The sequence below is a fragment of the Vanessa cardui genome, chromosome 2 (assembly GCF_905220365.1).
Source record: "Vanessa cardui chromosome 2, ilVanCard2.1, whole genome shotgun sequence".
Taxonomy (NCBI): Eukaryota; Metazoa; Arthropoda; class Insecta; order Lepidoptera; family Nymphalidae; genus Vanessa; species Vanessa cardui.
Window position 1 is genome coordinate 2,799,902 of NC_061124.1, and position 288,358 is coordinate 3,088,259.

A 288,358-nucleotide genomic window follows, 5' to 3' on the forward strand; every position below is an offset into this window, starting at 1 on the left:
ACTAAATATACTACAGAATGTCTTCAACGTTCACAGCCTTTAGTTATCACGCAATACAAATCGTTATGTCTCTGCATTTTAAATCTGTAATGTCTTCGAAAATATGCATTATACACATATACACATACATTATACACTCGCTGAATAGGCCCATACCTATTTATATTAAATGCACCATCTATATAAAGAACTTTGCTATTGCTTATAATCATTTCGAAAATGAGTAATTATATTTCGTAAAAACTAACGTATAAAAGGTTAATACTGGTTATCCCTAAGAGTAAGACATTCACCATACTGAACTTTTTTGAAGATATTTTAAAGATATACTGTAGTACATTATTTTGAGGTTCAGCCAGTGTTTGCAATGTGAGCACACAAATTTTTCGACATCATATTAGAAATCTCTACAATTATCATATTTTTGGACCTACACTTGGTGGTAGGGCTTTGTGCAAGCCCGTCTGGGTAGGTACCACCCACTCATCAGTTATTCTACCGCCAAATAACAGTACTCAATATTGTTGTGTTCCGGTTTGAAGGGTGAGTGAGCCAGTGTAACTACAGGCACAAGGGACATAACATCTTAGTTCCCAAGGTTGGTGGCCCATTGACGATGTAAGGTAATATATCTTACAGTGTCATTGTCTATGGGTGATGGTGACCACTTTCCATCAGGTGGCCCATATGCTCGTCCGCCAAACTATAACATAAAAAAAAAAAATATATAAAAAAAATTATCTAGTATATTGTGCGTGTATTGTATACAACAACCTTCCTGTCGAATTAATTTTTCTATTAAAAAAACAATTAACAAAAAGAAAAACCGACTTCAAACCGAACACTGTTTTAATATAAATAAATATGCACTAAAAAGTAATAAAAATAATTACGTTTTCTACATATTTTTTAGAGTCCTCCTAGGTAAAATGAAATGAAAAATATTAGACTACCTAAAAGTCGATTTATGATTATATAATATAGTTATTATCATAATTTATTATTGCTATATTTGGAGCCGGTGTCAGCCAAGCTAGCTAGCTCGGTCCACCCAGTAAAAAGTTATGAGGTAACAAACATAAAAAAAATATACAGACGAATTGATAACCTCCTCCTTTTTGAAGTCGGTTGAAAAACAGTATGAAATCCGTTGCGTAATTTTAAAGAACACAGTAAACACAAGGACAAACAGCGGTAAGCGACATTGTTTTATAATATGTAATACTAATAATTATGATGATCATAATAAAAGGTATGTCATGTTTTCAGTCTTAAGTTTGTGTGGGTATATTGTCGTGTCGTATTTATATTTGTATGAGTGTATTTATCCCACCATAAGTTTTAAATTAGCGCACATATTTAAATGAATGGGGTAACATTAGAATCGCTGTCTATAAATAAATCCATTCATTCAAGCCAACATGTTCTTTGTTTATTGTTAATTGAAGTATAGCCGTCATAGCACGTTTCATACATTATATGGAATTCTATTGAATGTAAAGACCGGTTCGAAATATATATTCTATTTTGGAGTAAATGCAGGAATAATTTTCTCAAATCAAATTGAATATTAAGTATGTAATTATAACATCAAGATGATTCGCAAGGATCTTTTTTCATCGCTATAAAATAAATTGTCAACATCACATACAGTACATACATACTACTCTGATCCCAATGTAAGTAGCTAAAGCACTTTGATATGGAAAATCAGAAGTAACGACGGTACACAAACACCCAGACCCATGACAACATAGAAAGCTAATGAATTTTTGACATCGACTCGGCCGATAATCGAACCCGGGTCCTCGGAGTGGCGTGCCCCTGAAGACCGGTGTACACACTACTCTTACCACGGAAGTCGTCAAAATTTTTCTCTATATTTCTCTATCAAAGTTTCTCTATTCATTCATCGTATTCAACATATTTTTTAGAGTTCTCCTAAGTAAAATGAAATGAAATGAAAAATATTAGACTACTTAAAAGTGGATTTACGATTATATAATGTAGTTATAATTATTGCTATATTTGGAGTCGATGTCATCCAAGAAAACCCTATAGTATATCTATCAAAAAACAATACGAGAATATTTTAAGAAATATGTCTTTTACAAATTTCCTTTTATACGATAATATACTGGGTCAGTAAAGAGGCTCGTAACATTTCTATTTTTTGATTGTTGAGGCTTGTGCCCGTGGCTGACACCGGCTCCAAATATAGCAATAACTGTAACTACGTTATATAATCGTAAATCGACTTTTAAGTAGTCTAATATTTTTCATTTCATTTTACCTAGGTGAACTCAAAAAAGTATGTTGAATACGCAATTATTTTTATTACTTTTTAGTGAATATTTTTTTTTTGAAGTCGGTTTTTTGTTTTTTTTTTTTTTTTATTTGATGATATTGTTACATAAAAAATGTTTATAACTGAATAAGCTTTGTAGAGGAAGACCGCTCAACAGAAAGAAAGGCGATGTCTAAAACATGCCTGCCACAATGGCAAAAAATAGCTCAAACTTTTCAAAAACTTTGGAGGAGGCCTTGACTTGAGAGGGGTTCAGTGGCATGCTTAATTAGTAACCTACTTACTAAAATCTTAATTGTATTATCAAAACATGAAATAGGTTTAAATTTATTTTATTTATATCACATTGATATTTAATGTATTAATTAGCTGCGATAAAAGTCACATATTTCATAAGAACATAAGATTTTAATCTATATTAATATTTTAAATGTAAAAGTAACTCTGTTTGTCTCTCCGCCCCTCTTTTACGACAAACCCGCTGAACCGAATTTGATGAGATTTGGTATGAAGCTCGAATTAAACTCCAAGAAAGGACATTGGCTACTTTTTGCCGAACACATGACAAATTGACAAGCAACAGCCTAACCCAACCGCAAATAGCTACAAGTATACTATAAAAGAAGAAAGTATATCTTATAGGATATATCTTTTTTATAGTTGATAACTTTTAATTCATCTGTACTTTTACGTTTTGTGACATTAAGCAGATAATGTTTCATACGTTCTTTCATTCCTATACCTTCTTGGAAATAGAAACGTTCACTGTTGTTCACGAGATGGCCCTGTAGTTAGAACTTGCATCTTAACCGATGATTCCGGGTTAAAAACCAGGCAAGCGATACTGAATATTCATGTGCTTAATTTGTGTGTATAATTCATCAGAGGTGAAGGAAAACATCGTGAGAAAACCAGCATGTGTCTAATTTTATAGAAATTCTGCCACATGTGTATTCCACCAACCCGCATTGGTAGAACGTGGTGGAATATGTTAGAAACCTTTTCCCTAAGCGGAGAGGAGGCCTTAGCCCAGCAGTGGGAAATTTACAGGCTGCTGTTGCTGTTTTTTTCAAGGTCATAACATTATTTATTCGAATACTCTTTTAACATTTAAATCAATATCAAGCAGTATCCTGTTCAGGATATAGATCTAGAAAAACCGATAAGATACTCAGTAGCACTCTTCCAGCGATGCAATTAAAACGAAGTCCAATTCAACGCCAGTTAGTTAGCACTTGATATAATAAATGAAAGCTCTCAATTACTATTGACGGATTTATTTATTCAAACGCCCTAGATAAATGATCCGTCTTTGAAATTATAGAAGCGTTTCAAGAAGGATTTATAAATTAGTATTATTTATGATTAATGAAGATAATTAAAATTGTTTTTGTCATTACTTGACTGTGCAAGTTAGGTTAGGTACCACCCACTCGTCACGTCGAAAGACGGAGAGGGTACCGCTGGTTTTTTAGTGGGTAAACCCGGTGGACCTGGCGCACTCGGCGTTCAGGAATCCGGGGAGTACTACCCCCCCCCCTCACTTTCCATGACGAGAGGTAAGCGCGTGAAGCGTATTGTTATGTTCCTGTTAAAAAGATGGGTGAACCAGTACTATGGCTAAAAAGGTTTAGGTTAGGTATTAGGTTTTTAATATAAGATTGCAGTTGTGATCAGTTATTACGATGCGTCCATACTGCAGTATAACAACATTTTGTATATTGTCGCAATTATTTTGGCTTTGGTAATTACTAATTCACTATATATACTAATCGTATATTTACGACACCAAAATATATGTAAAGATAACTTACTTCTTTTTATTAATGTGAGGTATGCCTAACAAAAATATTATTATATGTTTTATAAAAACTTCCTAGGAATAAAAACTTCCTAGGAATTATGAATGTCATAAACGTAGTAAAAACACATACCAATAGTTAGTTCATGTAATGTTAGGAAATATTTAATATTTATTTTTTAGCAAAAGCATTACTGCATTTTACGTAATCAATACACAAAGTTAAAACTTCAACGGTGAAACAATTGTTATTTCTTTCCCCTTATTTCTAGAAACAGTTTCAAAGTATTAATTAAAATCTCAATCCAAGTTATGTCTCTTCTCCATTGAAGATACTTGCACAATTATTTCACGAAGTCTTGACTTGTACTGTAGCATTTTAATTTGACTTTTTTTCTTAATGTATTAATAAGAAATTTATCTGATGGTATAGTTTTGCGCCCGCTTTGGTAGGTACCATTTCTTGTTCTACACAACAGAATACAAATTTCATATAACATGTGACTTCTCAAAGTTGGTGCCCCATTGGTCTTGTATGGAATGGTTAATATTTCCCACGAATAATAAATAAATATTGGACAACATCACATACATTACTCTGATCCCAATGTGAGTAGCTGAAGCACTTGTGTTATGGAAAATCAGTACTAACGAAGGTACCATAAACTCCCAGACCCTAGACGACATAGAAAACTAAGCCGGGAATCGAACCCGGCACCTCAGAGTGGCCATACGATACCATATACCCATGAGAATCGGTGTACACACCACTCGACCACAGAAGTCTTTTAATATCTGAGCGTCAATGGGTGATCTTGATCTTTCACTATCAAGTAACCTTATTTATAAAAAAAATCAAATTGATTTATTACGTCATCAATAGTGGATACAATTCTAAATATAGTTTTGCTTAAATGTATATTTTTATAAATATAAATTTACCCAAAACTGGGTGGGTGGACTTTACTACCTTTCCGGTATAGACGTGAACAGAAATAGCCTTTGGTTTTGCCCAGCTGTGGGATACATAAGGGCTATAAATAATAATAATAAAATATAATTTATATTAAAGTAAGTAATACGTTTCTTAACGGCGATTCTTATTACAATAATGATTGATAAGATTTATATTTAAATCAATATTGACTCAAAAATGTTCAAGAGGTTCTTACATACGGAACCCGTGTCAGCTTCTCAGTGGTATCTATATATAAGGTATAAATCACTTAACAACGCTTCAATGAGCCCATGTTGTAAAATACATCTTGATATGACAGTCTAAGTTTCTTCTCCGCAGAATTTTTTAACTTTGCCGTGTCGTAAATTCAAATCGTTTATAAAATATACATTGGTAAAACTATAATAATATTGATAATGATTGTATGTGACTGTTATGATACACTGATTTATATGTTTTACTAGAAGCCCGTCGCGAGTTCGCACGGGTCCTAAGTAATGAAAAAAAAAATTTTTAACTTATTATATTTTTTATTGCTTTTTCCGACATGGTTAACAATTGTCATTCTATTTTAACTTATTTACATAAAAATCTTAATAAATTATATACCTTAACCTTCCTTATGAACCCCTCTATCTATTATTAAAAATCGCATGAAAATCCGTTTAGTAGTTTTGGATTTTATCGTGAATATACAGGCGCGGCAGGAGGACTTTGTTTTATAATATGTGTTTATAAAAAGAAGCATATTATAAATTGAAATGAAATCGTTGTCAGAGAATGAAATAAGTCGGAAATATGTATATTTATGTCTGTGTTTTTTATATGAAACATCAATCAAAATAAACATCATTTCGTTCGCCACAGATCGCGTAACTTAAAATGATGTTTGTATACGTATCACGCGTTGCCTCTCAATCGAAACCGATGTGTACTGTCCGCAAAAAAATATTGCTTATTAAAATTTTTAATGTATGGAATGTGCAGTTGTAAAAATTGTTGTTAAGATATAACTACCAACCCCAACTACAGAATATATTATATATTAAATGCACCGTGTATCTGACATACTTAATTGGATAAGGATTATTTCTGTTTTGTTTAAAATCGATTAACAAATAAGCCATTATTTCTTTTATAAAGTCAAAATGGTTGGGCTATCCCTAAGAGATGTATATATATATATACCAACTAGCACTTTTTGTAGACCTTTTTAATGCGTATAATACTGTTTTACATAATTTTGATCTAGCTCGTAAGGTTCAGCCAGCGTTTGCAATATAAGCGCAAAATGGGTTTATTTACATCAAATAAAAACCTCTACAATTATCAGTGTTGCTTTACTGCATTATGCATGTAATATACATATAAACCTTCGTCTTGAATTATTCTATATATTAATCATCACCATCTAAATAATCTACAAATAAATTTAAAGATCTGTACATACATGGGGACATTTTATACAATGTAGTAATTAATATTAAATAAAACCATCTCAAATTCAAATATAGAATCCGAGCAAAACAAACATGTTATACTTTCAAAAAACGATTAAGTAGTATTCCCTCCCCACCTCCTCCAGTCCGGCCAGTCCCCGTGGAGGCAGTAGACCAATACCCCCCAAAAATAACCACTATGGGCCTTCATAACAACCATATTTTAAAAAACAAAAATAAAATAGACAATTACTTTCATATAGCAAGCCTAAATGTTAGAACCATGCTTCAAAACGAAAGGATTACGGAACTTATAATTTCTCTTAAGGATATTAAATGGGATATTGTTGGGCTAAGCGAAGTAAGAAGAAAACCAGAATTAATAGAAGAATACGAAACATTTATCTTATACCACTCCTATATTGACAAAGGAAGGAACGGCGTGGGTTTTTTAATTAAAAAATCTTTGAAAAATAACATTCAAAGTTTGAAAACCTACTCAGAACGAGTGATAGCCCTCGAAATAAAATTAAATAAGGGCATTACTTGGGTCATCATTCAAGTATATGCCCCTACAGAGAGTTGCAGTGAAGAAGAACTAGATTCTTTTTATAATTCAATGGATGAAGCCATCAATTCAGCAAGCACAACAAATATAATTTTAATGGGCGATTTTAATGCCAAAATTGGGAAAAGACAACAGGGTGAAGAAGGAATCTTAGGAAACTACTCGTCAGGAAAAATAAATGATCGAGGCCAAAAGTTAGCAGAGTATGCACTGGAAAAAAACTTCAAAATAGTAAACAGCATGTTTAATAGAAAACCTCACAAAAAATGGACATGGCGATCACCAAATAGTCTTTTTTATAATGAAATAGATTACATTCTAACAAACAGGCCAAAACAAATGCAAAACTTTGATATAATAAGTAAATTAAACTTCGAAACAGACCATCGTATGATAAGATGTGTTTTAAATGTAAACATTAAAAATGACAGGAAATTTATTAAAACCAACAACCACCTTACAAATAAATTACAAATTTGTTCCAGTGAAACTGCTGAATATTGGCAAAAGCAATTAATAAAAGCCATAAGTGAATCATCATAAGTCCAACACCAATACAATAACTTTATGTTGAATGTAAAGAAATTGATGAAGGATTGCCAAAAACAGAAAAAATACCTACACATAAGATCAGCAGAACAACCTTTAATTTATTAAGAGAACGTAAAGAACTATACAGTTTGAAAAGAACGCAACTCATACGTACGAAAATCACACAAATAAGTAAGGAAATAAACAGAAGCCTTCGAAGAGATGACAAGTTATTTAGACAGCACATTTTCGAAACTTACATACAGAAAACAGGGGCAATCAAGAAAGCTTACAAAGACATAAGAAATAAATCAGAATGGACACCAAACTTAAAAGATGAAAATGGGAAACAAGTAACAAAAAGACCCGACATACTAAAAGTAGCGACAGATTTCTTTAGGGCCCTGTACACATCTAATGAATCAGTATCAACGACTCTAGAAACTAGTAATAACACTTCGACGTCATATCTTGGGGTGCTACAATCCGAGATTAGATATGCTATAGAGTCTCAGAAAAACAATAAAACACCAGGCGAAGATGGTATTACAAATGAACTTCTAAAATATTTGTGTGAACCTTTACAGCCCGTCCTGACAACACTTTGTGACAATATATTAAAGACTGAATCAACACCAGAACAGTGGTCTGATTCAATAACAATACTTCTGCACAAAAAGGGTGACCGTAACGATCTTAACAATTACCGACCTATCAGTCTGATGACTAACGTCTACAAGGTATTTTCCAAAGTGATACTAAATAGAATAACGAAAACATTAGATGAGAATCAACCTTGCGAACAAGCGGGATTTCGGAAAAACTACTCGACCATAGATCACATACAGGTAGTAACACAAGTAATAGAAAAGGCTAAGGAGTATAATAAAATCATTTTTATGTGTTTTGTGGACTACAAAAAAGCTTTCGATTCATTAAATCATAGCTCAATATGGCAAACTCTACAGCAACAATGAGTCGATAAGAAATATATAACGATTTTACAACAAATATATAGAAGAAGCTACGCCAAGATTAGACTAGAATGTGATGGTGAGAAGTTCCCCATTCAAAAAGGCGTTCGGCAGGGCGACCCAGTATCTCCAAAAATATTTACAGCAGTTCTAGAAAATATTTTTAGGAAACTAAACTGGGAAAATAAAGGATTGAAGGTCAACGGTGAATATCTAAGCCACCTCCGTTTCGCTGACGATGTAGTTATTTTCGCAGAATATTCAACAGACCTGGCGACAATGCTAAATGACTTATCAGAAGAGAGTAAAAAAATAGGCCTATTTATCAACATCACAAAAACTAAAATATTAACGAACAGTGAAGAAAACATCTCAATAACTATTGAAGATCATAACGTAGAATATGTAAAACAATATATTTATTTAGGTCAAATGGTCTCTTTCGAAAATCAAACCATAAATGACATAAATGGAAGAATTGCTATAGCGTGGAAGAGATTCTGGGGTCTAAAAGAAATTATGAAAAACAATTCTATTCACATCAATATCAAGAAAAAACTTTTCGATATAGCAATATTACCTTGTTTAACCTACGGTTGTCAGAGCTGGTCATTGAGGAAAAAGGAAGAGAATAAACTGGCGGTATGTCAACGTAAAATGGAAAGGAGTATGTTAGGAATAAAACTATTACATAAAATAACAAATCAGGCTATCAGAAAGAAGACACAAGTTACAGATGTTGTAGAAAGAGTAAAAACTCTAAAATGGAACTGGGCAGGACACATTTGTCGGATGCCAAACGACAGATGGACTAAGAAAATTATTGAATGGATCCCAAGGGAAAATAAAAGGTCACGTGGACGTCAAAGGAAAAGGTGGGCAGACATTTTCATACAAAGGGTAGGACCGGACTGGATGGCAAAAGCTCGTGACAGGAAGTACTGGAAGGAGATGGGGGAGGCCTACGCCAAAGAGGCGACTACTACTTAAATCAAATAACAAAGTAACTTGTAGAGTAATATACACGAAATTAAAATTTAAAGAAAACAGTGATAAAATATTATATCATATATGTATATAAATTGTTGATAAAAGGAAACACGAACTCTTTTTCTAATTTCTTAAACTTAGAGTCTTAAAATTAATTTTGGAATTAATCAAATGTGAAAAAAAAAGAAAAAAAAAATTATTTGTTACTTAGTATAATAAATCATTTAATTATAAGTATTAAGGTATTAAAATAAATTTATATTGATTCATATCATAATTATATATATCAATTAAAATATTACTAGATCAAAAATTATAAACATGCTAATTTTATGTTGGATTTTTGCTTAGTATTAATTTGTTTATTTGGTTAAAAAAAAAAAAAACATTTTGTAAATTTGTCCAAAAAAAAGTATATTAGGTAATATTAGTTGTAAATATAGTAGTAAGTACTTAGACAATTTATTATTTCTATTTTCGATTAAATTAATTGTCATACGCGTATCAATGAAATAATCATGAAATTGTATAATGCAAATAAGTTTTTTGTAAAAAATGATTACGACAATGATTAGTAAATATTTATATTTCCAAAATATGTAAATAATTATTTATTTATTTTTAATTATTTATCTATTGAATTATATGAATTTTAAATTAAGCAAAAATGTAAATGTTAAGTTTTAAATTAAATACCACAAATTAAATTATTAATAAATGAAAGTATTGTAACTGCAAAAAGGAGTAGTAGAATAAATGGCTTATTTATTTATTTATTTATTTATTTATTACAGACAACAGATTGATATTGTTTATGTAGTAATTATTTTTAATTCATTTTATAAATTATATAAATATATTGAACTATTATGATATTATATTATATAATCCAACGTTTGCTGCTGACTGTACTTGTCTCGAAACCGCGACAGAGGCCCGCTGATTGCTGAGTCGGAAAAATCGCACCTGCCTGTGCAGTCGAGCGCATGGTCTTTGAAGAACAAAGACAGATATATAACTTTACATACCGCGCTGAAACGAGATAGATATTACAACTGAAAATATTTCTAGTATACTTGTGTACAAATTGCTTTTCTTTAATATTTTATTTTTGATTCGGAAATCTTTTCTGATTCCGTTAGGACTTTGCTATAACCTGCAATTATGGGGAAATACGATTTGCTTGTCATAATTATATGGAAAATACCAAATTCAAAATATTATGTATTGAATATGTATTGAATTAATCAAAATCAAAATTAACTTTATTCAAGTGGGCTTTTACAAGCACTTTTGAATCGTCAATTAACAATAAGTGAAGTTACCACCGGCAATAAACTCAGTAGTTAGTCTTTTTCAACATTTAAAAAATACAAAGTCAGGTTAGTTAATACAATTATTTAAATTAATATATCCTGCCTGGAAGTCAACAGGTAATTTTGCACGCTTTTTTATCATCTACAAAATCTTGTATCGAAATAATACGCCTTTTTACCAATTTTTTTTTTATAAACGATGTTGTTATTGGATACCCGACCCATGTTGTCAAACTGGAGGCATGCGCGAGGTACTGTATAGTATTCTGACATTGTGCCGTGACTTTATTATTATGTCATATTGCTGTTGTCATATAATTCTTAAATAAAATTCTAAGTTACTCCCTATTATATCAGCTATCAGCCAGTGAAAGTTCAGTCAGAATCAGTACAGCCGTTCCGGAACCAATCAAAGATGAAGAGACAAAATTGTAAAAAATATTTATGATAATTTTGATCAATATACCGTGTACATACAATGTACTTATTAAAAAAAACGGTTATTTCAATATTACAAACAGACTTCAATTTGTTTGTATGTATATGTATAGATAACAAAATAAACCCACTGTTTTATGAACGTAAATAATGAACAAAATATGTCTCGATTGTAACTCGTTTTCTGTTGTATTTGCTGCACAAATTCCCGGTGAGTCTTCAAATTAATGCTATTTGGATTTGTAACATTGATTTGTTTAGTCTGGGATATATCGGTACATGATTTTGGAATAGAGCTAAGTCATAATTATTATTAATAGTCTAGTCAAATTATATACGAAAATCAGTTCGAAACATGCAAATGAATCAACATTTTTTTTAAATATTTTTTTATAATAAAAATAAAAATGTCTTTTATTTCTCACCAAGTAAATATACATTACATATTTAACAATTTACTAAATTACTCTTATATTTACATGTACTAATAACATAACAGTAGTATTAACTTTTTATTACAGATAAACAACATATAATTCAACAATTTAAAGAAGTGAAGTAAATTAATCTTTCTATTATTAAATTAGGTTATTATTATAATAAATTTTAAATTATAATGTTTTTTCCTGGTATTTTCATTATTATTATTATTATTTTTTGGCAAAAACCCCTTTAGGTGAAGGTGATGAAGGGCTATAGCAAGTCTTAATTAAAAATAGCCGACCTTGATTTCCTATGTGCATTCGCCGCCATCTTGAAAATTTATTTGATTTAGATTATTTTAAATAAGATATAAAATTATGATAAGTAGTTATTATTATTTGTTTGTTGTTTAGCACAAAAACTACAACGGTGCTTGACCATGTCTTGTGTAAATCAAGATAATTGGAAATATTACGTGAACGTATGATGTATTTTTTTTATTTGAACAGTGTTGATGATTAAATGGTGCCCCAACGGAGCTAGTAAATTATTATTATATGTGAAAAAAGCTGGAAATAAATTTTCTTCTTCAGTAGAGATATACTTTTCGATAGATCAACTCAATACTATTTTAATCGGCCCATCCTAGGTTTGAAATCAAAACCTCAGGCTCTGTGGTATTATATAAAACAACAACACGATAAATAAGTATACTACAGATTTGTTCTTGTTTGTTTATTATATACTTATAATAACTCTCCTTGCGTTATATACAAAAACCTTTCTCTCTATCTATTAAAAGAAAATCGCATCAAAATCCGTTACGTAATTTGAAAGACGTAAGCATAGAGGACAAACAGCGGTAAGCGACTTTGTTTTATACTATAAATATAAATAAATATATCAATATAAATATGAGACAACATCACATAAATTACTCTGATCCCAATGTAAGTAGCTGAAGCACTTGTGTTGTGGAAATCAGAAATAACAACGGTACCACAAACACCCAGACCCAAGACAACATAGAAAACTAATGGTAATCTACATCGACTCGACCGGGAATCGAACCCGGGACCTCAGAGTGGCGTACCCATGAAAACCGGTGTACACACCACTCGACCACGGAGGTCGTCACTATGTAATGATATTACTATACATGGTCACTGACCATTGATCGATCTAGTGACCATGTAAAAATTAAGACTTGTATTTGAAATGCTTTATCAGGATGCGAAATGTCCTTGAAAGTTATCAGACGTTAGTTATTGTAAGACTGCTTGTACTGAGCTTAAATCCTTAGTGAGGGCGGGACACAATGGGCCTGTTGAAGGTATTCGCGACGACTTAACGCTTAACACACGAATACTATGATCTTGACTACAATATGAGTATTCAAATTAGAAACATGATGTTGTAAACTATATTATAAGGAGAATTTGTGAGACTTTCCGAAGGTCATGCGTCAAGGTGTCAGATGATTTTTAAATTCATAGACCGGGAGATGATAATGACAAAATATTTGGTCATTTGTACCAGCATGGCGGTTCTTCTGGGGTCTAATTACGTAAAGGCAAAAAGGAAAATGATGGTCACAGCGCTCGCACCGGCGGCCCAATCGCGTGGGCTTTAATCGAACGCGTCGGTAAAATAAGAGAAGAAGACGAAGGTGCGACCACTATGACCATCATTTTCTTTTTCGTCTGCTCTTTCTAGGCATGTTTATTGTTTAAGTTTGTTTCATTATCGTAATGATAGCATCATCAAATTGAAATTTGTAAATTGGATTCAATTTTATATAATAACAACTCTAACTGCACCAGACCTTGATGAATCTCCACTGAAGGTGGAATAAATTATCAACAATGCACGTAATTACTCAATGGACTTTGTCCAGATTCATAATTACAAACTTGCTTCTAATGATGATGATAAAATAAGCCACTGGGTTCTTTTTTTCAACCGGGTCTTACTTCGGTAAGTATCGAAGACGGTTCCGGATCGTATGTGTATGGAATCCTTGTTTTTCGTTGCTTATGTTTCCGTAGAGCACCGTTACACAGCAAGAACCATTGTCACCTTTCTTAAAGATACTAAAAGTACAAGATCTATTATTGCTCAAGTATACGCTCAGAAAATAACAATTTTTTCCTCAGTTTCATCGTCCCCATTGGTCATCATTCCAACACAAACTTAATGATTTTTAAGACTTTAGCTATCTCGCACAGCCACTCTGTGAAACCAGCTTTCGCCGGCGGTTTTACCGCACCGATACGACAAGAAAAGAGCGTCCTTAAAGGTCGGCAACGCACCTGCAAGCCCCCCAGTGTTGCAGATGTCCATGAGAGGTGGAAATCACTTTCCATCAGGGGAGCTGTCTGCTCGTTTGCCCCCTATAACAGAAAAAAAGGCAATCAAATAAGTACTTTTTAGTTCGGAGTTTGATTATGAGAATGTATGTAACTTTATTACGTAGCAATTAAAGCGACGAGCCAGTTAATAATATTTTACGTGTTATCCATTATAGAAAGATAACAAACAACCGAATTTAATTAAGTGCATGAACACAATCCCTCGCATTATCTACTACAAATATGGAAGTTAGTTTGTTTGACCCGCTTTCATATATCAACACATCGATCGATCGATATTAAACGTAAAAATTGAGGATGCTTCCTGATCTTAGAGGAGATGTTTGAAACTATATACATGTATATACACTTACTTGGTGGTAGGGCTTTATGCTAGCCCGTCTGGGTAGGTACCACCCACTCATCAGTTATTCTTCCGCCAAATAACAGTACACAGTATTGTTGTGTTCCGGTTTGAAGGTTGAGTGAGCCAGTGTGACTATAGGCACAAGTGACATAACATCTCAGTTCTCAAGGTTGGTGGTGTGGTCACATTGACGATGTAAGGAAAGTTAATATGTCTTACAGCGTCATTGTCAATGGGTAATGGTGCCCACTTACCATCAGGTGGCCTGTATGCTCGTCCGCCAACTTATGTATACCATAAAAAATTTTTTTTAGATCAGATATGCATGCGGGGAAAATTGATTACTATTTGTAAAAAAGCCACTTGAATTACACACACGTGTATAGTCGATTAATATATACGCACGACTGAACACACAAATGTATGTTTATTTAATTCCCGGTTATAAATTTGCTTAGCGTTTGTGATTTATAAACTCATGAAATTTATAACATTTGTTTGTCATAGTACCAAAGACAAATGTTAGGGGATAATGAATATTACATCACGAATTAGGTACCTGGATCAGCATTTCATTCATTGCATGTAACGTTCGTGTATTAGATAAAAGAAATATTGCATGTAAGGTTCGTGTATAGATAAAAGAAATTATGATGTCCGTAAAAGTAAAGTTTCTAAACTTTTAATTACATTTTCCTTATCGGTTTATGAACTGATTTTACGGCTAAGTTTACTTTTTAATAACTTCTTAAGAACAGTAGTGAATAGGGTTTCAGATTTATTCGTTTATGATGTACTAGCGACCCATACAATACTGATATTAAATGTACTGAAGAATGAACTTTGTGTCATTAGACAATACAAACTTCTACAGATACAAAATACTTTGATATATCTTGTAGGATTAGGAACTTCTAAAATTATCAATATTTCTTTACTATATTGTCCATGTATTTTATATAAAATATTCCTCTTTAATCAATCTATCTATTAGAAAAACGCATCAAAATCCGTTGCGTAATTTTAAAGATCTAAGCATACCTAGGGACAAATAGCGGTAAGCGACTTTATTTTATACTATGACGCCTCCCGTCTCCGGACGTATACAATCAACGTGATGGTCGGGACGAATCGTGGACACCTGTGACTACCATTATGTAAATTAAAGTATAGAATATATTTATTTTGTAACGAGTTTTGACCCACGGATTCGCTCACGTTCTATGGGTTGGTTGTTAGTTATTACTCGAATAATCTTTACATAGTATAAAACAAAGTCACTTTTTCTGTCCCCATGTCCCTTTGTACGCTTAAATTTAAAACTACGCAACGGATTTTGATGCGGTTTTTTTAATAGATAGTGTGATTCAAGGGGAAGGTTTGTGTATATAATACATGGACGATATAGTAAAGAAACACTGATAATTTTAGAAGTTCGCAATGTGATGTTGTAAATTAACAAATTCTGTAATATATTTAGTATCAGTATTGTACCTCTACGAAGCCGCTGCAGGTTGCTTGTTTCTTTATAAATAATGTATAAGCTATATCAATGTAAATTTTTATTACACTTTATTTTTGTTATTTTAACACTTTGTTATTCTTATCTATAAGCTATACTGCAAAGTTTCATTAAAACCCGTTTTTTTTATGATACAATTAGGCGGACAAGCAAAAAGGATACCGGATGGCAAGTGGTCACCACCACTCATGGTAAGAAATATTAACCATTATTTAAATTGTGATAATGCCACCAATCTTAGGAACTAAGATAGATGGGTTGTCCCTTGTGCCTGTAGTTACACTGGCTCACTTAACCTATAAACCGATACAACAATACTGGGTACTGTTGTTTGGCGGTAGTATATCTGATAATTGGGAGGCACTTACCTAGACAGGCTTTCACAAAGCCCTACCACCATTCAGCTGTTCGTGCATGAAAAAGTAACAAACATACACACAAATTTTCGCCTTTATCATATTAGTAGGGGGTTCGAATCAAATACAAGGAATCATAATTGAGAGAGTTAAGTGTTTTGCTACTAAAGGACAGTTCAACAATGTAGTGAAATAAACACTAAACCTTGGTTTGAACTTTATTCATACAGTTATTCATACATAATAGTGGAATAATAATGGGCCTTTACTACAAAACGCTTTTCATATACGAAACGTGGTTTGATGACTTCGTAACTATTTTATAAGATACATTCTTAAACGTATGTTTGTTTTTATGACTCTGTTTATAGAGGTTTATACCATGTTATAAATAAATTTTTCAAGCCATATTTATAAATAAAGCATGTACTGTAACTTGTTTACAAAACGTAAATATTTGAACTGTTATGTATAAAATCATTTTTCATACACGGATAAACTAAATAAAAATAAATAAATGAAATAATTGATATCTGTATAGAATACAAAAGTATGTCGTATCATATAAGTATAGTATTGTATGCGAAGACTAGTGCCCAAGATGAGTAGATCCTGTACATCAAATCACCTTCAATCCTCAATCGATACAATACTGTTTAAATATTAAAATTAATAAATGTCTATGGATTAAATAAATGAAGTAAAAATGTTCCATATAACTTAGAATTATGAATGAATGAATCATTCTTTATTGCACACCGCAAACAAAAAACAAAAAAAAAAAGAAAGTAACATAAAATTAATAAAACACATAAAAATAATTAAAAAAAAAAAAGAAGTACATTAAAAGTGTTGTACAACGGGCGGACTTATGGCTTGTTAGCCATCTCTTCCAGACACCCATATGAAAGCATTCGATATAAATCCGAAACTTTTATAAATGAAAAAAAAAACAAATTTCTTTTTTAAAAGGGACTATTTGGCATTAAAAGTTCGCCCGAATTTCGGGTTGGTTCTCTAATAGCACGGCGATCCAATACTATCTGGGACCGGATGTCCGGGGAAACATGCGCAAAACCCATCGTTTTTCATGTTTTCCTTCTTCGAAACTGTATATGAGTATATATTAAAATGAAATCCTTTGAAGTTGGCCCTGCTTGGATTCGCTTTCCATCCTGGACGTAGCTAGACTAACACTAGACCATTTAGATATGCAAATCGACCACATGATGGTAAGTAGTCGGTGGTCGCCATTGTCAATCGCCAATCGTGAAGGAGCCATACATAATAGAAACTATGTAGTGCACGTAGTTACACTACCTCACTCACCCCAGAAACCAGAACATAACAATACAATACTAAAATTTTGTGGTGTTGCTGTTTGTTGGTAAAATATTCGCTACCAGTATTTAAGAAATGATAATAATATAATTTATTCAAGTAGGCTTTTACACACACTTTTGAATAATTATTTAACAACTATATTACCACCGGTGGTAGCTTCACTACTGAGTTTCACTCGGAAAGAAGTCCGGCAGAAACTCAGTAGTTAAGCTTTTTCAATATTTAAAAATACAGTTATGTTTGTTAAACATAATTATATATGTATGTAAGACAGTTAGTAGAACGGTACTAGGTTATTCGTACTTCGGAAAAACTGACCATTTTTTTCATCAGTGTCAGGGCGAGATGAAATTGGTAATGCAATTAAACACGTCGTCAAACTTGGTAGACAAATTAATTAAGAAGTAGGTAGAGATGACGTTCAAGAACTGCTGTATTTACACAATCAGGAGCTTACAATATGAGCTCATAAGAATGCGTAAACAAGAGACATAACCTTAATTATTTGGGTCCAGTGCCAATGTCAGCTGGAAACTTGTCCGGAGCCCTCAGATTTTTTTTATTTTTTTTTATGGTATAGGTTGGTGGACGAGCATATGGGCCACCTGATGGTAAGTGGTCACCATCACCCATAAACAATTAAGCTGTAAGAAATATTAACTATTATGGTAGAATAACTGATGAGTGAGTGGTACCTAGTTAGACGGGCTTGCACAAAGTCCTACCACCAAGCAATCAATCAGTTTTTTTAGCTTAATTTTGGAAAGCATAGATTTCCAACAAAGAACACATTTCTGTCACAAAACAAGAAATATTAGCATGCTGCGATATATTACGAGAGAAAAAAATTCATTGACTCGTAAGGCGACTTTTTAGCTTTTACTAAATTCAATATTTATAATAGCTTCGAATTGTATTTATACAGTTTATAATAATATAATTTCATAGTATCTAAAATTAGCTACACATTTATTTCCCAAATTATACGTACATTGTATGTCTTTATTATATTATGCAAAATTGTGCCTCGACTTACGGGGATCGCGCTCGGTTCCTACCTGTCGCGTAAGTTCGGGGTGTTACTGTATGTTACAATAACAATAATTATTTTCTAATCTTTTTTTGTTGTAAATCCTTTTCGATCTACTTCATAGTGTAAACGGGCGTGAGAGCGAGCGAGACTCCGGCTTGAAAATTGAGCCTCCTCGGTCTACGAGTGACGTCGATCCGTAGCGCGTCCTTCGAGGTCTCACTTCGACTTCGGCCGTAGACGATCGGATATATCAATGGTACTTATAGCAAACGCATAATTATCCTTCAGGTTTCGTACCCTTCTTCGTTTATCTCTGTGAAGAAAATACAAAGATACTGTGTTCGATTCTAAATAATTTCATGATTGATTATGAGTGCATACTAATGTTACTATATTTTTTCTATAGTTCCACTTAACAAATGATTTACGTTCATCAATACATTAATCCATCAACTAAATATTTTTTGTAATCAGTTAGAAAATACATCTCTTATTCTTTTTTTATTCTTATTTAACTTTTATTTTTATTTTCAGATAATAAAACTTTAGGTTGGACCGATTCGATTCGAAGTCGATTAACAAAATTAACGTTCGATTCTAGTTGATATAAATATATAATACGCAATATAAAGTAATTATTAATAAATATTCTAAATAACAATATTGTATATCTAATACCTGTTCACTTCCAAGCAGGATATATTAATTTAAATCATTGTATTTAACTAAAAATACTATGTATTTTTTAAATATTAATAAAGAGTAACAACTGAGTTTCTTGCCGGTTCTTCTCGGTAGAATCTACTTTCCGAACCGGTGGTAGCTACACTTTATTGTAAAATGACGACTTAAAAGTGCTTGTAAAAGCCTCCTTGAATAAAGTTTATTTTAATTTGATTTTGTTTGTTATTACTAGCTTACACTATTGAGTACCAAAACTGATTTTAAACAATATTATGTAAAACCAATTTTCCGTTTATATTTAAATAAAATCCTATATACATAAATCCAAATAAAATATTCTTATGTCGCAGTAAAAGTGGTTTGATCTATCTGTAGTGTAATAGCGTTAAAATTCAATTTCGTTATGAGGACGTAGATTGAAAATCGATCAAACGATTGATAGATATCTAGTATGAAATAAATCTCAAACGGTAAATATATTCATGTCTGCCATAACTTATTCACAATCCTTAACAAAACCGACCTGAGCTTAACTAACTACACAAAAGAAAACTACAGTACTTTCTCTTGTTGCTACGTCAAAGAAGAAAAACACATTCGTATTTATAATATCGAAAAGGGTTGTCGCCAAATGAAATAAAATAATACTAGTAGGTCTCTCGGGAAACTTCGCGTTTAATCAAAACATTTTTACGAATTTCGAAACCTATGATGGTTTTGTTTTGATTTAATTGCATTGTCCAGTCGCTTATCTACATTTGGCGCCAAAATGATAAAAACTTTTTAAAATGAATTTTTTAATGTTAAATAGTATACATTATTTCAGTTAGAATATAGTTTCGATCTAAAATTAATTATTTGTTAAATCGTAACGATTAAGTTAATTGCAATCAAGAATGTTCTTTTATATTCTGCACATCTGCAGTTAGAGCTCTTTAAACTGAAACCATAATCGATTTTTTATGTGCAACGAGCCCATAATCACTATGAAAATCGACTTACAATATTAATACATAATATTAAATTCAAATCTATCGAAAATCACGAGACGAATTATTTCCAGACGAAACAGAAATAGACATTGTAATAATACAAATAATATTTTAATTAACTGAACACCCACACAGACGTCTTTTCGAAATGACGATACAAAAAGTTATACCTATAAAGTGTAGTACACATAATTATTTATACTTGTTGCACATAGACAAGTTTGAAGCGAACCTTCTTCAGTCACAATTCGGCCGTCGCGGTGGATGCACGTGTCCCCACGATACGCGATAAAAATAAATAAAAATATAAACGGTAATCTGTATTGATTACAGATTAAATAAAAGTTTTTGAAGTGTTATTTTTTTTCGAGTGTAAACTATTTTAAGCATGTGTCTCAACGTGGAATAATAATGTTGGGCTAGTGTCAGTGTGGTGGACCAGGAAAAGTTATTATTACAAAAAAACTTTCAATATCAAGGTACGTAATAGCAGACGCTTATCATATTTATTACGGTGGTGGCTTTTCGACAGATATGAGATTAAATGTTTTATTAATGGACGGAAAGTGGTCAGTTTTATGTGATTTATACAGCTTAAACAATAAGTAGATAATGATTTATTATAAATCTTTTTTAGGCGTTCATATATTTATGAAAAAAATAGGTGCATTTTTAAATGTGTTCGATTTTTGAAATATTTTTAGTATGTATATGTAATAGTTAGTATACTGCCAGCTATATAATTAAGGTTACTATATCTTTTGTCTTAAAAAAAAAAAAAAACAAATTAAACATGAATAAGTATTTAATGTACACTATTTAGCTAAAGTTTATAATATAGTTTTACGTTTTAGTTGATAAATAATAAGGAAGAAAATTTCCAATATTTTTAATATGGATGTATTAAAAATATACTTTGCGAATACGAAATATCTTAGAAACGCAAAGTCAGAGATCGAAATTAAATCTGTAACACCCTTATCCCGGGGTGACTAACAAAGAAATTCAATCGTCAATGGACTTTTTTATCATTGAATGTTTGACGTTTATGTATAATGATTTTCGTTTAAATCATATACTGTAGGAAGCCTTATATATATATAAGATTCAACCAAGAAGATTTTCATAAACATATTTAATTTATCACAGACTAGTGACCCGCCCCGGTGCCACTCGGGTGCAAGGTGCAATTTAAGGTGAAAAAAATTGAAGACATCACTTTAAAACTTCTAAAATTATCAGTGTTTCTCTAATTTATTGTGCATGTATACATAAACCTTCCTTTGAAATCAATGTTTCTATTAAAAAATCGCATCATAATCCGTTGCGCAATTTTAAAGATCTAAGTATACATAAGGACAGACAGCGGTAAGCGACTTTGTTTTATAGTATGTAATGATGATACACGATTTAGCAAAAGGAAAACCTCAATGCAGAGAAGGACTCGCCAAAGAAATTTATATAGAAAATCTTATATGTACCAAAATTAGGGAATTTCAAGGTTTAAGGAATGAAATATGATGAAACTAAAGTAAGTTGTTTGATTAATTTTTAATGCTACGTCTTTGGTATCGTATTTATCATCTATCCTAGAAAACTTTTGTACTTGGTGGTGCTTCGTTTCAAACTAAAATAGATTATAATATTGTTTTCTCCATAATGTAGATAATATCTCATAGTTCTAAAAGTTTTTAATGGCGGTAGGGTTTTGTACAAGCCCGTTAGGGAACCATCTAATCATCAGATACCGCCAAATTACGGTACCTTATTGTTTTAGAGTAAATCAGTGTAACTGGAGGTTCAAGGGGTATAAGATTTTAGTTTCCAATGTTAGTGATTAATATTTCTTATAGTGCCAAAGTCTAACATAAATAGAGTATCTATTTCTAATCTAACCAGTTATTGGTGTTATATAAAGAATGGTTAATATTTCTTATAGTGCCAAAGTCTATGGGGAATGGTGACTTACCCGCAGGTGGCCCATTTGCCTTCCTATTACAAAAAAAGGGAAATAAACGTGCACAGTTCGTAACCGAACATAGCTTATATAGATATATATTAAAATATATTACATATTTGATATCAAAACAAAATCACTAAGAATTTTAAATGCATAACTAAAAATATTATTCTCGAAAATTATCTTTTAAATATTGCAACAAGTTTGTAACTTTATTTTTTATTTTGAAGACCAAACTCGATGAATACAGTGAATTAATTACAAGAGGACTCTGATGTTTCGGTTATTCAGATAACTAAGACATACCAATGTGATGTTTTCGTGTCATAACATTACTATAATCTATAAGCTTCGCCCACGCAAAATTTATAAAACTTTACCTGTAATAGTATACAGACCGTCAGCCTCTATTTCATCCCCTCATAGGTTGAATTTTAAGTAGCCTGGGTCCACGGTAATGAAAGTATGTTCATACCAAATTTCATGACAATTCTCAAATTATCAGCTGGTGAGTTTAGTGCTAGGTGTAAACCCTCACTAAACTTTATCCTGTAGATACGCTGGCACACACTTCAGACCGGAACACAACGATAACAAATATTGATGATTAGCTATGGAATATTAGATAAATCGTTATTAATTGTTACGCTGGAGGTGAAGCTCTAAAACAGTAAAACGATACGAATTTAACATTCGCCTGTTTCTGATTTACTTTACGTTTCAAAACCAAAGAGATATTATTAACACGAACTAATTACTTCTGTTACTTGAATATATTGTCGGTAACTCTTTTGTAGAGTCTTACTCAAAGTAAAAAGTCAATTAAAGTAAAGTAACAGCCTGCAAATTTCCCACTGCTGGGTTAAGGCCTCCTCTCCTATTGAGAAGAGGGTTTGGAACATATTCCACCACGCTGTTCCAATGCGGGTTGGTGGAATGCACGTGTGGCAGAATTTTGATGAAATTAGACACATTCAGGTTTACTCACGATGTTTTCCTTAACCGCCGAGCACGAGATGAATTATAAACACAAATTAAGCACATATAGTATATGAATATACAATTCAAGAAAGCGTTCAAAAAACTTCTGTCGGCAAATTTAAAAATGGAACGCTTGTGTCCCAATCGTGTGTACATGATTAATAGCACACTTTAGACTAAAACCTCCTGTTTATTTAAATAATCACGAATAGAGAAAAAACAAAACCGTTTAGGTTTTTTTGCCGGTTTGTTATTTACTGAATCGGTGCCAGTTTTTATTTGATGTGCAAGTATGTATTAAGTAAAGGATTTGATCGATTTGTCTGCTATATATGTATGCGGCTTTTTTCTATGCTTAAGAAATGAGTTGTATTTTTGGATTCAAAATATTATTATACTTATTCGAATTGGTCATAGCAATCATTTTTAAGGTATAGTCAAGAGCAGATATGATTATTATGGAGCACACGTTTGTGTGCAAACACACATTCATTTTTTCTTCATTATCCTAATTTCGAAAGGGCGTGATGCAACCGGAAAGATTTCAGTGAAGTCCCTATAGTTTTGCTAGCTCTTTAGCTCTGCCATTGATAATTTCCTAACCGAAAAATCTCATATTTCTTCATTTATCTGATAGTCAAAATCATACAAGATTTACCGATTTTACGTGTTATTTTTGCGCAGTTTATATTCGAATCAATCGTTGAAATTTTCTTATTTGTTTTATGAAAGCAAGCATCGTTCCATGAATTATATTAGTTAGAAATTACAACTCTTACCTCAGTTCAATTCAACATTATAAATAAATTTAAATGAACTTATAAGTAAGTACATAAATAGATTCATTCATGAAATATTAGTTATATATCCGGAAATATATATTTTTTTCACCGTTCTGTAAATTAACTGAATAGGGGAAACGAGTTTAGTCCTAAAAGTAGAAACATATTATACTTAAAAAGTATTAACACGACGCCAATCGCTTACGTCATTTTTCTCCTAATATGAAGCTCTTAAATGTCCTTGATATTGTAAGACATTCTTAATAATTATCTTATAGAAGGCAACTTACAGCAACTTTAATATTTTGGGTACATTTTCTCGCTACTTTTAGTGTCTTGTCATCGAGCGAAATTAATGTGACCACTTAATTTTGCTTAAGCATTATAATTTTCCAGCCTAATGAAGTTTATTTGTAAGTTATGGAGTCCATTATTTATGTTGCATTCATTATAACTCACGACGTCGACACAATGAGAATTGATATTTCCTTTACGCGCTAGTGCCTTTAGAGAACGTACTTAGTTTTTTTATGTTGCGTTTGCAATAAGAACATAAACTCATATACGAAAGTCGATATAGAATGGCTTGAACGCGTTGCGTTGAGTCGCATTTGGAGTTGACGACACAAATGTGTTGATTTTTTTGACACATGCAAGTTACCATGTGAATTATAAAAATAAATTAAGCACATGAAATTTAAAAATCAAATCACAATTTGCAGCCTGTGGATCGTATCGGATTAGCTATTAATAACATTAAAAGAATATAGAGTTAGCTGTTAGAACTTCTATACAAATAAAACTAAAATGATATTGATGACTTCCGTGGTCGAGTAGCGTGTACACCGGTTTTCATGGGTACGCCACTCTGAGGTCCTGGGTTCGATTCCCGGCCGAGTTGATGTAGAAAATTCATTAGTTTTCTATGTTGTCTTGGGTCTGAGTGTATGTGGTACCGTCGTTACTTATGATTTTCCATAACACAAGTGCTTTAGCTACTTACATTGTAATGTATGTGATGTTGTCCAATATTTATATTTATTTATTATTTGTTCAATCTGATTCAACATCGAAGATAAGCAGAAAGTTAGAAATGTTTGTACTGCGTTTAGAATTTTTTTATCTATACTTATATTATAAATGTGAAAGTAACTCTATCTATCTGTCGATATTTCACGACCAAACCAATGAACCAAAATAAAATTTCGTGTAAAGCAAACTTGAAACTCCAAGAAAGGTTATAGGCTACTTTTTGCCTAACATATGATAACGAACTCTCTAAGACGCGAGCGAAGCCGCGAGCGACAATTTGTATCTATATGGTCCTAATATTGTATATTTGAATTTTATTTTATTTACAGCAAAGGATAAAATGTTATAGGAATTGTAAGATTTCAACGCCATCTTGAGCTATCAATTGGACCCCTTCCAAATAGTTGGATCGAAGATGTATACCAGTTCCCATTAGGTAGGCAGCTGCTATATGTGCTATCCTTTTTAGCGTTATAATAAAATAACCTTTTTTTTATGATATTGGTTGTGATTTATTTTGTTACACTGTCCCAATAATCTTTAAAACTCGGTGGTAGGGCTTTGTGCAGCTATCAGATATTCTATCGTCAATCATTTTTTCAGTAGTGAGCCAGTGTAACTACAGGCAAAAGGGTGTCCCCTTATTTCCAAGGTCAGGGGTGCATTGGCGATATGAAATGGTTAATATTTGTTACAGCGCCATTGTCGATTGTTGTGATGACACCACCATCAGGTCAGGTCGTCCATCTACCTATATCGCAACTCTATTATAGCATCGCAAAAATATCCATTACTGAATAACAAATATAAACCAAATTCTTAAAATTGCTTGTTTTGCTACTATTCTACACCTTAGTTGTTAACATATAGTATTAGGAACATTATGAAATAATATGCTTACTCAAGCGTACAGTTGATCAAGAGGAGCTTAGTATTGGGAAATAATGTTTGTTTTACGGTACATTTGGCCGATAATTTGATACAGGGTTATTTCATCACGCTCAAAGAGTATCGAATTAGATCGCTGACATATAAGATGCTTCGTTTAGTCACTAATTTGTACCCAGCAAGCTGAATAGGTTGTACGAATTATCTACTAACAAAAATGTAAATCAATTTTTTATTCGAATTGTTATGTTACAGGACTGAATTAAATAAAAAAAGTAAAGTAACAGCCTGTAAATTTCCCACTGCTGGGCTTATGGCCTCTCCTCCCAGTAGGGGGAGGGCTTGGAACCTATTCACGCTGTTCCAATGCGGGTGGGTGGAATGCATATGTGGCAGAATTTTAATGAAATTAGACACATGCAGGTTTCCTCACGTTTTCTTTCACCGCCGAGCACGAGATTAGTTATGAACACATATTAAGCACATATATATTGTGGTGCTAGTCTGGGTCTGAAGCCGAAATCATCGGTTAAGACGCACGCGTTCTAACCACTGAGCCCGAGATGGCCCAATTGAATATCAAAATCAAAATAAAATTTATTCGATTAGGCTTTTACGAGCACTTTTGAATCGTCATTTAACAATTAAGCGAAACTACCACCGTTTCGAAAAGTAAATTCTACCGAGAAGAACCGACAAGAAACTTAGTAGTTAAAGTAAAATGATTGATGATGAATTTTACTAAATGCATATGTAATTTTTTTTACAATTTTAATCTATCTGTCATGTCAGTCTGTTTGTTCCGGCTAATCTCTCGAACAGCGGGACCCATTTTTATGGTGAATTTACTGGCAGATAGCTGATGTAATAAGGAGTAACTTAGGCTACAGAAATAACTTTTTTGTTAAATTCTATCACGATTGAAGTTTCGGGCACAGCTAGTTTTTAGTTTTGTTTATAAAAGTAAAAAGTTGTATTAGTCTTCAGTTATTGTGCAAATAATTGTAGTGGCTTAGTGAAGATACCTTTTTAGCTACAACATACCCAGAACTAAACATTTTACGTGATCTTAGTATAGATTTACGTTAATAATATTTGGGGGTCATTCTAAAATGGAAACGATTAAATTATCGATTGCAGAATCATCCAGTCGACCTGAATAATTCCAGACAACGATTTACATCTCCGTTAGATCATAACACTTACGAACTGATTTAGTGTTCAGGTCATTGCCATCCAGGAGGAACTAAACGCTAGTTTGATATAACAATAATTACGTGTTATATGTAGGCAACGTCGAAACGGCTTTCACACACACGTCTTAACTTGACTGGGTAAAATGACACATACAGTGGCGTAAATTGGGCGGTGCCACCGGTGCCCAGGCACAGGGCGTAGACTCTCGGGAGCGCAAGAATAGATAGAATGGGCAGGACTATTGTTTTTTCGTTGGGCTCTTGTTAAGATTCCGCTGAGCGCCTAGTACTTGATTCCAATACAAACCTACTTAAAAACATACATCGTGCTCATTTTTTGACAGCGCACGAGCGTATTTGTGTAGTTTTTATCGTTAATGGGCAACGTATTTGCAGTAGTGAACCTGCGGTTAAGTTTTAGTGAGTGAGTGAGTGAGACAGTAAAATAGGTAAAATCTGCTTAAATAAGGCGCAGTTTTAGAAGCCCGCACAAGGCGCAGAAAAGGCTATTTACGGTACTGGACACATAAATTAAGTTAAAAGTTACTAATTGTTATATCTTATTTATATCGATCGGACAATGGAGATTACACAGCAAGGGAAATGTCATAAAAAAAGTGATATTTACTTTTGTGTTTATTTAGTAACTAATTTCTTCCTGCTGGTAGATATATTGGTGACAACCTGATAGTGTTTATGTATTTTGATGTTCGTTTGATTATCTAACAGAGTAAAAACAATTTCACTTTTAAAATTTAAGTTGAGATGATTATGTGTCTGCTTTCAAATTACTTGAAATCGCTGACTGTTGCAGTGATATCGAAGAGGTTGTTTGTGATTTTTGGAACAATATGATTTTCGAAACATATCAAGCATGTATTGATTAAAAGGATCATTGAAATTAGTCATAGTGAATTTAATCGCCTTCATCATCTGCTTGTTTATCACATTGATTTTTTTATCACACCATCAGCGAGTTCGATTATATCTGTTCCAGTTTTGGTGTAACTTTGACAATCGCCGATTCATCTTGACACAGTTTTTAGGCTGCTTGCTGTCTTTCCATAGTAATTTCGTCATCACTTTCAGGATTTATCGTTTGAATAATCAATGTTTAAATCGTTAGCGGAATAAATATACGTTATTTGTGAATGTTCCTGATCCTTCCATAAGACTAGTTCTAAGTCCGTGAGCTTATGTGGGATACCTTTCAGAATACCTTGAGTCCATTAGTCTTAGTTGATAAAGCTAGACCCATTAATTGATAAGAATAAAAAAGGTTTATTTAGCAGGAAGGCAAAGTAATAAATAATTCTCTTCTCTTTTATTTCCACGAACATGTTATAATTGGTTTACACTCACTTTTTGTTCATTTTAATTTAAGTCATTCAAACTAGCATGTTCTAATGCCATTCAGCATTGATTTCAGTTTAAGCCTCTAGCACATGGCGTATATTACTTTTTATTAGTGCGTATATGCACATTAACTGCAAATTTTCCGATCGCTTCATCTGCTGAGGTAACAAGGTTGTGTTCAAATCTCGTTTGAAACGCGAATACGCGCGTTATATCCGCGTTTAAAATACGCCATGTGCTAGAGGCCTAAAGATTATTGGTAACTACTGGTACTTGAGTGGTAATGTAGAATAGACTATTTAACAATGCGAAAAAAGTGTCAATTATTGTAATCAGTACATATTATGAGTTTAAAAATGGCCATTTATTAACGAAAGTTGAAAATAGTACTTAATTTATTCAAAAATCTATACTTATAATAAATCTGTAGAGAGGCCATTTCTGTACATGAAATTTATTTAAAAAAAAACTATCAAGGGATGATAAGGGATCGCTACTGGTGCCAAAAATGCAATCAGTAAAATTTTTGTCTGTCTGTCTGTCTGTCTGTCTGTCTGTCTGTCTGTCTGTCTGTCTGTCTGTCTGTCTGTCTGTATATTCGTTATAGAAACAAAAACTACTCGACGGATTTTAACGAAATTTGGCACAATTATTCTTCCTACTCCTGGGCAGGTTATAGTATACTTTTCATTACGCTACGATCAATAGGAGTAGAGCAGTGAAGGGAAATATTGGGAAAACGGGAGAAGTTACTCCATTTTTTAAGCTTCCGTCGCGTGTGCAGCCATAATGGTTAAAGCTACATAGAAATCATGTACGACACAAATGTTCTTAAATTATTATATAAAAATAAATTCCTCGACAGCATATGTCTATCTTTCATAGTTGACTCACAATAACACGTGAAACTTCCGGAAGCTTAGCAATTCGGCGCTTTCTGACTATATTTGTCTACTCTTACGTTTACAATACTCTCACTCATCCCTAATTACAAAAGTTCACATTTTTACCTATTCAATAAAAAAAAGAATCATGTAAATCGGTGTAGAAACACCAAAGTTATACATGAAATACGCTATAAGTCATCGCGCGTGAATACAGAATCATGCCATAAGGATTATTTTTGTGTATCGGTTGCCGCGTTCGACGCGCTACGCCGCGGGAGGTATAAAAAGGCGGGTCCGCGCGCGAGCTTATCAAGGCGACGCAAATCAAAAGATTGCAGACCATTCAAAATAGATTTCTCCGCATTGCCACGGACTCGCCGTGGTACATCCGAAATGTAGATCTCCATAAGGACTTCGACATCGATTCGATCGCGAAGCATCTCAAAATACTATCGACGGCGTATTTTGAGAGAGCTAAAGAACACAGCAATCCGCTGATTGCTCAATCGTGCCAATACACCTCTCGAAGAGGTAATATTCCGAATAGACTCAGGCGACCTATGCACGTCCTGAACGACACAGACGATAGCCTCACTATCGCAAACAAACCATTTGTAGGGAATAACACACTACACACCACACACCCACAGCGTTTCCGCCGGCGGAAACGAGGACCCAGTTATGCGACGTCTCGGAGGCGGCCGAGACGTCAGAAAATTCACTCAGTGCTAGAATCACTCCCCACCGATTTCGTTCTGAGCCGAGGTGCGATCTCATAGGAGACACCCTCAGGACGAACTTTAGTTTTAATTTAGTTTTAATTTAGAGCCCCGCGCTCAACCTCAGGGCAGGGGACATTAGTTCTCGCCCGAAAGTCAGGTGACGCTGTGAAGGCCAGTAGGGCCAACAGCAATACACAACACACAAAAAAAAAGCGCGCGAGCTTCATACAATATTTGGCTGTTGATGCGAATAGACGTTTAGAGTGTTCGACCTTATTGACAGACAATAATTGTTATTTACCAACCGTGCTTTTCAGCGCGACTTTTAGTCTAAGCATATTATTAGTTAAAATTTTATTTCTTTATAAGTGAAGTAGTAGTAGGTACGCATTTTAGTTATTGTGGTAGTGTTTAATTATATTAATAGTTTATTTTCGTAATTATCATATAATAATAATTATTACTATATAAGTATATCATATAATTATTACTATATATGTAAGTAGTGTTTAATTATATACCATATTTAGTTATTATATAATATTAATAGGTTTCGTAAGTGTAAGGTAGCTTTGGTTACCGTTGATTGAAAATATACAATGCCACCTAAAAAAAGACCATCTTTATCTCGAAATTCGAGAGATGCTAAGAGGATGAGAAATGCGCGTTCTCAAGAATCGGCAGAGGAAAGAGCACATCGGTTAAACTCTATGAGAGTTAGTGCCTCAACTTCTCGAGCCAATGAAAGCTCTTCAGAGAGAGAGATGCGATTAGCAGCTGACAGAGAGAGACGAGCTACATCACGGGCGTCTCAAAGCTTTTCTCAACGAGAGCTGAGGCTTACCATTGACCGAGAACAACATGTGTTATCCCGAGCAGCTGAAACTGCTTCACAGCGAGAATTGCGTCTCACAGCTGACCGCGAACGACAAACTTTATCTCGCGAGTCTGAAACATTTACTGAAAGGGAATTACGTCTCACAGCTGACCACGAACGGCATGCATTATCTCGCGAGTCAGAAACCTTCACTGAGAGGGAATTGCGTCTCACAGCTGACCGCGAACGGCATGCATTATCTCGCGAGTCAGAAACCTTCACTGAGAGGGAATTGCGTCTCACAGCTGACCGCGAACGTCATATATTGTCTCGCGAGTCAGAAACCTTCACTGAGAGGGAATTGCGTCTCACAGCTGACCGCGAACGTCATATATTGTCTCGCGAGTCAGAAACCTCCACTGAGAGGGAATTGCGTCTCACAGATGACCGCGAACGTCATATTTTATCTCGAGAATCTGAAACTTTTACTCAATATGAAGACCGTTTGACAAATGATAGGGTGCACCACAATATTATTAGATCTATCGAAGATGAACATGAGCATGAACAACGACTAGAGTCGGTACGCGAACATTACAATTCTTTGAGACAAGAACGATTAATAAGTTTATCTAATGAAAGATTAAGAATCGAAAATATTCGGTCTCTTGAAACGGACGAACAGTGAGAGGCCCGTCTTACTGCAGACAGATTTCGACATAGTCTTAATAACTTAGATGTATACATAGAAGACCAACCTAGAAATACGGTGGCATGGTCCGACAAATATAAAAGTGGGTTTGCTTATAACCTCACAATTGATTACAAATCATCTTCTGTAATAGGCGATATGAACGTGGTATGTTCTTTTTGTAATGCTTCAAAGTGGAGTAAGGAGTCGGCTGGTTTCTGTTGTTCTGGAGGCAAAATAAATTTGCCTTCATTCGAAGACCCACCGGAACCTTTGAAATCACTACTTTTGGGGGAACATGTGCAATCTAAACAGTTTTTAGACAACATTCGCACTTATAATAGTGCATTTCAGATGACATCCTTTGGTGCGCAACAAATCTCCGAAGGTCCTTTCATGCCTACTTTTAAGACACAAGGTCAAGTTTACCATTTGATAGGATCTCTTTTGCCTGAAGACCAACCTAAGTTTCTTCAAATATATTTTGTATCCGACTACGACGAACAGTCGAATATAAGAAATCAATATTTCCCGAATTTAAATGCTGAACTCATTTCACAACTTCAGAACATGTTGCATCAGGTTAATTCGTATGTATGCAGTTTTAAATCGGCATTAGAAGCTCTTCCTGGAGATCATGATAACAATTATAAAATTGTTATAAATGCCGATAGGCGTCCAACGCAGGAGCACCCTGGGCGTTACAATGCTCCATCCACGAATGAAGTTGCTGTGGTATTGGTCGACCAGGAATGTGATAGGCGTGACATCGTTATCCGTTCTAGAGACAATCGTTTGCAACGTATTTACGAAACCCACAGAGCTTACGACAGTTTGCAATATCCTTTGATATATTGTCGAGGGGAAGATGGTTATAATTTTGCTTTATACCAAACTGATCCGCGTACAGGCGCACCTATTTATAATAAAAAGATTTCATGCCTTCAATTTTACTGTTACCACTTGAAAGACGGAATAGGTTTGTATACTTGCAACGTTTTCGTGGCTTATTCAATCAGTTTATTGTAGACATGTACGCAAAAATTGAAACCGAAAGATTAGTTTACATACGATCTAATCAAAGGCAGCTGCGCGCTGAAGAATACGTGCACCTTCGCGACGCCATGCAGCAAGATAATGATACGGTGAATATGGGCCGTTTAGTTATTTTGCCCTCTTCTTTTACTGGTGGTCCACGCTACATGCACGAACGTACTCAAGATGCTTTTTGTTACGTGAGAAAATATGGACGTCCCGACTTATTTATTACTGTAACTACCAATCCTAAGTGGGATGAAATCACTCGGGAGCTTCTTGAGGGTCAAGCACCGCATGACCGTCATGATATCATCGCAAGAGTTTTTCATTTAAAATTAAAATCAATGATAGATCTACTTACCAAAGATAACATTTTTGGAGAAGTATTATGTTACATGTATAGTGTTGAATGGCAAAAACGCGGCTTACCCCACGCACATATTCTGGTTTGGTTAAAAGATAAGGTTCGACCTAATGATGTAGACAGTTTAATCAGTGCTGAAATTCCAAGTCCGATTGCAGATCCTGAGTTATACGACATTGTTAAATCTCATATGATACATGGTCCATGTGGTGTATTTAACGGAAATTCTCCTTGCATGCAAGACGGTCGTTGCACTAAAAGATATCCAAAAGCCTTAGTGGATGAAACTGTAACAGGACATGATGGATACCCATTATATCATCGCCGTTCAAGAGATACTGGTGGTTTCACTGTTGAAAAGCGAGTATCTGGACAACAGGTTATTTTAGACAATAGGTGGGTCGTTCCGTATTCTCCTGTGTTGTCCAGAGCATTTCAAGCTCACATAAATGTTGAAATGTGTAATAGTGTAGAGTCAATAAAATATATTTGTAAGTACATTAATAAGGGCAGTGACCAAGCTACATTTGCTTTGAGAAATGAACATGATGAAGTTACAAGATATCAGTCAGGCAGATATATAAGTTCTTCAGAAGCTGTGTGGCGGATCTTAAGTTTCAACATTCATGAAAGATTTCCACCTGTGACTCATCTGGATGTTCATCTTGAAGGTGGTCAACGTATATATTTCAACGCCGAAAATGTCACAGAACGGTTAGAGAACCCTAGACAAACAACTTTATTAGCATTCTTTCGACTTTGCCAAACTGATGATTTTGCAAAATCTCTTTTATATGAGGAAGTTCCATCGTATTATACCTACGATAAGCAACGAGGTGTCTTTAATCGAAGACGCCGTGGCAGGCCTGTAGATGGTGAGTCAGGTATTTTCAAAGAACATGTTCTTGGCAGAGTATACGCCGTTCATCCTAACAACGCTGAGTGTTTCTATTTGCGATTATTATTACATACTGTGCGAGGACCAACCTCATTTATAGATTTGAGAAAAGTAGACGATGTTGTTTTTCCCACTTATCATGCAGCTTGCCAAGCGCGTCATTTGCTAGAAAATGATCAGCATTGGGATGACGCTTTAGCAGAATCCTGTGTTAGTGATAATCCAAGACGGTTACGTAATTTATTTGTAACATTACTCACATTTTGTAATTTGTCAGATGCTGTACAATTATGGGAAAAATATAAAAACAAATTTTCAGAAGACTTTCTTAGAAATATATCTAACAACGATGAAGGCACAACTAATGATAATTTCCGTGATCTTGCCATAAATCAGTGCTTATTAGCTCTTCAGGATGAGTTAACAGCAGTTGGCGGTAAATCACTATGTGAATATGGTTTGCCAACACCAACCTCAGTCGGAGAAGTAACTAATAGGGAATATTCAGCAGAGATTAGCTACAACTTAATGGAACTGCTGACAACATTAGAAAACGGTATCCCAATAATGACTGCAGAACAACGTTCAGTTTATGATCGCGTGTGCAGAAGTGTCCAAAATAATTTGGGAACAATATGGTTTTTAGATGCACCTGGAGGAACTAGAAAGACCTTTTTGACTAAATTAATATTGGCTTATGTTCGAAATCAACGTAAAATAGCTCTTGCCGTAGCTTCATCCGGGATAGCTGCAACATTGCTACCAGGAGGTAAAACGGCTCACACAATGTTCAAAATACCAATTGATTTAGATTGCACGGAAAGTCCAACCTGTAGTATTTCAAGAAATAGTGACAAAGCTAAGGTATTACGCGAGTGTAATTTAATCATATGGGATGAATGTACGATGGCCCATCGAAAAGCAGTAGAAGCAGTAGATAGAACTTTAAGGGATATAAGACAAAATGATCGACCAATGGGCGGTATCACGGTTTTATTTTGTGGTGATTTCCGACAAACCTTACCGGTAATACCACGGGGAACCCGAGCTGATGAGGTTAGGGCTTGCCTGAAAAGCTCTTATTTGTGGCGTGATATACAGTCGGTGCATTTGACTATAAACATGCGAGTGAGAACTGGAGATAACCCGGATGATAGTCAATTTTCTGATACATTATTAAAGATCGGTGAAGGTACCTATCCACAACTACACCAAGGAAAACTTATTCTGACGCCTGAATTATGTTGTATAGTGCAATCTCAATCACATCTTATATCGTCAGTTTACGGTGACGTAACAAATATATTGAATAGGGACAATTCTTGGCTATGCGAAAGATCTATTTTAACTCCTCGCAATGATCAGGCAACTGAGATTAATAACAAAATACTGTCGAACATACAGGGGGAAAGCAAAGTTTATAGATCAATAAATAGAATGGTCGATGAACAAGAAACTATTAATTACCCGATAGAATTTTTAAATTCTTTAAATATGCCCGGACTTCCTTCTCACGAAATTTGTTTAAAAATTGGCATTCCGATTATTCTACTCCGAAATTTAAGACCACCAAAACTTTGCAATGGAACTCGACTAAAAGTAACCCAGTTGCAACAAAATATAATCGAGGCTCAAATTTTAACAGGTTGCGGTGCAGGAGAAACCGTCTTTATTCCCAGAATACCCTTAATACCAAATAATTTTCCATTCCAATTTAAAAGGACGCAATTCCCAGTTTCGGTGTGTTATGCAATGACAATTAATAAGGCTCAAGGGCAGACTTTTCATGTTGCCGGAGTAGATCTCGGTGTCAGTTGTTTCTCTCATGGTCAGTTATACGTTGCTCTTTCCCGTGTTAGCAGTTCTAGAAATCTTTATGTTCACGTGCCGGACGGGTCAACTTTCAATATAGTTTACTCGGAAGCTTTGCGCTAAAGTATTTTGGTTCTATAGGTACTTAAGCCCCATGTGAACGTGATGAAAATAATATTACCAATACATTTTAATTTAATAACACACAAGGAGTTACACGTTGACGAAGTCACAGGCACAGCTATCTATACTTTTCTGCCGGAAGTCACTATTCCACGCGGACGAAGTCGCGGGCAAAAGCTAGTCCATAAATAATAAAGCTTTTTTTTTAAACGTTTGTTACGTGTTACGTGATACAAAACACTCCTGATTGGCCGGGCTTATGATGAAGTCATTTTCATCGAAAACTTATTCAGAAGTTTTACGTTTTGACTGCCGCTTTATGCGTTTGGGTAATTTTACAATTCTCAAGCACTTAGTCTTTATAACAATATATATTATTCACGGTCAGGTGTATCTTTAGTTCTTTGAAATTACATATTTATTTGTACGCTTTGTGAATCCAATTGCAATTTACGATTCTCTTGAGTATACACAAGGGAAAAGATATATGAAATATTAACAAACACTGTTATTACAATTATTCTACTTAACTCTGAATAATTTTAATATATATATTTGCATAAATATGGAAGATCGAAGCGATTCTTTGTACAAAAATAGTAAGAGAACATGAGTGACACATGTTATTCACCTTCATATCTTTGAATGAAACTGTCAGAAAAAAATAGTTTAATGATTATTTATTGTAATCTTTTACATATAATATACCAAATCAGGATATGAGATTATAATCATCACAATCACTTTTTTGAGGAATTTAAAATATATTCAAATAAATTTAAATAATAATAACTGGTCCCTTAAACTTCTACGCACGTTTAACGGGATGATACCCTAAATATCATAATTGTCGGAATTCTTGGAATGCCTGTAAATCGCATGTGTTTGAAAATTTGGGTGTATATTATACGGGTTCCTTGTATGGTAAATATCCGAGATAGAACTAATATTATAACTTACAAATCAGAATAAGGATGAAGCTGTTTTTAAATGTCTTAGTCAATCCCAGAATAAATCGTAGCACTTTTTAGCTGTTATATAATTGTAACTGTAATATTTTAATTATATGGCGAGAAAAACTTAGCGTATGATCTAAGTTAACAGACAAATCTCTAATCTCAGAAACTCTGACCAAAATGGTATTCTGTAATTTATATATTAATAATAGTAGTATTATCTCTTTACAAAAATTGTCTATAATAGATGGCCAGAGATAGTAGAGAGATATTTTTTAGAATGTACGACACTCTTTTTAAAACGTAATAAATGCAAAATGGCATGGCATCGATTTTCCAAGTCACTAAGAGATGGTAGCAGTAAAAGGTTTTTTTGGGCTTAAAACCTTCATTCAATATCTGATAATGGGTTCAGTTAGGTCACATTTTTACATTTACATCAAGAACTCGAACGCTATATGGTACACAATTACGACTCGATTGATTTTTCTCTGATCGCATAAATGCTGTTGACTCTACTGCCCTATGTACCGATAGCAAGCGAAGGTGCGAATTCTAAAATCTGCTTTCAATCTCTACATTAACCACTTTGTTTATCAGGTCCAGGTCCAGGTCAGATGTTTGTGAGCCGAAATGGCCCAGTGGTTAGAACGAGGGCATCTTATCATTTATTTCACAGCAGTGGGAAATTGACAGGCTGTTGTTGTTGTTGTTTGTTATCAGGTCCGGATTTTATAAATATTGCACTGAAACAAATGTTAGCGCGATTCAGTAAATGTTTTCGCTTACTAATGTGAAGGCAAATATTTATAAAAACCTCATCATCAAATTGCTCAGCGCTCCTCCACTGCTTTAGAGTAATTTATAAAAACTGATATGGATAAGTTAGGAAAGCCTTAGGGTACTTTCAAAGGTCTACTTTCTTGGTCTTCTTATATATTGTCACACTTTAACGGATGGAAGTTTTGTTCAATACATTTAAAGTTTTGGATACTCTCGATTTAATGGCCACATTCAGCCGTGTTGAACTGCTGTAAAAAAAGAAACGTGTTTCCAAAATAGTTGAAATGTGACAAACTTTTGCTAAATTGCGTAAATTTGCTCAGGGCATATAACTTTTAACAGAATCGTATCAGCTAAAATAGGCTCACATTAACCCAACGAGGAATGGACATTACCGTGCGAGAATCATCTTCTTCTTTCTTTTAATTTTCACCATAATTAAATATAGAATATGTCCCTATATATTTATTTACTAAGCCAAAAAAAGACCAGGTGTTAAATTAGTTTTATTTATTATTAATACAGACTTAACAAATACATCTAAAAATAATCATCTAATTTGTATTTTTATTCGCTGTTTTTACTCGTCAACTCACGCACACAAAGACATCTCACTCTCACACTAATACACTCTGATCTTTATTTAACGTGGAGGGGCGCGCTTTCGTGAGAGAGTAGTTCTATACATCACTTGATACATAACCGTAACCAAACACATAAAAGAAACAATTTAGTTCAGTGAATAAAATCGAATATTTACATAGTGGCAACCCTAATGGCCGTTATGGATCAATGAGCATTGATATGCCCAAAAACCTTTTATTCTATATAAGATGAATAATTATGAAGTCCTTACATAATTTAGGGGCAAAAAACATTAGCAGACGAGCCAAGTTTTTCGTTCTAAAGAAAATACACATTTATTTGCTTTTAAGACAGATTTATTTCATGAATATAAATAAAAATAAACAGTTCAGTGAAATAGTTTTTATTTTAGCCTTTATTATTATAACTCCATAACATAACAATATTTTTTGTATATTATCATGCTGTCCATCAGCCCATTTCCGTCCACTGCTGGACATAGGCCTCTCCAATTGCACGCCACTGAGATCGTTCTTGGGCTACTCGCATCCAGCTCCTGCCAGCTGTCTTGCGTAAGTCGTCACTCCACCGTGCCCGAAGACGTTCTACACTACGTAATCATGCTAATTGAATAAAAAAGAATATAAACTTGGTGGCAGCCCTGTTATTATTATTATATTTGTATTTGTTTGGATACCACTCACTCCTCATATATTGTTTAGCTAAATATCTGGACTTAATATTATTGTATTCGAAGGGAGGGTGAGGCAGTGTTATTGTAAGTACTAGAGACATAAAATCTCACCTCCTATTGTTGATAGCGTATTGGTATATAAGAAATGGTTAATCCTTCAATGCTAATGTCTAAAGGCAGTATTGATCACTAACTATCAGGTGGCCTATTTAGCCGACTAACTACTTATGTGATAAAATCACAGATTAAATAATAACTATCATTCGGATTACAAAAGTCACTTGGTTCGTTAGGACGTCCTAACTGATCGTAATCAAATTTGCAGACAACTTCTCAGAGGCACAGATAAGGATACCAAACAAATACGGACGAAGCCACGGGTAGAAACAAGTTATACCATAAAGTTTATACACACATCGCATTATGTATACAGGGGATCCTTAATAGCTTTCTTAGAGACAACTAGAACAGCAATAGAACCTCAAAGTTTTAATTAGCACACCCTTAATGTTTACGAAAACAGTAACTTTAGCGTATTAGCATAGAACAATGTAACTTTGCATTCGCCGAGTGTAAAAACTTGTACAACTTAATTTGAGTACAAAACGTGATTAAATACAGGTATCTAATTATTTTCTTGGCTGCTTCTAATTAATAAAGGGAATTTTGCCTCAATTAATTTATATACAAAATATCATAGATGTTGTTAAAAAATTGTCATCATCAGAAGACGTATATTTTCTTCATGTATTGTGAATTTAAAACGGCATAACAGCTAACTATTAGGAAGCTCTTATTAATGAAACATTTTTGGGCAACTATAGTATATAATTTCATTAAATCAGACAGTAATTAATATTCCAACTAAGAAGTAGAATCAACAAGGTAATCTCTCAAAGTCATTAAAATTGGTACATAAATTCCAAATTGATTTTAAAATCAAATATTTGTCAAATAAAAGGCAGGATTCGATAAAAAGTTAATATAAATTTTGGCTAGGTTAATAAAAATACGAAGTTTGATTGGCGTGGATGACTTTATCATTATTTTTATAGATTTATTTTTTAGTTGTGATGTTTTATAGGATTTATAATATACTATAAAATTGAGAAGTAGTAATTTATTTAAAAAAAATCTACCGACAAAACACTCTTATTTTATGTTTTATCAAAATAAAAAATTTAACAATAACTTTTATTGAACTAGCTGTCAATAATAACAATTAGCGAAATACTAATTATATAACCTACCGACAGCTTGACGACCTTCAGGTGCGAGATGATAAGTGGACCTTAGTCTTGGAATCGCACACCTTATATAGCCTGTAGCAGGTAGGTTGGTGTGGTAGGGATGACACTCCTTACAATACAAAAAAATATATATATTTTGATAGATTAATGAGTAAAGTCAGAATGTGTTATGCAATATTGTATATATTAGTGATAAAATGTGTAGGACACACGTATCAAAATGGCGTATCATCGTAAGTGAGTTGTTACCATTTCACGAGTGAGATGCGTTTTATTCATGCATTCATACTAGAATGGCACTACTGACGTGACTTATTATTTCACGAGTACTCGAATTCCTGAGCACTTAAATCGATATTTCTCGAACATTCGAGTTTTCGTTCCTCAGCATTTCATTTGATCTTTTTAGTCAATAAATTCAGAATGAACTAAAATGATTTATTTATGCTATTTAAAAAAATACTTCTAAATAAAAGGCGAATGGTTTAGCCTTGAGACTTGAGGGGAGAGAATGTATCTAAAAAGACATTGAAGAAAATGTATGTCTTGAAACTTTATCGTAGACTAGAAATCGAATGGGGTATTTTGTATCTGATAGACTTTTCTTTCAAACATTTTCAATTTTTTGCTTTTACGTAAGTTACCTTGTCCTAAAGAGCCGGAATAACTTTTACATTTATATAAGATGGTCGATGTCCATGATGATTGTTATTATAATGAAGACTAGCTGCACGACCTGCAGCTGCCTCGACCTTATACGCCTTTGAATATAACAAAAAACAATACTATTGTAGCCTAAGTTACTTCCTTTTATATCAGTTATCTGTTATTGAAAGGCGCGTCAAAATCGGTCCAGCCGTTCCAGAAATTAGCCGGAACAAATAGACAGACAGAACGACAACAATTGTAAAAAATGTTATTTTGGTACTCTATAAAAGTGAAGGAGGGCTATTTTAATACTGCAAACAGACACTACAATTTTATTATATGTATAGATAGATTTATATACATATACAGTGCTTACCAGTAGAGTTGGGATTAGACCCCGATCTTCGTTTGAGTTTTACGTGAGATATAGCTCAGTAGGAGCTATCTTGGCGCTATAGTATTATATAGCAATATACTATGGTACTTTCAAAGCTACTTATTTAGTGATTATTAATGATCTGTCGAATAGACCAGCATCGAACGCAGAGGAAATGTTTAGCATAGCGAGACTTTCGTTATTGGAAAACTTAGTCTTTCTACAGCCCCAACAGACGCGACCAAGTTGTAATCTCGAGTCGAGCAGTTTGAAAACAATATCTATAAACTGAACAGTCTTCTTGAGAAAAAAAAAACGGCCAAAATGAGCTAAAATTTTTCAATTCTTGATTAAATAATCACATTCCATCAAAATCATATTTTTCAACAGAGCACTTGTAATTCGGATGTTGATTCTATTGGACAGAATCGACAAAATTCAGAATTAAACATTCCATAAAGTAAAGTAGTAAAGTAACAGTCTTTAAATTAGCCACTGCTGGCCTAAGGCCTCCTCTTCCATTAAGGAGAGGGTTTGGAACATATTCCACCACGCCGTTCCAATGCGGGTTGGTGGAATGCACATGTGGCAGAATTTCGTTGAAATTAGATTATAGAGAATTAAGCACATATATATATGTATATAGTTTAGTTTAGTTTAGTTTATTCTTTATTGTACACCACACAATGAAATAAAAAAAATACAAATGACAAACATATGGCCTAGATATAACAGGCGTACAATTTTGGCGACCTTATCGCTACATAGCGATCTCTTCCAGGCAACCAACGGTGTAGGATAGGTCATAGAATATAAGGTGGGTGGTGCTCTACTAATAAATAAAATAATATGAATCTATTAATAAAACTATGAAATAAATATAAATATAGAATACACAAATTATATATCCATTAATAAATTATATTGTCAATACATATAAAATAAGTAAATATATATATATATATATATATATATATATATATATATATATATATATATATATAAATCTAAATACAATGAGTAAGAATATAAACGATGTCTTCAAACATAACGAAAAAATAAATAAATTAACAAAATAAAAAAAACAGAAAAAAGAAATCATTATCGTAAAGGAACTTGAGACAGAAAGTGATTTTTTAAAAGTTTTTTAAAAATAAATAAGGTTTTGGCCTCCCGAATATTTAAAGGAAGGTTGTTCCAGAGCGTAATAGCCTGAATTGTAAATGATTTTTTATAAAAAATAGACTTATGTTCGGGCACCCTTAAAATCAGTCTCTTCGTAGAACGAGGGTGTTCTCCGGGTTTTCCTAAAAATATAAATTTTTCCTTCAGGTAAGGGGGAGTAACAGGGTGAAACAACACACAGTAAAGTATAGACAGGACATGCATATTCCGGCGAAGTCTGATGGGTAGCCAATTGAGACGGGAACGAAATTGCGATACGTGGTCGAATTTTCGTAATCCAAATATAAACCGAATAAAGGTATTTTGAAGTCTCTCAAGTTTATTTAACTGGTCTTCGGATAAGTCCACAAAGCTTGTATCAGCATAATCCAAAATAGGAAAGAGTAGAGTTTGTGCAAGCATAATTTTGGTAGGAATGGGAAGAAAATTTCGAAGACGACGCAAAGAACTCAGCGCGACGAACACCTTCCTGCTGATTTCATTCACATGGCGAGTCCAGCTAAGAGAATTATCAACGAAAACTCCAAGGTTTTTGACGGAATCGCAATAAGGAATGACAGTATTGTCAAACATTATCAGAGGCAAGGAGGACCAGTCGACTTTGGATAATTGTTTCCGGCTGCCAATAATTATGGCTTGAGATTTACTAGGGTTGACATTAAGACCAAAAGTTTTACTCCATTCAAGAATGATATTGAGGTCATTATTCATCCTTGTGATTGCCAACGGAAGATTTTCCACAGTCGACTGGGTGTAAATTTGAACATCGTCTGCATACATGTGGTAGAGAGAAGAAAGGTTGTGAGTAATAGAATTAATGAAAATAGAGAAAAGTAACGGTGATAAAACGCCGCCCTGTGGTACGCCAGCATAAATATCACACCACGACGTGTAAGCATCATCAGTACGAATACGTTGCCGACGACCACGAAGATAACTGTGAAACAAGTCAATGACTGCAGGAGACACGTTAAGAGAGCGCAGCTGACTCAGTAGGACATCAAAGTCAACACTATTGAAAGCATTGCTGAAATCCAACAAAGTCATAACAGTGAGCTGTTTACTGTCCATGCCTAATCGAATGTCATCGGTAACTTTTATAAGGGCAGTAACCGTACTATATCCTGGGCGAAAACCAGATTGGAAAGGATTGAGCAAATTGTTCTTGTTTAGGAAGAGATTTAATTGAAAGTGAATTAGTTTTTCAAGAACTTTTGACAGGAAGGGTAATATAGAGATAGGACGAAAATCGGAAAAGGTAACAGGATTAGCTTTCTTCGGCAATGGTAAAATATTAGCGCTCTTCCATACTTCAGGAAATACACAGCATGAGACACATTCATTTAGAATATATGTGATCACGGGAGCGATAATATCAAGGAGAGGAATGATCATAGTACGGCTAACATTATCGGTACCAATGGCATTAGATGAGACGGACAGCACGCTTTTCTTAACATCACACACAGTGAACTGACTTAACACAAAAGGAGGATGAGAAGGAGTTGAAGTCATAGAAAGTGAGTTAAGAATACGTGATTTAGCTGAACTATCAAATGAGTTCGAAGTATTAGAAAAATATTGATTTAGGAGTTCTGTATCAATATTAAGAACAGATGGATTATGAGAAGATTTACCAACTCCAACAGTCTCAAGAAATTTCCAAACTCTGTGAGAATCGCTATTCTCGACTGAGGCATGAATGTGGCGACGTTGTGCATCCCTACATATTGTATTGCAGCGATTCCTAGCTTTAATATACTTACTACGATTTTCGTCAGAATTATTTAATTTAAATTTACTTTTAGCAACATTTTTCCTGTGAATGCTAGTTTTTATGTCTTCAGTTAGCCAGGGTGCAGGAAGATGTTTCATCTTTACTTGGTGAATTGGCGCATGAACGTCGTACAGTTGATTGAGCAACGAGCTAAAGACATCAACCCCTTGCTCAATACAAGACGCCGACTCCACTGCTGACCAATCAATATTACGCGCATCAGCACGTAGTTGTTCAACATCCATTCCAGCAAAATTACGCCGCAGAAGTATCTTAGGCTTAACTTTAGGAGGGCGCAGTTTATACGAAAGAAAAATTAAATCATGATAGGAAAAGGCATCGGCAGAACACTGACCGTGCTTGGAAACGAAATCAGGAGAAGACACAATTATAAGGTCAAGAAGAGAAGGAGTAGAATTTGGATATCTGTGGGTCGCTGAAAGGGGAAGAATATGCATGTTACACGCTTCGCAAACAGATACAAGCTTATGAGCTCTGCTGTCATCCTTCAGTAGACATGTGTTGAAGTCGCCCATTAATATGGTGTGACCATAATTTGGGACAAATGTTTCTACAAGGGCTTCGAAAGAGGAAAAGAAATTCGTTAATATAGAGGGACTGTAAAAAACGCCAAGTAAAATTTTTGTCTGGCTTAGAGAAACTTCTACTAGTAAGTGTTCAGCCGAATCAACAGGAGGTGGCTGACATGACGAACTTACAATTTTAAAAGGAATGTAGGATCTAAGATAGATCGCCACACCACCACCAGTCCTGTTGCTTCGATCATTACGAATGAGATGGAACCCTGGCAAAGAATACGAAGTAGACGGTAAACAGGGCTTAAGCCATGATTCCGATACTAAAATCGCATGAATGTCACGGGACTCAAAAGAGGCAAGCATGTCAGGATAATGGGCTGGAATACTTTGGGCATTTATGTGTACTACGTTAAGATTTTTCACACATTCAGAAAAGAGAGAATTAAGATTGGCGTTAAGAGGAAGGGAAGAAATAGCACTTTGAAGACTTAAGTCACTCAATGACTCATCACCCGAAGATACCGAAAGAAAAGTATCACTAAGAATACTACAATTTGAAGACATTGTAATTATAAATATATAACAATAAAATAAAATAAAAAATAAAAGTTAGAATAATTAAAATATGTGTGTATATATATAAAAAAAAATAAAACTAATAATAATAATAATAAAATTAAAAATTAACTTAAACGTAAAACTAGTTTACTTAATTTACTGTTACTGTGCCCGATATCCACCGGCGGCATGAAAGAGACCAAAAGTATAACAAAACGTAGTTCAAAAATAATTGTTTACAAAATAAAAGTTGTAAAAGTAAAAAGAAAAAAAAAAATCAAGAATAACAATTAAAAATGAATCAAATGGTGTTTTTGCACCTTATTGGTTTAGTTAGAACATATCTTAAGAATAATTGATAAACAAAAGAGGTAAAACTAAAGTATAATAAACAAAGTTCAACATATGATAATATTAAATCCTTAGCTAAGTAAAAAAATAACATTATAATTAAACAAAGCAATATATCTACGAGGCCTGCGGCGGTAATAAGAAATATTAGATAAACAGTTGCAAATAAGACGTGTAAAAGTGAACCCGCATCGCTCGTTGATAATGCGATTACTATTATTACTATTATTATATAGTGGTGCTTGCCTGGGCTTGAACCCGAAATCATCGGTTAAGACGTGTTCTAACCACTGGGCCATCTCAGCTCTATAATCTATACTAATATTATAAATGCGCGCTCTTTCACGATCAAAATAATATATTATGTATAAAAAAGGTATAAATATATCGTTTCGTATTGTTTCCAATCAGAGCCGCTATCGATTTGAGCATTTAACAATTAACCAGATTACTCCATGGACGAAAAAGAGCCGCTGTTTTCAATAGTGATCTGTTATCACTTTCGATGGGGATTTGCGATATCGAGGGATTTTCCGTTAAATCCCAATAAGTTAACGGTAATACTTATATGATGCCGCTTGTAATTTTGTACTTCATTCGATAATTATTTGAATCATCAGGATTTCAGAGAATTTCTGGAACATTAAACACACAATATTAAATTACGTTAATTAATGTTAATTGGAACACCTGATGGTAAATGGTCACTGACGTTGCTGTTAGCCATTGTTGCTGTAAGATTACTATTTCTTTGACAATTTGTCACCAAACTTGGGAACTGAGCTGTTGTAATCCTTGTAGACTTACTCTTCCAACCGGAATACACCAATACAAATTAATGCTATTTGAAAATGGAATATCTAATAAGTAGGAATACACAGTCTCATCACCACGTGGTTGTTTGCAGTGACTTTATCTTTCGTCTTAGACGACAATCAATCTAACAGTAACAATAAAAAATAAGTTTGGAAACTCTGATAGTTAAGCAAGGTCACGTCGAATTACATTTCGTTTACAGTCGAATCAAATTCAAAATATGTTTATCCCTTTGAAATCATTTTACATGTTTAATTTAAGTTAATATATACCATTGGTTCGGAATGTAGTTTCTAGTGCGGCAATAAACTTAGGAGGTATACAATTTTTGATAAAAATCACGAAAGGAGTCTTGAGCCAAATTAGAAGTAGTCTTAAGAGCTCTTTTTGATGATCTTATTGTAATTATGCTTTGATTAACGAGGGAGATAAAGGAGAAGACAGTTACTTAGTAACATGAGGGGAAAAGAACATAAACATCCTGATCCCCTCGGATTGACAGTCGTCAATCCCAAATAAATGGAGTACTTTAAAAGCAAGCAAATGATTATGACTAAGACGAGAAAGATGAAATATTTCCTATGACCGAGTACCAAACGGTATCAACAACAATCAACGTTTATATTTAGTAGAAAAAATATTTTTCATTATAATAGCTATGGGAAGACGCTATGTCTAGAAATGCGTTAAATATGATATCGTCAAGACTGTAACTTTGGCAAAGTTCCAATTCATGTTTTATCCTACTGCGAATTGGCACGACTATTTGAAATGTCATCCAACCTTTTCCAACTAGTGGGCTTGGATGAATAATAAAGTTAATAAGACTGTACATCAACCGCTCGTTATAATTAAATATTTGTATATTGCTTTATAATACTTTAAAGCATCTGAACAGCATTTAGCAAAACTCACCTGATGAAAGGCGTCTGTCATCGAACGTGAACATTTGCAATACTTGGGGTCTTGCAGGGACGTTGCCGGACTTTAAGAAATGGGTGCAGTCAGTTTTTGAAGTTTCCCAAGTCGTATTGTATCAAAAACCGTTGATGAGAGTGACCGTGCGAAGTAGGAAAGGCATTAAAAGTGCCTTAAAAAGTCCGGAGGTAAAATACAGCAGCCGGGATTATTTCATAGAATGCATAGGTACAATCCTCGTAAAAAACACGGTAGAGGATGCAGAGTGGTCTGACATCCATTTATTTTGTAATAAGCGAAATTAGAAAACATCGCGATTCATATAAAAACCTCTCTAAGTGTAGGGCTCATATAATGGTGTTTTAGAGTAAAAATCTTAACATGAAAGAGTATTTTGCCTGCAGACATATTTTTTATGAAACTAGTAATAGCTAATCCAGTACTTTCGTATGATTTTAAAATGATTAATATTCTAAACAGTTTAATTCTAAAAAGTTAAAGCTGAATTTTATGAAACATATTCATATTACCAGGAAATCTTTACATTTTTGATGATGTTCTGCTATATGCGTTTTGAATGCTCCAAACGCTTCCCAATAAAGATTGGACTAGCATAATTTTATATATGGCTTTTTTAAATTGTATATGAAAGTTTTGATTTGTGTTGTATTTTTAGGCCGGTCCTAATATTGTTGTTGCGTGTTGCCTCTACAGTGATTACAGTTCCACTTATTTGGCAACAAGCTCTAAAAAAAAATATATTTGCTTTTATGCCAATGACTGAAGATTGGTGCGTTAATTGAACCATCCGTCGCGTGGTTGAATTGAACAAATATTAGTACAAGTCCATGAAACATTTTCACGAATTTGTTACGCTATCTTGTTTCTAAAGGCACATGGATTTTGAAGAGATGTGTACACAAATGTATACAAATATTTGTCACAATAATCAATGAAATTCTCTTCAAGGTTCTGGTTTTAGTTATAGTTTGGACAAATTTGATTCTGCGGCTTGGTCGTGAACGAGTAACAGGCAAAGATACTTTCTCATTTATTATATCAGTATAAGCATGTATATTTATATATGATGTATGTATTTATCAGTTCTCTTATGCTTAATTACTTCTTAAATATACCTCCAAAATACAATAATCTATGAAATTATATTATTACGTAAAACGATTGCGTTAGTTCTCGTGAACTGTTAAAAATAGCAAAATAAATACAAAATGCAATGAACACAAAATTACATGTGATTTTATTTCACGCGCCAAAAATATCTTCGTTAGTAAATTTGGGAAACATGAAGCTGTTCTTACAATAATAGATCATGTAAACACTAGAGAAGAAGTGAATCGATATGACTGACTGACGTTTTTTATTAACATAAGAATTAATAACATTAAATGCTTAAATATATACAAATATGCACTAAAATAATATAATATTTTTCATTGGTTTTGTAAATATAAAAATGTCAACGCTTCGAACAAAAAGTGAATTGGGGAAGAAAATATAGTGAATACAACTTGAAGTACGTTTGCTATTCTTCTCCATATCTTGGACTTTTATCAAGTGACTGCGATGATGGAATGTTCAATAAACCCAATTTTTATTCACTGTTAAGTTTTAAGGATTTTTCTTACCTGAGTCACATTTATATGTCAAGATACTAAGGATGGTGCTCCTTTAAAAGAGAAAACAGTGGAATATAAACGGGCAATAATTACTATTATTATTGATTTTTAGAGCTCTGTTCCAGTTACGGAAAAAGGAATACTTATAAGATCACTTCGTTGTCTATCTATCCATTTGTCCGACTGTCCGTCAAGACCTTTTTCTTAGAAACGTGTAGAGTTGAAATTAGTACCAAATATTGAAAGTATGTCCTGCTTGACGCTGCGAATTGAACACAAACCTCTAAGTATATGCAATGAAAAGTTATAGCTGTTCATGTTATATCTCCCAAGCATTTGCAAAGGATATCAAACTAATAGAGTAATGTTGCTCGCTGATACAGAATCATGAAATTTGGCAAGAACCTGTTGTAGTAAAATAAAGTAAATTTCTAGCCTCCTCTCCCATTAAGTAGAGGGCTTGCAACATATTCCACTACGCTGTTCCGATGCGGGTTGGTGGAATGCACATGTGGTAGAATTACGATGCTTTAAGATCCTCACGATGTTTTCCTTCACCGCCGAGCACGAGATGAATTATAAACACAAATTAAGCACATATATATAGTGGTGCTTGCCTGGTTTTGAACTCGAAATCATCGGTTAAGATGTACGCGTTCCAACCACTGGGTCATCTCGGCTCGTCGACATCTTGTAGAATAAGCTTAAAAATTTCGCAAATTTATTGTTACATCAGTGTCTGTTTATCTATCTGTCTATTGATGAAGCCTCAGTACACTTATTTATTTTATATTCTAGTAGTAATTATTAGTGACTTCCAGAATTTAGGTATTTCATAACATTGTATTTTTAATTAAAAATTTCGAATAATAAATTCAACTTAAACTCCATTAGTCTTGCTATTATTTATTCGAGTATTTCATTTCATTAAATACTTGCTCACACAGCTTATAAAAGCACCTGCAAATGAATCTGAACGTAAGGAAAGCAAAACGAAAAGCCGGCTGGGTAACAAGCATTTTATGTTACGCTGATTAAATAACTCGCTTTTACTGTTGACTTTTAAGAGACATTATTCGTATTTCCTTAAAACGGTTATAAATATTAAAATTAATTAAAATGTGTAACAGGTATATAGTATACAGATAATAGTTTACCATTACAAAGAAATAACGATGCGGTATTGAATTAAATTCAAGTGTTAATGTTGCAAGGATGAAAATATAATATTTGGTAATCTATTAATATTTAAAACAAATATATTTGGCTGTCTTGTGTGGAACTCATGTCATTTGTGATAGTGTGCTACTTTTTTAATTATGGATTCAAAAACTTGATTTTTTTTTATATGGCATAGTATACTCATAGATATTTGCGCTGTATAGTAACCTTGGGTAATAAAATATTAAGTCCCTCTTTCTCTTAGGCTGTCTCTCACCTTTTAAATCCAAATTAAACACGAAATGTTGCTAATTGACTGTAGAATCTATTATGACTGGGTATCTACTCAGATGAGCTACCGCAAAGTAACTGCCATCGAGTCGAGTTAAATATCATAGTGTCTCCCATCATGCTTTCAGTATACTTGCTTTGGTAACATTTCTCAAATTCCATTATGTCTTGAAGGAAGACTTTTTCCGAATAAGTCCCCATATTTTCTTTAAGTTTATCAAAGTGAGAATGTAACGTATGCATCTTTAGAGACATCTACATCCGATTAATTCTTCACCCTAATTGTGTTGGATTTAATTCTGTCAAATATTCCTTAAAAGGATCTTTTTTCAAATATGACGCAATTATGCAGCTGACAGACATTCGTTCCGAGGAATATATAAGTAATAGACAATCACAATATTGAAATGGTCCTTATCAATTTTGACGCGTAACATCAAACGTATGAGATTTCTAATGATGGATTAAAGCCATGGCGCCCGGGAAACATGGACGACCTTAACGGTATCGAATTTGTCAAAATCTGTTAAGGGAAATAAGGTAGTAAATGAAAATATACTTTATTCAAGTAGGTTTAGAATAGCTTTTGAATCGTCGTGAAGAAACGGGAAATAACTCAGGAGTAATAACAACGTTATATTATGCATGGTGTAGAATATGTGGATTACTAGTGATATTTCAAAGCGCTCTTGTAAATAAATGTACAAAAATAAAGCTGTCTTGTAATTTAATCCGGAGCTAGTTTGTCTTCTATACTTCATGTAGTAAAAAAATATATAGACTTTTATTATCTGTCCTAAAATGGCGGCCATTTATAATTTAAAATAAATAGGTTTATTAATATTTTCAGATTTTTGTTGTGTTTTTTTTCTAATTTAAAAAATGTAGACTGGCTTAAGTTTTATCTGTTTGTAACGTGTCAGCTACTACAGAGCGATTTTATGTCATATAGCATTAATCCTTATCTAATTAAGTACATTAAATATAATACATTCTGCATTTAAAATCAATTTGGGCCTGAACACACCGAAAAACCTGTGAATGTATATAAAGACATTATCTATTATATTTAGTATCAGCATTGCAAATAAAAACCAGGGAAGCCAGGGTGGTTTGCTAGTCTTTTCTAAATTAGAGTTGCAAATAAAATAAATTTAATTCAAGTGAACTTCACAATGAAGCGTTTTTAAATCTTCGATAATTAAAACCAGCGTTTCAAAAAACAGCCTGTAGCGAGAAGAATTTACTATAATTAGTGTCCTGTGATGCAACCCGAGCCTAACTCCAAACTATTTAATAAATAATAATAAATAAATATTGGACGACATGCCATAAATTACTCTGATCCCAATGTAAGTAGCTAAAGCACTTGTGTTATGGAAAATCAGAAGTTACGACGGTACCACAAACACTCAGACCCAAGACGACATAGAAAACTAATAAACCTTCTACATCGACTCGGCCGGGAATCGAACCCAGGACCTCAGACAGTGGCGTGACCCATGTAAACCGGTGTACACACCACTCGACCGCAGAGGTCGCCAACTATTTTGCAAACTATGTTGCATAACTCAACTCTATTTGCCACAGGTAAATATCTTTCCATTGTATGTTTTAATGTTACGTCATAATTTTCATTTACAAATTTAATTCTAGCTAGATACTTGTGTAAGGAGTTGTTCTATTTCATTTTATTGTTTTCAAAAGCTTTTAACTTGTAATGTTTGCGGTTTGTGTGGGTCTGATTTTGCTTTGGTCTTGCATTTTGAAATAAATCATACTTGAACATATTCGTTCAGTTGTTTATGGGTTTATGATAGGAATGATCTTATTCACTATTTTAGATGGACTTCAGACGCAAGAAGTTCTTAACGGCATATCTTTATATTAATAGATGTAGGGCGAATTGTCCCAGTGATTATGGGACGATAGGACAAAAAAATCGGTTATGGTCTCATGTTATAGAGACCCAGTTGTAGATGTTCAGATAAATAAAAAGGAATCTTGATTGGAAATGGAATTGATGATTGAAATCGTACCGTGCCAATATTTTAATATGGCAGTTATTATACACTATCTGGTGGCCCATTTATGCGTTCTTATAGAAATATTGTGATACAAGGAATGATAAATAAACCTTGCAATACCAATGGCGACCACCATAAGGTGACCCATTACAAGTGTATACTTATGCCTCAACAAAAACATCAACTTGTTTTTTTTTTTTTATGTTTGAAACGTCCTTGGCGAAGCAAGTTATAACGGGTACATTCACTGTGACATTTAAACTAGCTGAACTTTTGACTTATCGTACAATCTTCGAGTCACATTATTTTCTTGGGACTTTGTTTTTTCTAGTTCAATTACTGGCTTTCAACCTTCAGAAAGATTAATTTCCAGCTCTCTAATGTGGCTCAAAGCTTTTTCACGCTCATTACTCCACATATTAAATGAACCCACAATTTACTAAAAGTATTCCCGCGGAAATACAATGAGCAAGCGCTTTCTATGTAATATAACTGACTCATTTTATCTTTTCTAAAATTATAAATATTAAAGTGACTCTGTTTCTTTGTCTATATTTCGAGGCCAAACCACTAAACCGAATTTGATGTTTTTTTTATGGGACAGGCCTGAATCCTGAGGATAGATGAAGACTTTTTATGCCTTAAACCTACCGATCTAATATGTGAGAAAAGTTGCTAGTAGTTGTTATTAGAAGTGATCACTTATCGCCATTCTCCAACCATCTTTGGCCACTGTGAAACCATGGTGCTTAAAAGGACACTGGTTCAAATCGATTCAATGATACCCAGTGGTGCTATTTAATGGTAGAATAAAAGATGAGTTTTTGATATTTCTCCAGGGTGGCACCCTAGTGCTTGAAATGACACTGGTTCAAATCGGACCAAAATTATACTCAGTGGTGCTGTTCAATGGTATGGTATAATAAAAGATGAGTTTTTGATATTTATCCAGGTGTACTTGGACAATGCCTCGCCGAAAAAAATATTTCCGAAATCATATTTTTATTTAATACTCGCTGTTGTCGTAATCCTGAAGGATTTCGTTGAGAACTCTTAGAGTTGCTATTATTATTTAAGGGTCAATCTCAATTTAGATTCACTGTTCAAGGATGTGTTGTGCGTTATAATAGTCAAAATGAATTTTTAAACACGACCAATGATGTTAATTTTGATTTTATTCATAAGAATGACGATGCTGGCTGTCCGTCTTTAGGCAGATCTGCCAAATACTTTATAAAATAAAATACAAAATTGATAGTTTAAATATGCACAAATTAAACACAATAGTGCAAAACAAGCAAAGTGTTACATAAAGTGTGTCAAGTTTAAAAAAAGAAGGAGTACTTAACATATAAGCCATATACAGTTTAGAAGAGCTGAGATGGCAGTGGTTAGAACACGTGCATCTTTACAGATGATTGCGGGTTCAAACCCAGGCAAGCACCACTATATATATGTGCTTAATTTATGTTTATAACCTATCCTTATCCTTCATGGAGGAGGAGGCCTTTTACAGGCTGTTACTTTACTTTTTACTTATTTTTTCAGTTTAGAGGAATACATATACTTATTTAATAATATTTATGCTGTGTAAACCTTAGCTACCAATTCTAACAATAAATCGAAACTTCAAACCTTAATTTCTAAGTGACGAACGTAAAATTATCACAGCTAACTATGCATTAATATTATAAAATAAAACTTGCAACCCGAACTGTGTTGCCATAACAACGAGGGAGTTGCCAGTAAATAACTCAAATTAAGTTATTGTATTAGACACATGCGATTTATGACACGACATAAAATTAAAATAATTTATAATGTAATAACATGTGAGAATGAATGCTAGATGGTTTTATAAAGCACACCGTGGAAGATTAAGCAGCCGACTATGATTGATGATCGCTCTTGCTGCGTTATAACCCTTTGTTATTAACTTCAGCTATTTTCGTAGTGTCGTAATGTTTACGTGTTCATGCCATAAATGAATATCCCCGATCAGTGGCGGATTTACAAAACTGCCGCTAGTAGGCCAGTAGGCTATTCAATTTTTGCCGCCTTTACTTTTTACTTGCAACTTTTATGATTTGAGTTTTATTGTCCTCATTACATCCATTTTTCCGGTTATAAGTATGATTATAAACTAGGTGATATTTCTGTCAGTTACTAGATTATTTTTCCAACCCGCTATGTAGTGACGAGTATACGGATTACTGACGTAATGTGTATACATATAATTATAAATTTTTCTTTTTTATTTCTGTAAGATAATAACAAATTTGGGCTAAATTTACCGCCCCTCTAAATATGCTGCCCTAGGCTCCAGCCTACTTAGCCTATTGGTAAATCCGCCACTGACCCCGATACATTTTTAAATAAAGTTTTTTGATAGCTCAATATTTTAATATACGAGTTATATCTCGTATGTGTTGTGATTAGACCTAAATAGTTGAGCTAATATTACCCCACTTATATAACTTTTGCTTATATAATTGTTAGGGTTATGGCTATATGGTTATTGATGTTTTAAAAATATTGAAACAAGTCTTCGGAAGAGATATTCTTGTATATCTAGGGCTCAAATTTCTTGACAATAGTTGTAACTACATTAAAAAAAATATCTGTTCAAAATACAAATATTCAAAATCTTAACGTTTTCAAATTTCAAATATTTGTATAAAAGTAATTACTTAACTTTTTAATAGCGCAATGGTTCAAAACTTTGAGGATAACTTTAACGACTATTCGATTCGAATCGTTTCATATAAAACTTTGATAAAGTAAATTTATGTTTCTATTGAGGTTAGTTTAATGATAAAAATGTGATACAATTGTATAACATGTTAAAAACAACTGTATTGTAACTTATTAAGTAATTTTGTAATGAAGTAGAAAAAAAGTAAAGTAACAGTCTGTTAATTCCCTCTGCCGCTGCTCCTATTCCATTAAGGAGAGTGTTTGGAACATATTCCACCACGGTGGTATATAATGGTGCTTGCCTGGGTTTGAACCGTTCATCGATTAAGATGTACGCGTTCTAACCACTGGGCCATCTCAGCTCTTTTATATGTAGTGTTAAATATTTATTTCATTATATCTACTAATACTAACTATTAATTAATACTACAACAACAACAACAACAGGCTGTAAATTCCCACTGCTGGGCTAAAGGCCTCCTCTCCCATTGAGGAGGAGGTTTGGAACATATTCCACCACGCTGTTCCAATGCGGGTTGGTGGAAATTAATAAATACTAATAAATGTAAATAATAAATGTAATATACTACTAATAAATGTAGTCTCCGGGTCTAATAATACAATTCTAACAATGTTTTCACAGGAAGTATATCAAGTCATTTTCTTTATTAATAAATTACGTTCGTACCCAGGATATACTTTTGGAGGACTTTACTTAAAGGAAAGTTTTACGTGTGCCCTGTATGTTTGCATGTTCACAATGTTCTTAGAAACTTCTTTGCTGATTTTTATAGCTCTTTCATAGGAATCTAAATTTGAGATTTCATTTAAACTATTTTTTTTTTTGTAATAATCAAATATTATGATGTAAAGTATTAAAGTTATAATAACTGTGTTTTTTGATCAATATTAAACATTATTTTTAATAAATTCTTATAATAATTACTTTAATATTAAATATACTTAAAAAGGAAAATAGTATTTTCCTTATAAGGCTTCATATTTTCTTTTCAGAATTTCAAGCAGACCAAATAAAATAAGTTGAATCGGTTTTATGTATAAAATAAAATTCGAGTAAGTCAAGTAACAACCCGTAAATATACACTCGGTATCACTTCTGTACTAGTTTATTCCACCACGCTGCTACAAGTTACGGAATTTTATCTGTAAATGCAGAATTTTCTCACATTTCCTTCGCCTCTGAATACGATACGATATATACACCAATTATGAAAATTGATCTGATAAATTTCCGCCATCTTTAATTAAGATCCATTTTATTCGATACAATATTTTATAGATGATAAAAAAGCATGGAGCTTAATACCTGTTGACTTCCAAGTGGGATATATTATTTTAAATAATTTTATTTAACTAACTAGACTTTGTATTTTTTAAATGTTAAAAAAGAGTAACTACTGCGTTTCTTGCCGGTTCTTCTCGGTAGAATCTACTTTCCGAACCGGTGGTAGCTTCGCTTAATTGTAGAATGTCGATTCAAAGGTGCTTGTAAAAGCCTAGTTGAATAAAGTTTATTTTGATTTGATTTGAATGACATAATATTGAACCGAGATGGATCAGTAGAACGCTTGCATAATAAGCGATGACTGTGGAATGTGGATTCAAGTCCAAACACGCACCAATAATGTATTTCGTGCTGTTCAGATTCAATGAAACTTTGCATGTGTTGCCACATCCATAAACACATATTGGATCAATCTGATAGAATAAGTACCACACCTTTTCTTCAAGAGGAGACTTAGCCCAGCGGTGGGATATTTTTAGGTCGTTACTTTACTTCCTTACTATGTCAAGGAAATGTATTTAAGTTTGAATGAAAAATGGAGTTATTGAAACAACGAATGGAAATAAATTCGGTAAAAAACTGCAAAAATAACTTCGCTAAGAAAAGGGGGATCCACTCGGTCCCGGAGTTATAAAATAGAAGTCCTCAAGGAGAAACTTGGAAACTTAAGTCGGTAAAATCTAATTTCGGTTTTAACTAGTTCAAACCGGTTACGAGATTCTGCAGTTTGACGGTGTTTTTAGGAGCATGGTTACAATGATTCGACACACAATGATGGCTAATCATTACCAAAAGTGGAAAAAGAAATAAACACTCTTTTTTATGGGAACAAAAATGTATATACATAATGTTGTCTTAAATTTTCGCGATTATTACACATTTAAATAAAACTAGTTATAACGGATTTTAATCGCGTATATTAATTATTTTGGACATCCCGACGTTTCGAGCACTTTACAGCGTTCGTGGTCACGGGTAGACTGTCTACCGATTAAAATCCTTTATAACTAGTTTTATTTAAATGTATATACATATTATATATCTCATACATGCATCATGATAGTAAGTGTTTACCAAATATATTTGGACAGTAAGAAATATTAACAATACCTTAAATCATAAATGCGCTGAAGCTATATCACTTTTACTTGTCTCATTGGCTTCTCCGTCAAACCGTGAGCCAGTGTAACTACAGGCACAAGGGACATAACATTTTAGTTCCCAAGGTTGGTGGCACATTGACGATGTAAGGAATAGTTAATATTTCTTACAGCTTCATTGTCTATGGGTGATGATGACCACTTACCATCAGGTGGCGCAAATGCTCGTCCGCCAACCTATACCATAAAAAACCGCTACTCACATTGATATTATTATCTTAATTAAATACTGATCCTAATTAAAATAAGTAACATTTGGCAAAGTTTTTCTTCGGGTAAATTGCTGCAGAATTGTAACTTAAAATTGTAAAACAAAATTCAAACCACACGTATTGTCTTAAGTACATAACTCCTTTTATCTGTGTTAAAGAAAACAACGGTGCTTTTGTTTATTTATTTAAAAAAGGTGTTTTTTAATATAACCTTTTAGATGAAGCCATTATTTTTCTGTAAATATTATTTTTCGAATTCAGAAGTCGATGTTTTACTAAGAGTGCAATTTCGTACTATTGCTTAGCATCCCTTTAATACCATATAAATTATTAGTTTACCATAAATTATTGGAAAATCACTCTTCAACAAATCGGATAACTTCACTTATTGAGTAGTTATGGACTTATTTTATTATATAAGAAATACAAGGTATTGTTGCGTATCGATAGCCCACTGTCGATATACTATCAATTGTATCGATACTGTCGATAGTAATGCCGTTATCAATAATTTTGCTCACAGAGAGCTATCGATAAAATTGACTGTATTGATCAAAAGGATACTATCGTATTAACGATATCCTGAATAGTTTTCGAGGTCAACTATCGATAGACAAACTATCGGTAGTTATGCAGAACAGAACAGGACAGAACTTATGTATACAGTCAAATAATACACCCACTGTTGGGCTAAGGCCTGGGAGGCCTTAGCCCACCAGTGGGCCCTTTGAGGAAAAGGTTTGAAATATACTATTACGGTGATCCATTGCGGGTTGGTGGAACACACATGTGGCAGTATTTCTATGAATTAAGGCACATGCAGGTTTCCTCACGATATTTTCCCTCACCGCTTAGAAAACTCACAAGAAATTATAATATCAAAAACGAATAAATATTATAAAAAATAGTTCGAAATCATAAACAGTGTCAAATATAATTTATCGTACATTTATTACCGAATTAATTAACACTATATGTCTAGAGTGTTATAACGATAAAAATACTCAGTAATGTTTCATTGTCAAATACAAGTAAGGACATCATCGGCTGGTAACTGTTAAGGATAGTTTGAATAGATTCGGAATGTCAATGTTTGCCCGGCCATTTCGTCAGAACATTAATCCGTTTCAATATTTGATTCGCCAACGGCATATACATTAAGATATACATATTTTGTGTATCATCAGCTAAGTGCAATTTGAATTCGTGTAATGAAGTTTAACCGACTGAAAGAAGTTATGGAATAGATTGTATGTATTTTTTATGTATATTGATTGATGTTTTTTCTGAATTAATTTTAATTGAGCCTGCATGTGCCTAATTTCATCGAAATTCTGCCACATGTGCATTCCACTAACCCGCATTGGAACAGCGTGGTGGAACATGTTACACACCCTCTCCTTAATGGAGGAGGAGGCCTTTTACAGGGTGTTACTTTTTACTTATTTTTTCAGTTTAGAAGTAATACATATATTTAATAATATTTATGCTGTGTAAACCTTAGCTTCTAATTCTGAAAATAAATCGAAACTTCAAACCTTAATTTCTAAGTGACGAACGTAAAATTATCACAGCTAACTATGCATTAATATTATAAAATAAAACTTGCAACCCGAACTGTGTTGCCATAACAACGAGGGAGTTGCCAGTAAATAACTCAAATTAAGTTATTGTATTAGACACATGCGATTTATGACACGACATAAAATTAAAATAATTTATAATGTAATAACATGTGAGAATGAATGCTAGATGGTTTTATAAAGCTCACCGTGGAAGATTAAGCAGCCGACTATGATTGATGATCGCTCTTGCTGCGTTATAACCCTTTGTTATTAACTTAAGCTATTTTCGTAGTGTCGTAATGTTTATGTGTTCATGCCATAAATTAATATCCCCGATCAGTGGCGGATTTACAAATCTGCACGCTAGTAGGCTATTCAATTTTTGCCGCCGCTACTTTTCTTTTTGCAACATTTGTGATTTGTGTTTTATTGTCCTCATTACATCGGTTTTTTCCGTTATTAATATGATTATAAACTAGGTGATATTTCTGTCAGTTACTAGATTATTTTTCCAACCCGCTATGTAGTGACGAGTATACGGATTACGGACGTAATGTTTACATATAATTATAAATTTTTCTTTTTCATTTCTGTAAGATAATAACAAATTTGGGCTAAATTTACCGCCCCTCTAAATCTGCCGCCCTAGGCTCCAGCCTACTTAGCCTATTGGCAAATCCGCCACTGTCCCCGATACATTTTTAAATAAAGTTTTTTGATAGCTCAATATTTTAATATACGAGTTATATCTCGTACGTGTTGTGATTAGACCTAAATAGTTGAGCTAATATTGCCCCACTTATATAACTTTTGCTTATATAATTATTAGGGTTATGGCTATATGATTATTGATGTTTTAAAAATATTGAAATAAGTCTTCGGAAGTGATATTCTTGTATATCTTGGGCTCACATTTCTTGACAATAGTTGTAACTACATTAAAAAAAATATCTGTTCAAAATACAAATATTCAAAATCTTAACGTTTTCAAATATTTGTATAAAAGTAATTACTTAAACTTTTTAATAGCGATGTGGTTCAAAACTTTGAGGATAACTTTAACGACTATTCGATTCGAATCGTTTCGTATAAAACTTTGATAAAGTAAATTTATGTTTCTATTGAGGTTAGTTTAATGATAAAAATGTAATACAATTGTATAACATGTTAAAAACAACTGTATTGTAACTTTGTAAGTAATTTTGTAATAAAGTAGAAAAAAAGTAAAGTAACGGTCTGTTAATTCCCTCTGCTACTGCTCCTCTTCCATTAAGGAGAGTGTTTGGAACATATTCCACCACGGTGGTATATAATGGTGCTTACCTGGGTTTGAACCGTTCATCGATTAAGGTGTACGCGTTCTAACCACCGGGCCATCTCAGCTCTTTTATAGTGTTATATATTAATTTCATTATATCTAATAATACTTACTATTAATGAATACTAATAAATGTAAATAATAAATGTAATATACTACTAATAAATGTAGTCTCCCGGTCTAGTGATACAATTCTAAGAATCTTTTCACTGGTAGGCATATCATATTAATCAATAAATTACTTTTGGAGGACTTTACGTAAAGGAAAGTTTTACGTGTGCCCTGTATGTTTGGATGTTCACAATGTTCTTAGAAACTTCTTTGCTGATTTTTATAGCTCTTTCATAGGAATCTAAATTTAAGATTTCAGTTTAATTAAAACTTAATGGTATAATAAGCAAGATATAATATTGTCATGTAAAGTATTAAAAATATAATAACTTTGTTTATTGATCGATTAAACATTATTTTTAATAATGTTTAATATATTAAATAAACTTAAAAAAGAAAATAGTATTTTCCGTATAAGACTTCATATTTTCTTTTCAGAATTTCAAGCAGACCAAATAAAATAAGTGGAATCGGTTTTATGTATAAAATAAAATTCGAGTAAGTCAAGTAACAACCCGTAAATATACACTCGGTATCACTTCTGTACTAGTTTATTCCACCACGCTGCTACAAGTTACGGAATTTTATCTGTAAATGCAGAATTTTCTCACATTTCCTTCGCCTCTGAATACGAGACGATGTATTATAAACACCAATTATGAAAATTGATCGGATAAATTTCCGCCATCTTTAATTAAGATCCATTTTATTCGATACAATATTTTATAGATGATAAAAAAGCATGGAGCTTAATACCTGTTGACTTCCAAGCGGGATATAGTATTTTAAATAATTTTATTTAACTAACTAGGCTTTGTATTTTTTAAATGTTAAAAAAGAGTAACTACTGAGTTCTTGCCGGTTCTTCTCGGTAGAATCTACTTTCCGAACCGGTGGTAGCTTCGCTTAATTGTAGAATGTCGATTCAAAGGTGCTTGTAAAAGCCTAGTTGAATAAAGTTTATTTTGATTTGATTTGAATGACATAATATTGAACCGAGATGGATCAGTAGAACGCTTGCATAATAAGCGATGACTGTGGAATGTGGATTCAAGTCCAAACACGCACCAATAATGTATTTCGTGCTGTTCAGATTCAATGAAACTTTGCATGTGTTGCCACATCCATAAACACATATTGAATCAGTCTGATAGAATAAGTACCACACCTTTTCTTCAAGATGAGACTTAGCCCAGCTGTGGAGTATTTTAGGTCGTTACTTTACTTTCTTACTATGTCAAGGAAATGTATTTAAGTTTGAATGAAAAATGGAATTATTGAAACAACGAATGGAAATAAATTAGGTAAAAAACTGCAAAAATAACTTTGCTAAGAAAAGGGGGATCCACTCGGCCCCGGAGTTATAAAATAGAAGTCCTCAAGGAGAAACTTGGAAACTTAAGTCGGTAAAATCTAATTTCGGTTTTCACTAGTTCAAACCGGTTACGAGATTCTGCAGTTTGACGGTGTTTTTAGGAGCATGGTTACAATGATTCGACACACAATGATGGCTAATCATTACCAAAAGTGGAAAAAGAAATAAACACTCTTTTTTATGGGAACAAAAATGTATATACATAATGTTGTCTTAAATTTTCGCGATTATTACACATTTAAATAAAACTAGTTATAACGGATTTTAATCGCGTATATTAATTATTTTGGACATCCCGACGTTTCGAGCACTTTACAGCGTTCGTGGTCACGGGTAGACTGTCTACCGATTAAAATCCTTTATAACTAGTTTTATTTAAATGTATATACATATTATATATCTCATACATGCATCATGATAGTAAGTGTTTACCAAATATATTTGGACAGTAAGAAATATTAACAATACCTTAAATCATAAATGCGCTGAAGCTATATCACTTTTACTTGTCTCATTGGCTTCTCCGTCAAACCGTGAGCCAGTGTAACTACAGGCACAAGGGACATAACATTTTAGTTCCCAAGGTCGGTGGCACATTGACGATGTAAGGAATAGTTAATATTTCTTACAGCTTCATTGTCTATGGGTGATGATGACCACTTACCATCAGGTGGCGCAAATGCTCGTCCGCCAACCTATACCATAAAAAACCGCTACTCACATTGATATTATTATCTTAATTAAATACTGATCCTAATTAAAATAAGTAACATTTGGCAAAGTTTTTCTTCGGGTAAATTGCTGCAGAATTGTAACTTAAAATTGTAAAACAAAATTCAAACCACACGTATTGTCTTAAGTATATAACTCCTTTTATCTGTTTTAAAGAAAACAACGGTGCTTTTGTTTATTAATTTAAAAAAGTTTTTTAATTTAACCCTTTAGATGAAGCCATTATTTTACTGTAAATATTATTTTTCGAATTCAGAAGTCGATGTTTTACTAAGAGTGCAATTTCGTATTATTGCTTAGCATCCCATTAATACTATATAATTTATTACTTCACCATAAACTATAGGAAAATTACTCTTCAACAAATCGGATAACTTCACTTACTCAGTAGTTATGGACTTATGTTATTATATAAGAAGTACAAGGTATTGTTGCATATCGATAGCCCACTATCGATATACTATCAATAGTATCGATAGTATCGATAGTAATGCCGTTATCAATAATATTGCTCACGAGCTATCGATAAAATCGACTGTATTGATCAAAAGGATACTATCGTATTAACGATATTCTGAATAGTTTTCGAGGTCATAGTCAAACTATCGATAGTTATGCAGAACAGAACACAAGTACACAGTCAAAAATATACTAACTCACAACAATAAAAGCTTGTAAATTTCCCACTGCTGGGCTAAAGCCTCCTCTCCCTTTAAGGAAAAGGTTTGAAATATACCATCACGGTGATCCTTTGCGGGTTGGTGGAATACACGTGTGGCAGAATTTCTATGAATTAAGGCACATGCAGGTTTCCTCACGATGTTTTCCTTCATCACCTAGAAAACTCAAGAGCAATTATAGTATCTAAAACGAATAAATATTATAAAAATAGTTCGAAATCATAAACAGTGTCAAATATAATTTATCGTACATTTATTACCGAATTAATTAACACTATATGTCTAGAGTGTTATAACGATAAAAATACTCAGTAATGTTTCATTGTCAAATACAAGTAAGGACATCGGCGGCTAGTAACTGTTAAGGATAGTTTGAATATATTCGGAATGTCAATGTTTGCCCGGCCATTTCGTCAGAACATTAATCCGTTTCAATATTTGATTCGCCAACGGCATATACATACATTAAGATATATTTTGTATATCAAAACAGCTAAGTGCGAATTAAATTCGTGTAATGAAATTTGACTGATAGAAAGAAGTTATGGAATAGATTGTATGTATTTTTTATGTATATTGATTGATGTTTTTTCTGAATTAATTTTGATTATTTTTTGTGTTGTATGCTCAACGCTATTTAAGCAAATTTAAATTTGGAAAAACATTTAAGTAAGGAGTTTTTCTTTCAATTCGAATTATATTTATTTTGTCAGTAATATTTGAAATTGGTTTTTGATAAAGTTTATCAATTTATTTATACGTTTTTTTTTTGTTAACTTAATTCGTCTCAAGCACACTAACTCAATAATACTAATGCAAGTTGGTAATATATGCATTTACTTGTAAGGGTGAGCCTGTATGAATAAAAATATATAATAGATTTAAATTTTTTTACTATTTTGTCATAATGTGATCATTCTTTCGACAATAAGAAAGAAATATCAAAGACTTGCATCTGTGTTATTATTAATACTATTCAGATTACTAAAAACGATTTCTAAAGCTCGAATTATATAGTTTTAGAGTATCGACTATCCCCTATAAATAGTCCCTTTTACAATTCAATACTCAAGTGTCATAACTTTGATGAAAGCTGTTGATGTTTGAAACCAAATTCCAATTAATATAAGATGAAATCTCTCTAGTGCTTCTTTTAAAAAGCGCACGTTATTGATGATGTGTGGAGAATTAAAAAGGATTCTAGATTGTAATTTACTAAATTGTTGGGTACACACAAAAATAATCTTAAAGAACCTAAAAAGTTACTGGCTAGTTAGAGAGCAGTAATATGGCTATATAAGAAATATACGAAAAACGTAACCAAAATGAAAGGTATTTTTTTTTCGACAAACTCAAATTATGTCTGAATATACTTTATAATTATTTGGTATTAAATAGTTCATTTGAATAAGGTTTCATAATTTCGGCGCCAAGTAGTGACTGGCAGCTTAAAATGAAATTAAATCAATGTAATGGTAGTTTCAATCATAGTTTTTCAAATTTCTAAACAATCTTTTGAATAAACGCAAAGTTTGCCGAGAGAACCACTAGTATATAATATAAGGATTTTAAAACAAAATATACAAAAACAAAGCCTACTTAAATATAACGCTATTCCTTCCAATAACACCCACAAATTGAGGAGCACTGAATACTTCGATGAATATAATATTATTCTTAAGGGATTTCTGATTTTCGTTGAAACGTGATTCAAATCTAAAGTTAGTGATGGGTTCGTTCGTCCTGAAGGGTACATAACTTGTCTTAATTAAAGTTAGGGAAAGTTTCAAGGCTGTATAGATATGTACATTATTTTATACCTCTCTTTTAATTATTAAAAAAAATGCATTTGATTTGTCTATTTTTTTTGTATTACTAATCTGTAAGTTGATTCTCTACCACATTAAAAGTAGTTAAATTAATAATAATATTTAAATAAAACTAATTATAACGGATGAATCGCGTATATTAATTATTTTTAAACATCCCGACGTTTCGAGCACTTTGCAGTGTTCGTGGTCACGGGTAGACTAAGATGACATTTGTCTATTTGAAGAACAAAGGAAATATTATTAACAACTACCGCCAACGATTTCTCAATTGATGTCTTGAGTAACGTTCCGGTTGCACGCAGAAGGCACTAACTGTATCTTTAGGTCTTGCTGTCTGTTGGATTTGGGATTTTAAATTTTTAATAAGTGGATCCCAGGTGTTAGAAAGTCTCCAACCATCTTCTCTATTGAAGTTCGGATGTTTTTGAATTTCAATAGCCTCGCGTATCATTCTAGGAATGAATCTGTGTTCTCTAGCGAGGATCTGTGGTTTATCAAATCGGATAAAATGGTTAGGTTTATCCAGAGCATGTTCACAGACTGCAGACTTTGAAGAACGCCTATTTTTGACATCTCCTATATGTTCCTTGACCCTGGTACCGATGCTTCTCTTTGTTTGGCCTATGTAAGATAAACCACACTCACATTCGAGTTTATATACTCCTGCAGTTTGTAAAGGGATATTACTCTTGATAGGTCTCAAGAACTGGCTCACTTTCTTATGAGGCTTGTAAACGGTTTTAATCGAAGCTCGCTTCAAGATGTTGCCAATCCTGTCTGTAACTCCTTTCACATATGGTAGAAATGCAGGTTGTCGCTCAACTGTGGGTGGCTTGGTACGGCTTCTGCGATGCTGGCGAGGCACGGGCAGCTTGTTCTGGTGGAGTGCAAGCTTGACCTGACGTAGCTCGTCCTCTAGGTGTTCAGCATCGCAGAGATGGTGGGCTCTCTGAAACAAAGATTTGCCAACGGTAGCTAACTGACTAGGGTGGTGGTGCGAGTCACCATTGAGGTATTTGTTGGTGTGTGTGGGTTTCCTATAAACTGTGTGACTTAATGTATTATCAGGATTCTTGATAATAAGGATATCAAGGAAAGCTAAAGAATTATTTGCCTCTAATTCCATAGTAAATTGAATGTTTTTATTTATAGAATTAAGATGTACTAAAAATGCAGATGTCAGATCACTAGGTAATATTGTGAAAGTGTCATCTACGTACCGTTTATAAAACCTAGGTGTTATTGGTCCGGAGCGAAGAGCCCTCTCCTCCAGGTCTTCCATGAATAAATCGGCGACCACGGGGGATACTGGAGAACCCATGGCTACCCCGTCAACTTGTACATAGAATTCATCATTCCACAATAAATAACCTGATGTGAGGCAGTGATGTAACAGCTCTGCATATTCAATAGGCATGTTGTGTGTCTGTAGCTTCCTCTTAACAATTTCGATGCAGTCTTGTATGGGTAAGCATGTAAACAATGACTGGACATCAAAACTAACCATTTTCTCGTTGTTGGTTAATTTAAGGTCTTTGATTTCACCAACAAACTGGTAAGAATCCTTGACATACGCCGCAGTGTGTCCTCGGAGGGGTGATAATATCCTTGCTATGTGTTGAGCCAATCTATATGTTGGTGTATCGATTTGGCTTACAATAGGACGCAGCGGAGCACCAGTTTTATGGATCTTAGGTAACCCATACAGTTTTGGCGGCTTTGCACATGTAGGCACGAGTGATTTTTTTTGTCCAGATTTAATTTCTCTTGATGTTTTGATATTAACGCGGATGTCTTTTTAAGAATATTATTTGTAGAAGACAAAGAAGAAGAAATCAAAGACCTTAAATTAACCAACAACGAGAAAATGGTTAGTTTTGATGTCCAGTCATTGTTTACATGCTTACCCATACAAGACTGCATCGAAATTGTTAAGAGGAAGCTACAGACACACAACATGCCTATTGAATATGCAGAGCTGTTACATCACTGCCTCACATCAGGTTATTTATTGTGGAATGATGAATTCTATGTACAAGTTGACGGGGTAGCCATGGGTTCTCCAGTATCCCCCGTGGTCGCCGATTTATTCATGGAAGACCTGGAGGAGAGGGCTCTTCGCTCCGGACCAATAACACCTAGGTTTTATAAACGGTACGTAGATGACACTTTCACAATATTACCTAGTGATCTGACATCTGCATTTTTAGTACATCTTAATTCTATAAATAAAAACATTCAATTTACTATGGAATTAGAGGCAAATAATTCTTTAGCTTTCCTTGATATCCTTATTATCAAGAATCCTGATAATACATTAAGTCACACAGTTTATAGGAAACCCACACACACCAACAAATACCTCAATGGTGACTCGCACCACCACCCTAGTCAGTTAGCTACCGTTGGCAAATCTTTGTTTCAGAGAGCCCACCATCTCTGCGATGCTGAACACCTAGAGGACGAGCTACGTCAGGTCAAGCTTGCACTCCACCAGAACAAGCTGCCCGTGCCTCGCCAGCATCGCAGAAGCCGTACCAAGCCACCCACAGTTGAGCGACAACCTGCATTTCTACCATATGTGAAAGGAGTTACAGACAGGATTGGCAACATCTTGAAGCGAGCTTCGATTAAAACCGTTTACAAGCCTCATAAGAAAGTGAGCCAGTTCTTGAGACCTATCAAGAGTAATATCCCTTTACAAACTGCAGGAGTATATAAACTCGAATGTGAGTGTGGTTTATCTTACATAGGCCAAACAAAGAGAAGCATCGGTACCAGGGTCAAGGAACATATAGGAGATGTCAAAAATAGGCGTTCTTCAAAGTCTGCAGTCTGTGAACATGCTCTGGATAAACCTAACCATTTTATCCGATTTGATAAACCACAGATCCTCGCTAGAGAACACAGATTCATTCCTAGAATGATACGCGAGGCTATTGAAATTCAAAAACATCCGAACTTCAATAGAGAAGATGGTTGGAGACTTTCTAACACCTGGGATCCACTTATTAAAAATTTAAAATCCCAAATCCAACAGACAGCAAGACCTAAAGATACAGTTAGTGCCTTCTGCGTGCAACCGGAACGTTACTCAAGACATCAATTGAGAAATCGTTGGCGGTAGTTGTTAATAATATTTCCTTTGTTCTTCAAATAGACAAATGTCATCTTAGTCTACCCGTGACCACGAACACTGCAAAGTGCTCGAAACGTCGGGATGTTTAAAAATAATTAATATACGCGATTCATCCGTTATAATTAGTTTTATTTAAATGTGTAATAATCGCGAAAATTTAAGACAACATTAATAATAATAATTAACTTGCGCCCGGTTTCGCACGGGTGCAATAGTGTTCGGCGTCACATTACAATCTTCTTAAATTATCAGTGTTTCTTTGCTATACTGTCCATTATTTATACACTAAATATCAAAATATTGTTAAAATTAACTGGACGAAATATGTTTTTTAAAAAAAAAAACTTATTTCATTTCTTGTATTGATATTTCGTTTTCTATTTATTTCAAACTACATAAAAATAACTGCTCGTCTGTCTGTCGTGTATTAAAATACTTTAAAAGTTATAACGGTATAAAATCAAAATCAAAATAAAATTTATTCAAGCTGGCTTTTACAAGCACTTTTAAATCGTCATTTAACAATTAAGTGAATACACGATCTGTATAATACATATTATTCTATTAAATTACATGGAACACGCCAGTGAAGCTCGCAACCGACTGGATTCCATTCTACATCTTCAATGACCAGTCATATTCCAATTTACACAAAACCGTCATGAATAACACCTAACCCTTATATCCCCGTTCATTGGCGAACCGAATATCCGAAAACATTTCAGTAGTTTCTGGATTTATCGCCTTCTGACAAAGTGACTAACAGATGCAGTGGATTGTGTTCTGATAATTATATATTCGTCGCTTTTAAAAATGCAACTCAAAATACTTATAAAATCTGTAGACTTTATAATTAATATAATATAAATAAGTCGAGATGGCCCAGTGGTTAGAACGCGTGCATCTTAACTGATGATTGCGGGTTCAAACCCAGGCAAGCACCGCTGATTCATGTGCTTAATTCGTCTTTGTAATTCATCTCGTGCTCAGCGGCGGTTAATTGTATCTTCGAATGAAGACTCATATTGTAAAGATCGAACTTCACTTCTAGTTCATTTGATCATATACAATATGTGGTGACAGTTATTCTAATTAATTGAAAAGTTAGTAAAAACTAACTGACTAAATGAGTACATGCATAAGGACTATCACATTTTAGTTCAAAAAGTAAGTTGTACATCAACGATTTCATTGGTTAATTTTCAGTGTATTTTGTTATTGTGGTGACACCTTACTATCAAGTTACCGTTGTTTTTTTTTTAATTTTACATCGTCCACTGGCTCACAGTTCGTGTTCTTTTTTACGTATTACTTGAAAACATTTTGGCGGGCTAAAGTTTTATTTACTGAACATCAGCAGATCTTCGCCTGGACGACTTAGTCGTCTTCTTGGAAGACTTGGTCTAAAATGACTTTTAATACTTCTTTTTTTATACATTATAATTACGATTTGGTTTCTTAGTCCTACATGAAAAACGTGAGTCACACTGACTTTCAATAAATATCTGTGACTTTCAATAAGTTTCTTACAATTACATGTTTTTTTTATAAATTATGTATGATATAAAGTAGATTTTTATATTATAATGAGGGTTAAGCATCACTTCGTTATCAAACATAATTATATATAATGATATTCGAAATATAAGTCTGGTCGTTCACATTCATATTTTTTCTTTTTTGTTATTCCATCACCTATGACTTTTCAGTCACATCTTCTGCCACGACATACTGACGAGCAAATGTACATATATCTACATATATAAACAGGGTTGTTGGTAACTCGACGTATATCCGTTAAGAGGTGATAGGGGTGACTATTTGCAATAATTATAACCCCCATATGCATACTCCAAAAGTGAACCATTTTTGAGTTACCATGTTTTTTTAACTTTTTTCAAAATTTGTCAAAAATGCAACTTCAAAAATTTATTTAAAAGAAAGTATCAACTAAAGTCTATTTTTTTCTTTTGTTTTATAAAAACGATTAAGCACTGGATATTTTCGTCAATATTTAAACAATGATTATCATAAAAAATGCGAGACGAGTAATATATATATATATATATATATATATATATATATATATATATATATATATATTTGGTCTGGTGATAATTTAACATTACCACAATAATCAGCCAAACTGTTAGTCTATTAAACTTCAAACAGATGTACAGATCTCAGTTTTTATATATTTAGATAAAAGCTATCTTCGTAAGCTTCTGCTTTTCTTAGGTTGACTTGGAGCTAACAAGTTTGAGCTTTAATCCTGGCTAATACCGGCGTTTGTTCCAACACTGTCTGACGTTAACTTAAGGTGCTTATCATTTTTATTTACTGCACTATCCGAGTTTTATAAATGTCTGTAATAGTTAAAAGCAGTAAAGTTTTATCTAAAAAGAATTCTCACCCAAACAGATTTATAAACTAAATGTATAGAAATAGAGATCATTACATTTCAAGCAATGGCTTTAACAAGTCACATTACAATCTTCTAAAATTATCAGTGTTTCTTTGCTATACTGTCATTTATATACTAAATATGAAAATATTGTTAAAATTAACTGGACGAAATAAATTTTTGAAAAAAAAACTTATTTCATTTCTTGTATTGATATTTCGTTTTCTATTTATTTCAAACTACATAAAAATAACTGCTCGTCTGTCTGTCGTGTATTAAAATACTATAAAAGTTATAACGGTATAAAATTAAAATCAAAATAAAATTTATTCAAGTGGGCTTTTACAAGCACTTTTAAATCGTCATTTAACAATTAAGTGAATACCCAATCTGTATAATACATATTATTCTATTAAATTAAACAGAACACGCCAGTGAAGCAACCGACTGGATTCCGTTCTACATCTTCAATGACCAGTCATATTCCAATTTACACAAAACCGTCATGAATAACATCCAACCCTTATGAATATCTTCGTCCATTGGCGAACCGAAGATGCGAAAACATTTCAGTAGTTTTTGTATTTATCGCCTTCTGACAAAGAGACTAACAGATGCAGTGGATTGTGTTTTGATAATAATATGTAGCGACAGTTATTCTTATTAATTAAAAAGTCAGTATAAACTAACTGACTAAATTAGTACATAAGGACTATCACAATTTAGTTGTCAAAGTTAGTGGCGCATCAACGATTTGTTTGGTTAATTTTACAGTATCTTTGATTACACCCTACCATGAGGTGTATAACTTTTTTTTTTAAATTCAATTTTACATCATCCACACACACACACACTCACACTGAAAAGGAGTGTTCTCAATTCGACCCGGATATATATATATATATATATATATATATATGTATATATATTTTATGTTTGTTCGCCGATAACTTCGCCTTTTCTGAACCGATTTTGATGTTTTTTTTTAGTCAGAAAGAAGATTTTTAGACAGACCCCTGGAATGGTTTAAATCAAATTATTACTTTTTAGTGATGACTTTGAAGTCGGTGTTATTTTTTAGAAAAAATATTTTATTTACGTATTACTTGAATACATTTTGGCGGTTAAAGTTTTATTTACTGAACATCAGCAGATCTTCGCTGGACGAGTTAGTCGTCTTCTTGGAAGACTTGGTCTAAAATGACTTTTAATACTTATTTTTTTATACATTATAATTACGATTTGGTTTCTTAGTCCTACATGAAAAACGTGAGTCAAACTGACTTCAATCCTTTTAATAAATAAAATAAGTTTCTTACAATTATATGTTTTTTTTTAATTGTATATGATATAAAGTATATTTTTATATTATAATGAGGGTTAAGCATCACTTCGTTATCAGACATAATTATATATAATGATATTCGAAATATAAGTCTGGTCGTTCACATTCATAATATATTTTTTTTCGGTATTCCATCAACTATGACTTTTCAGTCACATGTTCTGCCACGACATACTGACGAGCAAATGTACATATATCTACATATATATACAGGGTTATTGGTAATTCGATGTATATTCGTTAGGAGGTGATAGGGGGGTGACTATTTGCAATAATTATAACCCCCATATGCATACTCCAAAAGTGAACTATTTTTGAGTTACCATGTTTTTTTAACTTTTTTCAAAATTTGTCAAAAATGCAACTTCAAACTTTTATTTAAAAGAAAGTATCAACTAAAGTCTATTTTTTTCTTTTGTTTTATAAAAACGATTAAGCACTGGATATTTTCGTCAATATTTAAACAATGATTATCATAAATATATATATATATATATATTTGGTCTGGTGATAGTTTAACATTAACACAGTAATCAGCCAAACTGTTAGTCTATTAAACTCAAACAGATGTACAGATCTCAATTTTTATATATTTAGATAAAAGCTATCTTCGTAAGCTTCTGCTTTCCTAAGGTTGACTTGGAGCTAACAAGTTTGAGCTTTAATCCTGGCTAATACCGGCGTTTGTTCCAACACTGTCTGACGTTAACTTAAGGTGCTTATCATTTTTATTTACTGCACTATCCGAGTTTTATAAATGTCTGTAATAGTTAAAAGCAGTAACGTTTTATCTGAAAAGAATTCTCACCCAAACAGATTTATAAACTACATGTATAGAAATAAAAATGATTACATTTCAAGCAATGCCTTTAACAAGATCTCTTAAACATATATTTTTTTTCGTATTTTAGAATCTACGTTTATGATCCGACAATATCAGTTATATACTATTACTACTACTACTACTACTACTACTACTACTACTACTATTTAGAACCAGAAGTAGGAAGTAGGTTAACCTCTAAAACAATTATATTTAATTTAAAATAACAATCAATCTACCACAAAAGAAAAACATTTATTCTACAACATAAATAACCATCAATAATCACATTACACCGTAATAATTATAATTGCAATTCTCAATGTGTCAACTACGAATCTCCCGCCTTTTTTTTTAAAGGGAAGTTGTGTGACTTGACGCTGATGTGTTTATTCCAACACTATATATTAAAATATATACGGGTATGGTACGGGTTGGTGGTTAACTATGACCCAGAATTTCATTGAAATTAATCACATTCAGGTTTCCTCATGATGCTTTTTTGGTCGCCGAGCATACATAATAGATCCTTAGCCTAACACTAGTTATATAGGTATTTAAACTTTACAATTCTAATAATATATTATAAAAATTAAAAATTTTAAAAATTAGTACTTATATTCGAAAATAGAAAGTACTTATGCTCTCTGACAAAATGCAATAGATATTACTAATAAAATAAAATAGTATTTTGGCGGCGCTTACGAACGCAATTTAAAAATTAAATAATAATAAAATTCAATAAATGGCCATCGATAAGTTCAATTTAACCTTTAAGTGCTGACGGGGGTGTCTCACAGAAGGTGACAAAACATATATGAGCTTTATTTCGGCGCCTTTAAAGTTACCCCCGCGCCCTTCTCTGTAGCTTCGGGATCCAACGCAATGATTGATCAGTCGAGCCAGATTACAGCATATATGTATTATCTATGAGTCGAGCGAAGTCACAATATTGTTGAAAACCCTCGACGTCAACCCAAAACATTCAACGACTCAGAATCTTTATGACTTAAACTATTTGACACGACGATGATTAACATAATTGTTAAACCAAAAACTTTTACAGATTTGCACAAAGTATAAAACCCAATAAAGTTGAACTAAAACCCACCGATCGTGAAGAAATAAAAGCTTTCTTAAAAAGAGCGAAATATAAGCTTTTTGATTAGTGCCTAATAAATGTTAACTCATACGAAAATGTTGTTATTTTTTAATTTTCCTTACTAAATGAATAATAAACGAATCATATTGTAATTAAATCATGTGAATTTTAGTGAATATTAAGAACCCATTTCGGTTTTTTTAATAACCTTCTGATAGACGTCACGTAATCATTTATGATCTGACTAAACCACGTCAGTACTTAAAGGTTAAAAAGTATTTATTTTAAACATGTTAGAAAAACTTTTTTTCGCCTTCTATAACGTTTTGTTGCCCGCGTTCCACGTTTAAAATAAATATAAACATATCATAAATATTGTAACGTAGCCGCGGCCGTGGCCATGTTGTTATGTGCCAGTATTTTGATAATTCTATTATTATCCGTTATTTAACATTTTTAGTTAATTTTATTTTATATTTTCCCCTTTGTGAATATACTTTTGCCTCATGTAGGATTGTACTGATTGTCGTATAGGTTATTAAAACAGTGGTTAGAACGCGTGCATCTTAACCGATGATTGCGGGTTCAAACCCAGGCAAGCACCGCTGATTCATGTGCTTAATTTGTCTTTATAATTCATCTCGTGCTCAGCGGTGAAGGAAAACATCGTGAGGAAACCTGCATGTGACAAATTTCATACAAATTCTGCCACATGTGTATTCCACCAACCGGCATTGGAACAGCGTGGTGGAATATGTTCCAAACCTTCTCCTTAAAGGGAGAGGAGGCCTTTAGCCCAGCAGTGGGAATTTACAGGCTGTTACTTTTTTTTTTATTAAAACAGATGTATTTATGTACGCGCGAGAGAAGTTTTATTCCTTAAAAATAAAAAATAACTAATAAAAAATTTTACGATTTACGATAATATAATGTAGTTATAATTATTGCTATATTTGGAGTCGGTCCTACAGTAGCCTCATAGCATGTCAAACACACGGCGCCTTGGTTATAAGCAGCGTTGATAGTACTATCATAAAAATTGTTTGGTACCATCTGACAGCCAACTGTATATACGAGCGTGCTCATTGGTCAAGTCAAATAGGCTTCGTGTTACACATTTCCGAAATCACTCCCACAGATTGCGGGATCAAAAATAATAGTAATGAAATCACGTTTTGTATAATCTTTGAATAAATCAATGCATTAAGCGTGAAATTGAAATTTGTCTAATTTTACCGAGACAACGAGAAACTCTTTGAATACGTCCTACATATTTTTCAAGTAAATACTGTATTTAGTATAAACTTAATTTAAAGATAAACTTTAATGGCAGTGATATACATTTAATGGTTTAAAAAAATCAATAACAAAATAACAATAAGAGTTAAAGATATTCATTCGTGTATAACATATGTGTAACATACACATATTATGTTATACACAAATGAATATCTTCAATTGTACAAAAGGCAGGCTTAACACTGCAAATATTCCCTACCACCTTTGAAAGTAATGGGGTGCCATAGACACTCAAAAAAAAGTTATAGAAAATCTATTATTTATTCGTATTCTTATGTCTTAAATTAATACTTGAAATAATGAGCAAATAATTTTCGAAATCAACTTTGTATCTTATATTATCAAATCTTTTCACTTAATTATAAGATTTTTAGAATTTATGAAAAAAATAAGTACACCCGAATTATATGCACACAAATATTGTTACAATTTCATTATGCATACATTGATTACGATTCATAATACGACGCAAGCGTATGTCACTTAAGACGTTTGTAGTATAACCTTGTAAAGTTTTAATAATGCTAATATTATAGTTTGTTATGAAACTATAACACTATACATTTAATATATTCGGTTGTAATATTGGTGTAGTTTAATGTAAACATGTAATACAGATGTTAAAATCGAGCAAGCGTTGATGGATTCGCTAGTAAACCTGTACAGGATCGATTAATCATTTATAATTATTAAGGTGGTTCTAAAAGTAGAAAAAAATGTTGTATGAAACAAATCGTTCTCCTTAATACAAGGGGTATATGCTGTTATTTTATGATGTAGTTGTTTTTCGATAGCAAATGGGACAAAAAAAATAATTTGACATGAGACACGAATATTAGATAGATATTTGCTTCAGCTGTTTCCACAGCGGCACCGGCTCTTAACATTGTTAATAATTCAGTGTAATCTTAATATATCTGTGACCCTACTTACTTTTAACCGATTTGAAAAACTTTCTTGGTTTTGGCGTATCTTTGTATTTTTTAGGAAGGAATTTTGAAAATTATTTCTTTTGGTCTCATTTAAATTTAATGTTAAATGAAATCAGTCATTTTACTATTCAAATTTTATTTAAAATATGCTCCGTTTGGCGAGGATGCTATTTATTAATAAAGAAAATAGTACGAGATAAATATTATTTATGTCCTATAGCACTCGGGAATAATGCAGCTTTCTACCATCGAAAATGTTTTTGGAATTCGTTCATAAATTTCAGAGATTATATCCTACTTTAAGAGCTGAGATGGCCGAGTGGTTAGAACACGTGCATCTTAACCGATGATTGCGGGTTCAAACCCAGGCAAGCACCGCTGTATATATGTGCGTAATTTGTGTTTATAATTCATCTCTTGCTCGGCGGTGGAGGCAAACATCGTGACGAAACCTGCATGTGTCTAATTTCATCTAAATTCTGCCACATGTGCATTCCACCAACCCGCATTAGAACCGCGTGGAAAATGTTCCTAAGCCTCTCCTTAATGGAAGAGAAGGCCTTATCCCAGCAGTGGGAAATTTACAGGCTGTTACTTTACCTTTTTATATCCTACTTTTAGTTTTTATAATACAGATGAAATAGGTTCTTTTCCCAAGCATAAAATGCCACTCGACTAACACGACCCAACATTGTGGTAAGGAAATTACACGAGATTTATAGTGATCGGACAATGTTGAACACAGCACATTTCCTCTATTTGTGGCTATGAAGGAAATATGAAATTGTGTTGGTTTAATAATAAAATATTCACATTGCTTTACGTATTATATTATTTCTTATGTCATTTTGTTGCTATTTTTATATAAAGAATAGTATTTCTTTTTTTTTAACTTATGGTTGTTGATCTCCTTTGTTTCTCCAAAGATTAAATAAATTCTATTTTATAATATTTCGAAATAGATTTAGGTAACCTTTCTTTCTGTTTTAATGTTATCTCTTATACAGTTGGCCAGACTTAAATTAGACTTTTTTGTTTCATTTTCTCTTTGTCTGTCGTAGTTATTCGTTATGTATAATATAAATGTTGTTATTTATATGTTCCGGCAAGATTACATTGATACACAAAATCACTGTTTTAATTGTGGATTGACACAATGATTTGTTTTGTTAATAGTTGGCTTACAAGGTTGTAAATCCTTCGATTCCTGGGCCAGTCTAAATTAAATGTTACAGGGTTTTCCTTTCAAGTAAATCTTAGTACAAGTCCAAGTTTTTAAGTATGCTGTAATTATATTTTTCGTCAGATAATTCATAAATCCTGCGCCTGAACTTTTTCCTGACGTATTTTATCGCTGTGCCATTGGACTACGAGAATGAAATAATAGGTAGTAAATTTGTGATTGTGCATAAACTTGTGTCATAAAATATCTCCTAAACTTTTAAATAGACCACTTTTTAAAGGAAATAGTAAGACAGATTGGCTAATGTACCATCCAATGTCATGGTCACTACTATCCTATGGTCACTACAACCCAAAGGGGTAGCAAGAAATTGTAATCCTTTTTGCCTTCTCCAATGACCCACGTACCTTTGGAATAAATTATTCTGTTCCTTGTTAATTACACTGGCTTACTCACCGTTCAAACTAGAACACAACAATACAAAGTATTTTTGATTGGCGATAGAATATAAGATGGTAACTCCCCGACGTAGAGACTAAGAATTTTTCCATGACAATCATGGCAGAAAACAGTGAGCAGGACATAAGCATTCTAGAATGTTCTTTATTATATCTTGGTAAGACTGAAAAAGGCAAATATAATAGCGAATTATTTCTTGCTGTTCCAAATGTAGCACCACATATATAACCGGTGTTAGTACTGGTTTTATTAGTTGAGATGTCGGAGTTAAAATAGAAGCTAAAGATGTGTGCGTTTCGGATTTTTTCGTTCCGTTAAAATTGTTTACCTTATGAAGCAAACACTGTAAAACCGGCATGGAGATATACTCGTACAAAAATAAATATTTTATTCATTATTTTCTGAAAAGTAATTACTTTTTTTACAAATAAAGATTATAAATACAAGCATTGAATGCTTTATGTTTATTTTAATGTTGATATACATTAAATAAATTTCATTAAAAGCTAAAACCATGGTCAGTTGTAAATATGAAAAAAAAAAAATTGATTGTATATTTGTACGTTTGTTCCATAACAACAGCCCGTAAATTCCCACTGCTGGGCTAAAGGCCTCCTCTCCCTTTGAGGAGAAGGTTTGGAACATATTCCACCACGCTGTTCCAATGCGGGTTGGTGGATATACATATGACAGAATTTTATTGAAATTAGTGGTTTCCTCAAGTTATTTTCCTCCACCGCCAAGCGCAAGATGAATATTAGTGAAAATTAGTGCTGCGTGCCTGGGTTTGAACCCGCAATCATCGGTTACGACGCACGCGTTCTAACCACTCGCCCGACTTTGCTAGTCTATAGTACAGATTCTGTCGTAAATGATTTTTGCAAAATTTAACCGTTTGAGAATCGCACGCAAGGGAAGTATTTTACCACCAGGTAGCCTTAGCTTTGAATAAGTGGCCTATATAACAATGATATATTTATTTTTGTATCGGACCAGTACCTGAGGTTTGTGCCTTCAACCAAACAAAGAAACCCTTCAGCTTTACAATATGAGTGTAGATGTTAAACCGAAATTAAAACAGATAATTTCAAAGTTATCTTATTTTTTTTATGGTATAGGTAGGCAAACGAGCAAATGGACTACCTGATGGTAAGTGGTCACCATTACCCGTAGACAATGACGCTATAAGAAATATTAACTATTCCTTACATCGTCAATGTGCCACCAACCTTGGGAATTAAGATGTTATGTCCCTTGTGCCTGTAGTTACACTGGTTCACTCACCCTTCAAACCGGAACACAACAATACTGAGTACTGTTATTTGGCGGTAGAATAACTGATGAGTGGGTGGTACCTAGACGGGCTAGCACAAGGCCCTGCCACCAAGAAATTAATATTATAAATGTGAAAGTAACTCTGCTTATCTATCTGTCAGTCTTTCACTACCAAACCAATGAATTTGGAGTGAAACAAAATTGAACTTCATGGAAAGACATAGGACATTTTTTGGCCTAACACATGACAATCGACTCCATAAAACGTGAGCAAATACGCCGGCGACAGTCAGTTTTTATAATCTTGTTCTCCACGAATATGCCTGTGTTTTCAATTGTGGTGGACTTAATGCTATACATAATAAGTTCCTCCTTTTTAAACCTCGTTTTCGTCATCAGCCAATCGTAGTCCACTACTTTTTTTTTCTCGCTGGAAAAACGCGTTACGCGCTTCCCCCACGTGATGGAAAGTAGGGGAGGTGTGTGGGACTCCCCGGAGCCCTGAACGCCGAGTGCGCTCAAGTACACCGGGTTTACCCACTAAAAACCAGCGGTACCCTCTCCGTCTTCGTTCGGCGGACGCCACAGGATCGCTCACGCATGCTACCGTGACGGTCGTAGTCCACTACTGGGCGTAGGTTCTTAGTACATCTTAAGCTAATTATTCGTCACTTTCATCAATTAGTAATCTATATTTAAACTAATATTATGAATGTGAAAGTAACTCTGACTGTCTGTCTTTCACTACCACACCAATGAACCGAATATGATGAAATTTAGTGTGAACCAAACTTAAACTTCAAGGCTAAACACATGACACATACTCCCTAAAACACGAGCGAAACCGCGAGCGACAAATAGTATTTAATATTTATTATTTCTATGCAGAACACTTTCTACACTGCGGTTTTATTAAAATGCGAAACTAAAACAATACGTCATCACATCAATCATAATCAATATCAATATAAACACATTTAAATAATATATGTGTATGCTCTAATACAATTGGATTGTTCTTATTTCAAATATGAATTTTGTAAAAGTTTTCTTGGATTTCTCCTGAAGTTCTCGGGAAATATTTAAATAAACTTTAATTTCTTAGAAGCGATGTCAATGACCGCTAGTGTTCTAACGTCGAACTTTTATTCTAATCAAAATAAATGCTTTGAAGTGAAGATAAAATGGAGGTCATGCATTATTTATTTGGAGAGTAACAAACAATAGAAAAAAAAAAACACAAATTCCGTAAAAAAAATCACTTGTAAAATTGGGATTTAATAGAATTTATAATAAAAAAAAAGTCGTGAATAAAATATACTTCGCGTATTTTTTTAATATAGATTTTATATATACATGACTATCCATGTTGTACAGGATACTATATCAAGTAGGAATTATCCTGAGGTCACCATTTATAGCGTTTGAGTTATATAATGTAACTTTTATAGTTATTTATTTTTGTTTCCAAAATCTTACAAAACATTTTGGTCACATTATGTGTACTTAGGGTGAGTACGAAAGTGATTGAAAGCTAGGCGACAATTGTACTTAGACTATATTACGATATATATTACGATACGTTTCAGATTCTATTCCGTCTAACGTCGATTAAATCGATACTACATCGCTTTGTTAGTGGAATAGTTAAACGATTAAACGGAGTGCATGACCGGATCTGGGTCCAGCAACAATCGTTCGAGATTCACGTGGATAGGAAAGGCTACACGAGGCCTTCTCGGCCAGCTTACATTATAAGCTGCACACTATTTCAGATTCATTATATACATTCAAACACACCTACTTACTATTATTTAGGAATTAATGAATGAAGATGTCATAAACGTTTAGGGATTTTCACCATCAGGTATTGATAAACTAAAATTAATATAATTAAAAACAGAATATAACATATTGTTCGGGTAATAAATTATTTGAGTTTCATTTTTATTATTGTAATAAGCAAATATAAATATCTCATTTCTATTTTCTATTCGTTTACTGTTTTTGTAAATCGAAAGCCTACCATAGCAAGTTAGAATAATATTTGTTCCTTCGGACTAAGATAACTTCTAAACTTCAAATATTAAACGGTGATTGCGGGTTCAAACCCAAGCAAGCACCGCTGAATTTTCATGTGCTTTATTTGTATTTATAATTCATCTCGTGCTCGACGGTGTAGGAAAACATCGTGAGGAAACCTGCATATGTCTAATTTCATAGAAATTCTGCCACATGTGTATTCCCCCTAACCCGCATTAGAACAGCGTGGTGGAATATGTTCCGAACCTTCTCTTCAAAGGGGAAGGAGGCCTTAGCCCAGCAGTGGGAAGTTTACAGGCTGTTGTTGTTGTATATGTATATTACATTATATAAATGAGGAGGTTATTAGGTATTTCTTGCCCACGGTGCTTCTCGTTGATTCAAAAGTTCTTTTAGGTATTTCAAATGTGCTTTGATTTCATTTGTTTGTTAATTGATAAAACCTTTTTTGAGTGTAATTTTTAATATCAAAACATTAGTTTTCCGCTCTCTCAAATATTTTTTTTATTTAATTCTAACAATTTAATAAATTACAATCAAAAATCCTGTTTAATTTTCTGCACACCTACGGCTGGAGATCTTTAAAATGAGACCATAACCGATCTTCTACGAGCAGATATCGTCCCATATTCACGGTGACAAAAATCGGCTAACGATATTAATACAAATCCCTGATTAAGGAATTTCTTGTCTTTGTCTTGATTTTATGATCGATAGCACACCTTGTGAATGAATCCTATTTCTTTTCATATTGAATATATGTAAATAATACAATTGACCAAAAAAGGCCCGCTGAGTTTCTTTCGACGGTTCTTCTCAGGTCAGGGTTAATTTCCGAAGGTAGTATTTAATATGACAAGCAATAATGACGCGTAATGATAATATATTGAATAAAGGAATTTGAGTTTTACTATTTTTTGAATATTTATTATAATTTTAGAATAAAATGTAGATTTAAATAATTTATACTCATAATATAAATAACTCAAAGTAAAATTCAAATATAATTTAGGAGTAAATTTAAAAAGAAGTTTTGTGGAGAAAATTCTTTGTAAAATATTCTACTTTAGGTTAAAGTATAAGAAAATAATATTCGGAACACGATTCCATTGGTGCATACAATTTCATTGAATATCAAATTTACTTCGTTCTATCTTGTAGAATAAATATTATATTTATTATATCGATTCAACATTGAGATACCTTTGCATTCAATCTTTTGAATTCAGGAAATGGAACAAAAAATAATTTGACAAAAAACTGTTAAAATGTATGTTTGTATGTATGTATGTATTTATATGTATTTGTATGTATGTATTTATTGATATATGTACGTATGCTTATTATTGAATATTTATTACTGTTATTTATTTTGGTATGTGTTTAGGTTGTATTTATTTTAAGAGTATTTAAATTTGCACCACCCTATACTGTCTTAGAGACACAATCCTCTAACCCAAGGTAGTCTGGAAGAAATGGCTAATAAGCCATAAGGCCGCCTTTTGTTTCGCCATTAGCTTATTAGTTTGTATATTCTGTAATCGTTTGTGATTGTAATTGTGGTGTACAAAAAAGTTTTAAATAAATAAATAATATCCTTAATTTTAAGTTCACTAATTTTATCCATATCATAACTTCACCGCTTCCAATAGTCTACTGGATAAAAATGGCCTAGTCAATAGTCGTAGTTAATATAATTAAAGTTGCAAATTTCAATGCTTAATTTTTCTCTTTTCTTGACGTCTACGTCGCAACTCCCAGAAGACGCGACAGCGAATTATTTTATAAAAATATCAGACTAAAAATAAAACCTTTGAATGAAAAATTGCATAATTTGTATAAATATACGTTATTTCTCAAAAGAGCTGCAGGTAATTTGAATGTAAAGCGACGACTGGTTCGGGTAGAGGAGTGAATACAAGGCAAGAAACTCATTAGCGGTGGATTAATATATGATAAGTGGGTGGTACATGCTCGTCTGGGTATGTACCACCCACATATATTCTATAGCCAAGAAGTAATATGCTTGACATGCATGTTTTTTGTTTAGAGTGCGAATTAGTCAATTTAACTTTAGTCTCAGTTGCCAAAGTTAGTGGCACATTGTCGAGAGTCGAGATTGCCCTGTGGTTAGAACGCGTGCATCTTAATCGATGATTGTGGGTGTAAGCACCACTGAATATTTACGTGCTTGATTTGTGTTTATAATTCATCTCGTGCTCGGCGGTGACGAAAACCATCTTGAGGAAACCTGCATGTATCTAATTTCATAGAAATTCTGCCGCATATGTATTCCACCAACCCGGATTGGAACAGCGTTGTGGAGTATGATCCAAAAATTATCTTTAAAGGGAGAGGAGGCTCTAGCCCGGCAGTGGGAAATTGACAGGCTGCTATTCTTTGTTGTTGTTTTCGATATAGGCAATATTCGCCTAATATATATGGTATCTTTAAGTTGGTCGAATGAACAGAGGTTGGACCTACATAGACCCTTTCTGTACGCGCAATATCACAAGCTATAGAATTTAAGTGTAACGTATAGCTCGTATAAAACAACCACTTTGATTATGAACGCTGAACATAAGATATGATTTTTGTTAAATTCACGATGAGATAGAAAGTATTGCAAATTTTTGATCTTGTTGAATTACATACAGTAGAACTCCTAGATTTACCTGATTTTCAGTTAAAGACGATCAACTCATTCATGTGTAAAGAGTCCAAAGTTATGCAACATTATACAAGAAACTAATGTTACTTGTTGCATTTTTGGCATTGAATAAGTATTGTGCAATACACAATAACTTTGAATAGAACACTTTCCAAACGTATTGAAGACTATTATTATTATTACTTTTTATCTTCTCTTTTTTCTTCCTTTTTGGGGGGTAATGAAACAGATTCACGAGCTTAAGCCTTTGTAGTGTCGAGAATAACTGCTTTCTGAATAAGTTTGATGGTGAATGCGGACATTAGCAGAGCAGTTAGGGTTTCTTATTCTTCTACCTTGGTGGTAGGGCTTTGTGCAAGCCCGTCTGGTTAGGTACCGCCCACTAATCAGTTATTCTACCGCCAAATAACGGTACTCAGTATTGTTGTGTTCCGGTTTGAAGGGTGAGTGAGCCAGTGTAACTACAGGCACAAGGGACATAACATTTTAGTTCCCAAGGTTGGTGGCACATTGACATCTAAGGAGTACTTAATATTTTTACAGCGTCATTGTCTATGGGTGATGGTTACTATCAGGTGGCCTAAATGCTCGTCCGCCAACCTATGTATATCATAAAAAAAAAAGTTATTATTAGGTATGCATTTTTAAGAGATATAATGATTAATAGCAACTTTAAATTTAGCAGTTTTACCAAATAAGCAAGAGACAAATCCCAAGGACATAATTAAACCTACGTGTTTTAGTAAGAATTTCTTTGTCTCATGTTCCGAAAATTTCCACTCAATTTCAGACACCTCCAGCAGTCACTTCCACGAGAATCTGAGGCTTAATTATACGGTGTCACGTTAATAAGGACATGCTTAATTGAGTGCGTTGAACTTGTAAGGGATAAAGGCAAGTGCCCACTTGAAGGGGTCTGTTTACGACACGCGTTAGATTACAACCGTATTGTATTTCGCTACCCAAACATCAACCTTGGGTAGGTATTCTTTCAGAGTATTTACGTGATATTAAATAGCGTCACTCTTTAAATTACCGGTATCTTAATTTTGTTGCTGCTTATGAAAGACATTCGGTTACTTAACTAAAAAAATAAAGTATGAAACAAGCAAAATTATATTCGGTTTTTTGACATCAAACTGAATGTAAATATGTAATTGTTCAATCGTAATGTATCGTTCTTATTTACAAAGTTTTATTATATTAGAGATTTTAATTACAAGTTAAACCCTTATTTTAAGTGAGTATTTTTGTGAGGACAGAATCATATACAGTTTATACTAATAATTAGGTGTCTTTATTAATTAGACAATTATAATATACTTAAAAATTATTTATATACATTCTGTATCTTTCCAAATCACAAACAAATACCTGAGCCTCAAAGATAACTTATCGAATATGTCGTAATATTTTTTCCCCTTTTGATATTATTTGATTCGATTTTTGAATGTTATTACCTGAACATTTTTTATATGAATTAAGATTTACTCATCAAAGCATTGAGATGGTGTTGAAAACTCTGTCAAGTGTATAAGCCTGAATATTAATACCGAGAAGTCATTATCGTACGAACCTTAGCAGAAATAGGTACGCACTTTCATTACTGTATTAAGGACTGCTTCTCATCAAAGTAATAGAACTTGCACGTTCTTAATATAGCACAGAATTATATTGAAAGATTTTCAAGGTTTAAAGCTAGATATGAAAGTATAAATAGTATAATCAAACATTTGTGATGTAATTAATGTTGAGTAGTAGTGGAAGAGAAAATTAGTACTATACATGGCCTTCGTCATTAAATATGAATACTCTGAGAGAAATTTGCCTTCCCTTATTTAGGTAGTGTGTTGACCGAACCCTACAACGGTTTGTATTTCAATAGGTTGTACACTGAGCAGGTATATCGCAGTAGAAAGGTTATGGTTACCTTGTCTCAAATATTTAATGACTTAAAACATTTCAACTTAAACTTATACAAATACAATTCTTGTTAAAATAATACAATATTATGACGATGGTCTCCTGACATATTTCCATCGTGGTTGACGAGCATTCGAGCATCAAGGTAGACGAGCAAACTCTATACACAAAACCAGATGCACTTTCTAAGCCCATGGGATGACGTATCCAAAAAATTCGTTCAGAAAACCTCTGACAACCAATCGAAGTTATACGGTCGACCTAATTACATTACATCTTTGCTTGCTCATATTCAATAATTTGAATATTTATAAAAATAACAATATATACAATATACGGAGTTCAAAGATTGCTTGAAACTATCACAACAAGATGCTGATAGTAATTAGCCACTATCGCGTTAAAAATAAATAATAATTTTCTTTTGAATCAGATGAACTAAATTTTATCGACTCCTCCTCATCTCAACTTTTTCATGTGATACGGCCAACGAGCAGGAGGTTTACCTGATGGAAAGTGATTACCACTGCCCATGGACATATATAACACCGGGGGCCTTGCGGGTGCGTTGCCGGTCTTCAAGCTCATTTCTTGAAGATTCTCAAGTCGCATCGGTTCGGCAAAAACTGTCGGCAACTTGAGGAAATGGCTTGGATCTTATTTCACCGCGATCAAATAACGCGGACTATACACGTGGCAAATTTTAATACCACGATGTTTTCCTACATTGCCGAACCTTTTTTGGTACTTTGGTTGGCCTGCAGTGAACCCGCAATCTTCGATCAAGATTAACATCTTCAGTTTACTGGCCCATCAAGGCACTTCGCCTTTTATACGTAATAAAAGGTTTTTATATCGTAAATTTATCTCCCTAATGATAGCTTTATTGCACACGATTGTCATCCTTGCGCGTTATAAAATAAGGATTAAAGTAACAAATTTAATGGCTGTGAATTTTAAAATCTACATACCATTGGGTAACCGATCCCTTTATGGAAAAGTGGAAATTGTGCCGTCATGTCATAAAACCGTCTTCCATTCGGATATGTAATGCTACGCTACGCAAAGAATTATTATTATTACTGACGCTTCACACGTCTGATAAAGAATTATGTTTAGTGGTGAGATGTAATTCACGTGTAATTCAGGTTTATTATTTTCTTAGGACGTAACTCATTTTACAAGATGTCACTATACAATACTACAGTTCATTTATTTACTAAAAGTAGCTATATATAGATGTAGTGAAAAGTATTTCTTATAAACGCGTTTAATTTGTATGTGTTACTTATACACTTGCAAAATGCTTTATTGTATACTATTTATTTCGTCGCCTTATTTCCTCTAATGGTTTGATGAGATGGCAGGTGAGAAATAACTGAAAAGTGTAGCGTTCAGACGTGTTTTTACGTGCATTCCGAAGCTTGAGTATGAAAACTGATAATTATAATTCTATAAAAATAATTTATTCAAAGCTTTTCAAAGAGTTTGCACCCAAACGAGGTTCTTCATTGAGATGAATATATCAAGCTATGCTATGCTATATATTTAGTGGAAGAGCAACCTAATTCAAGTGTCACATATTGTCACATAACACTTTCATGATGGCGTAGAGAATTGAAAACCTTATTCATTGTTTATCATAAACTTTGAGTAATATAATTTAAATTAAACTCTCGAGTTTTTTAAAACTAGAGATAAAGTTCATATTGTAACTTAATCATATAATAATATAAAAGTAACAGCCATAAATTTCCCACTCCTGTCCCTTTAAGGAGAAGGTTAGAACATATTCCACTACGCTGTTCCAATGTGGTTTGGTTTCACTTGTGGCAGAATATCATTGAAATTAAACATATGCAGATTTCCTCACGATGTTTTCCTTCACCGCCGAACTGAAGATGATTAAACACAAATTAAGCCAATAAATATTCAGTTGTGGTTGCCTGGGTTTGAACCCGCAACCATCGGTTAAGATGCATGCGTTCTAGCCACTGGACCATTTCGGTTCTTCACCATAAATACTCTCAATATTCACTTACTATTTTAATTAAAAATATTATTACTTTTAAAATACATTTTAATGAAAAATTAACACGTGTCCATGTCTAAACTACGTACATTTTTTTGTTTTCAATTGCAGCTCATTTTATCTCTAAGAATAAAATATTGCTTGGTTATTTCAAATCGCGTCTTAAAGCAAGCTCTCGTAGCGTTATTTATTTTTTATTTTTATTTTATACTATATAATAGAGACGGATTACCCTCGACGTATTCCACGCACGTTTCGTCAGAGAGTCGGAGAATTCTTTGAGACCGTTGTATAAGATGGACGATTGTAAATAGGATTATTGCAAAGATATTATTCTTTGTAGTTATTTTTCTTCATATAAAATAATGATCATTGTCGCCATTAAAAGTCTGCGGTCAAATCAAAACAAATCATTGTACTCTATATTGTACATAGAATAAATAAAGAAATATGCATAAGAGGCAATCTTATGGCTTAAAAAGTGATCTCTTTCAGGCAATCTTAAGGTAGAGGAAAGAAACAAATATAGTCCGTGTATACATTGGTTTAGTGCCAACTAAGGCCAAACCAACGTGATATGTAATACTTATGGTTACACTAGTTTTCACTCTTGAAACTGGAATACAATAATACTAAGTATTGCTCTTTGGCGGTAGAATAAAAAAAAGTTGGCACCTAGGCAGTCGTTACATACATATTATGTATGCTTAGATCTTTAAAATTAAGCTAAGGATATTGATGCGGTTTTTTTAATAGATAAAGTGATTTGAGAGGAAGGTTTGAAGGAAAGAAATACTGATAATTTGAGAAGTTTCTAATCTGATGTCATAACTAAAAAAAAATCTGAAGTGTATTCAGTATCAGCATTATAGCCGGGGCGGGTCCCTAGTTTCTATATATTTATATAATACCATGAGTAGTTTATATATAATATCAAGGTCAAAATAGTATGTCGTTGGATATTGCAGCTCAATTGGTATAGTGGAACAGGCTTATGATTGGGCAGCGAAATTTGAATAACATAACTAACAGGTGAAGTTTAAAGTAAACGATTAAATTGAACCATAATTGACAAACAGTTATTGTCAACTGGAAATAGAAAAAAGATTTGATAAAATTATAATAGCTTAACACTAGAATTAACAACATTAAATGCTTAAATATATATATAATAACAAACACTTAGTTAAACTGCAAGTTTCTGAAACGACGAATATCATTTTCCATAATAAGATTTATTTCTGAACGATCAGTGATAACCTATAGCGTCACCGTGTGATAGCAACCAATGACCAGCTACAACAACAACAGCCTCTAAATTTCCCACTGCTGGGCTAAGTCCCCTCTACCTTTGAGGAGAATTATTTGGTTCATATTCCACCACGCTGCTCCAATGCGGGTTGGTTGGCGGACACGCGCAAGTTTCCTCACGATGTTTTCCTTCACCGCTGAGCACGAGATGAATTAACGCAGGATATGATAATTGTATTAACTGACATGACTTTGTATTTTTTAAATGTTGAAAAAGAGTAACTACTGAGTATCTTGCCGGTTCTTCTCGGTAGAATCTACTTTCCGAACCGGTGGTAGCTTCACTTAATTGTTAATTGACGATTCAAAAGTGCTTGCAAAAGCCCACTTGAATAAAGATTATTTTGAATTTGATTTTGATTATAGAGACAAATTCAGCTTATGAATATTCAGTGGTGCGTGCCTGGGTTTGAACCCGCAATCGTCGGTTAAGATGCACGCGGCCGTCTCGGCTCATGGCCATCTAGATCCAAGTTAAATAGATTTCTATCATAATTTCAAATACCGGACGTGTATTTGAAAAAAAAGCCACAATTGTAAAAATTTAACAAATTTCAAATAACATAACATGCATTTAAAACTATTCCACCAATCCTAATACAAAAGTAGATTATAAAACCGCCGAGACCAATTGATCTAATTTTATCTCGCTGTAATCAAATATTATATTTTAGACGGAATTTCTGTTTATAAATATTTTTCATATTCCGTTAAAATGTATTTAGGAATTTTCTTCGAGCTTTGAATACACCCCATACTTATATCGTTTTTTATTTTCATAATTATAGACTCAGTCGTTGTGGATGTAAAAGGAGAAAAATTCGATATTTTTATACATTTTATATGATGTCATTTTTAGTATACTATTAAAGATTTAATAATACATTATGAGAATAGCTCAATACTTTGAATACGTTGTCATGACGTCACGCAATAGCGACTATAAATATAGTTTCCTACCCGCGTTTGCCCCCTCATTTGCTTCTCGACTTTTGTAAAGTATAGACGTTGTTTCACGACGAGAATATTGAGACAATCGTAGACCCAGCTTCAGATAAACAAGAACATCAAATAATTAATAATATTGGTTAATATTATATGGTTTACAATATTAATTTTTACAGTTTTCTCTACATCTTCCGTATTTAAAGACAGATTAACAATTCCCATGTCAAATTTAATAATATCCTATTTCTACTTTAATTTATAAAAATGACAAACCAAAGAGTATTATAATATTGGTAGGGCTTTGTGCAAGCCCGCCTGTGTAGGTACCCACTCATCAGGTAATCTACCGCTAAACAACAGTACGCAGTGTTTTTGTGTTCCGGTTTGAGGGTGAGTGAGCCAGTGTAACTAAAGGCACAAGGGACATAGCATCTTAGTTCCTAAGGTTGGTGGGGCATTGCCGATGTAAGGAATAGTTAATATTTCTTACAGCGTCATTGCCTATGGGTGATGGTGACCACTTACCATCAGGTGGCCTATATGATCGTCCGCAAAACTATTACATAAAAAAAAATTCATTATATTTATATAATTCTGTGACTGAATACGTATAACTCAACAGCTAGAAGTTACACAACCTTTAATGATTATTTATAAATATTATATTTAAAATACTTTATAGGCTTACACTATGGACAATCAAAGTACAGTATTTTAGGGTTCTGTATCCGAAGGGTAAAATTACTAAGACTCCGCTGTCCACCTGTTTGTTAGAATGTATGTCACCAGGGGGTATTTATATAATGAACTGTGACACTTAAACACTTGATTTTTTTACAGTTGATGTATTAATTTGTTGCTTTAATAATAAATACTAAAAACAGAATAAATGAACGTTTAAGCGGAGATCTCACACAAAAGATATGACTTTTTGGTGGTTTTACAGATAATGTACGGAACCCTTCGTGCGCGAGTCTGATTCGTACTCAGACGGTTTTTAAAATACCCAGCCAAATTGCCTGATAACATCTAGTACATAAAAGTTACTTGATGTCTTTGTTTTAAATTGCCCCAAACACTTAAGAGTAACTGCTGATGCAGTCTTAGAAAGTTTTCCACCTCTAAAATGTTGATTACACTATCGAATAGCTACCATGAATCGTTTGAAACATAATGTCAGACAAGTTTTCAACTTCATATAATGTTATTATATATATAAAATTAAATCGTGTTAGTTACAATTTATATGACACAGGCAGGTGGACATGCTAGTATGATGATGGTAAGGGATCTCCACCGAGACATCGGCGCTATAATAAATATAAACCATTCCTTAGATCGTCAATGCGCTATCAACTTTGGAACTCAGATATCCCTTATGTACTTAGTATTAACGACTCACTCCCCCTTCAAACCGTAACACAATAGTTCAATGTATTGCTATTTGATGGTAGTTACAGACAAAACCTTACCACCAAGTCAATAGTTAATAGTTTGATGGTATTTGTGGATAGTTAGACGAGTTTATACAAAACCTTACCACCGAGTAAAATTTATCTATTGATCTTTGTGTCATTTCTAATAATCATCTTCAAGCTAAAAGATGCTAACTTTACGACCCAATGTGTTAAGACCCTTGTGTCTAATGCCACTGGTCCACTCAATATTTAAACAGGATCTGAACAATTTGGCGGTGAATTGTTCACAATTCAAGGGTCACTTGAGTGAGGTTAATAAATATTAAAGTAATTCAGTAAAGTCATACATATAGAATAGTTTTTATTTCACGATATCTGCTGTACGTATTCGAATCTTAGTATTCGGTGTCCTCGAACGAAGTGGTCATAAACTCAATAGCTTGTGATATTGAGCTTATAAAAGGGTCAATTTAGGTCCAACCTCAGTTTATTCGACCAATTTAAAGATGACTCCGACATGTTTTACATTACTACTCCATATATGTAAACTATAGATCTATATGCCTACAAAGACGCGCCCCACCATGTAATATAATCAGTGTGTATGTTTATGTGTGAGTGACATTCGTGATAGAAATATAATATAATAGTGTGCGTGAGTCGAGAAAGAGACAAAAATACATATTAAATTTCATTTCGTAAATTTATTATATAAAAAATATAAAAATAAATTCAAAGAGGAGTTAAACGTTACGGCTTAAACTTGCTCGATGACAAACAAAGGTGACAAAGGTATTATGTTTTGTCTTTGTGCCTACTTTGTAGAAATATTATCGAGGAAAATAAAATTGTAAGGTATAAATCTATTCTATGCCGAAGTACATTTTAAGTGAATATTGAAAATTTTTGTGTTATAAAAGATCTCGTAGAGTCCATAAGATATTGAGTCACTCTACAATTTATCAACATAATTTCGTTTATTTACGTGACCGGAGGACGTCACCATTTGTTTTAATTAAATTCAAGCCACAATATTCAGCAATCAAAAGCCACTCAAGCGGCACTTTGACACGAAGATAATCAGTTACAAATTATTAGATTAAAACGACGAAGATATTTATCATCCTCATATTGTGTTAACGAATATTGTAGCATTTATTTAAGAAGGCAAAATTCTGGTGTATTTTTTATGGTATAGGTTGGCGGACAAGCATATGGGCCACCTGATGGTAAGTGGTCACAATCACCCATAGACAATGACGCTGTAAGCAATATTAACTAGTCCTTATATTATGTCCCTTGTGCCTGTAGTTACATTGGCTCACTCACCCTTCAAACCGCAACATAACAATACTGAGTACTGTTATTTGGCGGTAGAATAACTGATGAGTGGGTGGTACCTACCCAGACGGGCTTGCACAAATCCCTACCACCAAGTATGTTTGTAAGTATGTATGTTTTTTTCAAGTAATAAAATGTAAATTACCGACAGCTGTGGCTGAAAACGTGACATACCGTTTGCTGTCACGGCATACGATATTTTAACTCCAAGCCACGATTAGAAACGAAAATTTTTATTTTATTCAATAATCACAAAATAATACTTGATGTATTTTGAAAAATCATAGCAATATAGAACTTGATAATCATCGTTAAAGTAAAGTATAGTAAAGTAAAATAAAGTAACAGCCTGTACATTTCCCATTGCTGAGATAAGGCCTCCTCCTCAATTAAGGAGAGGGTGTGGAACATATTCCACCACGCTGTTCCAATGCGGTTTGGTGAAATGCACATTACAGAATATCGATGAAATTAGACACATGCAGGTTTCCTCACGATGTTTTCCTTCACCGCCGAGCACGAGATGAATTATAAACACAAGTTAAGCACATATATATAGTGGTGCTTGCCAGGGTTTGAACTCGCAATCATCGGTTAAGATGCACGCGTTCTAACCACTGGGCCATCTCAGCTCATCATCATAGTTACAGCTTGTCCAAATTCAGAGTGTGTCTCACTAAAATTTTAACCTAATATTAATTTTACACTAATAAGTAAGTTTAGTTTATAAGCTTTTTCCTTATTTTAAGATTTTATTTTCTTTATGTTTTTAAAATATTTTTTGCTATGCATACTGTGGTCTCCTTTAGTCGAAGGAGCACATGACTTGTGTAACACTTACTCTTTTATTTTGAATGTGCTTAGTGTGTATCCTTTGTTGGAGACTCACAAATAAACTAAATAAAAAATCGAGTTGCGAAGGAATCGCAAGAACGGGCGAATAGATCAGATAATGGCTACATTTCACTGGCTATAACATAACACGTGTAAAACTAGCCTATTTTATTAATAAATGTATTACATCTGATTAGTTATTAATACAGTCATTGTAGTGAGATAGGTATAAGATTTCCCTTGCGAGGACTGCGGTCTGTCAGAACATGATTGGGTCTATTTAGAGCATGTTTATAAACCACAGAAATCAAGACGTTCGTGTTCCTGACATTTCTGTAATTATGTTTCTCTAATATTAATTTTAATTGAGAGCCGAAATGACGCAGTGCTCAGGACACGAGCATTAACCTGAGGTCACGGGTTCAAGTTTCATGAATAAAGTAAAAGTAATAGCTAAGAGGGATGATGGCCATTTGAAATTAGATGCTCCAACAGTTCAATTTTAAATTATGAATAAGTTGAAAGTAAAATATTAATTAATAATAATTGCATTTCAATTGAATATCTTTCTGCTTGGCTTCTTTAGTATTTAATTATAGAAATTTTGCAAAGTTTGAGTATAGAATTTGCATAATTTTAAAAGTTTAATAATTTATCAATCATAATAATATTTTATTAACAAAACGAAATTACTTTTACTGAATTAACAAGAATATAAAATAATAATCATTAACAACAAAATAATTTAATCAATAACAGGTTTGTAATGTTATTACACGAACACTATAACAATGAATGGCCTGACCGTATTCTTCGTTGCCTCCCGCCAAAATACAATGAATTTAAAAGCCATGGCATATGACATCCGAAAGTCACACTACTTCTCCTTATCTATACATATAATAAAATTGGAGTGTCTGTTTATGATATTAAAATAGCCCTTCTTCATTGAATGCATATGTATTTTATGCATTTATACACGGTACATATACCAAATAACAATACTACAATAATATGCCGATAAGACTACTAGATGCCGTTTTCGATAAAATTAATCTAAGCTATATTATAAACATGCCAAACATGACCCGTTCCGATTCAATCCGACCCGTCTGTGACAAGATCAGTGACATATACACACGGAGTAATTTCGAAAGAAGTCCCTTTGCTCGGCTTACGGTGGGAACTAAAAAAAATAATCAGATCTTTCAACGCCTTTCCCTCTGCCTATTATGTTTTATACGGTTCTGCTATTGTTTCAATTTACATCTGATATTAAACGAGCAATATAGGTATAGCGAAAGAAAAAAAAACGTGTTTATAATTCATCTCGTGCTCGGCGGGGAAGAAAAACATCGCGAGGAAACTCGCACGTGTCTAATTTCATAGAAATTCTGACACATGTGTCTTCCAGTAAACCGTAATGGAACAGCGTGATGGAATGTTCCAAAACCTTCTCCTGGAATTCTCTAAGGAATGTAATTCTTCATGGAATGTTCCAAGACCCTTTGAGGATCAAAGGGAGAGGATGCCTTAGAACAGCTGTGGGTAATTTACAGGCTGTTGTTGATTGTTGTTGTTGTTTATAGCAAAAGAAAGTGCGTTTCAACCGCGTGTCCTATGATATCCGTTTTCTATTATAAAAGTGACACGTGCTAATATATCACAAATAGTCACTGATACAAAAATATATGCACAAACAAATGGGATATTTATACACGTGTATTTATAGATATTATTTAAGCAACAAATAAATAGCAGCCTTTAATACCTACGCAATACGTGACATTGAGGAGATAAGGATTGGAAATACTACTTCATAGTATAAAACAAAGTCGCTTCCGTCTGTCCGTATCTATGTATGCTTACATCTTTAGAACTGAAAAATATTTTTTTTAATAGATAGAGCAATTCAAGAAGAAAGTTTTAATGTATAAAACATGTAATTTTAGAGATTTCTAATGTGATGTCGTATATATATTATTGCCCTTTAATCGCAAACGCTGATTGAACTCTACGAGATAGACTAAAATAATATACTAACTACGGTATTGTACAACTTAAAAAGGTCTACAAAAATGTTCGCGATGGTATATGTTTATATCTCAGGGATAACACACAATAAACCTATGTTATCCTTTGTTATTTCGGGAAATAATGGCTTATTTAACCTACCTACCTATCTACATGTACCTTAAACACATGCATGCTTTACTTGGTGGTAGGGCTTTGTGCGAGCCCGTTTGGGTAGGTACCACCCACTCGTCAGATATTCTACCGCCAAACATTACTTGGTATTGGTGTTCCGGTTTGTGTTTTTATATAAATGTATATAAAATAATAATACCACAGATTACGCAAGATCGATCAATATATCACGTCAATCGGTTGTCAAACTTGTTTCTGTAACTTCTACCGTTGAAAACGCTTTAGAAAAAGTTACGTTTTATTGACGATCACTTGCAAACTAATATAAGTATCATGGCGTATTTATGAAAGTCTTTCGTTAATATTGAACATTTCTTAATAATATTTGCTCTTAATAATAATATGATGAATATGACTTAATATTTGTTGATAATAATAATGAAGAATATAACAAAAATTTCGACGTAAAATCTTACCAGAGATCATGATGTCGAATTTAACCAATTTTATTCGAAGATAATGCGACCAATTTAAATTGTTGTCTGTTACAATATATTTTATACCACGACATAACTATTTAAATTATGTAATAACATGGAACATACATAATGTGTATCACGTTTATTTTATTATAGACTAAAAAAAATAGTACAAATATAAGTTATAAAAAGGTAATATATATAAGGTACCCCACAAACACGCACTTAGGAATAATATGCCTTTAAAATGATATTTTTTTTTAATGGCTTATTAGATAAAGATTACCCTGTATATACAAACAAACATATTTTTCCTCTTTGTAATATTTTCATAGATAGAAGTAATTCGCCCCCGTCCAAATAAAATTCAAATCAATTATAAGTGAAAACCATCTTTTCCGTAATACCAAAACAACCGAACTTGTAATGTTTAGTGATTGGTTAAAGTGTTTTATCTCTTTCTATCGTGATTGATTTCATATTCAAAAGAAGAAGACGGCACTGTTTAACTGATATCCCATGAGCTTTCTTTGTAGATAAAGCTGATTATGTCTGACAGTATATGTATCGTTAATTCGCAACCTTCATACCCGTCGCCTATTTTATGGGTCGATTATGTTGTGCTGTGTAAAATAACTAGGTCCCTTCTGTGAATTTAATGGGCTTCGAACATTTGTGTGGACGGTTTTTATAGTTTTATAAAGTGGAGTTTACAATGACACCTATTTTACTGAAAAATATTGAAAAACTGTACAATTTATTTTGTCGGATTATAAATATATACTCATAAAACTCACACTTGAAATATATGTGTGTGTGTAATATTGTTGGTGAAAGTAGTGTTTAATATTTATTTCCAATATTTAAGGGCGATGGTATTAGCACCAAAAGGTACAAGTCTTTATGAGAATATTATAATCAACAATACTTTTTTGGGGCTATGCTCGGCGTTTCTCTGCGAGATCGCATCAGGAATGAGGCAATCCGCCATAGAACTAATGTCATCGACATAGCCCACCGAATTAGTAAGCTGAAGTGGCAGTGGGCTGGCCATATTTGTCTTAGAATCGATAACCGTGGGGAAAACGTGTTCTAGAGTGGAGACCGCGTTTCGGCAAACGTGGTGTAGGACGTTCTCGGGCACGGTGGAGTGACGATTTAGGCAAGGCGGCAGGCAGGAGCTGGATGCGAGTAGCTGAAGATCGATCACAGTGGCGTACTGTTGGAGAGGCCTATGTCTAACAGTGGACCCAAAAAGGCTGTTGATGATGATGATGAAGATACTTTTTTCTATTACACTGACGTCATATATTGGGTAACAGCATTAAAAATGAATGAAATTTTTAATAAATAATACTGACGTCAACTAGATAATATGTTAGTAGAAAATCTATATCAAAGAAACATCGGACGTGTTCATATCACGCAAGACTGTTTCTAGAATCCCTGTGTATGATTTTTCATCAATACGCTAGTTCTATGAAAAATTGTATTTATTGTATGTATTTTTAATGATAAGTTCTTACTTGTACAGTTTAGGTGAATTTGCCATTTATTAGTAAGAGGTCATTATATACAAAAAAAAATGATATTTCCTTATATTGCAAATGCACCACCAAACTTGGAAAATAAATATTACTATTTGATGGTAGAATAGAGTAGAGCCCTTACATCAACTATTAGAAGTTTTTATTGAGTTTCCTGACGATAAATATTCAATATCATTCAGAAAAAAAATATGTGAGACTCACAGCGGATCGGAAAGCACGTAGACCCCTTTGCTTTGCTTCATTTTTTGTCGCTTGCTAATATTGATAGTAAGAGCAGAGCATATATGCTTAAACGTAAACTTTTGCACTAATATATTCTGTGGTCTTGACTAGTCTCCCTTGAAAATGCCCTCTGTAGCCAGTATTGTTCAGGCTTGAATTGGCAAAATAATATAAAAATTTACACTAGAGATTTTAATCTGCAAATATCATAATCAAAATACGTTACTTTGACGTGGATATTTTTTTACAAAATCCAACTATTTTGAATTTAGAAGTATCTACGTATTCAACTATTAAATGACTTTTTTTTATAACGACATATGTAAACGGTGCTTTTTGTCAGCTATAAAATATATTCGGACGGAAGTCGGTAACATGTAATCTGGGTTAGTTTTGATCTAATTATATGAAGGGATATATTTTTATCATTATTAAATGATACAGTTATTCTAAGATATTGTATCAACTAATATCTCCCTCATATATTGTGATTACTACGTATCATTAAAATAGTAAAGCTCATTAAGTTTATTTTTTGGTATAGGTTGGCGAACGAGCATATGGGCCACCTGATGGTAAGTGGTCACCATCACCCATAGACAATGACGCTGCAAGAAATATTAACTATTCCTTACATCGACAATCTGCCACCAACCTTGGGAACTAAGATGCACTGGCTCAATCACCCTTCAAACCGGGACATAACAATACTGAGTACTGTTGTTTGGCGGTAGAATAACTGATGACTGGGTGGTACCTACCCAGGCTGGCTTGCACAGAGCTCTACCACCAAGTGGGAAAAATAAATTCAATATTGATACATTATTGAGGAAATCGGAAACTTTAAATCAAAGATGTATTCATATTTCATAACTCAAATTCAGAGACTATTCATACGACATTACACATACAATTTATTTGAAATTATAAACTGTAAAGAGCCATATTGGATTGAACATACTTAATACGGATGAATACTGTATTGCTTTAAATTTCGAAGTAAAAAAACCGCATCAAAATCCGTTATGTAATTTGATATAACATACACAGGGAAAGACAGAGAGCGGTACTTTGTAATATATTATGTAATTTTTTTCTTATCATTGGATTATTCTCAAACGTAATTAATTTATTTTATTGTATCTATCATCATAGGCGAGGTGGCTCAGTGGTGAGAACGCGTGCATCTTGACCGATGATTGCAGGTTCAAATCAGCACCACTGAATATTCATGTGCTTAATTTGTGTTTATAATTCATCTTGTGCTCTGTGGTGAAGGAAAACATCGTGAGAAAACCCTCATGTGTACTCCACCAACCTACATTGGAACAGCGTACAACCAAACCAACCTACATCAACCTACAGTGGAATATGTTTCAAACCGTCTCCCAAAGAGAGAAAAGGCCTTAGCCCAGCAGTGGGAAATTTACAGGCTGTTTTGTTGTTGTTGTTGTTATTGTATGTATCATTTAATACATTATCACATTTAATTATGAAATATAGTACTGTAAATGCCTGTAGTGGTGTATCAAACTGCACTGGTCTGTGTACTTTTATTACATAAGTGTTTTTGTGAATATGCCGATGGTGTTTCAAATAAATAAATAAATGTTTGCATTATCAATAACTTCAATATTTACACAGCTGATTAGCTGTTAACATTGATTCGCTTACCGTCTTGTATTAACACAAGCTCACCCGTCAATTTATCTTAGAGCACAAATGTTTTATATTGCTTAAGCCCCGTTTAAGTGGTACTCGCACTAAGTTACTAAGGAGTTTTATCGGCAGTTTATCTGCCCGTTAGCGCTATCAATTCAATAACTTTTGTGAGTGCGTTTCCGCGCATCGCAATATCAGATAAACTCCGTTTAAACTTAGTTTAACTTACCTGACCATTACGTTCTGTTTATCACTTCATGATCAGTTAGAGCCGAGATGGCTCAGTGGTTGGAACGCGTGCATCTTAACCGATGCCTCCGAGTTCAAGCCCAGGCAAGCGCCGCTCAACTGTCATGTGTTTATAAATCATCTCGTTCTTCACCGAAATACATGATCATCATAATTCTGCCACATATGTATCCCACGTTGAAGCAGCGTGATGGGATATGCTCCAAACCTTCTTCCCAAAGTGAGAGGAGGTGTATGAGCTGGGCTACAGCTGTGGGAAATTTACAGGCTACTAATGTTATCAGTTATCTATAATTATATCTTCAAACTGTTAGTTAGTTAGTTGAATTACTTTTATTAAATTAAAATATCTTAAAATCTCATATAAACACAACACTCAAAATTTTAACAAGCTTATATTTTTAATAGAGCTTACGACAGTCGAGTAGCTTCAAAAATGAACCTTCGAAAGAGAAGCTATAAGGATCTTTTTTCAAACAACTGCATCTTGAATGCTCTTTATATACTCAACTAAATGAAGATGTCATTTTTACTGAAAAAATACATACGTCATTTATACTTTTATGTATAAAATTCATACATATTTAATTTGTGCAAGGTAATACTTTAATGTGTGTGTAGACAAATTATAATTTTTAAAAACTATAAACCAACTTTGTAAAAAAAGAGGTTATCAATTTTGTTGTATTTTTTGTTACCTCAGAACTTCGTCATGTATGAAACACTTTGAATGTTCATTTTTTTTTTGTTTTGGGTACCCGAACGAACGTGCTTTTTTAAAGAAAATATATTTTTTTACAATAATTATCAATTAAGTACATAAGTAAACATTTGTACTACACTAAACGTACATACAACTAAACGTTGTCCGAAGTTAAATAATCATTTCTTTTTTGCGTCCAGAGAATCGGAATTGCTATTCAACGGAGAAATGCTGCTAGCATTCAATTGCCTACATTCCACGCGTTCATGATTATGCAACTATTTTTAATATTGATTTGTACAGTCAGAGTAAGAAAACCTTCGTCAGTTTTCAAATTAATTCCTTTATCAAGTCTCAAACTCTTAGTACCTTTTGAATCTAAACGTCGAATCATTGTGACGCAATATGTCATTCTGGTTCTGTAAAGCAGATTATCGCTCATACTGAGCACACGAGAATAGATCTTAAGGTGACGAACCTTTTCTTAACTCGCCTGTAGGTACCTATTTATGTCAATGTTAATAATTTCTGTGCAATAAAATATTTTATCAAAATCAAATCAAAATACTCTTTATTGTACATCAGTAAATAAATCATTTAGACACGGTTAGGAAAGATGTACAAGAGGCGGTCTTATCGCTAACACAGCGATTTTATCTTTAATTATAATTGGTTGAAAGCAACTTATGACATTATAAATGACCAATAAGGTTTCAGTATTAAGCCATTATCATTCAAATTTTGAGTTAATTTCAAAAACAATGTTTTTTATGCTATTGGTTGACGGACGAACATATGGACCACTTGTTGGTAAGTGGTCACCGCATAGACAATGGCACTGTAAGAAAGATTAACCATTCCTTACACTGGCTCACTCAGCCTTCAAACCGGAACACAACAATACAAAGTACTGTTGTTTGGCGGTAGAATATCTGATGGGTGGGTGGTACCTACCCTTTCCTCATATCTTATGTAGGTTACTCGATAAACTAAACTCAATAAATTAACGTAATAGCTTTCCTTAAGGTTACATCCTACGGGTGCTGTATTAGTTCAAGAAAGTTCTATGTCTTGAGGATATATTCTTGTTTATCATAACTTATACAAGTCAGAGAATTAAACTCAAAATGTTAGCATCGTTATTATAAACAATGTTACAGAATAACTTATAATATTGTTAAACGTCAAAATATCACGAGAATACCGGCATTTAATGTCAATTAAACAATTCGTTACTTTAAAAAAGATTAATTTGACTGTGGTCGAATAGTGTGTATACCAGTTTTCATGGGTATGTCATTCAGAGGTCCGATTCCCGGTCAAGTCGATGTGGCAAAACTTTAGTTTTCTCTGTTGTCTTGGGTCTAAGTGTTTGTGGTAGCATCGTTACTTCTTATTTTCCATAACACAAGCGCTTTGGCTACTTGCATTGGTATCAGAGTAATGTATGTGATGTTGTCCAATACTTATTTATTTAACTTAGATTTATCGGTGTACCACGGATGTATTTCAACACCGACAATGTATGCGGTTGTTAGTAAAATAATACTTTAATTAACTTTATTGAACGAATATATTAAAGCATATCACATACATATATTATATGCCGTCTCACTCTCCCCACTGCAATTTATGCAAGACTAGTTGTTGCCGCCGGTTTAGCTCGCCTTTTAATGGTTTGCGTGTCATGTTTCAGGCAAATAAAAATGGCCTATGTTCTTCCTGGGAGTTTACATTTGCTTCATACCAAAATTTTATCAGTTTTGGTTCTGTGGTTTGTTAGTGAAAGAGCGACACATGTACAGACAGAATTACATTCACATTTATATTATTAGTATAGATTTCAAATATATTACATTACATTAACAGCCTGCAAATTTCCAAATGCTGGGCTAAGGCCTTCTCTACCTTTAAGGAAAAGGTTTGGAGTACATCCAATCACGCTACTAGGGTGCGTGCTAATGCGAGTTGGTGGCACTCGTGTGGCAGAATCTCATTGAAATTAGTCACTTCCTTCACCGTCGAACACGAAAATTAAGCACATGAAAATTCAGTGGTTCTTACCTGGATTTGTATTCGCAACCGGTTAATATGCACGTTTTCTAACCACTGGGCCATCTCCTTTTTCTTTTCTTATATATGAGAAAAATACAGATACTTACATAATCGTTGTTGTAATGTTCACGCGTGACTTTGATGCTTAAGTAAATAGCAGGATCGGGGTTCCCTAAACGAGGCCGTTCATTCTTCCAAACATGCGCAAATATGTAACGGAAGGCCTTTTAAAAATCGTATTTGTAACTGTGTAAGGGTTCGCGAAAGTAAGTACGTACTATTGATCGCTATTGTACTTGCGCCGATGTGATAAAATATTATAATGGTGTGCCGACATGCACAAAATGTACGTTAATTTTCTTAAAGAAGTAGAGCTATTATATAATAATCAGTCAATATTTTTTTTTGAAAGAAATTGTTGAGTCGTAAATATAAATAAAATTACAATATTTGATACATTATAATATTTTTCCAAAATTACATTGAGATTGTACCAGGTACAGAAATATATCGATTTTAGCGATTTAAAACATCAGGAATGTTTGTATGTTGTGTTTTTTAAACACTATAATTACATTCATTATAAACTAACTGTTACCCGCGGCTTTGCTTACGTAGAATATGAGTATATTTACATATTAACTTAAAATTACGTTGATTATTGATATACAAAGAGGTACTTACCTTTTTGTTTCCAACAAGTAGCCTTATGTCCTTTCTCAGGCTATTTGATTTCATTTCAATCGATTCAGTAGTTTTGGCGTGAAAGCGAGACATAACGACAGACAGACAGAGCTACTTTCGCATTCATAATATTAGTATGGATAAATGTAAGTTTCAATTATATTTTTGTAAATGTAACATACATTAAATAACAATTTTGTAACTTTAACGACAAACAGTTTAGCTCAACATATTTACGTTCTCGTGAAGTTCTTGGACTCAACAAGTAAAGGAGGGGTTGGAATTAAACATACGGCTTGGAAATGAAGTATTATGTTTGTTATTTTCCTTATTTTTATATAAACTAGGTCATCTATGAACTTGATAGTTACTGCAATAAAATCTGTTATATGTTATAGCAACATATTGAAATTTGAAGAAACACTTACTTGGTGGTAGGGCTTTGTGCAAGGCAGGGTAGGTACCACCCACTCATCAGATATTCTACCGCTAAACAACAGTACGCAGTAATTGTTGTGTTCCGGTTTGAAGGGTGGGTGAGCCAGTTTAACTACAGGCACAGGGGACATAGCATCTTAGTTGACGCATTGACGATGTAAGGAATAGTTAATATTTCTTACAGTGTCATTGTCTATGGGAGATGGTGACCACTTACCATCAGGTGGCCCATATGCTAGTCCGCCAACCTATTCGACAAAAAAAAACATCCTCACTAAGAAATTTCCTTGAAAATATACACGACAGATATCAATCATTATAGAAAAAGTGTGATCGCATATAAACCCGAATATTTATGAACATATTCGTAAATCTGATTCGATGAATATATTCGTGATAAAGTTGAGAGGCGTGTAAGCGATGGTTATCCTTGAGCCGAGTTATAACAAACTAGGAATCTGCCCCGGCTTTGCTACTTGATATGTATCATTATAGTGATGCTTTTTGGACTAAATTACATATAATCATTTATTAACTACTTTATTAATCAACACAATACAACACTATACACACTTATAACTTATTATAATTTGTAATAACTAAGGCAACAAAGAGCCGAGATGGCCCAATGGTAAGAACGCGTGCATCTTAACCGATGATTGCGGGTTCAAACCCAGGCAAGCACCGCTGATTCATGTGCTTAATTTGTCTTTATAATTCATCTCATGCTCGGCGGTGAAGGAAAACATCGTGAGGAAACCTGCATGTGACAAATTTCATATAAATTCTGCCACATGTGTATTCCACCAACCCGCATTGGAACAGCGTGGTGGAATATGTTCCAAACCTTCTCCTCAAAGACACGTCTACACTGTCCAATGCACTATTCCGAAGTAACAGATTCAGCTAGCGTATCCCTGTAGTTGCCTCCTACGAACTTCACTTTGCATAGTGCTTTTCATCCGTTGAGGTGAAATTTGACCGGAAATCAGACGGCGATAACACATTATAAATTGTAGCCTATGTGTTATTCTAATGTATAACCCGTAGTATTGTAAAATTTCATCCTAATCCGATACTTAGTTTTCTCGTGAAAGAGTAACATACATACATAAATCGTCACAAACTTTCGCATTTATAGTAGGTCAAAATATATCACAGGGAACCGCCAAGATTGCTTGGTTCGGGCTCATCCTTGTTATATATAATAGTTTGGCGGACGACCATATGGGCCAACTGATGGTAAGTGGTCACCATCACCCATAGACAATGACGCTGTAAGAAATATTAACTATTTCTTACATCGTCAATGTGCCACTAACCTTGGGAACTAAGATGTTATGTCCCTTGTGCCTGTAGTTACACTTGCTCACTCACCCTTCAAACTGGAACACAACAAAACTTAGTACTGTTATTTGGCGGTAGAATAACTGATGAGTGGTTAGTACCTACCCAGACGGGCTTGCACACAGCCCTACCACCAAGTTAAACTTTTAGTACTTTAAGAAATATTAAACATATTTTACATTCAATATGCCAACAAACTTGAAAGTTATATGCCTTGTCTCGTAACAGTGGCCTATTATTCAAACAGGATAATAACAATATTACTGTTATAATCTACTTTCACTATTACATCATTAAATAAGTATATTGTGTATATATTTATATGTTAAAAACACCATTTTTTTGGAACGAAGCTACTTTACGGGGCTTACTGTGTGAACTGCCGATATCATCACATATGGAAAAGCATTATGCCTCCCTTTGATGCCCCAAACGACCGTGCTTTGTTTCTTTCTCTCTGTCTATACGGCTTTATATAACATTATTGAAACATTTACTTTGTTTATTTATGTCATTGTATCTATTATTTAATCTATACATATAATAAAATTCAAGTGTCTGTTTGTAATATTTAAATAACTGCGTTTTAAATGCTTATGTATACATATAAGAGTACCTTAATTATATATAGTATACAAAAAAGAGTAACTACTGAGTGTCTTGCCGGTTCTTCTTGGTAGAATTTACTTTTCGAACCGGTGGTAGCTTCCCTTAATTGTTAAACGACGATTCAAAAGTGCTTGTAAAAGCCTACTTGAATAAAGTTTATTTGGATTTGATTTTGTTTTTTATATACATGGTACATATACCAAAATAATATTTTTTACAATTTTATCTGTCTGTTTGTTTGTTCAAGCTAATCTCTGAAACAGCTGGACCGATTCTGACGAGACTTTCAATGACAGATAGCTGTAATAAGGAGTAACTTTGGCTACTTTTTTTTTAGAATTACATATAAAAAAAGTAAGTCGCACTGTTCAAACACTGTTCACTCAAACGCTCAAACCCCACGGATGCCACCACTATGCTGTCACGTCGAGTGCTTACCACCAACGACTTTATACCATAAAAGCTGCCTAGTAAAACAGCGAACTAAACACTTTTATGTTAAATTCAAACGCGCACGAAGACGCCAGCACAGCTAGTACACAATATATAGAAATTTCCTAGCATCACCATGCTTATTTTCGTCATTTTTTACGCTGTCCATTTTGAGAATTTCGTACAAGTTCTACCAACTCAAACTCAAATTCCTGTATTCAACACAGAAGCATCACACTTACTTATGGATGGTCAAATTAAACAGTACCACCGGTTCGGAAAAAGGAACACACTAACCTGAGAAGAACCGGCGAAAGAGTGTTTATGGGTACGAAATATATACATTAATTAAACAGAGTTGCAAAGTGAAAACATACGAAGAGAAATATTTTATATTTAACGCCTGCAAATAAAGATATAGTGGAATATTAAAGTAGTCTCGCAGAAGGTATTTGTCGATGTAAAAGCGTGTGGACTAAGCTGGCGCCGTTTTATTGTTTTATCTTAGTTAAGGTCGTTGACCGAGGTATAAAAAAGTGATTGACATTTACAAACACTATGAAATTGCCATCTAATCCATACTAATATTATAAACGCGTTAGTATCTCGCTCTGAAACTTCATGCTCAAAGCGCTGAACTTATTTAGATGAAATTTTGAATGGATATAGTTTGATTCCCGAGGATATATTATTTACTCCCTCATGGGTTACAATGGTTGTAATGGTTGAGGAATTTGGGTATTTTTTTTAGTAAAGTAAAGTAAAGTAACAGCCTGTAAATTTCCCACTGCTGAGATAAGGGCTCCTCTTCAATTAGGGAGAGGGTTTGGAACATATTCCACGACGCTGTTCCAATGCGGGTTGGTGGAATGCACATGTGACAGAATTTCGATGAAATTAGACAATGGAAGTTTCCTCACGATGTTTCCTTCACCACCGAGCACGAGATGAATTATAAACACGAATTAAGCTATTATATATGTATACAGTGGTGCTTGCCTGGGTTTGAACCCGCAATCATCGGTTTAGATGCACGCGTTCTGACCACTGGGCCATCTCTGCTTACGGGGCTATCTCATTATTTATTTTTATAAATTAATTACTTATTTTATCAGTTTTTTTTCCAAAAAAGTTTTTCTTTGTTACAAATCCAGGGTGGTCCTGGATTAGTTACATTATTAGGCCCAGTAATAAACCTGAATAGGGTCACTAAAAAGTTAACTCTTTTGGTTTTCTTAAAAGTAACCTGTTGAGTGTTTGAATGTACAGTCGGAGTAAGAAAAGGTTCGTCACCTTAAGATCTATTTCCGTGTGCTCAGTATGAGCGACAATCTGCTTTACCGATCGAGAATGACATATTGCGTCGCAATAATTTGTTGTTTAGATTCAAAAGGTACTAAGAGTTTAATACTTGATAAAGGAATGTATTGGAAAACTGACGAAGGTTTTCTTACTGTACATAAAGGCATGGAATACGTAACTAAATTCGCCCCGTTTGTGTGTAACATAAAAAAATCTTAATCGATGTAAATTAACTCGTACAAATGAGTGAATTTTAACATTGCTAATTGCGCGTGATTATAATATAATTTCCTGTAAACACGAACCTTGTACGTTTATAATTGTTAAATACTTTAACCGAAACGATATCACGAACAATATTACTCGTCGTTTCATTTCAGTATGTTAGTGGCTGAGCCGCAATTACAGTAACAAAGGGCATAATGACACGCGTTGAACTTTATGACCTAGCAATCGTTGATTGACATATCAGATTGACAATTTATTCTGTATTCAATAAAGTAGGTGGATACTCGAGATGGCCCAGTGGTTAGAACGCGTGCATCTTAACCGATGATTGCGGGTTCAAACCCAGGCAAGCACCGCTGATTCATGTGCTTAATTTGTCTTTATAATTCATCTCGTGCTCAGCGGTGAAGGAAAATAATTTTGTCTTATTTTATTTTTATTTAAAGGTGAAGGAAAACATCGTGAGGAAACCTGCATGTAACAAATTTCATAGGAATTCTGCCACATGTGTATTCCACCAACCCGCATTGGAACAGCGTGGTGGAATATGTTCCAAACCTTCTCCTCAAAGAGAGAGGAGGCCTTTAGCCCATCAGTGGGAATATACAGGCTGTTGTTGTTGTAAGGTGGATACGCCTGAGGGCCTGATGGTAAGTTATCGCCACAGTGCGCAATGTCGCTGAATGAGCTTTTGAGTATTCCTTACATCGCTAATGTAACGCCAAGTTAGAATCTTGACTCTTGACCTTTTTTTTAATTATTTTATTATTAATTTGGTCACCATTACCCATAGACAATGACGCTGTAAGAAATATTAACTATTCTTTAAATCGTCAATGCGCCACTTACCTTGGAAACTAAGATATTATGTACCTTGTGCATGTAGTTACACTGGCTCACTCACCCTTCAAACCGGAACACAACAATACTGAGTGCTGTATTTGGCGGTAGAATAACTGATGAGTAGGTGGTACTTACCCAGACTGGCTTGCACAAAGCCTTACCACCAAGTAGACCTGACAGTAACCATGGTTACTCAATCCGTCAATGGCATTACAATTTACCCAATAAATTAAAATAACAAAACTAAGTATTGTTGTTTCTGTACTGTACTGTCGTATAATGAGCCCGTTCACAGTTTATTATACATACAATACACACCGCTGTCACTGGCTTTAAATCTGTAATATCTCCGAAAGTATATACTGAAATTACTTGCTGTATTGATCAATATTAAATGCACAATGTATTAAAGGTACTTAATTGGATAAGGATTAATGCTTTATTGCTTACAATATAGGCTTCGAAAATAAGCCATTACTTCTCGTAAAGTAAAAAGTAACTATTAAAAAAAAAAGTTATTGAGGGTTGTTCCTAAGAGAAGGATATTATACTGCCTTGGTATTTCTTGAAGATCTTCATAAGGTTTATAATAAAGTCGCTTTGAATGTAAGCGCAAAAAACGTGTTTATTTGCGACATAACATTTGTAACCATTAAAATTGTCAGTATTTTTCTACTATGTTATGCATGTATTATACATATAAGCCTTCCTCTTGAATCACTCTGTATATTAAAGAAAACCGCATCAAAATCCGTTGCATAATTTTAAAGATTAGGGACAGAAAGTGGTAAGCGACTTTGTTTTATACTTTGTTATTATTATTCTAATAACATTTTGATTTAGGGCATTTAGTCGTAACATAAGTAGTCTAACTTAAGTACGTTTAAGAAGATTAAAAAATCGATTCATATTTAAGTGAACGGAGTCAATAGATTCAGACTAATACGAACTGTTAATAAATAATTCAAGTTTCAATAAAGCTTAAGCGTAAAATTCATATTCGACTTTTAAATTCCCTTTAAAATTTCTCACTCATATTACAAAATATTAAATGTACGTAAAGCTCTTACACGTTTTGGAAGATGAAAATCATTAAATATATATGTTGAAGAGTCATTTGAGTGCAAACGTTTTTATTACAAATTGAAATATCTTATATGTATATTTATCTTTATATTATATGAAGTTTATGTATACAACAACAACAACAACCTATGAATTTCCCACTGCTGGGTTAAGGCCTCCTCTCCCTCCATCCATGTGGAAGAATTTCTATAAAATTCACACACACACAAAATTCATTCACACTTCCTTCACCACCGAGCATGAGACGAATTATAAACACAAATTAAGCACATATGTATAACGGTGCTTGTCTGGGTTTGAACCCGCAATCATCGGTTAAGATGCTCGCGTTCTCATCTCGCCTCAAGTTTGTGTATAAGAGTTTAATTATTCAGTGACTCAAAAATATAGATTAAGTACGTTAATTAATTTATTAGCATATTTTTTGCGACAAAAAAAGAAAACATGCCAAGAAACAAAACATAGAGTTAAATATTTGTTTTAGTCAACCTGTCAAATTCTCAGTCTAGACGCTTTTATATAGCTTTTAAAATACTTAAAATTATAATAATTGTATGACTGCGTCAACTTAGTCATATGATAAGTATTTATTTATTCCGAACCTTTTTTGCATTTATTTTAAACTCATATAGAGGGGATTTAAAAGTTCTTTAAAAGATAATTTATCAATGGAGTAAATATATCTATGCTATATGTTGTTCAAACCAGACTTTCATATCTTGATCGATAGTTTTTACATGAACCAGTAGGAAATATAAATATTTAGCACACATAGAGCGAGTAACTTAAACAAATGTGTCTTACTAAACTAAGTATGAAAAACAATCAATACTATTGTTAATGTCATATTTTTATTTTCAAGAACTTTCACTGTGCGTATGGTACCTTATTTATATTGTGTCAAATATTGTTGGATATATTCGTATCTCACATATATGATGGTGTTCGATAAACCATACATCGTGTAACAAGAAGCTGTCACTTTAAGACATTGCTCTATTTACAGTATCAATAATATACATATGTCTTTAAAACTATATTTAAGAGATCTTTCTAATAACTTCAGTCGTCATATTACAGGATGAGATATAATATAAAACTACCATTGCTTCTTAACATAAATACTAATCAGCATAGAACAATAAGATCTCAGCAACACATAAAAATAAATTATAAAGTATAGCAATGAAAATCAACCAATAACGACTGCATAGTTTTTATCGTCATTATTTTATAGAGTAATAAGTAATTATTTCTTAAAATATCACCATATAAATTTAATTAATTAATTAATAAAGCATTACCAGACCACTAACTGAATACACGCGTAAACGATAATGCACAGCCATTAGCAGAAATACAAATAAATATAGATATTAAAATCGAATAGCTAGTAAGTTACTTTACTTTACATTTTATTCAACGCTACATTTATAAATGCACATTTTGTCTTTTTATATAGAGCTAAAAATAAAATTATAGTTGATATACGAAAACCCCATAAAAATTTTAACAAAAAGAAAAACCGACTTCAAACAAAACACTATTATAAAACAAATTAATATGCACGAAAAAGTAATAAAAATAATTGCGTATTCAACATATTTTTTAGAGTCTTCCTAAGTTAAATGAAATGAAAAATATTAGACTACTTAAAAGTCGATTAACGATTATATCATGTAGTTATAGTTATTGGTATATTTGGAGCCGGTGTCAGCCACGGTGCCCTTGCCCAAACAATCAAAAGAAAGAAGCGATACGAGCCCCTTGATTGATCCAGTATATTATTGTGTAACAGGTACTTTGTAAAAAACATATTTGTTAAAGTATTCTCGTATTGGTTTTTGATAGATATACGTAAGGTTATGTAGGGTTTTATTGGCTGACACCGACTCCAAATATAACAATAGTTATAACTACATGATATAATCGTTAATCGACTTTTAAGTAGTCTAATATTTTTCATTTCATTTAACTTAGGAAGACTCTAAAAAATATGTTGAATACGCAATTATTTTTATTACTTTTTCGTGCATATTAATTTGTTTTAAAATAGTGTTTTGTTTGAAGTCGGTTTTTCTTTTTGTTAAAATTTTTATTTATTTTTTGATTTTAAGTGAAGCTGATGTTGACTAACTATTTTTTTTTAATATGGATAGATTAAGCGTTCCGTTTATATGAGTCAGAAACTACTTCGAGGACAATTTCAAAGGAAACTTGCGAATAAAGCAAAAATAGACTTTCGAAAATGCGGACTTAATACGTCACGCGGCGTAAACTACAAGGATCCCTCGAAAGAGCTGTAATCGAACTCAGCAAAAAAACTTTGAAAAAGACCAAATATATTTCGTACATCATATGACATCACATCACATACACAGAATTTGATTAAAGATAGTAAGAAATTCTGCCCCATATCGCACCCTAACTGTGAGCCGTATAGGAGTTCCATCACTACATAGTATAAAACAAAGTCGCTTTCTCTGTCCCTATATCTTTAAATCTACGCAACGGATTTTGATGCGGTTTTTTTTAAAAGATAGTGTGATTCAAGGGGAAGGTTTGTGTATATAATACATGAACAATATAGTAAAGAAACACTGACAATTTTAGAAGTTTGCGATGTGATGTCATGTCGTAAGTAAACAAATTCTGTAGTATATTTAGTATCAGTATTGCACCCGTGCGAAGCCAGGGTGGGTAGCTTGTTGATTATAATATTCGACTATGATAATTACATAAACATAACCACATTACGGAAGGTGACTCAAATATCCAAATAACCTATAAATAAAAGATTCGACTGAGTATCGCTAACGTGCTCCTCAGAATTGTTCCGTTCCCTTCCGTTCCGTTACTTTGTCATGGATCCTGTGCTCAGAACCTTACCAAATTTTCACCAAATTACCCTTGAAGTATATATTTTATAATAAAAAAAGAATTATCAAAATTGGTTAACGTGATTTTCAGTTATTCACCTATTTGTCGCGCATATACATAATGCAAATTTAAGACTTATGTCGTTTTCATACGGATACCATCATCGGAAAAAAATTTAAAAAAAATGGGGCCCCACGGGAGGCACTACCTTTCAAAAAAAAAAAAATTATCAAAATCGGTCCACCCAGTAAAAAGTTATGAGGTAACAAACATAAAAAAAAAAAAAAAAAAAAAAATACAGACGAATTGATAACCTCCTCCTTTTGGAAGTCGGTTGAAAAGTAATGACGTATTATATATACAATATAATATAGATATAGATAGATATCGAAACCAAATTCAACATCGACGTTTCAAATCGGATTCCAAATAGTATATTAAAAAAAGGTTTTCAATCAAAATATTTTAATTGTGTTGCTGTCTGATAACAAAAACTTGCAAACTTAATATAATTTATATAAGAATGAACAAAAAAAAGCAAACTCGCTAGTGAATTGGTGAGGAATTTTATATGTACTGAAAGTTATTCTGACATAGACATATGTAACAGTATAATATATAGTATAGTACATTTGATAATTCAAACTTGCAAGTCTTAATAGGAAGTATACAAGTGAGTGCATTTAGAACCTTATTATTTCATCAACTTAAATAATTGCTATAGGAAGCATTTACAGTAGTAATTACTATCATCGGGAAACTCCGACTGTAATAAAAACCGCATTATTGAATTCAAGTCAAATTAAAAATGTATTTCAGTAAGTGTTTTAAATTTATATAACTGGTGTACAAAGTCTATAAGGCATTCCAAGGCTTGGTGAGTTTATTTGGCCTTGAAGCCTTAATTCTAATTTTGATGATAGAGCTGAATATTCATTAATTTAAACATAGACTCTTTTACAAACCATTATATAATATAATATATATTGGACAACATGACATACATTACTCTGATCCCAATGTAAGTAGCTGAAGGACTTGTGTTATGGAAGATCAGAAGTAACGACGGTACCACAAACACCCAGACCCAAGATGACATAGAAACTAATAAACCTTCTACATCGACTCGGCCGGGAATCGAACCCGGGACCTCAGAGTGGCGTACCCATGAAAACCGGTGTACACACGACTCGCCCACGGAGATCATCAAAATAAATATAAAATATAATATATATAAATAAATTATTGACTCACCCTGACAAGTCAAGGAGACTTCTTGTCATATCTTATCATCTTTTACCAGAGTCTAACGCAGTCTAAGAATTCATCTTCGTATTTATGATATTCGAAAACAGGGAGAGTATGTCATGATAAATTAATGTCAAGACTATTGCTTTTAATGTATAAAGTTAGGTCTGTGGGTATTGCTATACAATTTCACTTAACTTGCTTTGATCCAAACACTTTGCAGAAGGCAAAGTGTTTGGATTACTTCTACTAAAAAGAAGCATAAATAATATATACATAAATAATTATAGAACAGCTAAACAGCGAAAAACTGTTAACAAACAACGTGGTTTCCACTGCGTTAAAAAGGTTTAGCGACGTAGCTTGACCGTTTCCGGGAGGCACAATATATGCGAAAGCGTTTCGTCGGAGTCATTCTGCCAGCCTTCAAAGCCTGGATGAGACGAAAGCTACCTTCCGATTGCGATTGGGTTGTAGAATACCTGTGTGAGATGCGAACCGACGATGGTGTGTCACCACTGTGACGTGGACCGGGACATTGCTCAGGTTACGCTACGCTGGAGGCCTGCCTCTCGTGGAACATGGAGAGGCAGATCCTGGTCCGCGAGGATGGAAGAGACACTTCCCTGGGAGCAATGATCTCGGCGATGCTCCGCAGGGAATCGACGTGGAGGGCCGTAGTATCCTTCTGTGGTAGCGGAGCCCACTGTCTGAATAAAAAGGCTTAAGCGGAGACTATCTTATTTTTCGGGAAAATACTTTCAAAAGTTATCGTACCGATAGCGCAAACGAATAGAAAAAACCACAATTAAAACTACCTCAGAACGTAAACAAATTAAAAAGTCATAATGTTCTCGATACATTGTTGATAAATGGTAACAGCTAGACTTGACGGTTCAATCAACGACGTTTAAACTGTACGAAACAGATGTGAACGCAGCCTTAAGTAATGGTGCTAAATAAATAGCTAGCAAAGCATCCAAGCGTAACGATTTCACGTACTATCACATGGATTGATTATTGGAAATCTAAGTGATATCTATGATGATGTAAGTTATACTAGAAACTAAGTGCAACTTAACGATAATTGGATATTTACTACTTTGTTTATCTTACACAGCCTATGTGAACTAGTTGTAGTTTTCGGCTTCGGTCGTTTTAGAATTTGGCTGCCAAGCTTTATATATTAATAAGCAGACTATGTTGACTGTATTATATTGGAATTCGAAGTTGCTTTAAAACTTCAAAATCAAATCAAATTTTGTTCAGTGAATTGAAAAGGGTAACAGACAGTGTTACTACCTCATCTATACATATAATAAAATTGGAGTGTATTTTTCTAATACTAAAATTAACCGTTTTTTACTAAAAATGTATTTTTGTTATACACAGTACATATACAAAAACGCTAATCACAAGAACGGCAGGACCGAATTTGATAGGACTTTTACTGGCAAATAGCTGATGTAATACGGAATAACTTAGGCTATGTTTATTTTAGATTTATATTTAAAATTTCAGTTTAATTCAAACGTCTACGAAATCGCGGCCAAAGCTAGTTATTAATATAAGTATAGATTACTTTAAGCTCTACTCTAAGCTGCATGTAATAATTTATAAGACTACTTTTAATGTTAAAATGTTCAAGTACAGTAGAGGTCGTTCATCCCTTATTTATGTTTATATCTTTTTACACTTAGGCACTTAAAATATTTCTATTTAGCCGTAGAATAACTAACGAATATGCGATAACTACCTAGAGATACTTGTGATCAGATAACTCAGTTGTTTATTTGAATTTAAATTTTAAAATTTTGGTTTTAAATCTAACCAAGCACCACCATCACTCCACCAAAGCGCATTGGAACAGCGTGGTGGAATATGTTCCAAACCCTCTCCGTAATAGGAGAGGAGGCCTTAGCGCAGAAGTGGGAAATTTACAGGCTGTTACTTTACTTTTTTATATCCTACTTTTAGTTTTTATAATACAAATGAAATAGGTTATTTTTCCAAGCACAAAATGCCACTCGTCTAACACGGCCCATCGTTGTTGTAAGGAAATTACACGAGATTTATAGTGATCAGACAATGTTGAACGCAGCACATTTCCTCTATTTTGACTTTACTTTAAGCACTATCACTGACGTTTCAAGTGCTTAATTTGTGTGAAAAATATCATGTTTGGTGATACATATCACATATATAAGAAACTTGAATGTTGGATGGAAATATGTCACTTGGATATATTAAAGAATAATATATACATACATGACTAAAACGAGCGTGGAAGACGCTTTAAGGTCATTTCTTTAGGAATGGAATATTAACAGGATGATACTTTACTAGAGCGAATGTGTGAATGTACTGTCGTTCGTTTTCGTATTGGTTATTCCAATTTACATACTGTGATTATAATTTATTCTTAATTGTTCCAGAAAGTCATTGGAATTCCGAAATGACATCGGACAGCGCGCTGAACTCTCAGCGGTAAGACATTATTTATTTATGAACTTTATTGCACACAAATACAATAGCTGACCATCAAAATAATTAAAATATTAAATTAATGCAAAGACGAACTTATCACCTATTAATTAAATAGTCATATAAATAGGCCTTCTGATGTTAAGTGGTCACCACCATAGACTTTGGCGCTGTTATAAATATTAACCTTTATTTATTTTATTTTTTTATGATATAGTTTGGCGGACGAGAATATGGGCCACCAAGTAAGTAAGTAAGTGGTCACCATCACCCATAGACAATGCCGGTGTAAGAAATATTACAATTCCTTACATCGACAATGCGCCACCAACCTTGGGAACTAAGATGTCATGTCCCTTGTGCCTGTAGTTACACTGGCTTATTTACATCACTTGCTTTCAAACTAAACCGTACGAAGTAAAATATGATGTCCCTTGTGCCTATAACACTGACTCACTCATCCTCCAAACCTAAATTCAATTATACTAGATAAAGATGAGTGGGAGATTTACCCAGATGGGCTTTAATAAAGCCCAACCACCTTCTAATGTTGCCATTACGATATATTCCTGGTAGCAATTGTAATTAGAAGTAATAAATAAAAAAATGTAAACACATATACATTACATACAAGGTTCGATATGTAATTTCTGATGAGAAAATCAGCCAGCAGTTCAATGGTTATTCCATTTCACCAATCATCTACAACAGTAGTTCCCAAACTTATTTTTCTCGTCGACCACTTTCAAAATTTTGTTGGTTTCGCTGGACCACCTGCTGCTACATTTCTACCACATTCTTAAAATCATCAACATCTTATGGACCCTCATTTTTTTATTTACGCCTACGTAGACCCCCATCATGTCTCCCGTAGACCACTGGGGTGGACGCCCAGTGGTCCGTCAGACATGATGGGGGACACCCCTGGACCACTTTGGGTGTTATGATCTACAATAATTCTAACTCTCCCTCTCTGTCTTTCCTTCTATCTGTCACGCATTTACCTTTAGTCTGCCTTCTTTGTACCTAGTCTATAATTCACTTTATAATGTGTCATTGTCATTACCTTGTTGTGGTAATCATCTACAAAACATTTCATATAAGATTCTCTATGAATTAAAATATATCATACTGATAAATATTTGCATTATAATTTTGTTCAGTTGTTATAATTATTGTCTAATCTATTTAATACTATTAAATTTGTGACTGTAGTTGTATTAAATAATGTCACAATAATACTCTCAGAAATAACTATTATGCTTAATCTACGCGATTGGCTCAGCTTAATTACCGATCTTAATTTAGGCCAGCTTGTTTAGCGGTATACCTATAAGTCAATGTCTAAAGCACTCGAACCTCACGCCAACAGTAAATCTTCTGTGACAAGAGATCTCGCATTCTTTTTTAGTGATGTATTACGTTACAATGTGCTAATGCATTGGGCAGTAAGAATATAATATAATCGAACATTCAATAAACATTTAAAATAAATATCGAGGGACACTGAATAACTAAGTAATAGTTACTATCAACGAAATATTATCCAATTCATCAAGAAAGTAACTGACAGACACCAATTTGTTACCACCAACTAACTTAAAGATGACCTTATATTATATGTTCTCCTTGCTTATAATTTAATGAAAATATTGTCATTAATGGCATCATAAATATAGCCCTAATGAGTATTAATTTTGGTTTTTTTTTATCGAATAGGTTGGCGGGCGGGCATATATATTATACATAGACAATGACGATGTAAGAAATATTAACTATTCCTTATACAGTCAATGCGCCATCAACCTTGGGAACTAAGATGCTAAAGAAGAGTAACTACAGGCACAAGGATGTACATCCTTGTGCCTGTAGTTACACTGGCTCACTCACCCCTCAAACAACAATACTTTAGCGTTAACTTTAGTTGTTTAGCGGTAGAATATCTGATGAGTGGGTGGTTCCTACCCAGGCGGGCTTGCACAAAGCCCTACCACCAAGTAAAAAATTCTAGATTCAACTTTATAATATTTTTATACATAAGTAATAGCAGTTGAAATTGATACAATATCGTTTCTCGATTAAGAAAATATACATTTGTTTCAACGATCTCAATAGATGATCATTAGTTTCAATTTCAGTATAATTACTCCTTCGACCATTTAACCTTGTAAAATATGAATTGTACTGAATACAGTTTTATTATATACTAGCGATCCGCACGGGTGCAATGCTTATATTAAATTTATATTACAGAATGTCTTAAAAAAAAAAATATTTTTTTCGGACATTAGACAATACAAACCGCTACGACTTACGACATCACTTTAGAAACTAAAATTATCTGAATTGCTCTATTATATTGTGTATGTAAAATACACACAAACCATCCTCTTGAATCAGCCTATCTATTAAAAAAAACCGTATCAAAATTCGTTCTGAATTTTTAAAGATCTAAGCATACATAGGGACGGACAGCGGTAAACTACTTTGTTTTAAAGCTAAGTAATGATAATGTTGATAATGAAGTATTGAATCACTACAGTCTTGACGATTTGATTTACCCTTGTTTTGCTTAATTTACATTGCAAGCATTAACTACGATTGCCGTAGAGGATGCGGCGCCATTTCTGCGGAAGCTTCACTGTTCAAATTTACTTCCGACACACAACCACTTACATTACGATGAGATCTGTCACGTTTTGTTTTATGACTTAAATTCTTATTCACATTTGAAGTTGAATGCCTTTTGATTGGTGAAGTTTTAGAAATTCGTCAGACATTATTATTTGAACGCCTCATTGTTCTAGTGGTTCGATATTCAGCCTTAGATCTCAGGTTCAAACATCAGATCGGGTGGATGAAGAGTTATCGATCCGTCGGAATATTCTTATTGACATTCCGGAATTCCAAGTTAGAAGCCTCGTACAGCCGATGGTCTTGTACATACTCTTACCGATCATAATGGATTTGCTGTTCCATCAGATTGTGAATGTGAGGAAGTAGAGAGAACATTCGATATTGCGCACACACTTGTGTACTCAAATACTCAGACTGGTCTCCCTGACATTCGCGTTGAAGCTCAATCCGCAGGACTAAATCATCATCCGCATTATATTGGCTTAACTTTTAGCATAATAACCTCAGGTACATAACGGTATCCTTTACTTTACTAATATTATGAAATACAAAACAAGTTCGTTTGTTTGACCTACTTTCGTGCCCTAACTCAATGTCATGAAGTTCGGATGGAGCGTTTAAAACGACTGGATAAAAAAAGGACAATGTATACTCCAGTTACCTAATACGATAATTCTTCAAACAAATCTCAAGTTACTGTGTAGTAAGCTTAGTATAACATAGGTGTTTCATTGTATGTATTTATACAAGGCTGTCTTTGTTGATACCACCCACCCGTCTCATGTTCTACCGCCAATTTGAAGTTTGAACAAACCAGCCACAGCAGATATAACATCTTTTATTCTTAAGGGTAGTAGTGGCCTCGAAGATGTAAAGAAAAATTTTTGTTTCTCGCAGTGTCGAAGCAGCAGTGGCAAATATATAACATTAAATGCTTATATAACAGTCTGACTTTTTACTGTAGGTAACTTTTTCCAATGAAGCTTAAATTCGTTTAAATTATTATCAAACGCTGTTGTTGTTGTTATAATTAACTTATACGCTATCAAATAAGTTTTGAGCTAAACTCATATACAACCTCCAACGAATAAACCAATAATGGATTGGACAAGACTAATTACTATAGGAGCTGTTGTATCACAGTTTCATTTGCATGGACTACGATTGGATTTGCAAACAGACTGGCCTTCCTCCTACAGAACAAATGTATCCTATACTAGTTGTCGCCAGCGGAATTGCTCGCGTTTTAGGGGTTACTTTTCAAATGTTAGACATATTGACACAGGCGGGAGTTTAAGCTTGTTTCATATTTCATGGGATCGGTAGTAAAAGTGCAACAGACAAACAGAAAGACAGTCTGAGTCACATTCGCATTTATAATATTAGTATAGATGATGTTCGCTCATGAATGAGCCACGCGCTGGTGACATTAGTTAATGGAATTTTCTCTTTCAACTCTTCTGGGTTTCACTTAAAGTAGTATTGTAACAGTCTGTAAATTACCCACTGATAGTTTGGAACATATTCAACCACGTTGTTCCAATACGGGTTGGTGGAATGCACGTGAGGCACAATTTCTATGTAATTAGACACATGCAGGTAAAAGAAAACATCGTGAGGAAACTCACGATGTTTTATTTTACCGCTGAGCACGAGATGAATTATAAACACAAATTGAGTACATATTTATATATAGTGGTGCTTGCCTGGGTTTGCACGCGTTCTAACCACTGGGCCATCTCGGCCCTTACGGGTTTCACTTAATCCTCAATTATCAGGAACACATTGTTGGTTTAAAAATTCGTGTGCCTTGGGGATAAGCTTCGTATACCGTGACAGTAGATGATGGATATGACGCTCTGATATGTTGTCACGCCTTTTTCCTCAGATGCTCTGTATTCCCTTGTGTATGTGTAACGCGTTTACATATTATGAAAAATATGTTAACGCTACATAAGCAAAACACTGACTCACTCATCACGAGATCTCCGGAAATATAATTGATTGACTAGAAATTTAACATATTGCCTCTACGCGGTGTATACGTTCACTAAGAAAGTATTTTAGGAAATTTCCACGTCAAGGGAAGAAAATATGAGAGGTATAAGGACTATTAGTAAGTTTTTAGTCTGACCAAAACTGTATCTTTTATTTATAACAGCCTGTTAATTTCCCATTGCTGGGCAAAACTCTCCTCTGCCATTGAGGAGAAGATTAGGAGCATATTCCACCATGCTGCTCCAATCCGGCTTAATGGATTCACATGTGGTAGAATTTCGTTGAAATTAGACACAGGTTTTTCTTCACCGCCAAACTCGAGATGAATTATAAAAACAAATTAAGCACATGAAAATTCAGTGGTGCTTGGGTTTCCAACTCGCAATCATCGGTAAAGATGTACTCGTTCTAACTACTGGGCCATCTCAGCTCTATATTGATTGCTTTTGATTAATAATAAATTGTTTATATCTGCCCGGTGACACGCGAAGGCCACATTTTTTTATGGTCGTAATTATCTTTGTGCAGCGCGTTCTCGTATAACGTAAATAGCAATTACACGTTGTGGCTTTTAGTTACACAACAGAGGTATCGAATAATTCGAATTGGAATAAAAATATTTGCATGAAATCGGCTTTAATTTCAAGGTACACTGTGTTATAAGTAAAGTAACAGCCTGTAAATTTCCCACTGCTGGGCTAAAGCCTCCTCTTCCATTAAGAAGAGGGTTTGGATGTTTGGATGCCTCACGATGTTGTCCTTCACCTCCGAGAACGAGATGAATTGTAAACACAAATTAAGCAATTATATCTACTTATCTATCGCTACTTATATATCTTACGCTCTTAATATATGAAAAGATATGTCTCAGATACCATCTGTTGCTTTATCTAACACTTAAAAGAGTGACAATATCGTCTTCAGTACGCTTGAGTGAAGTAGATGGAGCGACGGTGACGGCGATGGAACTGGATCAGCGTCGGTCACGGGTTAAAGAGAATAAACGATTTTTTTAATTCTACCATTACTCCATGTTTGACTGGAACCCTTTTAGTAAAAGTCATGTTTATTTAAGACTCCTATCGCATAAAAGTAAGTATATATGTATACATATATATTTATGAACGAAGTCGTTTGTTCTCGTATTATTACAAGGAGTAACCCCAGCTTTCGAGTTTTCAATAATAAGCGCTGCTACGAATAAGCCTCCGTTATCTTTCCAGTGTGAATTTCGACACATATTAACGCTACTATCTGCACTTATATGGCTTTCTGTTGCGAAAATATATGAGCAATAAATTATGGTATCAGACATTAACCTACTAATTGTATAATAACGTTTTGCTATCAACCGATAATTTTTTGCGACTTGTATTTACTTGATGGTAGGGTTTTGTACAAGCCCGCCTATGTAGGTACCTACCACTCATCAGATATTCTACCGCTAAACAACAGTACGCAGTATTGTTGTGTTCCGGTTTGAAGGGTGAGTGAGCCAGTGTAACTACATGCACAAAGGACATAGCATCTTAGTTTCTAAGGTTGGTGGCGCATTGACGATGTAAGGAATAGTTAATATTTCTTACAGCGTCATCGTCTCTGGGTGACGGCGACCACGTACCATCAGGTGGCTCATACGCTCGTCCGCCAACCTATTCCATAAAAAAAGCCTTTTCTACTCTTGGGTGGTATTCCGATACAATAGTAATGTTTGAATATTACTTTAGAGGAAGAGTGTCAGGGGTTAAACTACGTCCATTTCTTCGATTTATCAAAATTATCGACTAATTAGCTAAGTCAGCAAAGTGTATTCAAACAAATTACCTTCCAATATTTAGATTGAGCTTTTCATTTTCTTTAAGCCAATAACTTTTTCGTACTTTTAAGTAATTAAATCGAAGTTCTTTCTCATTTTTCCGTTCAATATTGCTAATATCATTTTTCATTGATTTATTTATTTTAATATTTATATTTTCCCTGTGTCAAAGTCAAGTGTTATTATAGTCTTGTAGTTTGAAAAGGTTTTACCTCAAATTGTTAATCTGAATCATTTATGTTCATCGATTTTCTGAAAACATGTCTAAATATTTCATGATACGTTCGTTGGAAATTTCAGGAATAGTGTGAGACGTTACTTTGACACAAGCGTCGTAAACATGTTATCCCTCGGGTACATAACTTTTTTATGGGAATATTCTTTACAGTAAGCAATATATTCGGAGAATATTCGTCTGTCAAAAGTTGTTATAAACCTTACAACTTGTCCTTGAGAATTGAGCGATAATTTGAGGACACGTAATTTTCAAAGAGTGTTAAGAGGTGGAGTCACCGTGGATAAAGCTGAAGCGAAGAATAGGTCCAAATTTTAAAATCTTACTAACGACCCGCTCCGTTTTCTCAAGCGTGCAATGATATGACATTACAGTAAAAACTTCTAAAATTATCAGTGTTTTTTTACTAAATTGAACATGTATTATATATAAAAACTTTCTTCTCTAATCACTCTCTCTATTAAAAAATACCGCATCAAAATCCGTTGCGTAGTTACAAAGATTTAAGCATACATTAGGACATAGGGACAGAGAGACTTTGTTTTATACTGTGTCGTGAATCCAAATGATGTTTTATCTCACTTGCTGTTCAAACACTTGGACCTTGCAGTGGAAGTGCAATAACTTTATTTAAAAGTATAACAGCTCGCCTTTTTATCACTGGCAGGAGAGCTGGTTTATTTTTGTAGGTCAGAATTGCAATTCAACGGGGAAATGCTCCAAGTATTCTTGCCGCCATTCTACACAGACATAACTTGCACAGTAACTTTTCTTAAATTTCTCTTCGGTAAGAATTACCATTGAAAATAGGTAATAATACTTTTATTGAAGTTATACGTAGCCGTTTTATAGTTCTGATATAAAGTCGTGGTATGTCGTAAGTCGTAGTCTGTAAGAACTTTTCTTGCTTGAGATTTGACTTACGATCTTATTCAAATTTGACTTACGATGTTACGCTATTCTGATCCTTTGAATATTATAATTATTATATACAATCGCATATTAAGTTCTAACAGTTCGCGTTCATGTTTTATTATTCTACCGTGAATCAAGAATGGTTTAAGTGTTTTGTACACACATACATATACATGCGTGGCAACACACATATACAACACCAATTTATATTATAAATATATGTACTTGTACACACTATACTTATCAAAATGAAACTGTGTATACTTTATTGTTGAACCTAAAACTATCACTGGTTTCAAATGTAAATTATATATAGATAGCTTTTTTAACTTTTTTAAATTATGATTTGAATAAAGAATATTGTTAAACATAAATATATAAAAAATATCTTATATTGTTTATTTCACACAATATACGTTGTTACAGTTTCACTTAACGTGTTTTATTTCTGCAGCGTTTTCAAGAAATCATCGCCGAACAACAAATTGACTCTATACCTGGACTCGAGGGATTTGGTGGTAGAAAATGGCAGCATTGACAAGATCCAGGGCGTCCTGCACGTGGATTCAGATTGCTTGGAAAACAAGAAGTTATTTGGACAAGTCACATTAACATTTAGGTGAGAACTTTTCATCTTTCATATTCACCTATTTTAATGGGCTATTGGACTAGCAATTTGCTCACAAGTCACCTCCACATGTAGCGATAGGTAATAAATACCAACCAATCCTCACATCATCAAAACGCTACCAACCTTATGAATTAAGATGTTATGGCCCTTGTACCTACTTGCTGTAAGACTGGCTAACTCAACCTCAAAACTGGAACACTAGAAATCTTATCCACAAAGCCATCTAATGAGAAATATATGTATATCTTTTTCAACCGACTTCCAAAAGGAGGAGGTTATCAATTCGTCTGTATTTTTTTTTTTTTTTTTTTTTTTTTTTTTTTTTTTTTTTTTATGTTTGTTACCTCATAACTTTTTACTGGGTGGACCGATTTTGATAATTTTTTTTTTGTTTGAAAGGTAGTGCTTCCCGTGGGGTCCCATTTTTTTTATTTTTTTTTCCGATGATGGTATCCATGTGAAAACGACATAAGTCTTAAATTTGCCTTATGTATATGCGCGACAAATAGGTGAATAACTGAAAATCACGTTAACCAATTTTGAAAATTCTTTTTTTATTATAAAATATATACTTCAAGGGTAATTTGGTGAAAGTTTGGTAAGGTTCTGAGCACAGGATCCATGACAAAGTGACGGAACGGAAGGGAACGGAACAATTCTGAGGAGCACGTTAGCGATACTCGGTCGAATCTTTTATTTATAGGTTATTTGGATATTTGAGTCACCTTCCGTAATGTGGTTATGTTTATGTAATTATCATAGTCGAATATTATAATCAACTAGCTACCCACCCCGGCTTCGCACGGGTGCAATACTGATACTAAATATACTACAGAATTTGTTTATATACGACATCACATCGCAAACTTCTTAAATTATCAGTGTTCCTTTGCTATATTGTTCATGTATTATATACACAAACCTTCCCCTTGAATCACACTATCTTTTAAAAAAAACCACATCAAAATCCGTTGCGTAGATTTAAAGATATAGGGACAGAGAAAGCGACTTTGTTTTATACTATGTAGTGATGGAACTCCTATACGGCTCGCAGTTAGGGCGCGATATGGGGCAGAATTTCTTACTATCTTTAATCAAATTTTGTGTATGTGATGTGATGTCATATGATGTACGAAATATAGTTGGTCTTTTTCAGAGTTTTTTTGCTGAGTTCGATTACAGCTCTTTTGAAATTTTCGAAAGTCTATTTTTGCTTTATTCGCAAGTTTCCTTTGAAATTGTCCTCGAAGTAGTTTCTGACTCATATAAACGGAAAGCTTAATCTATCTATATTAAAAAAAATAGTTAGTCAACATCAGCTTCACTTAAAATCAAAAAATAAATAAAAATTTTAACAAAAAGAAAAACCGACTTCAAACAAAACACTATTTTAAAACAAATGAATATGCACGAAAAAGTAATAAAAATAATTGCGTATTCAACATATTTTTAGAGTCTTCCTAAGTTAAATGAAATGAAAAATATTAGACTACTTAAAAGTCGATTAACGATTATATCATGTAGTTATAATTATTGTTATATTTGGAGTCGGTGTCAGCCAATAAAACCCTACAGTATATCTATCAAAAAAACAATACGAGAATACTTTAACAAATATGTTTTTTACAAATTACCTTTTACACAATAATATACTGGATCAATCAAGGGGCTCGTATCGCTTCTTTCTTTTGATTGTTGGGGCAAGGGCACCGTGGCTGACACCGGCTCCAAATATACCAATAACTATAACTACATGATATAATCGTTAATCGACTTTTAAGTAGTCTAATATTTTTCATTTCATTTAACTTAGGAAGACTCTAAAAATATGTTGAATACGCAATTATTTTTATTACTTTTTCGTGCATATTCATTTGTTTTAAAATAGTGTTTTGTTTGAAGTCGGTTTTTCTTTTTGTTAAAATTTTTATTTATACTATCTACGAGTCGAGATAGAACGCGTGCATATTACCCGATGATTGCGGGTTAAAACCCAGGCAAGCCAGTGAATTTTCATGTGTTTAATTTGTGTTTATAATACATCTCCTGCTTGGCGGTGGAGGAAAAAATCGTGAGGAAACCTGCATATGACCAATTTCAAATTTTTTTGTAATTCTACTACATGTTCATCTATCAACTCGCATTGGAGCAGGCGGAATATGCTCCAAACCTTGTCCTCAAAAGTTCTTAGCCCAGCAGAGGGAAATTTAGGCTGTTACTGTAAAATCTCCTGAGCTGTGTGCAATAAAACCTCTCGTATTTGAAAGCTTATGATTTGATTTAATAACTAGTATTTATTTTATAAATGTATTGACCAAAGAACACCCATAAATAGAATTAGTATGTGAGAGTGAACTCCGTATTCACAAGATGTCTTAGTGTACTAGGAAAACATAATAATAATATTTGTTAAGTTTATTTTATTCTGACGTCAATAATTTAACAAGTAAAGTGAGTAAATAAATATATCTTCTTATTATGAAGGGGTTTGGATAGTAACAATAAAATAAGTGAACAATGTATACAAGATTTACGCTGAGGAGGCCAAGTGAAGCCGAGGTAAGCCAGGGGTTTGAACGGGTATATACAACACGACATATAGGAACATTAAAGCTACAAGTATTACCTATATAACTCTGGCATGCTCATTTACACATCGGGTAAAATCTTCCCAGAAATTAAATAATATATAGACCAGAGTATAAATAATGTTGAAAAACAAACTCTTATTTTCCCTCGAATCCAACACTGTTAATAAATAGTAAAAAAGCCTTTTGTAAAAATCATTTAGTTTATTTTCAATAACAAAATATCTTTTAGCTTACACTATAAATGTAAATGTACTCCCAATTGCAAATAAAATATCGGATAACATTGGAATATTTATAAATGAATTAATAAAATACTCTTCGCTTTTAACAAATATTTCAGAATAAATATGAAAATATTAATTTACCTTATACATGCCATGCTCAAATAAATGCTCGGATTTAAATATGCTGCATTAAACTCTCGAAATTTGTAAAACTTTTCCTCTAGCACACAAAGTACCTCCCATACTCCCTCCTCTCCTCTCTCTCTCTCTCTCTCTCCTCCTCCTCCTTTACTCCCTCAAGGGTTGAATTAAAAATTGAACCATTATCCTTTCTTTCACTATCACCATACCAAAATTCATCTTAATCAGTTCAGTGGTTTTGGCGTGACGAGGTTTCCACTTTCACATTTATATTATAGAAGTAAAAAAGTAACAGCCTGTAAATTTCCCACTGCTGAGATAAGGCCTCCTCTTCCATTAAGGAGAGGGTTTTGGAACATATTCCACCACGCTGTTCCAATGCGGGTTGGTGGAAATTATATTATATTATATAAGTATCACTACATAATATAAAACAAAGTCGCTTACTCAGTCCCTATATCACTTTGTATGCTTACATTTAAAACTACGCAACGGATTTTGATACGGTTTATTTTTAAAAGATAGAGTGATTCGAGAGGAAAGTTTTTGTATATAATACATAGACAATTTAGTAAAGAAACACTGATAATTTTAGATGACACTACTGTAATGTCATATCATTGCACCCGTGCGAAGTCGTGCGGATCGCTAGTTTATAATATACTTAAACAATATCGTCTAAGTATATTTCAAACTAAGGACTCGTTAGAAGATAATTTTTATCCTCAAATTTGGTATAATCGAGACATGAAGTTCAACGGACAGCCATGTTCAACGTTTACGAGTGCGTTCACAAGTGTAGTCGACATTATAGTTTAGTACAGTTATTTTTTTTTATATATATAATATCCGGTCAGGCATATGACTCCACTCCACCTGATGGTAAGTGGAAATGGAATCCAAACGCGAAGAAGACTAGTAAGCACAGCAAGAATGAGCTGCACTAGTCACCTTCGCCATGCCGGCCCGCAAGATGCCTCTTCTCGTTTGAAGGCACCCAGGTTATAAGAGGAGGGGAACACGTGTGCTGGTAAAGAGTTCCATTTTTTGGCGGTGCGACAAAGAAAAGAGTTATTAATATAAATAAAAGTTGTTATATTATATGAAAAGTAAATGATAAAGCGTATTTGTTTTACCCGAGCAAAGCCAAGTTTCCATCCAGTGTATAAATAAAAGCATACATGTGTAAAATATTTCTGGTTAAATAGTGGAAACACGAAAAATCTTATCCAAATAAGCTTGCGCTAAATTTGACTCGAGCTTGAAAGCCCACTTTAGGCATTTGTCGTGCCAGCAAGCTGTGAATCTGGACTCCACTGCAAGTTGCCCGACAGCAACTTAGAATAAAATTCCTGCTTTGAATATGAACACAAAATATCAACTGTATATTGTTTTAAATAATCTTGACTAAAAATCGAAATATTTTAAGAAAGTTTTAACATTTTTTTATGTCATTCTTAGTCATGATTTGCTGTATGGTATAACGTAACCGCTAATCTAGATGAGTCGGAATCTAAATTATATAAGACAACATACAAGAATATTATCCACCAGTTAATTAATTACAATAATAAAATATAATTTATTATTTATTCTGTATAAAAGTCAACAGAGGGTATCCTGATGATGATATTTAGACCATCACCTTATATCGAGCCTTTTTTGTTAATACGTTTTCTTAATTAGATAGAAAACCTGACTCACTAAATTCTTACTGGATCAGGTTTTAATATTTCATATTCAGTACGTCCGTATTGAATATGAATCGGAATGAAACTATTGGGTATTATTGCCCTCAAGTGTTTGCTTAAACACAATGGCACTCTCTATTCCCTGCATTTCACAATTTGTATCTGATACGAAGGGAAAGAGTTCTGCTCAGTTCTAATGATGCCTACGTCAGAGACACTCCGATTTCCTAAAGCAATATCAAAACATAAATAAAATTTTAACAAAAAGAAAAACCGACTTCAAACAAAACACTTTTTTGAAACAAATAAAAATGCACTAAAAAGTAATAAAAATAATTGCATATTTAACATATTTTTGAGAGTCCTCCTAGGTAAAATGAAATGAAAAATATTAGACTACTTGAAAGTCGATTTACGATTTTATAACGTAGTTATAGTTATTGTTATATTTGGAGCCGGTGTCAGCCACGGGCACACGCCTCAACAATCAAAAGAAAGAAGGGATACGATTGCGCCTTGATTGAAGTATAATATCGTATAAAAGGTAATTTGTAAGAAACATATAATATTTCTTAAAGTAGTCTCTTATTGTTTTTTGATAGATATAGTATAGTGTTGGCTGACACCGACTCCAAATATAGCAATAATTATAACTACATTATATAATCGTAAATCGACTTTTAAGTAGTCTAATATTTTTCATTTCATTTTACCTAGAAGGACTCTCAAAAATATGTTAAATATGCAATTATTTTTATTACTTTTTAGTGCATTTTTATTTGTTTTAAAATAGTGTTTTGTTTGAAGTCGGTTTTTCTTTTTGTTAAAATTTTATTTATTTTTTGATTTTAAGTGAAGCTGATGCAGACTAACATTTTTTTCTTAATATGGATAGATTAAGCGTGCCATTTATATAAATCATAAACTACTTCGGGGACAGTTTCAAAAGAAACTTTCAAATAAAGCAAAAATAGACTTTCGAAAATGCGGCTTTAATAAGTCATGCGGCATAAACTACAAGGTACCACCCTGGAAAAAGCTGTAATCGACCTCAGTAAAAAACTTTGCAAAAGAGCTATTATATGTCGTACATCATATGACATCACATCATATACACAAAATTTGATTAAAGAGAGTAAGAAATTCTGCCCCAACTCGCACCCCAACTGTAAGCTGTTTAGGAGTTCCGTCAATACATAGTATAAAACAAAGTCACTTTTTCTGTCCCTATATCTTTAAAACTACGCAACGGATTTTGATGTGGTATTTTTTGATAGATAGTGTAGTTCAAGGGGAAGGTTTGTGTATACAATACATGAACAATATAGGAAAGAGACACTGACAATTTTAGAAGTTTGCAATGTGATGTCGTAAATAAACAAATTCTTTAGTATATTTAGTATCAGTATTGCACCCGTGAGAAGTCGGGGCGGGTCGCTAGTTGATTATAATATTCGATTATAACAATTACATGAACATAACCACGTTCCGGAAGGTGATTCAAATATCCAAGTAACCCATAAATAAAAGATTCGACCGAGTATTGCTAACGTGCTCCTCAGAATTGTTCCGTTCCCTTAATTTGTCATAGATCCTATGCTCAGAACCTTACCAAACTTTCACCAAACTACCCTTAAAGTATATCTTTTATAATAAAAAAGAATAATCAAAATTGTGCCAACCAATTTTCAACCGACTTTAAAAAGGAGGAGGTTATCAATTCGTCTGTATTATTTTTTTTTTTTTTTTACCTCATAACTTTTTACTGGGTGGACCGATTTTGATAATTTTTTTTTTGTTTGAAAGGTAGTGCTTCCCGTGGGGTCCCATTTTATTTTTTTATTTTTTTCCGATGATGGTATCCGTATGAAAACGACATAAGTCTTAAATTTGCATTATGGCTTTCATGGATACGCCACTCCGAGGTCCCGGGTTTAATTCCCGACTGAGTCGATGTAGAAATCATTAGTTTAAAAGATCATTAGCTTTCTTAGCTCTGGGTGTTTGTGTAGTGATTTTCCTTGACAAAAGTGCTTCAGCTACTTACATTAGGATCAGAGTAAAAAATGTGATGTTGGCCATTATTAATATTTATTTATTTAGTACAATATTGATACCGCTCGGGGTTTAAACCAAGAACATCAGGAGTTGCACAGATCATCTTGCACATTACACATTTATCAGATGTCTTGTCATTTGTAATAATATTTTTTCCATTACTTTGTTGCGGTTCCAGTGAAGCGAATCCCCGAGCGCTAAAAAAACTTGGGCTTTTAAACTCAAATTAGATGTAATTGAAATTTCAAGAATGTCTTATACATTTCCATAATATTACTCTCGATTTATTTAATTTCATTTATTACACAACGAAAATGTTCAGCGAAATGCAAGACTGACGAATAAATTAAAACATACCCAATTAAAAGTGTGGTCTAGATGGAAACCAAAACAAATGTACTTTATGAAAAAGAAATAAGGAAGTGAAATGGACTGGGTGGTAGGGCTTTATGTTAGATCATCTTACTTAGATAGGTTGCCTGGATAGGTACCAGCCGCTCATCCTACATTCTACCGCCAAGAAAATCAGTCTACCAGGAACAAAAAACATGGTATCTTAATCCTCAAGATCGGTGGCGTATTGATGTTATCAGGAGTGATTTTTCAAAGTAAAATTTCTTAAAGTAATGATTTGCCAGTCCCCTTATTGGTCTAGTTTCAATCACTTTACTTTACTAAGCTGTTACTTCTGCGCCAGACCACACCGATCGTGTTAGATGCCGTCGAATTATAGGAGTGAATTTAAAGAAGTCGAAGTATTTAAGTGCCTAAATATAAAGGATATTTAGGCACTTAAATACTTTCTAAATGGTCACTGAACTCTCTCGATAGAACATCAATCAATCCTAATATTTTACTATAAGATATTATTTGAGTGTTGTCAATAAATCTTCTTTTTATATTTGTATGTATAAGTATATCAATGTCCTGAAAGATTCCAAAATAAATTGTAACAGTGACAGGAAATATACGTTGTACTTGAATTTTATTAATGTTTGTTCAAATATTAGCTCGTTTTTAAAGAGGTATAAATTTACATTTTATTCCTTAAGGAAATTTAAATTGGAAAAATTCAGTTATGATTTCTTAATTTAATATAAATATTCTCATTCTAATTTGGATTATCATAAGCTTTTCCTCGAGGAAGCGACTTCCACCGTGTACCAAGTAAGCCATGGCTCAGAGGGACGATTGACATGAACGCTTTCGACAACTTCGTAATTTGGAAAGTCAATTGCGATTAAATTATGAGCGACGGAAACACTTTTGTTGTTTTATAATTAACTCTTTAAAATCTCCATTTCCTAAATATAGAACAATTATATTAGACCTGTCTTCGATACTAATAACAGAGGACATGAACTAAGAACTATAATAAACCAATGTACTTGAAAGATATGTCAGTTGCATTATATAATTCTGATTCAAAAAGATGATTCACAAGGCCGAGATGGCCCAATGGTTAGAACGCGTGCATCTTAACCGATGATTGCGGGTTCACATCCAGGCAAGCACCAATGAATATTTATGTGCCTAATTCGTGTTTATGTGCTAAAATCGGTGTTAATAATTCATCTCCTGCTCGGTGGCGAAAGAAAAACATCGTGAGGAAACCTGCATGGGTCAAATTTCCGCAGTAATCCGCAATGGAACAGCATAGTGGAATATGTTACAAAACCTTCTCCTCAAAAGGAGAGGAGGCCTTAGCCCAGCAGTGTGAAATTTACAGGCTGTTGCTGTATGTATTTCTGAGCGCTTAAAATTTAGATTATAACGTGACAATCTATCCTGTTTATTTTATAGATTGCAATACGAAAGAAACTGGCTTAACGGACATAATAGGTTTATATATACCATACCAATAAACCCTAACATGACTTACTTAACGCAAGAACAGTAGAAATAACCGTCTACAATATTTCTTTATTACAAACTAATATTACTCTCGAACGAAAACAAAATATAAGTTAAAGTTATTGATTTCGGGATATTTACCATGTTTTTTATTTTTGTTTGGTGGAGCTCGATATTTCGACATTATCTACGAATGTCTTGTTCACGAGACTGAAGTTTGCGGGTAGTCGTTGATAATGTTAAGAGTTCATATCGGACTACCTCCTTTCTCGTACGTTTGTATAAGGGTAAATATAAGTTACTTTTTTCTGGTAATTTTTTTTTCACTTAACCTTCAGTATCAAGTGCTGAAGTTATTGATTCTCTTTCGTATAGCAAAATAATACTGCAGACATTATTATTCTACTATTATGCTTACGTGGGCGCGTTCTCAGGATACTTTCTCGTATTCATATTATTGAATAAATTATATAAAAATTACACTATAGAAAGTTTGTAAAAATGACAATAATCAATACCGTCATATTGACTTTGTAAATTAGATTGGCAGATTGTTACTTAATATTGATATGGTAGGTTTTAAGCCAAGGGCAAGTAACACTACCAGTTAAAGCCAGCCTCCCTTTACAATCACATGCTAGCGAATCCGTGGAAAACTAATTGATTCATATTTAAGTTATCTTTTTAGACGCATTGTTCTTTTTTTGGCATAGGTAGGTGGACGAGCAAATAGGCCACTGGACCCCTCAGAAGTGGTTACCCCAACCCATAAACGATGGCGATTTCATACAAGAAATACTAATCACTCGTTACATCGTCAATCAATCACGTGCCACCAAGGTTGGTGGCACGTGATAGTAACTCAGATATTAACTCAGATATTATGGCATTTGCGCCTGTAGTTACACTGGCTCGCTCACCCTTCAAACTGTATCACAACAATACCAAGTACTGCTATTTGACGGTAGAATATCTGATAAGTGGGTGGTAGTTATACAGAGCCCTACCACCAAGATCCTGTTCGTAATAAATAAACAAATATCTTTGATTTGCAATTCAAATCACATTTTCATTGACTGCAATGAAAAATGAAATAAAAAAATGGGTCTTATACAAGTTATAAAAAAAAATTAAAAGATTTTTCAAGAACTAAATGGATTAAGATGAAAATGTATCTTTCAATCTCTTAGTATTAATGTAAGTCTAGAAAGTTTCGACGAAAAAACTAAAAGTGTACTCGTGAGCTCTTAATGTACGAAATTATCACTTTTAATATACTTTCTCATTTCTTGAATGTATGCACGTTTACAGGCTAGGGTGTATATACAGTGAAACTTTGTTAAGTGGGACCTAGATAAGTGAAATACCACCATAACTGGAACTCATGATGCGGTCCCATCAACAACAACACCAACCTGTAAATTCCCACTGCTGGGCTAAAGGCCTCCTCTCCTTTTGAGGAGAAGGTTTTGGAACATATTCCACCACGCTGTTTCAATGCGGGTTGGTGGAATAAACATGTGGCAGAATTTCTATGAAATTTGTCACATGCAGGTTTCCTCACGATGTTTTCCTTGTGCTTAAACCTCTGAGATGACATCCTTTTGTTTGTTTGATAAGTTATTCTTTTTATACTTTTTCATAAAACGTTTTATTATTTAATGATCGCACCTCTATAACTGAGAAAAATATTAATTTACACCTGAGTATCTCGACTGAGTCGAGATGGCCCAGTGGTTAGAACGCGTGCATCTTAACCGATGATTGCGGGTTCAATCTCAGGCAAACACCGCTGATTCAAGTGCTTAATTTGTCTTTATAATTCATCTCGTGCTCAGTGGTGAAGGAAAACATCGTGAGGAAACCTGCATGTGACAAATTTCATAGAAATTCTACCACATGTGTATTCCACCAACCCGCATTGGAACAGCGTGGTGGAATATATTCCAAACCTTCTCCTCAAAGGGAGAGGAGACCTTGAGCCCAGCAGTGGGAATTTACAGGCTGTTGATGTTTGATGATGATCTGAGACACCGGGTTAGTGGAATACAACATTGCAGGTCCCTTGAAGTCTCACTTAACCAGGTTTTACTGTATCACCTATTTAGTGAATAATATACTGCTGACAAATTAAGGCCATGGCCTACACACTAGCCATGCGCAGTAGGTATTAATTCACAAATTATGTTTATACAAATAGAGCTGGACCCCTGTGATCTTCAACCTTCATTCTCAAAACTTGACATGACTGGTGACTTTAAAACATTGTACAGGTATTGAAAACTACACGACTTGGAGAATAACCAGATAGAGAATACTTTCGTAACGATAACAGTCCAAAACGATCCCGTCTTTAGTGAGTATTTCGGAATACTCAGTAAAGGCGTCAAACTCATTAGGCACCAAAGGCTACGAATGCCATATACAAATACACATACAAAAACATATGAGGTGGGTGAAGCATGTTACACGGTTTTCCACTGAGAAAGGTAAAGAATATGAAAGTTACGTATATATTTGTTTTTCATGAAACAACTCGATTACATAATACTGACTGATGAAATATAAATCTTTGCATTCTATTTCGAGATCTATTCAAAAATTCTTTATAGATTTTATTGAAGTAAAATTAAACAAATATGATCAGCTGGGTACTTGGAATGGCTGCAGGGTAATCTAAAAATAATGATCTATTTATGCTCTATCTTGCTTTGAAATTTTAAAATAACTTAATTGAGCGAAATAAGACTTAAATTACATGATCGAATATGAATAAATTTTATTATATACATACTGAACTTTGAGTCATTTTGGAATTAAAACTAGGTATTTCGGTACGAAGATAGACAGACAGTGTTGGTTTTCTTTTGATTTTCACTTCAACTACGATACCTTTCCATATCGACAACATCCTACAGAGCTATGTTCTAATTGAAACATATTTAGCATGTTCGTCTCACTGATTCCTTACATAAACTTTCCTTTTCATGGCCATTGAAACCTCCAGTGACGCTAGTATTAACGCAAAAGTATTAACGCAAATAACAATACACAATACATATGTAAAGTCGGCGTAAGAAACCGTCACCTTAAGATCTATTTTCGTGTCCTCAGTATGACCGATAATCTGCGTTATCGATTGAGAATGATATATTGCGTCACAATGATTGGATGTTTAGATTCAAAAGGTACTAAGAGTTTTAGGCTTGATAAAGGAATAAATTTGAAAACTGATGAATGTTTTCTTACTCTGACTGTACATTGAATGTGCCTACGTCTACGTAATCTTAGCAAGCGCTACAAAAGACAAATTTTATGATGGATGAGCACAAACATTGAATTGCAGTTTTTATTTAAAAGGATATTTTATTCATAAAATTAATTATTTAATTATAATTTATATTACAAACCGATAATCATAATTTATTAGTGGTTTATTCAGCTATCTCAATAACTAGGTGAGCGTATCATTATTAAATCTAACAAATTGACTCCGGCGAGCTACGCACACTGACTAATTACGAGTAATTAATTAAACTAGACTGGAAGATGCATTTGACATGTTGAAAATTATTATTTTGATTGGCTTAAAGTAGCCCAAACAAGATGTATTAAATTATATCCATTATGTCTTGACTGATTCTTGTTTTAAAATTCAAATTTCGAATTCAATTTATTTAAATAATTATATAAGTTACCTAAAAAATTAAAATTATTTCATACTTTATATTAATGTTTCTATAGTAATAAAAAAAATGTGAAAGTAATATGCAGGCAGAAGTGTCCGTCTGTTACGCTGTTTCGAACAACCCACTTTAACGAATTTGATGAAATTTGTTATATTTGGCCGAGTCGATGTAGAGTATTAGTTTTCTATGTTGTCTTGGGTCTGGGTAAAATCAAAATCAAAATCAAAATCAAAATAAACTTTATTCAAGTAGGCTTTTATAAGCACTTTTGAATCGTCATTTTACAATTAAGTGAAGCTACCACCGGTTCGGAAAGTAGATTCTACCGAGAAGAACCGGCAAGAAACTCAGTAGTTACTCTTTTTTAACATTTAAAAAATACAACGTCATGTTAATTAAATACAATTATTTCAATTAATGTATCCTGCTTGGAAGTCAACAGGTATTAACTCCACGCTTTTTTATCATCTACAAAATCTTGTATCGAATAGTATGCTTTTTCTACCAATGTATTTTTAACAAACGATTTAAATTTACTAAACGGCAAAGTTAAAAATTTCTGCGGAATTTTATTATAGAAACGGATACCTTGCCCCAAGAAGGATCCATTGACTTTGCGGAGTCGGAAACTTGGCGTTATAAGTTTATCCTTACTTCTAGTGCATATACAATGATTATCACTGATTTTATCAAAGTGATCAATGTTACTGTGAATATACATGATATTGTTGTAAATATATTGCGACGCAACAGTAAGTATTCCTATTCTGTTAAAAACATCCCGAAGAGAGTCTCTAGCTCCAAGATTATAAATAAACCGAATTGCTCTCTTTTGTAAAATAAAGACAGATTCAATATCTGCAGCGTTACCCCAAAGTAATATGCCATATGACATAATACTGTGAAAATAACCAAAATAAACTAAACGAGCGGTATCAATATCAGTTAGTTGTCTAACTTTTCTAACCGCGTATGTTGCGGAGCTGAGTCTTCCTGTTAGGGATGATAAATGAGAGGTCCACTGAAGTCTGGAATCCAATTCTATTCCTAAAAACACCGTAGTATCAGCTACTTCAAGACGGTCACCATTTAAAGATATATTATAATTTTGCTTTCTAACATTAGGTAGGGTAAAAAACTACACATTTTGTTTTTTGAGCATTCAAAACTAAATTATTTACTGTAAACCAATTGTGTATCTGTGATAATGCACCGTTCACATCGTCATAGTCATTTTTTTTCCTGTCAACCTTAAAAATCAGCGAAGTATCGTCAGCAAACAACACTATATCACAAATACCCTTAACATAGAAAGGAAGATCATTTATATATACTAGGAATAGAAAGGGACCCAAAATTGAACCTTGTGGAACTCCCATTTTTAACGTAGATCCAGAAGACTTTATTCCATTAATAAAAACTTGCTGGATTCTTTGACTTAAATATGAAGCGATGAGATCAAGAGCTTTACCTTTAACACCGTAATATTTGAGCTTATAAAGAAGCGTTTCGTGTTCTACACAATCGAATGCTTTAGATAAATCACAGAATACTCCAATAGCGTTCTGTGATTTCTCCCAAGCATCGTAAATATGTTTGAGAAGCGCAATTCCCGCATCAGTTGTCGAGCGACCTCTTCTAAAACCGAATTGCTCACCATGAAAAATAGCATTTTTACCGAAATGGACGAGAAGTTGATTTAAAATAATTTTTTCGAAAATTTTACTTTTACTTACGTATTAGTGGTAAAGTCGTTACTTCTGTTTTCCTTATAGAAACAAGTGCTTCAGCTACTTACATTGAGATCAAAGTAATGTCTGTGATGTTGTCTCATATTTATTATTATTATTTATTTTAATTTTATGTAATATTCTTACATGGTAATTTTCCTTAATATTATTGACAAACAATAAGAACAATATTAGTTAGCCGGAATATTCGAGTGGATCGCGCATGTATTACCTAAGTTATATGTTTTGAGGTAATACTATACTCGTGACGAATTTCTGATCAACAAAATTAGCACGTCCCTTGAGGCGAACTTTCTTGAGGAAAACATTAGACAAATAACTTCCGTCAACAGTAATTAGGTCCACGACTAGTGACGTACCGAATACTTACGTGACATCAACATGATGAATGCTATAATATTTAACTTTAATATTTAACTGTACCTGTAGAGCCAGGCTACCTGGCACTAACAATGACTATAAAATCGATAACTTTTGGGGTTATTAAAAATTAATAAAATTAAACATAAAATTTTGTAAATCATTGACTTTGCACGCGTGGTATTTGTTATATGACAGAATCATTTAATATATTACATTAATTTAATACTTGTATACTAAATGTATTGTTCAGACCCACCCACATCCATAAACGCTTAAATTTATATCAACTATTTTTAATATGTAGCGCAAAAATAAAACTTCGTGTTTCTAACTTAAAAAATGACCGACACAAACTGTCAACTCCTATTTCACCCCCTAAGGGGTAACATTTCCAAAATTCGTTCCTTAGGGTGTCCAACGTATTATTGACATAGTATTTCATAATATAATTATTTATACATCTGATCATACTGCATTAGTTGCTAATGGTTATGAAATTAATGATGCAAATTAAAATAGTCCACATATTTGAATAATACATTTAATGTTAACGATTTATGATAATCGTTGGAAATGCAATGCTGGAATTCAACCGAATGTATGCATATGGGCTTATGAGAATTAGTTTGTATACGTCAATATTATAATCCATAGTTATAAAGCCACCTAACCTATAAGTATATAAATGCAGAAGTCTGCCCACGGGCAAGCTAATAAGTGTGCAAATCTCGAAGTTATAGTTTTAAACCTGAGATTGGAAAATTCGTAAATGCAATCCTCAGAATCCTGATGTCTAGAAATAGTAGTGTTTGTGTTGTATACGGAAGCTATTCCTATGTCGGAACTCCTCCAGCCGTGGATTTGCGGTTCGAACTCTGTGAGGGAAATAGTTAAATTGTTATACATTGCGTAGTTAGTTCCCTTGATAATGGTCAACGTAAACGTAAGCGGTCAATTTAATAATATCGGTGATGTTATTTCTTTGTGGTAGGCCCTTGTGCCTAAAAGTAGTACACATAGTATATTTGTGTTCTGAAAAGGTGAGCCAATGTAACAGGCACAAGGGACATGACATCTTAGTTTCCATGATTGGGAGAATTAATATTTCTTACAGAGTCAATTTATATAAACGGTGGTGACCACTTACCATGCATCATAAAAAATCATTAACAAATAGAACTCACTATTTTTTTATTTCAATGCAAAGCTTCAGATCCGTATAGATAAATTGAGTAGAATTGATACTCTTGCTATAATTATTCAGTCCACAATTAAATGAACAACAGATTCCTGAAGGACAATAAAATTATTCAAACAAATGAAAATTAGTACTTGAAATATTTCAATTGAAGAAATAATTGTTATCGTTATATCTTTCGCAAGAAAACCTAGGCGATAAGATACCTATACTTTACGGACGATTTATTGAGCGAATAATGACCATCAACGGAAGCTTTGTTGGAAATTGTCTCACCTAATTCTGTATTTTTACTAAGGCTTCGTTCTTACTACCCTTGAATTGTTAAATTAAAAAAAAATTGTTCCATATTCAGAGTGTTTTTTTTTAAAATATTTGTTGTAAATATACAGTCGGACTGGAAAATGAGCCTGATAGTAATTCACCATCGTCCTTTTATTGACACTGTAAGAAATATTTATCTTACATAGACAATGGGCCGCCAAAGTCTGAAGTACCCTGACTCACTAAAAATCGAAATATACTTTATTGCAGAAGGCTTTTCATTTGAATCGTCACTTTATAGAACTACATTAAATAAAGCTACCAGTTCCGCTACTTTCACCCGCACCACCTTGATGTACGAAAATCCACAACAGCGCGATATCTTAGACATTTTCTGCCTCGCACGACCACTTTGTGGAACCAGCTTTCGCCGGCGGTTCTCCGAACCGATACGACATGGGAACCTTCAAGAAAAGAGCGTACTCCTTCCTTAAAGGCCAGCAACGCACCTGCAAGCCCCCTGGTGTTGCGGATGTCCATTGTCGGTGGTAGTCACTTTCCATCAGTTGAGCCTCCTGCTCGTTTGTCACCTATGTCATAAAAAAAATCGAGATATAGATTCTACCGAGAAAAACCAGCGGGAATCTCATTATAGCACATCTCTTTCCAATATGTGTGATACATATTAGTTAAATTTAATCACATACATAGAACGTCTTGTCTGAAAGTCAACAAATATTTAATGCCATTGCAAAATCCAATGTTCGCTGCGTTGAAGTAAACAAGGGTAGTTACATCATTTGATTTTCCATATTATTTTCAAGACTGTTTTATTCTAAACGTAATAGACCAACTGTATATATAATTATAGCTGTATATATATATATAGTTATATTACAGGAAACGAAAGCCAGATTTCATATGAAATGCAATACCAATAATTATTTCTTCATGGAGTTCACAGAAAAACGAATTGAATTATTACACGTGTCTTGCTACATAGTACATATCATCGAATAATTGAATAGATTGTTTATTTTCACAAATTTCTTGGAATTTTAATAAGTATATGAAAAGTATTTAACTTTTCTGAGAGAATTTTGAAGAACATCCCATTATTGTGCACAAGTGTGTGCGCTAAAAAAAAGGCGTACTGTATGTATTTTTATTTTGGTTACAAGACGTAATAGAAAATATAAATATGAATTAAACTTCAGTATCCATTGGTAAAATCTTACACTAGGTAATTTTGTGGTATATGGTATATGAAGGTGGGTGGACAGATGGGCCACATAAAATATGAAGTGGTCACCGCTATCCATAGACATTTGCGCTGTAACATTAACCATACTATAAAACACCAAAGCAGTGGAAACTTAAGAAACAATAATTAATTTCGTAGACATTTTTAGTAATCTCTTTTAAAAATACATTGGTAAAAAAGGCATAATATTCGATACAAGATTTTGTAGATGATAAAAAAACTTGGAATTGATACCTTGACTTCCAGGCAGGATATATAATTGTATTTAAGTAATATGATTGGAAATTTTAAATGTTGAAAAAGAGTAACTAATTATTTTCTTGCCGGTTCTTCTTGGTAGAATCTACTTTCCGAACCGGTGGTAGCTTCACTTTATTGTAAAATGACGATTCAAAAGTGCTTGTAAAAGCCCACTTGAATAAAATTTATTTTGATTTTGACTGAGTGATATCGTGATGAGACGGAATGAATTATCTTATGTACCGGTTTAAAGGATAAGGGAATCAGCGTTTATACGGGCTCAAAAGATCTCCGATTATATGATGCCCTCACATTTTATGAATGGAAACAATACTTCACAATTTTTTACTCTACCAATTTCTAGTAAAACCAATTCTTAGAAATATATCTAAGGAAGGCATTCGTCATATTTCTCATATGACAAAATATAAACGCAATATCTCGTCTTGCATATCCAGTTAAGAGGCGCCCTTAAGCTCTTTAAGTAAATTGAACGATTGCCAGAACAAAGATTTGAGACGCCCTTGACATGAAGGAAGGCGGCCAAGTTCGTGAATATTGTGTATCATTATATTTTTCTGCGAAAAGTATGTTCATTTCAAACGTATTTCATAACATATTTAGGAGTTATTGTGAAGTAATTTAAAAGGATTGCAATTTTCATATAAATATATCCCGTAAAACTATGTCATGAGATAGACTATTTGACGAGCGCCACATTTAAGAAAAATATGATTTTTGGAATACGTTGAAAGTAATTAAAAATATAATCTCAATAAATGATTCCACACGTTTTAATAACACGTTTAATGTGAAACACAATAGTCTGGGGTCAAATTTAAACATCAATACCGCGTATTATGACATTCCTTTTTTATTGCCTATCGGCTTTTGTAAGGTACCCAAATTTTTTCACAATTTTCGTATTTCTCAAATAAAACAAAAATATATGCATAAAAGGAAAGACAGAGATTATGTGTATTAACTTTTTATGTTTTTATAAATTGTCTTTTTTATTAGCAATGAATTAGGTTTGGATTGCAATTGCAATAATTGGCAGTAGGGCTTTGTGCAAACTCTCCTGGGTAGGTACCACCTACTCATCAGATATTCTACCGCCGACATGTTCGTCCGCCAACCTATTTCATAAAAAATAGAAAGATTACTTCATAAACTTAAAAATGATTCATTGATATGACTTAAACCTTTCTGTCATAAACTATTTCTTTATCATCATCATCCTGCCCTTCTTTCAATGTTATTCGGGTTCAGCACTGCATATCTTCTTCCTTACTACTCTGTCTGAAGTCATCCCACAAGTAACATTCTTTTAAACCAAATCGTCATTCACACAATCCATCCATTGTCCATCGTTCCATCCATCGGGATAGTCCCGGATCAGAATAGAACCTACCCTTATCTATCCATGGATGTCGTAAGAGGTGACAAAGGATGTTTAGAGGCCAGTATATACCTGTACTTTGGGCTACCCACGCCGTTGCGGGTAAACTACCACGACAGTTGGTGTTAGGCAGGCGAGGTTGACTATCCAACTTATACCAAAACCATTAACGATTTATTTATTATGAACAAATAATACTAAAATCGGAAAACATATAAAAGTATTGTATACACCACACAAATTTTATGTAACAAATTTCATTAATTATCAATCAAATAGTATTCCTATAACTAGAGCCCGTTAAATGAAACCGTATTATGTTATTTTCCAAATACCTAGAATACAAATATGTGAATACGTTTTTAATTTACATTTGGGTATTATTTATTAAATATTTAACATCTGATACTAGATTAATAAAACAATACCTTCGCTCTCAAATACGTAGAACTCTTATAATATGAATTTAAAAAAGTAGTTAAAACTTTAGATCACAACTTTCATCTGGGTTGACGTCTTGGCAGCCTTTTGATAACGATTACATTTGGATATTTTGGTTTTTATTTTATTTTTTACATATTTATATGGAATAGGCGTTTGTCTTCTATCTCACCTGATGGAAAGTGCAGATGAAGACGAAGGTGGTAAACGCACATCCAAAAGAAACCTGTTCACTCTACTCTTAAAGGCTCCGGAGTTCAATTTATCAGGAAAAATAGACGCAGACAGGTCGTTCCAAATCTTGGCGACTCTTACCAAAAACGAGCTGACAAATCGTTTAGTTCGACTTTTGAGTATGTCAACAATGAATGGATGAAACTTTTGTCTGCGCCTAGTTGTCCGATAAAGGAATGGAGATGGTTCTATCAGTTCAAAAAGAGCCTTCGAGCACTCTCCAAAGTGCATCCTATAAAAAACCGATAAGCTAGCCACTCGGCGACGTTGCTCAAGGGAGTGCAGTCTGCTATTTGAGAGCTTTTCGTCGTTAATTAACCTACGGGCTCTTCGGTCAACTGAGTCCAAAGCTTCCAGATGATATTTGGCTGCACCGTCCAAGAGATGACTGCAGTACTCCATGCATGATCGAACTTGTGCAGTGTAAAGATTAAGCAGCTGTTCAGAGCTGAAGTACCGCCGAACTTTTGAGAGAATTGAAATTTTCTTGGATGCCGCTTGTGCCATAGACTCGATTTGTTGGCCAAAGTTGAGGTTAGAGGTGATGGTCTGTGATCGGTAAGGATACACCTTCGAAGGTGGGTGTTAAATCGAAGTTACTCTTTTTTGCGGAAAAAAGACACGCTTGTGTTTTGGAAGGGTTGAACTGGACGAGATTGGCGTCACCCCAATCTGACACCCACTGCAAAGTCACGTTTACCCGTTCAATCATGGACTCTCTCAAGGACCGTATTTCATCTGGACTGGCTCGTGGGTTGGACATGTACCTCTCAACTACAGTGCTGTCATCGGCGTAGCTAATAATACCGGGTGTTAGAAGATAATTTATGTGCAGCAGAAACAAGGTAGCAGAGAGAACAGATCCCTGAGGTACTCCAGCATTGATTGCCATTAGATCGGAAGAACAACCATCCAAGACAACTCGAATCGATCGTTCCCTCAAGAAGTCATATATCCAGTCACAGAGCTCAGAAAGTATGCCGTATGCTGGAAGCTTACAAAGTAGAGCCTCGTGCCAGACCCGGTCAAAGGCCTTTGAGATGTCTAATGAGACGGCTATTGCTTCAGCATGACCCTCCAAGGCCTCGTTCCAAAGGTGGGTGGCATAAATCAGCATATCTCCGGTCGAGCGTCCTTTGCGAAAACCATATTGGTTATCACTAAGGAGCTCGTTTTCTTCAAGATATGACAGAAGACGATTATTTAAAATACGCTACATAATCTTACAGATTATAGAGGTGATCGCAACGGGACGGTAAATGGCTGGGTCAGCACGGCTTCCTTTTTTGGGAATGGGCTGAACATTAACAAGCTTCCAGGATCTCGGAACCTTGCCAGTTTCCAGAGAAAGTTGGTATAGACGAGTCAAAACAGGAGACAACTCAGGAGCACAATACTTCAGTACCACTGGTGGAATGCCATCAGGACCACTGGCCTTATTAACGTCCAGGTTTCGCAAACATTTGAGTGCCTCTTTTTGGTGTATTTTAACGGCGTTCATTTTAGGACCAAACGGAGGTAACTGAGGTGGAAGCTTGCCATTGCTGTCCAGACGAGAATCCTCCGCGAAGAGATAGGCAAATAAATTTGCTTTCTCCTTAGCGGTGTGGGCCAGGGATCCGTCAGGTTTGCGGAGAGGAGGCAGCGAAAAGCGACAGAAGTTTTTCTCAACCGACTTGGCGAGGCTCCAGAAAGCTTTGCTCCCAGAGGGAAAAGAAGCTAAATTTCCCCCTATACGGCTAATGTGGTCAAACTGAGCTGCGTTGTATGTTTTCTTCTTAGAATGAAGATCCAATGCTTTGCTTTTACGAGCATCAACCCAAGACAAATAGGATTCATACTTACGCTTTTCAGCTGAGAGACATTCAGCATTATACCAAGGGCGAGCTTTGGTCTCAAGGGATACTTCAGCAAAAGGAATAAAATACTCCATAGCTTATGTCATGCTCTTGTTCATATAGTTCAGATTTTTTTTTTGTTTAAACATAGGAGTAAGTGCTTAAATCGTTAATAAAAGGCAGACAACTAATATTACAATTAGATAATCTATAAAAGTAAAAAAAAGTAAAGTTACAAAGTTAAGTAAGCTTGTAAATTTCCCACTGCTGTGATAAGGCCTCCTTCCATTAAGGATAGGACTTGGAACATATTCCACCACGCTGTTCCAATGCGAGTTGGTGGATTGCACATGTGGCAGAATTTCGATGAAATTAGACACATGCAGGTTTCCTCACGATATTTTCCTTCACCGCCGAGCACGAGATGAATTATAACTACAAATTAAGCACATATACAATAGTGGTGCGTGCCTGGGTTTGAACCCGCAAACATCGGTTAAGATGCACGCGTTCTAACCACTGGGCCATCTCAGTTCATCAGATAATCTATACTAACTAATATTATAAATATGAAAGTAACTCTGTGTGTCTGTTTTACTCCTATCACCACCACTGAACTGATTTTGATGAAGGTTGATATTTAGCAAACTTGAGCTCCAAGAATTGACAGCCAACTTTCCTAACATATGACAACCATCCCCTAAAACGCAAGCAAACCCGCGCGCGACGACTAGTATACGTATATATGTTTGTTATTAAGTTTAATACCTAAACCATTTCGACTGTCCGTTTTTAAAATAAAAAAAAAAAAAACACAACTTATATTGTTTGTTCTGTTGACAGATACGGTCGTGAAGATGAAGAAGTGATGGGCCTCAAGTTCTGTAACGAGGCAATCATGAGCCTCGCGCAGATATGGCCGCTGCATTGCAACCTCGAAAGAGAACCAAACACAGCATTACAGGTAAATAAATTTTACTAAGTGGTTTTGATTTCACACGTAATTACACGGAAATAATAAAGTACTTTTATTTAGAACCGTGTGAGTAAAATAATAAGACTGTATATTTTCATACAATTTTATCGTTTGACGTAGAATTACAAAAACTTTCCCCGTAAATAAAACTTGAGAGATGTCTGTTAATGGATTTCTATTGGTGGAAACGTAATGACTCAGATACCTCTGTGAGGATATCGTGTGAACATATTTGTTCGAAGACGTGATTGGTTGATTTCAATTATTTGTAGTAATCAACCAGTGCGGATGAATGTAGCATCTTGGTGTACCAATATCATTAACGCTGAAAAAGTTATAATTCCTTACCGTCAATGATCTAAAATGCCATTTTATCTTATCTATGGTTAACTAGCGTTGGCGGTAGTCTCACTATCTTATAAGGCAGTAATATCGGGCACGCAAATGAGTAACTTGATGGTAAGTGCTGTAATCACCATAATTGCTAATACCTTGGGAACTGATTGTGACTCTTTTAGCTGTTATTAGCTTTTTTAAAACCAGAGCAAACTCATACAAAATATTTCTATTAGGCGCTAGAATATAAGGCAAGTGTATAGTACTCAGACATCCTAGCACAGGGCTCTCATCAAATACAGGTTCTATATTATTAGCCAAACTATGTTCCTATTGCCCTATATCTCGGCAATGAGAATTTATTTTTTATTCTCAGAAGCAGTTCGGAGTCGAAAACTTGACATTGAACTCCCGATTCTAGGAAAACATGTAAAAGCAATAGAGAGTGTGTTTTTGTATAGTTGGGGTAAGAAAAGGTTCGTCACTTTATGATCTATTTTCGTGTACTCAGTATGAGCGATAAAATCTGCGTTAGCGATCGAGAATGACATATTGCGTCGTAATGATTTGATGTTTAGATTCAAAAGGTACTAAGAGTTGAAAACTCGATGGAGGAATAAATTTGAAAACTGACGAAGGTTTTCTTGCTCTGACTGTACACACTGATCTTGTCCGGTTACCAGGAATATCAAACTTTGATATTCCTCGTAATTTCGTACATCATTCATCCAATTGCGACATCTCTGTATCTTTGTGCGCATTCGTTTCTGCCATAGATTTTTTGCGTATATGAACATTTAACCAATCAAGAGGAGTGATAAAGAACAACAGACAATTATCACATTAAATGGACAATTGATTGGTCGATATTTGAATTACCGATCGTAATCATTATGGATTCATATAAAAGAACGTTTGGAGCAATAAAGCGGTCAAGTTATTGTCGAACTTTGGAATCTAAATAAAGTCATGTTGATATTAACGTAAGTTGAATAATGTTATATTATAAAATGTTTCATATTAACGAGAGCTTTTTGCAGAGCATAACATATCAGAACTATTAATAAATCGCCTCGAACATATAAATATAGGGTTTATATTAACATCTACTTCGTATGGAATTAATAAGTTATTGCAACGCTTGCCAGACAATAACCAGTACATTAAATCGCAGAGTACCTAAATGAGTAAGATTACAATGGTGCCAATCTTTTGAAGAGATTTAGCTGATTGTATGCTCCCGTTTCGAAGGTCACACTGTGAATTAATTGTACGTGAAAGCAAAAGAAGTGAAAACTTCTGACTAAATAAAAAAAACTTTTATGTAACTATAAAGCCTATGTACATATATAATTGCTACTATCTTATTAATATTTATAATGGCGTATCATGATTTTAAATATGTCCAACATTTGTGCCAATATTGTGTAGACGCTATGCGAATATCTAAATCGAAGTCGGAATAGCCATTAAATGTTCTGCGACTCACTGTATACGATAGCTTTGAATTTGCCTCGTAAGACCAATTACGATCGTATACAACTTGGCTACACACAGACAGATTACGTAACATCAGACATGAATGACGTGAAAGGTGTAGCATTCTGAAGTTTGTTTTGATAGCAAATTATATACAAAAATATTTTTGCTCCAATAGTTGGTTAATCTTTGATATTTGCCGTGATTTGGCCAAATTAAATATACCTATCAGCGAACATGTAATTAGAAATATTATGTTATTCAATCTGAAAATTGGCACCATATTATGGCGCTTATGCGCTATTAACTATGGCAATTATATTAGACTTGCTTTATAAAAATAATAAGACAAAAGTACTATAACTTTTTTTCCTTGATACACATGTATTCGTAACGAAAAATAATATAACCTAGCCCCATGTATGCAATAAAACAACAGCTTTACAACATGAAAGAACACAACAGATATAAAAAAAATATTTCGACAAAACGCTATGCGGAAAATTTTTGCTATTTCTAAAAATAATACGTTCTGCGTAAAAACTTCATAGAACAACACACGGCTCGGCGTTTTTTTACTATTTCGTTAGTGAATTTACGACTGCAATGGATTTTTCATTACTGTTTTCACTGTAAACTTTACTTACTATTTTCGTATACACCGTAGATACTGTTTACCATAAATATACTCAAAACCGAATGGATATATTCCAGTACTCAGAACGAGCACGCTTGCCTAGTAGTAAGTAGGGTTATGTAACGCCATCTTATACTTATACCCGTCTCTCAACATATATTCTATCGTCAAACGATACTTAGTTTTTTAATTGGTATGACGATGGAAGTTAATATTTCTTACAGCGCTATTAAATACGGGCGGTAGTGACCACTTATATTAAGTGGTCCATTTGCAGATTTAAACTTCGACCAAAACGCTAAGGAGTTTGCATGTTGCTTTTTTGTGTTAATAAATAATCTAGTGTGTTATTAGTAAGTCCAAGAATTTTTAACTTCTAAGAATATTTTCCTCCAAGACTGCCAAGTTTCCTCGAGGTCATTTTACCATCTTGCCTTATATCAGACGATGAAATAAACAAGTTCAGAAAGTCAAAACTGAGCAGCAGAAATTTCAACCCATCATTAAGCAAGAGTACCCTCAACTACAGCTGTTCAACATTTTCACTTTTATTCCAGGATGCGCTTATCAAGAGGCTGGGGACAAATGCGTTTCCGTTTCACTTAGAGTTGACTCCACTGGCGCCGCCGAGCGTCCAGCTCGTTCCGGCGAAACAATATCACGGAGCGCCCATTGGGACATCGTACGACGTACGAGCGTATATAGGTAAGCCATTAATTCTGAACTGAATACAAAGAATCCATATAACAAATATATTTGTCTCTGTCAATCTTAGAGGAAATCTCTAAAGATTTCGCGGACCTTTAATGCATTTTTCTTTACCGTCTTATAAATGCTAAATAAAATAAATAATGCATAATATGAATTCGGTGGCATACTCGAGTGCCACACATAAGTGTTCTATTTCACTAAGCAATATAAACTTGATTGATCCTACTTCGTATAATTTGAAATATGGATAAAACTTTTTAATAAAAAATGCAATTGACTTATATTATCAATGGATTCAAAAAAAGAAGGGAATTATCAATTAAGTTGCTTTTTTATGTTTTACTTCAGAAATACATAATTTTTTAATTGATTGGGATTTTTTTGGCAGAGTCCACTTGCCCTTTTGATCGCATTCCAATTAAAAAAAAATAAAACCAACCCCAAGGTCAAAAAACATGGACGATACATTTTAATTTTTTTAAAAGCATTTTTGATATGCGACAAGACGCGGCGACAAAGGAAATTAACCGCGCGCTGCAACGCGCTGTAGTTTGTAAGCGACATATTGTGTTATGGTACTTACATATATAGTCTATAGTACAGACATACCTTTTGTAAAAATATTCCTAGAAAGGTCAATGAACTGTATGTTAAAAAAAGTTTTCTTAAAGATAAGAATCAATATCTATCTATTTACTTATATTAAAATTTTGTCCTACAAATTTTAATAACAAAATAAATATTTCATCTTGCGTTTTTGACGTTATTAATTTTAAACATTTCTAGACAGAAAGAAAAAAACTAAATTAAATATTTACGAATTGTCTGTCTGTGTATCTGTGGCAAACATAATGGCTGTTTGTTTTTGGCCCGAGTTTTGGGTGCCGAAGACAATCATTGCGACACAGATTATTTTTCATTTTAATCGGTATATATATGTATTATTAATTTAAAGCAATAATTATAAATATTAGTGTAATCATTAATTTTTATGTTTTTAAAATTATAAAGTAATTTTGTAATTTATTTATAATTTTTAGACTGTGACATATCATTTTTCCGCGCTTTTAAAAGATGCAGAATGCACAGATAATAAATGTACTTTTTTATTCAATGAACTTTTTCAATTAGTTAAATGATAATGTTGAATTTTCCTGCACAACAAATACAATTTCGATCTGCATTAAACCAAAACAACGTTCCACATTGCATAAGACTTTGAAAATTACGAAAACAAACTAGTCTTGCAGTACTTACTGTGTGTTTTCATATTGTTTTGTTTACATAAATGAGAGTACTAAGTACACACATACAGATAAATTGGTATCCCTCTGATGTTTGGACTCAAGAGTATAATACTCGAGAAGGATACGTTTAAAAATAACCTTAAAAGAAGTAGAAATAATTACAGATAAGATCATACTCAAATAATAGTTGCTTGCAATAAAAAAAGCGAAATAAAATGAAGATAATATGTTTAAAAGCAAAAACTTCAACCCGAGACAGTTAAGATAAGCGTTAAGATACAAAAGGTCTTACTAAAATAAGTATTTACATTTATAATGAGCCTTAGCTCATTGCCTTAGCTCTTAGACTTAACTCATAGCCTTAGTTCGTACCTTTTAGTATACAAAAGTAAAGTTCCCTCCTGCTGGGCGAAAGCCTCATCTCCCATGAAGGAGAGGGTTTGGAACATGTTCCACTACGCTGTTCCAATTTGGTTTGGTGGAATGCACATGTGGCAGAATTTCAATAAAATTAGATACATGCAGGTTTCTTCGCGATGTTTTCCTTCAACGCCGAGCATGAGATGAATTATAAAAACAAATTAAGCACATATATATTGCTTGTCTGGGTTTGAACCCGAAATCATCGGTTAAGATGTACGTGTTCTATCCATTGGGCCATCTTAGCTCTTTTCGTATATAGTTTTAGTAAACAACGTTAGGGGAATTAATAAAATACAATATTGCATATAAGACAATCATTACATTACCTTATAAACTGACTTTTCCTGTTTCTAAGCCTTCCTTCAAACGCACTTAAGTCGTAAAAGGCGTTAAGTGTAAGAAATACGAACCATCTATCTTGCTCTCGATACGTGCGAGATATAATAGCAAAGGTTTTTGCTTCAGTGAAAATTTAAAAAATTAATCATTTATTTAAATTTTAGTTCCAAATATACTTTACCTTGATAAAGTTCTCATTTAAATTTTAAAAGGTGACTCTTATCTCTTGACTTGTCATTATGATACCGTATTGCAGCAAGCATTTTAGTTGGTGGACTAAATATAACAATGAATTTATTTAAATAAAGAAATAATAAGCCTAAATTTGGTTCACAATTATTGACATTATATACAAATATATATAAAATTAGCGGGTCGGTTTCTTATAGGATTATTCTATAACTGTTAAAAACTGTGGTATTGGAAGAAAGTACGAAAGTACTATGTTTTTGAAGTAAGGGTCTTGAATTTTAAAATGTATGCTCTATAGATGGTGTAGGTGTAGGTATTTTGAGTTAAAACAAGGGATGCTAGTGTCATATACCTGTACTAATTTGTAATATTATCAAATATGTAATACATGTGTATATTATGAATGTAAGTAAGCTCTGTCATTATACATTATAATTTACATAATAGAGTTGTTACACTGTTATACGAAATTAGCTCAGAGAAAAGTACACGTCGTATATTTTTCTCTGAGCTCGTTAGAATATTCTGAACAAAAAGCTTTAAACATGCTTTATAATTTTAACATGAATATTATCATAATTTTTGCTTGCTGAAAAATTGTTCATGATACTTGTAATGGTTCATTATATCAGACTTAATAATATACGAGACTTTTTTACCTTTAGCGGAGCGAGCTGACGAGAAAGTATCAAGACGCAACACAGTTCGTATGGGTATACGAGTACTTCAAGGTCCTGGAAAGTCGTCAGCTATACCGCCAGTGCTACCACCATCACCACACCGCACGCTCAGCACACTGGCACATCACAACGTGCTTAGGTGAGAACCTTTTATTTTGAAAAGCGTGACTATTTAATGTAAACGGATTATTTTGGTTTCATTATGTTATTTATAGTTCTTATGCTGATTGGTAGGTATTTGAACATTGCCCATACATATTGTAATTAAGAAATATTAACCATTCGATATATCCTCAATGTGCCAATTACCTTGGAACGAAAGTGTTGTGTCTGTATACGTATTTTGGCTCAATCACCCTTCCGTTCCGGTAGAACACAACATTTTCTATACATTCTGTATAGCCGTTGCCGATATCCAGTTAGTATATACTCAAACATTGAAATACCATATGTTACTAAATATAAGGATGTACAATCCACTCCAATATTATTTTTATACAAGGCTTAAAGTATTATTGCGATAGGTAATTAAATTATATTAAAATGACTATAATAGGCGTTGTTATAAAAATTGATCTTTTAACATTGAAGACATTTTTCTTTTTGGAAGCGCCCTATTGGTCTTTACATATTTGAAGAACAATTGGACTTAAAATTCACACACGTTTCCGCTTTCCACGTAATAAAGGAAATACGTGTTACAATGGACAAATCATAACACTTTTATATATGTACACATACACATACACACATAGGTAGTGTTTACTATGAGGAATTTAAATCAATCACATTCGCTTGTTGACATAAATTTTGACATATCGAATACCTATGTTGACTATTCAGCGCGTATGTTGTTCTTTCATGATGTTTACAAACAAACCACGCGTTTTGTTGTTGTTTTTAATTCAGAAACCAATAATTCATGGAACTAGCCGATGTTAGTTTTACGGATTATATCTATGGTATGATCTGAATGTAGAAATAATATAATATTATTAAAAATCAAACGGCCTTACAATGTGTAAGTAAAAGTAAAAAGTAACAGCCTGTTAATTTCCCACTGCTGGGATAAGGCCTCCTCTTCCATTAAGGAGAGGGTTTGGAACATTTCACCACACAGTTCCAATACGGGTTGGTGGAATGCACATGTGGCAGAATTTCGATGAAATTAGACACATGCAGGTTTTCTCAGGATGTTTTTTCTCATCGCCGAGCTTGAGATGAATTATAAACACAAATTAAGCACACATATATATTGGTGCTTGCCTGGATTGGAACCCGCAAACATCTATTAAGTTACACCCGTTCTAACCACTGGGCCATCTCAGCTCCAATCTAATGTGATCATAGTAGAAATGATTTATTTTTTATATAATAGTACATAGAGAACAGGCAAATGGACTTTCTGATAAATATAAGGAAATACATATTTATATTTATATTTATATATTTTTAATGGACTTTCTGATAGTGAGTCTACCAACCGTTCCTTACTTTGCCAAATCAACAACTTCGAGAATATATTGTCCTTGGTACTTGTTACACTGACTCACCTTTCAAACCCGAACCTACAAATACCAGGTATTGCTATTCAGGGTTGAATATCTGATAAGCGTGTGGTACCTACACAGACCTACGGTCTTACACAAAGCTACCAAGTGACATATATCTTTACATAGTATAAAACAAAGTCTCTACCACAGTCTGTCTCTATGCAAGTTTAAATTTTCAAAACCACGCAACTGATTTTGATGTGGTTTTAAATGAATAAAGTGATTCAAAAGGAAGATTTATATGTATAACATATGAACAATAGAGTAAAGAAAAACCGATAATTTTAGAGGTGTCTAATGCGATGTCGTGAATACACACGTATTGTGATTACAGTGCAAACGCTGTCCGAACCTAATGAGATAGATCAAAATAATAATACATTATTATACACATTAAAAAGACCAACAAAATATCCGTAATGATATATGTCTGTTTCCTAGGAATAACCCACAGTAACTACTTTTTATTCTTTGTTATTTTTTTTTAAAAAGAAATGCCTCCCATAAAGTTAACATCAAGGTATTACTGTAAGTCCATACAGACACGTTACACAATGAAACAGATTATTTTAGGTATCTTGTTTACCTAATCTCGATATTCGAAGCATCTTGCATTTCAGACGAGCCACGGCTTTGGATACTTAGCATACTTGAGACCTCACTACGAGTCACTTCACTAACAGCATATATATGTAACATACATCTATATAATAGTCATGCGCACCGACTTCAGACAATTGCTATATTTTTTGTATTGGTGTTTTCTGATTATTTACTATCTATTACTTATATAATTGTATTTAATTAACTTCACTTTGTATTTTAAAATTTTGAAAAAAGTAACTACTGAGTTTCTTGGCGGATTTCTCGGTAGAATCTATGTACATTTCGAATCAGTGATAGCTTCACTTAATATAGTTGTTAAATGTTGGTACAAAGTGCTTGTAAAAGTCTACTTAAATAAAGTATATTATTTTGTTTTTTAATAAATTGTAATATTATAATTATATGGCACAAATTACTTTACACAGGAAATGTGATGAATACTGTGAAATACATATATGCCCTGAAGGGTTCGGAAAATGGGTTTTACGGGATTTCTACCGGCTAAAATTATGATCAGAACTTGACTTTATACAGATTCGAAGGGACGAAGGGCACTCAAAGAGACGAGAGAGTAAAACCTTTAATTCTGTACTTAGGAACATTCAGTAGCCTCTAACTTTTGTAAAGACTTGTGATACTTTTACTGGCAGCTTTATATTTAATATAATCCTATAAAATGATTTGAAATGTAAAACCTTTTTGGATAACATTTTAATTTTGAACGAATTATTCCAAAGAATGAAAATATTTGATGTTTACACTGAGAATAAGAATAATAATAATTACTTATATAGTATCGGGAACAATATGTATGTATATGGTAATTATTTTTTCTATAACTTAATTGGTAGAAAAAAGTAACTAGACCTTGTAGCATCTTCTATCCTCCTGGTCATCTTTCTTCTTTGCTTTGCTCTTATCAGTCTATGTTATCGCACAAAGTGCAAGAATTTGTTTTTTTTTTCCAATTAGCAATAGACAATTTATTGAAAAAGTTTCTAATTACAATAGTATATTTCAACTACAGGCGGACAGAAGCCAATTAAACAAGACAAGATCATTGGTCAAGAGCTTTAATAGGCATTAGTGGAATAGTGATGTATTATAAACCAAATTTTAATACCTAAGAAAGGTTAGTAGCGCACAACACAGATACGCTATTGGTAAATCACGTGTCATACGAAAAAAGTTTTGTTTGACGACCTCTATGGTCGAGTTGTGTGTACACCGGTTTTCATGGGTATACCATTCCAAAGCCAATGTCAAAAGAGTTCGCTAATTTTCTATATTGTCTTGGGTCTGGGTGTTTGTCATACTGTCGTTACTTGTGATTTTCCAGACAAATGCCTTAGCGGCTAGAGGTATTGGAATCAGAGTAATGTATGGGATGTTGTCCAATATTGTTTATATCATTCCCTCTTTGATTAGACAAGACAAGAGTAAAGTAAAGTAACAGCCTGTAAGTCTCCCACTGCTGGGCTTAGGCCTTCTCTCCCATTAAGGAGAGAGTTTGGAACATATTCCACCACGCTGTTCCAATGCGCGTCGATGGAATACACATGTGGCAGAATTTCAATGAAATTAGACACATGCAGGTTTTCTCACGATGTTTTCCTTTACCGCCGAGCTTGCGATGAATTATAAACACAAATTAAGAACATATATATAGTGGTGCTTGCCTGGGTTTGAACCTGAAACCATCGGTTAAGATGCACGCGTTCTAACCACTGGACTGGAGGTTGAGTAGAAATGTCTAACGTAGATCAAACCGTGTGCAGCAGCAAGCTATTTATAAATATAAAACTAAATTAGATTTGAGGTTATAGAATTCATAAAATAAATTACTTAAAGTTTACGCACCGTAACCTTACAGCTATAAACTATATTCCAGGCTAAAATAATAAACGTTATATATATTACAAGAATATAAATATTAATTATGCATGAAGCGTTACGGTATGATGTAAAACTGTAAATAAAATAACTACGAGTTTTACTACTTATTTTATAGCTTTGTCATATAAAATATCTTGTTGGAAAAGTCAAATTTTATCGTTAAATTTGTTACGTCTGATAGCAACATTAATGAGTTAATTATTACAATAAATAGACATTTTATACTTATATTTATTCTAAACGCTTTTATTACTAACGACTCGACCCGACTTCGGACGGGTGCAATGCTGGTACTAAATATAGTAGATAATGTCTAAATTATCAGTGTTTCTTTACTATATTGTCCCCGAATTATATACAACTCCCTCTCGAATCACTCTATCTATTAAAACTACATCAAAATCCGTTGCGCAATTTTAAAGATCTAAGCGTAAATAGGGACAGACAGCGGTAAGCGTCTTTATTTTACACTATGTAGTGATGATAAATTATTCCAAGAGACTCATTTTATATAAATCAGCTATCAACAAAACATTTATTTTTAGCTCCGTAAACGAGATCTTTATTCAGAATTTACAAAAAGTCTCTTTTTGTCGAGTTTGAAAATATTCAATTAATTCGGAAGCAGCGAAATGTCAAAGAAGACCCATTAAGCTTTTTGAAGAACGAACCTTTTTTATATGTATCGCTGGGCAATCCCACGGTAGAGGTAAATGCCCCGTCACCCATATAACCATACATAATGCACATTATCCTACTCCATTGAGCTGTGTTCGGTAACGGTCTAAGGCAACAGTTGTAACGATAAAACCTGATCTTATTCTGTTAGCCAATCGAAACAAAATAAAAAAATACTTTGCTTTGATTGGCTGATTACTTAAAAAAAACTTTATACTTAAAATAATAATACAAGCTATTTTAAAAAATATATTAGAAGCAGCAAGATTATCTGTTAAGAATCTCCTGAAGAATGTGCTAATGAATTGCGTTTGCGTTTTTCCTAAATTTCCGAAACTTAAAACTCTTTTTCTATACTGTCATGGATTTTACAGAAATTTAACGGCCTTTTGGTTTAATTATTGATTCAAATCCTGATTTCAAAAACCTTATCGGACTCATACTTCCTTAGAAAACTTAAGCTAAGCTGAATGTTTATCGACGATAGTGACCTGTTCATTTTGGTCCAAGCTCAAGCTTGTTCGAGTGATAGAAACGATTGACTTTATTTATAGTCTTTAAATTTCATTTAGTCGAAGATTAAGGAATGGTCAACCAATTTGTATTCATTAAGAACGAATTTTATTATAGATTGTATGTATGTATAATAGTCATTTTGACTGTAAGATATACTTTGGCTTTTAATTTACGAAGAATGTAACTATTGTTTATTGTAATATGTTATATCCTTTATCCACGTTAAAATTATAGTAAAACATATATAATTATGATGATGTATAGTCATATTTCATTACAGCGCAAAAAAAAGCGTCTTACCTATGGTAATTACAACAATTTATGATATTACATTTTCAAGAAAATTTGAATCGTAACACAAGACTATCGTAACAGTTCACCGGCTCGGAATGTAATTTCTGCGAGAGAAATCCGCTGAAAACTCGGTTGTTACTCAGCTAAAGTCATTTCGCTGTATAATTGCTCTACGCTTTTTATCCTTAACATGGTTTCGCGTAGAACGATATGCTTTGACTATTAAAGTTTTCTAAAGGCGTTTTTTTTTTTTATTTAACCCTTTATGCAAATGTTATATAGACGACCTCCGTGTTCGAGTGGTGTGTACACCGGTTTTCATGGGTACGCCACTCCGAGGTCCTGGGTCCGATTTCCGGCTGAGTCGATGTAGATTATCATTTGTTTTCTATGTTGTCTTGGGTCTGGGTGTTTGTGGTGGATCAGAGTAATGTATGTGATGTTGTCCAATACCAAAAAAAAAAAAAATAGAAAAAAAACAAGCTGCAATATAAGCCTGTGACTATGGCGCTTAAAAAAATATATTAACCTGTAAAATTTGACGGTTATAGTCAACGTCGATTGGTAATTAATATGTTTTGGTCGGGTCGAGGTATGATGTGACGGTGATATTCATTTATATGACAAAACTATGAGTTTAGTTAGAACTAGCGCGCACTGGTAACTTTTGTCACGGTGACTGTTTCGTCACTCTTGTCGAGTCCAGGAATATGTATGGAGGTGCGCGCACATTACGACGTGACATTTTTGTCTGCATCTGTACATATTCACGGACTTGACAAGAGTGACGAAACAGACGAAAGTCACCGTGACAAAAGTTACCAGTGCGCGCTAGTTCTTATTATTGTTACTTGTAGGCTTACGGCTTTACTAACGTTTTAGGACTTTGGCTGTCATATATTGAAAGAGCGAGATAGACATAGTAACTTCCACATTTATAATATTAATATAGATTTGTTGGTTTCTTTTTTTATGGTATAGTTTGGTGGACGAGCATATGGGCCACCTGATGGTAAGTGGTCACCATCACCCATAGACAATAACGCTTTAAGAAATATTAACAATTCCTTACATCGTCAATGTGCCACCAACCTTGGGAACTAAGACGTTATGTCCCTTGTGCCTGTAGTTACACTGGCACAGTCACCCTTCGAACCGGAACACAGCAATACTGAGTACTGTTATTTGGCGGTAGAATAACTGATGAGTGGGTGGTACCTACCCAGACGGGCTTGCACAAAGCCCTACCACCAAGAAAAATTATCTTTACCTTATTTTAACGACTGTCAATTTCAATTTTACGTATTTCCTTGGCGTCCCGCGCGTATCTGGCATTTTTAATCATCTGAGGTGGAATCGGGATGCGTTAGAGTCTATCGTAAAAAAACAACGGTCACAGTAACAGTTTTCGATATGGATCGTAATAAATCGTATCACAAACATATCGATAAGCCTTACACTCGTTAAATATTAAGCAATTTTGGTGCTAATGTTCTCACTTGTACCACACGTATTAAAGACTATATTTGGGTCAATTCTTTAACCGTAGGTACGTAACTCGACCTCTACAAAATGTCTTCTCGGAAACTTGAAGGAGGTTATTAGGAATTCTCCATATATCGAACCTTTTATTGCGACACTTCAAACAATGGGACCAGTTATGAGTACAACGGCCTTAAATAAAACGCTGTATAACATGGACTATACTAAAAGGTATTGAGAAATATAAACTCTTGCTTCATGGCAAAGCGATAAATTTACATTCCATATTTATGTACAAATTAATGTTCCAACAAAAATTAATGAGAGTTTCTTCTGGAAATTTCCATTTCCAATACATATCAAACTAAATTGGGCCGTAAAGGCTTTATTTTAAAATTGATAATTTTTATACTGGTTTAAAAACTATACTAGTATTATGAATACAAAAGTAACTCTGTCAGTCTGTTACTGTTTATAGCCAAACTTCGGAAATAAATTGAATTAAATTCAATATGAATTAAGCTTGAACTCCAAAAAAGGAAGGTTTAGTCGACATACCCCTGAAACGCCAACAAAACCGCAGATGTCAACTTGTAATGTATGTATCAGGATCAGGACGGTTGACGCCGATTTCAAATCCTTGCTATTTATTTAAAGACAGGCAATTTCTTTCTATTTTTGTACGAAAAACTTAATTCGGTTAACATAATACATCTATTCTACAAATTTCATATACAGTTGTTTTAGTTTCTGAAGAATGTGGCTGTGATATACGGACAGACAGACAGACACGACTAATACATAAGGTTTTCGTTTTTCGCAAGTTGGCCACGGATCCCTAAAAATCAATAAATCAAGCGATATTCAATTAAATCGCAACAAGAAAAGATTATTGCAAATTTCGAATGATAATCATTATGATTATAATAGCTCTCAACTACGTAGGAGATAATATAACAGAGACGCGACGTACTTGATGTAGCTTGCGTGTATTTTCAACTGACTTCAAAAAGGAGGAGGTTATCAATTCGTCTGTATTTTTTTATGTTTGTTAGATCATAACTTTTTAGTGGGTGGACCGACCGATTTTGATCATTTGTTTGAGAACAACAATTTGTTTGAAAGTATTTTTGATTTTGATATATATTTTTTTAAATGGGTCAATCAAGGGGCTCGTGTCGCTTCTTTCTTTTGATTGTTGAGGCGCGTGCCCGTGGCTGACACCGACTCAAAATAAAGGAACAATTATACCTACATTATATAATCGTAAATCGACTTTTAAGTAGTCTTATATTTTTCATTTCATTTTACTTAAGAGGACTCTAAAAAATATGTTGAATACGCAATTATTTTTATTACTTTTTAGTGCATATTTATTTGTTTCAAAATAGTGTTTTGTCTGAAGTCGGTTTTTCTTTTTGTTAAATTTATTATTTATTCAATAACCTCAACAATAGGTAGCTTATATAAGCTTCATTTGCACAAATAAGGCAGCAAAAACATCATATTCTTGAATCCACTTTTAGGTATTGCGAATTCATAAAATAATACTTATTTTTGAGTACTTCCTCCGTGAGTACATAGAACCATGGTATAATGACTTCAATACAAAGAGAATGAAATTGCAAACGTTTAAATACTATTGTTATAATTTCTGTTCATTATTTGTAACAGTTTAACGTTAAGAGTAATAAAAGTAATAATAATTTACAAATGAGAATTCATGAACCGCTATGAATAGGTTTCTCGACGTCTAAATCGTAAATGTATTTTAGCAACGGGCAACATTCTCGCGTTACGCCAGTTTCACATTAAAAATAAACAAATATAAAAATAAAATTAAATTCTTTTTTTAAGAGTTTAGCTATGATATGTAGTTGATTATAAGATATAAACAATATACAAAAACAGTTATTTTCGCTTTTGTAATGGACTTAAAGCGGAATCATAGCGTGCCTTGACGGGGCCCCGTATAAAAAATTGATTGGGGGCCCTGAGGAAGAGTAAAGATTTGTAACAAAAGTAATTGCATAAAAATTAAAACAAATATTTATTTACCATAATTATTTATCCATTTGTCATCGTCATAATTATATGTGTGTCATATGTCTGTTAATTACGCGCGTTGGGGCCCTCGTGACCCGGGGGCCCCGTATAATCGATACGGCAGATACGGTAGTAGCTACGCCCCGGCATTTAAATCATACACTTGATAAGTTATTCCATATATGTTTGAACAAAATAGTACCTCAGATCAATGAATAATATCATAGTTATAAATATCTCGGATAAAGTATGAATATCATATTTAATATTGTTTACTATTTATTGGAATTCAATATTGCGGCTGTGGTTTATATCTGCTGCTAATATTCCTATAAATACTATAAATATATACAAACGGAAATCGGAAAGATTACTTCCAGCTGAACGATCATTCTCATATTCATGGCAGTCATCAGAAATATTTGTATATAATATAGTAATAGATTATAAATTTCCCACTGCTGGGCTACTATATCATATGCTCGATGGATTGACATGCGGCAGAATTTCCTTATACGTAATTAGTCACATACGAATCTCTTCACGATGTTTTCCTTCAACGCCGACCTCGAGATGAATTATGCGCATAAAGATTTAAGGTTCCTTATAGGGTGTAGACATCCGCTAAAAACGGGTTTTATGAAACTCGAACCCTAAGGGGTAAAACGGCTTTTTAATTTGTGTGGGTATTTATAATTTTGCAAGTAAAGCAGCAAGTTCAACTAGTTTAAATATTAAAATATCTATAAAACTTGAACTTTTAATTAAAAAAATATATAGTATGTTGATTATATAAATTTATGTTTTTGGAGAAGTTTATCAATAGCTAATTCTAAGAGGCATATACACTGCCCATGTTATATGTGTCCTATATATGTATGTCCTATATTGAGTTTGAAATAGACTAACGAATGTGTAACTTTACAACTTAAAATACAATCGATTCGTGTGCAAATACGACTGAATTCATAAAGGAGCAATTTTAAAATACAATAGTATCATATAACTTTATACAGTAGTCACTAAACTTCTTAATTTGCACGATTTAGCTTTATGAAATATTAATAAATAGTTCAACATCTACATTGAAAAACAAACTTAAAACTGCTAGGAAAGTTGTACTAGTTGATTTTGTCTTTTATAATATGCTTGTAATATAAACATAGACTCAGGAAGCGACTGTTTCATACTATGCATAGATTCATCTATTAGTAAACAGAAAAGTCCCACAGTAGTTTCTGAGATTATCGTAACATAATTAATCATACAACAACAACAACAACAACAGCCTTTAAATTTCCCACTACTGGACTAAGGCGGGTTGGTGGAATAGACATGTGGCAGACTTTTAAACAAAATTTATACATACAGGTTTCCTCACGATGTTTTCCTTCACCGCCGAGCACGAGATGAATTATAAACATGAATTAAGCACAAGAACAATCAGTGGTGCTTTCCTGGGCTTGAAACCGCAATTAACGCTTAAGATGCACGCGTTTTTACCACTGGGTCATCATGGGTTACTAATCATAATAGCAAGAATCAGCATTGCTTTCGATGACGGTCGCAATGTTCGTTCAATATTCTATCGTTTTAGCCACTGGATCATGTCAGCTCATGAATGATGTAAGGAATGGTTAATATTTCATACAGTACTTATGTCTTTGATCAGTGAAAACGCTTACCATCAACTCACAAGATTAACTTCAAATTGTTATCGATATTAAATATTAAAATATTATTCTTTATTAATTTTATCATTTATAATTCACAAAACTAGTGATGTGAAAAAGCGCTCAAAAACATTAGGTTTTGTAATAAAACCAGCTATAACGGATTTGAATCGCGTATATTAATTATTTTTAACATTCCGACGTTTCGAGCACTTTACAGCGTTCGTGGTCACGGGTAGACCTGTGACCACGAATGGATTTTAATTCACGGATTCAAATCCGTTATAGCTAGTTTTATGTAATCGGGAAAATTTAAGAGAACATTAGGTTTTGTCCTAAAAAAATCGTAACAGTCGGAAATAAGTCTCTTGAAAGAAAATTTCCAGAAATGTATGGATTTCTTTTTAATTACAGGCTGAAAAATAAAGCTAAATTGGACACGGATGAAAAATGTCGAGCGAAAAACGAGGAAATAGGTGAGTGTAGTTTCTTTTAAAATTTCCTTTTTGAATTAACATCCATTTGCTTTTGATATTTTTAGAACTATAAATAAATCTTCTAAACATGTTAACAAATGTTTCAATAAGGTTTTATTTCCGAACGAAGTATATACTTTTTACATTTGTTAAAAAAAACAAACATTGATGTCTTATAATATGAAATAAGCCTACATTAATGCCGAAGAAAGATCTCAGTGCATTTGGACAGGCCTATGTCCAGCAGTGGACTAAAATAGGCTGCTTATGATGATGATAACAGATTATTTAAAAACAGAATCAAAATACACTTTATTCAAGTATTTTTACAAGCACTTTTGAATCGTTATCAACAAAATATATTAGTGAAGTGAAGCTTCATCGGTTCGGAATGCAAATTCTACTGAAAAGGACTCGCAAGAAGCTCAGTAATTACTCTTTTTCAACATTTAAAAATACAATGTCATGTTAGTTAAATACAGTCACATATGTAATACATCCTGCCAGGAATTCATCAAGCACAAGCTACAAGCTTTTTTATCAACTCTATAATCTTGTATTAAATAATAATGCTTTCTTTGAATGTAAATTTATGAAACGGCAAAGTTAAAAATATCTTCGGAATTGTAAGTATAGAAACGAATACCGTTCCCCAAGAAGGATTTGTTGACTTTTTGAAATCATCAATCGTGTCATGAACGTCATCAGCTAACAAGACCTTAAGGTCTAAGATTTTCCGGCATGGTACTTTCAGTCTAGAAAATCACGTATCTCTAAGACTTTGTCGCAGGCATGAGCGGCTGCTCTCTATGTGAATAATTTACCGCCAAATATGTAAATTTGGAGTGTTCTAAAACTGCGTTGACATGACTCGATTTTAACCGACCAACTGCAAAATAGAGTTAGCAGGTGATAACAAATTGTAGACCTTGGCGCTATAAGAAATATTTACCATTCCTCACATTACCAATACGCCACCAACCTTGCTAAGACCTCATATCCCCCGAATCTTAAGTATACTAGGTGAAGTATTTAATTGGCTCATACGATCTTTAAAATGAAGCATAAAAGTAAAGTAAAGTGACTGCCTGTAAATATCCCGTAGCTGGGATAAGACCTCCTCTTCCATTAAGGAGTGGGTTTGGAACATATTCCACCGCTGTTCCAATGCGGGTTGGTGGAATGCACATGTTGCAGAATTTCGATAAAATTAGACGGATGCAGGTTTCCTCACGATGTTTTCCTCCACCACCGAGCACGAGATGAATTATAAACACAAATTAAGCACATATGTACATATAGTGGTGCTTGCTTGGGTTTGAACCCGCAATCATCGGTTAGGATGCACGCGTTCTAACCACTGGGCCATCTCAGCTCATGGTGCATAACATTGCTAAATATTGCTATCTGCTAACAGTAAGTAAGATTGTGTGTAACTGCTTCTAGTAAGAACCAACTTACTGTTGTGTACAGTACATCTGTGTAAATACCAACTTAGCAGACGGGCTTGCAAAAAGCAAGATTTGGTTTAAGTAAAATCTAACAGCCCATACTATTTAAATAGAATCGATACATAAAGGAATCCACACGCACATATACATATATGTATATCTCTTTCATCTCACAATCACATCAACGTTATTACAATATGTTATAGCAGGTATGTAATATTCATGGAAGCTGCCATGTTTAATGTACAGTGACGTCACGCCGTGTCCCATTCTCCGGATTCCTTACCCATATCACGTTTCACTTGAATTGTTTCAATAATAATAATTGACACTGATTATTTTAAGGACCTTGTCGTAATAATAAACGTTGACTTTAATAGCTTAAAACAAATATCAATTTCTATACTAGCAAATGAAAGGGTTCATTTTTTATTCCTAACTTAAAAAATACGAAACCAATATCCACAAAACTTATATGAGAAGTTGCAACACAACAACAACAACAGCCTGTAAATTCTCACTGCTGGACTAAAGGCCTCCTCTCCCTTTGAGCAGAAGGTTTGGAACACATTCCACCACGCTGTTCCAATGCGGGTTGGTGGAATACACATGTGGCACAATTTCTATGAAATTTGTCCAATGCAGGTTTTCTCACGATGTTTTCCTTCACCGCTGAGCACGAGGTGAATTATAAAGACGAATTAAGAACATGAGTCAGCGGTGCTGATAATTGCGTGTTCAAACCCAGGCAGGGTTTGAACACGCAATCATCGGTTAAGATGCACGCGTTCTAACCACTGAGCCATCTCGACTGTTACCAGTTGCAACACGCTTGGATAAATTTATATAGTATTCCTTTGCTTTAATTTTAATTAGATTCATTGACATAGAAGATCATTTCATGTACGTTTAATGAATATAACAATACTAGCGACCAGCCCCGGCTTTACATGGGTGCACCTCTGATACTAAATATTCCATCGAATTTTTCCTGTCTCTTTACTATATTGTCTATTTATTATATAAAAAACATACCTCTTAAAACACTCTAGATATAAAAAAAACCGCATCTAAATCCGTTGCATAATTTTAAAGATCTAAGCATACATAGGGACAGACAGCGGTAAGCGACTTTGTTTTATACTATATAATGATGATTAAAGGGTATTGTTTTTTGAAACATTGAATTTAAATTTTGACCGTGCCGTTATAAAGCTGTAACACAAGTCCATTTTGGGCGACTAAGTTGTAAGCAATGTGACACAGTTCGAATAGGCTTGATCAACGATATAAAATAAATGAAAATAAATTTATCATTTTTTTTAAAGTCAAGTGACCTTCAGCACTAAGACATTTGTAGCACCTTCAAATACTCTAAAGGTAAGACAAGACTGAAAAGACTTAGATAGTTAATGAAGCCGTTTTTCCACCCAATTTAAAAAAGAAAGTCATGTCATTCTGAAAGCTAATTTGGCTGATGTCATTCGGCCGCTGGTTGAACGGCACCGTTTAGTAAAGTAATTAGGTTTTTCATTGAATTGCCACCTATATAGGTAAGATCACTACATACTAATATAGTTTAAAATAACATTCCATGTCAAAGTGGATACCAGGTAAATGCTATATTATATACATATGTATATTTAGTGACAAGTGTACCCAATGTCAATACCGGCTGTGTTAGCGGTATCAACAATTCAGATACTTATACCAGCAAATGTTATGTTTGAAATTATTTATTTTTATTTGGTTGTCAATTATTAACTCAAATGGAATGAATTGTGTATGGTTGTGATAATTAATAAGCTACCAGATAGATAGTCGAGATGGCCCAGTGGTTAGAACGCGCGCATCTTAACCGATGATTGCGGGTTCAAACCCAGGCAAGCACCGCTGTTTCATGTGCTTAATTTGACTTTATAATTCATCTCGTACTCAGCGGTGAAGGAAAACATCGTGAGGAAACCTGCATGTGGCAAATTTCATAGAAATTCTGCCACATGTGTATTCCACTAACCCGCATTGGAACAGCGTGGTGGAATATGTTCCAAACCTTCTCCTCAAAGGGAGAGGAGGCCTTTAGCCCAGCAGTGGGAATTTACAGGCCGTTGTTGTTGTTGTTGTTGTACCAGATAGATAGACAAACACGAGAGAGAAGCATGAAAGCGCTAAAAAGGATATTAAGTCTATTGAATTAATTTCATAAAATTATGAACTCTATGTATATTGTTTTCGTCCATTTATTTCGCCGTAATAAATAATTATTTTGTGTTCATCAATAGCGCAATAGGGAACATTCAAAAACAATATTTATGAAAATTTTGCTATAAAAATAATAAAAAAATATAAAAATACAAACCTTGCAGTGGGGCCACTTTTTCATATAATTTTGTTTCAAAAGAATTAAAGTAATGTGAAACGTAACGTATTTCAAAAATGACGTCAATCCTGTTATGACTACTTATTTGAAGTTATAGTTATGAAAAAATGAACAATAAAACGAAAATTAATTGCCTTTTTCGAATTAAAATGGAATTTGTGTTTGTCAAAGCAGACTCCAGATTTCTCTTTTCAGCTGGAACTTTTATCTCAATTTTGTGTCAGAAGATCCATTCAAAAAGCATTTCGATAGTCCGTCTTAAATTTTTACAAAAAAATATCTCAAAGTTCGAGAAAAAATTCATAAGTATGAAAGCCATCGAAGACAAGTACGATCAGTGGGCCAGCGATAGACAGCAGTGACGTCATACGACATATAGATCCGTTTTCGCGGGAAATTGAAAGTGACATTTTGAAACCGGATTTTTTGCGGTAAATAAAACTGTTTTAAATTTTTAATATACTTGTGTTCTATCAGATATGGAGTTCTTTAAAAAAAACTAAATATTATATTGAAATAGAATATTATACTAAAGAACATTGTTTTTCAATTTAAATATTCTATTGATATTCGTCGTCGTAAAAAATATTTGATGAGAGCTTGTGCAAGAATGTCTGAGTTACTCATCAGATACTCTACCACCAAAATACAGAACAGTATAGTTGTTTCCGGTTTTAAAGGAGAGTGAGACAGCATCACTAAAGGAGCGAGAGACATAACATATTAGTTACGACGGTTGCTATCGCATTGTATTGGTGATGTAAGGAATAGATAATATGGTTTACGGGTGGCCCATTTGCTAGTCCGTAAAATAAAAAAATAAAAATCATAAGTCAGTCTACATACAGTAAGTAAGATACTATTATAGTTTTAAATGAAAATCCACGTCAAAGAATGAATTTCACTAAAAATTGTATTCAGTGAGGTTATTTGATTTCGATGTTATTTTAAGTATGAAATATCAACGTCCAAAATATAATCAAAAGTTGAATTGAATTTGTTCGGAATTTTTCGCTGTTCATATTTTCGTTTTCGTTTATATTTTGGACCGACACAATAGAAATTTTATTTACAGAATGTTACATTATGTACATATATGTATTGTAATATGAAAATTTTGCGTTACTTTTCATATGAGTGAAAATGACTACAAATTGACTTATTTACTTGGTGGTAGGGCTTTGTACAAGTCCGTCTGGGTAGGTACCACCCACTCATCAGTTATTCTACCGCCAAATAACAGTACTCTTTATTGTTGTGTTCTGGTTTAAAGGGTGAGTGAGCGAGTGTAACTACATGCATAAGGGACATAACATCTTAGTTCCCAAGGTTGGTGGCACATTGACGATGTAAGGAATAGTTAATATTTCTTACCGCTTCATTGTCTATGGGTGATGGTGACCACTTACCATAAGGTGGCCCATATGCTCGTTCACCAATCTATAACATAAAAAATATATATTTTATTGTTTACAATTCAGTGAACCATAGGAATTGCAATCAAATCAATGGTTTCATAACTCATATAGCATACATCACATTCATTTTAATTAATATAGATGTGCATATGTATTTTGATAATTAAAATTATATAATATACATATATTACATTATTATGTGTGTATTATTGGTATGTAGTTGTGTGTTGTTTATTATTGTACTTTAATTTAAATATCCTTATATGAGTTATTACCGCCCCTTACTATCTATAACTGCATTTACCTATGTGTGTGTGTGCGTGTTTACTTTCTAAACTTCTATCATCAAAAGTTACATGATAAATCATTTTGAGCGATAAAACCGCCTTTGCGGACCATTTGTCAAAATTTTTGGTTTCTCTTATTCATTCATTTAAATAAATAAATTAAATAGATTATTCACATCTTAAAACTCATATCCAATGAAATAAATACTGAGTGTCGATGATTCATCTGCCACTAACTTTTGTCAGCAACAGCGCTATTCTGAATGAATTGACTCGTAAAACGTTCAGATCCAACTTAAACTAATATGCCATTTTGATACGTGTATTCTATTATACATTTTATAATAATTAATAATAAGATAGTCAATATTGCATATCGTATGGATTGCCGTGAGTTTCGAGTTTCTTTTGACATAATAGCTTCATTATACAGAATAAAATAGATATTTTAACAGCGCCTCGCCAGCGCCAGCGCCTAAAAAGATTTAATTTTGAAGATTACTTCGAAAGTTATCTGTAAGTTAAATACCGTTAAAATCCCTCTAAGGGGTGGGACATTAGCATTAACTAAGTTTTTCAAAATAAACATGGCGGCCTTTAGATGAGCGCTCAGTATAACGAACACTTAATCTACATATCATTTTATCGATTTAAACAACGTACGCCAAGGAAAATGTCAAGTGGCACTTATCTTTAAAATGCGTACAGACAGACGCGGCGCTGGAGTTGAATTCATTGTATAGTAAAATGTGTCCGCAAGTAATGCAGTAAATGTCCCAATGTTGGACAAAGGTTATTTTCTCTTAAGGGAATACCAACTAACTGCTTATAAAGGGGATGAAGGATAAGTGCATAACAATATGCTTCTAAATCTACTAATTACAACAATATTATGTATATTCACAGTAACATTGATCACTTTGATAAAATCAGTGATAATTATTGTATATGCACTAGGAGTAAGGTTAACCTTAGTTATCCTTACTTAGGTTATCTTGGCGTTATATACTTATACATATAACGCCAAGATTCCAACTCCGCAAAGTCAATAAATATTTCTTGGGCCAAAGTATCCGTTTCTATAATAAAATTCCGCAGGCATTTTTAACTTTGCCGTTTCGTAAATTCAAATCGTTTATAAGAAATACATTGGTAAAAAAGGCGTATTATTTAATACAAGATTTTGTAGCTGATAAAAAGCGTGGAATTAATACCTGTTGACTTCCAGGCAGGATACATTATATACATACATATATAATTGTATTTAAATAATATGATTGTATTTTTTAAATTTTGAAAAAGAGTAACTACTGAGTTTATTGCCGGCTTATCTCGGTAGAATCTACTTTCCGAACCGGTGGTAGCTTCAATTAATTGTTAACTGACGATTCAAAAGTGCTTGTAAAAGCCCACTTGAATAAAGTTTATTTTGATTTACCATGCTGCTTTAATGCGGAGTCGAGCATACACATCACATTCTGTTACTTAGCCGGAATTGAGCTCAGACCATCGGTTCGGATTCACCTCTCCTAAGCACTGGCCCATCACGACTCCCCATATAGATAGACAGATAGGTTATCGTAATTGTGACACACTATTAATTAACCTCATATATCATAACTATGTTATTAGATAAGGATCGCATATGAGCACATACATTAATTATAATTTAATAGCGAAATGCACAGCAGGAAGTCAGTGTAACGCTTGTTTCAGCGTCATTTATAAAACAGCGTTAAAGCGTTCTAATTTGGCAAATGGGATGTGAAAAATAATATTTTCATGTTTTCACAGAGAACGTTGAACCGGCGCCGCCCCGAGCGACCGTCGAGAAGCCATTCCTGTTGTCTGACGGCAGGTGAGAAAATCTTTTAATTTAATATTTTAAACAGAATATAAAAGTGAACAATGTCTACTAATGTAACTTTCGATTTTTAATTAATCTGTATCAACTTATAAACTTTCTACTATATATTGATTGTGTAGAGTTTCCACCACGCTGTTTCAGTATGGGTTAGTGGTTATGTGAGAACATCTTAAACGTTTTTATGGAATAATTTTACAATCAATACTATATTTTACATAAATTATGGTAACTCATAGTTGGTCCTGAAAATAAGGCCACAAATACCGAGCACTTGCGTTCAAACCCCAGGTCAAGTTAGGTCCATACGAGTTATTGTTTTTTCGATACAATTTCTCAGTAACAGCCTAAAGTCTGGATGCTGGAAATTTTTGTATATATGTGCCTCGAGCCTGAACTGTTCTCAGTCGTGTCATATATGCTGTAATACGATAGAAAAAGCATCTGTACTTGCGCACATAGTCGCTCTCTGACCGACGTAGTTCCCTGGCGAAAGGCCGAAACGATTGAAATCAACCATGACGATATCTTTTTTTTCTTATAGTATAGGTTGGCAGACGAGCATATTGGCCACCTGATGGTAAGTGGTCACCATCGCCCATAGACAATGAAGCTGTAAGAAATATTAACCATTCCTTACATCGTCAATGTGCCACCAACCTTGGGAACTAAGTTGTTGTATCCCTTGTAGTCTGTAGTTACACTGGCTCACCCACCCTTCAAACCAGAACACAACAATACTGAGTACTGTTATTTTGCGGTAGAATAACTAATGAGTAGGTGGCACCTACCCAGACGGGCTTGCACAAAGCCCTACCACATAGTTCATCGATGGATGGATGAATATACCGTCGTGGTTGATTTCAATCGAAAAAAATAATCGACAGTAATCGAATCGATTTTGAATGTTGCCTTCTTTTTTACTACCTTTAAATGTTTTTTTTTATAATACTCGTCAACAAGCTCGTCTTCAAATAGCTACTAAACGATACAGGATTATCTAGTGTGCCCACCAGCGGGTATATAAAAGTTTTCTTTTTTGTTGTGAAGAAAATCTTGTGGGACTGTTTTGTCTCTGGCTGTTCTGTTAATATAGATATATTACAAAATAATATACGATTTACTCAAGTTCGAAGTTTAAGAAAAAATCACTTACGTTTTCTCTTTATAAATACCGTATAACCAGTAGCACTATTCTGTACGAAAAAAAAAAACAGGAGACTCACTAAAGATTACGGCTGTAAAATTTCAATATGTATTATATAATTTAAGTATATTTTAAGTGATACTTAAAAATAAAATACGTATGAACTCACTCACGGCACTCAGTTTTTAACATTTCAAGTGAAATGCCAAGTACATTCTAACCGAACAGTTCTAACACTGCAGACCGAAATGTTTCAAGTAAAAAATGTAGCATTAAGATTTAATTTAATCTAGTACAAAGCGAAATCAAAAGTCTTCGTTCGAGCTTGAATAAAAAAGAACATTAAATACTTTTTACTGCAGGAAATTAATTAAACACTGTCATATTAAATAATTAAATAGAATATTACATAAAACAAAGAAGTATAAAATAAACGAATAGTGTTATTGTAGTGTGCACACAGACAACTGTTTTGTATGCATAATTATTTATAAATACATGTATATGTGTCTAATCAAAATTAATGGGTCACTTGCTCAAAGCCATGAAATATCAATATTCACTGTTAGACATACATATATCTACTAACACATTACAATGTAAACCGTTCGCATTAACAGAACTCGTAGCGTATTCATCGTTCGTACCGAAAAAGTATCTACAGTAAGGGCTCTTTCCCGCCTACTTTTTTAAAAGTCAAGTGCAGTCCTGTCCCTTCGCTAATATAATCCCCACTAATAGAATAAAGAAAGAAAGAATGTTACTTGTGAAATGACGTCAGATAGGGAGGTATGGAACAAGAAGACATGCTGCCTCGACTCAAATAATTTGGGATAAGGGCAGGAGGATAATATAATAAAATAAGTTTGGGGTGTTAAATACGAACATTAGTAATTTCTCAAATACAAATAAAGCTCAAATATATTTAAAATAAATCCCCATTCAAATCGTACGCCTTAATCCAATTAATTACAACTTAAAACGCAACTTAAGAGACAGCTAATTGGTTGTTTTAAATTACAATGAACACGTTCCAAAAGCCTGGAGCATTCTCAATGATTATATTTCATTCATATCGTTCAATTCGTTCGTGAAATAAACGATATCACCGAAAGGATAAAATATCCCAACTCGCTGAAGCTTTGTAATTCCATAACATAATTCTATTAGATTATTCATTCAACGAATCTCAAAAACTTCGATTCCATTCAATTCTTAGTTGAATGTCAAATTGTCTTTCAAAATGCCGTTTTATTATCTGTGGTTTATTCACGCCAAGCGAAAATGTAAAGTTGATAACATGAGCAAGGTGGGTTTGATACGTCATTCCATTCTGGACAAATTTTCAAAGATATGCAACTGTAGAACGACTCTGTAAGAAGAACATCGAAACTCATAGCAAAACAAGAGCTTGAAATTTCAAAATGTGATATACAATGTTGCCTACAATTATTATACAATTTATAGGATTAGAAGTATTCGATTGTAAAAATTAAACGAGTGAAATTCGAGATGAATACCTACATCGCACTGCTAGAACATTATTAGTAGAATAAGAAATCTACTAAGCGGCAAATATAAATATATTTAGTATAATAATGTCCTGTAAACTTCCCACTTCTAGGCTCTCTGCTCCAATACGAGTTGGTGGATTCACATGCAGGTTTCCTCGCGATGTTTTCCTTCACCGCCGAGCTCGAGATGAATTTTAAACACGTGTAAAGGACATGAAAATTCAGTGATGCTTGCCTGGGTACAAACCACTGGGCCATCTCGGTTCCACTGGGCCATATCGGCTCACTGGGACAAAGGTTACGATAAAATAACTTGTATTATATTTTAGGTTACTTGATGCTATTTAAGGTGCAAACAAGAAGATGATAAAAGGTTTTATTATCAATATTTTCAAGCACTTTCCGGAGAGCTATCATAAAAAAAAGAATTGACAGCTAAGGATAATTAATTATTCGAGATCCAATTATAAATTATAATTAACCGATTTACACAGTAAGTTACAATGGACATAATGTAAGACTAACAACAACAGCCTGTAAATTCCCACTGCTGGGCTAAAGGCCTCCTCTCCCTTTGAGGAGAAGGTTTGGAACATATTCCACCACGCTGTTCCAATGCGGCTTGGTGGAATACACGTGTGGCAGAATTTCTATAAAATTTGTCACATGCAGGTTTCCTCACGATGTTTTCCTTCACCGCCGAGCACGAGATGAATTATAAAGACAATTTAAGCACATGAATCAGCGGTGCTTGCCTGGATTTGAACCCGCAATCATCGGTTAAGATGCACGCGTTCTAACCACCTGTGAGACCTAATTTTTTATTTACCTTATGACATATCATTTATAAAGACAGCTGTAATGCTTATAAATAAGAAAACAACTCCATATAGTTAATTGAATATATCATAAATTTTATTTATAATAAAAGTCGAAGGCATAAGTTGATACCATGTTGTATGAAACATTTTATTTCAAGCTACGAATATCAAAAGTATAAAATAATCGATATATAAATTGAATTATAATTAATTATTAACATTCATAGCCGTGACGTGCTGTTAATTAATAATATATCACATGCAATAAAATTAAAAATGTAATTGTCACGAGTCGCCCGGTAGCTGTGAAACAATGAAATTCATGAAATGAAAGAATTTATGATTATATGATAATGATATGACTAATGAATAAATAAAATTATAGAGTTTAATTTAATAACATATTAATTTGTTATTATTATTATAATAATATAAAAGAAAGAAAATATTCTCTTAGTGCCAAAAAATGAAGGAAGGATGATGAAGATTGAGATTTCATAACTTTTCGACGAACTTTTCCGGTATACGACTTGTATCCTATCCCTCGACAGCATAAGTACAGTCGGTGCCTTAAAAGTAGTGCACAGAAAAAAGTATGCACGAGAAATTTGCTCGGGTATACATACATTTCTGATAAAGGCAAAGAAAAGAAACTTACTTTAAAAATATAACTGAACTAAATTGAAACGCATTTTTATAAATTTTTATTTGTAAAATGTATTTTAATAAACTACTTTATAAACTTTCGTATCTAAAGTCAACGCTATTCATAACTTAGGTTTGGCCCAAAATCTAACGTGACGTACTTTAACGAACTACAAATAAATAATACTCTTGCCTTACTTTATACAATTCAATATTACACAGAAAAGTTCTAGCCCATATTAGAAAAAATATAGTTTCTCAACATCAAAAAATTAAAATCAAAATCAAAATAAACTTTATTCAAATAGGCTTTTATAAGCACTTTTGAATCGTCATTTTACAATTAAGTGAAGCTACCACCGGTTCGGAAAGTAAATTCGACCGAGAAGAACCGGCAAGAAACTCAGTAGTTACTCTTTTTTAATATTAAAAAATACAACGTCATGTTAATTTAATACAATTCACGTTTTTTTATCATCTATAAAACAACTCGAATCAATAAAAAATCGAATCAAAGGGATCAATGAATCATCACACTGCAGGTTTCGTAGAAGTCACGTGTCGTTTCGTTATATTCAACATATATTGAAACCACAAGGACATAGTGCGTCATAGCTGTTCGCCAAGGAGCGTGGGTTTGTGAATACGTTATAAATATGGATTTAATTTTTGGTATATTCCATTAGATTTCCTTTAAACCACTTTATGTATGTATTTATAAAATTTACAACACATTACATGCAAAGTTTCGTAGTCAACAATAAATGCAATTGTATTATACAGCGTATTGTCTACATTCTATAATTAATTATGAAAATAAACTAACATATATCTATTCATATATCACAATTTAATTAATTATTCGTAAACTTATAGTCTCGAATTTTATGATGTGTTATTTAGACAGTATAACTTCTATAAATTAGTTATTACTCTATTGGACATAAAACAGTTTAATATTTAAATTTGGAACATTTAAGCTACTTTTTTATATTTAAGTTAGATTGATTAATATTCTGTGGCCGTATAGCAAAATAAATCAAATTAATTAAATTCAAGTAAACTTAACAATGAAGCATATTTAAATCGTCAATATTTAAACACTACCCTATCGGAAAGCCTTCAGCGAAAGAGACGGCAAGTTACTCGAAACAGAGAGTCTATAATTCCGTCCATAGGCTGAGTCACGTTCTCTCAGGAGACACCCTTAGGAAGGTCATAACTAAACACCTTACTATAACTAACCACCCAGTAAGCTATATACAAAACAGAAATATAAAGTGAATTATAAGACGAGATGGCCCAGTGGCTAGAACGCGTGTATCTTAACTGATGATTGCAGGTTTAAAGCCAGAAGCTCCTGAATATTCATGTGCTTAATATGTGTTTATAATTCATCTTGTGCTCGGCGGTGAAGGAAAATTTCACGAGGAAACCTACATGTGTCTAATTTCATAAAAAATATGCTACATATGAATTCAACCAACCCGCATTGGAACAGCGTGGTGGAATATGTTCCAAACCTTCTCCTCAAACAGGAGACTAAGCCTTAGAATAGCAGTAGGAAATTTACAGATAGTTGTTCTGCCTTCTGTTCTGAAGTAAATTACAAAGACTGACAAATCGACGCCACTGTTGCAAGCAAAACGACCATGACTGGATATAATTGATTCATTAAAAAATCACATTCAATCTACTTAATTCATACAATGAGTTCAATTGGAATACACACAGTTAACAGTTTTAATGTAACCGAGACCTCGAATATGAATCACTAATTTTCCCCTTTGCGAACGAACGTGGTGAATGAATTATGATTGATACAATGCTCCGTGTCAACTTTCATTCGGTCATTCCAGTCGCGTTGTATCCGTGATATTTATGAAAATGTATATTCGGTTACAGAATGCTTTTAGCACAGCGCGTATTGTTTTTAGGGGAAGGCGTCCCCTTTAATTTTGTTTTGTTGTTAAGCGTACCTTATATAAAACGAATTATAATTTAGATGTGTTTATTTAAGCACAAGGGAAGCAATAATGGAATAAATTACGCTATTCTTCCGGTGTCGCTGGGATGAAATAAGGTCGCTTCTCAAAATTCTCAAACAATTATACCGTAGTAAAGAAGGCTTTTATTAAAGCTTTAGAATATGTATTGTACTAGAATTAGGTACCGTAGTTGATCACACGAGTACAACATGACTATCTTTAAGAACGAAATAAAAATTTAAAAAGTATTACTTCCAGTTAAGACAATTGACATTCTTGTCTTTCTTACCTGGTGGTGGTAGGTCGACCACCGCTCGTAGACAGTGATGATGCTAGGAATATTAACCATTCCTTACAACGCCAACGACTTTGGGAACTTCGGAAGGTGTTACGTCCCTTTTACCTCTGACAAATACGCAGCTTTGATGTTATTCTGTAATCATGAAATAACGGTGTAGTTTTTCAAATTTCAAATAAGGATTATTTTATCCACGCATATAAAACATATTTCATGTGATCGAAAAATTTCGACGGTTCCTAATTGTAAGTTCCATTCCTCTTCGATGAATGTGAATTCTAAAAGAATGAACGTCTATTTTAAATGCTCACGTCATATCCTATAATATTTATAAATGACAAAGTTTTTGAGGATGGATATATTTTTCTTACACTTTCACGAAAAACCTACTGAACGGATTTGGATGAAATTTTACAGTAATATTGCTTATATACTAGAATAACTTAAAGGCTACAATTTAGAGTCGAGATGGCCCAGTAAGAATGCGTGCATCTTAACCGATGATTGCGGGTTCAAACCCAGGCAAGCACCGCTGATTCATGTGCTTAATTTGTCTTTATTATTCATCTCGTGTTCAGCGGTGAAGGAAAACATCTTGAGGAAACCTGCATGTGACAAATTTCATAGAAATTCTGCCACATGTGTATTCTACCAACCCGTATTGGAACAGCGTGGTGGAATATGTTCCAAACCTTCTCCTCAAAGGGAGAGGAGGCCTTTAGCCCAGCAGTGGGAATTTACAGGCTGTTGTTGTTGTACAATTTATAATGATTTTATGTTATTTAGTTATAATATAACGATATAAATCAAGTAGCGGGGCCGGGACAGGACGCTAGTATTTTTATATTTGATGTAAAGAAAATAATGCTTATTTTTTCAGGCACTCCTGTGCCCATTTCTCGCTCCAACTAAGCGTTCACCTTAGTATAGGATTGCGTACGACCGCAGAACGAAGGGTCAACGAACCTGAAACTTTTAATACTAGACCCGTTTACTGTTGAACGACGCGAATAATGTACAAACACACATATATAATCCTTTCATTACATTAGGCGATTGGACAAATATGCTACAAATAATTGGTCACGAACGTAACCAGAAATTAAAAGCGACCCGAGATGGCTCAGTGGTTTGAACGCATACATGTTAACCGATGATTGCGGGTTCAAACCCAGGCAAGCACCACTGAATTTTCATGATGTATAATAATTTGTGTTTACAATTCATCTCATGCTCGGCGATCAAAGAAAACATCGTGAGGATAACTACATGTGTCTAATATCAATGAAATTCAGCCACATGTGAATACATCAATTAAAATAGAGCAGCACGGTGGAATATGCTCCAAACTTAAATTGCTGTACATTTTACAAACAAAAACCAATCTTTAGACATGGGCCCTGAAAGAAATATTCACTATTCCTTGCATTACCAACTGTTAAATCCGCCTTTTGAGTCAGAAGTTATGCAAATATGAGCCATGACTCTATAATGTAACCTTATTATAATATATTAATTATATATTTTTAATATGTATTTATAAAGTTTTTCAAGTAAAATTAATTTTCAGTAAATTTTTTTTGTTTTTGTAATTTTAGTTTTTAATTTATTATTTATATATTTAAATATTTTTGTTCTTTTTGTAACTTTTCGGTCTATGTTTCTTCTTTCTCGGGAATACTGGAAGAAATCTCTTCGAGGGATAAGTATGCCTTTTATACTTATTTTTCCTGTGTACACATTTTCCTTTTCAATATATCTGGCAAGTTTAATAAATGGTTAAATAAATAAAATAATAATTATTTGTCAACAGAGTGGAGCTGGAGGCCTGGCTCGACAAAGCGACGTATTCTCACGGCGAGTCCATAGCCGTGAGCGTGGTCATATCGAATCATTCATCCAAAACCGTAAGAAGAATAAAGGTATGTTTAAATATATATATACTAATATTATAAATGTGGAAGTAACTCTGTATCGAGATCTGTCACTACCAAACCGCTGAAGCGAATTCGATGAAATTTGGTTTGAAGCAAATTTGAACAAGGAAGAACATACTTCAAAAAATTATACCAAAAAATAGCTTTACTTTTTTGCCCAACACATGACAACCAAACCGCTAGCGAAGGCCTGGCAACAACCAGTAAATAATAAAACTAAAAAAGTGTTTTTTTAATGTATAGACTTTGCTTTAACACACACACAAATAGCTGTACAACGTGTGTATTAAAATTACACATTAAAAAAAGGAGTTGCAATAAAAAAGCACTAATACATTATATCAAAGAAGTTTGTGAATGATTGTATTCATTCATAAAACGGTAAATAGTGTTTTTCTTTGTGTTTCATTTACTAGAATAGTAAACATATCTTTTATTTATAAATTGTAAATAACTAAAATTACTATTAACTATATAAATAAATTAGAGTAAATCACAAATTCTGCGTGTATTACACCAGCCTTATCGCACAGCTGTATTTTGTCGGAATTCGTGGGCCATAGATTGTCAGTACCGATTGTAAAATATGTAGGCAAGGACGCCATAAATATTCTTAACTACATGTACATACTTGCCATACTACATACACAAAAAATAACACGTACATATTATAACTATATAAAGTTTAATATATAAACATTACGTACATCAACATATTTGGAATTGGTTCCGAAGTACATGAGATTAGCTATACGTACAAACAAATCAATTTTACCTGTTTATAATATTATTATAATATTATTTTATATCAATTTTTACAGATGAATACATTTGTACGTCCTTGAGAAACGAATATGGTTTACGAGGTGGCAAACACAATTTAAACAAAAAATCTCCATACTACGATTCTCTAAATAGATATTACTGAGAAAAAAAGATGAAACCTACATTTCTTTTTAAATTGTTCGCAGAACATTACCGAAAACATTAAAAAGTAATTCAGAGAAACGACCAATGAAAATAATTAAGGTCCTCGAAACGAATGCAGGTTGTATATAATCCCTTGAAAGCTTACATCACCGCGAAATAATTGTTGGGATTTTCGTACTTAACTCACCGCTTGATCGGATTAAAAATTACTACTTTATATTATTCATCCAACCGGTCGCACGTAATACAAAAGATCTTGAATATTTGAAAACGTTGAGAGATTATTGATTATTGTTGAGTGCTTCCATACTATAATATAATATTATAAATGTGAAAGAACTCTGTCTGACTGTCGCTCTTTTACTACAAAACTACTAAAGTGAATTTGATGAAATTTGGTGTGAAACAAATTTGAACTCCAGCAAAGAATGTAGGCTACTTTTTTGCCTAACACATGACAACCAAAACTAAAACGCGAGGGAATCCGCGGGCGATAACTACTACAACTATTTTTCCTTTGCCTAAACATTAAAAAAATTACTTATATAAAAAGCACATTAGAACTATAGTATCTTAAAAGTAAATTTAAATATAGCTGTACGAGTAAGTAAAAAATTATCAAAAGAAAATTCTAAATAAATAAATGTAATGTTCCCACGAATGGATGCTACGATATTTTGCTAAAGGATTATTTAAATGTCAAAGTATCACCACACCAGTCATCGATGGGATATATATTGCGTTTTTTTTAAATAAAACACTTAAAAAAATCATATGTAATATTTTAAAATTTAAATAAACGTTCTAATCAAAAAGTGAATTATTTCATGTTTTTTTGTAAAGTATATTGCAATATATTTACATATAAGACATTTATATATTTTCAACCGACTTCCAAAAGGAGGAGGTTATCAATTCGTCTGTATTTTTTTTTGTTTTTTTTTTTTTTTTTTTATGTTTGTTACCTCATAACTTTTCACTGGGTGGACCGATTTTGATAATTTTTTTTTTGTTTGAAAGGTAGTGCTTCCCGTGGGGTCCCATTTTTTTTATTTTTTTTTCCGATGATGGTATCCATGTGAAAACGACATAAGTCTTAAATTTGCATTATGTATATGCGCGACAAATAGGTGAATAACTGAAAATCACGTTAACCAATTTTGATAATTCTTTTTGTATTATAAAATATATACTTCAAGGGTAATTTGGTGAAAGTTTGGTAAGGTTCTGAGCACAGGATCCATGACAAAGTAACGGAACGGAAGGGAACGTAACAATTCTGAGGAGCACGTTAGCGATACTCGGTCGAATCTTTTATTTATAAGTTATTTGGATATTTGATGCACCTTCTGTAATGTGGTTATGTTTATGTAATTATCATAGTCGAATATTATAATCAACTAGCTACCCACCCCGGCTTCGCACGGGTGCAATACTGATACTAAATATACTACAGAATTTGTTTATATACGACATCACATCGCAAACTTCTAAAATTATCAGTGTTTCTTTACTATATTGTTCATGTATTATATACACAAACCTTCCCCTTGAATCACACTATCTTTTAAAAAAAACCGCATCAAAATACGTTGCGTAGATTTAAAGATATAGGGACAGAGAAAGCGACTTTGTTTTATACTATGTAGTAATGGAACTCCTATACGGCTCGCAGTTAGGGTGCGATATGGGGCAGAATTTCTTACTATCTTTAATCAAATTTTGTGTATGTGATGTGATGTCATATGATGTACGAAATATAGTCGGTGTCAGCCAATAAAACCCTACAGTATATCTATCAAAAAACAATACGAGAATACTTTAACAAATATGTTTTTTACAAATTACCTTTTACACAATAATATACTGGATCAATCAAGGGGCTCGTATCGCTTCTTTCTTTTGATTGTTGGGGCAAGGGCACCGTGGCTGACACCGGCTCCAAATATAACAATAATTATAACTACATGATATAATCGTTAATCGGCTTTTAAGTAGTCTAATATTTTTCATTTCATTTAACTTAGGAAGACTCTAAAAAATATGTTGAATACGCAATTATTTTTATTACTTTTTCGTGCATATTCATTTATTTTAAAACAGTGTTTTGTTTGAAGTCGGTTTTTCTTTTTGTTAAAATTTTATTTATCCTATTAATTGATGCATAGAGCCTGTGATCTTATATCACGTCATCCTAAAGGGTCAAGATTGTCCCGATAACGCCTCTCTGAATCCGAAGAGGCCCTTTCAACCATTAAAGGCATTCAAGGTGGTGGTTTAGTTAGTATTTACCTTATCATTTAATTTATATTCAACATTTTATCATAAATGTTAATCGAGATGATCCAGTGGTTATAACGCGTGCATTTTAAGTGATGAATGCGGATTCAAACCCAGACAAACACTACTGAACTGTCGTGTGCTAAACTACGATCTTAACAGTGAAGAAAAACATTGCAAGAAAATTTCATACATCTAATTTCAATGAAATTCCAGATGTTTATGTTCATGTTGTACATTTCCCACTGCTGAGATAAGGCCTCCTCTTCCATTAAGGAGAGGGTTTGGAACATATTCCACCACGCTGTTCCAATGCGGTTTGGTAGAATGCACATGTGGCAGAATTTCGATGAAATTAGACACATGCAGGTTTCCTCACGATTTTTTCCTTCACCGCCGAGCACGAGATGAATTATAAACACAAATTAAGCACTTATATACAGTGGTACTTCCTTGGGTTTGAGCCCGCAAACATCGGTTAAGATGCACGTGTTCTAACCATTGGGCCATCTCAACTGCAAGGAGTAGACTTCAAACTTTCTCCTCAAACGGGTAAACGGCACCTTAGCCCAGCAGTGTTTCATTTAAGACAGTTATTTTAAAACTCATTTAATATTCATAACAATATTAATACACTCATAATACTCACTAGTATTAATCATTAATAATGTGCGATAAGATATATTAAGACGTACAATGTAGAATGAATTTCATAATCCACACTAATAATGTTTTAGTCATAATCCCGATGATTACAGTGATGATCGCTTAGTTTAAGTAAAGCTTAGTCTAAGTTTAAAGGCCTTATTTGCACACACAAATATTATATACTTTACTAGTACTCCCCCGTGGTTTCGCTCGCGTTTTAGAGATTTGGTTGTCATGTATTAGGCAAGCAAAGTAGCATATGTGCTGCTTTGGTGTTCTAATTTGCTTCATACCATATTTCATCTCAATCGGTTCAGCGGTTTGGTCGTGAAAGTGCAACAGACAGACAGAGTTACTCTTATTTTTATAACATTAATAATATAGATTGAACAATTAATATAATTAAGATAAATTGCGTCAAGTCGTGTAACGGACTTATGGGCTAATTTGGCGTCTCAACCCAAACAGATTATTTATTTTATTCCACAATAACAACCAAAACTTATAGTGAGACATAATTAAATAATAAGGTAACATTGATTTAAATAAACAAGCAATGTATGCACAGTCAAGGTAAGAAAAGGTTCGCCACCATAAGATCTATTTTCGTGTGCTCAGTATAAGCGATAATCTGTTTTAGCGATCGAGAATGTATGACACTGACAGACATATTTTGACAATTCAGTAGAAGATATCATATCTAATTTTAATTTATTATGACTAATTACGCCATTAAACAAATTTCATGTTGTTATAAAACTAGACGTAGTCCCGAGATTACCCTATTTTGAACCAAGTTACCATACTATCTTAGTTTAATTTTATTTGCAGTTGTCAGTTTAGTGCTTCAGTTTCAAAAGGTACTAAGAGTTTACGATTTGATAAGGGAATTAATTTTAAAGCTGACGAAGTATTCTTACACTAATTGTACCACTGTACCAGAATGTAAAGTTGATACCGATGATTCTTATATTAACTTTGTTTTAGGCACTAGTGGTCCAGCATGTCGACGTATGTATGTTTTCCAACGGAAAATTCAAGAACGTGGTTGCATTAGTACGTGGAACCGGAACGCCTGTACTACCGGGACAAACATTTACCGACACGTACACCCTTATTCCACACAAAGGTAACTTGAAACAATCTTATTGTGTAGTTATGTCTATCTCATTTGTATACCTGCTTCAGTCTTTGAAAACATCAAACGAGCATATCTTCATGTTACCATTATTAGTTATAATCTCAAAATGTTATCAACAAATAAATATTAAAGCTAAATAATGTCTACAGGTGTGACCAAAAATTGGATAGCATTAGAGGACTCATACTCTAAATCAGGCGCAAGTTTGGCCTCAACGGTTTTGTGCAACTCTGATTCGCCTGAAGATCGGAACGTTTTCGCTATTTACGTTTCGTATTACGTCAAAGTGAAACTCACCCTCAGTGCTATGGGCGGTGAAGTTTCAGTGAAACTGCCTTTCACACTCACACATTCCTGCATAAACGAAGCACCAACAGACAGTGTCACAGAAGAAGCAACTCATAAAATGATTCTCGAAGGGAAAGAAAACAGCGAAGAAGAAGATAGTAAAGCAGAAACGGAAAAAGATAAGCAGAACAACAACGGTGTCAATGAAAACCAAGCGACAGCATTCAGTGATGAGGCTGAAGTGAAGTCTCCAGAAGACCACAGATGTGTAGCCGATGTCCTGGTGAACATAGAGAACAAAATGTGCGAAAGGCCAAAGAAATTCGAAGGGCAAACTGAGGTTCGAACTGCGAAACCGAACCAAGAAGAATTAGATCTGATAGTAAAGTACCCAGGTTCCGATACGTGATCCGACGAGGAAATTGTTGTAAAAAGAAAGGGAAGCGATAAGACTGAAAAGTCAAATGATGTGAACAACACCAAAAATTGTAAAACGGAGGTCCAAAGTCAAAAAATTGGTTTCACTGAGAATTTGAAGAGAGCTGTTTGCTGCACTGTCAGACGACAGTCCTAATGTTACAAAACTAAGATTAAATTTATATTAATTTACACGCGATCCATTTAATAAATATTACCTACTTGTTAAGCCAAAGAAATTCAATGTTCCAAAGATAGTTTCGTATATAAAATGTATTCTAACTAGTGACTATATTTTTGCTAACCACAGATATCTAGATAAATATATTTCGGTGTTCTTACATGTAAATATTAAAACGAAATTAGTAGTTATCTAAACATGAACTGAATTGAATAATTAAAGAAAAACGTAGAAATCGTTTGAGAAAATCACAACTTGTCAATTTTAAAGAGATCTGACTAAGTAAAATCATATAAAGATGTACCAAGTATTATAAAAAAGTTTGTAAATGAAAAATATATTATCTACCAATTGTCATTTCTAGATTACCTATTCGCCTGTCCTTGCATTTTAGGGCCAACACAGTGTTCATTCCATATCTATTTCTAGTCATATCCATATCATCACACACAATTCACATAATTGTAGATTTAAAAATATTTCAAATAGTTGTGTCTTTAATTCATCTACAATTTCCATTGCATCAGTGCCTAGATTTCATTTTTGCAATTTACAATTTAATCGAATGAAAAATATGAAAGAGAAATCATTATTACAAGACATTTTGAAAGGCAAGAGATCGATCTCATTTTCCACGGCATTTTTTTAATAGTTTCTAATCTGGCCTAAGCCCAAACCTATTCATCCTGCCGGTAAATCCACTGCACACATACATCCTTTTTGGATGGTTCTTCCAAAATCTTGCCTTCTATCCCACATTTATACCTCACACTTGTATACAAATATGACATTATCAAGCTAGTCATTAGATTTTAATACATTATTAGTTCTAAGTATACTTATTTAATAGTTATTATGTACAGATGCTGATACCAAGGCAAAGCCTGAATAGTTTATACGCTTATTAAATTATAGTAGTGATTGACTTAATTAAGAAATACTGATTTACTTTAGCACATATTTAAAAATGGAATCACACATGTAACGTATAAGTACCTTTTAGTGTATTTTTTAATATTTGTGAGTTTTTACAAAGACAATGATTGAACTAAATTGAATGTTAACCGTATTACATATTTTTAATTAAATACTTTTTGGTAAAATTTCAGAATATTGAAAAACAAAGGTGATGATATCAAGTTGACAAAGAACTATTTTAATTTAATCGCTATTTATTTCTTCATTGTCATTTTAATGTTTTTTTTTTATCTTGTAACACTGTGTTCTATAGACATTTGTTATATTATTAATATTTTAAGGCAACATTTTCAATTAAAGTTGTAGAGTATGCACATTAATATATAAGCTACTGTTTAAATATATGTTATAACATTAATATTATTTACCGAATTTGTATATAAATTGTAAATAAAATTTTCGAAATGTGTATTTCGTATTATTTTAACAAATTATTAAATGTATTTATTTAATACAATTTGCCGACTTATTCAGCATACAGACCAAATAGATATTACAGTCGAATGAACGATTAATTACACGAAAATTAAAAGCAATAAGTTTTTTTATTAAATGAATGATACTAATATATGTTATTTTACTTGGTGGTAGGGCTTTGTGCAAGCCCTCCCGGGTAGGTACCACCCACTCATCAGATATTCTACCTAAACAACAGTACGCAGTATCGTTGTGTTCGGGTATGAAGGGTGAGTGAGCCAGTGTAACTACAGGCTCAAGGGACTATCTTAGTTCCCAAGATTGATGGCGTTTTGACGATGTAAGTAATAGTTAATATTTATTTCAGTGTTATTGTCTATGGGTGATAGTGACCACTTACTATCAGGTGAACCATACGCTTGCCCGCCAACTTATTCCATAAAAAAATCCATAAAATCTTTATTCTGTATGGCAAAAATTAATATTAATCTAGTCATCGTAACAATTATTTAAATCGATTGATAAAAAAAAAAAAAACATACAAATAAAATTTCCAAGGAAATAAATTTTCAACGACACGAAATATTAAAAGTAACTTACGCTATGTTCAAACATAGATTACGCACAAATGTGAGCGGAAATACATGTACACTTCCTACACATTCCTCTACTTCCAATAGTACTAATTCCGAAAAGTTCCCTTCATAGACTGGCCTTTTCGGAACCGCGAATTGAACCTGAACAAAATCTGACCGTTACAGGAACTGGATGTCAAGACTTGACAAACAAGCCGTCAATCAGGATCAGAACTCTTTTTAAAATATCTTCAAAGCGAAGTTTTTTTTTTCAAATCAAATTCAAAATCATAATCTGTATTTAATAAGCGTTAAATGGTCAAAAATCTTCCACTAGTTCGGAAAACACCTCGAACCTGAATAGAACCTGCGGAAGAAACTCAGTGACGACATTTTACTTCTCAAAACTAACCCTTAAAAAAATCCATACTTTACTTTATTGTTTATAGGGACTTTGATCACCGCTGACTCGTTATCTTTCTACTATAAGTAATCACTTTAGTTCATGAATGTAAAAGACAGAGGTATTGAGAAAGCCATTTCCAATCATAAAACTTGGAAGCCATCTTGTGCCATTAATCATACTCTCTACAACTTACGCGCCATTAATGTTGAAATAAAAGAATATCGACGCAATCATTGCATAGTAAAGTAAACAGTTGTTACCTTTCGGGGTGGGTATAAAGAAACAATATTAGGTTATAAAAATTTTAATGCACAGTAACTTCGTGTATACAAACAATTTTTTGCTTAGCTAGTTACTTAAGTTACTTGTTACTTCTTATAATGACTATTATATAAAATTATGCCAGCTAGACTCAGCGTGGGTCACTTGGGATAAAAGGCAAGCTTGAAAATTCAATGTTTACTAATCCAAAATTTAAGGTTGAAAATTAGGCGCCACTGACGATTAAATTAGTTGATGTGGTTTGAAAGAATACACCGTTCGCCAGGCCGGTGTAAACGAAATTTATAATATAATTGAAAGGGGGTACATCACCAAAGTTTCCAGCTACACGTGGATACCGACAACGGCTTAGGGAACAGGCCTGCCGTCCTTGGAATTGCACCAGCCGCTATCTGGGCACACTCAACCTGGAGCCGTTCACTCTTAATATTTCCGTTCAAGAAGTCCACGTGGTGGGTAAATCCGATTAAAAAAAAACCTCCTGTAATACGAAATATACAGGTTCAATAAGTTAAGCTAATAAGCAAATGATAAATACCTTTAACGAGAGATGTAAGCACGAATTTACCTTCTGGAGGTTCAAAGTCCTGCTTACACAAATTGACGATCTCAACTCCGGAGAACCATTTCAAAGGGTCACTGGAAACCACAATTTACACATGACTACGTCTTTTCGAATTGCAAACGAATGCATTTAATCAAAAACAAGTATTAAAGACTTACAATTTTTTACGAGTCGGTAAACATGATATAAAGTTCTGTCAAACTTCAAAACTTCATTGTTAATATAAATTCTGAAAAGATAACTGCTATTAAAGCACTGAATACTAAACAACCACAAATTAAGAAATGCAATTATTAAGACAACTCACCGATATATTCAGTATATCGAATTAGAAGTTTGGATTCGGTGTGAAGCCGATAGTTCCAATAAATAAATTTTTAACAAAAAGAAAAACCGACTTCAAACAAAACACTATTTTAAAACAAATAAAAATGCACTAAAAATAATAAAAATAATTGCATATTTTACATATTTTTTAGAGTCCTCCTAGGAAAAATGAAATGAAAAATATTAGACTACTTAAAAGTGGATTTACGATTATATAATGTAGTTATAATTATTGGTATATTTGGAGCCGGTGTCAGCTACGGTGCCCTTGCCCCAACAATCAAAAGAAAGAAGCGATACGAGCCCCTTGATTGATCCAGTATATTATTGTGTAAAAGGTAATTTGAAAAAAAACATATTTGTTAAAGTATTCTCGTATTGTTTTTGATAGATATACTGTAGGGTTTTATTGGCTTTGGAAAATGCGGATTTAATACGTCATGCGGCGTAAACTACAAGGATCCCTCGAAAGAGCTCAGCAAAAAAACTTTGAAAAAGACCAACTATATTTCGTACATCATATGACATCCCATCACATACACAAAAATTGATTAAAGATAGTAAGAAATTCTGCCCCATATCGCACCCTAACTGTGAGCCGTATTGGAGTTCCATCACTACATAGTATAAAACAAAGTCGCTTTCTCTGTCCCTATATCTTTAAATCTATGCAACGGATTTTGATGCGATTTTTTTAAAAGATAGTATGATTCAAGAGGAATGTATATAATACATGAACAATATAGTAAAGAAACGCTGATAATTTTAGAAGTTTGCGATGTGATGTCGTAAATAAACAAATTCTGTAGTATATTTAGTATCAGCATTGCACCCGTGCGAAGCCGGGGTGGGTAGCTAGTTGATTATAATATTCGACAATGATAATTACATAAACATAACCACGTTACGGAAGGTGACTCAAATATTAAAATAACCTATAAATAAAAGATTCGACAGAATATCGCTAACGTGCTCCTCAGAATTGTTCCGCTCCCTTCCGTTCCGCTACTTTGTCATGGATCCTGTGCTCAGAACCTTACCAAACTTTCACCAAATTACCCTTGAAGTATATATTTTAGAATAAAAAAAGAATTATCAAAATTGGTTAACGTGATTTTCAGTTATTCACCTATTTGTCGCGCATATACATAATGCAAATTTAAGACTTATGTCGTTTTCACATGGATACTATCATCGGAAAAAAAAAATAAAAAAAATATGTAAAATATGCAATTATTTTTATTATTTTTAGTGCATTTTTATTTGTTTTAAAATAGTGTTTTGTTTGAAGTCGGTTTTTCTTTTTGTTAAAAATTTATTTATTTTTTGATTTTAAGTGAAACTGATGTTGACTAACTAATTTTTGTTAATATGGATAGATTAAGCGTTTCGTTTATATGAGTCAGAAACTACTTCGAGGACAATTTCAAAGGAAACTTGCGAATAAAGCAAAAATAGACTTTCGAAAATGCGGATTTAATACGTCATGCGGCGTAAACTACAAGGATCCCTCGAAAGAGCTCAGCAAAAAAACTTTGAAAAAGACCAACTATATTTCGTACATCATATGACATCCCATCACATACACAAAAATTGATTAAAGATAGTAAGAAATTCTGCCCCATATCGCACCCTAACTGTGAGCCGTATTGGAGTTCCATCACTACATAGTATAAAACAAAGTCGCTTTCTCTGTCCCTATATCTTTAAATCTATGCAACGGATTTTGATGCGATTTTTTTAAAAGATAGTATGATTCAAGAGGAATGTATATAATACATGAACAATATAGTAAAGAAACGCTGATAATTTTAGAAGTTTGCGATGTGATGTCGTAAATAAACAAATTCTGTAGTATATTTAGTATCAGCATTGCACCCGTGCGAAGCCGGGGTGGGTAGCTAGTTGATTATAATATTCGACAATGATAATTACATAAACATAACCACGTTACGGAAGGTGACTCAAATATTAAAATAACCTATAAATAAAAGATTCGACAGAATATCGCTAACGTGCTCCTCAGAATTGTTCCGCTCCCTTCCGTTCCGCTACTTTGTCATGGATCCTGTGCTCAGAACCTTACCAAACTTTCACCAAATTACCCTTGAAGTATATATTTTAGAATAAAAAAAGAATTATCAAAATTGGTTAACGTGATTTTCAGTTATTCACCTATTTGTCGCGCATATACATAATGCAAATTTAAGACTTATGTCGTTTTCACATGGATACTATCATCGGAAAAAAAAATAAAAAAATGGGACCCCACGGGACGTACTACCTTTCAAACAAAAAAAAAATTATCAAAATCGGTCCACCCAGTGAAAAGTTATGAGGTAACAAACATAAAAAAAAAAAAAAAAAAAAAAAAAAAAAAAAAAAAAAAAAAAAAAAATACTGACGAATTGATAACCTCCTCCTTTTGGAAGTCGGTTGAAAATCAAAAAGAACGAAATCGAAAGTTCACAAACCTTTGAAAGGTTAGCGAGTGTGACCAGTACCACTACCAAAATACCCTTAATGAAAAAGGAATTATATCCATAATTAAATCAGGGAAATAATTTTGGAATAATTATTAAAATTAAGAAAAGTCAAAAATGAGGCAAAGTAAATTTATCATAACTAGACTCCGACACCTACATCGAAGAACTAACCTTTAAACTGGAAGACAGCTATTAAAATAAATCTGAAACGATGTGAAATGACCTCTAATAAAATTCAACAAACGAATTGGATGATTAAAGTCTTATTTTAATAATTGTTTTAATGCACCTTTAAAATAAATGTAATTTATTTTATTAATTAAAATTTTAGAAAATGCCAAGTCGAAGCGTTATACTAGCAACACCGATATAAATTAAGTGGGAAATGGGTCAATGGCACGGAATTTAGCGAATTGAAACTTTTTTGACGTTTTATATAATTATAAAAAAAAGTTAAAACTATGAAAATAATTTTTAATGTAACACAGTACCAACACTTCTATCATAAAACTATTAATACTGTTAAAGATGTACAACACGTGTTAAGTGAATGTGTACGATTTCAATTTGGAAGAGAAGCTATTATGAGATTTATGAATTTGAATTAATTTGACATAGGAATGTTTGTTGATATTCTTGCCAGACCAACATCTAAAGAGTCTATAACATTGTTCAAATTCATAAGTCACATGTGATTACTTTATTTATAGATTAGATATATATTAGAATTAATGTAATTATTTACGATGGGGCTGGCATGTACATTAGTATAAAAGTCCCTAAATAAAATTAAAGAAAAAAAAACTATTCATAACTGGTAGTCGCCCGCGGCTTCACTAGCGCTTTAGGGCTTTGTTTGTCATGTGTTAGACAAAAGAGTTTCTTGAAGTTCAAGTTTACTTCATACCAAATTTCATCATATTCGGTTCAGCCATTTGGTCGTGAAAGAGTGACAGTCAGACACACAGAGTTACTTTCACATTTGTAACATTACTATAAATATAGATTTTATGAATAACTTTCTAGTAACAAATTAATATTATAGCTCTCTTCACCACTTTGCCCAAGGTGACATAATACGAGTAACATTTTATTATGTAGGTTTAACAGCATGTTGAATACGTAAATGGTAAAAAGTTAAGTAATGAGTTTTTTTTCGGTTCTTGTCAGAATCTACATATCAAAACAGTGGTCCCTTTGATTTTTAATTTATCGTATAACATATTCAAAAGTTCTTATAAAAGCCTTAATGGAGCCTTTCGGTAAAAAAAAGTTTGATTTTATTTTAAATATTTTATTGCACAACACATACATAATTGATAACACAAAGACGGGCTTACCGCTTATAGCGATCACACACAGCCTTTGATGGAAGAAGTTTTGTGAGAGAACGGATACAACAACACGTAGGTGGATATAATAACTATTGCATAAGAACATATCGCAAATATACAAACAAAATGTTATAAGTGTAATGGTTTTTTTGGCAAATATTTGTGAGATGTGTTTCAAAATATGTAATATTCGATGAAACGAATAAATTAATTATATTTTGATAAATAATATAAAAGCGCAGAACCTTTATATCATACGTAATTCCACACATATTTTGTCAAATATGAGTATAACTTTCAATAATTTCTTATTGAAAGTTATTTTTTATACTTTATTACATTAAAAATAAGTAAAATACGGTATGAAATTTTCAAAATATGCATTCACTATTTAGTACAAGTCACGGTCACAGAAATAATAAATAATTTATTTCAGATGACCCAATCGTCAAGATTTCGACGGTGATGATTGGCAGATGTGCAAATAGACCTGATGATGAGTGGTCAACAGTATCCATAGACATTGGCCGGTAAGAAGTATTAGCAATTTCTTACATCGCCAATGTGTCACTCACTTTGGGAACTAAGATCCCTTGTGCCTGTAATAACACTGACTCTCTCATCTTACAAAGCACACACCTTACAGAAACACAACAATACTAAATATTCCTGTTTGACGGTAGAATATTCAGTAAAGTAAAATAAAGTAACAACCTGTATATTTCCCACTGCTGAGATAAGGCCTCCTCTTCAATTAACGAGAGGGTCTGGAACATATTCCACCACGCTGTTCTAATGCGGGTTGGTGGAATGCACATGTGGCAGATTTCGATGAAATTAGACACATGCAGGTTTCCTCACGATGTTTTCCTTCACCGCCAAACACGAGATGAATTATAAACACAAATTAAGCACATCGGTAATCGCAATCATCGGTTAAAATGCACGCGTTCTAACCACTGGGCCATCTCAGCTCTCAGAATATTCAAGTGAGTGGTTATCTACTTCTTAATTTTTAAAGTAACTTTTATTTATTTTCACTTGTACCCTTCAATCTGATCTTGCAAGTAAATTCGATCCACTTTTCATTGTCCGATTGAACTGAAATTTTGCACACTCGATTGGTTCTCGTAACAATACACGATTATGCAGCCATTTATAATCCAAAATGGCGGCGGTCACAAAGTGGCGATTTATACTCGTACCCCATTAACCCCAACGATATGCATATCAAAGATATTTTCTGATGAGCAGTTAGTGTTAATTTGGTATTTGTGAATAAACTTAACAATGCGGTTTATCATTTACTAATAATTTATTGTGGATAAATTTTCATTAAATTACCGTACAACTAGGGCCGTATTTAGGGGAGGGCAACCGGGGCAACTGCCCTGGGGCCTCCACATGAGAGGGGGCCACAGTTTTCAGCAAGTTAACAAATACTGAGATATAGTCAAATTATAATAATGTTACTATTTAATATTTTAAAAGTTACCGATAAAAATACGAAACAATTCATAGCTTACTGATTGAAATAAAAAAAAACTAATTAATTCATAATAATATAATTATTAGGGTGTTCACGCTTCTGTTTGTCTAGGGCCGTCACTGCTTTGTGGCCCCGGGGCCTCCACACCTTTAAATCCGACTCTGCGTACAACTGCGTGAATTTATTATTACGTAACGCACCCGTAAACATCAAACACGGCCACCAATTCTACTTCTTGTCATATAATGTTATGGATTTAATATTTTACTTGGTGGTAGGGCTTTGTGCAAGCCTGTCTGGGTAGTTACCACCCATTCATCAGTTATTCTAACGCCAAATAACAGTACTCAGTATTGTTGTGTTCCGGTTTGAAGGGTGAGTGAGCCAGTGTAACTACAGACACAAGGGACGTAACATCTTATTTCCCAAGGTTGGTGGCACATTGACGATGTAAGGAATAGTTAATATTTCTTACAGCGTCATTGTCTATGGGTGATGGTGACCACTTACCTCAGGTGGCCCTATAGGTTGGCGGACGAGCATATGCTCGTCCGCCAACCTATAATATAAAAAAAAATATCTCGAATATACGAATTTTGTAGAAGTATATTGTCAACTAAAAATACATATTTTTTTAACATTTAATTTGATCGGGTCTATCGTATACCTGATTACTATAGATATGGAAATGTTAATCTTACATCTTAAATAATTTTTCTATCGCACGTAACATTGGTGACATAATCTGTTTCCTCTTCTTCTTCAAAAATAATTCTAACGTTAAAATAACATTTAATTATACCATTCTAATTATCCTACTTCTGGTTATTAATAATATTACAAACAAAAGGCAATAAATCTTAACATCCATTTGATAAATTAAACAAACTGAAAAGAATCTAGATTTATAACTTAAAAGATTATTTTTTTTATTAAATGGCGAGTTTTCGGTACATTAAGCTGTTTCACGAGCCATCGCCTCACGGTCAGTCGCTTGGTGACGGCGAACTTTTTTAATTATTTGCGTACCAACGTTATTATTTAAAATATTTTTTTCAAAATTTGGAATCTTCATAAGAAAAGATTAAAATTATACACAATTTTACGCAATCAAAGTATCAGATCTTTCTTTATGTTTCGTTATACAAATAATTATAAATACAAAAACTCTACGTTGTCTATCTGTCATAGAATGTATCTACAGACACGAAAAGGGCCACTTAATATTTGTACAATATACATGTGAAATTGTCAACATATAACTTTCGCGTTGACACGTTGGTACCGTCTCATATCAGATAATCATTGTCAAGAACTAAAACTGCCGCGAAAAAATCTGAAACGAATAAACCATACAAATATTCATCTCTTATTCCATTTATCTCTCTTTCTAATTATCGTACAGAGCTGAGATGGCCCAGTTATTAGAACGCATCTTATCCGATGATTTCGGGTTTAAACCCAGGAAAGCACCACTATATATATGTGCTTAATTGTGTTATAATTCATCTCGAGCTCGGCGGTGAAGGGAAACATCGTGAGGAAATCTGCATGTGTCTAATTTTATCGAAATTCTGCCACATGTGCGTTCCACCAACCCGCATTGGAACAGCGTGGTAAAATTTGTTCTAAAAACCCTATCCTTAATAGGAGAGGTGGTCTTAGCCCAGCAATGGGAAATTTACGGGCGGTAACTTTACTAATAATCGTGTCATAATCAAACGATTAAAAAATTAAAAGTACAACACCACACTAAAAATGCAGGGCTTTTTCTTTTTTGCTCAGAGAATCGGAATTTCGATTCAACGGAGAAATGCTGCTTTACTTGCTCACAGTCACAATTTTTACAGTTATATTTTTTTGGTTTTTATTAGTGTACAATTAACGTCTTAATATTAATAAATCTTATATTAATATAGACCCTTACATATAAATAAGTAAAGGTCGAATATAACACTGCCCTTATCTTCTAGTATATAAACCTAGCTTTTCGTTTGAACACTTTTTGAAAAACTTTAGTGCAATGACTAAAAAAATGGTCTAAGCGTTTTCCTTTAATTTTCAATAATGATTATGGTTTAAACCTCAATATCACATTTAACACTAGTGACAATAAATAATTCATGAAACCCTGAACCCTGTTTTTTAATTAAAGAATAAGTCGCTTAATAATTTTAATTCTAAATAAGAAGTGAAAAATTAAGATCAAAGAGTAACGACCTTCTGACTTCTAATGATAAAGTTTCTTTGTTAAATCGTGGGTTTTTGCTTACAGTGGAAACATAATCTTAATAAGACTTGGTTTATTAAAATAATACTTAAACTGGCTTCGTTCTCGCACCATTTGTAATATTTGCAAAATGTTTTTTTTTTTTAATCTTTTTCGTAGTCAGAAATAGACATGATTTAACATTTCTAGATACGTGCTCACAAAATGTCATTAAGCTCATTACTTGTTTTCGATATGGATCGTATGACAGTTCATTGAACGTAATTTTATTTAAAAGTTAACGTTTGTGGACAAAATACATAAGTCGTGGGCACAGCTAGTAGGATGAAATTGTTTTCAGTATTTATTCTTGAACTATTCCACTTCTGGACGCTAAATATATAATTAGTGTGGCTTTACACAGACGACGATACAGATCACCCTATATTAGCATCATTGATGTAAACGATTGCTAGAAAAAAGCAACGCATTATTTTCTAACCATTCTTCTTTCTATCCTATCCGGCTGTGGACAATGGATAGAAAATCCAGCATCTCCGGAGGTAACCTGCTTTCGTTTGTAAAAGATAAAGTTACGCTTCAGTTCAACTGTTTTGCGATAGACCGAATAGGTCCCTATATATTGAAAAATATTAGTGATATCACACAGGTTTTAATATTTCAATTGAAAAACTATTCAATGCTAAAAATATTTGGAGATATTATAGTTTGATCATAAGAGTCATTTGAATAAATTCCTTACTGATCGGTTAGGATGTTATACTTGATACCATTTACTGTCATCATTATTTAATTTAAAAAAAAAAACACTTTGCACGATCGAAAGCAATATTACAATCATAGTTGTGGTTTCAATTGAGACACTTTCAACGTCCTACATTTAACCTTTTAAACGTATGCAATAAAAAAGTCGGTGGAAGATTCAAGTTATATCAAAGGTAAGCAAAATTAATCCTTCATACTCTCGCCTGCAGTTAATCGCTTATAATTTTACTGTTGCTTGAATTTAAATTGTAAAATAGTATTTGAAAAATCAATCAATAATTAAATATATATTATTGTAAATTTCAGGTTAAAGAACTTTATTACCCATAAATAGCCTTACAGTTTACTTTACAATGAGCAATACATATATCTTATATGCAAAGTTTGTTTTTTTGTGGTACAATCTGCGGCAGTACATATCCACATTGACCCAAAAAAGATAAATAAAAAAAAAAATTTAACTCGTATGATAAGATTTTTTTTTTCAGTGACATTCAAAACTACATATCCTACTGTTTTGATTTATATCTATCTATTTCCACATAAGGTTATAAAGTAGTTTAATGTTGCATATATTTTATATCGTTTGGTAAATAATGTATATGTCTGTAATATCATAAAATGCTGCCAAATAAAATACGTTATAAATAAATTGAATAATATAAAATAAATTGCTTACAAAAGTGACAAAACTTCCAATATTAAATAACATCAGATCCCCAAAACCCAACCTATCAGCCTGTGCTTAACATATTCATAGAAATGATCAAAATCAAAATCAAAATCAATGTATACTTTATTCAAGTGGGCTTTTACAAGCACTTTTAAATCGTCATTTAACAATTAAGTGAAGCTACCACCGGTTCGGAAAGTTGATTCTACCGAGAAGAACCGGCAAGAAACTCAGTAGTTACTCTTTTTCAACATTTAAAAAAAAACAGTCTATCCGGATCTCTCTCATCTCTCCAGGACCCATATGTTGGGACACTCGTGAAGAAAATACTAAGGATATTTTGGATTCTGGAACTATACTATGGATCATTTCTCACCTGTCCCGATTCGAGAAATCTTTCTTTGATTTCCGAACGTACAAACATTTTAACAGCATCATATAATACGCATATAACTCGAAATTCAATCGTAGAGCGGCATGGTTCGGTTTTAAAATGAAATGGCTCATTACATTTTATTGGTACGTTTCAGTTTATGGCGATAACTGCAGAGTAGCACAAGCATTTATCTATGATTTTTGTATAACTAACTACGTTACAAAAATACATTTATACGTTCATAAGAAATCAGAATTTGAATTCAGAATATTAGTGGAATATTGGTGTTGCCATATAAATAAACAAACTTGAAATTGATTATCATAATTTTAAAGTGAAAAGAATGTATAGACGACTTAATAAATCGTAAATAAATATGTATTCTGTTTATACATTAATAAGAAGTACATGGATTAGTGTAATAAAATATTAGTACCTCCACGAAACACGAAAAACAAAAAAGGCCCTTTTAAATTCTACAGAAATGCACTAAAGAACTGCTTCATGTCTCTTCAACTCTCAATGAATTAAGAAGGCAAAGAAAACCAGGAAGGACGATTAATTTAAAGGTCATATACTTTTAACTTAAAATAGAGCGAATACTTGGACTAAACCACGTAAAAACTAAAACTAGCATTAAGCATTCTATGATATTTAAAACTAATTGTAATGAAGAAAATTAAATTTATAAAAAAAAGTTAAGTAACAGCCTTTAAATTTCCTACTGCTGGACTAAGGACTCCTTTCCCATTAAGGAGAGGGTTTGGAACATATTACATCACGCTGTTCCAATCCGGTTAGGTGGAATGCACATGTGGCAGAAATACGATGAAATTAGACACATGCAGGTTTCCTCATGATGTTTTCCTTCATCCTCGAGCACGGGATGAATTATAAACACAAATTAAGCACATACATACAGTGGTGCTTGCCTGGATTTTAACGCGAAATCATCGGCTAAAATGCACTTGTTACAACCACTGGGTCATTTCGGCAAATTTAGAACAAGAAAAAATATTTACTTAAGAGATATAGATTTAAGGGGACTACATGAGCTAAATGCAAGTTTTAAAATGCCAAAAAGTATATAATCCAATGCAATAAACCAAATGAAAAAAATATATGTTAATCTTCAGGATAGATGCTAGTTATTAATTGTGTTGAAAACATGATGTAATTAATTTGGTACGATAGAAAAAAATCGCAAAGTTACCTCTAAAAAAGTCTTTTTTTGTTTTTTAACTACACTTACATACCTTCAATAATTTTGGTCTTTTGTCAGATTATTCTACAAACAATATACTAAAAATTTATTATCTTAATTATTTAGTGAAATCAATAGATTTTTTTTAAATCAGATTTTCTTATTTTCGACCAAAATGCGTAAGCATGTGTGCGTGAGCGCCTCGTACAGACACTGCCGGCCGAGGCCTGTTGCTATACAGACGTGTCGCTCTTTTCACCGCATCGTTGCGAATAAAATCTCGTAGATTTTATTTTTGTGTAATTTTAATTGTAAATTAATTGTCGAATATTATTCTTTTATGTAAAAAAATATATTAAGTTATAATAGTCTAGTTGTAGTTAGCCATTTATTTTTTTGTTAAGTTATTTTTTATAAAGTTTAATTTTGTAAACATGGGAAATAAAGTACAATCTGTGAAGAAAACTAAAACGTTCATATAAATTAAAAAGCCGAACATATGAAAGATAATATGAAAAGGTAAGAGTATTTAATTAGTAAACATATATATATATATATATATATATATATATTATAAATAATGATTATTGGAAAAAATTATTAAAAACAATGCAATTAGTTCGCATAGAATCAGATTTTTTGACAGATTTCTTACAGTCACCATGGAGTATTTGGTCAATGCAAGCAAGTCCAAGAAGAATGTGCGGGTTCGATCCCCGCACTCTGAACTAAAATTTTATTATTTTTAAAGGACTATATTTAAATATATATAACGAAGGGAACGTAGGAGATTGTGGGCGATCTTCTTCCATGATGTATATTCAGAAACGCGGCGAAGTCGGACGTTCCTCAATTCTTTGCTTTTTCTATATAAACAACCCTTGGCAACCGTCAGCTGTCAACAATCTCAGTATTGTCCACCATTGTGTCCGAATACGCCCAAATCGATTAGGATTTGACGTTCCGTTTTCCAATCTCCGACACGGCCATCATAACACATCACACGTCCCTGTGTGATGGTGCTGCAAAAGGGAAAACATTCTGCAATATCTCAAGCTCGGCCCATCCTGATCATCATTTAGTCAAAGAATAGGATTTGTTATGTAATAAACCACCGTTTAACATCAAGTTTATTTCAATTACATCATATAGTTACATTACATCATATTATAATGATGGCAACTCGCTCATTAGTGAACAGTATCATAAAAAAGTAGTAAATAACATCATAGCAGAAAATAATATCATAAATGTTAAAAAAAATTGTCGTTGCTATCACCTATATCGAGCGATAGCAACTCATGCCACCTCCATCAAGTGACGATAACCTTGCCACCTCCATCGAGTGACGATAACCTTGCCACCTCTATCGAGTGACGATAACCTTGCCACCTCCATCGAGTGACGATAACCATGCCACCTCCATCGAGTGACGATAACCATGTCATCTCGATTGAATGACGATAACCATGTCATCTCCCTCGAATGACGATAACCATGTCATCTCCCTCGAATGACGATAACCATGTCATCTCCCTCGAATGACTCTTACATACTGCCTTCAACAACTAATATAACAAACACATCACCTAAAACGAGCGATATGTTCCAGTACCAGCTTAGTAATGATACCAATTACTGTTCACTAACCAGAAAGAAAGCACCACTTAATTTAACTCATCATTCAGTCATTGGACTCGACATCTTCAACATCCCTAGACTCAGAAATATTATCATTGTCAGGCATTTTCTTAAACGATCATGGACGTACTTATAAGGTACGTTTAAAATCTATGGCCTTTAAAATATATGATGGTCAGGTAAGACATGAAAAACAACCTCTACCGTGATACCATTGATTTCAATCTGCGATAAAATTTGTAATCTACTGGTAATAGTGTTTTTGCCTATGCCAGACATCACAACAACATTATTAAAACGTTTTCCATAAAATTTACAAGCTATAGACTCTTTCATTAGCGAACACTCAGCACCAGAATCGTAAGTAAAATTAAACCGCTCACCAATATGTCGAAGCTGCCCGTCAGGCGAGTTGACGACGCACCCATTGACTCGCTTCTCTTGGGAAGGTCCGGCCATACTGCTGGTACTACCCTCCTTGTTGCCCCTCCGTGAATAGTTTTTCGCACAGTGACCTGTGGCATTGCAGTTGAAACAGGTAACAGAAGCAGCAGAAGAAGTCTTCCTAGATATGACGTCAGCAACTGGTGACTTTGGTTTCACGTCTTGACTCCTTGCTCCGATTCTTGAGCGACATTGTAGAGCTTTGTGACCCGGTTTGCCACAAATGTAACACTTTCCAGCAGGGGTATCAGTAGAAAAACGAGATCGTTTCTGGTCCTGACTGTGATCATGTGCGTAGGATATTTTTCGTTTCAAAAATAAGGTAGCTTTAAGTTCTTGTTGCAGGCGGTTTCTGGTGGTAATATTTTCCGTGAAGGAGATTCGCTGAACCCGAGGTTCGAATTGAGAAATATGCGCTAGGACAGTAGACACTGCAATTTGTTCAACTGAGAGATTTTTCCACTTTGACATAATAGACGACATCAATTTTGCTGCATATGAGGCTAAACATTCGTTCTCTTTTGGTCTACCATTGTTTCAATTAATCAAAAACGCAGCAGAAGTTTCGGCACTCTCATACCTGGCAATAAATAAATCCTTGAAGTTGCTCCAAGTCATTCCATTAAAAGACACTTGCGATAGCCAAGCCGAAGATTGTCCTTTAAGCGCACGACTCAAAGCCATCATGAGTGAAGCGCCTCGCAAGTTTGGATCCGTGATGCACATATCCGCGGTTGTAATCCATGCGCGAGCATCTACGTTGTCTTCATCTGGGTTGAATTCGGGTAGCTGGATATCTTTGCTAGTACATGGTGCTTTCATTGCCTCGATCAACGCCATAAAATTGCGGTTTTGCTGCTCCATAAGTAGGTGCCATTTTGTATCTCCGATACCACGTGCTTCGCGTCGATTTTCTGCTCGGTTACATCCCGCTTCTGATAACGAAGGGAACGTAGGAGATTGTGGGCGATCTTCTTCCATGATGTATATTCAGAAACGCGGCGAAGTCGGACGTTCCTCAATTCTTTGCTTTTTCTATATAAATAACCCTTGGCAACCGTCAGCTGTCAACAATCTCAGTGTTGTCCACCATTGTGTCCGAATACGCCCAAATCGATTAGGATTTGACGTTCCGTTTTCCAATCTCCGACATATATATATATATATTTTTTATAATTATTAAAATTTAATTCCTAACAACTATGCATTTATTTTTTCAGAATTAAGCAAATCGAAAAAAATAACACGGAAGCTATTTCTATTACGTTAGAGTTTAATTTTATCAATTTTGTTTATAATAGGAAATATAGTTATGTATGGATGAAATTTAATAATAAAAAAATAAATAAATACAAATTAGCACATCACATGAATATTTAGTGGTGCTTGCCTGGGTTTGAACCCGCAATAAGATGCGCGCGTTCTACCCACTGGGCCATCTTGAAATGTGTAATTGTTGTGAACCAAAGAACTAAAATATTTAGAAGTGTCATATACGTAATTCAATATTTTTTAAAGATTGGAAATAGTATCAATTGAAAAATTTTAGCTCGTAGCTTCAGTGAAAGTGGGTGAAATATTGATTGCAAGTATCCAAGATATTTTAATAACGAACGACGACGAGCGAATAATTAAAAAAAATATTTTAATAAAAAAATTGAAACGAAATTTATTTGTTTTTTTGTAAACCAAAAATGAATAAAAATATTTGAATTTAATTGAATCAGTTTTATTTCAAATATCAGTCAAAAACAATACAAATAATTCTAATATCCAAACTATTTTATTTTATCATAATTCCTGTAGTATCATAATTCCTGTAGTCACACATATTTTAAACCAATCCATTATCCTTTGTGAATTCCCTGAATCCTGGAAAGACGCACAAGTCATCCCCCTTCCCAAAAAAACAAATCCTTCATCTTACACTGATTATCGTCCTATATCCATTCTCCCTTTCCTGTCTAAAGTACTTGAGCGCCTTATCCACAATCAATTAAACCAATACCTTTCAAAAAATGTCCTATTGAATCCTTTACAATCTGGCTTTCGTCCTGGTCATAGTACGACTACGGCCCTGATCAAAATAACTGATGACATTAGATTAGGAATGGATAATCAACAGGTTACTGTGTTGACATTATTAGATTTTAGTAATGCTTTCAACACTGTAGACTTTGATATTCTTCTTGCTATTTTGTGTTCTCTTAACATATCTTCTAAAGTAATTGACTGGTTTCATTCTTACTTGTATGGGCGCCGGCAACGGATAAGAGTTCAAGATTCTTTCTCAGAATGGGCTCCTATAACTGCTGGCGTTCCACAAGGTGGCGTGTTGTCTCCCCTCTTGTTTTCGGTCTTTATAAGTACCATCACTTCTCATATATCTTCTCTCTATCACCTGTATGCAGATGATCTTCAGATCTATTCACAAAGTAAAATTGCGAACCTTCATGAAACTATACACTTAGTTAATAATGATTTATTAAATATTTCTAAGTGGTCTACTGCATTTGGATTACGAATAAACCCAAATAAAACACAGGTGCTGATTATTGGTAGTTCAAAATTAATTTCTCGTATATCTTTTTCGGATCTCCCGGTTGTACACTTTAATGGTGTTAACATACCATTCAGTGTTACAGTCAGAAATTTGGGAATTACCTTTGACCAGCACCTGTCTTGGGAACCACAGATAAGTGAGGTAAGTAAAAAAATTTTTGCAGCCTTTGGCTCCCTTCGAAGATTACGCAACTTTCTACCCATCCCTACCAAAATTATGTTAGCACAGTCACTCCTACTACCAATTCTCGATTATGCTGATGCATGTTATCTTGATCTAAAAGAGGAGCAACTTAACAAACTTGAGCGTCTCCAAAATCTTTGCATCCGATTCATATTTGGTCTTCGTAAATATGATCACGTTTCGGAATTTCGTAAAAAGCTCAAGTGGCTCCCAATCCGGCTTCGCAGGAATACTCACATCCTTCAACTTCTATACTGTATTCTGTTCAATCCGTCTTCTCCTTCATATCTAAAAGAACGTTTCCAATTTCTCAGTTCTTCACATACCCATAATCTTCGTTCTGAAGAGAATTTGGTTTTAAAAATACCACCCCATACAACATCTTTTTATAGTAACTCATTTACAGTCCATTCAATTCGTCTTTGGAACTCTCTTCCACTAGAAGCAAGACGTGCACCAAACATTACTTCTTTTAAAAAAATGATAAAAGAGCACTATCTTGCTTCATGAAGTAATACTGTAATTAAAGACTTTATTTATTATGTAAGTATCTATAGTATGTAAATGTATATATTTATAATGTGTATGTATATTATATTATTATATAATTATATATTTATGGAATTTTTATTTATGTATCGTATATATACATATATATATTGTATCTATTTTTTATTTTTTTTTATGTATTAAATAATTTGTACACCCCTACCATCCTATCTCTCTCCTCTACCAAAGGTTGCCTGGAAGAGATCGCTGTTTTAGCGATAAGGCCGCCTATTGTACATTTTTCTATTCTTTGTTTTTGTAAAATTGTTCCTATTATTTTTGTCTATATTGGTGTGCAATAAAGAGTATATAAATAAATAAATAAATAAATATTTTTATGAGATTTATGACTAAACCCACTGTGATTGACCGAGTTAACCAATAATTCTACTAAACCGACTTGACGATATTATTTTTATAGTAACTTTTTGATGCTGACTTTTTTAACTTAATTTTTTTTCTTTGTGTACCGATATTAGTAAAACGAACAAACTCTACGCTTTTTGTCAATGTACAAATTATGAACAGTTCCAATTTTATTTAATAAATCGCTTAACAAACTTACAAAATTTAAAAATAGGTACGATTTAATATTTAGTATTACAACTAATTGAATTGATACAGTAAAAATTAAAGAAAAAAATGTTTAAATTAACTATTTTTTGTACATAAAATAATAATAATTTAAGTTTAATTAATTCAGTTTAATTTTATCATAATTTTTTAAATGACACAAAGAAATTAAAACAATTCTGTTGTCCTGTCTATTTTTATGAAATCTATGATTGATAGAATTGATAGAATTGACTTCGCTTCGCTTTCGCTCGGCGCGGCGCGCGGCGGTTCGGCGCCATCTATTGGAATATTCAGGCGTAACCTCGCCGCCTCGTTAAGCGTAGTGCGCGCGGGGACATGCCGTTTTTGACGTTAGTGTAAGTGTGTGCGCGTGATTCTCAAGGGCAATTAGCTCCTGTAGTCCCCTTAAGAGTATTTAATGCTGTAATTAAAGTGTCTGTATAATAAATATCGACCTGAAATCCATTAAGACGCTCCCTTCTGCCCTTGACCTCTTGACTACCACATTAGCAAATTCTTTAATAAATAGCCCCATTAAAACCTTATTAATTTAAACAGTCCATAAAAGAAGATTAAATCGTGCGGTAGTTGAAGGCATCCCTTATTATTTATGTGTGGAAAGTTATACCTCGTTAGTTGCAGACTTCGAGGTCCAGGGTTCAAAACCGGGTCTACGAACGATTAATTCAATTTTTGACATTATTTAGACTGCCGACCGACTGTTCAAAAATTTGAAGCCAGGATACCGAGAACTATAAACACATAATATTGTTACCTTTCTGGGTGGTTGGGTGTAAAGAAACAATATTAGGTTATAAAATTTTTAATGCACAGTAACATAGTATTATAAACAACCAATTACTTAATTTACTAGTTACTTATGTTACTTCTTATAATGACTATTATATAAAATTATGCCAGCTAGACTCAGCGTGGGTCACTTGGGATAAAAGGCAAGCTTGAAAATTCAATGTTAACTAATCCAATATTTAAGGTTGAAAATTAGGCGCCACTGACGAATAAATTAGTTGATGTGGTTTGAAAGAATACACCGTTCGCCAGACCGGTGTAAACGAAATTTATAATATAATTGAAAGGGAAAGGAAAAAAAATACATCACCAAAGTCTTCAGCTACACGTGGATACCGACAACGGCTTAGGGAACAGGCCTGCCGTCCTTGGAGTTGCACCAGCCGCTATCTGGGCACACTCAACCAGGAACCTGGAGCCGTTCACTCTTAATATTTCCATTCAAGAAGTTCACGTGGTGGGTAAATCCGATTAAAAAAAAACCTCCTTCTGGAGGTTCAAAGTCCTGCTTACACAAATTGACGATCTCAACTCCGGAGAACCATTTCAAAGGGTCAAATTTTTTACGAGTCGGTAAACATGATATAAAGTTCTGTCAAACTTCAAAACTTCATTGTTAATATGAATTCGATATATTCAGTATATCGAATTAGAAGTTTGGATTCGGTGTGAAGCCGATAGTTCCAAAATTCAAAAAGAACGAAATCGAAAGTTCACGAACCTTTGAAAGGTTAGCGAGTGTGACCAGTATCACTACCAAAATACCCTTAATGAAAAAGGAATTATATCCATAATTAAATCAGGGAAATAATTTTGGAATAATTATTAAAATTAAGAAAAGCCAAATATAAGGCAAAGTAAATTTATCATAACTAGACTCCGACACCTACATCGAAGAACTAACCTTTAAACTGGAAGACAGCTATTAAAATAAATCTGAAACGATGTGAAATGACCTCTAATAAAATTCAACAAACGAATTGGATGATTAAAGTCTTATTTTAATAATTGTTTTAATGCACCTTTAAAATAAATGTAATTTATTTTATTAATTAAAATTTTAGAAAATGCCAAGTCGAAGCGTTATACTAGCAACACCGATATAAATTAAGTGGGAAATGGGTCAATGGCACGGAATTTAGCGAATTGAAACTTTTTTGACGTTTTATATAATTATAAAAAAAAGTTAAAATTATGAAAATAATTTTTAATGTAAAACAGTACCAACACTTCTATCATAAAACTATTAATACTGTTAAAGATGTACAACACATGTTAAGTGAATGTGTACGATTTCAATTTGGAAGAGAAGCTATTATGAGACTTATGAATTTGAATAATTTTGACATAGGAATGTTTGTTGATATTCTTGCTAGACCAACATCTAAAGAGTCTATAACATTGTTCAAATTCATAAGTCACATGTGATTACTTTATTTATAGATTAGATATATATTAGAATTAATGTAATTATTTACGATGGGGCTGGCATGTATGTACATTAGTATAAAAGTCCCTAAATAAAATTAAAGAAAAAAAAAACTATTAATAACTGGTAGTCGCCCGCGGCTTCACTAGCGCTTTAGGGCTTTGTTTGTCATGTGTTAGACAAAAAAGTTTCTTGAAGTTCAAGTTTACTTCATACCAAATTTCATCATATTCGGTTCAGCCATTTGGTCGTGAAAGAGTGACAGTCAGACACACAGAGTTACTTTCACATTTGTAACATTACTATAAATATAGATTTTATGAATAACTTTCTAGTAACAAATTAATATTATAGCTCTCTTCACCACTTTGCCCAAGGTGACATAATTCGAGTAACATTTTATTATGTAGGTTTAACAGCATGTTGAATACGTAAATGGTAAAAAGTTAAGTAATGAGTTTTTTTTCGGTTCTTGTCAGAATCTACATATCAAAACAGTGGTCCCTTTGATTTTTAATTTATCGTATAACATATTCAAAAGTTCTTATAAAAGCCTTAATGGAGCCTTTCGGTAAAAAAAAGTTTGATTTTATTTTAAATCTTTTATTGCACAACACATACATAATTGATAACACAAAGACGGTCTTACCGCTTATAGCGATCACACACAGCCTTTGATGGAAGAAGTTTTGTGAGAGAACGGATACAACAACACGTAGGTGGATATAATAACTATTGCATAAGAACATATCACAAATATACAAACAAAATGTTATAAGTGTAATGGTTTTTTTGGCAAATATTTGTGAGATATGTTTCAAAATATGTAATATTCGATGAAACGAATAAATTAATTATATTTTGATAAATAATATAAAAGCGCAGAACCTTTATATCATACGTAATTCCACACATATTTTGTCAAATATGAGTATAACTTTCAATAATTTCTTATTGAAAGTTATTTTTTATACTTTATTACATAAAAAATAAGTAAAATACGGTATGAAATTTTCAAAATATGCATTCACTATTTAGTACAAGTCACGGTCACAGAAATAATAAATAATTTATTTCAGATGACCCAATCGTCAAGATTTCGACGATGATGATTGGCAGATGTGCAAATAGACCTGATGATGAGTGGTCAACAGTATCCATAGACATTGGCCGGTAAGAAGTATTAGCAATTTCTTACATCGCCAATGTGTCACTCACTTTGGGAACTAAGATCCCTTGTGCCTGTAATAACACTGACTCTCTCATCTTACAAAGCACACACCTTACAGGAACACAACAATACTAAATATTCCTGTTTGACGGTAGAATATTCAGTAAAGTAAAGTAAAGTAACAACCTGTATATTTCCCACTGCTGAGATAAGGCCTCCTCTTCCATTAACGAGAGGGTCTGGAACATATTCCACCACGCTGTTCTAATGCGGGTTGGTGGAATGCACATGTGGCAGATTTCGATGAAATTAGACACATGCAGGTTTCCTCACGATGTTTTCCTTCACCGCCAAACACGAGATGAATTATAAACACAAATTAAGCACATCGGTAATCGCAATCATCGGTTAAAATGCACGCGTTCTAACCACTGGGCCATCTCAGCTCTCAGAATATTCAAGTGAGTGGTTATCTACTTTTTAATTTTCAATTATGATTTAAAGAGTACGAAGTTCCTTTAAAGTAACTTTTATTTATTTTCACTTGTACCCTTCAATCTGATCTTGCAAGTAAATTCGATCCACTTTTCATTGTCCGATTGAACAGAAATTTTGCACACTCGATTGTTTCTCGTAACAATACACGATTATGCAGCCATTTATAATCCAAAATGGCGGCGGCCACAAAGTGGCGATTTATACTCGTACCCCATTAACCCCAACGATATGCATATCAAAGATATTTTCTGTTGAGCAGTTAGTGTTAATTTGGTATTTGTGAATAAACTTAACAATGCGGTTTATCATTTACTAATAATTTATTGTGGATAAATTTTCATTAAATTACCGTACAACCAGGGCCGTATTTCGGGGAGGGCAACCGGGGCAACTGCCCTGGGGCCTCCACATGAGAGGGGGCCACAGTTTTCAGCAAGTTAACAAATACTGAGATATAGTCAAATTATAATAATGTTACTACTTAATATTTTAAAAGTTACCGATAAAAATACGAAACAATTCATAGATTACTGATTGAAATAAAAAAAACTAATTAATTCATAATAATATAATTATTAGGGTGTTCACGCTTCTGTTTGTCTAGGGCCGTCACTGCTTTGTGGCCCCGGGGCCTCCACACCTTTAAATCCGACTCTGCGTACAACTGCGTGAATTTATTATTACGTAACGCACCCGTAAACATCAACCACGGCCACCAATTCTACTTCTTGTCATATAATGTTATGGATTTAATATTTTACTTGGTGGTAGGGCTTTGTGCAAGCCTGTCTGGGTAGTTACCACCCATTCATCAGTTATTCTAACGCCAAATAACAGTACTCAGTATTGTTGTGTTCCGGTTTGAAGGGTGAGTGAGCCAGTGTAACTACAGACACAAGGGACGTAACATCTTATTTCCCAAGGTTGGTGGCACATTGACCATGTAAGGAATAGTTAATATTTCTTACAGCGTCATTGTCTATGGGTGATGGTGACCACTTACCTCAGGTGGCCCATATGCTCGTCCGCCAACCTATAATATAAAAAAAAATATCTCGAATGTACGAATTTTGTAGAAGTATATTGTCAACTAAAAATACATATTTTTTTAACATTTAATTCGATCGGGTCTATCGTATACCTGATTACTATAGATATTCTTAGAATTAGGTTTTAGGAAATGTTAATCTTACATCTTAAATAATTTTTCCATAGCACGTAACATTGGCGAAATAATCTGTTTCCTCTTCTTCTTCAAAAATAATTCGAACGTTAAAATAACATTTAATTATACCATTCTAATTATCCTACTTCTGGTTATTAATAATATTACAAACAAAAGGCAATAAATCTTAACATCCATTTGATAAATTAAACAAACTGAAAAGAATCTAGATTTATAACTTAAAAGATTATTTTTTTATTAAATGGCGAGTTTTCGGTACATTAAGCTGTTTCACGAGCCATCGCCTCACGGTCAGTCGCTTGGTGACGGCGAACTTTTTTAATTATTTGCGTACCAACGTTATTATTTAAAACATTTTTTTCAAAATTTGGAATCTTCATAAGAAAAGATTAAAATTATACACAATTTTACGCAATTAAAGTATCAGATCTTTCTTTATGTTTCGTTATACAAATAATTATAAATACAAAAACTCTACGTTGTCTATCTGTCATAGGATGTATCTACAGACACGAAAAGGGCCACTTAATATTTGTACAATATACGTGTGAAATTGTCAACATATAACTTTCGCGTTGACACGTTGGTACCGTCTCATATCAGATAATCATTGTCAAGAACTAAAACTGCCGCGAAAAAATCTGAAACGAATAAACCATACAAATATTCATCTCTTATTCCATTTATCTCTCTTTCTAATTATCGTACAGAGCTGAGATGGCCCAGTTATTAGAACGCATCTTATCCGATGATTTTGGGTTTAAACCCAGGAAAGCACCACTATATATATGTGCTTAATTGTGTTATAATTCATCTCGAGCTCGGCGGTGAAGGGAAACATCGTGAGGAAATCTGCATGTGTCTAATTTCATCGAAATTCTGCCACATGTGCGTTCCACCAACCCGCATTGGAACAGCGTGGTAAAATTTGTTCTAAAAACCCTATCCTTAATAGGAGAGGTGGCCTTAGCCCAGCAATGGGAAATTTACGGGCGGTAACTTTACTAATAATCGTGTCATAATCAAACGATTAAAAAATTAAAAGTACAACACCACACTAAAAATGCAGGGCTTTTTCTTTTTTGCTCAGAGAACCGGAATTTCGATTCAACGGAGAAATGCTGCTTTACTTGCTCACAGTCACAATTTTTACAGTTAAATTTTTTTGGTTTTTATTAGTGTAATTAACGTCTTAATATTAATAAATCTTATATTAATATAGACCCTTACATATAAATAAGTAAAGGTCGAATATAACACTGCCCTTATCTTCTAGTATATAAACCTAGCTTTTCGTTTGGACACTTTTTGAAAAACTTTAGTGCAATGACTAAAAAAATGGTCTAAGCGTTTTCCTTTAATTTTCAATAATGATTATGGTTTAAACCTCAATATCACATTTAACACTAGTGACAATAAATAATTCATGAAACCCTGAACCCTGTTTTTTAATTAAAGAATAAGTCGCTTAATAATTTTAATTCTAAATAAGAAGTCAAAAATTAAGATCAAAGAGCAACGACCTTCTGACTTCTAATGATAAAGTTTCTTAGTTAAATCGTGGGTTTTTGCTTACAGTGGAAACATAATCTTAATAAGACTTGTTTTATTAAAATAATACTTAAACTGGCTTCGTTCTCGCACCATTTGTAATATTTGCAAAATGTTTTTTTTTTTAATCTTTTTCGTAGTCAGAAATAGACATGATTTAACATTTCTAGATACGTGCTCACAAAATGTCATTAAGCTCATTACTTGTTTTCGATATGGATCGTATGACAGTTCATTGAACGTAATTTTATTTAAAAGTTAACGTTTGTGGACAAAATACATAAGTCGTGGGCACAGCTAGTAGGATGAAATTGTTTTCAGTATTTATTCTTGAACTATTCCACTTCTGGACGCTAAATATATAATTAGTGTGGCTTTACACAGACGACGATACAGATCACCCTATATTAGCATCATTGATGTAAACGATTGTTAGAAAAAAGCAACGCATTATTTTCTAACCATTCTTCTTTCTATCCTATCCGGCTGTGGACAATGGATAGAAAATCCAGCATCTCCGGAAGTAACCTGCTTTCGTTTGTAAGAGATAAAGTTACGCTTCAGTTCAACTGTTTTGCGATAGACCGAATAGCTCCCTATATATTGAAAATAATAGTGATATCACACAGGTTTTAATATTTCAATTGAAAAACTATTCAATGCTAAAAATATTTGGAGATATTATAGTTTGATCATAAGAGTCATTTGAATAAATTCCTTACTGATTCCCATTGACTGTTGTCTATGGATGGTCGGTTAGGATGTTATACTTGATACCATTTACTGTCATCATTATTTAATTTAAAAAAAAAACACTTTGCACGATCGAAAGCAATATTACAATCATAGTTGTGGTTTCAATTGAGACACTTTCAACGTCCTACATTTAACCTTTTAAACGTATGCAATAAAAAAGTCGGTGGAAGATTCAAGTTATATCAAAGGTAAGCAAAATTAATCCTTCATACTCTCGCCTGCAGTTAATCGCTTATAATTTTACTGTTGCTTGAATTTAAATTGTAAAATAGTATTTGAAAAATCAATCAATAATTAAATATATATTATTGTAAATTTCAGGTTAAAGAACTCTATTACCCATAAAGAACCTTACAGTTTACTTTACAATGAGCAATACATATATCTTATATTCAAAGTTTGTTTTTTTGTGGTACAATCTGCGGCAGAACTAGAAATATATAAAAAAAATATATTTAACTCGTATGATAAGTTTTTTTTCAGTGGTATTCAAAACTACATATCCTAGAGCTTTGATTTATATCTATCTATTTCCACATAAGGTTATAAAGTAGTTTAATGTTGCATATATTTTATATCGTTTGGTGAATAATGTATATGTCTGTAATATCATAAAATGCTGTCAAATAAAATACGTTATAAATAAATTGAATAATATAAAATAAATTGCTTACAAAAGTGACAAAACTTCCAATATTAAATAACATCAGATCCCCAAAACCCAACCTATCAGCCTGTGCTTAACATATACATAGGCATAGAAATGATCAAAATCAAAATCAATGTATACTTTATTCAAGTGGGCTTTTACAAGCACTTTTAAATCGTCATTTAACAATTAAGTGAAGCTACCACCGGTTCGGAAAGTAGATTCTACCGAGAAGAACCGGCAAGAAACTCAGTAGTTACTCTTTTTCAACATTTAAAAAAATACAGTCTATCCGGATCTCTCTCATTTCTCCAGGACCCATATGTTGGGACACTCGTGAAGAAAATACTAAGGATATTTTGGATTCTGGAACCATACTATGGATCATTTCTCACCTGTCCCGATTCGAGAAATCTTTCTTTGATTTCCGAACGTACAAACATTTTAACAGCATCATATAATACGCATATAACTCGAAATTCAATCGTAGAGCGGCATGGTTCGGTTTTAAAATGAAATGGCTCATTACATTTTATTGGTACGTTTCAGTTTATGGCGATAACTGCAGAGTAGCACAAGCATTTATCTATGATTTTTGTATAACTAACTACGTTACAAAAATACATTTATACGTTCATAAGAAATCAGAATTTGAATTCAGAATATTAGTGGAATATTGGTGTTGCCATATAAATAAACAAACTTGAAATTGATTATCATAATTTTAAAGTGAAAAGAATGTATAGATGACTTAATAAATCGTAAATAAATATGTATTCTGTTTATACATTAACAAGAAGTACATGGATTAGTGTATTAAAATATTAGTACCTCCACGAAACACGAAAAACAAAAAAGGCCCTTTTAAATTCTACAGAAATGCACTAAAGAACTGCTTCATGTCTCTTCAACTCTCAATGAATTAAGAAGGCAAAGAAAACCAGGAAGGACGATTAATTTAAAGGTCATATACTTTTAACTTAAATTTTCTTTTAGCTTAAAACTAGCATTAAGCATTCTATGATATTTAAAACTAACTGTAATGAAGAAAATTAAATTTATAAAAAAAAGTTAAGTAACAGCCTGTAAATTTCCTACTGCTGGACTAAGGACTCCTTTCCCATTAAGGGGAGGGTTTGGAACATATTACATCACGCTGTTCCAATCCGGTTAGGTGGAATGCACATGTGGCAGAAATACGATGAAATTAGACACATGCAGGTTTCCTCATGATGTTTTCCTTCATCCCCGAGCACGGGATGAATTATAAACACAAATTAAGCACATACATACAGTGGTGCTTGCCTGGATTTTAACGCGAAATCATCGGTTAAAATGCACTTGTTACAACCACTGGGTCATTTCGGCAAATTTAGAACAAGAAAAAATATTTACTTAAGAGATATAGATTTAAGAGTATTTAATGCTGTAATTAAAGTGTCTGTATAATAAATATCGACCTGAAATCCATTAAGACGCTCCCTTCTGCCCTTGACCTCTTGACTACCACATTAGCAAATTCTTTAATAAATAGCCCCATTAAAACCTTATTAATTTAAACAGTCCATAAAAGAAGATTAAATCGTGCGGTAGTTGAAGGCATCCCTTATTATTTATGTGTGGAAAGTTATACCTCGTTAGTTGCAGACTTCGAGGTCCAGGGTTCAAAACCGGGTCTACGAACGATTAATTCAATTTTTGACATTATTTAGACTGCCGACCGACTGTTCCAAAATTTGAAGCCAGGATACCGAGAACTATAAACACAATATGAATTACTATGCTAAACATATAACAAAAAAATATTGTGGCCTAAGTTACTCATTATATTTCTTATCTGTCAGTGTTCCCGTCAAAATCGGTACAGATATTAGCCGGAACAAACAAACATACAGACAGACAAAAAATTGTAAAAAATGTTATTTTAGTATATGTACCGTGTATACATACATAGACATTGAGTAAAAAAGGGCTACTTTATATAATTTACCTTCTATTTATTTATTTTTATTTCGTCTTTTTTCCGGAATAGTTGAACTGTGGAGCTTGTAAGAGTAGAGTGAGCTGGTTTCACTTGGATGGGCGTGAACCACCTTCGTCTACACTTTCTGTCAGGTGAGATGGAAGACAGACGCTTATTCCATTACAAATATATATATATATAAACCTTATATTAATGTAATAATTTGCTTTTTTTCGATTTTGACGACCTCCGAATCGGGTAGTGCGTACAATGGTTTTCATGGGTACGCCACTGTGAGGTCCCGGATTCGATTCCCGGTCGAGTCTATGTAGAATATTTATCAGTTTTCTATGTTGTGTTTGCGGTACCGTCGTTACTTCTGATATTCCATAATATACGTGCTTTAGCCACTTAGATTGGGATCAGAATAATGTATGTGATGTTGTCCAATAATTATTTATTAAATTTTCATTTTCGTCAATGACGTGGAAATGAATGGCCAGATAAAGGCACTCGAGGACGCAATCGAGCCAATTTATACGAAGGTTTTTATCTTTGCCATTCATTATCTAAATCCACGCTTAATATATTGACGCAGGTGTCGGCTTTGTTAAGAGGAAATTTAATAACGAACGTATTAACTTAAATAGATTATTAATTCTATTATTGAGATTCGAAATTTAAATACTAGTTTTTTTTTAAATAAATAAATATTGGAACATCACATACATTACTCTGATCCCAATGTAAGTAGCTGAAGCACTTTTGTTATGGAAAATCAGAAGTAACGACGGTACCACAATCACCCAGACCCAATACAACATAGAATACTAATGAACTTTTCTGCATCGACTCGATCGGGAATCGAAGCCGGGGCCTTGGAGTGGCGTACCCAAGAAAACCGATGTGCATACTACTCGATCACGGAGGTCATCATATGTACTCTAATTATTGTGTAGTGTCACAGGTTTTTTATTTGGAAATGAGTTGTAAACGGTACATTGAGAGGCGAATGTTTTCCTCGAAATGAGAACTGCCACAAGAAATGTGGTCGGTACTCAGAAATTTATTAATTTTCTCAATTTAATTTGATATGCTGTTATATGAATACATTTACTTGACTTATGCAACTTTAAAATGACTAAACATAATATGGCTCTTTACTAGTAATAGTAAAACCTCATTTGAAACAATATATATATTTTTAAATCAATATATCATAAGCAACGACTCTTTATGTACTATATAATAATGAACACGATAAACATGAAAGTAAGCAATTATAGTGAAATAAACATCAAAATGTTTGAAAATTGTTTAATGACGAGATTAAAATACAAGTCAAAGTAATAAGCCTATAGATACGTGATATATTGTTCAATATATGCTTGGATAAAACAAAGGTTAACGGAAACCAGTTCTAAATTTAAATATAGTTAAAAATAGAAGCATTTTATTTGCTTATTGATTGTCAAAAAATCAAATATCATAAATATAGATCATTTATTACTATTCTCTAACCAAGGAAAATATTTAATTTGTAATAAAAAAAAATACCAATTATTTACTATAATTCTTTTTTTGTTTTTATACTTTTGTCTTACGCACACTAACATCTTGTAAGCTCTTGTTCGCTTAATCATAATGCACGCACACAAAAATTGAACACGGAATGCCTTTGTGATTGATTAAACCTATAGTCTATTTTAAAAGAGAATACGACCTGAAAATTAATGAGAAAAATAATTAAGAGGAATAACGAAGCTTCATGAGAGGAACTACATCGCCTATTGGAAATCAAACAGCAATTAAAAAAACAAAGTGTTGAATGGTAATCTGTATAAAAACAGAGAGCAAAAGTACATAGTTAAGCAAGAAAATAATGATAATTATGTAGCCGCCGAGATGGCTCAGTGGTTAGAACGCGTGCATCTTAACCGATGATTGCGGGCTCAAACCCAGGCAAGCACCGCTGAATATTCATGCTTAATTTGTGTTTATAATTCATGTCGTGCTCGGTGGTGAAGGGAAACATCGTGAGAAAACCTGCATGTGTCAAATTTCATTGAATTTCTGCCACATGTGTATTTCACCAACCCGCATTAGAATAGCGTGTGAATATGTTCAAAACCTTCTCCTCAAAAGGTGAGGAGGCCTTAACCCAGCAGTGGTAAAATTACAGACTGTTGTTGTTTATTATTCGAAAACTCATTCAACGAATTCATAGAAAAAAAGCTTCATTATCAATTCAAAATGTCAACCATATTCAAAATGGCGGCGTCGCATCAGCGCGGGAATATTGCATTTTCATCTGACATTTCCGTGTCAGAATGGCGATGTATTTTGGAGCCCTTTTGTTGTTTCCTGCATTGGACGTAAACACAGGCGAAATTAATTTTCCAGTTTCAATCTTGTCTGCGATAAATAACTTTTTACATCATTGAAAACGAAAAACGTAATTAAATAGATACTTTAATATCGAATATTTGATTGTAAGTCTTTTGTATTATAAATACAAATTAATTAGACTTCAAAATAACAAGCAAAAAATAATATGAAATTGGGGATAAAGTTGGTTTCAATCTACTTATCGACATATACAATTCATTTTAACAAATACACTATTTTCAACCTCAAAATTCTGTAGCATATTTAGTATCAGTATTGGACCCGTACGAAGCCGGGGCGGGTCGCTAGTTAATTATAATATTCGACTATGACAATGACATGAACATAGCCACGTCACGGAAGGTGACTCAAATATCCAAATAACCTATAAATAAAATATTCGGCCGAGTATCGCTAACGTGCTCCTCAGAATTGCTCCGTTCCCTTCCGTTCCGTTCCTTTACTTTGTCATGGATCCTATGCTCAGAACCTTATCAAATTTTCACCAAACTACTCTTGAAGTATATCCTTGATAATAAAAAAAGAGTCGTCCAAAATTGGATGGGGCAATTTTAAGTTCTTTACCTATTTATCGCGCACATAATGCAAATTTAAGACTTATAACGTTTTCACATGGATACCATCATCAAAAATAGACTAAATTAAAATGGGACCAGATGGGAAGCACTGATAACCTCATTTTTGAAGTCGTTTGAAAATATGTTGAATACGTAATTATTTTTAATACTTTTTAGTGCATATTTATTTGTTTTAAAATAGTGTTTTGATTGAAGTTGGTTTTTCTTTTTGTTAAAATTTTATTTCTTAAAATAATTTTATTCAATATCACATGTGCGGGCGGGCGTATTTCAGAGTGTTCAATAAGATATACATACATATATGTATAATTTATAAAGCTAGTATATATGACGACCTCCGTAGCCGAGTGGTGTGTACACCGGTTTTCATGGGTACGCCACTCCGAGGTCCCGGGTTCGATTCCCGGCCGAGTCAATGTAGATTGTCATTAGTTTTCTATCTTGTTTTGGGTCTGGGTGTTTGTGGTGCTGTCGTTACTTCTGATTTCCATAACACAAGTGCTTTAGCTACTTACATTGGAATCAAAGTAATGTAAATGTTGTCTCATATTTATTTATATATAAAAACTTTTTTAGAATCCACCTAATTAAACTGAAATGAATAATATTAGACTACTTAAAAGTCGATTCACGATTATATAACGTAGTTATAGTTATTTGGATATTTGGAGTTTGTACCCAGTAAAAAGTTATGAGGTAACGAATAAAAAAAAAGAATAATAGGTACAGACGAATTGATAATAATTATTCTCCAAAATATATTGTTAATTGGGCAACCCTTTTTAAAAGTTTAATGCGTCCACAGCCTCACCTGAAGATCTATAAATAGCGTAAGCTTTCTGGCTCACCACTTTCTTATTCCAAGCCACTTAACAAATTCCTGATGAGGGTTTCGCTAACAGAAAGAATAATAAACGACGAAGGTTTGTAAATACAATTTGTAAATATTTTACACTAAATAGCTAAGCTATGACTTTCTTTATTCATAGAACTGTTTTCGTGTGTTCACATGTATCAGATTTGCTAAACCTTAGGAAATACATTAAAACAATTTACTAGAATATTGTAGGTATTTTTATTACAAGGCCCACAGAAAAGTCCGAAATCAGACGTTATAAGAAATCCTTATTTATACATAGATCTTTAAAACTACTCAAATGATTTGGATGCGGTTATTTTTATTAGATAGTTGGATTCAAAAGAAGGTTTATATGTATAATATATGTACAATATAGGAGATAAACATTGGTTACTTTAGCGGTTTTTAAAGTGATGATAAATAAGCACATTTTTTGCGCTTACATTGCAAACACTGGCTGATACGACATGGATCAATATAATGTAGTACAGTATTGTACAACTTAAAAAGGTTTTCTTAAAAAAGCTGCAATGGTATATGTCTATCTCTTGACAACCCACAATAAAAATTTTTTTTTCTGTAGTTTTTCCGAGAATTAATGACATATTTTTGAAGCTATTTTAAGCAATGCAGCAGCAATCCTTATCTAATTAAGTACCATAAATACATTGTGCGTAATATAGATCAATACAGCCCTTTAAATCTTGTAATTGAAACGAATGTTTTCGAAGATATTACAGATTTAAAACGCAGATGACATAAACAACAATTTTGACAAAAAAAAAACCGACTTCAAAAGACAAACAAAAATGCTCTAAAAAGTAAAAAATAATTGCTTACTATTATTCTACAACTTAATAATCAAGTAACTTATTCTACTTACCAATATGTAGGTTCTGTGTTTCCACGCAAGGAGATAAGTATGTACCTACCCACTTTAAATCTAACTTAACACAAACCTATAAATAACAAACAATAATCACAATATTTTTTAGATTTATACTATTTAAAATGAAATTAAAAATATTTAGACTATTTAAAAGTCAGCAAAGTTATTACGATAATATATTATAGTTAAAATTAATGTTATTTTTGGAGTCGGTGTCAGCCAAGGTAGGTTTTGTAAATATATTATATACTCCAAATTTGTAAATCTGGTCTATCGATAAATACACTTCTTCTTGATGTTTTTTTAAACCCTCACATTTAATTTCTGAAATGGCTTTAAGAATGTTGTTTCATGATTTCAACAAAAAATATGGGAACGATTTTTTTATTTACAATTGACTTTTTCTTTTGTCTTACACCCAGATGTCGATACACCTGCATCGAATTGTTAACAAAAAAAATATTCGCAATCGTACACTTTTGTACAATATTTCTTTTATGTTTAAGAAAAGGGTTGGCGTAATTGACCGTATAAATATAAGCAATAAAAACACAGATGTTGGTAATTATTAAATTTTATGGCGACCTTTAAGATTTACACTAATGACAAATAACAATTACTTTTTATGATAGTGAATATATATTATCTATTTGTTAGAGAGGAGGGGGCTCTTAAAAGGACGTGTTGGGCACGCCCGTAACCAGACAAGAGAAAGGAGCGTTACGGGTCACTTGACTACGAACTGTTTCAAACTTTTGTAATTCTATATCTACACCATCCTAACCGTAATTTTTTGAGTTAAATATCGGCTACATTTTTGTTTCACGGTTTGCTTGTGTTTAACGTGATTGTGTTAATACGTAGCGTATTGTTGCGGTATCTTGGCTGACACCGACTCCAAAAATAACATTAATTTTAACTATAATATATTATCGTAATAACTTTGCTGACTTTTAAATAGTCTAAATATTTTTAATTTCATTTTAAATAGTATAAATCTAAAAAATATTGTGATTATTGTTTGTTATTTATAGGTTTGTGTTAAGTTAGATTTAAAGTGGGTAGGTACATACTTATCTCCTTGCGTGGAAACACAGAACCTACATATTGGTAAGTAGAATAAGTTACTTGATTATTAAGTTGTAGAATAATAGTAAGCAATTATTTTTTACTTTTTAGAGCATTTTTGTTTGTCTTTTGAAGTCGGTTTTTTTTTTTGTCAAAATTGTTGTTTATTGTTAGATTTTTAGTGAATTTGAAGTTTAATTACTATTTTGTCTGATATCTAATATGGGTAGACCTACCAAACGTGCTGCTCGTATGAGACAGCGCCGGTTAAATGAAACGAACGAAAACAGGGAGAAACGCCTATTTCAACAGAAAAAATCTACTTCGAGGATAATTTCAAAAGAGACTTGCGAAGGGCGCAGAAATAGGCTTTCAAAAATGCGACTTTACATGAAAAAAGTTTTGAGCAGAGAAACTATCGAAAAACGTAGTCAACGCCTCAGCTTGATAGCCGATCGTCTATCAATAGAGACGGAGGAACAGCGCGGCCACCGACTCAGCGTGATACATGATCGTCTTTCCAGAGAGACAGAGGAGCAACGTAGAAACCGTCTCAGCTTGATCCACGATCGCTTAACCCAAGAGACGGAAGAGCAACGTGCCCACCGCCTTAGCCTAATCCATGATCGACTATCCCATGAGTCGGAGGAGCAACGTGCACACCGTCTTAGCTTAATCCACGATCGTATATCGAATGAAACAGGAGAGCAACGTGCACACCGTCTAAGATTAATCCACGATCGTTTATCGAATGAGACAGAAGGGCAACGTGTACAGCGTCTTAGCCTTATTTATGATCGACTATCTAATGAGTCGCAGGAGCAACGAGCACACCGTCTTAGCCTTGTTTATGATCGACTATCTAATGAGTCGGAGGAGCAACGTGCACACCGTCTTAGCTTAATTTATGATCGACTATCTAATGAGTCGGAGGAGCAACGTGCACACCGTCTTAGCCTAATCTACGATCGTTTATCTAATGAGACAGAGGAGCAGCGTGCACACAGACTTGGATTGATTCATGATCGATTATCGAACGAAACACCTGAATCTAGGTCACTTAGACTTAGTAGAATGCGACAAGCTAGCCATGTTTGTAGGGATATCGCAAATGAAAAGTCTTTTGAAACAGCTATTAATATTTTCGCGGATGTACCATGTGCTGTTTGCAAAAGAACTTTGTATCCACAACAACGTTCCAATTTGCAAGCAGGTTTATATAGTACGATACTGCCTGAAGAACTGATTACTTTAGATACAATAACTACCTGCACACGCTGTTACACTAATATTAGAAAAAGGAAAATTCCAGCAACTGCATATTGGAACAAAATGACGCCTGCAGAAGTACCACCTGAATTGGCCAATTTGACCAGCGTTGAAGAACGGTTTTTAAGTAGAATTACACCATTTTTGAAAATTGTTAAAGTTAATAATCGATTTAGTCAAAATTGGTGTAAAGGCCAGGTCGTCTTATTTGCAAAGGATGTTGTGGAAATAGCTGAACAGTTACCACTGACACCACATCAAGCTGGTTTAGTTTTGGTAGTAGAAAGTCTCGAACACCTTTCATGGTCGAAAGAATTCTTCGTAGATATGCAAAGACTGAAACGAGCATTAACTTGGTTAATTTCCAATAACCATCTATACAGAGATGTTAAGGTGCATTTTGAAACTACCTTAAATATACCTCATTTAGTTCAAATAGCTGAAAATTCCATTCCTGAACAGGAATCTGTTACTTCAGAATCATTCTTGAGAAGTTATGTTACTTTAAATGACAACAGAGCAATTTTACGTGGATCATTTCATCAAGGCGATTTACGATTTAATTTATCACGGGGTAAGCAATGCACTGGGATAGCAGCTGTTGCTTGTGCAGCATTCACTGTATTAGATCCGGACAAGTGGTCCAAAAGTGATATCGATTATATTGTCATAATTGGAGATAAGTACTACAATGATTGCATGATTACAAGAAATAATCCTGCGGCCGGAGAAGTAAACCCTGAGTACCTCGCTGTGACGGATCTTAGTGCAAGACTCACATTCAATAGAGAAAATTTATTGATTACAGTACTCGAGGAAACAAATTATTATGGTCATATAGACAATGACAACAGTTCTGATGGTTTCCCTAACTTAAAAAATGCTTTATTAAGTTTTTTCAGAGAACACACGAATGGTATACTTACGGCAAACGCTATTTCGATCGCAGTTCATTGTAAAACTTTGAGTGATAATCAAACTTACTTTTTGTTTGATTCCCACGCGCGTGGTCCCAAGGGAGCTACTGCTCCTATTAATGGCACCGCTTGTTGCATGCGATTTAGTGATCTAGACGACTTACATGCCATTTTACGTCGCAATTTATTTGTGTCACCAAATAAAGTGCCAGAAGGAAACTTTCGGGTAAATCTCAATGTATTCTCATTAACAGCATTAATTATAGCTCGAGACATACAAAATCAATCGTGTGCGTCGCAAGTGCAACAATCTATTGATTCCCCTCATCCGATAATACATACTAGTAATCCCCTAGAAAAAACAGCACATGTTATTCAGTTACCCCCGAACACTATTCCAGTAACATCAAACCATTCTCCGCCACTACTCAATGATGCTTTGGGTGCCATTTATATCGAATCAACAAGCATGCTCCAAAATATCGATGATAATGTACCAAATTTAGAAAGTGTTGTAAATATGAATAACTCCTCTACAAATGATGCAATGAGATTAGCCACCATCACAAGGAAAACTGCACCACCCTTAAATTTGGAGCGTGAACGCCGTATGGAGGAATTGTGTTGGTATTTTCTTTTTCCAAATGGCAAAAATGGCTTTGGCGAGGAAAGAGACATTGCGTGTACCCCCCTTGACTACTTTCAAAATCGGATAATGAGTGTTGACAAGAGGTTCAACAGAAATGATTATTTATTTTATGCTCTATCCATTGTTGAATATTTTCGTGCTAAATCAAGTGTATCTGTGTCATGTAGAATGCGACAAGGTCATGGAGAAGAAACACCAAAAGGACTTGTGGACAACATGCATCTTACTATGAGAAATATTCGAGGATCGGCATCATATTGGCAGAAATGTTGCTCTGAATTAATTGCAATGGTTAGAACTTTAGGGCCTCCCACGTGGTTTTTGACATTTTCCTGCAATGATTTAAATTGGTCGGATATGATAAAAGCGTTGCTTATTGCTGACGGAGGCAACATCGATGACGCCGAACGTCTGTCTTTCCCAGAGCGTTTGAATCTAGTGCAAAAACACCCGGTAGTGGTAGCACGACAGTTCACTTTGCGTGTTAACGCTCTCATGCGATTTTTAAAGAGAGATAATGTTTGCTTGGGTGGTCCTATTGAAGACTTTTGGTATCGAGTGGAATTTCAAAGCCGCGGAAGCCCACATCTGCATATGTTGGTCTGGTGTATAAATATTCCAGAATTCTCTACTCCAGAAGGTATCGCCGTAATTGAAAAGGTGGTTTCATGTTCATTATGTCCCAATGACTCTACGTTGCGTAAATTAGTCGAGGATTTACAAATTCATAAGCACACCGCGACATGTAGAAAAAACCGCCAATCTGATGGTTGTCGATTTGATTTTCCGAAGCGACCAAGTGATAATACAGTGTGTCTAGGGCCAGACGAAGCACTTGCTAACAACGGACGATTCTGCTTATTGAAAAGAACATCAAATGAAACCATGTGAACAATTATAATCCAGTTCTTTTAGGACTATGGAAGGGAAATATTGACGTCCAACCGTGTGGTAGTGTTTCCGCTGTAGCCTACTACGTTGCAAAATATGCGAGTAAATGTGAACCTCACGATACGGGTAACGTAATTCGAGAAGCTATTTCGAATGCTAAGAGACAAGGTGGTGATATTTGGAAACAATTGTTTTCAGTATCAATGTCTATATTAAATCAACGCCTGGTGAGTGCACCCGAATGCGCATACAGATTATGCCATTTGCCTTTAAAAATGTCGTCGCGAAAGACTGTTTTCGTAAATAGTTGCAGGCCAGAGGAACGATTCAGACTTTTGAGATTTGACAGTGACGAAACAAGTATTTATAATAACATTTTTGATCGTTATGTATTACGCCCAATCGAACTGGAGAATTTAAGCCTTGCGGAATTTTCCGTCCGTTTTGAAACTGTCTCTAATACGACGTGGTCAGAGGACAACGGAGATGCAGAACTGAGAGACGAAGATACTTCGCCTGTGAAGTATATCAGATTGCAGGACAACTCCAGAATGCGTGTTAGAAATAGAGCGGCAGTATTACGTACCCGTTATTATACAATTAATAGTGACAAAGAAGCATACTATTACAGTTTAATGGTATGCCATATACCATTTCGTAATGAAAGCGAGTTACTATTTGAAAATGAATCTCCTGAAGAGTGTTTTATAAGACGTCAAAGTGATCTTCGCCCGTTGCAGGGCAATGTCAGCGCAGAACAATTCGGTTACGCTGAACAAATTATTCAACAGGCTGTTGCTCAAGCTACCGCACTTAATGCTGCGCGTGAAAGCAATGTTGGTAATGCACCCATGTTATGTGTTGGTGAAGAAATTGTTAATGACGATGATAATTTTTGTGAAGACATGGAAGATCGAGCCATCATGACAGATGAATTATTCGTTGGGAGCATTCGCGGATTAAATGTACAACAGAGGAATTTGTTTCAGAAAATTTCATTAGCTATCGAAAACGATTTGCAAAGACAAGAAAGTCAGTTGTTACTTTTTATCACGGGCGGTGCAGGTAGTGGTAAATCATTTTTATTGAAATTAATTGTGCAACATATTAAGCGTTGCTACGCTCCAACAGTTGATATACTATTGAAGCCTAGCTTTGTGGAAGTTGGATCCTTAACCGGAGTTGCGGCTCGTCAAATTTTTGGTAAAACACTGCATAGTATTTTCTTGCTTCCGATACAAAAAAAAAATACTATGACATACAAAAAAATTACTGGTCAAAGACTCGAGACCGAAAGACGTAAATGGCGCTACATAAATTGGTTAATCATAGACGAAATTTCTATGGTATCTTATGAGAACCTAAGAATAATTCACCTTAGACTTCAAGAATATAAGAACAATGACAAATTATTCGGTGGGGTGAACATTTTGGTATTTGGCGATATATTTCAACTTCCTCCGGTAAAAGGAAATTGGTGTTTTTTGCAGCCATCGTGGTTATCAGCGGAGGTTAATTTGTGGCATCAGTTTTCTTTTTGTGAACTGACTATTAACATGCGACAGCGAGATGATAGGGAATTCATCGATTTATTAAACAGTTTACGGGTAGGTGAACTGACAACGGGTCAGCTAGAATTGTTATGCGAGCGGCGCCATGTGCCTTTAACGGGTGAATTTGCGGATGGAGCCGCGGTACGTATTTTCCCTACGGTAAGGCAAGTCGACGATTATAATGAAAAAATTAGCAAAGAAAATGCAAAGAAGTACCGAACTTATAAAATCAACGCAGTGGATGAGTCTCGTGAAGTAGCGACATATGGTAAAACACCACCAGAGAATGTAATTCCCAAAGACGTCAATAGCTGTGGTGGTTTTCTGCCATCGATAAAAATAGGCATCGAATCCCGAGTGATGTTGAGACGCAACATCGCTGTATCAGAAGGCCTTGTGAATGGTGCTATGGGCGTAATAAAAAAAATTAAATGGCCGGCTTTGAGGAGAGATCAAATTGAGGATGGAGAGCTACCAGAAGCCGTCTATGTTCAATTTGATGACGAGTCTATTGGGCCTAGGCTAAAAGATAGAAATGGGTGCATACCCATACCTCCATCTACTACTACGTTTCAGGCATTAAGAGGTTATGGTGATGTGGAGCGCCGTATGCTGCCCCTGATATTAAGCTGGGCCGTTACAGTCCATAAACTACAGGGCACCACCCTCGAAAGAGCCGTAATTGACCTTGGCAAAAAAAACTTTGCAAAAGGGCAAATATATGTTGCATTAAGTCGCGTCAAAAGTCTGGAAGGCATAGCATTATCAGATTTAGACGCCAACAAATTATTGATTAAACCACATGACGAGAGATCGTTGACGGAAGTAATGAGGCTACGAAATCTGTCTTCCGACAACGAGGGTCTACAATGAGGGTCTGCTTAGGAAAACAATAAAAAAATTTTTTATCATTGTTTGTTATTCATGTGTCTGTATTAAGTTACATTTAAACTGGGTAGGTTAGGTTAATTTACGGGAACATGCGCTCGCAGGTCGAGCGCTGCAGTAGTATGTTTTACAGAGTCGTAAAAGGGCGTCGGCCCCTGAACTCCAGCCTCCAGTGGTGAACTTAGGGGGAGTTCGTCACGACACGGGACGGCGGCAGCAGAAAAACGCGCCTATACAGCTCAGAGTGTCGGAAGCGGGTATTTGATTTGGGTCGGTTTTTCATTGACGGCCGCTGGCAGGGCCACGGTACTAAGCCACGAGCTCTGCCACCTTGTGGCGACGCGGAAATTCGAGGAGGTTTTAGTGGTAGGACGGGGCCCTCAGCCCCGGGAGTCCCACATATCCGTCCCGGTCCCTTCGTCCGGGCGGATTGTATAAATGCATTTCCTACTCGTAAAACAAAAAAAAATGTTATCTTATTTCGTAATAAACTTATATAAATGATTATTACATATTATAATTAGAATTTAATTGATCATAGTTTGTAGAAGAATATGCATTTCTTTTTTTTTAGTGCATGGCCGCGGCGGTGAGCTACGCGCGATCCCGCAGCCCTGCGGCCTTGTGGCGGCGCGGAAATTCGAGGAGGTTTTAGTGGGTAGGACGGGGCCCTCAGCCTCGGGAGTCCCACATATCCGTCCCGGGCCCTCCTTCCGGGCGGAATGCGTAAATGCATTTCCTACTCGTAAAACAAAAAAAAAAAAATCTTGTTTCGTGATATACTTATATAAATGATTATTACATATTATAATTAGAATTTAATTGATCATAGTTTGTAGAAGAATATGCATTTCTTTTTTTTTAGTGCATGGCCGCGGCGGTGAGCTACGCGCGATCCCGCAGCCCTGCCGCCTTGTGGCGGCGCGGAAATTCGAGGAGGTTTTAGTGGGTAGGACGGGGCCCTCAGCCCCGGGAGTCCCACATATCCGTCCCGGGCCCTCCTTCCGGGCGGAATGCGTAAATGCATTTCCTACTCGTAAAACAAAAAAAAAAAAAAAAATCTTGTTTCGTGATATACTTATATAAATGATTATTACATATTATAATTTCCTTTTTCTTTTTAGTGCATAGTTTTATAGTGTAATAATTTGAAAAGTGTTTTTTTTTAAAGTAATATTGATTAAATGAAGGCACGGAAATAATTGAAATTGGTCAATAATTCGACGAATTTTCGTAAATGTATTATTATCAATGCGTTTCCTAATATTTACTTACGTGGCGCAAGTATTGCTTTTTAATTTCGCTTAAAGAACATAAGTAAAATATCTTTAAATAAAAAACCACCTGATAGACTGTATCGAGTGTGTCGTTTTGATACCTACAAATTATCATAATGTGCATCTCTTGGAACGAGTACTCGATTATTAAATCTACTAGGGGTACACATAATTAAATAAAAATCGTTTTTTTGCAGTTGTGTTCGGGAAGCGTCAATTTTGTAATATGTATTTCTTGCTAATTGAGTAAAAAAAATTAGTGAAGCATTTTGACTTAGGCCGCATTTAGACAAGAAACAGTTTTTTGTTCCTTGTGGAACTTCAATATTATGAGGAGGAGTTATTATCCTGTGAAGACTTGCAAGAAATTTTCTTTTATAGAGATTGTTTCTGTTAATAAAGTATATTCACTAGTATAATTGTTTTAAGAATGTTATATGTGCACAAAGTTACATTAAATTATAAATCTGTTTTTCAAGTAAATAAATTTAAATCTTTAATTTATTTTTTAAATACTTATGACCTTTTTATTATGTATTAAATATATAATGTACAAGTTATCTCAAATTGCAATAAACAAAGGCAATTTAAGAATTTAAGAAGGACGACCATTTATTCAACTCTATATTGGTATTAATATAAATCACATTAAAACACCTTATTTCATTAACTAGCTACAAAGAAATCACATTCAAAATTCTTATTTCTTTTCTACTAATAAAAACATTGAATGACATCCATGTTTCCAAAACACGTGTAATGAAAGCGTAAGTTTTGACATTGTATATCGAGTTAATCGCGGGCGAAACAACACTTGCCAGTCAAGCGGAATACATTTAATACATTTTATGTTATGTTTCTAAGCTACTTAATGCTGATGAATTTTTACTTTAAGTTACAATTTCTAAAACAACCTCAGATTTGAAACAACTAAAGATTCGGCCTAGTATAAAGAACTAATTTATGTCGTACATCATATACACAAAATTTGATTAAAGACTGTAAGAAATACTGCACCATATCGCACCCTAACTGTAAGCCGTTTAGGAGTTCCATCACTACATAGTATAAAACAAAGTCGCTTTCTCTGCCCCTATATCTTTAACACTACGCAACGGATTTTAATGCGGTTTTTTGTAATAGATAGTGTGATTCAAGGGGAAGGTTTGTGTATATAATACATGAACAATATAGTAAAGAAACACTGATAATTTAAGAAATTTGCAATGTAATGTCGTAAATAAACAAATTCTGTAGTATATTTAGTATCAGTATTGCACCCGTGTGAAGCCGGGGTGTGTAGCTTGTAGTTGATTATAATATTTGACTATGACAATTACATGAACAAAACCACGTTCCGGAAGGTGATTCAAATATCCAAGTAACCCATAAATAAAAGATTCGACCGAGTATTGCTAACGTGCTCCTCAGAATTGTTCCGTTCCCTCCCGTTCCCTTAATTTGTGATGGATCCTATGCACAGAACCTTATCAAACTTTCACCAAACTACCCTTAAAGTATATCCTTTATAATGAAAAAAGAAGCATCAAAATTGTGCCAACCAATTTTGAGTTATTCACCTATTTATCGCGCACATACTTAATGCAAATTTAAGACTTATGTCGTTTTCATATGGATACCATCATCGGAAAAAAATAAAAAAAAAATGGGACCCCACGGGAAGCACTACCTTTCAAACAAAAAAAAAATTATCAAAATCGGTCCACCCAGTGAAAAGTTATGAGGTAACAAACATAAAAAAAAAAAAAAAAAAAAAAAAAAAAAAAAAAAAATACAGACGAATTGATAACCTCCTCCTTTTTGAAGTCGGTTGAAAAAAACCGTAAACGTTGTAAGACATTCTATAGAATATTTATTATCAGTATTGTACCCGTGCGAAGCCGGGGCGGGTTGCTACTATGTACATATTACAAATTAATTATATCACAAATTAGTAAACACGACGACCTCCCTGGTCGAGTGGTGTGTACACCGGTTTTCATGGGTACGCCACTCCGAGGTTCCGGGTTCGATTCCCGGCCAAGTCGATTTAGATTACCATAAGTTTTCTATGTTGTCTTGGGTCTGGGTGTTTGTGGTACCTTCGTTACTTCTGATTTTCCATAACACAAGTGCTTTAGCTACTTACATTGGGATCAGAGTAATGTATGTGATGTTGTCTCATATTTATTTATTTATTTATTATTATTTATAACTATAAGTTATTTGCGATGGAATTTTCATTAAAACATTGAAATTTTATACAAATTAAAAATGTGGTTTCATTATAACATTCGAATAAATAAAACCACTTACATTCAGTGGCATAGCTAAGTGGCGTAGCTAGCTGAATAAAAGCTCCCTGGAAACGTTACTATCGAAGTATTTTAATATAAATATATGAATTTGCCTTTAAAAGTTGCTAACGCTCTATGAAAGTAGTTGGTATCCTTTTAAAGTGTTGTATCGTAAAGTGAAAGCTTCTTATGGGTGGGTAAACCGGTTCGTTACGTAACGCGTTACAACGCCAATTTGTCTTGGCTCTCGACTCAAACTTATTTTAATATGACTCATATTTATCATTTATAAAATACTTATACACTAATAATATAATGTAAACTAATAATGTGATGACTTTCTTTACTTTTTCATGCCCGTGTCCTAATCTATTTTGCAACATGACGTGTTTCTCTTCCATTTTCCTGTATTATTCACTATCTATCATATTCCTCCTCACACACTTCATTCATGTGCGCTTAGGTCATCCTCTCTCTCCTACTACGCTCATGATCTCTCTTTAATTTACGTGTGCCTGCGTCTCTCGCATTCATAACTAACTCAACAGGTTTCCTTTTTAACAATGAAATTAACATTATTAATTAAATTTTACCATCGTAATATTTTCTAGTTAGTGTACTTCAAATTTTCTTTATTAATAATAATAGCAACTCGCCCGGCTTCGCACGGGGGCAATACTGATACTAAATACTCCAGAATTCGTTTATTTACGACATCATATTATCAACTTCCGAAATTATATCAGTGTTTCTTTTCTGTATGGTCCATGTATTATATACAAACACCTTTCTCTCAAATCACTGTATCTATTAAAAAATCGCATCAAAATCCGTTGCGTAATTGTAAAGATCTAAGCATACATAGGAACAGACAGCGGTAAGCGACTTCGTTTTATACTATGTAATTATTAGCAAACGTGCGAAGCTGTGTCGGGTCGCTTCTACTTTGTATATTACATATAAATAGAATAACATAAAGAAAGAAATTGTAAAACTGTAACAGATCTTTAAATGGCAGCCGGCTTCGCCCATGGCAAGGGATTATTTTAAGCCGAATTTAATCAAGAATTTTCTTGTCACAATATAAACACTCCGACATAATCCATTTCATTACATCATAAGGAATAAATTACCTACAATCCAAGAATCTGTTAAAGGCGACTGGTTGACTGAGTGAAATATTTTTTAGTAATCGAATCATGTGCATCCAATTCTCAATGCTTGAACTCAAAATTATACCCAAAGAAACTTAAAAATTAAATTACTAGCTTATGTTAAAGAAGAGCGGTAATCTTCTATTCAATTTGGGCAAACAATGCGTTAAATATCCATCTGGGCCTGACTGACTGTATTTAAAATGTAGTAGTAAGTAGTAACAGCCTGTAAATTTCCCACTGCTAGGATAAGGCCTCCTCTTCCATTAAGGAGAGGGTGTGGGACATATTCACGCCGTTCCAATACGGTTTGGTGGAATTCACATGTGGCAGAATTTCACACATGCAGGTTTCCTCACGATGTGAAGGTGATGTGAAGGTGAAGGTGTGATGAATTATAAACACAAATTAAGCACATATATATATACGTAGTGGTGCTTGCCTGGGTTCGAACCCGCAATCATCGGTTAAGATGCACGCGTTCTAACCAGTGGGCCATTTCGGCTCTGTTCGCTTCAATTCACTACTAAACAAGATATGAATAATTTTAAACACAAATTCGTAGTGCTGGCCAGTCAACTTGCAACCTTCGCCTAAGATTTACTGCTCTTATTTTATATAAATACTAGTAGTTGCCCGCGGCTTCACTCACATTTTATATGGTTGTCATGACGACCTCCATGGTCGAGTGGTGTGTACACAGGTTTTCATGGGTACGCCACTCTGAGGTCCCGGGTTCGATTCCCGGCCGAGTCGATGTAGATTACCATTAGTTTTCTATGTTGTCTTGGGTCTGGGTGTTTGTGGTACCGTCGTTACTTCTGATGTTCCATAACACAAGTGCTTCAGCTACTTACATTGGGATCAGAGTAATGTATGTGATGTTGTCTCATATTTATTATTATTATTTATTTATTTTATTATATGTTAGGCAAATATGTCCTTTCTTCGAGTTCAGGTTTGCTTCATACTAAATTTGATCAAATTCGGTTCAGTGATTTGATAGTCAAAAACTGACAGACAGACAGAGCTACGTTCACATTTATAATATTACTATAGATTGTCAATTATTTTGTTTTTCAAAGTTTATTTAACGAATATTAAATTCGGAGCCGTAATCTGCGTCGCTTTTGATCTCAGCTATAATGAAATTTTCCCGTAGGCGAGGAAAAATACTCGGCATTTAAATGTATTTTTTTTATTATGTATTCCTTCCCTCGTAGGTTTGTGTAAAAATCTGTCTCCGTAGGTTACTTGGTGGTAGGGCTTTGTGCTAGCCCCTCTGGATAGGTTACCACCCACTCATCAGATATTCTACCGCCAAATAACAGTACTCAGTATTGTTGTGTTCCGGTTTGAAGAGTGAGTGTAACTACAGGCACAAGGGACATAACATCTTAGTTCCCACGGTTAGTGGAACATTGACGATGTAAAGAATAGTTGATATTTCTTACAGCGTCATTGTCTGTAGGTGATGGTGACCACTTACCATCAGGTGGCCCATACGCTCGTCCGCCAACCTATTCAATAAAAAAAAGGTAGCACCCACTCAATTAACATATCCTATCGCCAAGGGGCAATACCATCACCAATCTACCACTGCCTCTCATGACATAAATATAACGTATTTATATCTTTCCGCTTATTAATTTGATTGTCTTGGAAACATAAATATACTGTAATATGTAATCTGAAAAATATATCATTCACGTCGAATTAATTTAAACTGAAATTTTACATAACCAGCAATTGGTTTTAAGTATAAATAAAACTCAATATTTAACTAATTTCGCCAAAATGATCCTTAAGGTATATATTTTAATTAAACTACTTTTTATGGTATAGGTGGCAAACAAGGAGGCTCTGATAGAAAGTGACTGTCGCTACTAGTCGCCGCCTTGGTGCGTTGTCAGCTTATATGTAATGTGATGATGTGTACGCTCTTTTTTTGAAGGTTAGCCAATATCAGTATAAGACTTGGTTTCAAATTTAGACAAAAATTTGTCCCGATTTTCGACGACGTGTTCCTGAGAATTATTAGCACGGTCTTACGTCTGTGTCTACGGTAAAGTGTCTACGGTACCTACTGTCGTCTTTATAGCAGTGATTGTTGTTGATTTGCATGACATAACTCAATCACACATTTGTGCATTTACAATAATGTATAGACAGCTTTGGTAGCTATGTTCCTTAAGTTATGTATTATTTCATGAATTAAAAAAAAATGAAACGTTCCACACGACGAAAATGTTCTATGGAAGACAATGAATTAAAACACGTATTTTTAAATAACGTTCAATGTTAGTTCAGAACTGGGCAAAGCAATTAGTCGCTCAATAAAACAACTGATTTATTTTCATATTTGTTTCATTGCTTTCGAATCGAAGGCATTCCATATTTTAAAAATATACATTCACACACACATGTACAATATACATGAGAGGTCATTAGTCAGATTCATAATATTAATATTAAATTCTTTCATTTATTGCATCGAAGCCATTCCATATTCAAATAATATACATTAACGTGTATAGTACGACACAACTTAGATGTAGCATCGGCAAATATAAAAAAACCGATTACTGCCGATTTATACAACCAATAGAAATAGCTCCCTATCGCGCCATTCGACGCTATTCGTTGCTATAGATTCTCGCGTCAATTCAACCCGAGAAAGCAAGTGCATGTAAATCGACGCGTCAAATTGACGAATATATTAAGTCATATGATATTACAGTTTATTACGTTATTTAAAGATCATATTCGCATCAGAAATAAATTTTGATAATTTGGGATAGCGTACTTAATTCGGATGTGATCGATACGAATTTTGCCGATGCTACATCTAAATTGTGTCGTACTATACACTTCCAATAAAATACACACACAAATGCAATTCACATTAATGTAAGCATTTATGAATCTTATAATAATAATATAAATTAATGTTTTCATTCGAAAGTCATTAGGTGGTTATGTATATTTATACATAATTCTATTCGTATTCGATGCATCGTCGTTTCATCGAAGCTACAGTATTGATTTTATAATTTAGCTCAAATTCCGTAACTAAGCTATCAATAGCTATCAAGCCCGCAGATCTATTTCAATATGCAAATTTTGTTTCGATTTATGTTCGACTTGTTGTAGGTGGTATGGTCAATTGATTTTAGTTCATACGTAGACTATTCAAACTTATATGACCAATAATTACTGATTAATATCAAAAGTTTGTATAGCTGAGATTACTCAATGGTTCGAACGCTTGCATCTTAATCGATGATCGCGGGTTCAAAACCAAACGAACACTTTTTAATTTATAATTGACTAATAGGTGCCCGCGGCTGCACGCGCGGTTTTAAATTTTATCAAATTCGGTTCAGCAGTTTGATTGTGAAAGAACAACAGACAGACAGACAGATTACTTTCACAATTATAATATCTATATAGATTTGGTGTTAGGTAATGACGGAAAACGAAAACTGAAATGCAGACATGTGTAAACCAACCTGTATTGGAACAACTTGGTTGAATTAGTATTATAACTTACAAACAATGGGAGAGGCAGCCTTAACCCAACATTGGACCATTTACATGCTATTTCTAAATGAAGAGCGTCACAAGCCTTATAGTAATTTATAGAAACAGTCAGTCAAAACAATATTATTGTAATAGAGCATTCGTTACAGTAGATTCGGTAGTTGTTTTCAAACTGTTGACACTGTTCTACAATTGGAAAGCAATTGGAATGCTTTTGCTAAATGAATAATTGTATTCTAATATATAAAATTTAAATCTTCGGACAAACGAGCGTATTGAATTGTCAATATGTTTTCTTTTTTCAGAAAAAGACATTATCATTTCCAGAAATTGGAGTGCCTTGGCTCTTACGACAAATCAAATCATTCACGTATTATATTTTATAATCCGATAATCGGACTTGCAAATGGAACCACTGCTGGTAAGTGAGCCGTTACTAAAATGAGAGCAACCTTGGAATCTATCCCAATGCAAAATTTTATTTAGCAGTAGAATAGACGTGGTGGGGGTTGTACCTTGACAAAGGCCTACCACCAAGTATCCACAACATAATTTCGACTGATACCTCTTTGCGGTTGGGTGGTATCATGTTTCATGACGCTCTTCTCATTAATTTCAACATCCCTTTGAATTATTAATATACGCAGCAAATAAACATTTCGTCAGAGTTTGCAAACGACACCGCTCCCAAACGTGAAGCTTCATCAACCGGTTTATTCATTCATCTCACTGAAATATCAAACCGAGCTCTTTGACTGTATATTATGCGATCCAGAAGGTTAATTTTAATCTAAAATAAAATTACATAGTATAAAACAAAGTCGCTTACCGTTGTCTGTCTCTATGTATGCTTAGATCTTTCAAATTATGCAACGGATTTTGATGCGGTTTTTTTAATAGATAGAGTGATTCGAGAGGAAAATTTATGTATATAATATGAAGACAATATAGTCAAGCAACACTGATAATTTTAGAAATGTTTAATGTGATGTCGTAAATAAACATTCTGTAGTATATTTAGTATCAGTATTGCACCCTTGCGAAGCCGGGCGGGGCGCTAGTAACAGTACAAAGGATATATGTATTTCTTTTTACAATATTTCATAGGCTGCGACACCATCTGGCATATGTTTCTTGAAATTCAGCTCACTGACTATTCAGAATCAAATCTCAAAACTCTCATTACAATCAAAATATTTAATTATCTGACGCTGCGACATATAGATAAAAAACGAAAAACGCTGACCTTTCGATTAACAAAAAAAAGTTAATCATATTACGTAAACATTTCAAATTAATTAAATCGTCGAGGTATTTAGATTAAAAATACCTTCTCCGTTTCACGGATGGAAGCAATTCGAATTTCGAATTCGAATACAAATTTCATGCGGGATTTTCGAGTTTGTATTTTTTATCTGTTAAGAAACGATCGTCTGTTGATATAAAATATATAAAAACAACAGAAGGCAAATGGTACAAACGTCGGTCTTATTGCTGAAACAATAAAAAAATCATAAAATGGAGCCGAGATGGCCGAGAGATATTAGCAATGGCAACACATAAATCTTTACCGAAGATTGTAGATTCAAACCGTTACGCAAAATTGACCTTTAGCTAACTGTCATAATTACTATAAATATCTTATAAATTTTCAATTTATTCATATTAATTTCGCTTGTAGCTTCAATTATAAACATTGCATTTCAATTTTGATTTGAAGTTCGTTTATATTTTGAATGTAACTGATTAAATTTTCACTTCGTGGTAGGGCCTTGTGCAAGGTCGTCTGCAAAACCTAGTATTAAGCAATAATATATATTATTTACGCAAGGCGGCAGGCAGGAGCTGGATGCGAGTAGCCGGAGAAAGACTACAGTGGCGTGCACTTGGAGAAGCCTATGTCCAGCAGTGGACGGGTACGGGCTGATGATGATGATGATAAAGCAATAATACAGTAGTGTAAGGTTCCGGTTTTGCAGGTAGCATGGACCAGTATGGTTGGGTTGCACGCAGGCACAAGGGTCACAATATCAGCTGGTTGGATGGTGACGCATTAGTGTGATGCATGGAATGGTTAATATTTCTTGCAGCGCCAATATCTAAGATCGATGGTGACCCGATGGTGCAATCGAATGATGTTTTCATCATATTTTACTAAGCACTAGCTAATAGAGATCATTTAAATAAAACTAGTTATAACGGATTTTAATCGCGTATATTAATTATTTTGGACATCCCGACGTTTCGAGCACTTTACAGCGTTCGTGGTCACGGGTAGACTAAGGTGGCATTTGTCTATTTGAAGAACACCACCGCCACAGGCGGTAGTTGCAAATTGTAATATTTAAACGTGTAATAATCGCGAAAATTTAAGACAACATTAATAGAGATCACAGTAAATACCAACCTTACCTTTAACCATACCTTACTACATTACATGATACATCAGTGAAAAACATACCAAATCCATGAAGGTGTTGCTGATATTAACAGTAACGAACTTAAAATAGACAAAAATTCCAAAAATCATATTTTTGTGATCAATATGAACTTAGTTCTATATTTTATCAAATATATTCCATACACAGAATAAATGACACAAAGCATATTTAAATTTCATTTGAAAAATTCTTTGTCGTTATCATTTTATTGTTTTGTGACCAGAGAAAATGTTTTGACATTGAAATTTATTGGTAAAATTGCTAGCTAAGGTAGCTCAGTGGTTACGAAGTATGAATCTAAAGCCATGGTTACATATTCAAACAACACAATGAACTTTCATGCTATGTGACTAATTTGTGTTTATAATTTGTCTAGCACTGTTGTGTTGTAAGAAAAACTGTCTGCCACAAGTGTGCCGTTTAGCCTGAATTAGATCATCGCGTCGCATCGAGAGTCGAGATGGCCCAGTGGTTGGAACGCATGCATCTTAACCGATGATTGCGGGTTCAAACCCAGGCAAGCACCGCTGATTCATGTGCTTAATTTGTCTTTATAATTCATCTCGTGCTCAGCGGTGAAGGAAACCATCGTGTGGAAACCTGCATGTGACAAATTTCATAGAAATTCTGCCACATGTGTATTCCACTAACCCGCTTTGGAACAGTGTGGTGGAATATATTTCTTCTCCTCAAAGGGAGAGGAGGCCTTTAGCCCAGCAGCGGGAATTTACAGGCATACATTGTTGTTGTAGATCATCGCAATGGAATGAGCTGAAAAATGATTATTTCCTCAAAAGAATACAAAATATTATTTACTCAAACACGTCTACAATTCAATTTATTGAATAAAACACTCTGGATTTACACAAGCAGATACTATCCCGAGGGATTTTTGTAATGACATTTCTGTTTCTCTAGTTTAGTCTTTTATTCTAAATGTTTATCTATTTCTCCGATACGATCAATGATTGGATGAGAACGATTGTGTCATGATTTTTAAATATATTTATATAATTTTAATTGAAATAATAATATTTAGTTCGGATTTCATTCCTAAATACGTTTTTTAATTGAAATATAATTTATTAGTATGATTATTGATTCGGTTATCGACACCTTATAGTGGGATTCCCGCCAATTCCTCTCGTGGCGTGGTGCGGCGACTGGTACTGCCTGGCACGAGAAAAACAAAAGGCGGTTGATTTTGAACGGGTTTGGGAAAAGTAAACCAGATGGAGGTTGGGCGTTGTTATTACAGGGTTATCTTAAAAATTAAGGGTCATTGATTGTACAAGATGGAATTATGCTGATTGAACCTGTGATGTTAAATAAATGTATTTATATCAAATCGAGCTGAGTTTGGATTTATAAAAACTGTATACTTTTTGCTGTTAATAACTCTGGCGAAACGTGAAATGGACGATCATATTAAATGCTCGAACTTCGTCAATGAGTCAATTTTTGTCAATTGTTTTTCTTTTGAATCTTATTAAGTATATTGTATGTACACACCCGATATGTAGTGCCGTTAATAGCTTTTTCTGCGCCCTGTACGAGCTTCTATAACTGCGCCCTATTTAAGCAAAACCCATTGCCTATTTTACTGTCTCGCTCACTAAAACTTAAACCATAAACACAAATACGCTCGTACGGTGCCAAAAAAATGAGCGCGATGTATGTTTTTTATGATACTATCATGTAAGTACGTTTGTATTGGAATCGAGTACTAGGGGCTCAGCGGAATCTTAACAAGAGCAAAACCAAAAAACAATAGTCCTGTCAAGTCTGTCTATTCTTGCGCCCCGAGAGTCTACGCCCTGAGCCTGCACCGGTGGCACCGCCCTATTTACGCCACTGCCGATAAGCTAAAATAATATACTTACTTAGCTTACTAGCCAAGCTGTTATGTAAGAATCATCAAATCACATCACAAAACACAATCATTAAATATCAGAAAGTATAATACATTGACTTTAATCATAATAAGACTTGGGTCAGATTAAAAAACAAAAGAAAGATGGTGCTCTCGAACATTGTAATTAAACAAAAAAGCGAATAAAAATTCCCGGTAGTGCAAAACGATGCTCTTTCAGTCTAGTCATTAATTACATTTGGAAATGCTAATCCAATCAATTCAATTTTATTCATGTAAACTTCACAGTGAAGCGTTTTTGTATCGTCGATATTTAAATGCCACCGTTTCGGAAAGCACCTCTAGCGAGAAGAAACGGTAAGAAACTCGCATAGTACTTGTTGTGTTCAAATAAAAACATTTACGATGCTATTTCTTACAATAATTAGTGTAATAAACCGTGGCTAATTCTAGGGTATTTTGTAGGAGGCGCTTATAATTACGCTACCACTAGGTATTATATTCCGAACCGGTGGTAGATTTTCGACAATCAATAAGAAAGTGTAAACACTTCTATTTTGAATAAAGGTTTTTGACTTTGACTTTGACTTTGGCTACAAACCCGCATTGGAACAGCGTGGTGGAATATGCTGCAAACTCCTCAAAGGTAGAGGATGCCTTAGCGCAGCAGTTAGAAATTTACAGGCTGTTGTTGAATTTTTTTGTTGCTTATAAAAACGTAACTTGAAATTGTCGACCTCGATTTTCTATGTGCGCTGCCATCTTGAAAAACGGATTGATTTTTTTTCACAATTACTTGACTGTGCTCAAGAATTACGGTGAGATACTTTTCTGTTTCTTCATTTACGTCTATCAATTTAGGATTATTTCTCATTTAAACAACCGTTGACGGTAATTAGGATATCGAATGCAAATCAGAAAATTAAATTAGGCTTATATATATGTAGGTGCCTAATGACAGGTCAATATGTTAATACGTTAATATTATCTGACAACATTCGAAGTGTTAACAATAAGAATTGTCTAAAAGCCATTAAACCAAGAATTGAATTGAATAACAATTGTGCAATTCCGAAAAGCGTATTTTCAATTTTTGTTACCCTTCGAACTTCTTAAAATAAGTACGTAAATACAATAAGATAAACAAATTATTCCATAGAAAATAAACAAGATAAATTGAATGGAATTCTACCGTCAATAATTCTTTTATTATTTCTGTAAGTTAGACGACTTTTATCAAGTAAATAAAATGAGATAAAACTTTCCTCAAATAAGTATTCGTACAGAAACTGTACATTAATTCGTAAAAAGGCTTTCTGGGAGACCGTCTGGGTGGCGTACCTAATCATATTCAGGTGTTTCGATTTGAAGGATCATTGAGCCAATGTAACTAGAGATACGTAATATTCTTAATATAAGTTCGCAAGGTTGGAAAAACAGGTCAACATCGCAATTTTTAGTTAAAGTAGTGAGTACTTCGAGTGAGGTGAGAAATCTCTCTCTCTCTTCAGTAATCGTTTACGTGATATCATACTATCCCTTAAATCAGTACAAACTTTTTGGATATATTTGATACTTGACTCTACCTAATTCTTTGTTTTTCACAAGAGTTTGTATTTGAATTTCGAATTAATTTTAATTCGAATAGGTATTTCTTTTTTTTTTCTTTATTACAAATTTCCGCCCGCGAGTTCGCCCACGTGTAAGGTGGAATGGAAGGAGGATCTAAATTTAGATTTAAATAGTCTGTTAATTAATTAGATCTGTCTTAAATACAAATTAAGCACGTGACATTTCGTGGTGGAATCATTGGTAAGGAATTATTACTTTTCTAACCATTCATCTTGACCTTTGCATATATAAAAGCTATAATATATGTATAATAATAAATAATCTGCAGGCCAAGTTTCATAATGATTTTTTTTGTTTTTAAGCGTTTTTGAGGAAAAATAATCTAAAAAATATTGAAATAATTTCGTTTTCAGTCTCGCATTTTTAAATTTAGACTGATAATTATTGTTTAAATTTTGACAAATATCCAGTGTTTAATCATTTTTAAAAAACAAAAGAAAAAAAATGATTTTATTTGATACTTTTTACAAAATAAATTTTTGAAATTGCATTTTTGACAAAATTTTAAAAAAGCTAAAGAACGTGATAACTCAAAAATGGTTCACTTTTGGATTATGCATATGGGGGTTAAAATTATTGCAAATAGTCACCCCTATCACCTCGTAACGGATATACGTCGAATACCAATAACTCTGTATATGTTTAGTTGGTAATGTGTTTTGTAAGCCATTGAACTATAAGATAAATGACCCTGCATTGACACGTAAGGCGTTGTACATACCTTCGCGAAATCAATTGCGAGCGAGGTATTCACATCTATAATAATCGTCAGACGCTGAAAAACGCCAAGCCAAATACGTCCCTAGCGTGAATATCATTCTCAGACCAAAAATAATTGGTATTGGGTATTATCGCGAATGCTGTCAATGAATTTCTATTAATAGAATATTTATAAAAATAAATATAGATTAAAAAATGTTATGTATTGATAATTAAACTATATAGAGTCAGTATTTTTTTGTAGTATTAAATATTTCCGATTTCGATCGGATATAATTTTTCTGGTCTGGTGTACAAAGCTTTCAACAGAGTGAATCACTGTGATCGTTAAAGCACGTGACAGGCATCTATGTGAACGCTGTCTCTTGCGAATGATAACATGGTGATATGCAACCGCAGTGACCTAAGGTGCTGTTGGTTAAGCCATGAGGCTGCGAATGATAACATGGTGATATGCAACCGCAGTGACCCAAGGTGCTGTTGGTTAAGCCATGAGGCTGCGAATGATAACATGGTGATATGCAACCGCAGTGACCTAAGGTGCTGTTGGTTAAGCCATGAGGCTGCGAATGATAACATGGTGATATGCAACCGCAGTGACCCAAGGTGCTGTTGGTTAAGCCATGAGGCTGCGAATGATAACATGGTGATATGCAACCGCAGTGACCTAAGGTGCTGTTGGTTAAACCATGAGGCTGCGAATGATAACATGGTGATATGCAACCGCAGTGACCCAAGGTGCTGTTGGTTAAGCCATGAGGCTGCGAATGATAACATGGTGATATGCAACCGCAGTGACCTAAGGTGCTGTTGGTTAAGCCATGAGGCTGCGAATGATAACATGGTGATATGCAACCGCAGTGACCCAAGGTGCTGTTGGTTAAGCCATGAGGCTGCGAATGATAACATGGTGATATGCAACCACAGTGACCTAAGGTGCTGTTGGTTAAACCATAAGAATACCTATGCTACTACAGTCACGATTACCACGATGATATACGAGATATCTGGTAGAACCTTGGTTCGGCAGTATTCATTATGGGATATCACGTGTACATCCTTATATGAATACTATTTATCTATATAATTTTAATTTGAAATAATATTTAACCTCTGTTTACAGCTATATACACCAGACTAAAACGTCATTCGAGGGCGAATGCGTCTGCAGGAGGGCCGGATGTTGTCGCTACAGATTTTGAAGTGGGCAACATTATAAAAAAAGAAAACATTGGCGGGAATTTAAAACTGGCGCTCGGCAGAATATGCTGGAACCGGGAACATTGTGATAACTTTAATTTTCATTACTGTATCTCTTATATATTCTTTGCTTAAATTGAATAAAGAAGAACCTTATTAATTAATATCAAGAGTTATCTTTCAACAATTTATAAATAAAATAACTGTAGCTTATAATACGATCAATGATTGGATGAGAACGATTGTGTCATGATTTTTAAATATACTTATATAATTTAAATTGAAATAATAATATTTAGTTCGGATTTCATTTCTAAATACGTTTTTTAATTGAAATATAATTTATTAGTATGATTATTGATTCGGTTATCGACACCGTATAGTGGGAATCCCGCCAATTCCTCTCGTGGCGTGCTGCGGCGACTGGTACTGCCTGGCACGAGAAAAACAAAAGACGGTTGATTTTGAACGGGGTTGAGAAAACTAAACCATGGAGTAACCACGGATGGAGGTTGGGCGTTGTTATTACAGGGTTATCTTAAAAATTAAGGGTGATTGATTGTACAACCTGGAATTGTGTCGATTGAACCTTTGATGTTAAATATATGTATTTATATCTAATCGAGCTGATTTTGGATTTATAAAAACTGTATACTTTTTGCTGTTAATCTCGTGCGCTGCCAAAAAAATGAGCGCGATATATGTTTTTAATGATACTAGCATGTAAGTACGTTTGTATTGGAATCGAATAATAGGGGTTCAGCGGAATCTTAACAAGAGAAAAACGAAAAAACAATAGTCTTGTCCAGTCTGTCTATTCTCCGTCAGGGCGTCACGGTAGCATGCGTAAGCGATCCCGTGGCGTCCGCCGAAAGACGGAGAGGGTACCGCTGGTTTTTTAGTGGGTAAACCCGGTGTGCTTGGGCGCACTCGGCGTTCAGGGCTCCGGGGAGTCCCACACACCCCCCCACTTTCCATCACGTGGGGTAAAGCGTTTTTCCAGAGTAATAAAAAAAAAAAAGTCTGTCTATTCTGGCGCCCCGAGAGTCTACGCCCTGAGCCTGCACCGGTGGCACCGCCCTATTTACGCCACTGCCGATAAGCTAAAATAATATACTTACTTAGCTTACTAGCCAAGCTGTTATGTAAGAATCATCAAATCACATTACAAAACTCAATCATTAAATATCAGAAAGTATAATACATTGACTTTAATCATTATAAGACTTGGATCAGATTAAAAAAAAACAAAAGAAAGATGGTGCTCTCGAACATTGTAATTAAACAAAAAAGCGAATAAAAATTCCCGGTAGTGCAAAACGATGCTCTTTCAGTCCAGTCATTAATTACATTTGGAAATCCTAATCCAATCAATTCAATTTTATTCAAGTAAACTTCACAGTGAAGCTTTTTTGTATCGTCGATATTTAACCACCGTTTCGGAAAGCACCTCCAGTGAGAAGAAACGGTAAGAAACTCGCATAGTACTTGTTGTGTTCAAATAAAAAGATTTACAATGCTATTTTTTACAATAATTAGTGTAATAAACTACCACTACCACCACCACTAGGTATTATATTCCGAACCGGTGGTAGATTTTCGACAATCAATAAGAAAGTGTAAACACTTCTATTTTGAATAAAGGTTTTTGACTTTGACTTTGGCTACCAACCCGCATTGGAACAGCGTGGTGGAATATGCTGCAAACTCCTCAAAGGTAGAGGAGGCCTTAGCCCAGCAATTGGAAATTTACAGGCTGTTGTTGTATTTTTTTTGTTGCTTATAAAAACTTAACTTGAAATTGTCGACCTCGATTTTCTATGTGCGCTGCCATCTTGAAAAACGGATTGATTTTTTTTCACAATTACTTGACTGTGCTCAAGAATTACGGTGATATACTTTTCTGTTCCTTCATTTACGTCTATCATTTCGGATCCTTTCTCATTTAAACAACCGTTGACGGTTATTAGGATATCGAATGCAAATCAGAAAATTAAATTTCAGCCTTATATATATGTAGGTGCCTAATGACAGGTCAATATGTTAATACGTCAATATTATCTGACAGCATTCGGAGTATTAACAGTAAGAATTGTCTAAAAGCCATTGAACCAAGAATTGAATTGAAATAAGAATTATCAGTTTGCAACTCCGAGAAGCGTATTCTCAATTTTTGTTACCCTTCGAACTTCTTAAAATAAGTACGTAAATACAATAAGATAAACAAATTATTCCATAGAAAATAAACAAGATAAATTGAATGGAATTCTACCGTCAATAATTCCTTTATTATTTCTTTAAGTAAGACGACTTTTATCAAGTAAATAAAATGTGATAAAACTTTCCTCAAATAAGTATTCGTTTGTAACTATTTAATAAAACGATGACAAAAACTGTACATTAATTCGTAAAAAGGCTTTCTGGGAGACCGTCTGGGTACCTAACCATATTCAGGTATTACGATTTGGATCATTAAGCCAATGTAACTAGAGATACGTAATATTCTTAATATAAGTTCGCAAGGTTGGAAAAACAATTCAAAATCGCAATTTTTAATTAAAGTAGTGAGTACTCCGAGTGAAATTATATCATACTATCCCTTAAATCAGTACAAACTTTTTGGATATATTTAATACTTGACTCTACCTAATTCTTTGTTTTTCACAAGAGTTTGTATTTGAATTTCGAATTAATTTTAATTCGAATGGGTATTTCTTTTTTTTTCTTTATTACAAATTTCCGCCCGCGAGTTCGCCCACGTGTAAGGTGGAATGGAAGGAGGATTTAAATTTAGATTTAAATAGTCTGTTAATTAATTAGATCTGTCTTAAATACAAATTAAGCACGTGACATTTCGTGGTGGAATCATTGGTAAGGAATTACTTTTCTAACCATTCATCTTGACCTTTGCATATATAAAAGCTATAATATATGTATAATAATAAATAATCTGCAGGCCAAGTTTCATAATGATTTTTTTTGTTTTTAAGCGTTTTTGAGGAAAAATAATCTAAAAAATATTGAAATAATTTCGTTTTCAGTCTCGCATTTTTAAATTTAGACTGATAATTATTGTTTAAATTTTGACAAATATCCAGTGTTTAATCATTTTTAGAAAACAAAAGAAAAAAAAATGATTTTATTTGATACTTTTTACAAAATAAATTTTTGAAATTGCATTTTTGACAAAATTTTAAAAAAGCTAAAGAACGTGATAACTCAAAAATGGTTCACTTTTGGATTATGCATATGGGGGTTAAAATTATTGCAAATAGTCACCCCTATCACCTCGTAACGGATATACGTCGAATACCAATAACTCTGTATATGTTTAGTTGGTAATGTGTTTTGTAAACCATTGAACTATAAGATAAATGACCCTGCATTGACACGTAAGGCGTTGTACATACCTTCGCGAAATCAATTGCGAGCGAGGTATTCACATCTATAATAATCGTCAGACGCTGAAAAACGCCAAGCCAAATACGTCCCTAGCGTGAATGTCATTCTCAGACCAAAAATAATTGGTATTGGGTATTATCGCGAATGCTGTCAATGAATTTCTATTAATAGAATATTTATAAAAATAAATATAGATTAAAAAATGTTATGTTAAACTACATAGAGTCAGTATTTTTTTGTAGTATTAAATATTTCCGATTTCGATCGGATATAATTTTTACTCTGTACCATCCTGTTATGACGTCATGCAGCCTTTTGAGTGAAATAGCATATATCGCGCATATATTCACACAAATAATATACATTTATTATAATGGGGCCTAATATTGAATAAATATTTATAAAATAAAAAATTAAGTGTCACGTGATATCTTAAACCAGCTGTGCCCGCGACCTTGAACGCCTTTGTATATAACAAAAAAAAATATTATTGTAGCCTGAGTTACTCCCTATTATATCAGTTATCTGCCAGTAAAAGTCCCGTCAAAATCGGTCCAGCCGTTCCAGAGATTAGCCGGAACAAACAGACGGAGCGACAAAAATTGCAAAAATGTTATTTTGGTATAATGTAAAAAGGGCTATTTTAATAATACAAACAGACACTCCAATTTTATTATATGTATAGTATATCTAAATTTGTTTTGATATAACATCTTAAGATTCATTAATGTCAGGCGGTATTTTTAATGTTATTTTATCCACGTCTCCGCTTTCTAATTTTAATGTAATTACTCAACCATCATTCTTCATTATATTCAAGGTGTTATGCATAGCGAAATATCCTCAAAATAAATATTTAGTATTACCTTTCATTTTATTGTTACAGGTAATGCTCCTAGCATTACCTGTAACAATAAAATGTGTTTTTTTATGATATAGTTTGGTGGACGAGCACCATCACCCATAGACAATGACGCTGCAAGAAATATAACAATTCCTTACATCGTCAAAGTGCTAAGATGTCATGTCCCTTGTGCCTGTAGTTACACTGGCTCACTCACCCTTCAAACCGGACCACAACAATACTGAGTACTGGCGGTAGAACAACTGATGAGTGGGTGGTACCTACCCAGACGGGCTTGCACAAAGCCCTACCACCACGTAAAAGTGTTTAAAAAAATATCGTTCGAATTGAATTTGAATTTGGAATAATATTTTAAATAAGAACTGTAAAAAAGGCTTATAACTATGGCAACAATGAGTGGGAGGGACCTAAGAAAATGCTCGTTGTAATGCGCTACTGACCCCAGTCAGGATCCTTTCGTATGTACAAGGGTTAATGTGATACAGCGATACTAATGATGATATTTACTGGGAAGCTGGGAAATACCTACAGTGGAAACAAACATGTACTTTAGCACTGAGCTTTCTCGTTAATTGTCTGAATTCCGATTATCTACCATCTACCTCTTGCAGTTGCAATCTGATACCTCTCCGTACGATTATTTTCAACGATTATTTGATTTTCACAAAAATAAATTCACGCCATCCACAGTGGATAAACAGATCCCTATTGTATTACCTTAACAATATAAACAAATAACGATCAAAATTTAATGGTATAAAAACTAAATTGTCAAAACTGTTGACTGTACAAAACACTTGATCAGTTATAGTTAAATCAGAACTTAAAACGATAGGACTCATTCGAGGAAGAATGACAAAGAATGGAAGAGATCGCTGTTTTAGCGATAAGGCCGCCTATTGTACATTTTTCTTTTCTTTGTTTTTGTAAAATTGTTCCTATTATTTTTGCCTATATTGGTGTGCAATAAAGAGTATATAAATAAAATAAAAAATAAATAAAGGCGCATGACCCACACGGTCATCTAAATCGGAACTCGGATAAAGAAGGTAATAAATGTGGTAAGGTAATATATGTGGTAAATAAATATGGAATGATTGAATAAATATCTCCTATACTTCTATCCTGGGTGCGTTCAGGTATGACCACCTCATATAAAAGAAAAATGATACTACAAATTACGCAGTCTTTATATTTTATTGTAATATGATTTAGGAAAATTATAGACCACTAATGACACTGGGCTCACCCAGCTCTTACAAATAAGTGGCTATAAATAAACCTATATTTAAATTGGTCAGCAAGTATTCCTATGACGTTGGAGTGCATCCAAACAAACTATAAGTTGACCGCAATACAAAACTTCTTTCAAATATAGTTACGTACTTAACTACCTCTGTAGAAGAAGCGTTTCATGAGTTTGTCTTTGAGAGAGAGGTCCAAGTGACGAGAATCTGTATAACTGCTTACATTTGAATATTCTTTCTCGACTAGGAACTTGATTACCAAAGCTTTTTTCCATTTGCAGGTGAAAAAATAATGATTGCAATTTAAATGTGCTCTCGATCAATTTAGACTACACTTTAGTCTGTGTAGTAAAATACACAGTACACAGTAAAGTAGACAAAAGCACTATCTTCAATTATTAAGTATTAAGTTTATAAAGCGTTAAATTAGAAGAAATGGAGAACGTTGGACTTTACGCACTTTACAAAATACAAGAACTTCTTAACTTAAAACCCAGTAAGTTTATATTCCACATACTAGCAAACTATCCACATGAAATTTTAGATAAAATTAAAACGTCAAACTTTTTTTTTATGTAACTGTAATCCAAATTCGACTTTTCGTCATAAAATTAATTACATAATAATTAAGTTTAATGTAAACCTGGACCATGGAGAAAATTAACGAGTTGATTGATTCATTGTTTTCAGGTAATTTTGCGTGTTTTACGCATAAAATTACAGAATGAATGATTACTGAATAAATTAGGAATGTTTTAGAACCTTGAATATTTGTAGGGTCGGAATAAATACGGAATAAGTAAAACATTTGACTTAGACCACATATAATATCGCACGGTCTACTAAAGTTTAAAAGCAATCTTTAAGTCCAACGTCTAATAGCACATTGCGTTGATAATTAATGCACCATTTATACGATAAAAATAAGAATGAAAACTACGTTTTATAAAATATTTTATGCGAGTCCAAAAATTATAAAATATCTCAGTCAGAAGTTATTGTAATAATTTACGTACAGTCATTAAAATTTTGTAAAACTAAATTTTGTTAACTGTAAATTTTGTAAACTGTAAGGCTTCTTTGGATAAAAGAATTTGATTTGAAAAAAAAGTATTTACACGATAGTTAAGACAGAAAATCAAAGTAAGTTTAACTAATTTGATGAATTATAATATATATACATAATCATTTTTTTTGGATGTTGGATAAATTCCGAGCGTTCCATTAGATCCTTCATCAGAATCTACTGGAATGTTCCTGGAATTCTATGTAATAGCTATAAATAATAAATAATTCTAAAAAAGGGGACGGGCTCTATAGGATGAAAGTTCCTAAATTAAATAAGGAAAGGAAAGGAAGCAAGAAAAGAAAGTTTACACAATAGTTAATGGTTTTCTGAAAAACATTTGAAAGAAAAATATATGAACAGACCAATTGAACAAATCAAATCATCGAAATTGGTCAAACTATTTTTGAGTTAGAGGTGAACATACTGGATGAGCCTGAATATAAGAAATAAATATTCTTTTAATATATTACAACCCTATCTCTTTGAAAATCGATAAAAAATATTAATCGGTACAACAATTAGATCTAACTGACCTTATTGATGTACCGATTAATATTTTTATTATCAGATCTATACTATAATTTGTATTAATATCATTACATAGGTAAAAAACTATACTTAGTCGTTCTACCTTCTAACTGTATTTGATAATTAAATCGAGTAAGCAGTTACAAACTAGGGTTGGTACACATTAACCGAAGCGTAAGACAAAATAATTTTATTTGCCTCTGATTTGACAAAAAATAACGAAATGTCTCCTCCACTAGTTGGAACGCTACTTGCTAAACATTATATATTAAACAATACATACAGTTAGTTAATATATTAGTTAAAATATTTTTTTTTTGTAAATAAAATATTATTTATTATTTAATAATAAAATATTATTTATTTTTAAATAAAGCCTAATATACAAAAGAAAGAATGAGGGAATGATTGTCTGGAAAGATCATAACGCTTTCTCAGCTTTAGGTGACTGGTTGAAATACCATTTCACCCAATTATAAGCCGCGTAAAAGGGCTTCGTTCCAAAAAAAAGTCTTCATTTAAACAAAAGGGTATTGTAATGTCACAGTACAAAATGTTCCTAATAGATTCTATCGAAAATCAGCAGCAAAATAGTCAATATTGGAAACATTATAAATAAACTGAGCGACGTAGGTTGTTCAAAGCCGAAATAGATGCACAGCGTATTGGAGCTTCACCTTGTTGTCAGCGGCGCAATTAAATCAATGAATGTATCATGCCTAGTGAGGGCCGGCCCTTAAGTGAACTCAACGCAATATCCTGGCTATTAAACGCTTATTAAAGCTCTCCGTACAATGTTATCGTGCGCTCCAGGAACGACCATTCTCCGCAACGTAGTTAAAATTTTCATAGTCATATTTTCCTACCTTTACGGAAAATAACAATTTTCGTGGTTGCGGAGGAAAATTTCGAAGTTTTCAACTTCGACAGTTAAAGTCTTAGTAGAATTCACAAAGTATTAAAAATTTGTGTTGAGATAATTTTGAATATAGACATAATATTTTCTTAAGTAATAAATACCTAGAATAAATTATAAAGTTAGTATTTTATACAGACTAACTTTATTGAAATATTTACACAAATATACTTAAAAACTTTAACAAATTTTAATTCAAAAATGGATAAAAGATAAATTGATTGGTATCATTGCAATCTATCTGATTGAATAAACTAAATATTGGCTAACTCAGTATTTAACGTTACAGCCATACTTGGTGGTAGGGCTTTGTGCAAGCCCGCCTGGATAGGTACCACCTACTCATCAAATATTCTACCGCTAAGCAACAGTACGCAGTATTGTTGTGTTCCGGTTTGAAGGGTGAGTGAGTCAATGTAACTACAGGCACAAGGGACATAGCATCTTAGTTCCCAAGGTTGGTGGCGCATTGACGATGTAAGGAATAGTTAATATTTCTTACAGCGTCATTGTCTATGGGTGATGGTGACCACGTACCATCAGGTGGCCCATATGATCGCCCACCGACCTATTCCATAAAAAAAGCCTCTAACTAGCGAAAATGCTTGCTGGTGCTGGTAACAACGGTAACAGTTACGAAAAATGTTTTTCAAAAATTGAAGGTTTTTTTTTTCTTTTAAAATGCTATGATATAATAGCTTATGAGAAAAAGGAACAGACTTTGCAAATTGATTTACAATACTTACATACTGAATTGATTTAAAAAATTATAATAATTACTGAAAAAAGGTTTTAATGTTACTCAAATGAAGTCCACACACATCGACCCTGAGCCTCATAACGCCAAATAGTATCAAATTGTAGAAAATTACTTGAAAGACAAAATTTATCGTGTGATCTTAACGTTTTACAAAGCTCTCATTTTTTCATTGGAATCAAAATACTTAATCATTATTACTTACAGAATTATTCAACATTTAAGCTTACTTTAATTAATGGAACTCTATGAATAAACATAATATTTTTTTTATTTTATTTCATTTATATAAAACTAGCTGTTACCCGCGGCTTTTGCTCCTGTAGAACATGAATATATTTACAAAGTAACTTAAAGTATGACGTTGATGATTGGTGTACAAAGAGGTGTTATCTCTTGCTTTCCAAAAAGTAGCCAATGTCCTTTTCGGGCTCTAGACTATTTGTATACCATATTACATTTGTATCCGTCCAGTCCAGTTTTGCTGTGAAAGCGAGACATACAGTTAGAGATACTTTCACCTTTATAAAGGATGATTATTTATAATAATGAAAATTAACCAATAAAAAATATAAGCTTTTAATGATCTAAATGATGTTTGATAGAGTTATATGCCTTATACATAATGCTTTCTTAACATGAGATTTAATAATTTTCAAAGCGATATTCGCAGATCAATACTCTTCGTGATCTGAATAGCGAGAAGGTGAATAGACACAATAAATAGTATAGCTTACGAAGTATCGAGATTGTATCCCGCAGAGGTTTGTTTGTGAACACGCCTTTGCACTCGATATTGTGAGAGAAGTAGGCTATGACATCGACGTACATATATGCTATCCTATTGACGAGGTCAGACTTTTCAGACATGATCTTGATATGTTTCACACGAATATTGACCTAGAAACAATGTTGTAGTTGTACTCTTTTTATTTAAGTATAAATATAGGTAATAAGGTTGAAAGTTGGATGAAATATTTTATAGATATCGGTCTATTTTGTATATGCTACGATGATACTAGATATAGATAGCAGTGCTATACATCATAAACCGACACATTGACAGTCCACATCTACTAAATTAAATTAATGACAGACACACAAACATGACTTCTACGCACACATAGACAGGCCCATACGTCAACGTCTATTATTTTGTATATTCAATTAGTGAGTAGTTATAGTTGGTTATTATGTTTTTATTTGTGTTGTTTATCTTTTTTTTGTTTTAAATTTTTTATACTTATAATACCGTGTCCTAATAAATATTTCTTTATTTGTTTCTACGTGTTCACGGAAGTGTTTTCTTATTCTCTCTCAGAATGTATGTATGTCCACCATCGAAGAACCACTTTTACTCAATACATCAAAGTCGAAAATAATATCAATGATAAGTATTATAAGGGATAAATAAGAAAATATTTGATAAGCGCATCCATCAACCGAACAAATTCAACTGCCATTAGTGTGGAGCTCGATGTCATTTTTATCTTTCCAGCTATTATTACGGAACATTGATCCAAATAGTTTGATAGAAACTTGCCAAGACTATCAATACCAGTTAACATACTTTGATGTAGAATCCATGCAAAATTGAAACAAATCACCCTTACAGAGCTCCATAAAAATTGGACGGGAAATGGGCCATCATTGACGCTCTATGAAACACTAACCATTAGTTACATCACTAATGCACCACTTGGACAAAGCCCTTTCACCAAGAAGAATCTATATGAATAATAGAATAATAATTGCTTAAAGCAGCTTTGAATTCATTAATATAATGCGACTTTGACATCATTATTTAATATAAATATATTTTTTATTATAACATGATTTTTATGATAATGTCTTTCAGACAAAATGCAGAAGATATTTCTCTAAATCACGCGCAAACACAAGTACATTCTTTATTCCTTCGCTTTCAAAATTTATTGGCATGGCAAATATCAGACGACCAAAATGAGTCCACGCATAGGTCAATTGTATTTCTGAGTTTCCCGAGGGAGTAAAAAAGGTCCGATTTGAGACTTAATAAAAATAATAGACCTGTGCCTGGAATCCGTGCCTTTATCAGCTTGCATAGCAGCGTATTACGTAGTATTAAATAAGTAATATCTATTTATGGGCACTGAACTATAAATGTCATTGACCGGTCCAAAAAGAAATTCAATCAAACCCGATTTTCAAGTCATTTACTTTAAGAGGTCCAAAACGAGATGTCATACTTGTCTTTGATCTGTCCTTAATACAACTGCCTCTTTAATGAGATCGATTGATATCAATCCCATGAAACTTAAATTGTAAGTCTAACGCACTTCCATTCTGCGATGAAAATGTCAAAGTCGTCTGAACTTATTCTTACCGAAATTTGAACTTTAATATTATGTAATAGGGTAGATATTTCGATGTAAATAAAAAAGGTAGCGATGATCAATTATATAGTCGACGTAGGCCCACATTGACTTAGTTATTCGCAAATATTTGCCTTGGACGTATGGTGGCTGGAAAGTGAGTAACGTAATAAAGTTACGAACTATTTCCAATAAATAAATAAATAAACAATATTTACTACTTTCCATCGATATAAGATTAATGCCAATTACAATATATGTCATATATATATATGGGATGTTGTGAGTGAGACGTTTTTAAAAAGTCTTTTTTTTTAAGAGCGCAGTCTGTAAGCGTGGGAATTTATTTTCGAATACACACATAGGTATTTTACAATAATACATTTGCATTTCACGGTGTATCGTACGCATCCCCTGAAATAATTACTTGCTTTTTGTCGTTGCAACAAATATATTATATTTTCATTGCGTATTCACAACGTAGGATTTATAAAAATACATTTAAATACGAGTAATGTATTTAGCTATGAGGTTGTCACTCGCAAAATCAATTTTAAATTGTTTGTTAGCAAAGGGTGCGGTCAGAGTGCAATAAGATGCCTAATATAATTATTATTTTGTGAATATTTTAAGCTTGGTAGCTATATCAAATAAGAGCGTAGACACATTAAATAAACACAAAAATATTACAATTTGACAATTATTACGATAACAGCGGCAATAAAAAGAAACCCAACACAATTTTATTACAATCCTTAGCAGAAAAAACTAATAATACATTAACAACAAAAAAAAATCAATAATTGTTTGGTGTTATGGGGGATAAAAAAACTTTGTCTTGGTTAAACAAGTCAATGACACAAGAAAATGTTATTTATGAAATAATTCAATTAAAATTATTTTATATTAGGTACATAAAATTATATATATATTTTATATTAGGTACATATAGTTATTTGATAGTGTGCTTAACTCTGTTCTAAAAAATCGCTGTGTGCTACATAATGGTCAGCATGGCTTCACGCATGGTTTGTCAACAGAAACTGCAATAATGAGTTTAAAGCACACTGTTAAATATTACTTTTTAACGAACAGGCGCACGTCGGTGTACGCTTCTTTCTTGGACCTCAGTGAAGCTTTCGATCTGGTCTCATACGACATCTTATGGCGTAAGTTGGAAGGCATAGGGCTACCTGATGGCTGCACTGATTTTATTTTTTTTTATGGTATAGGTTGGCGGACGAGCATATGGGCCACCTGATGATAAGTGGTCACCATCGCCCATTGACATTAACGCTGTAAGAATTATTAACTATTCCTTACATCGTCAATGTGCCACCAACCTTGGGAACTAAGATGTTATGTCCCTTGTGCCTGTAGTTACACTGGCTCACTCACCCTTCAGACCGGAATACAACAATACTGAGTACTGTTGTTTGGCGGTAGAATAACTGATGAGTGGGTGGTACTTACCCAGACGGGCTTGCACAAAGCCCTACCAACAAGTGAAAAAAAAAATAGAAAAAAAAAAATATTGGAAACGTTTGCGTTATTAACATCAGTTACGCTGACGATATGGTCCTGTTGGCACCCTCGGTTAGTGCGCTGAGAACACTGCTTGGTGCTTGTGAAAGGTTTGCTGTCTCACATGGTTTGCTGTACAATACCAAAAAGTCGCAGTTCATGGTGTTTAAGGCTGGCAGCAAATATCCTAAAGTGGTTCCTCCCATTACACTTTGTAAAGCACCTCTGGAGAGAGTGTATAAATTTAAATATCTCGGACACATCGTTACTGACAGCCTTAAAGATGATAAAGATATTGAGAGAGAACGTAGGGCACTGTCGGTCAGAGCAAACATGATGGTACATAGATTTGGACGCTGTATTGATACTGTCAAAATGACGCTTTTCAATGCCTGTTATTGTACATCGTTATATTCCGGTAGTCTATGGACTGATAGTACTAAAAAGGCCTACAGTGCCCTGCGTACTCAATATAATAATGCGTTCAGAGCACTCTTGCGGCTGCCGCGCTTCTGTAACGCATCTGCGATTTTGCGCTGGCAAATGTGGACAGCTTTGACGCAATCGTTCGGAAGAAAATCGCTTCATTGCTAAACAAAGTGCGTGGCAGCAGCCACAGTGTACTGAGCGAAATTGACAACCGCTGATCAGCCAAATGGCACAGAGGACAACGTCCTTATTAGTTTTAATTATTAATTGTTGTATAGCTACTAACATAGATATAAGTTTTTAAATTATTTCCTATTTACTAACAATTTTATGGATCAAAGTTTTCTGCAGTAAAACATTTTCATTTTTTATTTTTTTATATATAATATTAAAAGGGTTGGGCCGTTGACGGGATCTGGTCATAAAAGGTACTATTAGCATCAATACACAGAGTAATGTATATCAACCATTTTTGCTTAGCACTATGTACTAATTAATGTATTCACAAAGGCCCAATCTACGAGGCCCTGGCGACCATCTAATGGCGGTATGTCCATCTGAAATAGCGCAAATAAGTGAAGAGACCGGTGACGGGCAGAATTGTCACCAATGCGTGAAGTAACGCCCTGCGATTTCCATACCGAAGGCCAAGCTTGGAAAGTATAGCATTTACCCTAAAAAAAAGTCCAAAATGTCCACGGCCCCAGTCCACGGAAACACTACTATTCTTAGTTACGGCGGGGGCCACAGTAACGGTAGGGCAGGCTCTGCCAAGAAACTCCATGTTACGAACGACCCCACAAACAAACCCTGGTGACGTACGATTAACAAACGATTAGGTTTGATGAACACCTGATGCAACTGGAAGAGGAACTGAAATATATAAAATAATACTTTTGAGGTCACAGCGAAGTCCGAAGAGAGGAAGAGGACAAAATCACTTAGATTCGGGTCCTCTTATGTACTTCAGAGAGGGAAACCAACAATCTCAAGGCGGGACCGGGTTTCTGGTGCATAAGGACCTCATTAATAATTTTATTACAAATGGGATACTTACCATATTTTTTATGTTTATTAGATGAAGCTCCATATTTCGACATTATCTACGAATGTCTTGTGAATGAGTCTCATGATAAAAATAGCCATGTTAATTTAGAATCTCATTAATAACGTTGTCGAAATCTCCAGTGAGTTGACACGGGTTGCGCACTTCTTTAAAGTTGTGCAGGTTACATACCCAACAAGACACCTTCAGATGATGAAGAGGAAAATATGTACCAAGACATATCCAGAGTGGAACTTCCTAGAAAAAGAAGGGCAATCTGAAGTCATTCTTTAAGAAACAGCCCGAACGGAAGTAGACATGGCGAACCCCGATGCAATGACCAAAAATTAGATAGATTCCATCATAATGGATAAGCGACGGATACTAAGAGATCTTTGGTCACCAGGTTTAATACCGGAAGTGACCATCAACTCGTACGAGGCAATCTGGATATTCGTTTCAAGCTCGAACGTGCCTATTTAATGAAATCTACGTTCAGACCTAACATGCTTCAAGCCGGAGATGGCAACCGATTCGCTGCCTTGGAATTCACAAACGACGTTGACCAGAAACTTGACCAAGTGGTAGGAATTCTGAGAGATGAAGGCAAGATATTCCTTCAGCAGAGACTCTGCAGCTCATGCAGGAGCGACGAGGTAATTAATCATCTACTTCATCAGATAGGGCTCAGACAAACTAATAAATCACGAGACTTGTGCGACATGATCTCCTCATCTCAATTATCCATTCCATCGAGCGATTGCATGCATCGATCGGGCGATCGAGCAAAATCGGGGCTCGAAATTTTCGTTCGGCCTCTGGGCAGGAGCCATCTGACGAAGTTAACATCTCTGGTCAAGTTGTCGCTTTTAAGCTAGAAGTTATCTCTGAAATTGAAAACTTCTATGGCCAGTTATATGCTCGCCTGCAGATCAACATGGTTCCGGTAACCGGGATCACACATCCCGGGGTCACCCTGACCTGCCACCACACCGAAGACCTACCGGTAATCAGCCTTATTAATAAGACTCCACTATCCATCCCTCTGTCTGTCTGTACGTCTGTCAGTAAAACAAATAATATTGTCTCAAAAATTGCAAAAACTAAATTTCATTTCCTAATTTCTTTTACTAAAAACTTTGACTTTGCGACGCGCCGATGATCACAGTTAAAAAAAAAAAACAAAATGAAATTGTAGGTCTGAATATGCTCTACGCGTTGTAAGCGTCTTACAAATTTTTCGACATTTATGACCAAAAATAAAAATTAAAACTGAAATTGTGTGCTGAATTTTTGACTTTTTTGATCTATATTTTCATAACGATACATGATACGCTAAAATGATTAAGATATAATTGTAGAGCACAATAAAAGCTACAAAAAAGGTTCTCGTAAAATTTTTGGACTGAATGAATGAATGGACTTATAAGCAACGATAAGGAAAACATTAACCGATTAGCAATCATACTTACTCAGTTCATCTGATTAAAGTAAAAATTAAACATTAGCAATTGCGTCTCACGACACTCGCACCCCACCCTTATGCTAACTTGTCTATGTGTGCGTAGACGTTTCGCGTAATTATAATGTTCGGCTCGAAATAAAATTGACGTGCTCACACCTTGAGCTCTGGGGAGGGACTGAAGATTTATTGACAGCGATGTCGAATAAAAAATCAAAACCGTCAAATGATTATCTCCATACTAAAATGTATGGACGACGAATGCAAAAAGTAAGCAATATTTAAATAAAAATTACTATAATATTGTGTAATATGATAAAAATTGAATGCGGTACCCTTATTATTTACACTTTTGAGACTATATTTAACCAAAAATACATTTATAAACTAGCATCTAAATAGCTCAGAAAATCCGAATAAAAAATGTCGATTTCCGTGTTTGGAGTGATGTTGACGATGAATATGCTAGATTATTGATGTATATTTTAGATATATTATGATTTGAAACTTGAGACTTATCTATTAAGATACTGAATGTAATTTTTTATCCATATTCGATGCTCCAGTTTTCAGATCTTTCAAAACTAGTAAGTGCTATTTTAGCGTTCCGTAAGGACGGCCCCCTTAAATAACTTCGGAATTCAAAATAAACACGTCTTTCATCGGATTGCGTTCTATGACAGCTTTGTAGTGTTACCATACTTACAAAAAAATAAATCCTCTAAAATGGAATGCTAAAAAAACTTAATCGATAGTTAATACTCTGTATATATATAATACTCGTGGTCGTAACAATTGCCTACTAATTTATTTATAGACCTAGCAAATGGTAAAGTTAGAATGACCCAACAAACTTAACCCAACTTTTCCCTAATTGGTATTAGTAAGTCATTACTTTTAATCAGTCTAACCCTTGTCTTAAGCGGAAGGTTTAGAGGTTCCTTCGTGATCCGTTACACGATTTCTGACTGATGGCGATGATTTTTTCTTTACCATAAAAGTAAAAGTAAAGTAAAGTAAAGTAACAGCCTGTAAATTTCCCACTGCTGAGATAAGGCCTCCTCTTCCATTAAGGAGAGGGTTTTGGAACATATTCCACCACGCTGTTCCAATGCGGGTTGGTGGAATGCACATGTGGCAGAATTTCGATGAAATTAGACACATGCAGATTTCCTCACGATGTTTTCCTTCACCGCCGAGCCCGAGATGAATTATAAACACAATTAAGCACATATATATAGTGGTGCTTGCCTGGGTTTGAACCCGCAATCATCGGTTAAGATGCACGCGTTCTAACCACGGGGCCATCTCAGCTCTAGCATACACGAGATGATTCTTTACCATACACGAGATGAACTATAAACGCAAATTGATTTATTAAAAATGTTATAGATGATAACACATCTTGCGAATGAATCGACCATACCAGATAACTTGCACTTTTAAGACAATTGTTGGAAAAAAAAATTTGAAATAAGAAAATAATCCAACTCAGATTCTTTCAAGGTTTTGTTCGGCGACATGTTGCTCTTCGAACCCCACTTGGAGACCTCCTTAGCTCATAATTGTTTGTATTGATCTCGCCTCTATTCCTTAAAATTAAAAATCTGTATTTTTTTAATTCTTCAAATACTCGTTAGTTAATTTTAGGTTATCTTATAAAAAATTAAATGAGCAAATAAAATGAACAGCTCGACTGATTTTGACGGGACTTTCACTTTCAGATAAATGATATAATAAGGAGTAACTTAGGCTACAATAATATTTTTTGTTTTGTTAAATTCAAACGCGTACAAGGTCGTACCTACTAAAGATGTTACATAGTTGTGTTTAATTTGTGCTCATATTTCAAAAAAAAATACGTTTCGATAATGCCTTAAGTATACATAAGTGAATACCGATAGACCTTGATCCGTAGACAATATTTATTTCAAAGATACATACAGATTATTTAATTCAATTTCCCTTGCGTAAACCAATGCCGTATATACACCTTAAAGGCGTGTCGTGGTCGCCTTATATTTGGATTCCGATAATTACGTTCGCATATAAATCATGAAACTGCGTAGCTATGGTTCCGTACCGAATTTGATTCGGTACCAATCCTATTCAAATCGAAGATGGATAAACAAACATTAAATTTACACGTTATCTGAAAACGAATAGATCTGCTTTTGTATTCTAAATACGGCTCTTAATTAATATTGACGACCTCCGTGGTCGAGTAGCGTGTACACCCGTTTTCATGGGTACGCCACTCCGAGGTCTCGGATTCGATTCCCGGCCGAGTCGATGTAGAAAATTCCTTAGTTTTTTATGTTGTCTTGTATCTAGATGTTTTAGATACCGTCGTTACTTCTGATTTTCCATAAAACAAGTGCGTCATCTACTTACATTGGGATCAGAGTAATGTATGTGATGTTGTCCAATATTTATTTATTATTTATTTAATATATCTTTAGGTGTGTTATTATACAATACGAATGCTTTTAACTACTTGTATTGCTGGTAAGGCTGTCGGCAAGTGTCTTAGGTCTAGCACATGGTTAGGTATGAACCCGAGCCTCAATCAAGTAATATTTTTTTCATCAAGCGAGAAGCAGGATTAGATGTCTATTTTAATGCAATAGCATGTATATCTGCTTTTATTAAATGAATTTGCATTTTTACAATAAAATTATAGTATCATAAATTTATTGCAAAGAAGCCCTTAATGAACCTATTTCTTTAAAATTTTTACGTAACGACGTTTGTTAATAAAACCACTAATATTTCGAATAGTTTTAATATATTTTCTTTCGAATATCAGCTACATAACAGCATAATACCTTTAAGTACCATGAGACGGCGAAAATTACGAAAATAAACTAATTTTCGAATTGTTTTTGATTATCATATACGTACCTACACGTACCTAAAATTACTACATCGTATAGCTACAATACCGTAGAATTAGGACACAGCTATGTATGGAGGGTGAATGAGCTCATGTTACCCACTTCAGGTACAAAGACAAATAACATCTCAGCTCCTGGCATTGTCGTCACTTTGGCGATGTAGTGAATGGTAAATATTTTTATTCTTACGGCAGTAATGGTAATGGACTCCGGTGATTACATACTAACCTTTGTATATAATATAAAAATAATGTACAGTCATATTTTTTATTCAGAATCAAGATCGTTACTCTCAGACTGGGCTACCACTAACAATCACGTCTCAATTTCGTGATGTAAGCACGTTGCGACATCGTTACGTAGAATACATTAACAATATTACCGTTTAGCATGGAAAGTGTTTTGATTTAATTTTTTACAATTTTCATTGTTGACTTCCACGATACTACGTTGTAACGCGCCAAACCATGATTTCATAACGTGAAAAATCATGATACCAAACCATATCGTATATCGTAACGTGCCAAACCGTAATGTCGTAACGTGCCCAGCCACGATGTCGTAACGTTGCAAACCATGATGTCGTAACGTGCCAAACCACAATGTCGTAACGTGCCATACCATGATGTCGTGACGTGAAATGTCATAATGTCGTAACGTGCCAAACCACGATGTCGTATCGTGCCATACCATGATGTCGTAATATGAAAAGTCATAATGTCGTAACGTGCCAAACCACGATGTCGTAACGGGCCAAACCACGATGACGTAACGTGCCATACCATGATGTCGTAACGTGAAATGTCATGATGTCGTAACGGGCCAAACCACGATGTCGTAACGTGCCATACCATGATGTCGTAACGTGAAAAGTCATAATGTCGTAACGTGCCAAACCACGATGTCGTAACGGGCCAAACCACGATGTCGTAACGGGCCAAACCACGATGTCGTAACGTGCCATACCATGATGTCGTAACGTGAAAAGTCATGATGTCGTATCGTGCCAAACCACGATGTCATAAAGTGCCAAACCATGATCTCGTAACGTTCCAAACCATGATCTCGTAACTTTTCAAGCCACGATGTCGTAACGTGCCAAACCAAAATAGTGATACGTTACGACGCATTAATGTTTATTAATGTTTATGGGTAGTATGGGAGAAATTCCCATTAAATAACTGCTCGTTTTCCTTGGATCCGAATCTTGTTAAGGCTTCACATTAAACACTTACTTCAATGAGCACCGTTAGTAAAACTACGTAATGGTTGAACTTCATTGCGAAGTCCTTGTTAAAGTTAACAAGTTAATTCACTTAACTTAGATGTTTTCCGACATTTAAACTTTCTTTCGACAGTTCCGTGACTCTGGTTCTAATCCAGACATGAGATTAAGTTATTGTGCTCTAGTCGAGGAAGGAAACTTGCTATCTAGTTGTACGACTTATTTTAGTTTTCAAATCAGCTAATAGGCTATAACCTCCAAATATAATCATGTATCATATTATAAAAGTAAAAAAAAAGCAAAGTAACAGCCTGTAAATTTCCCACTGTTGGGCTAAGGCCTCCTCTCCCATTAATGGAATGCACATGTGGCAGTATTTCGATGAAATTAAACACATGCAGGTTTCCTCACGATGTTTTCCTTCACCGCCGAGCACGAGATGAATTATAAACACAAATTAAGCACATAGATATAGTGGGTCTTGCCTGGGTTTGAACCCGAAATCATCGGTTAAGATGCACGCGTTCTAACCACTGGGCCATCTCAGCTCATTATAATATACATTTAAATTATATTAAAATTGTTAAAAAACTTCCAAATATTAAATACAAGGCAATCAACCATTGCTACCACCCTTGAGCACTAAGGTGTTATGTATACCCTTGTACCAGTAGTTATACTGGCTCACTCACCCTTCAAACCGAGAGAGAACAATACCTCAGTGTTGTATCGCCAATTAGCTATACTTGTATTACGGATTGGCCATTGAAAATTTGATGCGTGGGTTGTACCAACGCAGACGGATCTGCAGTCTGTACATAGCCCAGCAAGTAAATTTAAGTCCGACGATAAAATTAATAAATTTAAAAATATAATTTCGAAGTATACATATATACATATATAAGTTACCATTACATAGTATATAAAACAAAGTCATTTATCGTTTACTACTGTCAGTCTGTCTATCTGTCAGCCTATGTATGCTTAGATTTTGATGGGGTTTTTTTTATAGATTTGAGAGTAAAGTTTTTGTATATATAACACATTCTCAACGATATTAAGTATCAGCATTACCCCTCGCGAAGCCGGGTCGTGTCGCTAGTATGTTAATATAATTATATAACAACAATAATGTAAAACTTAATATACATATATTTGATATTAAAGGTTGTTGAAGATATATAAAACAATAACGTAAATATTACAACATCGTAAATTGCATTTTGTATCTTATCGTACGTGCGTTTGTTTTGTGATTATATTATAGGGTATCTACAAACGCAACAATACTTTATTCCCTTGCATTGCTAATTTTATTTCGAAGAAATGTTTATGGAATAAAATATGAGTAATCTCCCGCGAAACTATGATTTTATTTAAGTGTTTTTTGAATTTCGACTCGTTTCGTTCGAAAAACTATGACAGGTTTTGTTTTGATTTCCATTTGGCGCCAAATTAATGTAACCTCTTTTAAACATCTTCTTAAATAATAAATATTTAAATATTTTTTTTTTCTTATACATCCGTAGTACCGATCTTTAATCGGCCAGTAACTTATTTCCGCTCTCAAAAATTAATTCTTTCTTAAAACGTAGCCATTTAGTAGATTGCAATCAAGAATTCTTCTCTCTCTCTCTCTCTCTTACATAATTTTTTTACAAGAGATAATACATAGGTATCTAACGCATAGATGAACGCTTTTGATAGTTCTATATAATGATAATATCGTGTATGTAATGTATTTAATATTATTCCGCATTAAACTTTATGAACAACTTAATTAAAATTTCCTCATTTCCTTAAATTTAATAATTAGCTATTTTTGCTTTTGTCGGAAAGCCGTCTTGGTTGATTTATTTTAATATTTAATATAAGAAATAGACAAAAGTGCCGTAAATAAGAATATTTGCAATAATATTGTTTCATCCAAAACGAAGATTTGTAGCGAGAATCTCGTAAAACGTATCTCAAAAACATTTCCCACATAAACTTTACCGCTTGCTCCGACACTTCCGTTACCAAAATACCTTCAAGTTTTCTTCTATCTATAAATAAATTAAACGTATACCTCGCCTTACTACTTCAGTGTTCACTTATCTTGAGAAGAACCTACTTAGAGCATAAACCACAGATAATTTTATACAGTGATTTAAAACAGTATATACATTTAAGATAATCGTGATTTGTGCAAATAAATAAAAATACCCGGGAGGAGTTACCCGTATTTTAAGTTCTCGTATTGTTTGATAGACAAAGCAAATACAAATTACATAATTATCGCATTTAACTGTCCATTTTTTCCCTTATGTACCTATTTACGCAAATTTTAATGATTATTACAAAAAAAGGTTTTTCGATTCGAGCGCTCTCAAAAACTCCGTTACATAAAAAGGATATCTATAAATAGTCTATTGAAAAGTTACTTTTTATTTCTGTATTTCCATTTTTTTTTTCAAAAGTACAGACAGCGATAAATGGGGAAAGTCTAATATATACAATATATTACATGGGAACATTATATTAAAAAAGATCGTTTTCGTACGCTTATGGTACATAACTAATTCGGGTAACGCCTTAGAAGATACACCTGAAAAATGTACTATAATTGTAGGTCTTAAAAAGTCCCGTGGATATATCCGCGATAGCAATAACTATTTTTATCAGCCATTTAATCCAAAACATTATTAATCAATCACATAAATATGTTGGTTAATTGGTACAATTAATATCGAATAAAATTGTCTTTTATACGACACGAATGAATATTAAAAGGTTGTTTCATCACTGCCGTAATAATAATAATAATAAATTTAATTGACAGATTTTTTAACAGACATGTTTGTCAAACGTTTTTGACTTCACCGTTTTATAAATTAAAACCATTTGTAAAAAAATACATCGGTAAAGAACGCATACAAGATTATACAGACGATAAAAAAGCGAGGAATTAACACTTGTTTACTTCCAGGCAGGATATATTACATGACGGTACTTTTAAATGTTGAAAACTAATGAGTTTCTTACCGGTTCTACTAGGATCTACTTGCCGAACAAGTGGTAGCTTCCCTTAATATAGTTCTTAAATGACGATTCAAAAACAAAGAAACACAAGCATAGCTAGGCCTATACGTCGTAAGTCTAAGGTTTGTCTTTCTAAAAAAGGAGGAACATAGGACCCAAGACTTGTCATAAAACAATGAAAATTGCTAATAATATATAATAACTTGGTGGTAGGGCTCAGTGCAAGCCCGTCTGGGTAGGTCCACCCACTCATCTGTTATTCTACCGCCAAACAACAGTGCTCAGCATTGTTATGTTCCGGTTTGAAGGGTGAGTGAGCCAGTGTAACTACAGGCACAAGGGACATAACATCTTAGTTCCCGAAGTTAGTGGCACATTGACGATGTAAGGGTTAGTTAATATTTCTAACAGCGTCATAGTCTATGGGTGATGATGACCACTCACCACCAGGTGGCCCATATACTCGTCCGTCAACTTATACCATAAAAAAAGAAACAATATTAAAACCGATTATAAATATAATTGATGCTTAATAAAGCAACTTCATCTTGTTTGGCCATTACTTGAAACTCTCAATATAATCCGTCGGAATATCGTGTTAATTCAGTAACATCAATGCTCACATTACCTGCATATAACTTAGTAACTATTATAATAGTCTAGTATTATATTGCAATCGCTTCGAGTTTGATAATTGCTAAACTTTCCTCTCCTAATTAATGGCGCGCAGAATGAAACAGAATACACTATCAAAATTATATTTGTTAATCTATATTTTAATATTATAAATGTGAAAGTAACTCTATGTGTCTGTCTATCTGTCGCTCTTTCATAACCAAACGGCTGAACCGATTTTGATGAAATTTGGTATGAAGCAAACTTGAACTCCAAGAAATAATATAAGTGTTACGAGAGTAACCTTAGCCTTCGGTACGGTTTTATGACATTTGATTCTATATCATAATTTATATCATATTATTACTGCATATTATTAATATAGCAGGAGCTATTGAATTTACTTTATTATATACAATTATTATTGTAATTAATTGATCAATAATTTATAAAACTGTAATTAATATTATTTTATATGGCATAGCATTTAACACTGGCATGTAACACTATTTCTTATTTTAAATACTATTGAGCTGTTATTATAAAACAATTGAACTATAGCGTGGGGATTCTAACAAAAGATAGAGACATTGAAGCATCATTGTAAAACGATAATATTATTTTGGCCATCCCGAACTACTGAAATTACATAAGCAACTTTTTTTCTGACACATATCAACAACCAACACCCGAAAATGCAGGCGAAGCCGCGGGCTAAAACTAGTCTTTTATAATTCTACTAATATTATTAATGTGAACTCGACGTCTCAAAAACTGCTGGAAATATTAATGATACTTGAAATAATAGTAAGTTTGATATACGAGTAGGTTTCAAATTAGCGTTGTAAAAATTTGTTCACTTGTATTGAGATTTCATGTTTTTCGGTACACTTTACGCTATAATGCTTACCTCTCTAAATAAACATAAAAGGAAAACGTCGTGAGGAAACCTTTATATGAGATTTTCATTGAAATCAGATTTCCTTTTTTTTCACATTTGTATACAACAACCCGCAGTGAAATTGAAAATGGTGAAATTTTCTTTAATAGCTTCTAAAAGTGAGACATTTGCCCAGCTGTGAAAAGTTCAAAGTTACTGTATTACTGTATATAAAAAATAGAGACTAATCACGCTTGTTCAATTCATAAACGCCAGCTAAGGGAATTTTAATATATGTACAGTCATTATATACGAAAAACAAAATTTATACATGTCAGCGTAAGATTACAAAATCAGCCAGTCAGATTGTAATCTAACGAATTTCGTAATCTTACGATGACATATTAAATAAACGAATTGTCCGCCACTAATCCTGTCTACGAGGATCTTTGTAAAGTCGACTCGCCAAGTCGATCTGATTCAAGGACGACGAGAGAACAGCCTACATGCTTAAAACGCTTCAAGATCAAAAGAACAAACTTACCACATATCTTCATAATGCAACCCTCTTTCAAGATGGCGGCGAAGGCACCTAGAAGTTCTTTCTACAACATATGTATAATTGGGCCTATATCATTCTGCTTCGGCATTTTTGCGGATCATTTGCATTCCCAAATTACTGAACTGGATGACCTTAAGTAATAAAGACCTGTTTCATTTCATTTTCATAAACAAACTACCTACCCGTCCGCAATATTATTAATTATTTATTTAATAACATTCTCTGAACCAATTAAAATATATTAATTTGTATAATTAATTATCGCGAAGGGCTGAAATGAAATGAATTGCGGGTAACGGGATGCCAATTGTTATCCAATAATAAATATAAAATTGATGAAATTTTCGAAACATTTGTGAAATAACAATAATTCAATAATACCGAATCGTATTTTAATTCCGGATTTTATTAGTGTTAATATTACTAAAGAATTTAATTAGAAGTTGTATTTTAGATATCAATTTTATTTATTTATAGTTTTTCGAAACACAATCGGCATATTCAGAAAATATTACAAAAAAGTAAGAAGTAAATTCAAGCACGGTGTGATACACCACTACGGGATTTTACGCTTACTTCAAAACACATTTAGAATAACAACAAAAATATGAAAGAACAAAAAGACAATAATAAGTTATTCCAAAATTAAACAAAAAAAATATCTAGACAATAATTGAGGGTAGTCTAATTTTTTTCTTAAAATTATTATATTTTTTACACAATATTACGGTACATTGAGACGAACTTCTTAAGATTAAAATCTTTAAGATGTCAAAATGTCAAAGTATTTACGGTGCGGAATTAATGGTCCATCGTGTGGCGGAAAGAAAAGTCCGAGCAGTTCGCGGACCCGGGTGTAGATTTATGGTTGTACTGAATCATCATTTTACAGAATTGTATTGAACATAAACCACAGGTAGGTAGGAAGATTCTACCGAGATAAACTGTCAAGAAATCCAGTAGATACTCTTTTTCATCTAATATACAATGATACGTAAATGAAATACCATTACATTTATACCACCTTACTTGGTGGTAGGGCTTTGTGTAAGCCCGTCTGGATAGCTACCACCCACTCATCAGTTATTCTACCGCCAAATAACAACAGTACTTAGTATTGTTGTGTTCCGGTTTGAAGGGTGAGTGATCCAGTGTAACTACAGGCAAAAAGGACATAACATCTTAGTTCCCAAGGTTGTTGGCACATTGACGATGTGAGGAATACTTAATATTTCTTACAGCGTCATTGTCTATTGGTGATGGTGACCACTTACCATCAGGTGGCCCATATGCTCGTCCGCCAACTTATACCATAAAAATACTAACATGCCAAAAGTCAATAAGTATGTCCACGTTTTTTTCATAGATATAAATGTAATCGTGCATAAAATGAATTGCTTTATTACTTGTGAGATCACTCCCAAAGAAACACCACAATCTACTTATTAAGTTTATTAGACTTTACACTGCACTCATTTACATATACTATTCGATCAAATATTATAGCAGTACTACAATATAAATTATACAATTATATCAATATATCTCGACATACAATTATATCAATATATCTCGACTAGACTTTCGTCTTTTCAAGTTCGCGCCAGAATGCCCCACCGCCAACCAGCCAAGAAGAATGTCACTTTTTCCCGCCATAAAACTCTGCTCCCGATTGGCTTATGTTCATGACATCACGTTGTCATCAGCCAATCGTCGAGCAGCCCGCCAAATATTTTACGTATTAAGTGTTGCTATACTAGAAATTAGTTTTTATAAACAAGCCTTTTTTTTAAAATATAAATCAAAAAGTAAAAGACCTAACATACAATCAAAAATTATGAATTTATGTATCAGTTAATTTAAAAATTACTGAATTTTTTTTCTCTTAAAAATAAATTTTATTAATGCATTTAGACTGTTTTCCTATTACCTCATTATTATTTTTTTTTTAATCAAACACTTTTTTTACAATGTGACTTGTATTATAGAAATTGTTCTATATATAATTATATATAATTTAAGAACACCTTAAAATGTATGCAATTACCCAATTACTTATGATAACTTTTGATTTATTGTGTATTTTTTTCGTACTACATGTTGGTGTCGTCAAATAAATAACTCACTATCAAAATCAAAACAAACTTTATTGGAATAGGCTTTTACAAGCGCTTCTGAATCGTAATTTTACAATTAAGTGAAGCTGCTATATCCAACAATACCACGTGTATGAGTTATTTATATGTCTGTTATATGACCGCCTAAATATATTCCTATTGCCTAAAGGTTAACTATTAGCCGAGTCTGTATGTACGCCTTTTGTTTAAACTACGACATTGTTCATTATAAATAGATACTATGGTGATCACACAACACGTGTCATCAATAGAATTACGTTTAATATTTTTGATACAAATTGTTTTCATCAATATCGCAAATCATTATTACATGATATTTGTAAAGCTCTTGACACATGTATTGTATGTGCTATTGAAACTCTGAAGAGACCTATCAAAATCTATTGTTACTACAAGTACTTCAGGAATAAGGATGCTATAAAACGACTACAATTAAGTATTTGAAATGACTACACGCTTAATTTTCATTAGTGAGTGTAGTAATATCATATTGTAATATTCTTTATATTATATAATATTTTTCGATCATGTATAAATATTTTTTTATTTCAATCGGTCTGTTCTGTTTCACTGAAGGTAAGTGACATATTTTATAATATTAAAACTTCATATTTAAAAGCCTAATTAAAAACTACAGAGCGATTCTGAAAAAATTCACTTCGCATCTCATTCGTGAAAAGTTTATTTACAGTGCTACGCTATTTTGATACGTGTATCCTATAAATAATATAATTATTGTATTGAATGTCATTATGCGAGATTTCACATTCGTCTTCCGCGGTGAGATTCGAGTTTCTTGTTACAGAATATCCCTACAGATTCGTAAATAATAAGCTATTAGACAAATTGTACACATATATTATATAATAGTAATTTAAAGATTTGCGATTTCGTTCACGTTAAGATTTTTTCCAATAAAGCCACAATTGTATTTTATCTTATATCCTTATCAGACCCCAGACTACCTCGATGTCAAATTTAGTTAGGATCCGTTTGTACTCGATTACTTCAGAAAATAAATACCTTGTTTTTTACGGAGAGTAAAATTGGCCTAAATCACAATCTACCTCGTAATCCGTGTTAACCATTCTTTGCATCACCAATAACCAACAACCTGGGAATCAAATATGTCCCTTGTGCCTGTAGTTACACTGGCTCACTTACCCTTCACACCAACACAATAATACTGGTTATTACTGTTTGGTGAATATCTGATCAGTGGATGGTACCGACAGCGACGGGCTTACACAAAGCCCTACCACTAAATAAATTAAATCATTCCCTTAAGCAAAACAAACCGATTTTTAAAGATTATTCTAACAAACTTTTAATAGTTACAGTAATAGTAAGAAAAACCTTCGTCAGTTTTCAAATTCATTCCTTAATCAAGTCTTAAAATCTTAGTACCTTTTGAATTTAAGCATCAAATCATTGCGACGCAATATGTCATTCTCGATCGGTAAAGCAGATTATCGCTCATACTGAGCACACGGAAATAGTTCTTAAGGTGACGAACCTTTTCTTACCCTGACTGTACATATATTTGCTAATAGATTATTTGTTGAATTATATATAATATGAGTATTTGGCAAGATAGATGATAATATGTATGCGCAATCGAAACCGTTCATTAATGCACCTCTTAACTACAGGAACTAATATGTCCTATCAGTTGTGCTTGTAATTACACTGACTCAATCACACATACATCGGAAATAGCAAGACAAAGTATGAATGTGATAGAACAATGCTATTGTTACAAACAGCACCCTAATTGCCACAGATAAGGAAATTAAGCTGATTATTATAAGCTGCCTTAGATAAGCTATGTAACGAGCTTGCAGAGACTACTTCCAAAAAAGTTTAACTTCAAATGCTGCTATGAAAATAACTGATATTTGCCCAAAAACATTGTTCATTTCATGTTTTGTGAAACTATCTAATAGTGCTGTAACTCTTCGATCATCTAGTCCGATGTTATTGGTGCAAATGGATTCCATTGATCGATCGGGTCCCCAATTCTTCTGACATATTGAAACTTTGTCGCAATTGAATCGAAACGTCAACCTTCAGGCAGTTACTAATGCAATGACCCAAGTGCGGTTTGATCGAAATTGCGTCGGAATATAATCGAAATCGTATCGTAAACGATATAAATAATCAAAGTCGATTTTCGGTTGTAATTAAACGAAGGAATTATTTTGTGCAAACTCGACAAGAACAAACTTGTTATAATATATTATAACGAGTCCGTACTACCGACAAAAAAATCAATTTTGAAGCGTGAATGGACCATTGTACCACACGCAAGGAACATATCTTAATTCCCGAAATTAATGGCATATTGGAGTTGCAAGAAATGGTTAAAATTCTTACGTCTATTGGTGATGGTGGCCACTTACCATCAGGTAGCCCACCAATTATTATTATAAAAATATTGGATTAAAATTGGATCGGGAATGTATTATTATCATTATAGGTTAGTACAATTGGTCCCCAAATCGATATCGACAAAGTGTAAGTTCGTCAAAAATCAAATCGCTATAGTCCCTGCCCGATCAGCTGCGTGAAGGGCCTTGAGATTCCTTATATTTTTTTTTTCTTCGAATATAAAAAAATCTTGTTGTTAACATAATGAATTCAATAAAAGTTGCTAATGACGTTTTTTATTATCGCTCCATTTCCATCCGCTGTCATAACAATTATGGAATTGCTTGAAATGAAAGAACTTTTCTTTATTTCATTTGGAAGGTAAAATTTTCGTCAAAAATATACGAATAATTCTAGGGATTAGATGGTTTATATAATTAGTTGTGAATTTCGGTTGTATTTTGTACCCTTACAAAAGTAATAAAATTAGACAAATATAGGAATGAAGCAACCTCGGGCCTCAGAAGAACTAGAGGAAAAAGCTCAGCGGGACTTTTTAATACATGTTTATATTAATTATATGGGCACACCTTTTTTAGGATTTATATTACCGAAATACTTCGATGAGCCCACAAATCGTATCGTGGGTGGACAAGATGCACCAGAAGGCAGTGTTCCGTACCAGGCCTCCTTGCGATCGATATTCAATTCCCATTTCTGCGGCGGTTCCATAATCAGCGACAGATGGGTTTTAACGGCCGCTCATTGTACTGTAAGGTGAGTACGTGAATATTCACATAGCTAAAAGTAATTTTTCTTTTAAATATACCGTTTAGTATACCGGTTTTCATGAGTACGCCACTCTGAGGTCCCGGGTTCGATTCCCGGCGAAGTCGATGTAGATTACCATTAGTTTTCTATGTTGTCTTGGGTCTGGGTGTTTTTGGTACCGTCGTTACTTCTGATTTCCATAACACAAGTGCTTCAGCTACTTACATTGTGATCAGAGTAATGTATATGATGTTGTCTCATATTTATTATTTATTAAATATTGTTAGTGGATTTCCGTCAAGACTTAAAATTTTCAAGAGTTCTGCAGTAATCGTAACCGAACTGAAAGAAAAAAACAGAATGCCATGATAAATTTACAAATGCCATCGCAAAAGATGTTAAGCTCAATGCGTGCGATTAAATAAAGAGCACTTTTTAAAAATGATGCCACTGACGATACAGTTTATAATACTGAATATTATAATAGATTTCTTTCAAAGTAAATTATTTACTGGAAAATTTTTTGAAAATTGAAAAAAAAAAAATAAAAAATTCACATTCAAGACAGATATTCCCATGTTTTACACATATTGGCGCCTTTTTTTCCCTTCCACTGACGATAACAAAACATACAAATATGTCGAAAATATGTCTTATGTTTTCTAAGACTGATTTATTTCGTACAATACGAATAAACATTTGTAATAAACATACGTTCACTTAATATTTATACATTCGATATATACATTTTCATCCTTAGATCGGACCTTCATATAATTGAAGCAAACGTTACAAGGTCACTTTTGTAGGGCAATTCAGATCTTTAAAATTATAATTGAAACCACTTCTGAAACAAGAATTTTAAAGTGGACGATAACGACACGTGGTGTCATTATACAGGCTGTCCATACATGTATAACTTCTGAGTTTATTGCTAAGTCTTCTGAGACGAATCTATATTACGAAATAGCGGTACCTTCACGTTAAATACAGTTATGGGTGTTTTATGGAATCTAGTTTATGAAGAAAGAGTTCAGACGCGCTGCTCAACATAATATCCAAGGCATGACTTATAAGACTTGTCTACTCCTGATACTAGATACTTATTTATAAAGAACCAAATAATCTATTGGCCCAGAAATTGAACCCTTATCAAGGTCAAAATAATTTGTAATTTCAGCCAGTCTAAGCTTACGATGAAAGTTGTCGTGGGTACCAACAAACTGTCTTCTGGAGGCGATAAATATTCTGTGGCTAAGATAATCATTCACGAGCTGTATAATAGCCTGAGTACAACAAATGATGTCAGTGTGGTCCAAGTGGCAGAGCAGATTGTGTTTAGTGAGTTGGTGCAGCCAATTCAACTGCCTGACGAAAATACCCAGGGTGGAGCTGATCTCACTCTCACCGGATGGGGAAGAATATCGGTGAGTTGATTGTTTAAATAGTTATTCTATATTGTCCTTTTTGAACATATATCATTTTGTTTAAAGGGTATTTGTGTTCGGAAAAGAGTATGATTTTGTTCATACTGTACTTTTGTTACCACTAATTCTTTGAAACTGTAATCATTGTTATATGCATAGTAACTTACATTGTTATATATATATATCTTATATAGTTATTTGAATGCAAATAATATATGATATATCAATTGTGATCGCACACTAAGTATTATTAAGTAATTATTTAGTATTTATATTTTATTCTACGTATCAAAAGCGATAAACCTTTTCTTATAAACACAATTATGTCAAAAATGGACTACAACTACGAAACATAGAATGTTTATTCCTTGGAGAGATTTCCTCTAACATTCCGAAGAAGGTCGAAACTCTATCCAAACTTGGGCAACTCAAGGAAACAAGTTTAAAAGATAACTTTAAAATTGTTTTATATAACAATAAACTATCTTTCGTAAATTGAATTTATGTCAAAGAGAGTGAAATATTTAAATATATAAAATTTGAATACCAAACCCATGTAGATATATAGATAATAATATTTATTTTATTACATGGAAAATTTTGGACCCCCTTGACCTCATTACTTACTATATAGTTGCATATCCCGAAGTCCCGGGATTCAATCTGGCGAAAGACCAATAAGTGTTTTTGACCCAAAAATAATTGGGTTCAGGAGGTTAAATAAGCACATAAACATCGTTCGCCGGATGCTTTTCATGCACATGCATGTAAATGTGTTTGTATCTGAACAAAATGATGATGAAAATACAATTAAAGAACTTCAAATAAATTTGAATATAGAATTATTTTAAGTGAATGCAAGAAGTACTTTGAAACTTCATCAATTATGAATAGGTGAATTTGAGCGTTAAATTGAAAATTTAAAAATAAATTTAAGAGGAATTAGAATTAATTAAAATGGCGTGAAATTATTTTATAGCTAGTCATGAAATATTTGAATATTTATAACGGGTACTTATTAATATCTAATATAAAAAAAGTCTTATTTATTATAAATTTAACAAAGTTCTATCTTATGTTATATTTTTGTTTATTGAAATAATAAATAGTTATTGCACGTGCTTACACAATTTAAATACGACACAATTTAATTTTTTATATCAGAAATACTTCAACAGTAGTAATACAGTATTAGTAATTGTTTTATCTGCTATAAAGAATGGTCACGTGAATGAAAGGTAAACTACTATAACATCACTCCATATATAAACATTTTAAGCATTATAAATCAAAGCACTATTTCATATTTATAGTCAAACATTCACCGTAACGGCGGAGCTCCGGCTTGCCATTTATCTTCATGGCAGCGTTTTAAAACAGAATAATTTACATAGTTTATTCCGTTCAAAGTGACATTTTCACAAACAGGATTTATACATTAACCGAACATGAGACTCCATGTTTAAATGGTCTTCTAGGCGAATTCGAAACATATTTCTTTTAGTATTTTTGTGGTCTGCTTTAAAAAATGAATAAGCCACCTTTTCTTCTCTTAGCTATCAACATTAGTGCGATCACTATGTAAGGAATGGGTATTTTTTGATCGAAAGTATATATATGAGGGATTGTTACCACATACCATCAAGTGGCCTATTTGTCTGTAAATAGGACGTATTATTACAAGGACACTCTGTATTTATTCAATCTTAAAATCCGAAGGGAGTTTTCCGAAATTAAGGAGAAAAGGTTTCGCCGCAGGAGCAAAGACTTTACTTGGTACTCGAGACTCGGAAGTGTAATCAAGTCGAGGGCTGCTACTGCAAATTCCCTGAAAGAAAGAAAAAAGTTAAACATGATTTTTTTATTATTATTAAAGAAAGCTTTTTCGAATTTCGAATTTCTTAATTTATACATTTTTCCTATAATTTAAAAAAAGAATGTTAGTTTTTATATACAAAAACGATTATTACTCCCGTCTTAGTTCGTAATAATATTTTACTAACTGTAAAGAGTTTCAATTACAAAAATATGCTATGCGAGTATTTAAAGCTTGAGTTTTCATATTATTACATAGTAAAAAACAAAGTCGCTTACCATCCATCCTTATGTATGCTTAGATCTTTAAAATTACACAATTGATTTTGATGCGGTTTTCTTCAATGGATAGATTGATTCAAGTGAAAGTTTCATACTTATAATACATGCACAATATTTGTGTCACTTACGTTGAAAACGCTGACTTAGCCCTACGAGATAAATCAAAACAAAAGAAGATCAGTATTGTACCCGGGAGTAGCGGGGCGGCGGGTTGCTAATTAAATGTAAAAATATATCATAATTAGCTCTGAAAATAATGATTTCTCCTTCTTTTACCTCCTGCAGCATACTAAAACATTTTCAAGGCTTAATATTGCATAAACTTACCGTTTAACTAAGTTCGGAGAACATTTTTCATACCTTCCATTACTTTGACCTGCTCCTAGCGTCAAAGCCCCTTTACGCTAATGAGTTCCTCTACTGAGGGTGAAAAATTAATAAACATTGAAAAATATTTAACGTAAAATTATGTTCATAAAACATCGCTCGCTTTGTGGTGAACTAATTAACTTACTAACAAATATTCTAAGGAAATAACATGCCTATAAAAGTATTTGAAGAACAGATAATCTATTTACCAACACACATCTATATATATAATAAAATCGTAGTAGTTTTACAATTTTTGTCTGTTTGTTCCGAGTAATCTGTGGAACGGCTGGGCCGTTTTGACTGATATAATAAGGAGTAACTTAGGCTACAATTTTTTTTTTGTTAAATTCAAAAACGCACGAGATCGCTGGCACAGCGAGTTATAAATATGAGACTAAATATAAACAAGTACTTTACATTAATTGTTTATTTATTTAGTTATTATTCTAGAATAAATTGTTCTATGGTTTCATTTTTGTTAATCATATACAAAGTTCCAATGTACATCGTAAAAAAAATATAAAATAAAATAACACTCTGTATAACTTCCAAATGCTATACTAAGTCGTCCTCTTCTTATCAGGCTTTATGAAAGGAGCGTATTCAAACAAACTTTTCCAATGTGGGTTAATCTGGGATTTTAAAATGGGACACAAATTATAGCAAAATCATCATTATCAAATGTTTACATGTATTGTTACATAATTTAATGTAATTAAAACACTTATTTACAATAGCATAAGACACACAATCGCTTAACAATAATTATACAATGTCATACAGCAATGTTACAACGTTTTCGTTAACGCGACCGTTGAAACAATCTAACGAATCGTAATTAATATTAATGATAGTGAATGTTTTAAATTACTTAGTGTTAGGGCTTGGTACGACACAACTTATATGTAGCATCGGCAAATTCAATAAAACCGATTACTGCCGATTTATACAACCAATAGAAATAGATCCCTATCGCGCCATTCGACGCTATTCGTCGCTATTGATTCACGCGTCAGTTCAGCCCGAGAAATCGAGTGCAAGTAAATCGACGAATATGTTAGGTCATATGATATTACAAGTTACGTTTGTGTAAAGATGATATTCATATAACAAACAAATATTGATAATTTGGGATAGCGTACTAAATTCGGATGTGATCGGTTTTACGAATTTTGCCAATGCTACATCCAAGTTGTATCGTACTATACCATAATATATAGTATGCTATGGTAACCAATAACATTTAGTATTGTTCTGTTCCGGTTTGAAGGGTGAGTGAGCCAGTGGAACAAGCACAAGACATCAAGACATAACATCTTAGTTCCCAAGGTGATATGAGGAATGCCTGATATATCTTACAATACCATCTATAGACAAATATGCCCACTAACAGGTGACCCATTGACCAATCTTACATTTATGAAATATATATTATTGACTGTTTGTTCCAGTACCCGGGTAGCTTACCCGATAACCTTCAAATTATCAAGCTAACAGCGCTGACCGTCGATGACTGTCAGCAGATCTACAGCGGTATTACATCTACTGAAGTTCGTGATACACAGATTTGCTCATTGACTAAACGGGGAGAGGGCGCTTGTCACGTAAGTCTGACTCACCACGTGTTGAATCGAACAAGTGTTTCCTATAAATCATTTTTAAATGTAACGACGATTCAATAGAGCTAAAACTACCACATATTCGAGAAAATCGTGAACCGGTAAAATAAGATTAGTAGGATTTTTAAATTGCTTATTTTTTTAATTTAAACACGAACTCAATAATTGTACATTAATATTATGCCTACAAAACTCCTTTTATATTTTCACTTTTAGCCTGTACCTACTGTTTCGGCGTTATTTTATATTTAATTCGTAGTGGTAGAGTTACGCTGTGCTCCTTCGAATTGGCATGTGTCGTTACAACCAAGAAAATACCACTATTTGACCAAAAATCGGCTTGTCATTGTTCGAGGCAGGCAGAGCAGGTATCATATAGTAGCTCCGTCTACCTACGTTGGGGACTTTTGAAACGTATGAGGCTGAACTCCAACTTAAACGCTGTTCACTGTCACCTTTAGACGTCGAAACCTATACCCTTTTTTAACGAGACCTAAATAGCCTCTCCGGCTATCTATGCCCCGGCTTTGATGTCTGACATCAAGACTTTGTTAAACAAAATTTTGGACTGGACCCGGCTAAACTCAATCCATTATAAGCCGAAAATGACACAAGTTTGCGCGTTAACGTCGTACGTCCACGTTTTGTGAACATCCACGACTATTAAGTGACAAGACACTTCTTTAGTCCATGGTCTGTGTTAGTCATTTTGCATCAGAGCCGCAGCTCGTTTGCCACCTATATCATAAGAGAAAATATCTAAAGCAATACATAAGTACTGTTCACTAAATCGCTTACGAAAATAATCCTTCACAATCCACGTCAGAGCCAGTCGAAACCGATTTGTTACGAACGTACAATGCATCATTTTGTGTTTGACATATCAAAGCAGATCATTGCATTCCATATCTCGTCGACAGGTCTCGGTTTATCTACAATTATGTTTGTGCACAATAATCCGTCCCCTATTTATAGATACCGAAATTTCTAAAGAGACGAATATACCCGCTAGACGATTATGAATTATGTAAGGCTTCAAATTTATTTTAAGAATTTGACGTACGTATCTAAATAATGATGTTTAAGCATTATTACGAGCAGATTATTCGATCTGAGGTTTGCAGATTCAAACTCAGCCAATCATCACTGCATTTTTATGTGTTTTCATGTGCATTTAATTCATCTCGAGTTCGGTGGTGAAGGAAAACGTCGTAAGTCGTCCATATTGCGCTTATAATTCGACTCGTATTCAGTGGTGCAATCGGCATAATAAATTAAAACACTGCCACTTTTATCACTAGCCAAAAAAAATCCGAAACCTTTCGAACAAAAGAAGTCTGAGCCCATTTTTGGGACATTTAATTTTGTACTTTATTTTACCATTGAAGGTTGATGGAGATTTATCGAATTTTGTATCATCCCATTTCTTATACAAGATAATGCTAAAGACACAAAAAAAAAATGTTACTTGAACATACATTTCGCCTGATAAGTTACACAAACATTAGGTATTAAGATGTCATTTCCCTTGACCTACTAACCCTTCAAACCGGAAGCGACGCAATACTAAGTATTGCTGTATGGCGGGAATTAGATAAGTGAGTCTTCTCTGGTAGGTTTCCTTCTTCGAATCTTACCCATGCTATTGAATATCAGCTACTATAAGTTTAACTATGAAACACTCTTCATCTGAAGCATAAACATAGTCTTTCCGCGTAATCACTTTCCTTGAAACTGTCTTGCTTCTTTTAATTAGTCAGTCACGTGACTTTTTTAACTTATTAACCATTTAATCGAGACCTGCGTTAAAGAAACTTAACATTGATTTCTTAAACAACTTGATACGACTAAATGCCATAAAAATCTATTAAATTTTTGATACATAATATATGAATATATAATAATGATTTGGGGCTTCTGATCCTGTGATTGAAGCAACTGTGAGGCCCTCGGTTCTAATTTGCAAATACCAGATTGATTCCAATTTCCGTCCTCATTTTCAAGGATGCAATGAAACTCGTAAATGAGACATTCTCAACACAGCCTTCATAGATGAGACCGCCTTCTTTACAGAGAAAGGTTTTTCCATGGTTCCCTTTTCCAGCAATCCATATGTATGAAATCCAGCTCGATCAGCTTTGCTATGATCATGTTAACCTAAATATGTATAAAATATTGCCATAAATAATTTTCCTCGTCGATGTCGAATTAATTAATCCAACAAATTGAATATAATCATTTTATAATATTTTATCATTAACCTTTCATGTACACGCATGATTAAATTATTTCAGTTTATCATTTAATAATTTTCCTATTAAGCTTTACCTTTTAAAATATAGTATTTCAGCAAATCAACACAATATATTATATAATATACAAATGTAAATTACTCAATTGAAATAAAACATACATAACATACAATAGCGATGAGATTATTTTGGAAATATACTAAACATCATAATACCTACTCGACCATATACTGTCAGAAATCGGCGCTTACGGGAGTTACCCAGCCGATCTTTCCCTTTCTTTCCTTTTTCTTCTTTCTCTTTCTATCTTATACTCGTACAGTTTTATATAATATTATTGATATTTATTTTTGTTCCTTGTTTTATTTCGCACTAAGAAATATTCTCAATCATTTTTAATTAATTTAATTTTGTTTGTCATTGAATCTCATGTATAACGAAAGCAACGTTCAAACCGGAAGTCCCAAGATTCTTTCCCTTTTTTAATTAAAAAAATAATGTATAACGTAGGTATTAATCCATTTACACAATGAAGATCAGTTTGATCAAGTTTAATTTTCCGAAAGGATTATAATATTTACAGGGGTAAAAATAAACACCTATTTTTTCATTCATCATCATCTTTGCGCTACCCACCAGTTCCAAACCATTCAAGTTCTCATTCAAACAATCAAAATAGATCAAGCTGTTTACGAGAAGTTTAGTCATACACATACGCACTGAGGAGGAATTAAAAAATATATAGAAAGAAGTTTATTATATAAGTAGGTTCGTTATATTAAGACTATTACGCTATAATCATACTTCTCTTGCCCACTGCTGGACATAAACCTCTGTAAGACTGTAATGGTACGCTATTGAGATCGATCTTCAGCTCTAGATTCTAGAATACGACTATTCCTGCAATAGATTGCTCTGCAACATATGTATCCAGCCCACTTCAGTTTACTAATTGAAACCTATAGGCTATGTTGATGACTTTGGTTTGTTGAATCGCCACATTCGGTATTCGAACCTTCAGAGAAACTCCGAGCATACCACTATCCATGGGTTGACCTTAAGTTTACATTAAACATTTTACTTCAATTTTATATTTGTAGACAAATAAGAAACAAATGTCAACTTAGATAAAAGAAAATGTTTATCTAAGTGGGATATATCTAAAGCATATGACATATGTTAGATATATTTTAAAATCGATTTTTTTAATCATTAGTACTTGAGTGGTACCGTTACCAAAAAAAGTAATGTTTGTTGTTTTTCAGGGTGACTCCGGAGGCCCCCTTGTGGAAGGAGATAGAGTGGTAGGGATAGTTTCCTGGGGGGTACCTTGTGCAAAGGGCTACCCTGATGTATATTCCCGAGTATTCGCTTTCAAAGATTGGATTGAAGAAAAAATTAATGATTCTGAAAACGATGAAATTACCGAATGAAATCTTTTTCAACCGACTTCAAAAAGGAGGAGGTCATCAATTCGTCTGTATTTTCTTTTCATTTATAACAATAACGTTGTAAACTTTAAACTGCAATCTTTGTTGTTTTAATTAATAAGATATATATGATTATACTTTCGTTATCATTATGTGAACTTGACTTTTTGTTTTATTTTTTCGGTGTAACGATACGATATTATTACCGATGATTGATGAATCAGTGTTAGGATAGCTATTCATCTTCAAAAAAATGTCGTGGGGAATCCCGCATGCGTCAGATGCTATTTAGATATAAATGCTTACACATTTGTTAATTGTATTATACAGACTATTAATTAACCAAAAACATACCACTGCTGAGTAAAGTCAGACATTTGACTCAACTTATGAGCGATAGCACAGTCATGAAAATCAATAAAATGAGCGCAATGTTACTACAGAATGAGCCTAATATTTTAATAGTAATAATAATCTTTGGAACAAATCATATGACATCATAAGTATTGCTAGTAAACGATACGACGAATTTCCAACTAAATATAATCTTAAGAAGTTATACATTACTACTTTTTAGAATGTAAATGGTCATTTACCTCTTTTTTAACACACAAAAATTATTAGAGTTATTGGAGCTTGATATTTCGATATTATCTACTAATGTCTTATTCTCGTGAATAAGCACCAACGGATAAAAATAAAAATCATGACAAATATCCCGTAGTTAATAACTGTAATAATAAAAATAACCATGTTCATTTAAAATCTAACACAAACAAAGTAATATAGCGTATTACTTTGACATTTGATTATTGTAAATAATTATTTTCAAAATTAACACGGACATAGCCCTGTTTCAAAACCCTATGCTAACATAAGAATTAATAACAATAAATATATACAAATATGGACTGTAACTAGCCCATTCCCCATTGATTTTCCCCATTGAATCGCAATTCCGATGCTCTGGCCAAAAAAAACGAACCAGCCCAAATAAATGTTAATAATAAATGTTTTATTATGAAGAAAAAAAAACACCCCTTGCTGGAAATTTAAGTGTAAATTTAAATCTGGTCGTAAGAGTGTAATTTGTTAGTCTTCCAACCAAGAACCTTCAGTAGAATTGGCCTATTTGTGGAATAGCCTAATTTTGAGATCGAATTGACTAATCGTGGTTTGCAGGCGCATCGTCCACAACAAACGTAATATTCTCCTCACTACAGGCTGGATATGGTCTATCCAGTTGCGTATTACCCAATAACATACTGAGACTTTAATTTGCAAGCGATATTGGCTATAGTGGTCTTGTAATATCGACAATACACACCATACGTTACTGTATATTATAAAGTAAACAAAGAAGTTCTCACAACGCTTATTTTCGTAATTAACTGAATGATTTGGATACTTTGTTTTGGTCTTAATACTTTCATGATGAATTTTCCAGCCGAATACTAAGTATGGTAGCTTGAATATAGTTGTTAAATGAATATACAAAAGTGTTTGTAAAAGTCTACTTGAATAAAATATATTTTAATTTTATCACGCATAGTCAGCAAGGATAATATATAACAGGCTGGTAAATCTTCTGCAAGCTTCCACAGTTGCAACTCTATGGGCGATAATAGTCACGGTCTCGTAAATTAACCTTTTTTTCGAAATGTGTACTGCTGTTGGCCCCAATGGCCTCTACAGCGTTACCGGGTGGGGAGAGTATCTTGCTCGTTTGCTAAATGCAATAAAATATAGACATATGAGAAAAACGACCTTTATAAACTAATTACGTTATAATTTTTTTTTGTTTTTGGAAAAATAAGATTTTTTTTATTAAAAAAATTTCAATGGATGTAAAAACTATGAAATATTATAGACTAACTGATTGAAAACATGCCTACTATACATTGTTGTAAAGTAATTAAGATAATTCTTAATTTCGTGGTATTACCAATCAAAATAATTATTTTCAAATACGTATCTCGTTGTACGGGCGTACGATATTCCAATTTTCCGAGAATAAACTGCACGTTGAATTTTTATATAATATCCAATTATTTAACCCGTACAAAATTAAATTGAAAATATGGAAAATGTGTACGCTTTGTAATGTTATATTTACATCTGAGTATCCATATCAGTAATTGCATTATAATTAAAAAATAAATTGGAAAGAATATTTGTTTTTTTTATATGTAGATAAAACAATGTGTTCTTATAAATATCATTGTATTCGATTTATAGATGTGTTTGCATACTCTGAAGCTGCTTTCAGACCTTCTTTAACGCTCGGTGGAGGCACAAGCTCATCCGTCTCATCTTCTTCATCTCTTTATTCTTGAACCTCAGTTTTTCTCACTGAGTCGAGATGGCCCAGTGGTTAGAACGCGTGCATCTTAACCGATGATTACGGGTTCAAACCCAGGCAAGCACCGCTGATTCATGTGCTTAATTTGTCTTTATAATTCATCTCGTGCTCAGCGGTGAAGGAAAACATCGTGAGGAAACCTGCATGTGACAAATTTCATAGAAATTCTGCCACACGTGTATTCCACCAACCCGCATTGGAACAGCGTGGTGGAATATGTTCCAAACCTTCTCCTCAAAGGGAGAGGAGGCCTTTAGCCCAGCAGTGGGAATTTACAGGCTGTTGTTGTTGTTGTTGTTGCATACTCTCTCTCTCTCTCTCCTGTGCATTTATTATTCCCATCTGATGGTGGGATCTGCCTTCCTAGTCTTTTGCTTCCACTTCGCTATTTGACGTATCGTTTTCAGTAACATTACAGGAACTAAGATCTTTTCTGACCACTTCTGTCCATCTGGATTTAAGTCGCCCTCTGGGTCTTGACTCTGTAACGTTAAGATTGGTCACTAAATTTCCTATGTACTCTGGAAATCTTCTAATGTGCCCAAACCAACGCAGTCTGCTTTCTTGGAGCTTGTATTTCTTGATGTGTTTGCTAACATTACACGTAAATGATTTGCAACACCAAAAGCATTGCATATAAAAACATTTGACTAAATGATAACTCTTGAAGCACTCTCAGAAGTTTCACTTCCAAAACATAATGTACCTGAGAAAGGTTATTTCGAACCAGACAAAATGTATATCTACTCACCGAATTTAAACAAAATGATATACAATGACATAAAAAATATATTGACGGACTCATACACGATATAAAACTTCAACTTTCGAATTAATATTTTTTAAGCATATGAAAACTTTTAAGATTAAACTAAATGAAAATTTTGAGGCTGCATATTACATCATACATACATACATCATCAGCCCGTTTTTGTCTACTGCTGGACATAGGCCTCTCCAAGTGCACGCCACTGTGGTCTTTCTCTGGCTACTCGCATCCAGCTCCTGCCTGCCGCCTTGCGTAAATCGTCACTCCACCGTGCCTGAGGACGTCCTACACTACTTTGCTGAGATGCGGTCTCCACTCTAGAACGCGTTTTCCCCAGCGGTTGTCGGTTCTACGACAAATATGACCAGCCCACTGCCACTTCAGCTTACTAATCCGGTGGGCTATGTCGATGACTTTGGTTCTTTGACGGAACACCTCATTTATGATGCGTACCCTCAGAGAAACGCCGAGCATATTGTTCATAATAAATTAAAAAATAAATAAATGGAAAATAGTCTCAAAAAAATAAATAAATAGACATACAAATATATTAACGCCAATTATTCCGTACGATTTGTAATATAATACACTTATGTAATGGATTTTAAAAGGATGACTGTTTTATAAGGCTGTATTTAGCTTGACTTAGTATAAATTTTTATTTAATGTAATATTCTATACTATAAATTAAGTAAATTTGTGTTATTTTTATATGAATAATAAAGTTCTTAAACAATGAATAATATTCATTACAAGGTTTACTCTTATAAGTAACAGCCTGTAAATTTCCCACTGCTGCGATAAGGCCTCCTCTACCATTAAGGAGAGGGTTTGGAACATATTCCACCAAGCTGTTCCAATGCGGGCTTGTGGAATGCACATGTGGCAGAATTTTATTAATTATATATAATTTAGATCAAACTAAATTATAAACACAAATTAAGCACATATATATATTAACACATATAGATATGCCCGCGAACTTGACCAGATCGTCGGTCCATCTCGTGGGGTAATTATTAATCATATCAATCATATGTAATTAATTAACATTAAGCACTAGCGCGCATTGGTGATTTTTGTCACGGTGACTGTTTCGTCACTCTTGTCAAATCCGTGAATATGTACAGATGCAGACACAAATGTCACGTCGTAACGTGCGCGCACCTCCATACATATTCATGGACTCGACAAGTGACGAAACAGTCACCGTGACAAAAGTTACCAGTGCGTGCTAGTTCAAAGTGTGACTGATGACGAAGAACGAAGTAGGTATTATACGCAAACGATTACAGGTACAAAAAATTTTCAGATGATACAAAAAATTTACAGATACTAAATCCTTCATTTTATCAACATTAAATTTGAGACAGAACAGAATTTACACAGAGCTAGGTCCTAGGAGCTAGCTAGCTCCGTGTAAACTGAGATGATTGCACTTAATTTAGCACAAAAAAAGTAAAATTATTGGTCAACAACAAATTCGAAACTCACAGAACATGAATGAGAAATGTCGAAATATAATTTGCGATATTTACTATAATAATGATAAAATTAATAGGACGGACATCAAAATGCCGTATCAGCAAGTCGGCTGTCAGCGTTTCACGAGACAGACAGAAAGATAATTATTCTGATGAAACGTTTATATATTTTTTTGACATTGTCAAATAATTTTTTTCTTTGTTTTATTTGTCAATTTCATCTGAACGTTGAAAAGAAATTAGAAGAAAGGATCTTTTGAAGCTCCATTCCCTTTTGTTACATAACCTTATAACGTTTACTCATGGGAAAATTTTACAACGCA

The 288,358-nt window shown here is 33.6% G+C and overlaps 2 protein-coding genes across 2 annotated transcripts; both read left to right on the forward strand.

Annotated features, from left to right (window-relative positions):
- Positions 1 to 20,656: 20,656 nt before the first annotated feature.
- LOC124540233 (arrestin homolog) lies at positions 20,657 to 187,289 on the forward strand. Its single transcript, XM_047117701.1, has 11 exons — positions 20,657 to 20,874; positions 116,565 to 116,616; positions 124,669 to 124,833; positions 146,932 to 147,052; positions 150,074 to 150,221; positions 153,094 to 153,247; positions 164,267 to 164,328; positions 171,659 to 171,722; positions 179,955 to 180,063; positions 184,924 to 185,065; positions 185,227 to 187,289. Exons 2-11 carry the CDS (start codon positions 116,585 to 116,587, stop codon positions 185,772 to 185,774), a joined length of 1,545 nt encoding a protein of 514 aa, XP_046973657.1. The 5' UTR covers positions 20,657 to 20,874; positions 116,565 to 116,584; the 3' UTR covers positions 185,775 to 187,289.
- An 84,250-nt stretch (positions 187,290 to 271,539) lies between these two features.
- LOC124539787 (chymotrypsin-2-like) lies at positions 271,540 to 283,496 on the forward strand. The gene is made up of 5 exons (XM_047117144.1): positions 271,540 to 271,658; positions 274,052 to 274,229; positions 275,404 to 275,650; positions 279,571 to 279,723; positions 283,256 to 283,496. Exons 1-5 carry the CDS (start codon positions 271,610 to 271,612, stop codon positions 283,421 to 283,423), a joined length of 795 nt encoding a protein of 264 aa, XP_046973100.1. The 5' UTR covers positions 271,540 to 271,609; the 3' UTR covers positions 283,424 to 283,496.
- Positions 283,497 to 288,358: the final 4,862 nt, after the last annotated feature.

What these genes read in the sequence shown, in the direction of transcription:
- LOC124540233 (XM_047117701.1), top strand. Translation starts at nt 116,585, where the DNA reads ATGACATCGGACAGCGCGCTGAACTCTCAGCG. An exon ending in CAAGTCACATTAACATTTAG is followed by an intron (nt 124,834 to 146,931) that starts GTGAGAACTTTT and finishes TTCTGTTGACAG; the next exon opens with ATACGGTCGTGAAGATGAAG. An exon ending in AAACCGTAAGAAGAATAAAG is followed by an intron (nt 180,064 to 184,923) that starts GTATGTTTAAAT and finishes ACTTTGTTTTAG; the next exon opens with GCACTAGTGGTCCAGCATGT.
- LOC124539787 (XM_047117144.1), top strand. Translation starts at nt 271,610, where the DNA reads ATGTATAAATATTTTTTTATTTCAATCGGTCTGTTCTGTTTCACTGAA. An exon ending in TCTGTTCTGTTTCACTGAAG is followed by an intron (nt 271,659 to 274,051) that starts GTAAGTGACATA and finishes CACCTTTTTTAG; the next exon opens with GATTTATATTACCGAAATAC. An exon ending in GGGGAGAGGGCGCTTGTCAC is followed by an intron (nt 279,724 to 283,255) that starts GTAAGTCTGACT and finishes GTTGTTTTTCAG; the next exon opens with GGTGACTCCGGAGGCCCCCT.